This window comes from Prionailurus viverrinus, chromosome B1, assembly GCF_022837055.1.
Source record: "Prionailurus viverrinus isolate Anna chromosome B1, UM_Priviv_1.0, whole genome shotgun sequence".
Taxonomy (NCBI): domain Eukaryota; kingdom Metazoa; phylum Chordata; class Mammalia; order Carnivora; family Felidae; genus Prionailurus; species Prionailurus viverrinus.
Window position 1 is genome coordinate 59,316,350 of NC_062564.1, and position 283,498 is coordinate 59,599,847.

The 283,498-nt window shown below is 39.8% G+C and overlaps 1 protein-coding gene and 1 pseudogene across 7 annotated transcripts; one reads left to right on the plus strand and one right to left on the minus strand.

Annotated features, from left to right (window-relative positions):
• The first annotated feature begins 737 nt into the window (after window positions 1–737).
• On the plus strand, window positions 738–188,294 carry SH3RF1 (SH3 domain containing ring finger 1). 7 transcript variants are annotated; one of them, XR_007151604.1, is made up of 13 exons: window positions 738–1,002; window positions 2,531–3,017; window positions 120,672–120,947; window positions 122,011–122,106; window positions 148,348–148,650; window positions 153,446–153,556; window positions 161,624–161,799; window positions 162,977–163,147; window positions 165,579–165,838; window positions 166,772–167,133; window positions 176,872–177,230; window positions 178,158–178,268; window positions 184,685–184,699. XR_007151604.1 is itself a non-coding variant. In XM_047856355.1 (12 exons), exons 2-12 carry the CDS (start codon window positions 2,625–2,627, stop codon window positions 186,070–186,072), a joined length of 2,676 nt encoding a protein of 891 aa, XP_047712311.1. In that variant the 5' UTR covers window positions 738–1,002; window positions 2,531–2,624; the 3' UTR covers window positions 186,073–188,294. The 7 variants fall into 7 exon arrangements, 6 of the variants coding, with proteins under 6 accessions (XP_047712311.1, XP_047712314.1, XP_047712315.1 ...); XM_047856355.1 differs by lacking the exons at window positions 178,158–178,268; window positions 184,685–184,699 and adding an exon at window positions 185,904–188,294; XM_047856358.1 differs by lacking the exon at window positions 178,158–178,268 and having other exon boundaries at window positions 184,685–186,046.
• Window positions 188,295–255,578: 67,284 nt separating this feature from the next.
• Window positions 255,579–257,087, minus strand: LOC125164758 (Y-box-binding protein 1-like; annotated as a pseudogene).
• Between the last annotated feature and the right edge of the window lie 26,411 nt (window positions 257,088–283,498).

Here is a 283,498-nt window from a genome sequence, read left to right on the forward strand (position 1 = left end):
ATCCTCCCAGCCGGCTCGGGTTTGTGCCCCGGGGAGGCGGCGTGATGCCTGGGTGCGGGCAGACCGGGGAGCAAGGCCGGGCTGCTGCTGCTGCGGCGGCGGCGGCAGCGGCCCGAGAATGGGCGGGCGGACAGCTGCCCCGGGACTGTCCCCGCGCTGATCCGACTTGCCCCTCTCGGACCTCGGGGGTAACAGCACTTCGCTCTCACCCTCCCAAGTGTGTCCGGAGGGCCGGGAGAACAGACGCAGAGGAAAAGTGGGATCAGTTCCCGCCAGGGCCGCTCCCGCCCTTTCCGCGGCCCCGGCCCCGGCCCCTCCCGCGCCCCGGCGGGTCCCGCCCCGAGTCGTCCGTCCCGGGCCGCCGGGCACCGCTGGGCAGGAGGAGGACGCGGCCGGTCCCTGCCCCGTGGCGCCTTCCTTCTCCACTCCGTCGCCACTCCCAAAGCTCCCCCCCTCCGGTTGCTTCATCTTCTCGGGCGTGTTTTCCTCAGGGAAAGGCGCGTGCCCCTGCACCACCCCTCTCACTCGCGCTCGGGGACCCCGCTTCCTGGACTCGCGGCCCTCGCAGCGCCCCCTCAGGCCGCCGCCCCCATCGCGCCCCCGGGGGCGGGCGGGGACCGCGCGCAGGTACCTCAGCGCCGGGAGGGAGGCTGCGCCAGCCCCGCGCTTCCCGGAGGTGCCGCGCCCGCTCCGGGGGGAGGCGCTGTGGTGCGGGGCCGCCCCCTCGCGCCCCGGGCGCCCGCTGCGGCTCGGCCTCCTCCTCCTCCTCTTCCTCCGCCCTCCTTGGCTGGGAAAGTGGGAGGCGGCGGCGTGCGTGTGTGTGTGTGTGTGAGTGTGTGTGTGTGTGTGTGCGCGCGCGTGAGGGGGGCGGCAGAGAGGAGTCTCCGGGTGCCGCCGCGGCGTCAGAGACACTGCGCGCGGCGGGCGCGGCGGGGCCGCATCTGCATCGGTCTCCGCCGCCGCTGCGGGGCCGCAAACAAAGAGGAGGAGCCGAGGCGCGAGGTAGGGCGCGGGGCCGCGCGGGGGAGCCGGCGCGGGCAGACGCTCGCGGCCGAGGAGGCGGTGGCCGGGGCGCTGGGCTGTCCGTCTGCCCCTCCGCCCCGGAGCCGGGACGGCGGCGCGGCCTCGCCGCCTTCTCCCGGCAGGAAGCTGCCCGGGCTCGGTGCCGCGGTCTCCCGGGGGGGGCGCAGCCCAGCACTCCCTGCCCTCCCGGAGGCTCGGTCTCTCTGGGGACTCCCGCCTCGTCTGTGCGGCGTCACAGACGTTGCCCGGTGGCACTTTGTGGGGCTGACTTTCGCAACTTAAGGCTTCGAATGTATTTTTAAGTCCTTGAAAACTTCCAGCAGTCGTTCGGGGGGGGGGGGGGGGATTTGTGTGCCCGGCCTGACCCGAAGGGCGGCGGAGAGGAGGCTGCTGAAGGAGATCCCCGTTCCGGCACCCGCCGGGCCGCAGCCCCAGCGCGGGACCCTCCCCTGCCGCGGGTCGGCGACACCTGGCTCCGGGGTGTGTCCGCGGCGAGCGGCCGCCGCGCCTCCCTGCGGGTCGCGGGGTACCTGTGCTCGGCGGCGTGGGAGAGGGGCTCAGGGGCTCCCCGCTCCCCCGACTCCGTCAAGAACATCCACATCTTGTCGCCCTCTTTCTCCCAGGCGCTCCCATTTGCACTTACTTCGGAGGTGGGGGCGGGGGGGGGGAGCGGCGCAGGCACCGCTTTAAATGCTTTTTTTCCCCGAATGGCCCCATTTTCCTATGACGCCCACAGTTTTCAGCCCAGCATTCCATTGTCAGATTCTTTTGGTGATAATTTTGCCAGCTTTTCCTGAATGGGGTTAGGACGGGCTGGCCAGAGACCCGTTCCGGAGTTTGTCCACCGCTGCCCCCGAAGGGTGCTTTTTCTAGTTCAGCTGCTTGCAAGCGAATTGCAAGCGAGTTGTGCCCCTCAGAATTGTCAACCTTCGGCTCATTTTGGTTGGGCAAGATTAAGCAGTTCTATTTTTAAGGCCGACGAAGAAACATATGTATTTAATATTGGGATCATTTACCACAGGCGATCACATGAGGCATGGTTTCTTAAGCACTAAAGTGGCTTCAAGACTGGGAAGTTTGTTGGCTTTAAAGATACTTTCAGGTAGAGGGAACTTTGAGTTGCTTCTGTTCAGCTTCTCGTATGAGTTGAGGACGACTTTACTAAGGCAGCCGGTATCACTTTGAGAGCTGAAGAAGTTACGCTGTTTGTTGCATTTCCTAAATCCCGTTGCATTACAGGAATCCCATAGAGTGCTTGATACAGCCGTTTCTGCCCGGTGAACTCCTAGATATCCTTAGGGATTCGTTTCGAATTGTTTAAAAAGCCCACTTTGTGTTTAACTGTTGACTTTGGAGTTCAGGAACCACATTCCAAAGCAAAGCTGCACTGTTCAGAGGAAGCACGTTTGTGTACTTTTTTGGTTCTCGGGGCTCCGCTGTGAAACGTCTCCCCAAGTAACAATACTAATTTTCCGTCTTCTCTCCTCCCCCTCCCCCGTTACTCCAGAGCGAAGTCTGAAATGGATGTTACATGAATCACTTTCAGGGATGCGCACGACTGTGAACATTTCTGAAGCCTTTTCTCAGTAGACGAGATAAAGATGGATGAATCTGCCTTGTTGGATCTTCTGGAGTGTCCTGTGTGTCTAGAGCGGCTTGATGCTTCCGCAAAGGTCTTGCCTTGCCAGCACACGTTTTGCAAACGATGTTTGCTGGGGATTGTAGGTTCCCGAAATGAACTCAGATGTCCAGAGTGCAGGACTCTTGTTGGCTCGGGTGTTGAGGAGCTTCCAAGTAACATCCTGCTGGTCAGACTTCTGGATGGCATCAAGCAGAGGCCTTGGAAACCTGGCCCTGGTGGGGGCAGTGGGACCAACTGCACAAATGCATTAAGGGCTCAGAGCAGCACGGTGGCTAATTGTAGCTCAAAAGATTTGCAGAGCTCCCAGGGCGGACAGCAGCCACGGGTGCAAGCCTGGAGCCCCCCGGTGAGGGTGAGTAGCCTGCAGAAGCAGTTTGGGTGAATCAAGGTGGTGACAGCTACATTTTCTTTCTTTATGCTTCAGCTTGAGATTTGCTTAAATCAGTTCACTGCTAAGGAAGCCACACTTACTTGGAACAGATAGGAAATTGTGCCTCGGGATTTTTTTTTTCCTTTTGGAATGAGAATGGATACAGATAACAAATTTTTGTTTTTTAAATTCTCTCCAGATAGCCGCTATTACCTTTTAAGATAAATTTTGGGAAACACGTAGCAATTATTCACTGAAACCTAAAACAAAGCAGTTTTTTGGTGCTCACGTTAAAATGGAAATTTGGTATGATTTTTCCTTTTTCATGGAGTTGGGGAAACCATAATCATGTATGGATGTATACATATATGATATATGTTGTAAATATGTGTGTGGGTGGATCATAATAGGAAATTAAACCTTAATTTGTATGTTGCATTGGGCCATTCGAGCCATTCTTTTGGTTTTATGAATGCACAGCACAGAATTTACTGGTTGGAGGAATTCTTAACAAATCATGGCCACAGGTAGCAGAGTTTCGTTGCTGTAGCAACGAAATGTCATTTAGGACTACAGTGTAACAGAGAATCTAGCTTTATGTTGGGTTTCATAGGGAGTGAAAAGAAATGTTTCCATCAGAATGATTTTTCTTGGGGTTTTGGGTTTGGGCTGAAATAATTTTAAATGAAGGTAAATATTTGGACAGTTACCACATTTTAAATTCCTAGAACGTAAGGTATTCTGAATAAATCTATATTATGTTATGGGTAATGGCATTCCAAGTAAGACATGTTTTTCTCATTTTTGTAAAAATAAAAAGTCGTTACGGGCATCAGATAATTAAAACAATTTCATTTTTGTCGGAAGAAACAATTCTAATGATTGGCCAAACTGATAAAATGTATTTTTAAAGAATAGTTAATTTGGATGAGAATATATATTTCTTTCTCAAATATTCTTGGTAAACACTCAAAACTGACTTATTTAGTGTTGGAACAGCCTATTGGGATGGCGTTAGACGGTATTAATTCACAGATGTGAGTGTCAGACAGCTATAACCATTCCCTCACTTTCTTCTCAGGCTCATCTTTTAAAATGATACAACATGTTTCTATCACTAGATGTAAAATAGGAAAGTGTCTTAATTACTAGGAAACAGTTTCATTACTAGGCTATCCAGCTTCTTTTGATTTATATTTAATTTTTTTTTTTTTTGAAGATAGAACTTTGGGTTAGAAGACTGTGTGTTGTGAACTTGGTCTGCTTATAGTACTTTTCTTAGATTTCCTTTATTTTATGGAGTTTCCTGGTGCATTGGTTAATGTATATGGTCATTAATATTTTAGCCTCAGAACCAGTGATCAAGTTGATTATTTCTGAGACACCTGACCCAGGTCTGCTCAGCTTGATGAGAGAGTGGATTTGCTTCTTTTGGAGAGATTTTGTTTCCTTCTTAATTGGACTGGAGAGATTGTAGCTTCTGGCTATGGGTGGAAGCATCTTAGTTGTTGACACATTGCCTTACCTGTTGTGAGGAATGCACTGAATGTTTGATTACTGATAAAAAGGAATTTAAGAAAAGGGCTCAAGCATTTAACTTAACATGCTTTGCATTTTAAGTTTTCTTTCTAATAATGGAGATTGACTATGTAATGCCGTAATGTTCATTTAGTTCAACTGCTAAACTTCCCATATTGAGCTTCACTTTTCTTGGGTAAACTTTTTTTTCAGATTTTGATGATGTTGCTGTTATTTTTCTGGCTTCTATGATTTCCTGATTTGCTTCATGTTTATTCTTTAGCATGAGAAAAATTATTCACCAAGAAGCCCTGCTCAACTTGAGCCTTGCACCTTGGATAAAATAGTTGAAGTCCATAAAACAGAAGATGATGTCTGTTAGTTGTGGGGTGGGGAGGCATAGAAAGTAGAGGACAAAACAAGAAACAAAATTATTCAGTAACCTGGGTTCATGCAACTGTTGCAATTCTTATAAAAAGAACAGTTTTATTTTTCTAGTCTAAATTAATTTCTCATTAGCAGTTACTGGTAGCTTTTGCTTTCGAGTATTCAAAAGAATCAGGGCTACATAAATAGTCCAAATACCTGACAGATAAATACATCTCAGAAAACACTCCTTTTAAAAAAAGAAATCAGTAAGGTACAGACATGTGGAGGTTGTAATGCACTCTTTTGGACACTTTCCTGAGGTGAGTGACCATAATAAATCCCAAGCAAGCATTCTACTCTCTTAGATGTTCTGACACAACCGAGTGGTGCATGAGCCTGTTTCCACATGTTGCGCAAAGCTGAAAGTGATAACATGTGGAATGTTGCTTCAGTTTATTAGTTATGTTCTATGTTCCATTAGATTGTGACCATGTGGCTTCCTCATGCGCTTAGCCGAGGTAGATGGAGTGTTATCAGCAGATACGAACATTTCCAATGTGTGACACAAATCTTGTTCCCAGAATTTTAGTGTTTCCTGCCTAATATGAAGGAGAAAATGAAAAAGTGTTGGATTGGAGTCACCATGGGAATCTGTCAGTTCTTTAGCACAAGTAAAGAATTCTTCTTGGTTTTAGGCCAAAGTCAAGCAGTGGAATGAGCCATAGGGAGAGGGTGACTGCAGATATCTGTTCAAATGGACTAAAAAATACCTGCAGAAGAGAAATAATATATAAATGTCTATGGAAAATTACATATGGAAAACATGTTTAAGTAATTTCTGCAGAATTATCACATAATGGAACAGGTAGATTTCTACTTTCTATGTGTGGTTCCATTCATTCAAGATCTATTAATATCTGTGCACCTTTCTATCTGTCTAGGAATTACTACTTAATGATTTCACACTGCCTCTATTTCAAAGTGAATTTATTTAGTAAAAATAGAGCACATAACCAGTGATTTACACTAATTTACACTTCACTTACTCTTTACTTTAGCGAACAAATATTTATTGAGCACTTACTGTGTGCCAGGCACTGGTCTAGCTGCTCAGTAGAAAATGATGGATAAACCAGATAGAGTCCTGCTTGCGAATTTATGAGTATGTATCAATCTGAACGACACACATTAATGACATAATAACAATGCAAGTATGGAATTAAACTTGGTGAGTGTTATGACAAAGTGAGGGGAGAGGGTAGGAGAAGGATCTGTATTTAGTGTCAGGATAAATATTGTGTGTGTGTGTGTGTGTGTGTGTGTGTGTGTGTGTGTGGTCTTCAAAAGCTTCCTTGAGGAAGAGGCATTTGAGCTGAGATCTTAAGGATAAAATGATATTAATTAGTTGAGAGAGGGCTGGGCAGGTGAAGAGGGGTTGGGAGGAGTTATTCCAGTGTCCTTGATCTACAGCCCACTATATGGCTCCTGGGAGGAACCGATATAAGCTGAGTGTGAACTAAGCAAGGGACAGAGACAGTGAGTGAGATGAGGCCTCAAGTATAGTAATGTACAAGGCATCAAGAGGCACCACAGGCCATCTGGGGTCAAGGGCCAGATGAGTGGTATAGCTAGTAAGTGCTCTGCATGTGAGATTAGGAAAATGAATCATTAGGACTGAGATGATCATCAGGGCTGAGAACAGAAATAGGAGCTTAGTGTCAAAGGACTGAGAGAGAAGAAAGGGAATTCTAGATTTGGGGGAAACAGGTGAAATTTCTTCTGCAAGTGTGTAGAGTATGCTTTCATTTCTCCATAGCTATACTCACAACTCCTTTCTCTCCCTTATTGTTGACTATTATGGGCTGAATTGTGTCCCCTCCAAATTCATAAGATGAAGTCCTATCCCCTAATATCTCAGAATCTGACTGTGTTTGGGAAATAGCAACTTTAAGGAGGTAATTAAGGTCAAATGAGTGGGCCCTAATAAAGTAAAATATGGGTGGGCCCTAATCCACAATATGATTCTTCTTTTTTTTTTTTAATGTTTATTTATTTTTGAGAGAGAGAGAGAGAGAGAGGGAGAGAGAGACAGAGCTCAAGAGGGGGAGGGACAGAGAGAGAGACGGAGACACAGAATCCAAAGCAGGCTTCAGGCTCCGAGCTGTCAACACAGAGCCTGATGTGGGGCTCAAACTCACAGACTGTGAGATCATGACCTGAGCTGAAGTTGGTCGCTTAACTGAGCCACCCAGGTAATCCCTTTTTCAAAAAAAAAATTTTTTTTTTAATATTTACTGGTATTCTTATAAGAAGAGGGGATTAGGACCCAGAGTGAGACAGAGGGAAGACATGTGAAAACACAGAAAATGGGTATCTGCAAACTAAGGAGAGAGGCTTCCAGAAGAATCCAGCCTTGCTGACACCTGGATCTTAGTCTTTTAGCCTCCAGAACTGAGGGAATAAGTGTCTGTTACAGCCAGCCAATCTGTATTACTTTGTTATGGCGGCCCTAGCAAAAACTAATATACCAACTGTGGATGTACTCGTAAAGGTCAGCACCTTGAGTGGCCTCAGTCCACTGCCCTTCAGTCCTGGCTTCCCCAAAGATCTGCAGTGGTCTAATCCTTCTGTGCTCTTTACTCCAAGGTGCAAGAAGTTTGAGAGGTTGTTTAGTACCTACTGCCCTCCTCAGCTGCACAAGTGGCCCGGCATAGTTTTACAAAATAGACAGGTTTATGTGACAATAAACCAGATACACAGAAAGTTTGAGTTGAGAGAAGGAAGTGTCAGGAGGAGAGAACTATTACTACTTGCTTATCTACAGGTTCTTCTGGAAGTGGAGTCTGGAGAGGGTGCATGTTACTGCATGTTGAGGCATGACCCAAAGGCCAGAAAGGGAATTGAAGGAAGGGTAGGGGAGAAAGACAGGAAGGACTACAGTGTGGCTCCAGCTAGGGTTTGGGAAGCTAGTGCTATGAATTGCCTCATTGGCCATCTCTGACCTGCAGTCAGTGAACAGGTACCTGTGGAGAGTTTTTTTCAGCTCCATTCTAGGCTATGATCTGTCCTAGGACAGAGGTGGCATTAATGCATGTTCCTCTTGGAAAAGAGTTTACATTATGGGGAGTAAAACACAAGAAACAGCCAACAAGGCAGCATATTGTAAAGCATCAAACCTTGGGATAAGAAATAGAGTAAGTCTCTATAGTAAAGTTCCTGTTTCATGGCCCCTGGATTAACTGTCTGATCAAAGAGCAGAGTGAGTGTGGATTAGAGTAGGCAGCCTACCAGTGACACAAGAATTGATGCCTTCATGCAGTGGATTGGATGAGGGAGACGTTAGGATATTTCTGAATGGCTGAGTTAAAATAGAAAATGTGTTTGTTTTTGCCAAACAATGTGTATTCCAGATGTTTTTGGCTTATTTTATTTATCATTTCATTCTTGACCCCTGCTTCAGTTCTCATTTTCATCCTGTTCCTGACTTGACTTTATTCCCAAGTTAGGCTCAATGGCTGGGGCTCAAGGCTCAGATTTAGGACAGAGATAGAAGGCAGGGATGGAGAAGGAGTCTGCGGTGCATACTGATTGATAATTAAAAAAAGAAATGCTTAGTGACTTTTTTTTTTTATATCACACAAAGTATCATGTGACCATTATCATGTAAATCTCACAACAACCCTCTGAGGTTAAGTACTATTCTGATTTAAAAAGTCTCTGGGGCCTCTGGGTGGCTCAGTTGGTTAAGATTCAGGTCTTGATCTGATGGTTCATGAGTTCGAGCCCCGCATGGGTCTCTCTGCTGAGAGCTCAGAGTCCCGAGCCTGCTTCAGCTTCTGTGTTGCCCACTATCTGCCCCTCTCCCACTCGTGTTCTGTCGCTCACACGTGCTCTCTCTCTGTCTCTCAAAAATAAATAAAACATTATTAAAAATAAAGAAAGGGACACTTGGGTGGCTCAGTCAGTTGAGCGTCCAACTTCGGCTCAGGTCATGATCTCACGGTTCCTGGGTTTGAGCCCCACGTCAGGTCTGTGTTGACAGCTCGGAGCCTGGAGCCTGCTTCAGATTCTGTGTCTCCCTTTCTCTCTGCCCTTCCCTGCTCATGCACTGTCTCTCTCTGTCTCAAAAATAAATAAAACATTAAAAAAATTAAAAATAAAAATAGAAAAAAATAAAAAGTCTTTAAAAAGAATGTGAATTAAAATTTTTTTTAATGTTTATTTTTTGAGAGAGAGGGAGAGAGGCAGACTGCAAGTGGGGGAGGGGCAGAGGGAGAGAGAGAGAGAGAGAGAGAGAGAGAGAGAGAGAGAGACAGAGGCAGAATCGGAAGCAGGCTCCAGGCTCTGAGCTGTCAGCAGAGAGCCCCATGTGGGGCTTGAACTCATGAACGGTGAGATCAAGACCTGAGCTGAAGTTGGATGCTCAACCCACCAAGCCACCCAGGCGCCCCAAAAAGAATGTGAATTTTAAAGGGAGTTCTGGTGGTAAAACAACTCAACAATGTACATGTATAACGTTATGAAATGTGTATATTATTCCACCTCTTCACATGCAATTGTATGTGTATGCATATAGTTTTTTTTTTTTTTTTTGCTTTTTTACATAAATGGAATTTCATGTTTTGTGTATATGATGACTTGATAGTTCATTATTTTGTCTGGGAAACCTCTTCATATCTGAGCACATCTGTCTGCCTCATTAAAAACATCACACCTCTTTATTGAGGTTTAATATGTACACAGAGAAGTGCACCTATCTTAAGTGAGCAACTCATTGAAATACCATGCTTCGTTCTTTGTAAATGACTAGTATTTTTCTCCCTGTTTTAAAAATTAAGGTCATACATGTTCATAGTAAAAAAACTTAATGGTAGAAAAGGATGTAACGGAGACAAAGTTTCTAATCTCTCTATTCTTAATCTCCAAGAGTGACGACTGAGAAGAGGTTTGTGTGTGTGTGTGTGTGTGTGTGTGTGTGTGTGTTTTCCCAGAAAAAAAATTAATAGAAATAGGATCATATTATATGTGCTGTTCTGCAATTTGAGGTTTTCTGTTTGATGATGTATCTTTCATAGCTTTCCATATCTACTCTCACTGATGTATAAGAAGGCATTATGTACTATCATTCTCATTTTATGGATGTGGAAAGGATGGCTGACAGAGGCTGAATAACTTGTTCTGGATCTCCTAGCTTGAAAATGATAGAGACAAGATTCTACCTTAGGCCTGTCGGGTCCCAAGAGCTTCCTTCCACACTCTACTTAAGTGACAGACATTCTTCCTGGGTCCTGGTTTGTGGCTTATGACAGGGAAAGCTTTGAAGTGGGGGTTCTTGTCTCCTCACTGTCCTTGCTGTGTCCATTGTGGTTGTTGCTCTGAAGGGACAGATGAAGCTCCTTTACAGTGACAGTGGGCCAGGAAACCAGAACGTTAGCTTGGTGCATGGGAGGAGTGTGGTTTGGAGGTCAGAGGTTGTAGTCTCTACTTCCAACACTGCCATCAACCAGCTGCTTGGCTTCTCTGGGCTTTATTGTTTCAGCACAGGACCGCGCAACCTTAGGTCCCTAAGCTCCATGCAGGGAGTGGGGGGACAAGGATTGCCGAGTTTGGTTCATCTTACGCTTTTCAGAATGCTTTGTAGTGTCTGGCACATAGTATGCACTCAAAACGAGGTTTGTTGAGTGAATGTTTTTAGTTTTCTAGGGCTGCGATAGCAAATCACCCCAAACTGGGTGGCTTAGAACAACAGAAGTTTATTTTCTCACAGTTCTGGAGGCCAGAGTCTGAAATCAGGATATTGGCAGAGTCATGCTCTTTCTGAAACTTTCAGGGGAGAATCCTTCCTTGCCTCTTCCCAGCTTCCGGTGGTTCTGGCAGCCCTGGGTGTTTCTTGGCTTGTAGATGTATCACTCCAGTCTCTGCCTACATCTTCACATTTCTTCCCTGTGTGTCTGTGTCCAAATTTCCCTCTTTTTACGAAGACACCAGTCTTTGGATTAGGATTTGCCCTAAACTAGCATGACCTCATTTTAACTTGATTATATCGGCTAGACTCTAGTTCCAAGTAAGGTCACATTCACAGGTACTGGGGGTTAAAACTTAAACATACCTTTTTAGGGGATGCAATTCAACCCATAACTGAATGGATGCATGAATGAATGGTTGAGTGATGTGCATTCAAGTCACCTTCTAAGAATTCTTGGCTGTCCATTCTCTCAACAGTTTATTTATACTTAACCCCTTTCTTCGTGCTGTCTCCTCACCATCTGTAAAAACGGGTTAACACTTTCTCTACCTATAAATAGGTTGCCTTGTGGATAAATGCAAGAATTGATGTGCAAACATTTTGAAAATTATAGCATCTGCTGGTATGGAACTTCTGTGGTTCACTCTTCTGCCTTCTAGCCACCTTGCATTGTCCTTTCATACAACCATGGTCTGCATTTTCCAAGTGGCTAGGAAGGGGGAAATGGAAGAAATAGTGGAAGGTTAAACATAGGTCCAAAAAAGGTGGGGACAGTCTGTCATTTCTGACCTTGACTTCATCATTCCAAGAGTCCCTGGCTCTGCTTTGCATGCCTCCATTCCTTAACTCTCCTCCTCTGCCCCTGAGAATGCCTGCTTTTCCCCACCACAGTCAGACACTCACTGTTTATTAATCCATACTCTCTCCAGTCCATTGTATTAATATATTAAAAAAATTTTTTTAACGTTTATTTATTTTTGAGAGAGAGATAGAATGCTTAGTGGGGGGGCAGCAGAGAGAGAGGGAGACACAGAATCCGAAGCAGGCTCCAGACTCCAAGCTGTCAGCACAGAGCGCCATGCAGGCCTTGAACTCATGAATTGCAAGATCATGACCTTAGCTGAAAGCTGATGACCTGAGTCAGAGGCTTAACTGACTGAGCCATTGAAGCAAGCACCCCTCCATTGCATTAATATGACTTAAGTAACCCTGAGACAAAAAATGAAAAAGCATGTTTTATTTTAAGGTCAAGAGGCAAATGACTTTGTAATTCACTTTCTAGCAGGATTCTTTATGAGGGTCCACCCTAGCAGAGTGACGTAGTATGCATAGTACAGTATAGTGAGCATACTTGTGATAGAAATATTATGTATAGCAACATAGTATAGTGAGGAACTCAGATGTCAAATCAGATACCATGTCAGGCAAGCCTCTTTTACACAGCAACCTAGCGTAGTGAGGTGTACTTGTGATAGAAATAGTACCCTTGGCAACACCTTTGCTACTAAGGCCCTCTCACTGTGGAACCTTAGACCCCTCAGCCTCCCAAAGCTTTTATCACAAAGAGTGTGTACATCTCTCCACTTTTTTTTTTTAAATCTCAGAGTCTTTTGAAAGTAGTAACCTTAAAAAGAAAAATTCTGAGCCTCAGTCACCCTTCCTGTGGTCCTGCAGTCCTCTGCAGCGTATGTGCCTGCCAATGCTTAGTCAAGAGGATGGCAGCAATTGCTTCATGAATGGTGACATATGGGTAGCTGTAAACACAGCCATCTTAAAGATAAATGTGTGAGTGGGCTCTTCCGGGGTAACAGGGAAGGGAATGGAGGTGCCATTTCAAATGGTTGACAGTAGGCAGTTAAGTAGTACACTCCCTGAGCTGTGAAACATGGATAAAAGGGAGCAGAAGACTGTGCAAATGAATTTTCAAGTTACATTGAAAATAGTGCAGAAAGGCAAGGACTGTCACGTTTGAACATTTTTCTGTTAGCCGGAGGAAATAAAGAAGTCCTTATTTTTTGCAAGGAAAAAATCCTTTTGAAACAATGTATGTTTATTGTTTATAATGTTGGAATGAATGAACGGGAGTGGGTTTTCATTATTTTAAGATGTAGTGAGTGTTCCTAAACAATGAAAAATATTTATACAGAAGTAAAATTAAAGTTTACTGTGTGTTCCAGATCTAATTTTAATTTATGTGAGGGATGCCCCCCCACCCCCAAAATAGAGTAAGATTATCAGTGTGGGGTACCAGTACCCCTGGCATCTGTCTAAAATTTTTAGAAGTATTTGAAGACTAATATTTAAAAGTTGAACATTTGATTTGTTAAAAAGAGATACAATTCCTGTAGAGCTAAAAACATATGTACACTCCTAATTACATAACAGCTTACCATTTAAAGAATTTTAAAAGTTCTTTAATGGATAGATTAAGTATTATATGTAGTGAAATTATATTTCAAACACATTTTTATCTGCTCAGCTTATTCAAAGTGACATTTAGTTAGCAAATCTCTTAGTTTTTCTGTTGTTAAACTCATGTTTTAAGCACACTTTTGATTATTTCTAGTATTTCATATGGTTTTACTTTTTTCCTCCACAGTTGAACACAGCTAAAGAGCTTAAGTCTACAGGCTAGATATTTTTGCTGATTTTTGCCTAATTATTTTCATTCTGTATTTCATTGTAGATGATGCTATGTGCTGGTATTACTACTTTCATTTTTTCTCTCTTCATTTTTATAAACAAGTATAGAATATTAGATGATATTAACAACCTTAGGTCTATAAAGAGCCTAGGTCTTTATATAGGTCTGTAAAGGTCACTTGTATAACCTTAGGTCTATAAAGGTCACCTGTATAAAGACAGTGATGTTGCTGAAACTCAAGTGTTGATTGAAAGACATCATCATGTGACAGCTTGAAATGTTTACATATTCCAAGAAAGTCCAACTCTGATATCAGAAAGTATTGGGTCTCAGTATGTGAGCATGAATACGTATGCTGTGTAGAAGTTGGGGATCACTTACATGGTGGCAAGAATGATGGAGACCTGGTTTCTAGTCCTGGTTGTATGACTGACTTTATACACTGGTGATTTCTCTTCTATAGGCTATAGTTTCCTTTTGTAAAATGAGGGCTTGACTGCTTGAGTTCCTTTGCTTCCCTGACATTTTTTGAAATAATTACGCTAGCAAAGGCCACTTTGACATTGAACATGCAGAGCAAACTGAGGTTGGTGTCTGCATATCACCTTGGTGCAATGAGGTGAAATGTGCCTCTTACAGTCACCCATGGACACCAGACCCTAATATCCCTGAGGAGCCCACACTATTTCTGCCACAGGAGCCTTCAGAGGAACTGTTGGATAATCTGGCAGTTTAGATGTGAGGCAGAGAAGAAAAGCAAGGACAGTTTAGTGAGTGTGACTTGGCATCAAGCTCCAAGGAGGGCAGTATGCTTGATGGGCCTCTTCTCCCTGGACTGATCTACCTGTATTCTGCCTGAATATTATCTTCATGTAGTTGTTACACTGCCTAAAATCCTGACAGAGATGGTCGATGTTTTAAAATGTTCTCTGCTCTCTGGAAGGGTATGGAATCATCTAAACATGTTGCTTTTCCCATTCTTACTGACTTGGAGAACACCTGTTCTGATGGACAGTATTCTTCATGCTAAAAGGGAAAGATGGTGGTAAGTGAGCTTCTTTGGGGTCAGACAAGCCTGGGTAAAGAGTGCAGTAAGGGGCTTAAGTGGGGGGACCATGTAACTTATTGTCTACACTTTTGAGCTTGAAGGGATGCTTTTGATAATTTTGCAGAGTCAACAGGGGTAAACTGGGTCTGTCTGGGGCAAACAAGGCCATATGGTCACCCTAGCTGAGGGCAGTGTGAGTGAGCCCAGGAAATAGAAGAAAGTTTCATCCAGTATGGGGAAGATGCCAATGAACACAGAAGCTCTTTCAAACATTTTCAGGGGAAATGCAAGGGAATTGATTTCTTCCTCTGAATGCTTCTTTCTGTGGGCTCTGTGGTTTTTGCTGGAGAGAAAATGTGATGTAGTAGGAAAGGCAGGGGATTTAGCAATAGGCAGACCTTCCTCTATTCTTTGTTATCTGTGTGGCTCCTGGGCATGTAGTTCATTAGCCTAATTTCTTCATTTGTAAAATGGTGAGGATCTGCTTTCCCGGGTTGTGAGGATTGTATGAGATAAAGAATGTTAAATGCCTAGGACCTAGTTAGATATTCAATACATGTTAGTACTTCTGTTTTTCTCTCTTCCCAGAAATTAGAACTTTTAGTACCTTGTATCTGTTATATTGTAAAATAAACTGTGTGTGTTTGTGCACGTGCATGCGGGCGTGTGTAGTCTGGTAATTTAATCAGTCAAGTTTACGAGGTTAATGCCACAGGAGATTTTGTTCTCTTTTAAACAGACAGACTTTAGGCAGACAAGCTGATCGTCACTTAGTGACTGCACATGATGCTAACTATTCAGTTTAAGTCCTGGTTCTGTCACTAACTGTGGTGTGATGTGCTTCTCTGGGCCTCATCTGTGAGAGGAGACGGTGAGCAACATGATCTCTCATACCTCTCTCTGTTCTCTCATCCTATAAGAGACCCAGCCAGCGGGGTTCATTATATATTAGACCATCTGTGACTGTTTTCATTGCCTGCCTGCCTTCTTCCCTTCCTTCATTGTGGATATGGGAAACTAATAGTTCAAATGATTTAAAATACTGGTCTTTGATTTTGTTCTTTGGTGTAGTATTAAAAAGACTTAGATCTCTAAAACTTCTGTAAGGGAAACTAGATGTGCTTTGTAGTGCAGTTCTCATTTTTAAAAATTAATGTTAGGAGGGATTTTTATGCCATCACATGGGTCCTTTAATGCCATGTTGGATATAGAATGCATGTGTGTGTTTTATTCCTTTGTGGCTGATTTTTACCATTTCCTCCCTTTCCTGCCCCTCTGTCAATACAGCATCAAGATTATGTTCCTTAAGTAGATATTACTGGTCAATTTAACCATGTTTTGGTTATTTTTATATCTCCTATCTAGAGCAACTAATTATTATTTTTATGTGATTAGAGCCATCTCAGGCTAAATAAATGCATTTATGTAACTGATAACTTTCTGATGAATTTTGAAATGCCACAACAGTGAAGAGCCTCGCTGTGTTCCAACTTTCAGCAAGTTTGTATATATATATATATTTTTTTTTATGGAGCTTCTATTTATAGTTAAAATATTCATTTCCTGAGTTTGAAGGGTAAAAAAGGACACTGAGTGAAGATTTTATAAAGATGGTCATCTACTGTATTTAAAAAGTCCCTTGAAAAGGACATTTCAAAAGCTCGTTGGTAACTTATTCCTGTGCCTTGCAAGCTTCATAGCCAGGAAGTTCTTTCTTTTGTATCAAATACAAATCCCTGTCCTTGCAATTTAATCACATTCTTCTAGTCCTGTCCTTAATGGAAAAGAAGTGCTCCCTTGTAGGCTCTCCTTCATAACCTTGCAGGCCTTCATGTAGCCAGACCTCCTCCCTAGCCATCTTTTATCTGGCCCTAATAACTGCATTTCCTTTACATGTCCTCTTAGGACTCATTTCCTAACATTTTAATCATTTTGGACGCTCTCCAACTTCTCATCTTGCTCGGGTTCAAGTCCAGAATAGCTCTTAGCATGGTAATAAAGTTCTGAATAGATCATCATTCTGTGGAAGGCTATCACATGATCCTCCTGAGCGTGCTGCTTGTCTTTACTTCTTGATGCTGTGTGTCTAAAAATAACTCACTACATTGCTGATTCATACTTTGCCTATACCCTCAGTTTCTTTATTATTATTATTTTTTATGTTTATTTTTTGAGAGAGAGAAAGAGCACAAGTGGGGGAAGAGCAGAGAGAGAGGGAGAATCAGAAGCAGGCTCTAGGCTCTGAGCTGTCAACACAGAGCCTGACACAGGGCTTGAACCCCTAACTGCGAGATTATGACCTGAGCTGAAGTCGGACGCTTAACCGACTGAGCCATCCAGGCTCCCCCCCTCAGAGTTTCTTTTATATAAATTTGTTTTCCTTCTCTTATTTGAGTGGTTAGTTTTTACTACCTTTCTAGTTAAACTGCCTCCTGTTGTTTCTATAATCCTTTGGTGGTGTCAGCAATTTGCAGCTATCAATGGAAACTGAAAAATGTCCATCCCAAATGCTATCTCTTTAGTAGATACTTGTAATTATATCGGTTTGATCTTAAACACATATATAACCTGTTTATCATATTTATTTTGAGTATCCTCTGCCCCCCATTTGGTATTTGATTGTTCTCTAAGTAATTGTGTTTTAGTTTTGTCTCCTGCACCAAGTTATAAGTAACTCGAGAGCAGGGACTCTTGTGTTGTAGGTCTTTCTGTTCTTTACTGTTGAAAACTAGATGTTCAGTTCAATAAGCACATGTTGATGGGAATGATAGATTCTTCACATTCCAGAATCTCAAAGTTCATTTGAACACATTCACATCTTCCTAAGAGAGAGTGCTTAACCACATGTATATTTTTGGTCCACTTAATCATCCTCATTTCTCCATTATTTAAGTCCGCAATGAAAGTATTACCCAAACGCTGGGTAAACCCTCATGAAACTTGGCTGTAATTGGATCCTGAATAACAGTTCACTTGAGGGTGGCCCTTGAAACATTTGTGTTGCATCCACTATGGTGGTCTGGAAATCATGTTTTCCTAGTTTTATTAGAAAGAATGTTCTACCGAATTGAATCAAAAGCCTTACAAAAGTTAAAATATGTGATCTGTTATCTCCTTTCCCCTAGGCACATTATCGTTCTGACAAAGAGGAAAATGAAATGGATCTAATAGGAATTAGCTGTCCAACAGTCATGTTGATCTTTACCAAACATCTTGTGATTTCTCTGCTTGCATATTTACTTTAGGAATGCAACTATTACATGTAATAAAGGCCTCTGTTTTTTTTTTTAATTTTTTTTAACGTTTATTTATTTTTGAGACAGAGAGAGACAGAACATGAACGGGGGATGGGCAGAGAGAGAGGGAGACACAGAATCGGAAGCAGGCTCCAGGCTCTGAGCCATCAGCCCAGAGCCCGACGCGGGGCTCGAACTCACAGACCGTGAGATCGTGACCTGAGCCGAAGTCGGACGCTTAACCGACTGAGCCACCCAGGCGCCCCTAAAGGCCTCTGTTTTGATGCAGATTATCTATATACAAGTAATTCCTGTGGGATAGGTAATCCTGTGGATGATAGGAAGCACAGGTAATGATGTGGTTTGCAATAGCACCTCCACATTCTAATTCCCATAAGAGGCAACATGCACATTCAAAATGAAATTAAAATTTCGAGAATGAAGTGGAAAGGGAAAAAAGGAAAAAGGGCAGTTAGAAGAATAAATTAGCCCCAAGGGACTCTTTCCAATTCCTGAATTATAAGCCAGCCAGCTATGATACGAAACATGACAAGAACTGCAGGCTCTTTAGTTCAGGTACCTGCAAGGCTGATTTTCTGTGATTGTTAATGTATCAAATATTTAACTAAAATGCATGGAAATACCTCCAGTTATTATTACTTCTCTCAGGAGACTAAGCTACATGATACCTACAAATAAGGAACAGTAGGTCCACCTAACATTTCATTATAGATGAAAGAGAATGGCTTATCTTGGGGAACAGCACGTCAGGAAGGCTTGGTAACTTTAGAAATGTGTCACGCTGTGGTTTTTAGGTATGCAATGAATGAACAGCTTTGTGTGGAAGGGGTAAGAATGCTATGTGAATACTTATTATGTAAATTTGTGTGTGTTGCTGGGTTTATGTAAGTTTCTTCTTTGTGATCCCAGCTTTCTTTATTTCCTGGACTGAGTGGCAAGTTTATTTTTCACATTTACCTGATATGTAAATTTGTCAGCCCCCACTGGTGGCTTTTTTCTCCTTCTAGTTTGGTGGTGTCAGGTCAGTATCTGGGCATCATTAGCAATTAGCTAGTGTCTTGTTTGTCTAAATACAGCCATGGTGTAAGCCACCCAGCCCTTCTGAAACTGGGTTTTTTTGGACCAGTTTAGGATTTATTTAACATGTGACCAGTTTAGGATTTATTTAACATGCCTCATGTTTAGTGATATATGTTGAAATTAAGAATGTATGAAAATAGAGATTGTGTTCAGTGCATGCATGTATCAGTCATTCAGTACACATTTCTTCTCTGTGTCTGAAATGAAGGGTCACCGTTTCTTGGCACTCTTACCAGATATACTGGGATATTAAGCTAAAGAATAGAATAGGTGGGTTAAAGATAGAGGCCAAAATTGATTTATGGTTTGACACTTAATGTCAATTTTCCTAGTCAGTTGAGTGTCATCTGACAAGTTTGCAGCCATGTACTGGATGATACAGTCTGCACAGGTGGGGAGTAATTAGATCACAACTATGTATGTTTAGCTTTAGGATGAAAATAGTAGCAGTTTTAGTTTGACAGCATAATCACTTTTAAATGGTCATGAAATCATTGTAAGAGCTGATCATATGGAATAATATATGTCTGATTCAAGAAAATAAATTCTTCACTATCTGATCTTGAGGGAAAATATGTAGCAAGATGTTTTGTGATCTTGAGTAAACTAATGAATTTGAGTCAGCTACTATTTTAGTGAGTGTTCTGTTTGTTGCATCTAGGTTAGCAATGAATGAATTCATTCTTTTGTCAAATAACTTGCTTTGCATTGATATCATTGTTTGAAAAAGTAAGCTATAATGAATTTCATAAGCTGGAAAATGCAACACGCCTTAAAATGTGAAAATGCTGGGCTTCCTTTTATATACTGAAACATTGGTTAATTGCCTTTATTTTCCACATCTGATCAAGTTCTTGAGTCTCTGGACAGCATACCAGAGTCCTTAGTTCCATAGATATGCAATTTATCATTTAAAGTCTTCAATTGATAAATATACTTATTTGGCACAAACACATAGGATCAAAGGTAATCTGAACAGTATACAGGTTTGATTAATGAATACACTAGACTTTTCCTTAAGGTTTGAACAAAGAATGGTATCACAAACAGTTTTGTTAATAAAATAAATAGGGGTTAAGGATTGGAACTGTTTCTAGTAGACTGTGCAGCCCTAAATCATTCAAAAGTAATGAAGCAGTTTTCTGAAACAGATTGTGTTTCCTTACGAAGGAAGCCACCTTTGTTCCATGTCACTGATGCATTCTTTATAGGTGAGGTCACTCTGCATTGCTGATATCTTTTTCCTTTCATAAAAGGGAGATGTGGACCGCTCCCAGTGCATTCCATTTCTCACAGTCCATAAAATAAGGCTTAAATGTACCTGTCCATTAAAAGCTTTTGAAGGACGAAAGCCAACCTCACAGGCTTTGTGAACCATGAATTGACAATAAAAGACAGTATGCTTCTGTTTTTCAAATAGCCTGTTTAAGGACAAAAGAACTATTCACTCCTACATGACTTTCATGTAGTTATAATAAAAGATAGGAGGATGGTCATCTTGTTTTGTGCATAATTTTAAGGCTGTTCGACTGAGATTATCTGAAACAATAGTTTTCATTTATTCAAACTAATAAAGTCACTGAGAGGAATGTATAGTATAAAATATACAAACGTCTTTATGTCTGTTTCTTTAGATAGAATTAAATTTAAGAAGTAGCTCCTCAACCCCCACAAAATCTAACAGGTTAAAGCACTTACAGAGTATGAGATTAAGCTATTGAAGCTAACTATTGAAATGGTCTCCTAACTAATCTTCCTCTTCCACCTGTGTCTCCTAGAGATGTGTGGTGTGATGTGTGATGTGTGATGTGACACACTCTTGCTCAAACTTAGATAATGGTCCATTAGATTGAAACAGTATAACCGAGCCATATCTTTTCCTCCACTTTATCTTTTAAGCTTATGCATTTTACTTCAGCCATACAAGTTTTCTTGTTCTTCATCAAACCACTCAGACCTGGGGCCATTTGTACCTGCTTTTTGTAAAGCCTGGAAGGAAGGTCTGCTTTTACCCAGAGTTCAACATGGCTGGCTTCTTTATTTCAGTTTGATTTCTTCTCAAGTGTCCCTTCCTTGGGAGGGTCTTCTCTGACCACCATATCCAATCTTCTAGTCTGATAGGTTTATTTTTCCTTGTAGCACTTATGCCACTTATGTCCATTTAAAATTAAAAATTTGTTTGCTTTGTTTCCTCCCCCCACTGCCCAGTAGACAGGAAGCTCTATGAGGGACAGGACTTTCTCTAAATTTATCCCTGTCAGTATACCCAGCAGCTAGAACACTACCTGGTACAAAGTAGGCCCTCAGTAAGAATTTGTTTAATTAACAAATCAGTGAATCAGTTACTTGATGTATCTTGGTCTTAACTCTGCAAACCTCATGTTGAAAAAATATGGCAAATGAGAAAATGATTGTCAATTGTTCAGATGTTTAAGTTGGAACTAAAAATTTTTATAGATGAGTATATTAAAGTATCATATTTGCATATTTGTTTTGTTTTACGAATATAAATGTAGAATGATTTAAAAAATAATCTTGCTATAAGCAGTCTTTTTCCCCAGTGCAAGAGATGAGCAACATGATTTCAAATTATAGCGGTATCTCTGTTTTTTGCTTTTGGAAATGAATACACACCCTTTATAACTGATGGTGTCAGTGTGCTTGAGTACTCATATTTTTAAAGGTACCCAGAACACCAGATAATGAGAGCATGGAAAGGAGCCCTGTCTTTTTCATATATTTCTGCAAACTCCTATACTTAACATATTCTTTGGAAGAGAAGGGACATTGTTTTCTGTACCTAAAACTGTTTAAGGAGTGGGTGGAAACACCTATTAATCTTGGCTGTGTCGTGACTTGAGAATATTTCCTCATAGGATGTAGTGTAGATTCAAATTAGCCTTCAGATATCGTTTTTTTTCCATTGCAAAATAATACTACCGAATTGTGGGTTGATTCTGTTGAGTGTCCTGAGCCTGTTGGTTAATATCAGAAATGGATTTTTTCTAATCTAATCATTGCTACATACATTACATGTAAAATTCACTTAAGGGTCTCTGTGTAGGCACACAGAAACATGTCACAGTCACATGTTTCACCAATTACTATCCTTAAACCTGCATGTGTTTTAGCTTACTGACAAGGAGTCAGCTTGCTGTAAATTTGTTTTTCCCGTTGTTAGCCTGTGTTCATCCAGTAAGGGAATGGATCTTCGTATTTTTTTTGCCAACAGGTAATTCTGTGTTTTATCATGTGTTGGTACTCAGTCTGCTTTCCATGTAGAATTAGAGGACGTTTCCTCCATCCATTAATGATTCTCGGGCCATTCTACAAGGTCACTGTAAATAGGCCCATTCTCCAGGCTCTGGCTCCCAACTTCAGTCTTGCCTTATATTAACCAGGCTGTATGACCTGTTAATTGCTGTCCCCTGGATCAGGTACACACCCCTAATGTTGCTGTGGATTATCCACTGTTCATTCAGTCAGTAAATATTTACTTGGGAGAAGATCCTGAGCTAGTTTGACCACCTCTTCTGTACGCACTGCAGTCTGTCCAAACTATCAAAGTTGCTTTTTTTTTTTTTTTTTTGGCCCTTCACTTTTTTGTCTCTTTTTATCCCTCCCAGTTACCTGCTCCCAGCCCCATCTCCAGTTTCAGTGTCTGAGTCTTTGTGTTATAGTCCTTATCCTTTTCCCAGTGAGCACATCATATGTCTTAGTGTCCTTTTAAAAATTCCTTAACTGCATTTGACTTAGGGTAGAAAAAGGAGTGCAGAATAAAGCACATGGTAAAAAGTGGCATTAATAGTATACTTCTCAATTTTTCTGCAAAATGGAACTTTATCTTTTTGTACCTTCCCATTTTAGATGAAGACCTATGAGATTATTTCCGTTTTTCTACAGCAGTCTTGCAGGATTGATGTATTTACCATCTATTTTATAGATGAAAAAATTTGAATTGGCCTTTAGTTTCCGAGTAAAATAATTGCTAGTTAAGTGACTTACATTTGTCTATCAGACCTAGTTAACATAAGTTTGTGTCTGTCTTAAAATAAAAGTTGAAAAATTAAATTTGTTCCTTGATAATTTGATTTGTAGGAAGTGGGGAACAAAGGATTCCAAACAGCTTTTAAAATCAGTTCTAATTAATTGCATGTGCAGATGCATCAGCTAAGATTGGGAGGCAATTAGTCTAATTATGTTTAAAATACAGTTGCATGCTTAAATAGATAATCACACCCTCAGGCCTGCCTGTCTTTTTCTACTTTCTCCTTTAGGCACGTAGTGAATTTTTTGGCCATTAAGCATGACCTCAGCAGTGTCTATGGAGCAGAGCAGAGTGACAGAATGCAGATGAGCAGGATCACACATTCTCCTGGCTCACAATTTGATACTTCGGTGATAATACCTACACACACCTAGATAGAAAGATTAAAATATACTAGGGAAAATTTATGTTTTGCTCCCCCCCACCACTTCCAAATCTTATTTTTTGCAAAGCTGAGTTCTCTTTATGAAATCTTTTTTCATACCCTAATTTGGAGTAAACTATGGTTGAGTCCTATTCTGAATGTTATGAAATAATTTGAGTTTCAGAGTAAAACTTGAATAAGTAGCACCTTGCCTACCAGCATACCATTTGCATGACTCAGTTATAGGCAAGGTGGAGGGGCCAGGAAAAGTGTCATGTGGGGAAGTAGTTTCATCCCATCAAGGTCTTCAACTGCTGCAGTTTACGGTGGATGTGACACCTTTGACAAACTATTTTTCTTTTCAACTTAAGCAACTGATATTTGTACAGGTGAATGAACAGAGATGTTTTTCTTGCCTTTCATTAAAAACTGATGTGACCATTTTTCTCTTCAGTAGATTCACTTTTATTGGAAGAATCTATTGAAGGTGGTCTTGTATAAATACTCCCCTATTGCCCTTCCTTTGGTTTCTGGTAGCATTAAAAATGATTTATAAATTACCTTTTCATTTTATAGGATATCCTGCAGTTACAAGACTACAGTCTTTATTACCAACCTACCACAGTGATTTTGCTTTTTCTTTCAGCTGCTTTTGCTGTATTTCTGGCCATATTATTTGTAGCAGAAACTGAGGTTTACTATCATTGCTATATTTATAACTGGATTATGTGGTTTTCTCCATGTAGGCACAAACAGGATCTTGAGGGTAGATAGCTTAGTGATGTTAGGCCAGTTGAGAGTTTTGCTTTCTGGACTGTTTTCGCTAATCCTGGTGTGAGAACATAGCCTACTTAATCTCTGGCTATCAAAATATAATGGATTTAGGTGAATGAAGACAAATTTAGATGGAGATTTGAAACACAGGCATCTGAATATGTAGATTATTGGTTAATATGGCTTGTGCTCTAACTTGAGTACACACCATCATCAGGGCCTTCTGTTCACACTTCATACATAGACACAGGAAACCTAAGTAGATTTGGTCAGAGGTGACGGTGCCATTTTACTTTGTCTTTTGAGATTACCCTGTGAAAATTGGTAGTTAAAGCTGTGTTGAGAAGTTTATTCTTCCTTTAGTCTTTGATACAAACTACTCTTCTTACTATGGTAAACATAAGCAAATTGTTTTAAAATTTACACCAGTGTAGGAATTTGGTTTATAATACAGCAAAAGATAAATGTATTATTTTAGCAACTATTTGATGCTAGTTATGCTATCATTATGATGGAATATCTGCTTATGCAATATGGGTATGTTTACTATAGTATATTTACCTCTGTGTGTTGTGATTTATCTAAGTATGTAACCCGTGTTTTTTGCATAACCTTTACTAAAAACTGGATGACTCACGTTTTTTGGTTTGTTATAGTTTCAGTATCCCTCTTCATGCTGAGTGTTACATACCACCCTCTTTGTTCTTATTAATAAGATGTTAAATGATAGTGCAATTTAAGGATATTAGAGGGATTAGGAGAGTATAACAACAGAACCGAAAACCATTGATTAAGTTTGGAAAAGCGTAGTGCTACAGGGTTGTCATTGTGTCTTGGTTAAATTTGTGCAACTCAGAAAAAATCATTGTTCTGTCCTATATATTATTTTATTAGATATCCTTCGTGTACAAATCAGTTTATCTTAAATATTTCCACATGCATTTTGGGTAGTTAGGGCACTGTATTTTATGTGTCTTTCTCCTTCAAGTGATGCTGGTTATAGTGAGATGAATTTAAATTTATTAACTTATGGTCTAGGAAAATTTAGATTGATTGACATTCTGGCATTAGCAGTATAGTATATTCTTGAGTCCACAAAAAAGATGTATTGTGAAACTCTAGAATTGGGTAGAAAGAGATCATCTGTCTAGTGGCTTAAAAAAAAAACAAAACAAAACTGGGAAGAGCTTTTACAAAAGCAGCAGGAAGTACTTACTGAATCAGCACTGGTCCATTGTGTGGAGGGGTTTGCAGATTTCTAATTAAGCCACTGAATACTTACAGTCCTCAATTCACATGGAAAAATTTTAAAATGGTGGTGAGGCGCGTGTACGTTCCTGTGTTTGTGTAGGGGAGCTGCTTGTAATGACTTGATAGTGAAAATTAGAAAAAAAAAAAACAATGTATGTGGAAACAGCAAGAAAAATTGAAATAGAATGTCTTTAAAAAAAAAAAAGTAGAACAACAACCAAAAAGTCATTCCATGTAATTTTGAGATCAGACAAAGGGATGGCCAGAGCATAATGGGAGCATGTAGAAGCCTGTTGCTAAATCAGAAATGAACAGGAATGCAGTTCAAAACCTCATTTACTACTCTTTAGTCTGTTGCCCTAGAGACAGACTTAACATATTGACTTTGGCAACTCCAGGGTAGCCTGCCATGTCTGCAGTTATTTAAGTGAAAATCTGAATTTCTGACTTAAAAATATAAGTTTACTGTAGTCAGTGCAACCAATTACATTTGTGGTTGGGTGGGAATTTCCAGAAGGTTCTAAATCATCTTATGGAGAATAGTGAAATAAATGGATCAAATAAACAATTCTGATTCTAAAAAGTTCAGATAGGAAAACACAGTAAGTGAAAGCAAGACTTACTGAAAACACAGTGTAAGAGCTGTTGAGACTGATTTAAATTTCAGGCATCATCTCACTTAGTAGCATGAATGAGGTAACTGGAGAACATAGATAACAAAATTAATAGTCAGGAGAGTGCTTAAAATATTGTTTAAAGATTAAAATGAGAGAGTTAGCCTGGAATAATCAAGATCCCATCCAGTTCTAATTTTAAACGATTCCTTAGAGCAAGTGAGCTTTTCACCTTTCTCTCAACCATTTCTGCTATGTCTTACTTTCTGGCATTATTGTTATTCTGTAGTTGCAGTGAAAATGACATTTCAAAGATTTTCCTTGAAAAACACTAATCCAACTAAGGATTGTTTAAAAAGTGTCAAATGAAAAAAAAAATCATGGAGTTGGGAGAAGAGGCTTGAAGACTGGACAGCTATAATGGAAATGAATTACCTTCCCTGCAGTGCTATTTTTCTAGACCACCTGCATCAGAAACACCAGGGTGCTTATTTAAAATGCAGATTCCTAGTCCCAGCCTAGACCACTGATTTTCATTTCCTGGTGCTGAGATGCAGGAATCTGTATTTTGAAAAAGTTCTTGTGCACACTTAATGTTTGATGGACAATACTTCCAAAATGCAAATGCAAATCTTAGCTATTAAGCCACACAGATTTAATGTTTCAAATCTCTTTCCTCTGAGTATAATTTTAGAAATGGTATTTCATCCTACAGATACTGCTTAATAGAAAAAGATTACATAGATGCTAGAATTCGGGCCACTGTGTAAGTGAGGTGCCTGTGTGGGAAGAAAAGTTTACGTGGCAAGCAGTTTTATGTTTGTGGTTAAATCACACATCAGATTAATGATTGAAATGGTTTTAGGAGTATTTCCCCTTTGGGGAGTGGCAGAATCATTTAGCACTGTAATTTTTACTCTTCTGTTAAAAAAAAAGTATTCTGGGGTGCCTGGGTGGCTCAGTCGGTTGAGCCTTTGACTCTTGAGTTTCACTCAGGTCATGATCTCAGGGTTTGTGGGATCAGGGCCCATGTTGGGCTCTGTGTGGAGCCTGCTTGGGATTCTCTCTCTGCTCCTCCCCTGCTCTCTCTCTCAAAATCAATGAATAAACTTAAGGAAAAAAGTATTCTAATTGAAATAGAAAAATATTTGATTAAGAATCAAATCTCTTGGGGCACCTGGGTGGCTCAGTCGTTTGGGCGTCTGACTTTGGCTCGGGTCACGATCTCGTGATTTGTGAGTTCGAGCCCATGTCAGGCTCTGTGGTGACAGCTCGGAGCCTGGAGCCAGCTTCAGATTCTGTGTCTCCCTCTCTCTGTTCTTCCCCCACTCACGCTCTGTCTCTGTCTCTGTCTCTCTCAAAAATAAATAAAGCCTAAAAAAAAATTAAAAAAAAGAATCAAATCTCTCATTTCCTACCAAAGAATCCAATTTATAATTTTTTTTGGCATTTAAGCATTATTGTTCATAAACTTTATCTTTTATTTTTTAAAAACAGATTTTTTTAAAGTTTATTTATTTTGAGAGAGAGAGAGAGAGGGAATCCCATGCAGGCTCCAAACTGTCAGTGTGGAACCCGATATGGGGCTGGAACCCATGAACCGAGCCATGAGATCATGACTTGAGCCCAAGTTAGACTCTTAACCCACTGAACGATCCAGGCAGCCCTAAAAACATTTTTTGATACTATGCTTTCTGTTGTTTAACTACAGAGAGTAGACTTAGGGTCTTGAACCATAAGGGCCAGAGAAGCCACATTGACTTTAGTAGGGGTCAGAGGGCCTTGTAGGAGGGAACTAGCTCCTGTATCCCTGTAGAAGTGCAGTAATGTATTCAATAACTACACTACCTGGTCAGGTTGCCCGAATGACATTTCAGCAGGATCACAGTCTGGGTTTTTGACTTTTCCTTTTAGGAAGATAGCCACATTTTCCTTTTGGCATTTTTGGAGCAGCTGAACTTGGAAGACATGCTGGTTTTCTCAGGTCTACCCAGGGGGAGCTCAGGTGTGCCCATGTTGGCGGTGAGCCTGTGCCAAAGCACATCTCACATGGTCACATGCATTCCAACCCTTCTCTACCCCTAAGGCCATTACTTTGGTTGGATAATTTAAAATACAGACAGAACCCTCACAAAATCAGGTCAACAGTTCTATATAGAATTGGGGGTGAAGTTCAGCTCTTTATTTGCTGAAGGGTGAATTTGTTGAAGAAAATATATTCAAGTTCCTTCTAAATGGTATCTAACATGTATTTCCTTATGTTAATTTGAATGTTTAAAGTTGGTCCATTTCATAGACTTGAGCTATGGCATTGATTTAAATTTTTTAGCCTCTACTAAACCTTTAAAGAGAAGGCTTCACTCTTTTTAAGAAGACCTCCCTGCAATGAGAAGGATGCTTGGATAAAGTTCAATTAGGTCTTGTAAGCACATGATCATTGTACTGAATGAGGGCCTGTTGTATAAGCCCAGTAAGTTGAGTAATGAATAAAGCAGGGTAGTGTCCTGAGTTGAACACAATTTCTTATGCTTTCTTAAGTGGAATTGAGTTTATTATAAAACACCTTGAGAAGTTTTAATTGACTTTGAAAAAGTGCTTGTCTTACGATTCCACTCTTAGGTATTTCAGTGTCTACTTTGAGTTTGTGCTTTATAAATCTTACCATAGACCTTAATGATTTTTAAAGAAAAGTTTTTATTGATAGGTTTTGTGTTATAATTTGCAGTTAATTAATGGCAGTTATTCTGAGTACTTCCCTCAAATAATGTATTCATTTCATTCATATAGGAATGTTTGATAATGAGGTGGACATTGTTAAAGCTTGAATGGTTAAAAGTTTTAAAACTTAGATTTTTAATTTATTTGGAAGTCTTTGAACAGTTATTTAATAAAAACACATATATACACATTGATTAAGGTGCAATGATTAGTTCCAAGGTTGATCCTTACAGATGTCTGTTTTGTTTTCTGAATAACACTTGTGACTCAGAGCTCACTTCATTAACCTCTCATTATTTCCCTCTATGCTTGACTTCTTGAATGTCAGCTTTTTTCTGCATGCTGCTTGTGCACTCGGCCTGCATTATATCCTTCATGGTTTGACAGAGATATGTGATGGTAACAAAAATATCCCCTTTATACAAAGTAAGTAGTTTTAAAACCTTTCTTATTGGTGCAGTCTTGGCTAAAACAGCGACCCACATATGACTGTCAAAAGGCCAAAATTCCATGTAGAAAAGGGAGGTAAGAAAGAAAAAAGATCAGTGAAGCATTACTTAAGTAAGCCAAATGTATCTAATATATTCTAGTATAAGAAATGACCAAGGCCAGTGGCTGAGCAGTTAAACTGTCTTGTGAGAATGCATGAAAGACCCATATGGTATCTTGAAACCAGAAAAGTGGAAGGGAGGAATATAAAGACAGACCTAGCTTGGAAATTATTTGTCAATTTTTGTGCCTGAAATAGTTAAATAGTCTAGAAATCAAATAGGAAGATAAGAATGGAGAAACTTAAATGCTGCCTTGGAAGTGATGGGAGGCAGAACTAAACGTGAGGCAGGCAGGAGTAGAAGGAAGATGGTGTGATAAAAGAGTTCTTTACAGCACTCTATTAGCACAGCCAAAGCATTTTCAGAATGGAAGTGAATATTCCCTGTTAGAAATCAGCCCATCGACCCAATCAAAGGAGGGATGTGGAGACTTGGAGCACCATGAGGGGAGGCTTTAATCAATGTTCTTGCAAGAGCGGGTGTCTGATGGACAGGTACACTCAGGGCAGTTATAGCAGACAATTTATCTCCTAGCAATGCAAGTCCCTCCCCCGGTTCCTCATTGGGTGAGTACTACAGAGGTTGCAGCCTTAGCTGGATGTTGCCTATGCCCACGTAAGGGAAGAAGTAGTCTGATTAGAACAAATGTACATACCTTGAGATGATGCTGAGACTTTCATTCGCTTCTCCCTTTGTTCTTTGGCCATGCTCATTACAAAGCCCTTGAAAATAAGCCTGAGAAATGCCTAGGGGGAAGAAGAACCAGAAAGTGAAGTGCCTAAGGGTTTGGGACTCCATGGTGGGGGGAGTTTGTACATATTTCCAATAGGTTGTAAACCTATTGTTAATTAGACAGCACAGCTTTTATTTGGTATTTCTGAAAATGAATCATCTTCCTTGCTTCTCACATTTCCTAAACCAACAAGCCTAAAAGAATTTTTATTTAGCAGTTAGATGATGGGAGGAATGAACCCTGGCAGCGTAGTTGGCTGAGTTGTGCCAGAACAAAGGAGGCAGTGGCTTGTTTCTTGTGAAAGGAACACAGAACTGATTCTTGACCTTTCTGTGGATCTTGAGAAAGTCATTTCACCCTGATAGACAACAGTCCATAATTCTCAGCCTCTTCTCCCTCACAGGCGTCTATAGGAGAGATCTGTAAGAATGTACTGTATGTTTGCAACTGAGGAGTCCCATAGATTCATGGTATTGGTAAAATGGGAAGGCAGCAGAGAATCTATGGGAGCTTAATATTCTGTCTCTTTCCCAATGGCAAAGATGGCTTCTGGGCTGCACCATTTGGTCAGGGCCAGAGTTCCCCACAACCTTCCATACCAGAACACCTGCCAGGTTCCTTTCCCCCTGATGTGATGGGTTTTGCCTCCGCGGGTTGGAGTTGGGCTGCTGTCCCAATTCTGGACAAGTTTGGAGACAACACTCTAGTCTCAACTTTTTTTTTCTTTTCTTTTTTGAGTTCCAGTCTCAGTATTTTCATTCCTCACCATTCACATTGTAGAAACAATTGTAGTATTTGAGCGTTTTTCTAGAGGCATCCTGGAATGGCAGCCAAGTGCTTGTAAAGTTTGTGTCATCCTTTTGGCTTATCTTCCTGTTCTGATATTCAGTCTTTTGTCAGACTGTTGTTTTAGCTTCCCATCTTCTAGTTCCTGGAAGGGGAAGTTTCTGCTACTTCCTCATTTATTCCCCATGACCTTTGACATCTGTGTAGAGTATCCAGAAATCTCTGACCTTTTTCTATTTTCTTTCTTCTGAGTTTATGAACATTCTGTGTGTACATGAAAACAAATTTTTTTTTTTCTGGAAAGAGGATCCATATACTTCCTTCAGATTTTCCTAGGGCTCTGTAACTCTAAAATGTTAAGAACCACAGATGTCTAATAAGCTTATTTCTAATTTCCTGATTAAGACTATAGGGTATTCTCTCTCTGCAGTCTTACTACTAATTCACCTTCACTATTTTGTGTCCTCTTGCTGACCTTTTGGGTCTCAGGGCACTCTTTCTTAAGTTTTTAAATATCTATAACTTGCCACAACCAAGCTTGGATTTCATCACTCTACATGTGACTTAGCTGGATGTATCATTCCCTTCCATTAGCCACTTTCACAGCCTTATAATTCATATCTGCATTTAAAAATATGTAAAACTCTACATACACATTTTATTATAGCAGCCCCAGACTAGGTTATTTTTCAGTAGAGTAGGATGTTTTTTTCAATATGTAATTGTGGTTCTTCTCTAACTTTAGGAAAGTCTTCCTTTGCTTCCTTCACCAAAATGTCTACTAAAGACTTTAGAATCTCGTAGTTGTAGTATGCTAGTCGTTGATATGGACAGCCATCTTATGGACAGCTACAACCATTTCCCCTCTTGAAGTCAGTTTTAATTATCTCCTGAGTAAATACAAAAGCACCTGATGAAAATTGTCTTTGGTGATTGTGCTCTTTAAAAATGTTTCTTGAGTCTAAGCATGATCCTCTTCCTAATCAAGTCACCTTTACCGTGTGTCTAGGAAAATTCCAAGTTGATTTTCCACATCACATCACTCCTTTTCTATCCGCTTTTTCCATCCCTAGCTACGTGACGTCAGGTACTGGTTCATTAGTAGACATTACTGTGCATGTCACACGGCCAGTTGGCACTACATTTTTGGCTCCTTCTGATGAATATCTTTCTAGTTGGCTGGCAACTTAAATCTCTTCATTGAGAAGAGTGTGTGTGTGTGTGTGTGTGTGTGTGTGTGTGTGTTTATTTGTCTTTGTTTAAATGTGTATTACTGGCAGAGGATGGGGCAGAAGCAAAAGTTGGGCTGATTAAATATAATCATCTTTCCTCTATTTTCCTTACTTCATCATTTTGTAGCAAGGGGATCATGGGTTTTATTATTCAGTTTTTATGCCTGTCAGTCAATTATTTGGGTCTGACCAATTATTTGGTTAGCTTTTGGGTCTGTGTACTTAGCGTTTTATTATTAGAGTAATAAGAAACAATATATGCATTTACATATCCATTTCTCATAAAGACTTGTGACCATAGTGATGAGTTAGCTTGCCTGAGAGTACCTAGGGTAAATAGTGGGTACTTACAGTATGCTAAACAATGTTCTGGGCCCTTTTTTAATTCTTACATCAACACTATAAGGTAGTTGCCATTATTATCTCCATTTTACAGATGAGGTAATAGACACAGAAAGGTTAAGTAACTTGTTTAAGGTCACATATCTAAAAGTAAGTGTATTATTTAGAAGGTTAAGCCTTGGTGTAATAATAGACAACCCTTAAATTTGAGAGGTTCAACACAGTAAAGACTTATTTTTCACTCATGATAAATGGCCAGTGTGGGGTCACAGGGGGCTCTCCTCATTATAGTTACTCAGAGACCCAGCCTGACAACAGGCTCCATCTAAACTCCTGCTTCTAGGAAAGGAATGGTGAGGCAAGCTCTGGCTCTTAAAGTTACCTGAAGTGACACATTTTACTTCTGCTCACATTTCATTGTTCAAACAAAGTCACTAGGCCATGGCTCCATTTAAAGGAGGTAGGGAAGTGTGGTCCTGCCATGTGCCCAGAGGAAGAAGAGAACTGGAGTGTTTGTGAACAGCCCTAACAATGATCACAGTGGTGGAGCCGGGACTGGAAACCAGGCAGTGAGGCTACAGAGGCTGTTACATTATTATAGCACAGTGACCATAACTGAGACATACATTGTCCAGAACAGTTTTGTCACTTAGGCTGAAGAGGAAGTAGCATTGAAAGAAATTAAGTAAAATTTCCCTGTAATATGCTCATTATTATATGATTTACAATTATTAACAGGACATGCTAGTATATGAGATGCAATATAGCATAATAGGTGAGAACACGAATTCTGAGTTAGGCTGCTTGGATTGCAATGCCAGCTCTGTCACAGATACCTGTGTGACCTTGGGTAGGTTACTAGGTTAACCTCTCTGTTTAATTGCCTCATATTTAAATGGGAAAAATAGTAGCACCTATCATACAGAGTTATTGTATCATTGAAAGGGATTTTTAAAATTGTGCATGTGGTGCTGTTAGAATAAGAAATATAAAATACGTAATAAATGTTGAAAAGATGCTACCTACACTTTTTTGTTATGCTACAGAATAAATGACATCTCTAAAAACTTAACTGTAAACAAAATAGTTTGATGACTAGGTTCATCTGTAAGGATACCACTGTGTTAATGTAAGCCAGATTATCATAGTGTTTTGGTACTGTTTAATATTTATATGTTTTCATTTATATTTATTAAGAACTAGAGCAGTGTTGTACTGAGTCTTATTTCCACAGTAGGATTATAGGTGGAATCCTATTTTAAGAATATCAACATAAAAGAACTTGTTGATTTAATTATTATTATTTTTTAATTATTTTTTTTTCAACGTTTATTTATTTTTGGGACAGAGAGAGCCAGAGCATGAACGGGGGAGGGGCAGAGAGAGAGGGAGACACAGAATCGGAAACAGGCTCCAGGCTCTGAGCCATCAGCCCAGAGCCCGACGCGGGGCTCGAACTCACGCACCGCGAGATCGTGACCTGGCTGAAGTTGGACGCTTAACCGACTGCGCCACCCAGGCGTCCCGCTGTTGATTTAATTATTAAAAATATCTGTGCCCAGCAAACTTAATACATGAAAATGTAGGTATAGAAAACTTAAATTAGAGGTGGTTTTGTGTGTATGTGAATGTGTGTGTGGCAGTTTTATTTGAAACTCAGTGGTTGGTTCTCATCCACATTAACGGTCTGTAGACTTTGAATGTGGTGACAGGCATGTAGGTAATCAATGTATAGAGTTTATTTGGTGACTCTTCATCTTCATTATATTTCCTGGACAGCTGCACTTGGATATGGCATGAGATCTTACTTCCTCCTTTGGCCCAGACAGCTTTGCTGAGCCTGGTGTCAAAGTGTACATATGGAATTCCTTTTTCCTTCATGGCAGATTTCTGAATCTCTTTGAAGGCCCGAGTGGCATGCTTCCTGAAACACATTCCTTGGATGTGCTTGTGAGTGTTGACGGTGTGTTCTCTGGTCACTGCTTCCTTGACGGAAGGATGGCTTATCTTCTTACCACCCTTCCTTGCAAGAGCCATTCTGCCAGGCCCAGGTTGGAAAGCTGGCTTTTGTTTTTAAAGCTCTAGAACAGTGGTTGTCAATGGGGGCAAGGGAGTGATTTTGCTCCCTAGAGGACATTTGGCAATATCTGGAGACATTAGTCATATCGGACTGGCAAAGGCATTACTACTGGCATCTGCTGAGTCGAGGCCAGAGATACTGATAAACATCCTACAATGCACAGGACAGCCACCCTTTCCAACCAAGAATTATCAGGCCCAAATGTCAATAGTGGCAAGGTTGAGAAACGCTGACCTGGAAACAAATCAATTTACCATGGATTGCCTTAAATAGAAAGAATCCTTAGAGTGCAGGTAGATTCCTCTTGTGCTAAATACCATTGAAATGCTCAAGTGACCTATTGGAAGTGTAAGGCTATTTCCAAACACTGCCAAGCAGTTCATTCTAAAAAGGTGTGCTGTGAGGTATAGCAATGTCTATTAAATAAGAAGTCTAGTCTTCGAAATGTGTTAATCCCTATGAAAGCAGCTATTAAGACGTCTCTAATTTAGATGTAGTAAATGTTCTTCACCAAAACTGATATTCTTTAACCACCATGGCAGTATATTTGAAGAGTTTTATGTTAATATGCTTCTTGGGAGAACTGGAAGATTGTGGTACTTAGACTGAGATCATATTCTAGATCAGGGTTTCCCAGCCTTGAACCATGGACATTTGGGGCTAGATAATCCTTTTTTGTGGGGTTTGTTTTGTGCATTGTAGGATATTTAGTAGCATCCCTGAAATCCATCCACTAGATGCCAGTAGCATACTCCTCCCAATCCCCTCCATCTGACCAGTGGGGACAATAAACAGTTTGGAATTGCCAAATGTTCCCTGGTGGGGGAGTGGACCGGGATGCGCCTACTGAAGAATCTCTGTTCTACAGTAATTGGGACGAGGACACTGCTTTCTCAGGAGTGTTCAGGTTGATTAAATGGACAGGTTTAGCAGAGTAAGGTAGGAATGGAAAAAAACAAACAAACCAGTAAACCAGGAGTACGTTTCAGCTTTAGGGATATATAGAGAATCAGAATGATAATTGAAGAAGATTTCAGAGTACAGGATCAGGAAGCAGATGGTAACTAGCAGGGACAGAAAATGTTTTATAGCTGCTTTGGGGCAGGGATCAAAATAGAGAAATCGAAGGGGAAGGAAGACCCTCAGACTTACCTGAAAGCTAGATTTTCAATTATGTCCCTTAATGAAATGTCAGCTTGTAAGGGCAGAGCTGACAAGTATGAAAGAGTAATGGTTCTGTGAAATAATGGGGTAGAGGGAGGTGGTTTTCTGATTAAGTTGCTCATTATCTGGAGGCTATGAAGAAAATCAGTCAGTGAATTACTGTGGTGAAATAAAACTTTTATTTTTCCAGAAGCCAAACCACCCCCTTCCCCCCAAAAGAACCTAAGTAACTGGGTTTGTTTTTCATGACTTACAGTGACAATTCTTATTTATCAACAAGTTGATGAGATAAAATGTAATGCAGTGAGTTACTACATATAAGACACTTAGAAGAGTACCTGCTGTCCCATGGTAACCTTTCAGTAATGTTGGTTATCATCAGCTGTTCAAATGAAGACCGTGAATTATCATATTCAGTATAGTTTTAATTCTAAATTATTTTATTATAATAATTCTTTGAAAGTTGGTAATTTTTCTGTGATACATAGCCTATGTGTTACCTTCCAGATAATCAGAATAGTAAATTAACGAGAACATTACATTTACCGACTATTCTGAGGAAATCAGAGTTTTTTAATAATCTGATACATAGTAAGACTTAATATTTACAACCAGGCAGTTTCCACCATTGATCTGAGTTGTAGATTATATGATGTTCACAGTTTATGGATTCAACTAAATTTCTGCTTAGTTGTTTGATGGGCATGAATCTTATTTGGGGGTTTATGCACATCACGGAAGAAGGGTAAAAAATATCTAGTAGCAGCCAACTTTCAGGACTAAAGTTTATAAAAACGTACTGAATCAACTTCATTTTACATAGCTATGACATGTACTATGCCATTTCAATCAGAAAGTTAATCTGATTAGGGGTGCCTGGATGGCTCAGTCGGTTGAAGCGTCCGACTTCAGCTCAGGTCATGATCTCACGGTTTGTGAGTTCGAGCCCTGCATCAGGCTGTGTGCTTACAGCTCAGAGCCTAGAGTGTGCTTTGGATTCTGACTCCCTCTCTCTCTGCCCCTCCCCTGCTCACGGTCTGTCTCTCTCAGAAATAAGTAAACATTAAAAGTTAAATAAAAAAGAAAGTTATCTGATTAGTCAAATTCAATTCATTTGTCTCAGCTAACCCAGGTTGACTACAACTCTGGGATGTGCTGTGACCAAAAGTTTGCCTTTTATTTTAATTTCAGAGGGTTGAGGAGAGAGGTTCAGTGGAATGAGAAAACCTGGATTCAAGGGACCCTCTTGGCTGTTACTTCCTCATCATTATGTGACCCTAAGCAAGTCTTTTGATATTCTTGAAGCTCAGTGTCTGACATTGAATATGAGGGTAATAAAGCTCACTCCACACAACGTTTTTGTAAGAGTGTTCTAAATTTGAAGGTACTGGGAAAAATCATGAAGCCTACTGACTTGATCTACCTGTTTGTTGTAGTGTCTACTTCTATTATTTTATTCTACACATTGCTGCAGTCATCTTTTCAAAATATGGATCTGAACCACCAGCTCCCCTGTTTACCTGTTTAAATCTCTTTAGAGCCCTCTACTGAATAGAGAATAAAGTCCAAAAATGTTAGCATGGTCTACAAGAGCGTGCTGGGTCTGACATCCACTTACTCTCTCACCTCATAGGACCTTGTAAGTGCCCTCATTCGCTATCCAGTGTATAGACTACTCTGAGCCGTTCCTGCCTGTCTGCCTTTGGGCAAGCTGTCCCCTCCCCTGCAGTGCCTTTCTCCCCTTTCTCCCCTGACCAGCTCCCTGGCCTGGCACTCTCTCCCCTCAGCAAGGGTGTCAGGCCTTTCTGTTTGTCAATACTATGTCTTAGATATATTTCCATTCTGGAATTTTTTAAACTGTTGAAATATTTTCTTTTGCTTTTCTTCTGGACTAACAGGTTTTTAAAGACAGGACCTGATACTTACATATCTTTATATTTCTAACGTGCAGAACAGTGGTCAACATGCAGTAGATTTGAACATAATTGAATGAATCAATAATTGAAGAGAGATGGTTCAAGCAGAAGTAGACAAAGGCATTGATTGTTCAGGACTCTGATGGGAACAGAATGGGTAATTGGTGGTTATGGGTAGTTGGTGAAGGTGTAAGTATCCTGTCACAGCTTTGGGCAGAAACTAATGTAGGCAATTTAGGTAGAATTTGGAGAAATTTATTTTCCTTTTCATTTATGAATAACAATTTAGGGCAACAAACATGGGTAGAGGGTAGTAAAAATAACAATAGTATGGTAGTAACAGGACACATTTGTTGAATGCTATGTGCCAGTACTATTCTAACTGCTTGGCATATTTTAACTCCCTTAGTTCTCACAACAGCCCCACGGGGTAGAGGTTATTACCCTCTCCCTTATATAAATGAAGCAGTGTGGGCACTGAGAAGCTAAATAAGCCTAGGGCACACAGCTGCTGCGAGACAGTGTTTAGATCCCACCCCAGACCCCAGAGTGTGTGGTCTTCATGCTGTGTTTTATCATCTCACAGGAGCGGGACACTCAGTGATCAAAGACATTGCTTTTAAATGTATTGAGCCTAGTGCACTGTAGATCTCATTTTTGTAGAATTTTTAAAAAGGAGGAGTCAGTTTTATTTGAATAGTTAATACTTAACATTTTAAGATTAAAGTTAAATTTTTAAATTTAGATTGAAATATTTCTAGAATTTTATTGAAAAACAAGGTGAAAACCATTTGAAAGAAATTTCCTATCCCTTTAAAATTAACTTCAGTTTATTTTAATTAAATATTTTTATTCAGTGAATGAAGGAAAACAACCTTTGAAATGCTTTTTATGAATCTGTTGCTTATATGTAGTAGATGGGACATCCATAGCTCTATTTGAGGGCCAACATTTTGAATGAGATACATTTTGACTATTTATATAGATGGTATGGTTTGTTTAGACTTGGATCATTTAAAGTCCTCTTGAGTTAAACATTTATTTTAGAAGACCCATCCATATAAATACAATTAGAGGCCGCAGTACATTTTCATGTTTGTGTTGTTTCAAGTAAATTTTAATCATAGTTGCAATTTGGCATTGATTCTACATTTGACATTTGTAAATATGTTTCATAAACTCTCATGAGCTAAACTGGGATTGGTTTTATTCTCAGGTCTGTTGAGAATGCTCTGAGTGCTCAATAAGTAATACTCTATGGAGATATTCTCTACATCAGTATTCTCTTCTCACTTTCCTGCTTCAGCCCAGGATATTTATAGCCGTGTTTGGAAAACAGTGAGTGAGGTTGAACAAACTTAGAGGTTTCAGTGTTTTGGGACTTGTTAAGAGTTTTAAAAAGTTAATGTGCATTGTGATCCTCCAAAAGGGGGGCATAATGTACATCCTTTTCTAGATATATATGACCACAGAATCAGGGTTTTTGTTTTGTTTTGTTTTTTAGAGGTATACTAATTTACATTACCAAGTGTTCACACAACACACTTTGGGGAACAAAGTCATGTATTTGAGAATAGACCGTTACTATTTAAATTGCTGTTTTGAAGTTTCAGAAATTGTTTCTTTGATCATCATTTAAAGAAAGTGGCTACGTTATATTCCTGAAACTGATATAACATTGTATGTCAGCTGTACTTCAATAATAAAAATTAAAAAAAAGTAAAGTAGCCAGCAGAAGTATTAGAGAATTGATTTGAATATGACAAAATAACCATTCTAAATTAAATTCAAATACTTTATTTTATGTAAGTCTCTTCACTTAATAAGAAAAGAATTGTAAAGATGAGTCCAGTTTCCCACAACTAAAGTTGGAATTAAAGTGTCATGATTTATTTTTACTGGAAAGCACTGACAGTTGAGACAGAGTTCAGATATCCTTAGTTAACTGAATGGAGACCTTGAGAATTTCTGGAAAAACTCACTCTTTTGAGATAATGTAAAATTAACAAAAATGTAGCCGTAAGGTCAACCTGCCTATAGCAGAATGAATTGTAACTATGAACAAGAGACTTAGGACCTTTTTCTAGAATAAGCCTAAAATGAGATCCTAAAAGACTTATTCATTGGAGTTATTGTGTTTTTATTCTCATATATATTTTTAAGATTTTATTTTTAAGTAATCTCTATACCAAATGTGGGGCTTGAACCTACAACCCCGAGATCTACCGACTGAGCTAGCTAGGTGCCCCTATTAGCATATTTTTTAACCAAAGTAAAATATTTTCTGGTTTACACTCTTTGAACCATCTGGAATTTCTTTCAAGAACAGATTTTTTTTTAAATAAAAATTTAACACTATAAAGTTATAGGAGATGTTTATGGAACTATTCAGCAGAGTTAGTCTAGAATTCATAAAGTAAAACAGAGAAACCTAAAGAATTGTGTGTGTGTGGCTATGGCGTATGTCTGTGTATCTGTATGAAAAAATAAAATGGTCAGTGTACTAATAGGTGATTACAAATTGTGGCAGGCAGGATAATGCCCCTTTCTCCCAAAGATGTCCACTCCTAACCCTTGGAACCTGTGAATATGTTGTTATATGGGAAAGGGAAATTAAGATTGCAGATAGAATTAAATTTGTTAATCAGCCGACTCTGAGATGAGAAGATCTTAGATTATCCAGATGGGTCCAATGTAATTGTAAGGGCCTTTAGAAGTGGGAGAGGGAAGCAGAGTTAATGCTAGGTGAAGAAAACTCAAGGTGCTGCTGTTGGCTTTGAACATGGAAGAAGGAGCTATGAGCCAAAGAATGAAGGCAACCTCTATAAGCTGATAAAGGCAAGAAAACGGAGTCTTCCCTAGAGCCTCTAGAAAGGAATGCAGTCCGCTGACACCTTGATTTTAGCCCAGTGAGACCTATTTTCAAAAAAATGTTCATTTATTTTTGGGAGAGTGCAAGTGGGGGAGGGGCAAAGGCAGGGTGACAGAGGATCAGAAGTGGGCTCTGTGTTGATAATAGCGAGCCTGATGTGGGGCTTGAACTCATGAACTGTGAGAGCTTGACCTGAGCTAAAGTTGGACTCTCAGCTGATTGAGCCACCCAGGCACTCCGAGACTCATTTAAGACTTTGGACCTCCAGAACTATAACATAATAAATTTGTGTTATTTTAATAATTTAATTTGTTATGTCAATCATAGGAAACTAATGCACATGCATACTATAATATGTTTAGATGGCTCCCTGTATTTGAAGAACACTTAATTTTATAGCCTGTATTTTCTAGTGCAGATTTTTAGAACATACACATTTAGAATGTATATTTGATGATGATCTTACTGCTCATGGAAATAGTTTGAAAAAATAGAATAGTGAAATAACTTATTGAAGAAAGATTAAAATTGAAAATGTATTATGTTACTTTTATAGGAAATAAAATCCTTAATAAAGTTCAGACCAGGCATTTGGGATTCAGAATCACTTTATGGCTCCAGAATTTATGGAGTTCCCTTCATTCATTCTTGTGGCATTATTTTTTAAAAGTTTTCCTTATGAATTTTCTGAGATGAAGTGTTTGGGGATGCAATTAGATTCTGCTCAAGTATCCAGAGATGGTATGTTTCCTGTGAGAAATTGTATTGTAGTTATCCTGTTGCCCTTTGACATTCCTCTTAAAATTGGCTGGGTTTATCTCAGTGACACTGTTCTGCTTCCTGGGGAAATGGTCTCTCTACTCTTAAGTTGTTTCCAGTCCATTGGTGGAGAAAGGCACACAGAGTAATTATAGATTAATATGGTAGGATAGTAAAATAAATAATGCATGGATGTTATGGAACACCCAGGGATCTCAGCTACCCCTGCCAAATGTTGTTTCAGAATATAAAATACTAATTCAGATTTTAAAAGAAACATTTTGCTGCTCTGGGCTCCATTACAAGTTGCAAAGCCTAAATTCCAACTTGATACCTGACACCTGTTAAGAAAAACCACACATTTTTGTAGCCATGGATGGTTTCCATGAATCATTTTGCCATGTACCTATCAGTGAAAGATGAAATATTTGGTGACAGATACAGTTTTTTCAACAGGAATATTTTTTTAAAATATGTGAAATAGGTAATAGTTATTTGTTCATCATTTGCCATTCAAGTATTTTCAGTGTTTAATAAATTAAGAGTTCTTTGAAAATGGGTTACTGATAGATGACAGTGAACTTGTAAATTTTTTCCTATTATCTAGTGAATTTTTTTATTTTTTCCTATTATTTTATAATTGGAATTAAATGAACTCTCAATTCCTTTATAGTTTTAAAAAATATTTATTTATTTTTGAGAGAGAGAGAGAGCATGAGTGGGGGAGGGACAGAGAGAGAGGGAGACACAGAATCCTATGCAGGCTCCAGGCTCTGAGCTGCCAGCACAGAGCCCAATGCAGGGCTCCAACTCATGAACAGTGAGATCATGACCTGAGCTGAAGTCAGATGCTTAACCGACCGAGCCACCCTGGTGCCCCACTTTTATGTGTTTTAAAAACTAGTTTGGTAGTTGAGATGGTACAACTTAGGTTTAGAATTGGGGTAACTAATGCTGTTTTAACTTATTCAGGGTGTCACCCATTCATAGTTATTTTAAGACTTTAGCTTTGCTGGTAATTTTGGCAAACTGTAAAATATATTTACAAAGGTAATTTTCATCATCTCTAGAAGTTTCTTATAAAATTGATGGTGCATCATGGCCAATTACTTCAGAAGCTCCTGTTTTAAAGGCCTTTGCTCCTGGCTCATGTTTTTTCTGTAATTTCCTTTTTTGGGGGAGGGATAGTTAAATGAGGTTAGTATGAGCTATGATTGATTATCTCATTAATTACTTAGCTCATCTTTGTATTTTGTTCTTTCCTGCTCTTTTTTTTTTAATCGAGCTCTATCAATTTTTTTTCTCATTATAGCACTCTGTATATTTTGCTTTTCAGTGCTATGGCATGGTGATATTGTGGTGACCAGGAAAAAACTTGATATGTAGACACAACAGCTATGGTAAAAAGCGGAATCCTTTTGATTTATGAATTTGAAACTGAATTATAAATGTCAAGTGATTGACAAAGACAAACCAAATAGGAGTTTAAATGAATTTCAGAAACAAAATATACTGTTTTATATATAGCAAGCTGAGCCTTGTCTGGAAGGTTATTCTTTATTCACTTACCAAAGATACTTAACCACCCACCTCTTTCATTCACATCAAGTGCACTAAACAAAAGCGCCAAACTGTGAGTCACAACATTTGGTTGTTCTGATGTCACGACATTGACTAGAATAACGTTAGGCATTAGTCAGAATATTATTTCTTCTAAAGTGATTGTCGGAAGTGCGTTGCTGTCTGCAGCTTTATTCCTTGTCTTGTCAGTCACCTCAGCGTTTCACATGCTGTCGATGCCAGTCTGCTATGTGCAGAGGGCCTGTCAGCAACATGGCAGCCACCATGGGTCCCAGGCCTGACCATCTTCCTTTGTTTGACAGAGGAAGAAGCATCCCTTCTCCTCTCCTGTTATTTTGTTAGTATGTGGTGTCATCCTGCAATTTTAGTTTCCCCCTTTGCACTGGAATTCTTCTCATTAAGCTCCCTAAGTTAATTCTCATTCCTGAGACACATACACTCACGTGCACTCACACAACCTCCTCACAACTCTGCCCAAGCTTCCAACTCTTTTATGTCCTTCCTTTTATAACCACACCTTGACAAATAGTGTACTGTCACCTATGTTTCCAAGACTGATTCGCTTCCCTTAGCACTTTGCAGTCACCTTTCTCTCTCTCTTGATGAAATTGCCCTTTGGGCAGTTCTTAACTCTTTCTAGTCACAAGAAAAATTGGCCTTTTCTCAGTCTTTATCCCCCTTTACATCCATGCATTTGACCTTGTTGCACATAACTGTGTTCTTAAAACCGCCTCTTCCTTCTCTTCTGTCACCACATTCTGTATCCACAGCTTTCTCTTCTGACTTCTCTGGTGGTGGTGCTATTTCACATGTGTGACTTTTACAGTCATCATCTTGCTGATGACTCCCAAACAATGATCTGCAGCCCTAACTGGTGCTTGAGCTCTGGTCCCACATATTCAGCTGACTTTCCTACTTGTGAGGTTGGCTGGCACTCAAACCCAACATATCTGAAGCTGATGCTGGACATAGTATTTTTCTTCTGAAACTGCCCCTTTCTCCATAATGCCCAGCTTTGTTCATGGCCCTGTGATCCCTCTGTCACCCAGAGTGGAATATCAGGGTCAGCCAGTCATAACTGGCACTGCCTTTGTCTCTGTGATGTCTTTTGGATTCATCAGGGAGCCTGCTTCCTTTACCCCGAAGGATGCTGTAACTGGCCTCACCCTCTGTCTGACTGGTCTCTCTGTTTTAAGTCTCTCCTTTTGCCATGTAGTCTGTAGGCTGTTATTGGATTACTCTGCCAGAAGCACGGAGCATTCTTCGGCACCCTGTTGCCCACAGAATGAGACTACATATCTTAGGCTAGCTCTCTAGGTCCTCAGCAGTCTTGTGTCAGTTTCCCACCCCAACTTCGTCTTTGGCTTTCCCTTTTCAATACTCTGCTTCAACTGGATGAAGACACGTTAGGTAGATTCTGATGGCTCTGTCAACAAAATGCCCCTGATGTTGGTACTTTTCAGCATCTCCACTATAACTACCCCAGTCCAAGCTATCATAATCTCCTGGATGATGGCAGGAGCCTTGTACCTGGTTATCCTGGGGCTACTCTGATCTCCTAGACTCAATTTTTCGTAAAGTAGACAGAAACATCTTTTAAAGATGAAATTCAGATCATAGCTCTACAAAAAGAGACAACGTTTCATATGTCCTCAGGTCGCTAGTGGCTTCTCCCTTACACTCAACATCATTATATCAACTATAACAACAAAGCCACACAGCATCTGGCTCAGTGGTTCTCAGTGGGAAGTACTGCTCCCTTTTTGTCACCTATAGGAGTGTTTAGAAATAAGTGATGGTTTCTTCAATCATTATAAGGATAGTGTTATTGGCATTCGATGCCTCAAAGGACTATGATACTGAATGGAAACAAGACTACATTATCCTGTCCCAAATGACAATAGTGCTCTTATTGAGAAATACTTATTCTCACTTCACTTGCCTTTCCAGAGCATTTCTTATCTTTTTCTGCTTCACTTGCATTCTAACCACACTGGACTTCTTGCTAGTCTTAGAAAATGCCAAACTGTTCTGCCTCAGGGCCTTTGTACACTCTTTCCCCATCTTTCCTCTGTTTGAATAATTTATTTTCTCACTTGGTTCAGGTCTGCTCACATACCATCTCATTGTTCACTCTTACAGAAATTCCCCTAAATCACTGTGCCCTTACCCTGTTTTACTTTTCTTCTTTGTACTTATCACTGTCTGACATTAACTTTTATATTTTTTATGGATCTGTTTGTTCATCTCCTCCACTGCAAAATAAGCTCAACGAGAGCAGTGATTTTGCCTGTCTTATTCAGAGTGCATCCTCAACACCTAGAACAGTGCCTGTGACAGTGTAGTCTTGAGTAAACATTTGTTGGCAGTGATTTTTAGATATGAATCACTTTAGGATATGGAGTAGAATAAGTTTGGGATACAAATAGGAAGAGTGAGCAGATGTTATATACCTGCCAGCCTCATGCTGTGCTGTCTCCTTTTGCTCACCTATTCAGAGTGTACTTTATTTGTATCTCCGATTCCTACCCATTCTCTGCGGGCCCCTTGAGCTGTCACCTCTTCATAGTCGCTTCTCTGATCTTACCAGCTCTTTAGAACTCTCATAGAACTTTATAGCTCTTATTATGTGGACTGACTTCTGTTATTTGTTTATGTTTCTGTCTCCCTTGCTCAGCCATGCTCAGTGTCCATTACAACCTACCATCTCTGTGTGCTGAGCATGACACCTTGCATTGGGTATCTATTACCTGTCAGTTGAATAGGTGTCCTTTTGTGTCTTCCTGGGAGAAAGGGTCCCCCTTGACATTTTATGGCCCTGGAGGAATGCCATAAAGGAGTCTGCATGTTGGAGGACTGACACGATTGGGAAGAAAAGTGGAGGCAGTATTGTGTGTGCTTCATCTTTGTGAAGAGCTGCAGCTGAGCAAGCCACGTGAAGCATGACACTGCACCTCTTAAAAATTCACAGATGCCGTCTACACAGGCAGAGGCACCAGCCCGTTTGGCTTCATAGTCAGCTCAGAGCTTCCCATTTTATTTTTTAAAATTTATTTACTTTTAAAAATATTTATTTATTTTGAGAGAGGGAGAGTGCACATGTGTGTGAATGCGTATGTGGGGAGGGGCTCAGAGAGAGAGAGAGAGAGAGAGAGGGAGGGAGAGAGAGTATCCCAAGCAGCCTCCACACTGTCAGTGCAGAGCTCGAGCTCACAAACTGTGAGATCATGACCTGAGTCAAAACCAAGAGTCGGATGCTTAACCGACTAAGCCACCCAAGCGCTCCAGAGCTTCCCATTTTAGACACAATTTTCTCAGCTGATCTCCTGTATTAGAGGTGTTGTGGGGAGCAGGGCAGAATATGGGGAATAAATATGTTCTATAAAAGTTAAGTGTCACAAAGTAGAGAGTTGTTAATGTACGTTCGTTCTCACTTTTAGTTGTAAAATGCATTTTAGAAGGTGAAAGATTAACAAGGGAAGCAGTAAACTGACTGAAATGTGTCCTCAGATTACAATTCCACTTTTATGGAAGCAGAGTTTATTATTATTTTGTTATGGTGTTTATCTAACAATGTTGTTAATTTGGAGTTAGATTCTATTATCTTAAATCCCTGTTAAAAAGGTGTCAAAATGTACAGAACAGGCAATGATTGGTAATTTAATAATTGCAACATCACTGATTTTGCAGTGCAGTGTGTTTTGCTTTGGGAGGAAAACAAGTCAACCTTAAAAAAGCAAGTACATGGATCGAATGTATGTTACTATCACATAGTAGACATCTACACTTGATGCTCTTACAAGAAAAATTAGTTGTAGTTTTTCAGTGGATGAGGGGAGGCAGACTTTACTTTTAGAAGGATGAACTATATAGTTCCTCTTATTGAAGTCCGATCATCCACTAAACACTAACGTTATGCTTTAGCTTAGCAGTTCACTGTCAGAGACTTAGGATCCTTCTCAGAAAGGCTACCAGAAATGTAGAATGCAGATACCATGTGAAAGAAGAATTTTAAAATTCATGACAAATTTTAGGGAGTGATAGATGAAGTGTTGGGTCATCCTGAATCTAACAGCTAGATTCCTTTATTATAAGCCATAAAAGGTACTGCCTTTAATTGTAGATTACAAGGTATAAGGAGTAGAGGGTTGGTTTGTTAAAATGAAATACTACCATGACACAGCTCTTATCCTAATGTATATATCTGATTGAACCCTGTTTTCCCAGTGTTAATGTTTTCTAAATTTTCCCAGAACAGAGTTGTTAGTATAGCTAATTATGGTAAATCTTTTTTTTTAAGTTTATTTATTTATTTTGAGAGAGAGAGAGAGAGAGAGAGAGAATGAGAGACAGCATGAGTGGGGGAGGGACAGTGAGAGGGGGAGAGAGAATCCCAAGTAGGTCCTGCACTTTTAGTGTGGAGCCCGATGCAGGGCTCGAACTCATGAACTGTGAGATCACAACCTGAGCTGAAATGAAGAGTTGGACATTTAACTGACTGAGCCACCCAGGCGCCCCTATGGCAAATCTTAAGTTAAACATTATTTTTCTTTGATGGAGATTAAAAGTAGCAATTTGGGCAATTTTTGAATTTTATTTTTGTCGAAACTAGTTCTTAAAAGTGCTTCCAAATCCGTGTCTGCAGAATGAGAACTCAGCTGGTTGACTGTCTATCACACTTTGTAGGAAAGAGCTATTTTATTTTATTTTTTTTACATTCAAATGCTTCTCAGAGTTCTGTTTATAAACATTGTCAGCAGCAGAGAGTGTTAGGAATCTTCCACTTGAAAGAAAAATGACAAAAAGAATAAAATCATTACTTGACTTACCCATGGTTTCATGCTCAACCTCTCATCTTAATGCCATAGAGGATTACTCTTGCTCACTAGAGAGCACAGAATGATGTTGTGTCAGCAGACTGAAAGCAGTATAAAATGCAGTGTGTGCCTCTCATTTCTGATTAACCACTTGAGACCTTTTGGTTTTAAAGTTGTGTTCAAACTGTTTGGCACGTAATGCTCAAAATACTTTTAAGACTGAACCAGAATTATTTGTCAAACTTCTGCTTTTAAGGCAAATTTTACCTGTGACTGGACCTTCAATCTCATTAATTTTAATAATAATCAAAACCTCTGCAATGACTTTGTTCTTGAAAATTATAAATACTAACCTCATAAATGTATGGATTTGTGGATTCTTATTCCAGATTGCATCTTCATGTTAACTCAAGTTCCTTTGTGCATTACTTACCAATAAAGAATAAGTGGTTGTTAGTACATTCAAGTTTTATGTTGCATGATGGTGAACTCTAGGGCTTTGTGGGTCAGTTGCTTGAGTCCAGTGTAGTGAAAGCTGGAGCACTGAAGCTAGGTGCTCAGGTGCCCAGACTTTCCAGATTTCTGGAGGGTGCGCAAGACCGTGGATTGCTAAAATCACCAAAGGCCAGAAGATGGCTGCTCTTGGAACAAAGCAACTGTTCCCCATCCCCAGCACCTGCCCCACTCCTCTACCCACCCTTGCCAAAATATGTACTCTAAAAGTACTAGAAAAAGAGAAATTTATCCTGTGGAAGAGAGGATCAAACAGAAGTTCAGTCGGTTCATTTATTTTTTTGACTGAGGAAAGCTAGTGTAAATATTTAATCATAGAACTTGTGAAATGACATGTATTTAAAATGAAATATATTCTCCATCAGTCTTCTTGTGAAGAGCCAGCTATCTGTGGACACCACTTGACATTTCTCTTCCAGTTATAATTATAAGAAGTTCATAGGAAAGAAAGAAAATTATGTCAGTTTTAATTTCATTATTAAAACAGTAAAATTATACACAGTTTATAACACAAAACTATTTCCTGCATTAGTTACTTTTCTCTTAGTTATAAATAGGCCATGTGATATGAGGCATGCTGGTAGACAGATGATTCACTTTGGCTGATTTGAAGTAATTTTAGTATTTCTTTGAAGCATAAACCAAAAGTTTCTCCTTTCTCTTTTCTTCTTTCCTCCCTTCTGCCTTTCCCCTAATTTAGATTACCACAGGCTAATTTGAATTGATTGCATGGATGTTGATTTTTAATAACAAACTGCCTATTCGTGTACCGTTTTAGTCAGCTGAGACAAAATACAGATCTGGGCATAAAAAGCGTAACATATAAGTGAATAAAATGATTTTACACAGGATGACAAGTAAGTAATTGATTCTGATGATTGCTTGATAAAGAAAAATAGTAGAGGGGCACACGTGAAGAAATAGTCTCAAATTCAAAGTTTGTAAACCCCTGGTTTCAACAGCAGGAATGCACGAACAGGGTTCTTGAGTTTGGGCTCTTTGAGTAATTAGAGCAGCTGTCTACTGGCTCTTTGCCTGCAAATAGGCCTAAAGGAAACAGAAAACAGTAGACAAAGAAGAACAAACACAAGCTGCCCCTTAAACACATCCTTCAAATATTTGGTAAGGGATTTCAGAGGAGAGTACATTAATTTTTTAGCAGGCAATTTTGATAGCATTGAAATAGTTTCTTTTAGGAAGAAAAACTTAAAAATAAAGCAGTGGCTCCTTTATTTGACATTGGTTAGGAAATAAGGTGTTCTCATGGATGAATATTTAATCTAACTGGAATTTATTATGTGAATTCCCAGAACCTTTTTTCTTTTCTTATAATTTTTATGAAGTCTTTCCGTAGTGCTCCCTACGTTGATTGAACAAAGACTGCACAGCATAGATTAACCCTTTTCTGAAGGGTTAGGATTACCATTACATACATTCATTGTTGCACTGTGCCTCAACACAGTCCAGAGTCTGTTTCGTTTTCTGTCTTTTGTAGATGTCAGTTATCACCTCTTCCATATTGTTACGCTTGCCTCTGTCAGCTACTCCTTCTAAATTGAGAAATTAGATAGCTAGGTTTACTGTGAAGTCTCGGTTATGTAAGGAAGGGTTATTAAGGAGTTTGTGTATAGAAGCTTTGTGGTAAGTTGTATCTGCGTGGTGTAATCATGCTTCTGTGCTCAGTGGCTATGTTTTAGAGGGTGGATCTGTCAAAAGTTTGACTTTTAAATACTATAAATTACTAAGTTTTTTTTAATATATGAAATTTATTGTCATATTGGTTTCCATACAACACCCAGTGCTCATCCCAAAAGATGCCCTCTTCAATACCCATCACCCACCCTCCCCTCCCTCCCACCCCCCATCAACCCTCAGTTCTCAGTTTTTAAGAGTCTCTTATGCTTTGGCTCTCTCCCACTCTGACCTCTTTTTTTTTTTTTTTTCCTTCCTCTCCCCCATAGGTTTCTGTTAAATTTCTCAGGATCCACATAAAAGTGAAAACATGTAGTATCTGTCTTTCTCTGTATGGCTTATTTCACTTAGCATCACACTCTCCAGTTTCATCCACGTTGCTACAAAGAGCCATATTTCATTCTTTTTCATTGCCACGTAGTACTCCATTGTGTATATAAACCACAATTTCTTTATTCATTCATCAGTTGATGGACATTTAGGCTCTTTCCATAATTTGGCTATTGTTGAGAGTGCTTCTATAAACATTGGGGTACAAGTGTCCCTATGCATCAGTGCTCCTGTATCCCTTGGGTAAATTCCTAGCAGTAAATTACTAAGTTTTTAAAGCACCTTGAAAGAACTCCTAATTACCTGAAGCAAAATTTTACTTCTAGGTGACCTTTACTTAACATTTTTTATTCTTAGATGCTTCCTCCCATAAATTAATTAACTTCTATATTTATTAGGCACAACACTACCTACTTTGTGGACCCACAAATGCATTTCAATGTTAGCTTCAGCCAGCCATAACTAATGTGGTTCTGGTTCTTATAATAATGATAAAATGACTGACTTTTTCTGCATTTTGTATCAAGAGTGGTGGTATTGCCTTTTGGTCCCTGCTCTGCAGCCCTCCCTCTCTATGGTGAGAGGGGCTAATCCCCTATATTCAGACTCCTGGTCCCAGCTTCAAGGAAAGGGTAAAAGCAGTTTCAGTTCAGGCCAGAGACTTTTATGATGCAGGCGAGGGTAAAATATTTTACTTAAATATTTTAAATAATAAAATCTTTGCTCCCTAAATGTGTATATGTATACATTTATGTATATGTATATATGTATGTTTATGTATACACATAGTTAAACATGGCTGTATCAAACTTGATTCTGATGCAGACCCAGGTTACTGCTTGTTCTTGCTATGGATAAATGCATTCACATTTGAATTACAGTTGGCCCTTGAGCAATGTGGGTTTGAACTATGCAGGCCCACTTACATGTAAATTTTTGTCAATAAATACAGTAGAGCACTGTCAATGTATTTTATGAATTTTTTAAAGAACATTTTGTTTTGTCTAAGCTTACTTTATTAATAAAAATACAATATATAATATGTATAGCATACAAAATACATGTTAATTGACATTATTGGTGAGGCATCTGGTCAAAAGTAGGCCATTAACAGTTAAGTTTTGGGGGAGTTAAATCTTACATGCAGGTTTTCAACTGCACGGTGGTCAGTGCCTCGTCCCAGCCGTTGTTCTAGGGTCAGCTGTAATTTCTTGCTGCAGTTCAGTCTATAGACTATTTTTTGTACAGTGGTGATTTGGAGGATCATAGGAAGTGGGTTTTTTTTTTTTTATTTATTATTTATTTATTTACAGAGAACACAAGCAGGGAGGGGCAGAGATAGAGGGAGAGAGAGAGAATCTCAAATAAGCTTTGTGCTGTTAGTGCGTAGCTTGATGCAGCGCTTGAACTTATGAACTGTGAGATCATCACCTGAGCTGAAACCAAGGGTTGGATGTTTAACCAACTGAGACACCCAGGCGCCTCAGGGTCATATGAGGTTTTTCAGGGAAATTGAAGAGATCCGGTATTTTTTTTTTAAGTTTGTTTATTTATTTATTTTGAGAGAGAGAGTGGGGGAGGAGCAAAGAGAGAGAGAGAGAGAGAGAGAATTGCAAGCAGACTCTCCACACTGTTGGCACAGAGTCTGATGTGGGGCTCAAACTCATGAACCACGAGATCATGTCCTGAGTCAATATCAAGAGTCAGAAACTTAGCCAAATGAGCCACCCAGACACCCTGAGACCCAGTGATTTTGATCAATGGTGCTACTAAACATTTTCCCCATATTTTTGAAAATTTTCTTTTTATTGTGATAAAATACATATAACAAAATTTACTAAAATACACAGTTTTGTGGCATTAAGTACATTTATATTGTTGTATATCCATCTACGTAACTTTTCATTTTCTTCAGCTGAAACTCTGTACACATGAGACAGGCTAATGTTTTATTCCTCACTATCAAGTTAGATCTAATGTTCATCTAGTTGAGACATGTGGTTTTACCCTTTGTCTGGAACCCCTGGTTTAGTAAGCCCTTCAGGTTTGAGCTTTGCCTTTCTGTCTCTAGTACTTCCTCCCCTTTCAACTGTCACTGAGCTCTGGACTAGTATCCTGGGCCCTTTTGCTGACTGACTTTGTCTGACCTCATTAGCCATTACCTACCCTGATTTCCTGTTTCTCTGATTTATTGACTGGTAATAGACATTCTTGATGGCAACAGCTTTATTGGATCATTTTTTTTCTTGCTCACCTGTTGGCTTTGATGTTTTGCCTGCTGGCTTCTAGTCTTTCTCCCAGGTTGTTCTGTTCTTCCTACAACTGCCTTTACTTGCCTTGGTCCTGTCCAGCCTGCCCTACCCATGGTGGTTAACCAAGCCTTGTGGGACCTTGTAAGAAACAATAGAGGCTAAACTAGCTTCTTGCATTGAAGACCATTGGAAATCTATACAAGGTACTAAATGGTATTTTACTTTATCATGACATGTAACATGAAAAAAGAAACATCAAATGTATTTCATTTACCAAGAATGTAAATGTCAGGAAAATACTGAAGACTGTTAACTAGCTTTGTAGAAATTATTTATCAGTTATCTATTAATGGATAATATAAAAAAGAATGGAAGAATAATTCCCATTAATAAATCTAAGAAATATGTATTAACTCAAGTTATGAAGATATTTTCCTATGTTGTTGTGTTGCTATTTATTGTTGTGTAACAAACCATCACTGAATTTGATGTCTTAAAACAATTTATTAGATCTTCTAATTCTTAGGTTGGTTAGGCTTAATCATGCAGTTGTTCTATTCTGTTCCATGTGCTATCTACTGGGGATCTGTGACTGGGGCTGGAACATCCAAGATGGCTTCACCCTCAGCAGATACTGCTTTGGCCTTTCTCTACATAGTCTCTCGCTCTGGTCCAAATTCTTTACATGGTGACAGTATGCCAAGATGATTTTTATTTACTTTACATTCTAATATTTTTGGAACTTTTTTCCTAACTTGATTTAGTTTACTGTTAACTTATTTATTTTTTTTTAAGTTTATTTATTTTGAGACAGTGCAAGTGGGGGAAAGGCAGAGAGAGAAAGAGAATCCCAAACAGGCTCTGCACTGTGAGCACAAAGCCTAATGCGGGGCTTGAACCCACAAACCATGAGATCATGACCTGAGCGAGAAACCAAGAGTTGGACACTTAACCGACTGAACCACTAAGGGGAACCTACTGTTAACTCTTTTAAATAAATAGTTAAATACACCTAAGTAATTGTTTAATTGTTATATATAATTTATGTGTGTGTGTATATATTTATATTCTCTAGAAAACCTAGAGAATAGAATTTTTGCTTGAAGCAAGTAGGCAGTTACACTGCGTTGCACATGTAGATAAAATTTTTAAATGAATTGCCCTCATGAGCTATTCCTTGATATTAGAGTGTAGCATGAGTTTTTTATATAAAAACATGAAGAGAAAACATTTCTTGTTTCTGAACAGACATTTTTATGCTTCACAGTAGTCATTGCATAGTTCTTATTTATATATTAACAATAATGACAGTATGTAAAGACAGTTACAGGAAATTTTACCTAAAAAATAAAAGATTTCAAATACTGGTGGGAAACAATGAAAGATACCTGGGTATCTTAAATTCAGGAGTCATGAAGATAAATGCTAAATTAATTTTTTTAATGATCAAACTTCTTCATTTTAAACAGTATAATTTCTAATTGTCCTAAACCTTTTACAGAATATGGACTTTTAAAGATTCTTTATTATTAGCCTCGCTTAGAAATAGTGAGTCAGACATACAGCTAATATATACCACATATACTACATTTCTTGACTATTAGAAAACACGTGAATATACTGCATATTCAGAGATAATAAAATCTGTGAATTTCGTGTTTCTGAGAGAAATAAAATGCAACTTTCTTAAAGGATGTAATTAAGTAGGAAATCTGAATAAAGCTAAATCTATTAAAGAAATTGAATCAATAATTAATAACCGTCTAAAACAGAAAGCACCAGGCTCAAATGTATTCACTGATAAATTCTGTCAAGCATTTAGGAAGAAATTATATCAACTCTCTACATTCTCTTTAAGAAGATAGAAATTGAGGAGATACTTTCTAACTCATTCTATAGGTCAAGATTACCCTAATACCAAAATCAGATAAAGACATTACAAGAAAAGAAAACTGTAGACTAATAATCTCTCATGAACATAGATGCAAAAATCCTCAACACAATATTAGCAAATTGAACCCAATAATGTATAAAAAGAATTATACACCATGACCAAGGGGAATTTATCCTAGGTATGCAAGTCTGTCTGGTTCAACATTCAAAAATGAATTAATGTAATTCATCACATCAACAAGCTTAAAAAAGTCACATGACTATCAATATATGCAGAAAAAACATTTGATAAAATCCAATACCCATTTTTTACAAACCTCTCATTGAACTAGGAATAGAGGAACTTTCTCAACTTGTTAAATAACATCTACAAAACCTTATTGCTAACATTATACTTAATGGTGAGAAACTGGTACAAGGCAAGGATATCTCCTCTCACTACCCCTTTTCAACATTATCCTAGAAGTCCTAGCTAATGCAATAAGACAAGAAAACGAAATAAAATGTGTACATATTGGGAAGGAAGTAATGTAAGTGTCTTTGTTCACCAGATGACACAATTGTCTATTTAGAAAATCCTAAAGAATTGACAAAAAACTCCTAGAACTAATAAGCAATTATAGCAAGATTAATTGCTAAGATTATCAGATTAATATGCAAAAATCAATTGCTTTCCTTTATACCAGCAACAAACAAATGGAATTCAAAATTAAAAACATTCCTATTGGGGCTCCTGGGTGGTTCAGTCAGTTATATGTCTGACTCTTGGTTTCAGCTCAGGTCATGATCTCATGGTTCATGAGTTTGAGGTCCACATCAGCCTCTGCTCTGACAACATGGAGCCTGCTTGGGATTCTTTCTCTCCCCTTCTCTCTACCTCTCCCCTGCTCAGGCTAGTGCTTTCTCTCTTTTTGTCAAAATAGATAAGTAAACTTAAAAAATTAAAAAAAATACATTGTCTCTCTCTCTCTCTGTTTCTGTCCCTCTTCCCCACCCCCCCCTCAAATAAATAAATAAATAAATAAACAAACAATACTATTTACATTAGGGTCTCCAAAAATTAAAAAATTCTATGTAAACTTAACAAAATATGTACAAGATCTGTGTGAAGACAACTACAAAACTGTGATGAAATATATCAAAGAAGAACTGAATAAATAGAGAGATATTTTATGTTAATGGATGGAAAAACTCAATAGTGCCAGGATACCAGTTCTTCCCAACCTGATCTCTAAATACAGTGCAGTCCCATTCAAAAATACCAGCAAGTTATTTTGAGAATATAAACAAACTGATTGCAAAGTCTATATGAGAGGCAAAAGACCCAGAATAGTCCATACAATATAGTAGGAGAATAATAAAGTTGGAGGAATGATGCCCTCTAACTTGCTTAATATAATGCTAGAGTAGTCAAGACAGGGTGGACTGGCAAAGGAATAGACAAATAGATTCATGGAGCAGAACAAAAGGCTCAGAAATAGATCCATGTAAATATAGTCAACTGATCTTTGACATGGGAGCAAAGGCAGTATAGTAGAGAAAAGATAGTCTTTTTATCTGGACATCAACATACAGTAAAATGAGCCAAGAAAGAGACCTTATATCTATCAAAAAAATTAACTCAAAATGGATTATAGACCTAAATATAAAAATGCTAAAGTATAAAACTCCTAGAAGATAACTTAAGAGAAAATCTAGGTGACCTTGGCTATGATGATGACTTTTTAGGTACAACACCGAAGTCATGATCCATGAAGGAAAAACTGATAGGCTGGACTTCATTAAAATTAAAAGTTTGCCATACAAAAGACAGTCAAGAGACTATGACAAGTCATAGACTGGGAGAAACTATTTGCAAAAGACATATGTGATAAAGGACTGTTATCTAAAATCGATAAGAACTTTTAAAATTCAACAATAAGAAAGCAAGCAACCCTATTAAAATGGGGCAAAAGACCTGAACAGGTATCTCACCCAGGAATATACACAGATGGCAAATAAGCATATGGAAAAATGTTTCACATCATACGTTATCTGGAAAATGCAAAGTAAAACAATAATGAGATACTACACATCTTTTGGAATGGCCAAAATGCACAACGCTGACAACATCATATGCTGATGAGGATGTGGAGCAACAGGAACTCTCATTCATTGCTGGTAGAATGCAAAATATTACAGCTATTTTGGAAGACAGTTTAGCAGTTGCTTACAAAACTAAACATATTCTTAGCACATAATCTGACAATTGTGTTCCTTGATATTTACTTATGTTCACACAGATGCTTATAGCAGATATTTATTCATAATTGCCAAAACTTGGAAGCAACCAAGATGTCTTTCAGTAGGTGAATGGATAAATAAACTGGCATATCTGGACAATGGGATATTCTCTAGCACTAAAAAGAAGTGAACTATCAAGCTATGAAAAGACACAGAGGAATCTTAAATGCATATTACGAAGTGAAAGAAGCCAATGTGAAAAAGCTGAATGCTGTATGATTCCAACTATATGACAAGGAAAAGGCCAACTATGGAGACAGTAAACCACAGCAAATTGTGGAGACAGCAAACCGTAGTCAGTGGTTGTCAGGAGTTATGGGGCAAGGCTGGAGAAATTTTGTATCAGTGAAACTATATTCTGTATGATACTATAATGGTAGAATGCCATTTTACATTTGTCAGAACCCATAGAATGTACAACATCAAGAGTGAACCCTAATGTGAACTTTGGACTTTGGGTGATAAATATGTCGGTGTAAGTTTACTGTTTGTAACAAATGTACCATTCTGGTGGGGGATGTTGACAGTGGGGGAAGCTGTGCATGTGTGGGGGGTACAGGGGATATATGGGAATTTCCTTATGCTTTCTATTCAATATTTTCAGTGAATCTAAATGTGCTCTAAAAAGTAAATTCTATTTAAAAGGAAAAAATGGGGAGATCCAGGGCAAGATGGCGGCTTAGGAGGACGCTGGGCTCACCGCACGTCCTGCTGATCACTTAGATTCCATCTACATCTGCCTAAATAACCCAGAAAACCGCCAGAGGATTAGCAGAACGGAGTCGCCGGAGCCAAACGCAGACGAGAGGCCCACGGAAGAGGGTAGGAAGGGCGGCGAGGCGGTGCGCGCTCCACGGACTGGCGGGAGGGAGCCGGGGCGGAGGGGCGGCTCGCCGGCCAAGCACAGCCACCGAATCTGGCTTGCAAAAGCGGAGGGGCCTGACGGACTGTGTTCCCACAACAAGCGCGACTTAGCGTCTGGGAGGTCATAAGTTAACAGCTCTGCTCGGAAAGCGGGAAGGCTGGAGGACAAAGGGAGGGAGAGCTGCTGAGCCCCCTGACAACAGAGCTCAGTTTGGTGGGGAACAAAGGCGCTCGCCAGCGCCATCTCCCCCGCCCATCCCCCAGCCGAAATCCCAAAGGGAACTGGTTCCTGCCAGGGAACTTGCTCGCTCCGCGCAAACACCCAACTCTGCGCTTCTGCGGAGCCAAACCTCCGGCAGCGGATCTGACCCCCTCCCGCTGCCACAGGGCCCCTCCTGAAGTGGATCACCTAAGGAGAAGCGATCTAAGCCTGCCCCTCCTGCCCCCGAGCACCTTGCCTACCCACCCCAGCTAATACGCCAGATCCCCAGCATCACAAGCCTGGCACGGTGCAAGTAGCCCAGACAAGCCACACCACCCCACAGTGAATCCCGCCCCTAGGAGAGGGGAAGAGAAGGCACACACCAGTCTGACTGTGGCCCCAGCGGTGGGCTGGGGGCAGACATCAGGTCTGACTGCGGCCCCGCCCACCAACTCCAGTTATACACCACAGCACAGGGGAAGTGCCCTGCAGGTCCTCACCACGCCAGGGACTATCCAAAATGACCAAGCGGAAGAATTCCCCTCAGAAGAATCTCCAGGAAATAACAACAGCTAATGAGCTGATCAAAAAGGACTTAAATAACATAACAGAAAGTGAATTTAGAATAATAGTCATAAAATTAATCGCTGGGCTTGAAAACAGTATACAGGACAGCAGAGAATCTCTTGCTACAGAGATCAAGGGACTAAGGAACAGTCACGAGGAGCTGAAAAACGCTTTAAACGAAATGCATAACAAAATGGAAACCACCACAGCTCGGCTTGAAGAGGCAGAGGAGAGAATAGGTGAACTAGAAGATAAAGTTATGGAAAAAGAGGAAGCTGAGAAAAAGAGAGATAAAAAAATCCAGGAGTATGAGGGGAAAATTAGAGAATTAAGTGATACACTAAAAAGAAATAATATACGCATAATTGGTATCCCAGAGGAGGAAGAGAGAGGGAAAGGTGCTGAAGGGGTCCTTGAAGAAATAATAGCTGAGAACTTCCCTGAACTGGGGAAGGAAAAAGGCATTGAAATCCAAGAGGCACAGAGAACTCCCTTCAGACGTAACTTGAATCGATCTTCTGCACGACATATCATAGTGAAACTGGCAAAATACAAGGATAAAGAGAAAATTCTGAAAGCAGCAAGGGGTAAACGTGCCCTCACATATAAAGGGAGACCTATAAGACTCGTGACTGATCTCTCTTTTGAAACTTGGCAGGCCAGAAAGAATTGGCACGAGATTTTCAGGGTGCTAGACAGAAAAAATATGCAGCCGAGAATCCTTTATCCAGCAAGTCTGTCATTTAGAATAGAAGGAGAGATAAAGGTCTTCCCAAACAAACAAAAACTGAAGGAATTTGTCACCACTAAACCAGCCCTACAAGAGATCCTAAGGGGGACCCTGTGAGACAAAGTCCCAGAGACATCACTATAAGCATAAAACATACAGACATCACAATGACTCTAAACCCGTATCTTTCTATAATAACACTGAATGTAAATGGATTAAATGCGCCAACCAAAAGACATAGGGTATCAGAATGGATAAAAAAACAAGACCCATCTATTTGCTGTCTACAAGAGACTCATTTTAGACCTGAGGACACCTTTAGATTGAGAGTGAGGGGATGGAGAACTATTTATCATGCGACTGGAAGCCAAAAGAAAGCTGGAGTAGCCATACTTATATCAGACAAACTAGACTTTAAATTAAAGGCTGTAACAAGAGATGAAGAAGGACATTATATAATAGTTACAGGGTCTATCCATCAGGAAGAGCTAACAATTATAAATGTCTATGCACCGAATACCGGAGCCCCCAAATATATAAAACAATTACTCATAAACATAAGCAACCTTATTGATAAGAATGTGGTAATTGCAGGGGACTTTAATACACCACTTACAGAAATGGATAGATCATCTAGACACACGGTCAATAAAGAAACAAGGGCCCTGAATGAGACATTGGATCAGATGGACTTGACAGATATATTTAGAACTCTGCATCCCAAAGCAACAGAATATACTTTCTTCTCGAGTGCACATGGAACATTCTCCAAGATAGATCATATACTGGGTCACAAAACAGCCCTTCATAAGTTTACAAGAATTGAAATTATACCATGCTTACTTTCAGACCACAATGCTATGAAGCTTGAAATCAACCACAGAAAAAAGTCTGGAAAACCTCCAAAAGCATGGAGGTTAAAGAACACCCTACTAACGAATGAGTGGGTCAACCAGGCAATTAGAGAAGAAATTAAAAAATATATGGAAACAAACGAAAATGAAAATACAACAATCCAAACGCTTTGGGACACAGCAAAGGCAGTCCTGAGAGGAAAATACATTGCAATCCAGGCCTATCTCAAGAAACAAGAAAAATCCCAAATACAAAATCTAACAGCACACCTAAAGGAACTAGAAGCAGAACAGCAAAGGCAGCCTAAGCCCAGCAGAAGAAGAGAAATAATAAAGATCAGGGCAGAAATAAACAATATAGAAACTAAAAAAACTGTAGAGCAGATCAACGAAACCAAGAGTTGGTTTTTTGAAAAAATAAACAAAATTGACAAACCTCTAGCCAGGCTTCTCAAAAAGAAAAGGGAGATGACCCAAATAGATAAAATCATGAATGAAAATGGAATTATTACAACCAATCCCTCAGAGATACAAACAATTATCAGGGAATACTATGAAAAATTATATGCCAACAAACTGGACAACCTGGAAGAAATGGACAAATTCCTGAACAACCACACTCTTCCAAAACTCAATCAGGAGGAAATAGAAAGCTTGAACAGACCCATAACCAGCGAAGAAATTGAATCGGTTATCAAAAATCTCCCAACAAGTAAGAGTCCAGGACCAGATGGCTTCACAGGGGAGTTCTACCAGACGTTTAAAGCAGAGATAATACCTATCCTTCTCAAGCTATTCCAAGAAATAGAAAGGGAAGGAAAACTTCCAGACTCATTCTATGAAGCCAGTATTACTTTGATTCCTAAACCAGACAGAGACCCAGTAAAAAAAGAGAACTACAGGCCAATATCCCTGATGAATATGGATGCAAAAATTCTCAATAAGGTACTAGCAAATCGAATTCAACGGCATATAAAAAGAATTATTCACCATGATCAAGTGGGATTCATTCCTGGGATGCAGGGCTGGTTCAACATTCGCAAATCAATCAACGTGATACATCACATTAACAAAAAAAAAGAGAAGAACCATATGATCCTGTCAATCGATGCAGAAAAGGCCTTCGACAAAATCCAGCACCCTTTCTTAATAAAAACCCTTGAGAAAGTCGGGATAGAAGGAACATACTTAAAGATCATAAAAGCCATTTATGAAAAGCCCACAGCTAACATCATCCTCAACGGGGAAAAACTGAGAGCTTTTTCCCTGAGATCAGGAACACGACAAGGATGCCCACTCTCACCGCTGCTGTTTAACATAGTGCTGGAAGTTCTAGCATCAGCAATCAGACAACAAAAGGAAATCAAAGGCATCAAAATTGGCAAAGATGAAGCCAAGCTTTCGCTTTTTGCAGATGACATGATATTATACATGGAAAATCCGATAGACTCCACCAAAAGTCTGCTAGAACTGATACAGGAATTCAGCAAAGTTGCAGGATACAAAATCAATGTACAGAAATCAGTTGCATTCTTATACACTAACAATGAAGCAACAGAAAGACAAATAAAGAAACTGATCCCATTCACAATTGCACCAAGAAGCATAAAATACCTAGGAATAAATCTAACCAAAGATGTAAAGGATCTGTATGCTGAAAATTATAGAAAGCTTATGAAGGAAATTGAAGAAGATTTAAAGAAATGGAAAGACATTCCCTGCTCATGGATTGGAAAAATAAATATTGTCAAAATGTCAATACTACCCAAAGCTATCTACACATTCAATGCAATCCCAATCAAAATTGCACCAGCATTCTTCTCAAAACTAGAACAAGCAATCCTAAAATTCATATGGAACCACAAAAGGCCCCGAATAGCCAAAGGAATTTTGAAGAAGAAGACCAAAGCAGGAGGCATCACAATCCCAGACTTTAGCCTCTACTACAAAGCTGTCATCATCAAGACAGCATGGTATTGGCACCAAAACAGACACATAGACCAATGGAATAGAATAGAAACCCCAGAACTAGACCCACAAACATATGGCCAACTCATCTTTGACAAAGCAGGAAAGAACATCCAATGGAAAAAAGACAGCCTCTTTAACAAATGGTGCTGGGAGAACTGGACAGCAACATGCAGAAAGTTGAAACTAGACCACTTTCTCACACCATTCACAAAAATAAACTCAAAATGGATAAAGGACCTAAATGTGAGACAGGAAACCATCAAAACCTTAGAGGAGAAAGCAGGAAAAGACCTCTCTGACCTCAGCCGTAGCAATCTCTTACTGGACACATCCCCAAAGGCAAGGGAATTAAAAGCAAAAGTGAATTACTGGGACCTTATGAAGATAAAAAGCTTCTGCACAGCCAAGGAAACAACCAACAAAACTAAAAGGCAACCAACGGAATGGGAAAAGATATTCGCAAATGACATATCGGACAAAGGGCTAGTATCCAAAATCTATAAAGAGCTCACCAAACTCCACACCCGAAAAACAAATAACCCAGTGAAGAAATGGGCAGAAAACATGAATAGACACTTCTCTAAAGAAGACATCCGGATGGCCAACAGGCACATGAAAAGATGTTCAGCGTCGCTCCTTATCAGGGAAATACAAATCAAAACCACACTCAGGTATCACCTCACGCCAGTCAGAGTGGCCAAAATGAGCAAATCAGGAGACTATAGATGCTGGAGAGGATGTGGAGAAACGGGAACCCTCTTGCACTGTTGGTGGGAATGCAAATTGGTGCAGCCGCTCTGGAAAGCAGTGTGGAGGTTCCTCAGAAAATTAAAAATAGACCTACCCTATGACCCAGCAATAGCACTGCTAGGAATTTATCCAAGGGATACAGGAGCACTGATGCATAGGGCCACTTGTACCCCAATGTTCATAGCAGCACTCTCAACAATAGCCAAATTATGGAAAGAGCCTAAATGTCCATCAACTGATGAATGGATAAAGAAATTGTGGTTTATATACACAATGGAATATTACGTGGCAATGAGAAAAAATGAAATATGGCCTTTCGTAGCAACGTGGATGGAACTGGAGAGTGTGATGCTAAGTGAAATAAGCCATACAGAGAAAGACAGATACCATATGGTTTCACTCTTATGTGGATCCTGAGAAACTTCACAGGAACCCATGGGGGAGGGGAAGGAAAAAAAAAAAAAAAAGAGGTTAGAATGGGAGAGAGCCAAAGCATAAGAGACTTAAAAACTGAGAACAAACTGAGGGTTGATGGGGGGTGGGAGGGAGGAGAGGGTGGGTGATGGGTATTGAGGAGGGCACCTTTTGGGATGAGCACTGGGTGTTGTATGGAAACCAATTTGTCAATAAATTTCATAAAAAAAAAAAAAAAAAAAAAAAAAAAAAAAAAAAAAAAAAAAAAGGAAAAAATGGAAGGAAATTATGAAAAACAAAAAAATATATATATTTACTTAGTATTAAAAAGAGCCCTGAGGTTATTGTGTTAGTTTATTGCTTCAAGCTAGAAATTTTTACTTTGTCTTTACTAATGGTTAAATATTTCAGAGAATATTTTAGAAACTAGATGACTGAGAAATCACAACAGAAACATTTATTTCTCTTTAACACTACTCATGAAAGCCTAAGTAGTGATATGAAAAGTAGAAAAATTAGCCATGTTTGGGCAGAATTATCTAAAATTGAGTTCTGTAATTTTTCATATATTTTTGAATTAAAAAATTATTTTTAAGTAATCTCTGTACCCAATTTGGGGCTCAAATTCCCAACCCCGAGATCAAGAGCTGCGTGCTTTGCTGACTGAGCCAGCCAGGAGCCCCCCCAATTTTTCTTATACTTTTGGTATTAGGATATAAAGCAGATCATAAATTAACATCACTTTGAGAGGCCTCCTCTATGAGAGGAGAGTCAGGAGTGGTAGCCAACTAAATGGTGACTTCGGATGGCATCAGCACGGTTTTATGCCAGTTTTATTAACATCTGGTATACATGGAAATAAAACTTATGAAAGCTGTCATCCACCAACACACATATATTTGTTATCTAGGCTTTGTTCATGGAGCTTTCTTCCTTTAATTATGAAAAACACTGTACAAGCGTGCAAGGCCTTCATTCAAACTGAAGGAACTCACTAAGAACAGTTTGACGTAGTTCCTCATTCAGGGTAGACAGTGCTGATGGAATAACCTGCTTATTCTAAGTTCTGCAGTGAATGGTTACAGCATGGTGATGTTGGATTTAGTTCCTTAGAGAGTGGGTCAAAATACCAAAACCTGTTTACTAATGGACAATAGAATCGAGACTTTTAATGGAACTTTTGATTTAAGAGTTTAAGTGTTTTGTCCTTTGTTCTTATTTACATTGACCTGTGAAAATAAAGAACTGTTTCGAGGGTTTTTTTGAGCACGTTACATTGAAGCAGCATCACCAAAAAAATAATTATGCAAAGTTGTGTGTGCTATTATGAAAAGAAATAGTTTTTATGAACTAAGTAATTGTAATTTTGTTTCAGTAGGGTTTTAAAAATTATTATTTTAAACATCCCATTAGGCTTAGACCTCTTTTGGAAAAAAACTGAAATCTGCGTACTGTTTCAGTATACTTTGTGAAATTAACATTTGCTTCGCGGCTCCTGGGTGGCTCAGTTGGTTAAGCCTCTGACTTAGGCTCAGGTCATGATCTCACAGTTTGTGGGTTTGAGCCCCACGTTGGGCTCTGTGCTGACAGCTCAGAGCCTGGAGCCTGCTTCAGATTCTGTGTCTCCCTTTCTCTCTGCCCCTCCCCTGCTCATGCTCTGTCTCCGTCTCAAAAGTAAATAAAACATTAAAAAAAAACCCAAAAAACATTTGTTTCAGTTTTTGCATCATGCTATAAATAATCATAGGTTAAAACATATCTAGAACATGAGCCATACAGTCACAGAAAATGTTTTATCTTGATGTGAATTAGAAGGTAAAGTTTGCAGTTTTCTGTTTTTATATTTAAAAAAAATTTTTTTTCAACGTTTATTTATTTTTGGGACAGAGAGAGACAGAGCATGAACGGGGGAGGGGCAGAGAGAGAGGGAGACACAGAATCAGAAACAGGCTCCAGGCTCTGAGCCATCAGCCTGACGCGGGGCTCGAACTCACGGACCGCGATATCATGACCTGGCTGAAGTCGGACGCTTAACCGACTGCGACTGCGCCTGCGCCACCCAGGCGCCCCAAGTTTGCAGTTTTCAAATGCAAATGATCCTTTGTGGTTAACAGATGAAAATAAACAGCAAGGCAAATTAGAAAGAGGAGCAGGAAGGGAAAGCAAGAGGGAGGTAAAGGACACAATGGGAGAAAGACTCATAGAAGATGAAGGTGAGAGGGAAAGGTATTTAGTGAGGGGAGAAGGCAGGAAGGGACCCATCAGAATGTAGAGATTTGAGGACTGATGAAAAGGCATGAAGAAAGGTAAACATTTAACATATGTTGAATGCCGTGAATTGTGCTAGCATATACTGGTATATTACAGTATTATCTATCTTATTATCTCCATTTTGTAGGTTAGAAAAATTGAGCATCTTTTTTTTTCCTGAAGTTTATTTATTTTGAGAGAGCACTGTTGCACATGTGCAGGTGCTCATGGGATGGGCAGAGAGAGGGGGAGAGAGAGAATCCTGAGTAGGTTCTGCACTGTCAGTCTGAAGCCCATCGTGGGGCTCAGTGTCACGAACCACGAGATCGTGACCTGAGCTGAAATCAAAGGCTGGATGCTTAACCAACTGAGCCACTCAGATGCCCCAGAAAACTTGAGTATCTTATATTACAGTGTGAGTTAATGGTAGAACCAGGGTTTGAACTCATATTACTTAATTTTTCTAGTAATATTTATTGACCCTCATCGTAGGCCAAGCTCGATACTGAGAATACTATAATTATAAGTTAGATATGATCCCTGCCCTCATACAGCTTAAGTTGCAGTGGGACAAGTGGACGAGTAACTATACAAATACAATGCAGGTGATAAGTACTATAGATAGTGGAATGTAGTAGGAGAATTCAGGGTGAAAACACCTCATGCTGACTTGGTGTCAGGGAGAGCTTCCTGGATAAAGTGAATACTTGTTTGAGAACTGAAGCTCAAGTTGACAATGACCACTCTCCTCTCCTGTAACAAACTACCTATTTTTTTTTTTAATCTGTTTTTCATCTTTTTCCTCATTTCTATTTTTTTTTTTTGTTCAATCCCTTGCTTATTTTTGAGCCATAGAAATGCAACTTTTGAGAAAAAATTTCATATCTTTATTCATGCCTGGGGATTCATGCATGATTGAGGCTCACAGCCTGTTTCTTGGCTTTGTCCCTTGGGTTACAAATGACTTGGAATAATGCCGGGCAACTTTGTAGGAGCAGGACCTGAATGAAGGAGATAAGATAAGGCAAACCTAATGCAACTTCAGGGTAGATGTATGATGTTTGATTCAGAACTCTGTACCAGCTCCTTGGGGGTGCAAGGACAGGGTAAAATTTGTTTAACTAAGATGGCCAGGAGGCATTTATTGGCCTTCTAGGTTATGTGTATTTGATTTAATGGAATGAAAACAGTTATTTACTAAACCATTAGGAAAGAAACATTTGACTTGATAGCAATTGTTCAAGTTTTTAAAAAAAATCTAACGTAAAATAGATTTGTGTGTGTGTGTGTACGCACACATGTATGTTATTAAGAAACTTTTGTGTCTGTCTTACTAAAAAAGTATAGCTTCGTGGTATTAAAATTTATTTTTCATCTTTTTCTTTTGCCTACTCAGTGACTATTTCCTTTATTAAGAGTTTCTTTAGGAATATAAATAAAAGTGAGAGGGAAAATGAGAGCACAATGGGTTTCAGTGAGTAACAAAAGGATGAATGGAATTCCTGTAGAAGATAAAGTGGGTGGAAGGGCAAAGGTCATTTAAACTCTGGGCAGAAACTGCTAATACTTGGGGTCAGACAGCAGGGATGTGGATGAAGGAGGGTTAGTGAAGGAATGTAGTTTCCTTTTAGGAGAAAAACAAAACAAAACTGGAGGTCTTAAGTGAGTCTAAGCTAAATCTTTACATTTTTAAATAAAGTTCCATTATTTTAGTATGTTTCATTGTATGCCTTGCGTACCCACAGACAGGAATAACCTGGCAAAGCAGACTAGAGGCGGTACTTACCCAGTTTTGTTTGGGTTCCCCACCCCCAGACCCTGCTCCTCTCTTTAAGTAGAATCTGCTCACCCCCCTCACACACCAATGGTGTTGTCTTTAGGCCTGTGATCTGAGTCCAGCTCTGCAGGGAGAGCTGCTCCTGTGAGTGCCCTTTGGAAAGTGGCACCTGTATAAACAGCCGCATCTCCCCTTGTCCTGTGTTGTATCTTGGTGGTTTTTGACACAGTACACAAGCAGTTGAGGAAAAGGGGGCTTTCTAAACAAGTGTCCTCCACAGAGGTAGATCTGCTGGAACTGGACTAATCATCACAGTCTTCTGTTAGGTTTATCTTCCCAGCCGAGCTCACAGCAGCCAGAACCTGGAGGGCTGAGCTTCAAGAGTGCAGATCACTGTGGAGCTGACCACATATATAGACAGAACTCTGAGCTTTTTAAAAGTTCTTTCTGGGATAGAGGCCAGAGTCTAAATCCTAAAGGGCTTTAGTGTATTGTGGTGAGTTATTTTAAAATGTAAGAATTTTGGTTTAGCAGATGGTATAATATCCGGAAGTTAGCAGATCTCATTCCTTTTTAGATTACTGCCTATTCTACTTTGTCCCTAACCTGTTTATTCATTTCCCATTGGTAGAATGGCAACAGTTCTAAATGTAATTTTCTTACATTTTCCGCGGCTTTGCATATCTTCTGCAGCACACCCTGTAAAGACTGGACCCTCGATATTCCCAGGGTATCCTGAGAGCTTGAAGCTGAAATTTTCAGTACAGGTTTCCCCTGCTATCCAAAAGTAGAGTGTTCCTTTGCAACCTTTCGTAAGCCAAAATGGTGCAAAGGGAAGAAGCAAATAGTATCAATTTATGTGGGAAAGTTTTTGAGCATTTCCAGGCCCCAAAAATAACCTCTTGTAGGCTTTTCTGATACCTTAGGACACGTCTTCCTAATGGATGCACAAAATAAATAGAGATAAAGCACAGATGTTCACAGACACAGTTCAAAGCTATGGAGCTTGGCGCTGAGATGCTGAGTGTAGCTTCAAGAAAAAGGAGCTTGGTGATGCCCCTCTGGCTGCACGAGGTGCGTACCGCGTCTGTAACGACTGGTTGCAAAACAAATGATGAATGCTCTTTTTGCTCTTTGCCTTTTTCATAATAGCAAAATTCCTTCTGGGATTTCTTTCAGGTTACCTGGAACAGATACAGGTTTTCCCTTGTATCCAAAGGTAGAGGGTTCTATGAAACCTTTTATAAGTAAAAATGGCTTACAGTGAAGAAGCAGTTACCATTTTGTAAAAGTGAATCCTCCTCAGAATTCTTTTGGTTAGCAAAAACAGGTAGTGATGTAGGTCTTTTGTAAAAGCAAAGAGGTATAAGGTGAATGTTCAAAATGCAGGGGATGCCTGTGTAACTTATCTTTATAGCAACTTTGTGGAGCTTTGCATATGGTGAGTGCTTGACCCATTTACTTAATTTGAATCCTATGAGCAGTGTTTTTTGTATGTTAGACATCAGGGCAGTGTTGGCACATCCCTGGTGAGGACTGGTTGCAAGAGGTCACGAATCCAGTGGAACTTCAAGCATCCCCTGTAACCAGAATCATGTATGGCACACAAAGGTATCATTTTCAAATAGTTGGAAGTACTATGTCATTTATAGTAGTAAATATTTCATACATTTCATCATTCTTTCTCAACGTTCTCTTGAAGTGTTCTGATATATTTAAGAGTGCTCTTTAGAACCAGTGTTTTTAATTCCTTGAAATTACTGATCTCATAGACGGTAGGTGCTCTGTATGCTTCTCAGGTTGCTGCGTTTGCTGCATTCCAGAATTCCATTACTGTTTTTTTCCCATTTAAAGACATTAATTAAGGGGCACCTAGCTGGCTCAGTTGGAGGAGCAAGCGACTTTTGATCTTGGGGGTCATGAGTTCGAGCTCCACGTTGGGTGTGCAGATTACTTAAAGAAACAAACTTAAGAAAAAGATATTAACTTAAAAATGTATTTATTATTCTTGTGGTGGTGAAGAGGGGAATAACCAATTATAAAATGCTCCAGATTCTAAGCCTAGTTAAAATGTAAATGTCCCTAATGAGCTGGAATGAGGCGGCTTGCCAAAGGGGATCTGAGAACTCCTTTGGACATGGTTTGCTTGTTTTCTTAAGTCAGGATATGGGTTTTTCCCCTCTGTGTGTGTATGTGTGTGTTGTTAAGAAATATTTCAAATATCCTTGATGTTCTCTTTCCTTTTCTTGAGTTAGGAAAATTTCATTCAGTGTTGGTATGGTATGTTGGCAAATTTCAAGAAAGGGAAAGATAGAAATTTATTAGTCCAGTTAAGGATGTCGTTATGTCTGGTTAAAGGCTCCTCTCAGAGTTACTGCCTATATTACTAAGTGAAAAAATGTGCTGGGAGATTTTTCTGACAGGTGAGTATTTGTCAACACCTTAATGAGATCAAATGGCTTAAAAATAACTCAAGAAGGATATGCTCAGTGTTGCACTATGTCCCTCAGTTTAGGGTAGTATATTTGACATGCCTGAAGATTGGCCTGCATTTTTAGGTGATTTGATCTTACTTTTACAAAGACCGAGTTATTAAATATAAAAGAGATAGTGCATGGGAGACTTTGCCATGCTTATTATTGCCTTATCAGTGGTATTACAAAAATATAAATTAGTTTTCATCATAGAAGTCTGACAAGTCATTTCTGTTTCTCCAAACCCATACATGTGGTGTTAATTTTGACCTGATTCATAGGTCCTCTGATACCCTAACACGCAAAAAGTGTGTGTAAAATAGCTAGACTTATTGGCATTAACTTTCTTGCAGCTCTTGCCAACAAAGAAATACTACGTACTAAATTTGAATCTGGTTTCAAAACAAATGTCAAAATTTTAAAACACTGGATTTACTGGAACATAAATAGCGTATTTAATGAAGCTATTTCTCTTGAATCCCTTGTTGTTCTGTCAGCATATGAGGAAACTTCACGTTGCTGGTAAATTTCCATTTTAATATATGATTCCTATCTTTCATTCACTAATGACTGATTGAGACAGAGAAAAGAAATTCAGCCTTCTTATAAAATCTTTTAATTAACAAATCGACTTCTTAATGTTTTAAATTGGTTCAAATTCCAGAAACAGGATATGAGCCCAGACTCTTCAAAGGGAAGAAGTTGCTATCTGTGATAGCTAGACAGACAGGGTTTGGTCTTATTTGTGTCACTTAGGTGTATGTTAAATACCCAACGTCATACTCTAATTGTTTTTAGCATATGAAAAGCCTTAAACTTGGTATACTTCAGGAAATTTTATGTTTGAAGGTTATTGGATAGGCAATATATTATTTTATTGTAGAAATACACTGTTTTAATTTTGAGGATGATAAAGCCTCTGACAGGGAATAAGGTAATTTAATGAAATTATGTGCTGGAAGTTTTGTTGAATTAGTTTGATTAAAAGAAGATATATCCCTCAAAATTAAAAGAAACTACTGTATTCAGGACCTTTAGGGAAACAGATGGAAAATAGTATCACATTCTTTAGAATGTGATTCTTTAGAAACCAATTCTCTATTTTATCATATTCAGTGTGGGATTTGTTTTGCCTTATTTCATCTTATTTAATACGCTATCATGAAGTTTTACTTATCCCTTGAGTTCCTTTTTCGTCAGGGTTTAAATATGGAAGAGTAAATTAGAATGAGGGAGAGAAAGAGATTACTGTTAACTTTTGAATCCCTCTAAGTGCCAAGATTATGCTAGACACTTTCTTCACAGTAGTCTTTTGGGGATAAAAACAGATTAAATTCTTGTTTTGCAAAAAGTAACTGTTCAAGAGCACACACCTAGTTAAACACTGTTAGTTTAGCACCAAGCTCTGTATTCTTTCTTCTGTAATGTGCTTTTTTTTCCTGTTGTTTGAGAGAGAGAGAGAGAGAGAGAGAGAGAGAGAGCGAGCAAGGGTGTGGGAAGAAGGGCAAGAGGAGAGGGAGAGAAAATCTTAAACAGGCTCCATGCTCAGCGTGGAACCCGATGCAGGGCTCAATCCCATGACCCTGGGATCATGACCTGAGCTGAAACCAAAAGTCAGATGCTCATCCCTCTGAGCTACCCCTTTATGTATGTATGTATGTATGTATGTATGTACGTATGTATGTATGTGTGTATGTATATATGTATTTATGCAATGTGCTTCTAAATGTATGATTTCATAGAATCACAGATTGCTGGCTGGTACCTCTTAGGGAGTCTGGAAGAGCAGATCACAAGAGTTATCTATTGACTAGAATTGAAGGGAAAAATGCAGATTATTTAATTATTCATTTAGCAAATATTGTCACATGCCAGATACTGTTCTAGATGTACCTTCAACCAAATAGGCAAAATAGCTTGCATTTTTTTTTTACATCATGTAGCTATAATTTATACATTTATAGAAGAGAACTCTTATTTCTGGTAGGGATTGTTGAGCAGTTAGAACAACTCCAAGGTATCTTCATTTTGGAGGAACTACAATTTTTTTTAATGTTTATTTATCTTTGAGAGAAAGAGAGAGAGGGAGAGACAGAGTGTGAACAGGGGAGGGGCAGAGAGAGAGGAAGACACAGAATCCAAAGCAGGCTCCAGGCTCTGAGCTGTCAGCATAGAGCCTGATGCAGGGCTCGAACCCACAAACTGCAAGATCATGACCTGAGCTGAAGGCAGATGCTTAACCAGCTGAGCTACCCAGGTGCCCCTACATCAAAATGTTTTGAGTTGTGAGTTAATATTCTCTGATGCACTTCATATATCTAGCAACTGTGTTAATATGCGGCATAATTGAAAAGTACTAAATAACAGCATTTCTTTAGGTGTGTTCTCTAGAGTATTTTGTTAAGTCATTTTGGAAAATGTGTGCTTAAGTATAAAGAGATTTCTTTACTGCAGAACTTCTTACAGCTCTTCATATGCTAATATGGATTGTTAGTTTTGCACAGTATTTCCCAAACTTTTCTCCTTTTTAAAGTTTATTTATTTATTTATTTAGAGAGAGAGAGAGAGAGTGTGTGTGTGCGTGCGCGCGCACGCTCACGAGAGCTGGGGAGGGGCAGAGAGATAGAGACTCTCAAGCAGGCTCCACACTGTCAGCACAGAGCCCAACTCAGGACTTAAACTCACGAACCATGAGATCATGATGTGAGCCGAAATCAAGAGTCAGGCGCCTAGGCATCTAAGCCACCAGGTGCCCCAAACTTTTTTTCTATCATCTGTCTAGCCCAAATAGTGTTCAGGAGAACTTCACAGTACTACCTAGATATAGAATGCTATGTCCTCCTCTTTTACCTTTTTTTTTTTCTTTCATGCTCAGAAAGCTCATAATTGGGTCTTTTAAGGTTCTTTTATTGAAGACCTCAGCATTTCTAATGTACACATATTAAACTTTAGGTACAAAAATTAAATATCTAATGACAACAATATATGTAAAGAACTCCAAGGAACTCATTTGTCATAGACTGCTTCTCTGCTTGTCATGAAGTTGCTAGGTAAAATTATTGTGTTATTTCTTTAGAAATAGGCACTTACACAGGCCTGGAATTAACTGATACTTTGGTTTTTGAAGGTAGGTATTTACTACCATTGTGTTTTCAGAGGTTCAGACAATTGTCACCATGCTTTAAACCCAAATAATAATTATAAGCTGGCGGCAAGATGAAGACTTTTATTCATTTTAAATTACCCTTTAAAAAGAACCACATCCCTCCTTCAGATGAGTTGGTAAATTGAAATAGTTCTGCCCACCCCAGACTCCATTTTTCATCTACACAGAGACTCACTGTTTGAGTTTGTTAAATGTGTACTCTATTTGCCTACATGTGTGGGCACAAGAGAAAATAGAGAGGGCTGAGACTCAAGGTTGATCTCATACCAGGAACCAGCCTCCTACAGAGGGAAGTAAGCATTAAAATGAAGGAGCAGAGTAAAGAAACAGTTTTTGTTAGGGCCGTAGAACAAACACTGTCCTTTATCTTCCAGCACTCAAACACTGTGTAGCACAAAATATCAATAAATATTTGCCGAATAACTAAAACAGTAACTTCCTCTTTAATTCTGAATCCTGAGGTCAGAGATAACTGAGTTCTGGGGAACTCAAGATATTTTCTTTTTTAGGTTGACAGTTTGATAGGTTTTGTGCTTACATGTTTTATATACATTGTCTCATCTTATCCTTAAAACACCTGAATGAGGTACTTTTCCATTTTACAGATGTGTAAACTGAAGTTTGAGAATGCTAGATACTGTGCCCAAAGACCCTTATTTCGTGACTAGTGAAGCCTAGAGTGAATCCAAGTAGGCTGATGCTGGTGCTTGCAGTTTTAACCAGAGTCCTGTGCTACCAGGTTTCTCTGCTTGCCTCTGTAGTGATGAGAGATGGGATTTTGGTTGTTTTTTTTAAAAATTTTTAATGTTTGTTTATTTTTTGAGAGAGAGGGAGACAAAGCATGAGCAGGGGAGGGACAGAGTGAGGGAGACACAGAATCTAAAGGAAGATCCAGGCTCTGAGCCATCAGCACAGAGCCCAACGTGGGGCTCGAACTCACGAACCATGAGATCGTGACCTGAGCCGAAGTTGGGCACTCAACCGACTGAGCCACCCAGGCGCCCCAGGGGATTTTGGTTCTTATTCCCAGAATTTTAATAGTTAAATCTTTTATTTACATTGGAAAGAATAAAATCAATGTATGATTCTGACTGGGAAATAGGAGCTGCAGGGGAAGTCAGTAATGTTTTCCCTGTGACATCACAGGAAGTTACCATGGAAATGATTATGGTATTATGAATACAGAATTATAACCTTGAGTGGGAAATAAGCTGCCTACGGAGACAAAATGCTGAGAAATAGCAAAGTTGTTGTCATGACAGTGCCTTTCAGATTTTCGATGAACAAATTTAGCAACATGAAGTCTAAATGCCTAGTCCCTCTTAGCATTCCCGAAACATCAGTGTTAAATTATTCTTTTAACTCTCCCTGGTTTTGTTACTACTTTCAGAACTTGTTGAAAGTAAAATAATTCCCATGTGTGCATATGTGTTTTTAGTTTAGCAAATATTTTTGTTGTTGTTTTTTTTCTGATCCTCACTGCCTATACTCCTCTAATTCCTCCGTCAAGATATTCCCAGTAGAGATAAACCGTTTCCTGGTCTTTGCATCAACACATTCCCTGTAAAGTATGTTAGCACTGGTATTTGTTAATTGTTAAAGCCAACTCTGGCAGTCAGATGGAGGGGGTATAGTGAAAAACAGTGTTATTTTTTCCATAGCAAATTTAATTCCAAAATCATCGTTTCTATATCAGTTCAGTAAATGCAATTCTTTCCAAAAAAAATGCTTGTTTAAAAAACATTGGTCATATACTGTAAACCTTGTCAAAGAAAATTGGAAGTGGTGACAGTGCTATATTATTGCTCATCGTCTTAATTTCTTTATATTTGGAATCCTCTAGTGTTTTTATTTATTTAGCTAACATTGTGTCTGACTTGCTCCAGGGCACACTGAAGACTTCTGTTATTACTGTCCTTTTGCTTTGAAAGGGCTAACAATTCTAGACAGGAATTTCATAGTTGTTCTGGCCCCTTAAGCTCTAGAAATGTGTCAGTTTACTTATTTCAGTTAGTACCACTGATTACTCTGGGATCCAAAATATCTCTCTTCCTAGTCAGTTCTGGGATCTGAAGTATTTTCCTACCCTATGATTAGGAAGAGAATAGTGAATAAATGGAGGTTTCTTTTCAATGAAAGGGAATTTAAAAGTGGTAAAAGGAACACATAGCTGAATTGGTCACAGATTAAGTGCCAGCGTATCAGGTGACAGTAATACTTGACATATACGAAAGACTACGTGAGGTATAGATGTGTTGTGAAACTTACCTATAAACTAGTAAACCTAGCACCCAACTTAAGATTCAGAACATTACCAGTACCAGCAAAGCTATTTGTTTGTTTTTTTAATTTAATTTAATTTAATTAATTAATTAATTAATTTTTTTAATATATGAAATTTATTGTCAAATTGGTTTCCATACAACACCCAGTGGTCATCCCAAAAGGTGCCCTCCTCAATACCCATCACCCACCCTCCCCTCCCTCCCACCCCCCATCAACCCTCAGTTTGTTCTCAGTTTTTAACAGTCTCTTATGCTTTGGCAGCAAAGCTATTTGTATGTTCATTCACTGTCCTGTTCCTCTTCCAATTTGGGTTTAACATTCACTTGTTTTGTAAAAAGAGAGTTGTGTAGTTTACCACATAAGTACAAGTAGTTTTGAAGAAATAGCACATCAGCTTAGCAATTCGGTTTTTTTGGTTCAGTATTGTGCTTATTCACCCATGTTGTTGTGAGCTGTGGTTCATTCTTACTGATGTATACATTTCTTTTCCAGTCTTTACTTTGACTTGTGGCTTATTTAGAAATGTTTAAAAGTTTCCCCAATATATGGGGATTTTAAATTTATTTTTATATTATTGATTTCTAACTTAATTGCTTTGTGATTGCGGACATGGTCTATATAATATCTATTCTTGGAAATCCATTGATACTTGTATTGTGGCTTAGCAAAACAAAATTTTTGAAAATGGGTATGTGAAAACTATACTCTGATTATTTGGTATACTGCATGTGTCTACTACATTGAACATTTTTTTGGAAGTTCCTACTGTATTAAAGGTTTATTTATTTTGAGCGAAAGCAACCAGGGGAGGGGCAGAGAGACAGGGAGAGAATCCCAAGCAGGCTCTAGGCTCAGTGTGGAGCTCGATGTGGGGCTCAGTCTCACCACTGTGAGATCGTGACCTGAACCAAAATCAAGAGTTCGACACTTAACTGACTGAGCCACCCAGGCACCCCCCCCTCCTATGTTTTTATTAAATTTTGCTTTATACATATTTAAGGCTATTTTATTTTATTTTTTTTTAATTTTTTTTCAACGTTTATTTATTTTTGGGACAGAGAGAGACAGAGCATGAATGAGGGAGGGGCAGAGAGAGAGGGAGACACAGAATCGGAAACAGGCTCCAGGCTCTGAGCCATCAGCCCAGAGCCCGACGCGGGGCTCGAACCCACGGACCACGAGATCGTGACCTGGCTGAAGTCGGACGCTTAACCGACTGCGCCACCCAGGCGCCCCTATTTAAGGCTATTTTAATAGGTATATGTAGAGAGAGAATTGTTATACCTTCCTGTTAAGTTAAATTTTTATCATTATGTATATGCTCTCTTTATTTCTTTAATATTTTTGTTTTGAAGTTCATTTTTTAAATGATATTAGTGCATTTTAACATCATTTATTTAGGTTAATATTTGGTATATTTTTTCCATGTTTTCTTTGTGTTTTCTTTGCGTTTTTGCATGTCTTTATGTTTTAGGTATATCTCTTGTATTGCTGGATTTTATTACTGTTTTAAAATACATCATAACAATCTCTAATATTTAACTGGCAGATTAATTTACATTTATTATGATTGCTGATATGTTTCATGTTATACTTTCTATTTGTCTCACTTTTTAGTCTCTCTTTTTTCTCTTTTATTTCCCTTTTTTAATTGGTTGAATTTTGTTTGTTTTCTTTTTCTTTTCTTTTTTTTGAGAGAGAGCCAATGCACAATTGGCAAGTGGGGGAGGGGCAGAGGGAGAGTGAATCTTAAGTAGGCTCCACACCCAGTACAGAGCCGACTTGGGGGCTCCATCTCATGACCAGGAGATCTTGCATGACCTGAGCTGAACTCAAGTTGGATGCTTACCAGACTGAGCCACCACACACCCCTTGCTTGTTTTCTTATTCCACTACACTATACCTCTGGTTTGGAAATTATAACAAGTCTCTCAGCTGAGATCCTAAACTTATGTCCTTCTCCTCCTCTTCTTCCTCCTCCTCCTACTCCTCTTCTTCTTCTTCTTTTTTTTTTTTTTTTTAATTACTTACTTACCAAAGTAATCTCTACACCCAGTGTGGGGCTCTAACTCACAAGTATCACAATGATACTCTTAAGGATTGGTGGAGCCACACAATGGAAAGAACCTGAGACCTTGAATCTCTATGTGGAGGAGAACTGCTTGCCAACCAAACATTAGACTGTTTTGAGAAATACTGTGTTAAGCCACTGAAATCCAGGGGGTTTGTTATAGTAGATGGTATTTTCTTGAGTAATGTAGAAATTGTACACTGTTTTTCTTCTTTTTAGTGATCCTCTTGTCCATGTATAACTAGCAGAGTCTAAAGTGAAATCTCATTTTAAACCCATCTCCCATAATACAAGGATCTTAGAACACACCTCCAATTGTGTCCCTCTTATCTTACATGTTCTTTTTTTTTTAAACCCTAGGCATTATTATTGTTTTGCTTTGCCTCCATTTTACCGATTTATTTCCTGCCTTCTTTTCTTGTCACTCAGACTTGTTTCCTAGAGTCATTTTCCTTCTTGAAGTATGTACTTTAGAAGTTCTAGTGGGCAAAACTCTACTGGTAATAAATCCTCTCAGTTTTTACTTGTCTGAATGTGTCTTTATTTTTCTCTTGTTCTTTTAAGTCTAGGTTGATGGCTATTTTATGTAAACACTTCAAAGATACTGTCATGAACTTCGGCCTTTATTTCTGTTGAAATCTGTTTTCAGTCTAATTGTCATTCCTTTGTTAGATGCTCTCTTTTTTTTCTCTTTTTATAGTCTTATCTTTGTGCTTGATGTTCTGCAATTTGATTATAATGTATCTAGGTGTGATTTCTTTTTATTTATCCTCTTTAGTATTCATTTTGCTTAATGTATTTATGTATACTTTTCAAAGATTTGGACAAATTGGATGATCTAAAAAAGGTCAATCATTTGATTTATTTCCAGAGAGAGTGCATTATTTTTAACAAATTTATTTTCAAATATACAAATCAAAATACATGTGTTGGTATGTATATATTATATTGAACATGATATAAAAAGTAGGAGAAAAATATTTTTTTAAAATTTATTTATTTTCTATACTTAAAAAGGTGTATAATGTCAAGTACAGATTTATATTGACCAGTCCTGTGAAAAATTACAGCACATAAAAAGTTAAGAACCTGGTGACAACATTCTTCTCTATGTAAACCATACGCAATGCAGAAGGAGAACACTAATATTAATATAATCAAGAATGTTAAAAATATTCATTTGCTTGTATTCTAAGAGTTAGGACTTTATTGGTGGTTTAAAGTGTTGAAAGCTATGGTAACCTGACAATTTCTGATTACAGAAAGCAAATGAAAGGTAGAGACAGAAGACCTTGTTGTGGACCTTTCCATAATGTAATTTATCTTTTGCTCCAGCACAAAAATATTGACAGAAAGGGTGGAAAATCTTATTAGATGCAATAATTTTATACCAAGTGATTTCTCTAAAGCACTATTATAAGACTTTTTCATTTCTTCCTTCAAGGGAGAACATTCTGATTTTAAGGGTCACTTTGTATTTAGCATTCCACTCGTGTGTATCAATTGTTTTTTTCTTATACAACAGAGACAACAGTTGAAACTTTTAATATTTTCTGTTGATTAGTGTCCTGTAGTCAAGTGCCAACTTTTAGTCATATTTTATTTTATTTTATTTTATTTTATTTTATTTTATTTTATTTTTATTTTATAAAAGTTTATTTGAGAGAGTGGGGGAGGGGCAGAGAGAGAGAGAGAGAGAGAGAGAGAGAGAGAGAGAAAGGGAGAAAGAGAGAATCCCAAGCAGGCTCCATGCTGTGAGTGCAGAGCCTGATGTGGGGCTCAAACTGACGAACTGTGAATTCATGACCTGAGCCAAAATCAAGAGTCAGATGCTGAACTGACCAAGCCACCCAGGCACTCCAATCATATTTTAAAAGGATATAATATTATTTTAACCAAAAGGTGCTAGAGAAATGTTATCATGTATTAGTTATAAGAGTAGTAGGTCTGTTTAATTTCTGATTTTAATATAGAATGTTAATAATTTTATTATTATTGAAAAGATTATTCCCTTTCCCACTATTCCAGATGCAGTTTGTTTTATAAAACATAATACAGCAAGTGTATTTATTCTAGGGTAGGGGCCTTTTAACTTTGTATAGTTAAAAATAGAACTGGTAGAATTACAGATTTTTTTCTTTTACCTTTTTTTTCCCCCTGAACAATGAAAATTTAATTCCACATAGTTCTGGAAACAAGAAGTACAAGACCAAGGTGTTAGTAGAGTTGGTTTCTTCTGAGGGCCTCTCTCCTTGGCTTATAGTTGGCTGACTTAGGGTGCCTTCATTTGGTCTTCCCTCTGTGTCTTCTTTTACTTGAATGTTGTGTTGTTTTGTTTCATTTTGAGGGTTTCTAAGTATGTTTTAAGTAAAATAGTTAAAAGTATTTAAAGGGCTTAAAAACTAGAGAATAACATATTTTGTGGGATAAAACCAAAGCAATAGTAGACAAATTCATAGGTTAGTTATATAGGTAGGCTTTGAGGAGATACAGTAAAGGAATAGCTTGTTAAAGTAAAACACAGGGCCGGGGTAGTGGACTAGGTAATTTAGGGTAACCTTGCTGAAGAAGACTGGAGAAGCAAGTTAAAATATAAAAAAGTTTTCTTGGAGCAACCAAGATATCTTTCAATAGATAAGTGGATAAATATTAGACTCTGATACATCTAAGCATTAGAATATTATTCATTGCTAAAAAGAAACAGGTTCTCAAGCCATGCAAAGACTTGGGGGAGTCTTATATGTATATTGCAAAGTGAAAGAATCTAACCTTAAAAGGCTACTCAACTATATGACATTCTAGAAAAGGCAAAATTATAGAGAAGTAAAAAGATTATTGGTTGTCAGAGAGTGGAGAGTCGTAGGGGAGGATGAATGGGCAGAGCATTGAGGATATTTAAGGCTGTGAAAATACTCTGTATGACACTGTAATGGCTGATACATGTCCTTGTATATTTGTCCAAACCTATGGAATGAGCAACACCAAGGGTGCATTGTAATGTAAACTATGGACTCTGGGTGATTATGATATGTAAATGTAGGTTTTCAGTTGTTGTAAATGTACCCCTCTGGTGGAGGATGTTCATAATGGGGGAGGTTTTGCATGTGTGGAATTGGGGGGGGACATATGGAAAATTGTTGTACCTTCCTCTCAATTATGTTGTGAACTTAAAATTGCTCTAAAAAAAGAAGTCTTTAAATTAAGAAAAAATTCTGCTTGGAGGCATTGGGGAGGATATAAGGTAGCGATGAGTTATGACTCCAGATCAGGGAGAAAAGAGGCCCAGCTTCTAATCATCTCATTTCCTGAAATTAGATTAAGGTGATTCCAGAGTACTAGTCCCACAGATAACTGGCAGAAACAGGCTTAAATCCCCTGAATAAGAATATAACATCCTAGTCCTCAAATTATTTTTACTAAAATTTTGCAAAAAGAGTGACAATAAAAATAACCTCATCAGGAAGAAAGACAAACATTAGCAAAAGCTAGAAAAACAGGAGCAATAGAAAAATGCATAGAAGTTTTATATATTGGTGTTACTAGAATCAGATGTTAAAATTATTGTTTACTGTTTCCAAGGAAAGATAAGAATTCAAGAAAACTGCTAAGTATAAATAAGAACCAAATGGAAATTCTAGAACTGTAAGTTACGATGACCAAAATGAACAACTCAGAGGATAGATTTAACAACAGATTAGATATAACCAAGGACGGAATTAACAAAATAGGTGAAAGAAAATATGCAAAATAAAACAGAGCAAAAGGATGAAAAATACAGAAGAGAGGCTAAGAGACATAAAGGATGTGGTAAGAAGTTTTGACACACTTATAATTTGAATCTTGGAAGTTAGGTGAGAGCACATTAAAGAATGTTCATAACAGAACTATTCAGAATAACTAAAACCTGAAAAGAACTCCACTGTGCACCAAGATTAGATGGACAAATTGTATATTTGTACTGTAGACTATACATCAGTGAAAAGGAATGAACTGACAACTACATGTAGCTACCTGGATAAATTTCACAAACATAACATGGAGCGAAAGAAGCTGGACATAAAGCAAGACTGCATGATTCACTTAAACTACATCTTAAAAAGACAGAATGGAACCATAGTGTCTGAGGATGCGTGCTAAGGTAAAAAGGATGATGGTTGCCTTTTGGGAAAGGGAGGGGCTAGTTATTAGTAGAATCAGGAGGGAGGCCTCTAGGTTCTGGCAGGTTCTATTTCTTGACCCTCGTAATGGTTACGTGTTTTTCCTTTGTGATAAATCTTTGAACGGAGCATCTTGTTTTGTGCATGTTACTGTGAATATTTCATAACAAAAATGTTAAAATGCATACTCATATAATTTTCAAACCATACAGAAGAAGTTTTAGATGAAGAACTATTTTAACTTTTTATTATCTAGGTGTGTGTGTCTGTCTTTGTCTCTGTTTGAACACATATTTTGGAGGTTCTCTTGGTACAGTTTTTTAGCAGCTCTCATGCTAGCCACCAGGAGCATGCTAGTCCCTTTTTACAACTCTGGCCCAAATATGAACACAGACCCCACCCCTTAGGCCCAAATATGAACAAAATCCCCTCTCACTGTTAGCACAGCTGCATGAAAGATTGTAACCAAATATCCAAGGAAGAAAAGGCAGAAAAAATACCAATAACAACAAAGGAATATAAATCTTACAGTCTCTTTTGTTCAGATTTTGAATCTAACAACAGCTAATTTATTCCCAAGGCTCATAGACTCTGTCCTTTTCCATCGCTGAAAGAGTGTCTGTTAACTTCTAAATAGAGATCTCATACTCTGTTCCAGTTCCAAGGCCAAGGGACCTATTCTTCAGGTGACTGGCAGGGCTATGTGGTGAGACCTCCTTCCTTATTGTATTGATGGAGTGATACGTTGCGTGGCAGGGCTTACGCTGTAATAATTACTCAGCCATGTGGTGAGCCAAGCATCCTTAGTAACAGGGCAAAGTCTCCTTATTTGTCCCAGAGGGAACAATTTCGGAATGACAGTTTTAACTTGCAGACTTAATATCTGTATATACTGAAGTAGAACATAACGGCCCTGGAATAGCTACAGGCATTTATTTATGTTTAAAAGAAAAAATATGCCCCAAATAACTCTCCGGGGGTGGAGTCCTTGCACTCTGCAGCGTTCTGCTGAAACTTAAAACAAACCTAAACTTAGTTGGGGGAAGGGGAGAAGAGGGAGAGGGGCCTGCCATACACTGAGTGTAGCGGACCTCTGTAGTCTTAGGTGCTTTGCACGCTTCCCAACCACCCACCCCACCTCTTAGCCCCACAGGACTCGAACCAAGCAAGTGAACTTCAGGGAAGCAGCTTCCCTATGAGTAAGTAGCTACCAACCGTGGTGGAGCAGGTCCCAAAGCTTGTTCTTTTCCCGTACACCCTACTGTCTTTAACGGTGTAGGGAAACACTGATTTTATTTTTAACTTAGGGTGCTGCACTAATGGCCTGTTTCTTGAAACAGAAAATTTGTGAAAATCTGTAGAAGAGTCTCTGGAAGTTCTTTTCCCTGTTTTTTCCCTGCCCTAATGCTGACCTTGTTTGGATTTTCATGTCCAGAGCAGTGCTGAGGAGTTAAGAAAATTCATGCTAATTCACCATGACTTTTGCTCTGCTTGGCCCCACATGGCACCCGTCGAAATGGATTACCAGATCTTTATAACAGAGTGTTTTAATAGGACCAAAATAGCAGCAAAATATCAGCAGATGCTGATGACTTTACTGCTTGATGATTTATTTGACTAATTGCAGAGGGTCATTTCTGAATTGATGTAAAAGGTTTGGGAAAGGTACTTTGTTCTCTGTTGTGATACATGTTTGCTTTGTTCTGGGGGCACTTGAATGTACCATCAATGAAAATAGAAAGGTGAAAACCACAATGTGTTCATCTTAGACATTTAGAAAAGTGTCTACTTAAACTGGCAAAACTCTCTTCACAGTAACTGTGTAAGCCAAAGCTATCTTTACTAGAATGAGACCATTATTTGTATCCCCAGAAATTTTCATTTTTAGTGTGTGTATATACATACATGTGTGCCTGTGTGTATTCTTTTCCACTGTAGCTAACTTCTTGAAAATGTCAAGGTGATTACAGAATTTCATTGAAAAAGTCAGTTACAACTAGTACATTGATGAACTATTTCCTTAGTGATGCAGCCACCAGAATATTGGAGAAGAAAAGAGCATGTGTTTAACACTCCTTGCTGAAAGCTTGAAGCACATACAAAAAATGGAGATAGGGAGTATGGAAGAAATTATTTTGCCAATTTTGTCCACTTCTGCACAAAGCTTTTCATTTAAAATTTATTGAACTGTGGCAGGCAGGTTGAAATTATTAAATAAGCCAGAAAAGCTTTAAAGATTTTGAGTATGTTGATGCTTTTAGATGTGGGCTTTTTTTCTGTCAGATTTTCAGTGAGTTATAATGATTGCCAACTACATTTTCATTATCTTTTGTACTGTAAATATGGGAAAGGTTTTCAGAAATGATTAGAGAAGAGCAATGTATCGTTCCTCAGTGGTCATACTGTTAGAATAACAGACTTTTACACCGCCTTTCATGTTTGTGGTTGGGTTTTGCTCTTACCTTGCAGCAATCGAAGGGCAAAGAGCTGCTTGAATGTACGAACACCGGTGTCTACAGTGAGGGTGACGTAGGAAGTGTAAAGATTGTGTTGTAAATACTGAGTAGGAATTTGCCTCAATGTTATCTATCTTTGATGCATTAGTATTTCACTTTAAGAATGAATGGTAGTGAAGGGGCGCCTGGATGGCTCAGTCGGTTAAGCGTCTGACTTCAGCTCAGGTCATGATCTCACAGCTGGTGAGTTCCATCCCCACGTCAGGCTCTGTGCTGACAGCTCACAGCTTGGAGCCTTTTCGGATTCTGTGACTCCCTCTCTCTCTCTGCCCCTCCCCTGCTCATGCTCTGTCTCTCTGTCTCTCAAAAAATAAATAAATGTTAAAAAAAAAAGAGAGAGTGAATGGTTGTGGGAAAGCTACTTTTCTCTATCTAAGCATACTTTTCAGCCAAAGATGTTATATTAATTTCCTAGGGCTACTGCAACAAGTTCCCACAAACTGGGTAGCTTAAAACAACAGAACTTTAGGGGCGCCTGGGTGGCTCAGTCGGTTAAGTGTCCGACTTTGGCTCAGGTCATGATCTTGTGGTTCGTGAGTTCAAGACCCCAATCCAGCTACATGCTGACAGCTCAGAACCTGGAGCCTTCTTCAAATTCTGTGTCTCCCTCTCTCTGCCCCTCCCCTACTCACACTCTGTCTCTCTCTCAAAAATAAATAAAAAACATTAAAATATTAAAAGAAAAACAACAACTTTATTTTCTCACAGTTGTGGAGGTAAGAAGTCTGAAATCAGTGTGTTGGCAGGTCCGTGAGTATGGCTCTTGGGAAGGATCTCTTCTGTCTTCCTAGATTCTGGTGATTGCCAGCAATCTTTGGTATTCTTTGACTTGTATCTCCATCACTCCCAAGTCAGCTTCTGATGTCACATAGCCTCCCTATGTGTATGTCTTGCTATATCTTCACATGGCCTTCATAGAAATGCAACTGCCATTGAACTTAGAGCCCACAAGAATCCAGGATGACCTCGTTTTAACAATTTACATCAGTAGAAACCCTATTTCCAAATAAGGTCACATTCTGAGGTTGCAGGTGGACATGAATTTTGGACTGTTTAACCCAATACAGGCATACCTCATTTTGCACTTCATTTTGTTGCACTTCACAGATAGTGCGCTTTTTATAAATTGAAGGTTTGTGGGAGCCCTGTGTTGAGCAAGGCTGTTGGCAGCATTTTTCCAACAGCATTTGCTCACTTCACATCTGTATCACATTTTTGGTAATTCTCAACAATATTCCAAACTTTTTCATTATTATATTTGAATTGCTTCAAGCTCATGATAAAACTTAAAGGTTGGGGAGTTGCTTCTCATGGATGAGCAAAGAAAGTGGTTCCTTGGGATGGAAACTACTCCTGGTGAAGATGCTGTGAAGACTGTTGAAATGACAACAAAGGATTTAGATTGTGACATAAACTTAGTTGGTAAAGCAGTGGCAGGGTTTGAGAGGATCGACTCCAATTTGGAGAGTTCTGTGAGTAAAACGCTATCAAATAGCACTGCATGCTGCAAAGAAATCATTCATGGAAGGAGTCAATTGTTGTAGCAGACTTCATTGTTTTATTTTAACAAACTGCCACAGCCACCCCAGCTGTCAGCAACCGCCACCCTGATCAGTCAGCAGCCATCAACATCGAGGCAGGACCCTCTTCTCAGCAAAGGGATTAAGACTCACTGAAAACTTAGGTGATGGTTAGCAGTTTTTAGCAATAAAGTAGCTTTTAATTAAGGTATGTGCATTATGTTTTAGACATGCTATTGCATGATTAATAGGCTACAGTATAGTGTAAATAAAACTTTTATATGCACTAAAACCAAAAGGTTCGTTTGACTGGTTTTATTGCAATACTTGCTTTATGGGGTGGGCTGGAACCTAAGCTGCAATGTCTCCAAGGTATGTCTGTACAGATACCCCTCATTTGTTTCAAAACATATTTACCTCATTTGTTTATATCTGGTATTAACTTGCTTAAAGTTTTTTTTAATTTATAGATGATTAGTGTTTTTAATAAGACCTTTGACTACTTTGTTATACCTCAACACTGCTCTTGTGAGAAAGGGGAAAAACTTAAACAAGTTGCTTGCAGACTGGGAGAGAGATTTGTTGTAAAAAAAAAAAGTAGAACAATATGAAACAAACTCATTTAAAGCTTTTAACCATAAACTAGAGAAGTAGTTGCTAGTAGCCCTAATAAGAAATACCAAAGAGAATCATTTTCTGAAAAGAGAAAATAAGTCTTCTGTTAAGACTTATCCCTTGAAGGCGCCTGAGTGGCTCAGTTGGTTGTGTCCGACTGTTGATCTCGGCTCAGGTCATGATCTTATTGTTAGTGGGGCTGAGCCCTGCGTCGGGTGGGCTTTGTGCTGATAGTGTGGAGCCTGCTTGGGATTCTCTCTCTCCCTCTCTCTCTCTCTCTGCCCCTCCCCTGCTTGCACGTGCATGCTCTCTCTTTCTGTCTCTCTCAAAATGAATACATTTTTTTAGAAAAAGAGAGAGCCACTAACTTAAAAGAAAGACTTGTTCCTTTCGCCTAAAACTTCATCCTAGGAAGCAGATAACACAAACTTACTTGTAAGACATTTGCAATAAGAACGCTTTTTTCCTGGTGGTCTTGTAATATAATTATTTGAAATCTAAAATGAGGCATAAAGAATTTGAGTCAGGAAAGTAAGCTCTTTGTCTTGTAGATAAGCCTTCACATGTATAATCTTGTCCACTGTTGTCCGTTTTCCACTGCTGAGTCCCAGTTTAGTTTTAGGTGATGCTATTCAAGCATAATTTAGATTGTACACCCTAGGGCACAGACTTTGTCTTGGCATATTCTACACATAGCCAGTTTGCAAAAAAATAACAACACTCTCTTACCTCAGATGATTGGGAAGTTAGAAATCTTTTCTCCACCAGCCTTCATCATCCAGAGATAGGCATCTTCTTTTCAGTGGCTCATAGTTAATTAGTGGTTGCTGTGGATTGCATGTAAAGGTCACAAGGCTCTCTTTGGAATATTATTACATTGTTTGACTTGAATGGCTCAAAAGGGAAAGAATAGCTGTCTTCGTGAGGCTCAGGAAAGTGAAGTAAGTTGTGATGAAGTGAAGCAGCCTGGATTCAAGCCCAGGTCTGACGGACTTCACCACCCATGCTGGTTACACACTGCTCCATGGCCTCGCCATTTGTTTTATAGAATCATCAAGCGTGGAAGGTCAAATCTATTTTTTGATATGGGCATGTGTGATGTGCCCTGTTATTGCTGATAGAGCTAGAAACACCTTAAAATTTAGAGTTGAACAAAGTGTGTTGCTTGGAAAGCATTCAGGAGATAATTTGCCTTGAAAATAGAGACATCCTGCAGGAGATCCTGCTGTATCAAATGGATTTCAGAGGTAGAGGATATAGGTTCACAGCCTGCTGATGGGGTGCCCTTGAGGTCTAGTACCTTTTGTGAGTGAATTTCTGTTGCCACCAAGGATTGTTAATGCTCTCCAGCCTCTTTACTACTATATCCCAGGTAACAGATTTAGGCAGAAAGTGACATAAACTATTATTGCTTTTAAAAACAAGCAAACCATCTTGTTAGTCTTGCTAATGGAGACAGTCTGTCAGCACTACCTTTGTAGTTTCATAAACTTCATGATTTTATAGAAGTAACAAGTCTCTTTCCTACATTCCTATTATCTTAGCAAAGGCTTCCAACAGGCAGTCATGTCCTAACTCATTTGTTTCTTGTTGGCATTTTTAAAAAAACTTCAGCAATTATTAAAAAGTCTTGAAAAAAATCCATTAAAAGCCAGCTTTCTTTTATGATAGAAAAAGGCAGTTATTTACATACTGCTTTATAGTGTACTTTCTTTAAGGAAACGGAGTAAGCATCCTAATATCTGGACGGTGATTTGTTATTCTTTACACTTGACCACTTTGCCTCCTTGGAGTCCTATTAAAAAACAGAAATTCAGCTGAGTAAATTTAAAGTTCAAATTGGCTTTATTTAAGGATTCATGAGTTGAGCAGCATCCCCTGTAGTAAGTAGAAGTTCCACCAGGCTATAGAAAAGGAAAAGTTTGTAAAGGCAGAAAGAGGGTGGAAAAAGAAAATTATTAGCAAAGAGTGCAGTATTTTGGGCAGGGTCACGCATCCTCCTAAGGGGGATTGAAGAGGTCTTTGGGGCAGATTACTTCACTGGTACTGTGCACAAAATTCCAGATTGACTGGTTAAAGGTTACATTTCTGGGAGAGGTTGAAGCTGCAATTAGGTTAGGTATTAAATCTTGGTTTGCTGATGTGGTGCTTAGTACACATGACTCCATTTTGGGCCTCTTGTCTCTTTTTAAAAAAAATGCCCCCTTTTGATCAGACTCAGCTTTACTGAGATGTGATCAAAATTTAAGGCATTAGCACCACTCTCAGCTACCGCTCTGTAGTTTTCGTAACATTTGTTGATCCTTTGTGTGGTATTCACAGGCCATGACATTTTTTGCTTAATCTCTGTGATAGGCCATGATTTTGGGTTCACAATGTTTAAGTTGGTTATTCATTCTTTTTCTGAAATTCCAGTCTTAGGGAGATCATTTGCTTGACAGTTAGCAGCTGTGAACACGCATTGCAAGGTTTTGAGAGAATACAATGCACAGGGAGCTTACTATGATTATTAGAAGCAGGATAATTCCATGGTCCCCAAGACCCAAATCAGTCAAAATCAAATAAGTCACAGGAAGACCTCATTGAAGGAGTCACCCTTTTAAGCCAAGCGCTTGCTTGCTCAGTGATCTTATGTGACTGAGTTTCAGTTTCTCCAGAAGTGTTAATCCAGGTGGAGCACAACACAGACGCCTCTTTGCTCAGCTAAAAAATAGGCAAGAGCTATTCTATTATCAAGAACAACTTTGGTCTGAGAGTCTAGTGGTTTTTATCAGGCAGCTATTGTCTTAGCAGTGGATTCTGCAGTATTTTCAAGAGTTAAGGAGAGGTTTCCAATCATAGCCTCATTTACATTTACTCCTAACCAGGGCTATAGGGCTTTACCAAAGGAAGTGAATCCTGAATTATACACAGTTTGTATTAGCTGTGTATAATTAGTTGAATTATACACAGTTTGAATTAGCACAGTTTGATAACCTAAGAGGCATTGCTCAGTTGTATGCCAGCTGTCTGAGTCATTCATAGGCCCAAGGAGAATAATAATCACTGGAGACCAGGATAAATCCTGTGAAGGCACAGACCACTCCCATTAAGGTGGTACTTTTAATGGAATATTGGAGTTCTTGGTGATAAATCCAGCAGTCTGAAAGGCAAAGTCGTCCCCCTGCCCTGCCCCCGGCAGTGGCCTAGGAAATACTCATGGTGGTGTTATCTTTCTAGGCCAGTGTCAGAGTAAAGGAAAGACAGAAAAGAAGGGGTTTTATGTTTAAAGTATGAAGTTTTGATCTGACGTTTTGGGAGGAAGCAGTCTACCTCACCGTCAGCTGCTTCTCTTCGTAGTCAGTTTGTTTTGGAGGTCTCCAGCCCTTGTACCTGACCAGATGTCAGATGGAGCCTTCTTCCTCTGTGAAGTATGTACCCAAGGTTTAAGTGCCTGAAGTTTGGCTTCCATCTGGGTAATGAGGAGGATCTGGTATAGTCCAAAGGTGATTAAAGGGCAGCCTTAGTTCTTAGTGATTCCAAATCTGAGGGGGAGAGAGAATTGAAAGCATTAGTTTGGTAAGTTATAGCCAGGTATTTGAGGAAACTAGAAGGATTCAGGATCCAGTCCAGTTTACAGGTATATAACAAAACCTCAAAGACAACAGGATTAGAATCTAATATAGACAAAGACACAAACATAATTTTCCTTTACAGTTATCCCATTTTTCACCCAAGGATAATCACAGTAAAACTAATTTGTTTGCATTAGACTTGACGTGGTTATTTACACAAGTGCAGCAAGAATAGTAATTGACCATATAAGCTCCTTTTATGATTGCTTTGTAGGCAAGAACCTTGTAAACAAGTACCAGGCCAAGTTTTTCAAGGGGCTTTATTCTGTAGTCAGTCTTGGTTCTTTAAAACTGTCTAGTCATATCTGAGTCTACACATACTTCTCTCAAATAAGACATTCTAGTTAAAGCCTTGGTGATCTAAGCAATATTTCCAACTGAGTTATTATAAGAAGAACAATTCTTATTGAACTTATGCAAATAACAGTAGTGTTATTTCTGAATTTCTGAATTCTGGAGGGCTCAGGGAGAAAAAGTAAGTATTTCATCTTTGTTCACAAAGGCATCTTTTACCAAATTGTTGATAGCTTAAGAGAGAAGAAAAAAAAGTTTCCTAAAATCTGGAAAAACAAAATATTAAAGAGTCAGCAGTGTTTCAAACAATAAGTCTTAAAATGATGTTCCTCCTCCTCAGTTTATTTAGTCTCATGGAATTAATACTTGTTTGGCTTAAATCAAGTTTTTTCATTAGTTTTGGAAATGCTTATCCAATTCAGTTTTATGATCTTAAAGTTATCAGAAGCTATGTTCTAGGCTTTCCATGAATGTCCTTGAAGATGAAGCACTTCTGCAAAAGCATTAGAGTGAAACAGTAACTGTCAGTTAATGAGAAAAACCTTGAGAATGGGTATGACTAAAGATCTGATGAAAGTTCATTCCAGTGCAGTTGATAAAGAAGTTTGGTTGTTTCAGTGATAACACTGGTAACATTTCAAGATAAGAACTAGGATTACAAGTGATATCAGTTTCATACAATTTCTGAAACACATATTAATAACATATCCACACAAATATAACCTAAGAAGGTTTGGTATCGCTTATTTGACAATGCTTCCCATATAATTAACAGACCCAATAAGCCTAATACCTGTAACATCAGTTTTGTTACAAGGAAAGAGAACAAATCTTTTGAGACATTACACATCTTCTGCAAAATCCTAAAGTTAATTTGAGGTCAAAAAGATGAATTTGATTTGGGGGGAAGTTTGTCAAAAATATCAAAAAGTTTTAAAACACTTGATCAAATAGGATCATAGGTCACTGTAAAACAATACTTAGTTATCCATTTAACTGCAGTGACAATTAAAAACTTTGAAGGCAAATACAGAAAGTTAGTTTCAAAAAACCTTAGCTCTTTTAATAGAGAAGACTCAGTCTTCCTTTTTTTTTTTTTTTTTAATGCTTATTTATTTTTGGGAGACAGAGAGAGTGGGAGAGGGGCAAAGAGAGAGGGAGACACAGAGTCTGAAGCAGGCTCCAGGCTCTGTACTGTCAGCACAGAGACTGATGCGGGGCTTGAACCCACGAAGGGTGGGATCATGACCTGGGCCGAAGGTGACGCTCAACTGACTGAGCCACCCAGGCACCCCAGAAGACTCAGCCTTCCTAAGTAATCAAAGACCTGATAAAATTATTCTCACAAGACACAAATTTTTTTCTTTTCTCTTATTTTAAGTATATTTATTTTTGAGAGAGAGAGAGAGAGAGAGAGCGAGCGAGAGAGCATGAGCACATGCATTAGTGGGGGAAGGGCAGAGAGAGGGAGAGAGAATCCCAGGGAGGCTCAGTGCAATCAGCACAGAGCCCAATGTGTGTCTCAAACGATGAGATCGTGACCTGAGGCAAAATCAAGAGTTGGATGCTTAACCGAATGAGCCACCAAGGTTCTCCAAAGTCTTTATTTTCCAGGCAGATAACTTAAAAGGTAAAGAAAAACCTTTTATAATCTCTTGTCAAGAGTAGAAAAAAACAAATTCTAATTTTTCAGTGGCTTACTTTTGATATTAAAATTCATTTAACTTAATTAATTTTATTCTAATCTTAGCCAGCTTGACCACACATTAAAATTCTTTCCACAGATTTCTTTTCCATAAACCTACAACTTTCTTTTTTACATTTAACATTTTGCCTTATGTTTTTCCTCTTTACCATTTTGAAATAATTAGCTTCTCTTTAGAATAAAATTGCTTTATTTCCCTTCAATAAAAATGCATTTTTGTTCCTCATACCTTCTTTTAGTGAAAACACACATCTTACTTTTCTTGCATTTGGAGATATTTTCCTTATTTCTAGTGGCTTTAATTACATATATTAGAATTTTTAACCCTTAAGAACCTTGTTAGTGAAAATAAAGAAGTACACAATTATGGACTCTGTTCTAAATTAGCTTTCTGTGGCTTGACAAATTTATAAATACTTTTTATAATTTCTAAAAATGCATGTTTTCTAACAGTAAATTTTTCAGCATGGCACAAAACATGTTTACTAATAGACCCAAATATTTTTAGTTCCTCTGTAAAAGGAAACAAAAGGTAGATAAGCCTGTGTTCAGTAATTGATGTTCAGTATTTTCTCTTATTTGGAAATGATCTTGATATTTAATGAGTTTAACTTAACTCATCATTTAACTTAATTTAGCAAAACTTTAAGGTTTTTTGGTTACAAAAAAAAAATTAGGGGAAAGTATTTAAAAAGTTTGCTTAAGGGGCGCTTGGGTGGCTCAGTCGGTTAAGTGTCCGACTTCGGCTCAGGTCATGATCTCACAGTCCGTGAGTTTGAGCCCCACGTCGGGCTCTGTGCTGACAGCTCGGAGACTGGAGCCTGCTTCAGATTGTGTCTCCCTCTCTCTGACCCTCCCCCATTCATGCTCTGTCTCTCTCTGTCTCAAAAATAAATAAACATTAAAAAAAAAGTTTGCTTAAAACCATTTTTGTTCCACTTAACATCTATTTAATTTACTGTTTCTTAACAATTACATTTAGACTATCCACAAAAACTTGATGAGACAGACACAATCAGCCACATGCCAAGCTGTTTGTCTTGCTGACAAATTCTTAAGAGATAAAGTGAATTTACTTGATTAGTAACCCCAGGTAGAATAGAAGTTGTATGTCTGTATTATATTTAATGCTAGTAACTTGGAAGACATGCCTATTTTAATTAAACCAAACTCAAACTAGCTTTTATGTATCAGATATTAACCTGGATTAATGAAACTAAAAAGTAGTTAGGTTCGTTTCTATTGTAGTGTTGAGAATTTTTATGAATACTTAATTTATACAAGCATTTGTTTTTCTTTAAGACACTTACATAGAGGTCTTTTACAAATTAATTTTGGCAGTAGCATCCAGAGGTAGAAAATGTCACCCATCTGTAACACATATGTAAACACACATAAACATACAGACAGATACAATCAGAAACCTTATAGTTTTGGAACACTTCAGATTTCCCACTAGCCCGAGTTCCAAATGACTCCCCCCCCCCCCCCACCGCAGGTTTGTACTTTTTTTTTTTTTTTTTTAATTTTTTTTTTTAATTTTTTTTTTTCAACATTTATTTATTTTTGGGACAGAGAGAGACAGAGCATGAACGGGGGAGGGGCAGAGAGAGAGGGAGACACAGAATCGGAAACAGGCTCCAGGCTCTGAGCCATCAGCCCAGAGCCTGACGCGGGGCTCGAACTCACGGAGCGCGAGATCGTGACCTGGCTGAAGTCGGACGCTTAACCGACTGCGCCACCCAGGCGCCCCAACAGGTTTGTACTTTAATATTTACATCTCAAAGGCACAGGGAAGAATGCAGGTTACAAGAATTTTAAGATAAATAAGGAAGATTTAGGGATTAGTAAAAAGGAATCAGTGAAATTTGAATTGCCTCTGGAGTTGCATTTGTAGCTGTGCAAAGATTTGTGGGATAAAGACAGTTGTTCTTTATTCCTCAAGGAATGGGGTTGCAACCTAATTGACCTAATAGGTTGATCCACCCATAAATCATTTCACAAGGGCTTTGGGGAGATTTTCTTTTGCTCTGGGTACATAGTTTTATTTTAACTTAGGAGAGAAGGCTTTAAAGTATTTTTCTATCAGGTTCTGCAATTGTCCAATTCCTCACCACAGAACTACTTTGTAGTTTTTTAGCTGGGGCAAACAGTAAATATTTTTGGCAGTATTGAATAACCGCTTGGACTCAAGACACATTCCCAGAGAGGGTGCAAGAGATATTTTATTTTCCTCTTTCTCCTGAGTAGTACAGCAGAGATCCAGAAAATCTGAGGCTGGTAAGAATTCTTACCCTTAGCCAGCTTCTGCTAGTTTTCCTAGGATTCTGTTTGCAGGCTCTGAGTGGGGTTTAAAGGGGGTGTGGCTCCGGTGTCCAGAATTTGGCAAGGGTTTTCATTAATTTTTAGTTTCTCTTTGCTGGTTAAGGGAATAACATAGTTTCCCAGAAAATCCCTCAGAGTCTCATCAACTCTGAGCGAAGAGGAGGGGGATGCTATATGGGCTCCTTTGAGGGTAGATACGAAGACTTTGGCGTTGATGTTGAAAAATTTGCATAGGCCCTTCAGGACAATCTCCTTCCTAGCTGATTACAACTGAGACATTGATCCTTGGGCCATTGTACCTGTAAGACATCAATCCCTGGCCTTACATACCTATAAGACTGCTTGCTTGCTTGCTTGCTTGCTTGCTTCCTTCCTTCCTTCCTTCCTTCCTTCCTTCCTTCCTCCCTCCTCTCTCTCTCTTTCTCTCTCTCTCTCTGTCTCTCATCTGAACCAAGATATATATGTGTGTGTGTGTGTGTGTGTGTGTGTGTGTGTGTGTGTGTGTGTGTGAGAGAGAGAGAGAGAGAGAGAGAGAGAGAGAGAGAGAAAGAGAGAGAGAGAGAACCCCAAACAGGCCTGATGCAGGGCTCCATCTCGCGAACCGTGAGATCATGTTCTGAGCCAAAATCAAGAGGTGATGCTTCACTGACTGAGCTACTCAGGCACCCCCGAACTGTTGTAGCTATAAAGCTAATGGTTTGTCAAGCTTTTGTTTATGATCTTGTGTCTTTAGATTTTCATTAGCTTTCTGCGGTGAATATTTTAGTAAAGCTATTTTGGAATCTTAAAGCCTTTTGAAAGCTTCTACATACCAATGGAAATAGGTATGCCATTCTATTTATTTGAAAAGAGAACCCTTAATTTCAAGTACCCATCTTAAGTTGATCTTGTCTAATTGGAATGTCTCCCATAATGGCCATTGTAATTCTAGGTTGGCTTTAGTAGGATTTTGTCATTTTTGTAGCTATTTATAGCTTCTGGGACTGCAGTTGTTAGACATAAAATAAACAGGTGTGTCAGAAGGTGGCCCTTAAAAAAAATTTTTTTTTAATGTATATTTTTTAGAGAGATAGAGAGGGAAACCTCATGAGCAGGGGAGGGGCAGAGAGAGAGAGGGAGACACAGAATTTGAAGCAGGCTCCAGGCTCTGAGCTGTCAGCACAGAGCTCAATAGCCCAATGTGGGGCTTGAACTCATGAACCTTAAGATCATGACCTGAGTTTAAGTTGGTTGCCCAACTGACTGAGCCACCCAGGCACCCCTAGAAGGTGGTATTTTTTAAAAATTTTTTAACGTTTTATTTATATTTGAGAGAGACAGAGCATGAGCGGGGGAGGGGCAGAGAGAGAGGAAGACACAGAATCAGAAGCAGGCTCCAGGCTCCGAGCTGTCAGCACAGAGCCCAACCTGGGGCTCGAACTCACAAAACGTGAGATCATGACCTGAGCTGAAGTCGGATGCTTAACCAACTGAGCCACCCAGGTGCCCCAAGAAGGTGGTATTTTTAACTGGAATTTGAGGATCTCATCTTTATTACCATTACTATGATAACTATTACTACTACTATCATTATTTTAGCTAGGCCTTTAGGTCTCTCTGAGCCAAATTAATAGCTACAAGGGATATGCCCTGGGTTTTGGGATGTTGTGATGCTTTACGGTATATCTTGTTGAACGGAAATTTTCTTGACCTTAGCAGGTAACCTAGTATCAATTTAACTTGTCCCATGACCAACTTACCCTAACGTGGGAGTTTTTGAAATTGGTGGCAAGGGTTCTATCAGCCTTTAAAAAGTGCTTGCCTGTGCCGTCTAACTTTATGGCTTTTTGACTTCCAAGATTCCCATTAGCCATTAGCCTTTGTCTACACAAAACATGTGCATCTTAACACACCACCGATAACCAAGAGATATTATTGCATACTGGCCAAGACAAGGCCGTGCACACCACTAGCAATTCCCAGGGTGGATTAAATCGGCAAACTCCAGTAAGTGGGGACTGTGGAACTGGACAAAGTGATTCCAAACAACTGGACAATTGCTGACTGAAGTATTACAGGTGGTAGAGCATTGTGTGAATGAAGTCTTGGTCCTTGGATTCCCCACAAGAAGATGTATGGGGAGGGGGAGCGGGGTGGTGCCTAGGTGGCTCAGTTGGTTAAGCATCTGAATTTGGCTCAGATCTTTCTCTCACAGTTTGTGGGTTCCAGCCCTGCATCAGGCTCTGTGCTGAGAGCTCAGAGCCTGACCCTGCTTCAGATTCTGTGTCTACCTCTCTCTCTCTGCCCCTCCCCCGCTCACACTCTGTTTCTCAAAAATAAACATTAAAAAAAAAAAGATTTATGTGGAGATATGTGCTAGAATAAAGACAGCCAGAAGGAAAGTAGCAAGCACAAAGCAGTATATTAAAACAAAAGTACACTCTCCAGGTGGGAGAGTGGACAGGTTCTGGGAGGTGAAACCAGTCCCTAGGTTGTTTAGGGATAGGATATTTGTTCCTTCTCTCTGGGCTGAGAGGAGCTGTGACCTACAGTGGGGTGCTCTTTAATGGGGTGTGTTTCCAGTCATTTGGGGGACTCTTCCCACAGACTGGGAGGGGGAGTTTTGTACTGGAGCCATCATGGCAGCCTCTCTACATCCGGGGGTGTATAACTGCAATGCAAATGCATTATAATGTGTTTAGGAGTTACTCTGGGGCAGAAGGGGAAGAAGAGAGTGTATGCTCTGCACCCGTGGCTCTTGATCTGTCAGGCCCACAACCTTGGAAGCCACAAGGTCAGGATGTTGTGCTCCTGGGTTTGCTTATTTATCACTGTCCTTGCCTCCAGCTCATGTCTCTATTGTTCCCCTTCAAAGACTTGAGACTCTGCATGGGTGCGTTCCTTCCACTGCTCAGGTCTAGCTTCTATCCAACAGAACCAAGGACAAGGACTGGGGTTCTGGATGGAACTGTCTGCCAGCTCAGACTGACCGACTAAGCCCTGACTTGGGAAGCTAATTAGATTGGGAGCTCAAAGCAAAGAGAGTGGGGTGAGGAAAGACTGTGAACCCAAAAGGGTTTGCACAGTATCATGACTATGTTTTGCACATTTTTCCTTGTTCCTGAATGCTGTCAGAAGTTCACTTCAGATCTCACCATTGCCACCAAATCTGTTACAAAACAAAAATACAGCTGAGTACATTTAAAGATCAAGTTGGTTTTATTCAGTGATTCATGGATCAAGCCGCATCCCACCTAGCAAATAGAAAGGAGCCCTGCTGAGCTACGGAGAAGGAGAAGGAAAGATTTTTGAGTTTAAATTGGGGCAGAAAAGGAAATTATTAGCCAAGAATGCATTGTTTCAGGCAAAGTCACCCTCCTAAGGTGGGGACTAGGAGGAGTCTTGGATGGATTACCTCACTGGTGCTGATCAGGGAATTCCAGTTTGCTTGGTGAAAAGGTAAGTTCCTCGGAGAGGTTGAAGCTGCAGTTAGGTTAGGTGTTAGGTCTTGTTTCAGTGACATAATGACTCTATTCTGGGCCTATTGTCTTTTTTTTTTTTAAACAGTCCTTTTGCAGTAGAACTGAGAAGGGAATGATGGTCATTAACAGGGTGATGAACTGATCATTCATGTTCAGAATAAAACATTTTCCATAAGCCCTTTGTCACATTAGAGCAAGATTGGATTTAAAAATCCCCAAATTACTTTATGATAGAGGTTAGTAAATTGTCTCTTTTATTTTAAACTGTAGAGATTAGTTTTTATGTTCTATTAGTTTCCATATTCTCAAAGCCTTCATATAATATTTTTGAGGAGTTGAATTTTCTAGATAATGTTAGAAAATTAAGAATACTTTGAAGAGAGAAAATATTTTGGTATTCTTAATGCTACATGTGCTGAAACATGTATACATTCTATACTATGTTCTCATGTACAAGCAGTTGCTCAGTAAATGATCTTTTTTGGTCATCATCTTTTGGAAATGATTGTGTTTTATATAATCATTAATGATTTGGTTATGAAAGTCAACATTTCTAACAAGTTATAATATGTTTTTTTAATTTATTGAGTTAGAGTAAGATACAAATAACTTTATAATTATTAAGTTGACTCTATTGAATCAAGGTTGTAGAGTGTAAGTATGAGAACGCATATTTGAGTTTTCCAGATTAATCTCTATTTCAGATATTCTATTGCATTCTCCCACATAAGCAACAGAGCCTTATTTATTCATTTAACAAAAATTATATAAGTACTTACATTATGCCAGGCACATTCTTAGATCCTGAGGATACAGCAATAAATAAAACAAATATGGTCCCTCTCTTCACTTTAATAGAAGAGTATACAGCAAAAAAATAGATACCTAATAGAACATCATATATATGTGCATGGATAGATATGAATTGGACTATAAACACCATAAAGAAAAATGAAGCTGAGTAAGGGGATTTAGAGAGTGGTGGGAACAGAAATATCAGACCATTTTTGTCAGACCATGCATCTTAATTTTTACTTTGAAAATTTAGTCAGGAAGATGATGGTCAGGCAGTGGCTTTTTGCAGTAGGGTTGGTGAAACCCTGAAGGGAGAGGAGAATTCATTCAAGTGCCGGAGACCACCTGCAGGAATGACCAGCTTGGAGACAACTTCATTTTCAAATCCAAGAGCTGAAGAGGTTGGAAACCTCAAGTGTCATGGCCTCGTGCTGGTCTGCATTCCACTCCTTGTCACCATGATCTTAGAAGAATGCAAAGGACAAGAATAGCAGTTTCAAAAGGACAGAGTGGATGAGATGCTGGATTTTGGGTGTAGAAAGTTTCAATTATGCAAGATGAGTAAGAGATCTGCTGCATAAGATTGTGCCTACTGATAGCAATACTGTAATGTACCCTTTAAAATATAAGAGGTTAGGTTTCTTATTAAGAGTTCCTACCACAATAAGTACAATAAAAAATAAAACAAAAATTGGACAAGATAAGGAGTTAAATTTATATGAACATAGTAATAGTTTGCCCACATAATATAGATAGAAGAGTCCTGGTGGGACTTTTACACACTCAAATATCCTCAGAATGCCTCGGATTTCACCATTATTTTCATTTCTTTGATATCTAAATGATCTTATTAATCTTTAGGAGACTTCTTTTACAAGTGTTTCCCAAAGTGTTTCCTAAAAGTATTTTGGATGTGGGACATAGGTTGGGAGAGATGACATGAAGATTAGGCACCAACCAAATAAGGGAGGAAAGAACATGACAAATTACATGGGTCATTATTTTCAATATGGCTCCCTCAATGAAACATGAGCCTCAGTCCTCTCCTTTTGGCCTTACCCTCCAGCAGTGGCAGGAGGAACTGACCCACTGTGGAATGCCTAGCTAGCAAGGTTTTGTGGTTTCATTGCAACAGGGGAGAAAAGATACTGCAATTCTGTTTCTTCTGTAAAACAAGAGAAATGGAATAGATGATTTCTAAACTGAACCTTCCAGATTTAATAGTTCCTAGGCCTGTGGTCTTAAATAATTTTAAGGAAAAATACTTGGCATTCAATTCGAAGGATTGAGCATTTCTGTACAGTATATCTAAGAATATTTGGAATACTATATGTGATTTTCCTGAGTACCTGCATTTCCTGAGTACATCCTGAGTTGGGCTGCATTTCATATTTAATTTACTTTACTAAGAAGGAATACAGCACCCTTCATTTCCTAGAGTGAACGTGTGATTAAAGAGAAAAGAAAGGGTCACTGGCGGGTGAAACTTTTTCTGTGGCTAGTGAGGGGAATGCTAATAGGTGCCCAAGACATCTGAGAATATTTTTAAAGTATTTTTTTTGTTTGTTTAGGTTAGAGTTTAAAAAGTTGAAGAATGAAACTGAAAGTATTGGGTTTAAGCCATGGGTTTTTGGGGGGGGAGTTATGTTAAAGTTTATAAAGTTGAAGAATAAAAGTATCTTGAGTTTGTTTCATGTATACACTAATATGTAAATTAATATATATATATTTTTTACTATATCACAGTGTATATGTGGTGCTTTTACTGAATCTTACTTAACTAGGCAACAGCTAAAGGCTGAACCAGTTAAATGAAACCAAAAACAAACGGGGCTGGGGAGGGGACCAGGAACCCAAATCCTGGATGAACTAGACTCCTCTTGTTTATTACTCTGTGTTAGTCTGCATACTAAACGTTCATCCCTTTTCTTTTTCCGTTTTTGCTTTGAAGCTCAGCACAAATGTAGCTGGTGACGGGCAATTCACTAAACTAGTTAAAATTCCTCTGGTTGTGGCAGTGTGTTAAGCTGTAGTGTTATTATTGTAACTGGCTAATTATGTCATGTCAACAATTCAATGAGGTGGAGGATCAGTATTTATACAAGCGGGACTTGGAACACGAGCCTTTAGCCTCTCTGGTTTGGGCTCATTTTTCTCATCTCCAGGTTTTCAGTTTAACTCCTCTTTTTCTTTCCCACACTACTTAATTCTTCATGGATAATCCCTTCCCAAATCAAGACACATTAAGTTGGAAATTGGAAAGGAAAGAATCAGTTAAGGCTTGGGCCTCATTTTGCTGCATTTGCTTCTTTTGCCTTTGCTGTTATGCAGATGGCCTTGGCATCGGTTGTTCAGCACTAGAACTACAAGTTTTCCTTTTCATTCTGCTTTTCCCTCCATGCAGTGGATGTGGCCAAGATTTATTCAGGTTTCCTTTGCGTTAAATTTAAGGTATTTTATATATTCACACCTTCCTGTAAGAAGCTTATTGCGGAATGGAAATCTAAGGGATTTGCATTCACACTGTAATCTACTATGATTAACAAGGCTGCTGCTATGACTTAGTGGGTGGAATATGTCTTAGGAAAAAAATATGTAATTATAACAATATGCTTTTTGAAGAGTCCCAACCAGCTGTTTCAAGCAGAACACTATAAAATTTATTCAAAGTCAATTTTATTTCGCTTGGAAGCAAATGTAGTTCAAAGAATGGGCTAAAGTAAACAGTGAAATTTAACTTACTCAAAGTTCGTGCGGTGTTTTCTTTGTGTAGGGCTTTCAGCAGCTTTCTCTTCTGTTGTCAAGCTGTGCTCCATTCTACTCAACTTATCCTTGTATAACCTGAGGAGTGTGGGAAGTTCCTCAAAGAGAGGCGTGAGGTCTGCCCCATGTGGTCTTGGACATCCAGCTGGCCGAGGGATGAGAATGCTGGATATGGATTCACATAGTGAATTCGTTTATTTTGGCTATAACAAATTACCACAAATTTAGTGACTTAAAGCAACACGACTTTATTATCTTACAGTTTTGTAGGTCAAAAGTCTAACGCAGGTCTCACTGGGCTGAAATCAAGGTGCAGTCAAGGCTGTTTTGCTTTCTGGATGCTCTAGGAGCGAATCTGTTCCCTTGCCTTCTTACTGTCTAGAGGCTGCACACCGCTCCTTGGCTTGTGGGCTTCCTCCATCTTTATAGCCAGCAATGATGCATCTGTCTGCATCAACGTTCATAGCCAGTACTGTTCTTCGTAGTCACATCTGCCTCTGAACTCAGCTGGGAGTGTTCTCTGATTTTAAGGACCCGATGATTACTTTCAGCCCACCTAGATAATCAAGGATAACGTGCCCATCTCAAGGTTCTTCATCACATTTGCAAAGTTCCTTTTGACTTCAAAGTACATCTTCTCAAGTTTTAGGGTCTTGGTTTTGCCACTTACTAGCCGTGTGACTTTGGTCATTCAGTTCACCTTCCTATCCTGATGTGTGGAGGCTGGGCTAAATAATCTTTCAGGGCCCTTTCAGCCCCAATATCCTTTGGTTATTTCCTTCAAAATAGGGTTAGGTTCATAATTTCCAGTTTTTTGTTTTTTTCTTTCAACTCTCTAAGATGTCATCTGTGAGAATCAAGGCCTTAGCACCTTTATCTGTCAGCTTTGTAAGTGAATATCTATCTGTATGTGTGTTCACATTATACATACACATATGTGATGTTTTCTATTCAAATATACTGGAAACTATATGTATGAACTACATATTGGATCTTTTCTCTTTTAACCCCTTAAATCCATGGAAACCTGTTTACATATATATAAGCAACTTTATAATATGGAGATCTTTTAAAACATTTCAGTGTTTAGTTTGAAATTTAAAATGGTAGATAACACGATTAACACATAGTTAAAATGTGGCTCATTGTAAAATTATTGATATAGAAGATAGCTTTACTAGACTAATTCTTTTAGTGATATGGACATATAGAATGGATTATGAATGTTCTTTCTTGTTTATTAAACTTTCATTGCAAATACAGATAGTATGTTTATTAAAATCAGTGTGGGGATCTTTCAGTGCTTAATTTTGTAACTTGTCTGTGTTTCTGACCTTGTAAGTGTTGTCCTTTATTTAGTTGATGTCTTACTAATTAGAGGATGAAAAATGTCTCCTTTGGTACAAGTGGGTATTTATAAAGTAAAGATCTCTAAGGTACAAGCTGAGGAAATCTTTAGGAAAAGATCTCTGTTTTCTGAAAGAATTTAAAATTGGAGGACAAAGAAAGAGTAAGCAAAACCCTAATGGTGAATATGCTTGCATCTACTTTGTGTTCAGCTGTACTTACAAGATGGCTTATCATTCCTTCTAATGTAACTAGCTAACCCTGCTTTGAAGAGTTGTTAACATTTCCATTCCGTGTTCGTTGCTGTACTTAGATGGAAAAAGAAACATGTATTGTTGAAGAATAGTGCTGAGAGGAAGAAGGAACCTCTGAGCCCTCACCCAAATTGGCTGTCCTCTGGGCGGCATACTGACAGTGTTAGCCTTTCTCCATATGAATACTTGCTGTTGACCAGGAAGGAGCTCATCATTAGAAAAAACGCTTCTTTACATTGAGAATGTGCTTGGCCCATTGTAACTTTCCTCTGTTGTTCTAGTTTTACGCTCTAGAACTATAGAGAATAAGTATAATATCGTTCCATATGTCAACCCTTTGAGTGTTTAAAGACTACCTCCTGATGGTAAGTGTGTGCTCTGGAATCAAACCCCACCCCTTACCCAATGTGTAACATTGAGTAGGTTACACAACCTTGCTGGGCCTCGGTTTCTGCAGCCCATATATAATGATAGCCTACCCCACAGATGTATCATGTGTGTGAATGTATGATGGGACATTGAGAATGCTCAGCAAAAACCAAATGTTACTACCTTCATTTTTTTTTTCAAGTCTTCCAAGTCCTTCAGACAAATGTTCTCTAACATGATTTCTAGACCATTCATCTTTCTAAAGATCATTTTACTAATATTCCTCTTAAATTGGGATACACACAAATGAACAAGATTCTGTAGACGTTGTTGATCAGTCAGTACATGAAAGGTCTGTCCATTTCTCTGATTGCCACCGACATCTCATTTATGCAGGCTAATGTGCCTAAAATTTTGACAGTGGCTGTGTTACTTGTGGCTTATATTGAACTTGTAGATAGCAAAAGCCCTTGAGTCTTTTTCATTCAATCTTTTATTGGAGCAGGTCTTTTGTAGTTTCCTATATCTGTGCAAGTGGTTTTAAGCAATGAGATACACAGTGAATGTTCATTCCCCCAATGCTTGCTTTGTTGTTTGGTCCATATTTTATCATTGGTGAAAAATTTTCAAAATCACATTTCTGTCATTCATCATATTAGCTAGCTAGGTCCCTTCTAGGTTTGTGTCCCTGGCAAATTAATTGTGCCCTAAATACTTTCATTCAAATTCTTGCTAAAAAGCCTGGACATCCCAAAGGATAGATAGTTACAAACCTTTGGGGCACATCACAGAGCCCTATATCCAGGTTACTTTCTGTAACTCATTTACAGAATTCTGTGACTCATTTATTCATTTTACTGGTGTCAGGTTACTTTAACAAAATACTGTGAGGTTTAAACAACAGACATTTATTTCCCATAATGTTGGAAGCTGGGAAGTCCAAGGTCAAGGTTCTGGCATATTTGTTTCTTGGTAAGGGTCTACTTTCTCGGTTGTAAATGGCCACTTTTTTGCTGTGGGTTCACATGGCCTTTCCTTTGTGCACAGAGAGAGGAAGAGAAAGGAAACTCTGATGTCTCCTCTTTTGTTTATTTATTTTTATTTTTGAGAGAGTGCAAGTGGGGGAGGGGCAGAGAGAAAGGGACAGAAGATCTGAAGCTGGCTCTGCTCTCACAGCAGCAAGCCCGATGTTGAACTCACAAACCGTGAGATCATGACCTGAGCTGAAGTTGAACGCTCAGCCGATTGAACCATCCAAGTGCCCCTGGTGTCTCTTCTTCTTCTTCTTCTTCTTCTTCTTCTTCTTCTTCTTCTTCTTCTTTGAGAGAGAGAGAGAGAGAGAGAGAGACAGAGAGACAGAGAGACAGAGAGACAGAGTGTGAGTGGGGGAGGGGCAGAGAGAGAGGAAGACACAGAATTCAAAGCAGGCTTCAGGCTCTGAGCTGTCAGCACAGAGCCTGATGTGGGGCTCGAACTCACGAATCTTGAGATCATGACCTGAGCCAAAGTCAGACTCTCAGCCAACTGAGCCTCCCAGGCACCCTGGTGTCTCCTCTTTTAAGAGCACTAATCCCAAAAGGAGAGCTCTATCCTCATGACCTCATCTAAACCTAATTACCTCCCAAAGGTCCCTCCTCCAAATACCATCACGTTGGATATTAGGGCTTTCACACATGAATTTTGGGGAGGACATAAACTTTCTGTTCATAACAACCAACATGCATTAGAGTGCCTACAGCTTGCTAGGTATGGACATAGGCCTATGATCCTACCTTGACAAGACAAAGTGTGTTTTAGAGCTTATGTTCTAGTGTTTTAGGGTGGGTCAGGGGGAGACAATAAACACACCAACAAAGAAATGACTAATATAACTTCAGGTGGTGATGAATGCCATGAAAATAAGCATGGTAGAAAGACTAGGGTAAGCACATTATGATAAGTGCTGGTTGTGTGTGAGGCTATTTGGGGATGGTCAGGGAAGGCTTTTCTGAGGTGACATTGGAATAGAGACCTGACCACTGTGCAGACATAAGCCTGTAAAGATTATTGTAGGCATAAGAAAAAATAAGAGAAAGATCCTGAGGCAGAAAAGAGGTATAGTGGTCATGAGCAGCAACAAGGTTAGGAGTTGGAGGTTAGTAGGAGCTGGAGGTAAAGGAGTGAAAGAAGTTGGTTAAAGTAGGGGCTAGATGATGCAAAGCCTTGGGGCCATGGGAAGGAGTTTGTATTTTATTGTAAGTGGATAAGAAAGCCAATGGGAAATTTATAGGCAAGAGAGTGTGGACATTAAACTCTAGGGGTTCAGGAGTAGCAATATGGAGGTAGTATCATCTTGGCTTAGGCTGGTAGTAGTGGAAGTTGTAAGAAATGCAATGGTTTAGGATGTATTTTGAAGGTAGATCCAGGAGGATTGCTGATGAATTGGATATAAGATTAGAAAGAATGGCAACAGAGGCATCATGGTGAAGCTCAGTCTTTGGGCCAGAGCAGCTACATGAATGATGGGGCCATTTACCAAGATGGGAAAAGGTGGTAGAGGATCAGGTTTTGGTGAGGGCAGGTGGAAGTCAAGAGGTCTATTTTAGACAAGTCAACTATTATACATTCAACAGGAGATGTGCAGTAGACACTTGAGTTCGGGGGAAAAGTTGTAGCTGAGATCAGGTCTGGGAGACATCAGTGCGTAGAGAACAGGTCTTAGCCTTTTATAGAACCATTAAGGAGCTTTTTAAAAACCTATACTTCTGACCCAACCCTAGAAATTTTTATTTAATTGGTTTGGGGTGGGGCCTTACATAACTTTAAAAGAAGAAGAAAAACTCCCGAGTTGATCCTAATATGCAGCCAGGGTTGGTAATAGCTGGCATAAATGGCTTTAAAAGAAGGGAATAGATGAAATCAGCTTGGGAGTGAACCTAGAAAAGAGAAACTGTCACAAGATTGAACCCTGGGGCAACCGAGGAAGAAGAATGAGCAAAGAAATACGGAAGGTGACTGATCCCTGATTCCCATGCTGCTCAAAGTATGGTTCCTGGACCAGCAGCATCACCATTGCTGTCACCTGGGAACTGTTAGAAATGCAGACTCTCTAGCCCTACCCAGAACTACTGAATCAGAATTGCTTGCAGTGGGAACACCCAATGACTCATAAGCTTGAAATAAATAAAGTTTGAAAAGCACCTGTTTTTATTGTGTAACCAGGATAGGCCTTGCACTAAGTATGAATCCAGTCACCGGTTCACTTCCCTCCCTCAGGGAAAATTAAAATGGAAGTATAATGCTGTATCCTTAAAGGTGTTGGTGGTGGAAACTGCCCTTATATATCTTTAAACATTTTTTAAAAAATATTTATTTATTTTGAGACAGAGAGAGAGAGAGAGAGAGAGAGAGAGAGAGAGAGAGAGAGATGGAGCATGAACAGGGGAGAGGCAGAGAGAGAGGGAGACACAGAATCTGAAGCAGGCTCTAGATTCTGAGCTGTCAACACAGAGCCCAACGCGGGGCTCAAACTCACTGTGAGATCATGACTTGAGCCGAAGTTGGACACTTAACCAACTGAGCCACCCAGGCACTCCATATATTTCTAAAAGACTTCGTGACAAAGAGAGAAATGGCTTTATTTTAAACATTTCAAAATCTTGTCTGTGATTAAGTTTTTCAACTATGGTTCTAAGAATTCATATACTACCAACTTGCTACCCCTCTGCCTTTAAAAGCAGCTTGTAAATGATGAGATAACTGTTAGTTAGGATTATACGTTGACCTCTTAAGTTTGCATGAGAAATAGGTATTTTTGAAGATGACATGTCAAGTGACTTTCGTGTATTTCACAAGTTAAGTAAACTAACCCCTTTTGAACTGAGAGTTGGTGTTATGCTTTTATTTTCTCCAAAGCTAACATGCTTAACTCTCCAGGCCCCATGATCTACGGCATATCAGGATCACCAGCTCCTAGATACAAACTCTCAAGGTGAAATCACATTGATTAGTTGAATCACCAGGTCTTACAGAAGTAGGTAGCATGATTGTGAACACGATCTATGTCTTTTTTTTTTTTTTTATTTTTTTAATTCTTATTTTGGAGACAGAAAGAGGCAAGAATCTCAAGCAGGCTCCCTGCTCACTGCAGAACCTGAAGCAGGCCTCGATCCTATAACTTTGGGATCATAACCTGAGCTGAAGTCAAGAGTCGGATACTCAACCGACTGCGCCTCCCAGGTGCCCCTGGAGATTGATTCTATAAATCAAGACCCCTTAAAAACACCATTTGTGGTATTGTGATTATATAAACATTCACTGTAGTGTGGTTGGGTTGATTAAAAAGGAAACATAACCTGTGTCACCAGATCCTGCCTCACTGCAAGTGGGATGAATCCAGCTTTTAAGTCCAATGGATTCTCCTTAAATTTCTTTCCCATTTTCTTCATGTCTTCTAGATCATATTTAGTCATACATGTTTCTTGTATCACATATCCTCTCTCTAGGAGTTTTCTATGGGTTTGGGGATGTAGGATGGGAGATACCTCCTAGAACTTTTTTTAAAATTTGATTTGACTTATTTTTTATTTATTTTATGCATGGGGGATAAACTTTCTGAGATTTTATATATTCATTAATATCTTAATTTTGTCCACACACATATTTAACAGTTTAGTTGACTATATTTTTCTAAATCATGTTCCCTTAGAAATTCAAAGGCATTCTCTTTTAATCCACTGTTGCTGCCAGGAAGTCAGATTCTAGTTCCATTATGGTAAACTCTTCTGCCCTAAATCTTTCAGAATTTTTTCCTTATCTTTGGAATTTTGCAGTATAATGAAATATGTCTGAATATGGATATATTTTTTTCCCTTATTAACCCTGCTTGGTTCTTAATGAGATTGTTATAGCTCAGATCTTGGGTGTCTGTAGTTCATGAAACTTTTCTTTCATTATTGTAATTTCGTTCATGATTCTCCTCCCCCTTATTGTGTTTTTTCTTTATGAGTCTCACTTTAGATTGATATTAGACTTTTTTAGAGCTATCTTTAATATATCTTAATTTTTTTTTATTATTTTTCATCTCTTACCTTTTTTCCCTGTGTTTTGGGATAATTACTTGACTTCATGATGATGGTTATGACCTTGGTCTTTGGCCCTATATTTTTTAATCCCACCACTCATTGAGATTTTTTTGATTCCACCTCCTTTCATTCTAGAAATTCCTAGAATTTTCTGGTATGCTAATGGTTGTTTTCCCTATTTTCTAGAACTGCTGTGGTTTTATTTTTTTTTAAAAATACTTTTTGTTATTTCACTATGACCTTAGGAACGGAGGTCACTCAAGCAATTAAATGCATGTGTTTAGCCCACCACTGCTAAATTCTGCCTTGATGTAAGTCTCTTTCTTTTATTTCCTTGCTTAGGTCAGATAAAATAACAAAAATACAAGCAGACACCCATGTCAGTGCCCTGCCCTTCTGCTTGATTGGTACATACAGGCAGTTCCATGTGGGTCACTCTACTAATTTCCTAAGCAGAATTCCTTAGAGAAGTGAATAGAAGGTACAAGATAGGAGTTGAAGCTTCCTTCTCTTTCTTAGAATTGTGTAGTTGGTGGGAAGAAGAATTGCCTAGAGGGAGACACTGATCGAGTTCATTTCAGTAAAATATGTTTACTATATGTAAGATATGTTATTAGACTCTGCAAGTGATTTCAAGAAAGGATGAGAGACCATCCCTGCCGTCAAAGTGTTTTTAGTCTGGTAGCGTTATTAAAGTACTCAAATATATGTAATAAAAGGTATAATAAAGCCAACAGAGAACTGCAAACAAAACCTTCTGAGGTTCAATAGGAGAATATATATCTGTGTTGGAGAATAAGGGTCTTAGAAAATATGATGTTTAAATTGTGTCTTAAAGGCTGGATGGACTTCTGACAAGTGGACATGTAGTCTGGGGAAGAGGGCTCTTAGGGTGGAACAAATAACAGAGAAAAGACCCAGGGGGGGGGGGGGGGAGAAGGACCATATTAGGAGAACTAGAGGGAATCTAGTTTGGTTAGAATATTGGATACTTGTTGGAGAGGAGTGTGAAGTATTTGAGAAAACAGTTCGGGGTCAGACTGTGGGCATCTTAAGTGCCAGAGAGAAGGATTTGAGCTAAATTTGCTAGAAATGGAATTAGAAAAAGCCCAATCAGACAGATGATTTGGTAAAAGCTGTATTTTAAGAAGATGAATCTGGCAGGTTTCTTTAGGGTGAAATGAAGAGGCAGCCAGAAAGCAGTCCTCTAACAGATTGATTCTGTGCCTTGTATTGTGCTGTCAGGATACAAAGATGAATGAGATCCAGAGCCTGCCCTCAAGTCAGTCACAGCCTGGTGCCCATGAAAAACTAGTTGCTTTACCCAAAAAAAACATTTAAACAATTTTTAAAAACATACTAATGTAGTATTTTATATTAATAGATATTTTAAAACTGTAACTTAATTTGCCAGTGGCTATTTCAGATGATCAATTTCTAATTATCTCAAATTTTCTATTACTACAAATATAGCTAGAATGATCTTTTATCTTCTTTGTGCAATATGTATTAAATGCTTAATGAAAGTAGTCTCAGATGCACACATGTGGACTCTGCACTTAATTTTTATATTCTTTGCTATATATTTAATCACCTAGAAATGTAAAAAACGACACATCATTAAAAAAATTTTTTTTAATGTTTATTTTTTTTTGAGGTGGGGGGCGGAGAGAGGGGGAAGACACAGAATCCAAAGCAGGATCCAGGCTCTGAGCTGTCAGCACAGAGCCTGATGCGGGACTCGAACCCACGAACCATGAAATCATGACCTGAGCCAAAGTTGGATGCTTAACCGACTGAGCCACCTAGGAGCCCCACAACACATCATTTTTATATGATGGTTCATTTTGGTTGAAAATACCTGTAATTAATATCTTACTGTTGAATTATTTATGGGAAAATAGAGTCATTGTTGGATTAATTACTAAATATTTCCCCCTTAAGTTTCTCTCCTTTATTTCATATTTTTAGTGATCGATATACTTCAATTGGAATACCTTTTTTTTTTTAAAGGGGAACTTCAATAAACTACTTATTTTAAAATAATTATCTATTGGTAAAATTATTCATTGCAAATTTTTTTCTTTATAGTAGCATGTCTTGTGCAGTCATATAATAAAGAAAGTAGATAGTAAAAGCAATTCGTGTATTCTAATAACACTCATTTAAGTGTCATAGAATATTTACAGGTATTTTTATAGTATCATTTTACAACAGACCTAATCAAAGGTAAAAGAGCTTTGTTGAAAGAACTATAAGATTGTCTCTACATTCAATTCATACTTTAAAAATTTTTTGAAAGCCAGACTTCTAAAGCATATGCATATAGATAGATTTTTTTTTTCAGTGAAGACTTAATTATGTTTTAAAGATCTTGATTCTACCCTATGGGTTTCACAGGATTGGTTTTATATCCTGGTAATGGATTTGTTTCAAAGTAAGAGAATATTATCCTGTAGTAATTACTCAATCTTCACTATGTAAACTTCATATTAATTAACTGGCAGAACACTCCTTTGGAGAATCGTAACAGAAATACACACATATTACATATTACTTTTTGATATAAATAAAAATAATGAGGTAAAAGACAACTTGGTGTGCCTGACCACAGCTCAGCTTGCCTCTACTTTTGCTGATAATATTGTAACAGGTTGTGATAGACTTTGGAGTAGTAAGGCTGGCATAATTTGATTTCTACAAGCTGATTCATACTGTCACTTTGTTTTCTTTCTAAATGTCCCCTCACAGCTCACTCTCCCATACCTTAGCACTTCTTGGGATTCTACTCCTAAAAAAGAAACAAATCACAAAATCATCAAGAATAAAATTATTCTGGGGCGCCTGGGTGGCGCAGTCGGTTAAGCGTCCGACTTCAGCCAGGTCACGATCTCGCGGTCCGTGAGTTCGAGCCCCGCGTCGGGCTCTGGGCTGATGGCTCAGAGCCTGGAGCCTGTTTCCCATTCTGTGTCTCCCTCTCTCTCTGCCCCTCCCCTGTTCATGCTCTGTCTCTCTCTGTCCCAAAAATAAATAAACGTTGAAAAAAAAAATTAAAAAAAAAAAAAAGAATAAAATTATTCTTTCAAATGGTCTGATTGCCAAAGAAATCACAGCATTGCTAGAGATCACGTGTCATAATCTTTGTTCCTTTGCCTTTGGGCAGAACCAAACTTGTGAGGCTGTCCTATTTTTAAAAGTCTCCAGTGAAAGAGATACCATAATCCGTTGCAATATTTAACAACCCTCACTGTCAGGAAATTCTTTTATCCAACTTAAATAATGCATGTATCAGTTTAAGCCTTTATTTTTTCTTCAGTGAATATGAAGCCGACTTAACTTTCCCTGTGTAAGACCTTTTCACTATATTTGAATATTCACTTTAATACTGCCCCACTGATACATCTCAAGTTTCTGCAGCTTCTCCATCATAATATTTTCCAACACTTTTATCATCTGTTCCTCTCCCCACTGAATACACTGCAGTTCTCTGTTTTTTGCTTGTGGAATTCAGAATGTTAACCCGGACATCTAGTGAGAGGCTGACTAGTGCTAAGTGTCGGGTCTGATTATAGTAGAGACCCTATATACTATGTATACTCTGCACATTGGTGATGGATTTCCTTTTCAAAAAGTAGCCGTCTTTCTAGGCACTAATCTCCATACCTCTGGACTTCAGATTTCTTGTTTTGCCAGGTTTGCCATTCTCTTGATTGCCAGCGTAAGTGGTTATTCATTGTGATGCTTTTGTATCTTTTCTTCCATGTGCATATAGAGTCACATATTTGCCATATGTGGTTATTTCTCATTTTTTTCTAAGTGCTGCTACTGGTTTATTTTTTATATATTTTAATATTAAGATAAAATTTACATATGTGAATTACAGTTCTTAAGGGTACAATCTAGGTGTGCCTGGCTGGCTCAGTCAGACAGGTGCACAACTCTTAATCTTGGGATTGTGAGTTCAGCCACATCAGGTATAGAGATTATTTAAGTAAATAAAACTTTTTTTAAAAGGGTACGATCTAATACATTTTAACACATTTGTATACCTGGATAATCAACATCCTATTCAAAATATAGACTCTGTCTCTAATCTCAGAAATTTTCATCAGGCCAAACAACTCCACCTCTGATAGACAACTACTATTCTGATTTCTATTACAGTAGATTGTTTTCGCCTATTCTTGAAGTCAAAGAAGTGTGATTGTATAGTATCAATTTTGATTTTTTTCACTCACGTGTATTAGTGATTCTTTTTTTATATATAACTAAGGATTCCATTTTTTGTCTAGTCTCTTGTTCATGGACTTATGTTATGAATAGTGCTGCAGTAAGCATTTCTGTGACAAGTCTTCGTATGATCATATGTCTTCATTTCTCAGTTAATACCTGGGATTAGAATGTTAGGTCATAGAGTAAGTGTATGAATAATTTTACAAGAAATTCTCAAACGTTTTTCCAAAGCGGTTGAACCATTCTAGACCCCCACTAGCAACATATCTGAGTTCTGTTTGCTTTGTATCTTTCACAACATTTTCTGTTGTCAGTCTTTTTAATTTTAATCATTTTAATGGTTGTGAAAGCATATCTCATTATAGTTTTATTTTGCATTTCCCTGGTGACTAATGATGCCGAGTACCTTTACATGGCTATATAATAACTTCCTTCTTGAATTATATCTTCAAATCTTTCTGGGTTTTTTTTTATAATGTATTTATTTATTTTGAGAGAGTGGGGAAGGGGCAGAGAGAGAGAGAGAGAGAGAGAGAGAGAGAGAGAGAGAGAGAATTCCAAGTAGGCTCCATGTTGTCTTCACAGAGCTTGACGTGGGACTCAACCCCACAAACTATGAGATCATGACCTGAGCCAAAACCAAGAGTCAGACACTTAACCAACTAAGCCACCCAGGTGCCCGAAATCTTGTCTGTTTTTAAATTGCACTGTTTGTTGTTGATTTGTAGAAGTTCTTTGTATTTCTAGATTCAAATCCTTTGTCAAATATATGTATTGCAAATATTTTCCTCTTTGTGTGGCTTGCATTTTTATTTTCTTAATTGCATTTTGATGAACAGAATTTTTCAATTTTGATGAACTACAGTTTATACATTTTTATGGTTAGTTAGGGTTTTGGGTTTTGTTTTTGTTTTTGACCCACCTAATCCCTAAGATAATCTCCTGTGTTTTCTTCTAAAAAACAGTTTTAACTTTTACGTTTGTTTTGGGGATTCATCTCAAATTAATTTTTGTATATGATGTGAGGTAGGAGTTAAGACTCATTTTTCCCCATATGGGCTTCTAATTATCCCAGAACCATCTGTTGAAAAGACTTTGTTTTCCTAAATTGAATTGCCTTGGCACTATTGTCTAATTGCCCATATACATGTGGGTTCATTCCAGTGGTGTTTTAAGTCTGAAACTCTGAACTTTTCTTTCACATATAATGTCATGTCTAAATTACACGAGCATATCTCTCTGGGATATTAATGAAAACACTGGACCAAAAAAAGTCTAAAACGAGGCAGTTGAATTAGATTGAGGCCTTACCTGACCTTCCTATTTAATATGAAAACCTGCTCCCACACACCCCTCTTCCTTTGTATTTTTGACTTTCCTTACCCTTCTGGGTTTCTGTAAGGATTAGGCAAAGACCACGCAGAGTTCCTCATACACAGTCGTTCTTTTCCATCTAGTCCCACACCCCCATGGGCAGGTGGGAGGTTTAGGAAAGGGCAGGGGCAGATTCCTTGCCAGGAATCAAGCTGTTTTTCAAATAGACAGAAACTTGACCTTTTACCAGGAAACATCCCTCATCCTGCCATGAGTCCCCAAGATCATAGCTCAAGTTACTGCAGAAAATTTTCCCAATAACTTTTCCTCCCCTTTGCAAAATACTATTGTAATTATTAAACATGTGATGAAACAGAAAACTAATATTCAGGGCAATGAGTGACATAAATTTCCTGCATTTTATTTCCGTGACTGCATTCTCAATAGCTATCTTCCCTTAGAGAAATTCAATAAGATTTGTTTTCTTTAATGATTTGTCTGTCAGATGGATACTCCCTTTTTAAGGCCAGCCAAGAAAAAAAGCTATATATCATCTACGTGACTATTTCCTCATAACCACCAGAGGAGTTTAAAAGGAAAATATTTGTTTGTATGGTTTGCTATGTAATTTGCTTTACATTTTTCATATGCCAGCAGTTTGCTTAGTACAAACTGAACTGCCCATTTCCAGAACAGATCATGTTTTTAGTCTTGTTTCCAGAGCACATTGAAGTAGACACCAGTTAGCAGATTAGCTCACATTTCCCTGTTTTTCTCTGGCACTTTCATGTGCTACAGGTTTGGAATGAGGAATGAAATTCTTTCCTTCGTATTCCTGCTCCTCCTGTGTCTCAGTGTCAAGTGCCCACCATATACTGTGTTCCATAGAAGGCACTGAAGACAGTTTCAAAAAGATGGGTTCACGATCTGTCATTCATGAGGAGTATCAGAGGCACAGAAATATGTGCGTACATATACTGTGCAATACATTTAAAGCCAATGAGCCCGACTGTCCACAGAATTGTCTTTTGTTTTTCCTTTGGATATGGTATTTTTACACTTAGTCCTCCACGTCATAGACCTCAGCCACCTAGATAAATTCTTTTTTTTTGTTGTTTATTTTTCCAGCAGGAATTTATTCACAGACACTGAGGTAAGTGCTCATGATATAAAGATGGATAACACATAGTCCCAATCTGCAGGAGGTTACAGTCCGGTAGGGGAAACAGGCTGTAAACTGAGTAAGATGAAAGCCATAGTAACAGTATGCGTAAGACATGCTGGGTGAGCGAGCATAAGAGAAGCACTTTCTCCAGATTTGGGTGAGGCAGGCTTGGGAGAATCTTCCCCAAGGAGGCAATGGCCACTACATCTGGAAAACAGAGTCTGTCCTGCTGACCTGCACCGGAATCAGTCTCTGATCTTAGCCTTATTTACATCTGATTCCAAGCAACAGAAGTAGTCATGCTAGAGAAAATAAAAATAGAAGTGAAATAAAAGCATGTAATTATCAACTGCAGCTGTATCAAGATATGTGCTGGGGACTCTCAATGTAGGAAGATGGAGAGAAGGGCTGCTCTTGAATTTTGGTGAAGGAGTATCTTAGTCCATTTGGGCTGCTCTAATACCACAGACTGGTTAGCTTATAAACAATAGAAATTATTTTTCACAGTGTGTCAGCACGGCCTCATTCTGGTGAAGCCCCCCTTTCTGATTCATGGCTGGTGCCTGCTCAGTCAGTTAAGCATTCCAACTCTTGGTTTTGGTTCAGGTCATAAACTCATGGTTGTGAGATCAAGGCCCACATCAGGCTCTGATTCTACCCTACACAGATGTATTTATCTATTCTCTATACTGCAGTTCCTAGAAAAAAATGTAAGAGTCTCATATAATTTTTTTCTTAAGTTTGGAAAATTCTGCTCTTTGTTCTCTTTCTGGATGATTGAACATAATCTTTTTTTTTTTTTTAACTGTATTTATTTTGAGAGAGAGAGTGTGGTGCATGCGAGTGGGGTAGGGGCAGAGAGAGAGGGAGGGAATTCCCAGCAGGCTCTGAGCTCAAACTGACCAACTGTGAGATCATGATCTGAGCCACCCAGGTGCCCCTGAACATAATCTTATAACCTCAACTTACTTCATTCTGTATTTGCATTTGGTTAAGTATTTGATTAAGTATTGACCGAATAAATGACTATGTATTATCATTTGATTAAATAGCAGTGAGAATACTGTCCAGGGAAATTGGTGAGAAATCTGCTACTTTGTCTCCTGTCCTTTTAACCTTGGGTTTTTTTGTTTTTTGTTTTTTTCACTCTCTCCACCCCTTTCCCTAAGCCGTTAATATCACTAAAACAACGAGGTTGAAAGCAATAACTGGCTGATTGCTATTTAGTCATGGGTTGGGATAGAAACTCCCATAGGGCTTATGGGTTGGGTTGTAGAAGCTGAGGGTGAGGAGGAGTGGATAGAGTGTATGCAGTGTGAGCAGGAGCTGAGTGCACAGGGCACTAAAGCAGTGCAAAGCCAGTTTCAGCCCACTTTCTTGAGGCACCATGTCTGGAGTGGAGGAGAAAGATAGGCAACCTGGAAAGAGTCTGCTTAAGGAGAATGCTGAAGAAAATGAGCATGCAAGAAAAGATGGCAGTGAAATAGTAAAATAAGGACCAAAAAACGAATAAATGTGAATGAAGAAAACATGTTTTTCTTCATTTCTGTCTATTCACAACTGCCATCCTCAAAGTGCTGGTAGATATGATTAGTCTGATGAGAAAATTTTATGTGACAAACGTGGGGTGGATAGCAGATGGTAGCTTAAGAGTGATCATCAGAGAAAATGTCTCAGCACACTGCTGTCCAGAAATAAATATTAAAGGAAAGAACAAATAAGAAATGGACTATTATGGGAGTGCCTGGGTGGCTCAGTCAGTTAAGTGTATGATTTCAGCTGAGGTCATGATTTCGTGGTTTGTGAGTTCAAGCCCCACATCGGGCTCTCTGCTGTCAGCATGGAGCCTGCTTAGGATCTTCTCTCTCTCTCCTCTCTCTCTCTCTCTCTCTCTCTCTCTCTCTCTCTCTCTCTCTCTCTCTCTCAGAAAGTAAATAAACATTAAAAAGAAAAGAAACGTAGGGTGCCTGGGTGGCTCAGTCAGTTGAGCGTCCGACTTCGGCTCAGGTCATGATCTTGCGGTCTGTGGGTTCGAGCCCCACATCACGCTCTGCTGACACCTCAGAGCCTGGAGCCTGCTTCAGATTCTGTGTCTCCCTCTCTCTCTGCCCTTCCCCCACTCACACCTTGTCTCTCTCTCAAAAATAAACATTTAAAAAATTAAAAAAAAAAGAAATGGATTATTATGGAATTATGGGACTCTTAGTCCTTTCTAATACTGCTTTGGAAAAGTAACTTGTAATACTTATTTTGGATGTTTGTTATATTGAGGTTGAAACATTTCAAGGGATGGTCAAATAATATTTGAATAATAATCCAACCTGGACATCTTGATATCAGTACGTAAGACTTTTTTAACTATTGAAGAATATTTTTGCGAAATACTATTGGTATATTCCGATAGATTTTCACTTTGTAGGGAAAAGCCAACATGTATTTTGTTGTCCAAAGGACATTTATTTTTATTTTTTTATTTTTTTTAAATTTTTTTTTCAACGTTTATTTATTTTTGGGGGGACAGAGAGAGACAGAGCATGAACGGGGGAGGGGCAGAGAGAGAGGGAGACACAGAATCGGAAACAGGCTCCAGGCTCCGAGCCATCAGCCCAGAGCCTGACGCGGGGCTCGAACTCACGGACCGCTAGATCGTGACCTGGCTGAAGTCGGACGCTTAACCGACTGCGCCACCCAGGCGCCCCTCCAAAGGACATTTTAAAAAATCCTTTCCTGAACCGTTTTGCTACTTGTTACTCTGTACGTAGTACTTTCTATTACTGTAATTTCTTTATGCTTCAGTTCTTTCTGGAAAGTTTTTGAAAGTCAAGTTGAAATCAGCCATAGTTCATGCCCATTTAGATTTAACTAAATTCTTAAATTATATACACCATGGTGCTGTTCCTATGGCAAGAGTATCTTCCAGATATTCTTTTTAGTAGGTCATTGAATCTTTTTTACTTTATGGAGCAGTAAGAAATGCATGAAGGAATTTGAATTTAAAGAGGCTGTCTTGCATGTATATCTGGGCATTGGCATTTAGAGTCTATAAAATAAATTGGCAGTGAATGTTTTATTTACCCATTAGAATCTCAGCTACATCATCAAGTACTGCTTTGCTAGATATATTGGAATACACTTGATGATACAAAAATGGAGTGTAGAGTATTTCATCAAAAATATTTGTATGTGGGTCTCATAAGGATTTTAATGTCATGTAAAATATCTGTATACATAATGTAGAAGCAAAAATTACTTTAAGAGTAAAACTAGCCCACTGTCATATTTATTCTTTTCTATATGACCAAAATAGTCACTGTTTATTGAAATGTATTCCAGATTAAGAATTGTTATAATAGCTCACCTGTCTAAATTGCCAAGGTTTTTGATAAAGCTGGCAGCATGAATGACAGCTGCAAACTCAAGGTTAGACTGCAGAGTCCGTTTCTCTCTGGCTTTCTCTCCTTTTAAGCCTCCCTTTCATGTGTAGCCAAGTGAAATGTAAGCTCTACAGATCCTCGGGGGCCTTGGCCTGATGAGAGGATACAGAAGAAAGGCAGCAGTTTGGAAAGCCTGCCGAAGGCACGGGGGGCAAAGGGCCTGGGTGATGACATGACTCCCAGACCTTTCAAAGGAGATGAATGAGAAGGCAGTGCCTCCGTGGGCCCCGGACGTATTTTACCCACAAGAGTAGTCTGAGGCTATCAAACCAATTGTTTTGACTTTATCCTTCAGATGTTGTAAAAGGAAAATTCATTCTTTTATTGCCCTTCCAAGTCGTGTAACCATTTATCCTTAATCATCTGCAGTCTGTGTGGGAATAAGTCTTTTAAAGATCACTGAACTTTGCTTGATTTGAAATCAGAGTAGAATTCATTTTATTTAATGTGGGAAACCTTCTTTTGAGAAACTTGACACAAACTGGCTTTTTAGCCTCTTAGAATTTAATTGAAAAAGAACACCATAGAAAAACACAGCCAGATGCGCAAATATCTGCTTGTGGATTAGATTGCCGTAAGCTTTATGATTCTTTTTTCTGTGGTTATTGATCACTGAAATAGCCTTAGCAGTCAAGATTTAGCAAAACAGTGTGAATTAATGAATTTTAGGTTGCAGTCACAGGGATGTAACTAGGCTAACCATAATGGATATCACTGTTATCATGAGTTTTATCCTTACCATTCATTGTATTAAGTATGTGTGATGATTTTAGGGGTACTTAATAGATTTGCTTTGGTGGAAAAGTTAATAAGTCCATTGGGCCACTGGTGTGTGGAAGTGATCTGTGAAGAAATAAATTCCTTCAGTTTCCACGTGAGCATATCACAAAAGAACCATGCTGTGGTTTTTTTGGGAATTTTACAGATCTCTTCAAGAAGCAATTCAGAATGGTTTCTAAGAGTGCTAAATCTGTATCTTGGTGCATGGATTTGGCTGGCATGGATTTGGACAGAGTAGGCCAAACAGAGCTAATTGAGGTGGGGAAAAAATTGAGAGAACAGGCCATAATGGTGAATAGAGTTATTTGTCACCGAGTTTGTAATAGGATTTTCAATTAATTCATGCAGGCTTCCAATGCCTTACATTAGCCCTGTCAAGATGAACTACAGCCACATCTAAAATGCCATCCCCTATTAAACCGTGCATGTCAGTGAATTTGTAATTTCTTCTGTTCAACCAGAAGATGAATGGATTCCACTTAGAAAACAAATGTGTGCTTCAGAAACGCACATTTCAAGATTCCAGCACTTCCCTGGAGGAACATTCTTTGCATTGCTATACAGTGAATATGTATTAAAAATGTAATTGCTATGTGAATTCGTCCAAAAAGGAATAGCATCCAGCTGCATAGAGACAAATAAATTTTCAGGTGCTGTGTTTCACTGGTGAACAAGGCTTTTCATACTGGGCAGTGACAATGATGATAATAGTTCATGGGTGCGACAGCAGTTACTAACTGCTGGGTCTTTTGTAGCGGTTTACATACATTAACTCACCAAATCCTCACAGCAACCCAAATGAAGAAATTGAGGCACACAGCTAGTAAGTGGCTGACCTGGGATTCAAACGTAGACATTCTGGCTCTGGAGTTTATGTTACCAACCCTTACGTAAAACTGCCTTATCGTGGTCCCATACAGCTGTGTTCCAAGAGTTGGTTTATTACAGGACTTGTCAGTTCTCTGTCTTTGACTCCATCACTCTTGCACTGTTTCATAATAATATTCATTTCTATGTTTATTTACTATTATTTCCTCAAGCCTGCCTTGGGAAATATTGTTATATTTTGATAACCAGACTTCAATAAATATACAATAAAGTAGAGAATGCAGTGAGGCATCTCTGTGAGAGTAGACAAAAATTAGAGTCCTTCCTTAGCATTCGACACTGAAGGGGAATATGACTAAAGTTCACAGGATTGTGAAGCTCCAGAGTTCCTGATGGGCATTTTCCTTCTGCAGAAACCAAGGGGCACAGCAGAATTGTTTATGAGATTAGGTCACGGTCAGATAACAGAAGTCATGCCTTCATAGGCAGGATCTTAGGTCAGGGTCCAAAAGTCAGAGGGCACATGAGGGTTTCAGAACTTCTGGAAGGCTCAGCTCCTGTCTTCTCAGGATATTGGCCTCTAGAGCAGCTCTCATTAACCAAACACATCACATGGATCAAGCCAACACAAGATGACTGCCAGTAGCATTTTGAGAGCCAAGAATTGGCTATTCCTCTTAAGCCAAACAAAAATATTTAACAAAAGAAATTTGGCTTAGGAGCAAGCCAGACTCTAACTCTCTGACCAGAAACCAAAGTAATTTTTAAAAAGTGTATTATGAAGTTCTGTTGCCTCAAGAGTATTAAACTGTGATCCACTTTTTTGGGGAGCGGGGAGATGGAGGAGCACAGGGAGAGGGCAGTACTGTGAGTAATGCTTCTTCCTATTCATTACAAAGATTAAGCTGTAAAAAAAGAAAAAATTCAACTAGTTAAAGCTTGTGCTTAACACATAGCTATCTGTCCGCCTGCCCACTTCCTGTCCATTTTCCACTCTCATGCCAGCCTCATCTGCCTGACTGACACATGCTTCTTACCATGGCGATCTGTATTTCAAACCTGTGAGGGCTTGTCTTTGCCTGAAGGACACAGCGATTGAACCTCTTTAACATGTCATTCAAGATCTTCCATGAGTTAGCTTCTGTCTACTTCTCCTACACTTTATATTCCATAATTCCTGCATTCTTTATAAAACTCAGTCCCTCTGCACAGTGTGCTCCATGTCTTTGCTGGAGCTGTGCCCTCTGGTGAGAATGCCTTACTTTTATCTTTTACTCCAGCTTTGCCTGGCTAACTCCTATGTATCCTTGAAGACTTGGCTTATGTGTCACTTCCTCCAGGAAGTGTTTCATTTTCCCATCTGCTAAATTCCAGAGACCTGCACTCTGTGTTGAGTTGACCTTGACTAAAAATAATAATACAGTTAAATTTTTAGACGCTTTTGGATCATTCTTTAATTAAAACTCATCTCTTTCCCTAAGGGTATACCTCAGTTACCTTGTGCCAAAGCGTTATACAACTACGAAGGGAAAGAGCCTGGAGACCTTAAATTCAGCAAAGGTGACATCATCATTTTGCGGCGACAAGTGGATGAAAATTGGTACCATGGGGAAGTCAACGGGATCCATGGCTTTTTTCCCACCAATTTTGTGCAGATCATCAAGCCGTTACCTCAGCCCCCACCTCAGTGCAAAGCACTTTATGACTTTGAAGTGAAAGACAAGGAAGCAGACAAAGATTGTCTCCCGTTTGCAAAGGTAAATTTAGAATGTTTGCCAACTCTTTCTGTGGACCCAGATACACAGGAATATGGCTTATATTTCCTTTCACAAAAAGATAAAATAGTTTTTAAAAATACCTGTGCTTTTAAAAATACCTGGAAGCAGTTTTCTTAAAGTCACAAAAAACTAGACCATTCTTTTTTTTTTTAATTTTTTTTTAATGTTTATTTATTTCTGACAGAGAGAGAGAGAGAGAGAGAGAGAGGAAGCATGAGTGGGGGAGGGGCAGAGAGAGAGGGACACACAGAATGCCAAGCCAGCTCCAGGCTCCAGGCTCCGAGCTGTCGGCACAGAGCCTGACGCGGGGCTCGAACTCACACACTGTGAGATCATGACCTGAGCTGAAGTAGGATGCTCAACCGGCTGAGCCACCCAGGCGCCCCTAAAACTAGACCATTCTTATATGAAAGATAATTTTGTTTGATAGTCTGTGTGGTATCATTTTCATATTTATAGCCTAAATTTAATTCTAAGCCACTTTATACGGTATGTGTGCCACTCAGGGATTTTAGCTTACTGAATTATGAATAACAAAATGAAACATCATTACTTCCTTATTTTATACATAAATTTCTTTGCTGAAAGCACACAGGAGTATATCCACTGAATTGATAAAATCCTTTAACATTTTGAGTAGATAAACACAATAGTGTTTTTTATAAAGAAAAGCAGTAGGATATGCATTTAAAGGTGGGTATTTGGTGTATTATCAGAGAGAATGTGAGAAGAGCCTGAAAGCCAATCTAAAATGGAAGTTCAAGAGGCTGGGGTGAGTAGCATTTAAGGTTGTAATTTGTGGATCTTAACATAATGAGCAGCCAACCCCTGTATAGAAGGAGTTTATAGTTTTACAAAGGTCTGAAAGAACCAACAGGTTGTAGTGGCCACTTAGTTTGTGGCAACATTGGATTCATGTACTAAAGATAGGTCATGGCATTTTGATTCATTTACTCTTGAAACTTGAGCCCCTTTATTGAAAAGGGAAATTAAGTGATGAACTTAATGGGATCAAAGAGACTAATGTTTGCTGTTTCTTCAGGATGATGTTCTGACTGTGATCCGCAGAGTGGATGAAAACTGGGCTGAAGGAATGCTGGCAGACAAAATAGGAATATTTCCAATTTCATATGTTGAGGTAAGTTAATCTGTAGAAAATTCAAACATGTTAGTATTCAGCTTAGTAAACAAATCTTAATTATGCAATTTGGGTATTACGAAGTCCTTAACAGTCATTTTGCAATATGTACACACAGCAAATTCTTAGGTTGTGTGTATACCTTAAAGGAATACAGTATTATACGTCAATTATATCACAGTAAAACTGGGGTAAAAAAAGAAAGACAAAAACCTAGAAGGAGAAGGAGGAAATGGGGAAGGAGAAGAAATCATCGTCTTCACAACACAAAACATCAGGAATGCCCTGTTCCAGATCACTGGATGGATTAGGAAGAATTCCTCCATCCACCTACAGTTACTGAAGACTATGAAATGTTTGAAACTCTTTACCTTATCCCCCTGCCAAAAGCATTCCTGTGTCTTGTTAAATGTTACTGTATGCTTCCTGTCAGTACCTATATTGTTTGCAGGTGTTCTATTCTGTTTGCCAGCTTTGGTTGATAACGTTCTGAGTGAGGTGGGAAGTGAGTGTATCTGTGTACCTATTTCTTTCCTTATCTGCCACGTCATCAGAACCAGAATGGTGATTTGCAGAGTAGGCCTCTAATAAGCATGAAGTAAGTGAATGAATCTTCCCCCATGTCATCCCAGCAACACCTTAGTCCCTTCTCCCTTTTTAATCAGCTTTACCCAGAAAGGTTACGGCCAGCCTGACTCCATGAAATCTTTATAGACAGTATCTATAAAGTAACACGGTTCTATTATTTTAAAGAATAGCACAAATTAAAAATGAAATAGGATGTGACAGTTTACAAGAGGCCTACATCATGTATCATAAGCATTCATGTCCTTTAGTTATAAGAATTTCTTGCTGAAAATTGAAGGCATTTTTAAAGAATGAGACACAGCCCAAACAACCATAAAGGGTTAGCTGAGGTCACAGAAGGATTCTGGAAGATGGGAGTTCTTAGCGCATATCTGTGTGATGGATAAATAAGGGTTAACCAAGAGGAATGGAAGAAGAACATTTTTATGGCAGGAAGAACATCCATGCAGGAAGACTGGAATGTGCAATAGCCAAAAAGTAAGAGAGAACACCGATTGTTTGGGGGAACTGAAAGTAATTCTGTTGCTTAAGATATCAAAGCATGTATCTGAAGCATATGAGAAGGAAAAACCACCAGCACTTATTTTCTCATCTTTTTATCTGAGGCGTTTGTTTTGGCATGATTTTGAAAACTAAAATGACAAATTGTGTCATTGTAGTTAGCACTCACTTTTTCCCATAGACAGTAAGATTGCCAAAGATTTCATTAAAAATCAGTTTGACTACTGTATACCCATGGAAAAATAATTCAAACCATGTATGAGCCTTGAATTTTATCCATAGCCTTCAAGCGTTCCTATTTATTGAATTTTTTTTTCTCCTTTGAAAGTAAACAACAGGAAAAAAATTCTTACATCTCAGGCAATCCTTTCTGTACATTATTTATATATATTCTAGCTGTGGGTCATGGAAAATTATAAGCATTTCCAAGTATTTGAATAGTTACACTGAAAAGCATGGGTAAGCACAAGATTAGTAATGAAAGCCTGTCTTTACTTGTTAGGTATTATCAATATTACATGCCAATACTTGGTTTGTGATGCATGAAAAAGGATTGCTATACTTTTGTTACTGAGCAGGTGTAGAATTGTGCAGATAGGCGTAAAAGATCCACCCCCGGCAAATCCAGAGTCACTGTGAGTCACTCGGGTCATTAGAATTATTTATTCTAACTTAAGTTGGAAAGATAAACATCTACCCAGTGGAAGGTTTTTTCTTTCTTCTGCCTCCTTTCTTTCAAATGAGTATTTTTCTCATTTGAACCAGAATTTTGCCATTTGAGACATGGTAAACAAATCATCTATCTCTAAGAGACTATGAACATTTCTTTGATGTCAGGCCATCAGATTGAAGTCTCTGGTAGGAGCAGAGCATCTGGGGATTAGTAACACCTGGTTTAGCCTTTAGGGGAATTGAGGGGAGGCAGATTTCAATAGGAACTTACCAAAATTCAACTATTTAAATAAAGTATAGACTGTCTTACAAGACAATCTTAGATGGGGTAAAGCCAGTTATAAGGAATCAAAAACAGAGCCTTTTTCCTGAATAATGGCCTTTCTCTTGCTCTGTAAACCACTTCAGGGTCCAGACTGTCCCCAGTATAAAAACAGGCTGTGTTATAAAAATCCATTTGTAAATAATTTTCTTATCTTTTATAAATATACATTTAAGTCTCCATGGTTGTTAAGTGATTTTGCTTTTTCCACAGTGCTCCAAAAACTGTTACCCCCCAAGAAGTTCTGGGAGGATCACATGTATAACATATTTTGAAGGGTCTGGCATGCTGTGTTTTATGCATAGTGGTTTGGAGCTCAGATTAGTCTGTAATCCAGAATATGCCAGAGTATAGTATGATCAAATAAAAGAATCTCACCAGCACATGTAATGAGAGAAATGCGTTCACAATTGAATTCTGAGTCCCAGAGTGACATCTTTGATCTCAGCAAAAGCTGGAACTCCCCCTCAACTCCTAGCTGGTTGGCTTTGATAATGGAAATGTTCAAGGAACTTGGTTGCGGCAGAAACTCTAAACAGGATGGGCCTGAGGATAGGATTGTGGACCTGGAGTAGAACCATGGGGTCAGAGGTTCAGCTGTGGAATTAGAGGGTAGGGTAAATTGAAAGGAGCTGAGCATTAGAGGTCGGTAAAGAGAATTGAGTGGGAGGATTGAGATAGAAATAGAAATGCTGTTCGAATAGTTTGCCTTCCCTTTTTGTCTTCAGTTGTCCTTTCTCTTCTCCCTCCACATCCCATAACTGTGTACTACAGTCTGTATCTGTATTAGAATAAGGTGATAAAATGGTATAGCAACTTGCAAGCAAATGGCCCCTTATTAAAGTACAAAATTCTTCAAGTTTTTTTTTTTTATTTTTTTTTCAACGTTTTTTATTTATTTTTGGGACAGAGAGAGACAGAGCATGAACAGGGGAGGGGCAGAGAGAGAGGGAGACACAGAATCGGAAACAGGCTCCAGGCTCTGAGCCATCAGCCCAGAGCCTGACGCGGGGCTCGAACTCACGGACCGCGAGATCGTGACCTGGCTGAAGTCGGACGCTCAACCGACTGCGCCACCCAGGCGCCCCAATTCTTCAAGTTTTGAACAGAGAAGGAGCCTCTGGTTGAGGGGAATGAGTAGGGCAAAAAATGGCTCTATAAAGGGCCTTGAATTTATCACTTGGAGCCTTTGTTTAAGCTCCTAAGATTGGGGTTGAGTCATAGAGGTTGTGGATTCTATTCTGCTTAAATAGGATCTGCCTAGACTTGAGCAAGCTGGAAAGTCATGAGGGGTAGGGGTCTCTTAGAGAAATCTGGAGAATTCTTGAAGACACCATGCCAGAATATGTATAAAGGGTATATTTGTCAAGGACTGAATGCAGCTTAAAAAAAGAAACCAGTAGCTTTTTTCTTTATTTGTTAAAAAATACCAGTCTTCTGTAAGATAGGATGGAAGACTTTAACAATGTCTTTAATTCAGAGCTGACTCATTCAAGTTTAGCAGTCATTTGAACAAGTATGACATGATTCTTAGCAAGCAAAAAAGTTTGAATGAAATAACTGCTAAATGTGGGATTTGGGATGTTTTTCAACCATTGTGTATTGTAGACTCTGGTGAACTATAAATTTTATTAAGTTTATCATTTTATGTTGGTTCTTAGTCATTCATTTGAATATCACTTGTCCAGTTATTTTAACAGCAACCAAAATATTTATTTAGCAACCTGTGCCTCTGCCATGGATATAATATAAAAATAAGCATTCCTTTTGCGCAGATGGCATGAAGTAGGTATGCCCAATAGACAACTATTTTTACTCTTAAGTCACTATCAGAATTAAGGGCTATGTTTCTTGTTTTTTAGATCTGTGATCAAATGTCACTTCTTCTGACAAACTTTTCCTCACTACCTTATCTACAGTAGTTCCTTTTCATCTGCTTGCTTTACCTCACACATTTGGTGGTATGATTGTGGAGAAAAACTTGTGCCCTGAATCCAGATGACTGGAATCAAGTTTTCACTCTACCACTAACTAACTTTGGGCCTTTTCTTTAATTTGTAAAATAGAACCACTTCCTAGGGTGGTTTCATTCCAATGATACTTCCAAGCAGTGCCTTAGCACCTATTAAGAGCTGTATAAGTGATAGCTGTGATTATTATCACCATTGTTATTATTCCTTTAATAATTTATTTGTTCATGTGGTTACTGTCTCCTAACTCTGCCTGCTCCCAGTAGAAAGTGAGCTCCTGACAGCAGCACCTTGTCTTCATTCTGGTTTACCTTGGTCTCCTGAGGTCCTTGTACAGCATCTGCCCATAGTAGACTCTCAATAACTATTGGTTGTTAGTTGCTCATTTATACAACCTAGGCATACATTTCATATATTTCATCATTGATTTATCTTAGTGTTATTTTAGGAAGTTCTGTTTCTCAAAGCTGAAAGGTTTGTTGTGTTACCTTAGTGAGATCTTTTTTTTAATGAGGCTAGGTGAGGGTTTGGTTGTGTCTAGCATTTTTCCAGACCAAATAATAGTAGCCATATTCTGTGGGTTAGATTTTGAAGCCTCTACTAATTATTTATCTTTAACATACAGAAAATCCCCGAATACTTTCTGGATGAATTTTCACCTGCTTGGGATTATTCCTTTGGCTTACTTTGAGCAGAGTTAGGGTGGTCTTGTTGTCAAGGATCCTCATTTTTTTAAAATAACTTTTTTGAGTTATAAGTGACATACAGTAAACTGCACATATTTCAAGTATATAACTTGATGAGGTGTTATTTGTTGTGTTCAACTTTTAGAAGCAACCCATAGGCGAATCTTGGGACATGTTTCTGTGGCTAGGGAATAGAATGAAGTGTTATCAGCCTTAACAGTGGAAAATCATATGTGCAGGTCTCAGAGGGCACAAGTGGCTTTAAGGAATGCTAGCTTCCTCCTCTACAGAGTTGGGGAATTGGGAAATCTCATCTGTGCTCCAGGAAGAAGTAGAGGTTTAGATACATAGTTTGAAGTTGCCAAGGTGACTGACCCTTGGAGGAGCTCAGAATAGCAATAACTTTCTTTCTTAACCTAAAGCCTTTCCTCTAGGGAATAATGAGATCAAAAGACCAAAATAATAGTTCTTGATTTAATATCAGAGAGAGTTGCTTGAGCAGTATAAAAAGATATTCTATCATCTGTATTTTTGAGTGTATTCTTTTTCTTTAAAATTACAAAATAAATTGTTCAGTTAATTGAAATCATTTTGTAAAAAAGAAATGCAGGAAAGTTAGGGGGAAGTTGGAGAGAATAACTATACTGCTTGGCATTCAAACTTCCCCTTCTATTCCGAAGTAAATTAATTTTTATAAAAGAAATTTAGAGAAATTGTTGGAAAGTCAGAAGGGCAGAATTACTGTGTTGCTTACCACACTTCTTCCTTCAATTCTGAAATAAATTAATTTTTACAAATGAAATTTAGAGATATTGTTGAGAAATCAGTAAGGGAGAATTACTCTGATGCTTGGCATCATACTATTGTCGATTGAGAAATACAGCAAGACTGAAGGGCAAACCAAAAGTTTTTATTTGGGGTCTGAGAATTATAATTCAAGAGACACAGATTTGAGCAGGAATTGAAAATGTGTTCCAAAGTTGGGAGAAAAGAGGAGGGCTTTTAAACGCAAGAGGGGATTTCCAGTAAAGCCACATAAATTGTTTGTCAAGTATTATGATTGGTACTGACAGGTTGAAGCTATTCTTATCTGGCCATGATTGGTTGCTAAGGGCTATCATGAAGCAAAAAGTCCATTTCTAAGTAAAAGAAAAAAGTTCATTTCTCTTGAAATGGCAGAGTTGCAGCTGGTGCTCCAGGATGCTTGTGGTTTGGCAGTGACCTATATTTTGAAGTTCATCTTTTCTTTCAGGTGGGAACATGCATAAATGTCCTTAATGGCCTCCCAGCTCCATTTTAAATAGCTCTCCTGGCAAGACTGACTCCATTTTGATGCTTCTTTCACATTTCTCCCCCTTTGATCAAAATCTTTCCTCAACTAATAGGTCATCCAACATTGGTATAGGTGTCCTCTGCACTAGGAAGGCTAGTTTTTAGAAAGTCACATCCCACAGAGGAGGGAAACTAGAGGCAGGGTGTTTGGTCTGTTTGAGGAGAGCTTGTGACCACAATTATGCAACAGGGAGGTTTTCAAGAGACAAAGCTTAGGCACTGTCTTCACTTGAGCAGTTTATCAAATTTATGATGGGAGCATGAGGAAGTCCACATGAGTAGGCTTGGCGTATCATTTGAAGCCTTTGAGCAATGATTTTGGTTTCCTGAATTGTACAACACTGAGAAATGCAGAGTTAATAGTTGTATTAAGACAACGAGATTAATAAAACAGTGAGTAATATTATTTGAGGCCCCATTCTTAGGATGGCCCCCATCCCAATTGGAAGCCAGCTGAATAAATATGGAAATCTAAGGTTAAACAAGCTTGTTATTCCAGGGGAGGGAGTTCCTTTTAGGGGTTTGGTGGGTTTGAAAAACTTAGTTGTTTCCCATTCCACCTGGCTGGATGCATTAACCCAGGTGCAACAGGAAGTATTTGTGATAGCACACATCCCTCCTTGGGCATCCAACAGGTAGTCTAAAGCTATGTTGTTGTCAAGGACCACACAGGAGGGTAAATCTAAAGATTTCTTTTGAGCTCTAATGGCTCTGGAAGTTGATCTGGCCATTCTGTTTATAGTTTGGGATAGGTTTCATATCATGTATTTGTTCCATGCAGGTACTATCCCAGGCCAGGAACTAAAAATTTTCCCAAACTAGGCTGTTTCTAAAGAGTTGACCCCCAAACTAGGTTGACGGTTTTGGGAGTGGCTACACCTGTTGTCCTCATTCAGAGGGATTTTCATCAGGTTAACCTTTAATTATATTAAGGACTCTCTTTTGTCTTCCTGGTTTCTGGGAACCTTGAGTTATTAATTTAAGAATTGTGAATGGAGTTATTATATAACCCAGGAGACATTTTCCGAGGAGTCTGTCCAAACAATTGAATGTCTGTGGTTTATTTTTATATGCACAGACAAATGTGTCCTGAGGGTACACAAAGTACACCTGCTAGTGTATGGTTATTTATAGATTTGTTTACCAGTATGGAAGAGGGTTTATGATTAAATGAGAGATCTGTATGTAGTTTAGTGTAATTTTTTTTTCAGGAATTGAGTGGCTTGTTTGCCCAGCCTATAGATCTCATCTCTAGTTGTTAGAAGGTGTTACATAGAGGGTCAGGGCAAGAGATACAGAAGGATATCTATTTTTGATTCAAGCCATTGATAAAAGAGGGCTCATGGATATCGTTGGTACTCGGTTAGACAGGGGGACCCAAAATCATGGGGCATGTTTTGCCTGGCAGCAAAACTATCTTGACACAGTAAGTGGAGCTTGAAGGGGTTGTTTGATTTGTGGTACAATTCAGAAGGGATGAAAAATTATTGACAGGTATAACAAAGTTACCATAGAGTTGGTAAGGGGCTTATGATGATATGTCCAACAATTAGATAAGTCTCCTATTTTGGCCATAGACTGGGATAACCAAATAAGGGTATTTTTATGCCAAGTTTCCCTGTGGACTAAGGACAGAATGAATAGGATCAGGGGAATCATCCTTGGGTATAGTAAAATCAGAACCCTTTAAACAGAGTTAAACAATTGAAACCAGGAGGAAAAAGAAGAATCAAGTGGAGTACAGTTATTGCTGTAACAAGGAGTAGGATACCAAATATTTCATGAATGTTTATTGGCTAAAGGGTTTAATATACAGGCCTGGTCCAGATTCTTGGGAAGCAGTCTGTATCAGGTGTCATATGCTTCTAATCCTGGCTGAGTAGTCTTCAAGATGGTGCTGGGCTGTCTGGAGCCTTTAAATGTAAGGTCCCCAGTGGCTTCAGATGACCATTCAGGAGCTGATGCACTTTTAAAATGAATCTATGCATCAGTACCCTTGAGTTTAGCAGCACAGAGATTGGGTAATAATGCTTGGTATGGTCCTTTGGCTGTGAGGTATCTTCCTGGAGATGATGTTTCCAATAAACATCATCACCAGGTTACAGGTCATGGTAATGTATGTCTTTGTCTTCTGGGAGCATGCTGTGAAAAGGTTACTCTATGAGCTATAAGTTAGTTTTGAGGGCGTTTATGAGTTCCTTGCAGTAGATTAAAAGGTCTCCTTTTCGGAAAGCTGGTTCATATATTCCTTCCATCTAGCCTCATAGGTCTGCCAGTGATTAGTTCAAAGGGTGACAACCTGCTTTTTCCTGTTGAGCGACACCAAGGGCAGAGCTCTGGGCCTAAGCACTTTAAAGGATTCTGTGGGTTTTGCCAATTGATTTTTGATAATCCTGTTGGTGCATTCCACCAGTCCTGAGTACTGGGGATGGTAAACACAATGAAAATGTAGGATGTGCCAGATTTTACAGATTGAATTACCTGACCAGTGAAATGGAAACCTCTGTCATTAGGGAGTTCTGAGGGAATTCTACAAATGAGAATATTTTTTTCCCAATAGTATTTTGCTCGCTGATGAGGCTGTGGCTCTGTGGTATGGAAATGCTTCTACCCAGTGAGAAAGCATACGGATCATTACCAATACAAATTTGTATCCCTAAGAAGGCTGCAACTGGATGAGATCCATTTGCCACAAAACAAAGGGACCTAAGATAGGGAAAATATTCCATAGAGGTATGAATGGGTTTTTAGGGGTTTATTTTGAACAAATTTGTTATTTCTGGTATACTTGGGAACCGACTTTGAGAGACAGCTTCCAGTAGTACTGATTTCCCCATAAGATCATTTTGTCAGTGTTCCAATCGTTAAAAGTCATGATATACATTTATTGTTAATGCTTGTTTCTCTGCAGACAGTCAGGGAAGACTGGCCATCCACTTGGACCTACCCATAAATTTCTTTTTGGTTTAAATTTGCATTCTTGTTCAACACATTTTTTCTTACTTTGTTGTGCAGCCAAATATGCTGTTAGAAGTTGGTCCTTCATATTGATAAAGGACTCAGCCAAGGTTAAGGATGCCCTGATTATCTTAGGGGCTAAATTTAGGGCTGCTCTCCTGGCAGATGCATCAGCCAAATGCTTTTCTCTTGTTTGTCATAGAGTGTGTTGGAGTTTTTGGTTTTTGTAGGGTAGAGATTTAGGTAGTTGAATGGCTCCTAAAAGGTTTAAAACATAAGCGCTATTTTTTTTTTTAATCTTCTGTCCAGAGGAGGTCAGAAAACCTTTTGTTTTCAAAATAATACAACGTCATGGACAACACCAAAGGCATATTGGCTGTCAGTATAAATATTGGCAGTTTTATTTTTGGATAAGATGCAAGCTTGACTTAATGCATGAAGTTCTGCCTGTTGGGTAGAAGTTGCTTGGGGCATTGAGTCAGCTTCAGTTGTTCCATTTAAGGATACAATTTTGTAACCAGCCTGATATTGACTTGTTTATTCTTTTAGGTAAGATCCATCAGCAAACCAAATTAATTCAATATTTTCAAGAGGGGTTCCTGTAAATCAATTAAGAGTCAACAGTTACATTTCTCTCTCATGAACAAAAGGGAAAAAGGTAATCAATAGGGTGCCTCAGGGCAGGAAGGTTATATAGGCTCTGTGCTTTATCTTATTAAAGGCTTCCTGAGATCCTTCTGCCCATGTAAAGGTCTCTGGTCAGTGTAAGAAGGGAATAGAAGGGCTAAGCCATGGTAGAGAAATTTAGGATATAATTTCTACAACATCCTGCCAACCCTAAAAACCCTCTGAATTGTCTTTTGGTTTTAGGGGCAGGAAGGCACGAGATACCTTGAAATCTTTTGGGATCCAGAGAAGGCCATGGTCAGTGATCAAATGTCCCAGATATTTAACTTGGGATTTATAGGATTGAAGTTTTTCTTTAGATACTTTGTGTCTCCTTTTTGCTAGTTCTTGAAGGAGATGGAATTTGTTCTTGAGAAATGCCTCTCCAGAAGTTGATCACGGGGGTCATCTACATATTATAGAAGGGAGGACTGATATCGAAACTCTTTATTGATGATAAAGATTGTAGAAAAATAGGTTGGACTCTCAGTGTATCCCTGAGACATTACTGTCCAAGGGTACTTGTCCTTCCCAAGTGAAAGCAAATAGGAACTACCTTCTAGAATTGGTAGGAATACTGAAAAAGGCACTACACAGATACATGACTCCAAAGAATTTACTTTCTGGTCATATGACTTAAAGAAAGTTGTGAGGATTAGACACGACTGGGTGCTGAGGTATAACTGTGTTGTTTATTGCTTTCAGATCTTGGACAAACCTCCATTCCCTTCCAAGAGGTTTTTGGACAAGATAGGAGTATTTCAAGAACTTGTATGAGGAACTGTGAGACCTTGCTTAATGTATTCCTCAATAATGGGCTCAATTCCTTGAGTAGCATCTGCATTTAAAGGGTATTGGTGAATATTAAGCAGGGGCTTATTTTCCTCAATTTATATTTGTATTGGTAGTATATAATGAATGTACCCAATGTCAATTGCATTTTATCTATCTATCTATCTATGTATCTATCTATTTATTTATTTTTAAGTAGGCTTCACACCCAGCATGGAGCCCAATGCAGGGTCTGAACTCATAACCCTGAGACAACCTGAGCTAAGATCAAGAGTCATCCACTTAACTGACTGAGCCACCCAGGTGCCCCCTCTGTTTTGATTTTAGACCATATTTCAGGTGGAATGGAATCTAGGAAGGGATTTGGTTCAATTATAGTGCCTGAGAAGACTGTGATAGCTATGGACAAGTTTTCTTGAGGATTGTCAATTGGAGATGTAAAAACTGTCTTTTGAGAAAAAAAAAATGTGAGCTTTGTATGCCTCAAGGATATCTCGTCCTAGGAGGTGAATAGAGGCAGAGGGAACTAAAAGGAATTGATGAGTTCCATCATTGGGCTTGTGTTGAAAGAAAAGGAATTTTGAAATGGTCATGGGTTGACTAGAAACACCCACCATTTGTGTAGTTTTAGTACTCCAAGAAAGGGGAAAGGTGAGGCTGGTGGAGATGAGGACTGAGTATATGGCTTTAGTGTCTGTCAGAGCCTTAGTTACCTCATTCCCAATGGGTAAGTCCGTTTTCCCCAGGTAGTCAAAAGCATAGGGAAAAATCCTCTTTCAATACTCAGGGCATCTCTACTGTTGGGAGTATTTAGGTTGGAATTCCTGGGAGAAATCATAGTTTCTGAGGCTATTGGTCTTATAGGAGACTTTCACTTGTAAACAAAACTTTTCTTGGTGTCTGGGCTTTTTACAGTAGTGGCAAACCCCTTTAAGGATGGATGGCTTGACTGGTGGATTTTGGAAGATAGATTTGGTTGTTAAATGTTGCATTTGTAAGCTCATTATTTGGGTAGCTTGAATATGGATACTTAAAATTTGAATGACTTTTCAATTTTTTCTTTGGATCCTTTGGCTAGTTCAGGCAAGTTGACTAGGTTATAAATATCCATAATGGCCCAGTTAAGTTGCTTAGGTTAAACAAATGTGCTTAGTTCTTCATTTAACCTGTTCAGGAAGGTTGAGTTAAGCATGGTGAGCATTGGGGCACCTGGGTGGCTCAGTCGGTTAAGCCACTGACTTCAGCTCAGGTCATGATCTCGCGGCCTGTGGGTTTGAGCCCCGCATCAGGCTCTGTGCTGACAGCTCAGAGCCTGGAGCCTGCTTCGGATTCTGTGTCTCCCTCTCTCTCTGCCCCTCCCCTGCTCATGCTCTGTCTTTCTCTGTCTCTCAAAAATAAGTAAATGTTAAAAAATTAAATAGATAGATAGATAGATAAATAAATAAATAAATAGGTGAGCATTTCATAATTAACTGAATCTAGACAATATTTGTTTTAGATTCTTTCAAGGTGATTAATCATAACTTCCTCAGGTTTTGAGTGAAGTGTTGGGTATTTTCCCAATCAATAATTTTAGGAAAAAGTTTAGGAATCACTATAAAGTATTTTTTTTTGCTAGTTTGAGAATATTCAATTGGTCAATTGCTCTCCACTTATTGAAATTCTCGAAAGGATTTTTCTAATTTACTCTATGCATTCTTTAGCTCTTCCTTCAGAAGAGCTGAATCTTCAGCATAGACCACTAGATTAAATTCCTTTGCAAAACTTACAGGATTATATTTAGGATCTGGGAACTCTTTAGTAATATCCCAGAGTTCCATTTTTGTCCAAAGAGTAGAGATCATGGAGGGGGATCCCTGAACCACTTATATTAGGTTTAACCATAAAGGGAGTGGCAAAGGCTGGTGGCTCAGGATCTGAGTCATTAGAGTAAGGAAGTTCAGCTAGTGAAGGATAGAGAGGTGGTGAGCAAGCAGGAGGAGGAGCAAAGGGAATATGAGCAGAGATATCAGAGGAGCCTTTGAAAGACTCCTCCAATTTAGTAAGTCTCTGAAACAGCTCAGAATTAGCCCTGGTTAATTTCAAGTTAGCATTCTGGAGGGAAGCACTTTTGGAAGTATTTATGCATTTAGAGCCCTTGAAATGCCAATGAAAATAGGCTTCCCACTCAGGCTGTTTTGTCTTACAACCTCTTTCAATCGGCTGCACAGATAAACCAATTTAGGAATTTCAGAAGAGCCCCAAGTGAGCCAGTTCAATTGTAAGTTATCCTGAGTAATCATCATTCAGCATGACAAACATTTGTAGGACAAAGGTCCATAGTTTTTATACATAAAGCCAGCAGGAATTCCAGAGGGGACTGATTAGTAGCCTCCTCTTTAGACAGTGAACTACCTCTTTTAACAAAGAGTGTGTACTTACCAGAGACACAACAGAAAATCTTCTGTTAGTAAAGGCTGGCAACACAGGACACCAAAACAGAGCCTGAACCTTGACTGAGTTGGGAGGTTCAGGAACAAGAGGACTACTACTGTAACCCAAAACACAGGAGACAACAGAGTGCACTGAACTCTTGTAGGCACCTTACTTGAATCCACAACAGCAGCAGAGGTGGAGGTGAAGGTCAGCTGCTTTGGATCCCACTTCTGACACCACGTAATATCAAATGAGAAATGCAGCAAGACTGAAGGGCAAACCAAAGGCTTTTATCTGGGGTCTGAGAATTGCAATTCTAGTGACACAGATTTGAGCAGGAATTGAAAATGTGTTCTGAAGTGGGGAGAAAAGAAGAGGACTTTTAAAGGCAAAGGGGGAATTTACAATAAAGCTATAAAAATTGTCAAGTAATATGATTGATTCTGAAAAACTGAAGCTATTCTTACCTGTACATGATTGGTTGCTAAGGGCTATCACTAAGCAAAAAGTCCATTCCTAAGTAAAAGAAAAAAAGTTCATTTCTCTTGAAATGGCAGAGTTGCAGCTAGTGCTCCAGGATGCTTGTGGTTTGGCAGTGACCTATATTTTGAAGTTCATCTTTTCTTTCAGGTGAGGACATGCATAAGCCTTACTTCCTTAATGGCTTCCTGGCTTCTTTTTAAATAGCTCTCCTAGCAATACCTACTTCATTTTGATGTTTCTTTCATACTGCCATTTTTAATTCTAATAACTAAATACATTGAAGTAGCTTTTTTTTTTCCTTAGCACAGTGGGCTCCATCTCATAGTGCATGTTTTGTTATCTTCTGAATGTTATTAGCTTGATACAAGTAATTGTTGCCTTTTCGTTCTGCCACAATGACAGAAGGAAAAATGAGCACTGGTTTCTGAATTTCTTTTTTTTTTTATTTTTAAAAAAAATTTTTTTTTAACGTTTATTTATTTTTTGAGACAGAGAGAGACAGAGCATGAACAGGGGAGGGGCAGAGAGAGAGGGAGACACAGAATCTGAAACAGGCTCCAGGCTCTGAGCTGTCAGCACAGAGCCCGACGCGGGGCTTGAACTCATGGATCGTGAGATCATGGCCTGGGCTGAAGTCAGACGCATAACCGACCAAGCCACCCAGGCGCCCCTGGTTTCTGAATTTCTAAGGGCAGAGGCAGGTCTCCTCTGGACTGCAGGAACAACTGCTTAATACATATGGCTCGAGGCAACTTGACTAGATTCAATCTGACAAGGAGGCCTTTAAATTAGGTAAGGAACTTTATTTAAGGCAGTTTGCACTCCATCTATTATTCAGTAACCCTTTCTAATTTAAAAGTTTCCTATCAAGAAAACACTCTGGGAGCTGAGATTCTAAAGATCAGTTAATGTTTATTGAATTCTCACTGCATGAATGGGCAGTTTCCAGTACTCTGAGTAGCTTTGGAGAACATAAAAATGCAGGTCTCCTGTGGTGCCTTCATCAGAGACTGAGGATAATGACCAACTGGTGTCTAACATCCACAATGATTCCCCAAGGAACCCTCAAATTACTTAGCCTGGCTGTATCCCCCTGTACATAACCAGGGCCCTCACTAAGTTGATCTACTGATTGTTCCTGGAAAACATAGTTTGGAATTGCTGCCTTTACAGCTCATCTGGGATATTTCTTTGTCCAACTATCTGTAGAAAGTTTACTCTTTCTTCAAGGTCCAGGTGAATACTGTCATTTTTCATGAAGTCCTTCTTTCCTAATTCTCCTGTGCAGAAACAAAACAGAACAAACAGCTTCCTCCTTGCTTCGAACATCTATGATACTCAGTTTGTACCATTTTAGATCTGGCACATGCTAAGAATGTAATTATGTGTGTAGATGATTTAATGCTTTCCTGTGTTCCTTGGGAACCACATCTTACGTAAAGAATATTTTTAATGATTTTATTTCAGTAATATAATCACATTGTGGAAAAGTTGGAGAGGAAACAAATAACCCTTAGTCCTATCACACATGATTTTGATAAATATCTTTCCATTCTTTCCCCTTTAACACATGCTTTAACACATGATTTTGCCATTCTCTATGTTATTATAATACTACTAATCATCAGGGTTTTTACTACATAATAAACATTCTGGTAGCTAAATCATAATTTAGTTAATTTTTTTCCCCATCTTTTAAACAAGTTAAGTGTCTTATTTAGGGACACACAGCCAGTAATTGAAAAGCAAACTGTGGTCTCCATTCTGCAGTCCATTGATGCCCCACATTTCTGCCCTGTGCTAGCCTTACAGAACATGGAATACTAGAGTTCCAAATACTGGTATAGAGTCACTGTTATTAGCAAGCTTTGCTTAAAAAGTATGTAGGACATTTTGATTTTTCAGCAAGAATAATGATAGCTTTTTAAATTCTAACACTTAAAAGGTTAATTTTCAGAAATGACTCTTTATTCCACAATTTCAAATATCTGAGGTTGCCTTTTTTTAAGAGAAAAATCACAAATTAATTAAAACCGTTATAAGACCTTTTCAATTTTATTGATATTTAAAAATATTATTATATTTCGGTATACATCCTAAATTTGGTGGTAACTAGGCTTTAAGAAACAAATTAGATTCATTTTAATTAACACAGGTTAAGTTCTGTCTTGTATCCTGAAGAAGGTTGAATGGATATTCTACTTTATTCTGCACATTTGTGCACATACGTGGCATATAAATGGCATAAACAGAAGCATCTTGATTATTAAACCACTGAGGAACATGCTTCTCTAAAATGAAATTGAATGTATTTCTGCAAAATTTTTCCTAAGTGTTGTAAAACAGCATTGTCTTTTAAAATAGTGTTTAGTGGCAGTGTGCCTATTAGGTTTCACATGTGTGTGGAGCAAAACTTTGTCTACAGGCTGAGGATAAGGAAGATCTTAAACAAAAGTGCAAATTCATGATAGTCATTATTCTCAGTATTTTTCTGTATCAGATTCCTTCTTGGCGATTAGCTTTCCTCCCTGTGCCTTACAACCTTCCACCCCTTCTCTCTCTTTCTCTCTCTCTCTCTGTCTCTCACACACTCGCACACACACACACAAACATACATTAGGTACTAGGGCAGGAGAAATAGTCATTCGCTAGTTTATTAACTGATTATGTATCACTGTGGAATTTCTGTCAGTGTGTCATTTCACACTGACAAATTATTACTTAGAATTTAATGGCAATTGCATATTCTTAACCTCCTGAGATACCTATTCCAGATGTAGTATTGCTACATCTGGTAATGAGGTCCTTGAAAATAAAATGTATGAGTGGAATGTATCCTTTTGGTTTATAGACATTTCTTATTTGTGGTGTGCATTTGGTGAACGAATACCACACCAAAAGAGACCCACACAAAACCTAGAGTATTAGAGTCAGTGGGCACAGAGAACTGAACTGAGCCCAACTTCTAAATAACCATTGGTCTCAGTCCTTGACACCATAGTAAGATTGTAGATCTGTTGTTTCAGAAGTAACAGGTATGACTGACTCTTTAGCTTTAACTGTCAGGGTAGAGCTTTCCTCTCTCTCTCTCTCTCTGAATTCTTCTGCATATTTGCTGCTCACAGTCTCCCGGTCATCTTGATGGATGAAGTGTTTCTTTTCCTTTTAGTTTCTGTCTCCTCCTCCCAAACCTTTCATTCTCCAGGAACTTGGTCACATCATATGTATCTTTTCTGTTCTGCAGTTCAGTTATTTGCTTTCCTCCTGGCTTCCCCTTTATGTAGGGACATGAGCAGCTTTTTGCTCACCTCAAAACTATTTTCCTTGACTGCACTCCCTTCACGTTATGATTCTACCTCTTTCCTTCCTTTCCCTGCCAAAATTCTCATAAGAATCACTTATACCTGCTCAGTGCCTCTGATTACTTACTGTTAGGCTTTAGCTACTTCAGTCCCAGAAACTGCCCTCCTGGCTGCCAACTAACTGCCTTTTCGTAGCTCTCATTTTGTTGTTTTATTCTCCCCAGGACATCTACCACGATTTTTTCTTTTTCCCCCATAATATTAACCATCACAACCACTATTCTTAATCTCCCTGTAACTACTTGCCTTTTTCATTTCTGGCATATTGGTTGGTTGGTCTGGGAAACTTTGCAAGGCCTTTCTGTAGCCCGAAATTCTTTTTTTTTTTAACTTTTTAATAAAAAGTGTATTTATTTATTTTGGGAAAGAGCGAGAGTATGTGCTCATGAACCATGAGATCATGACCTGAGCCAAACCAAGAGTCGGACACTTACCCAACTGAGCCACCCAGGTGCCCCTGTAACCTGAAATTCTGAGTGCCTTTTTGCTTTTCCCTCCTGCTTCTGCTATCTTCCGTACTTTTTCTTCCCTAGTTAGACAATGACTCCATATGAATTTTATGCTTGGCTTACAGAGTGGGTTCGGTTTAATTCATTGTTAAGATGGAAAAATCAGGAGATTTTACATAAGCCTAAATTTCTAGCTTTCCTTAAAAAAAAAAAATCAGCTGACACCAGCAAGCAGTTGCCTCTTGAGAGAGGACAGACACTTGCCAATGTACCATACAGTCCACTGCTCCCTGTTGGTCTCATTGAATGAGCTCTGCTGACAGGTGAATTTGCACCTCCTACCCAATGTTAGAAATCCATCGTGCTATTTCCTAGGTTTCTTTTTTCACAAGTCGGGGGTGGGGTTGTTTCTCTGTGTCCCCTTTACCCCACACAGTACTGTGCCTGGCTTATAATAGTCACTCAAAAAACACTTGAATGAGTGAAAGTCTTTATGTTTGATTCTGGTCACCTTGGGCCTGAGGGCTTTATACTTGACAAAGAGGTCTCTGCCTCTGAGTATTTTGAATGGGATGTTTTTGATTTGGGTTGAGAAAAGGTATCACCACTACTTTACATAGGAATAAAACTTTACAGATCATTAAGTCCAACTTCATGTTACATATGACAAATAGGAGACACACATACAAAAAAGTGACTTGCCCAGGGCAATGGAGCATGTGAAGGACCAGCTGGGATCTCTCTGGGAACAGTGAGAATAACTCATATTCATATAGAGCTTTATGGGTTACAGAGCACTTTAACCTGTACTCATTTTTACCTGGGGTATACAGAATTGATACTACCTTCCCTGTTTTATACAGCGAAGGAAACTGAAGCCATGGAATTTAAATGGTCTCCCCAAGAGTACTTGGCCAATGAGGAGAGACTTAACTCCAACCCATACCTTTCAACTTTATGTTCAGAGCTTTTCCTGTGGTTTTCTTTTTTTTTTTTTAATTTTTTTTTTTTAACACTTATTTATTTTTGAGACAGAGAGAGACAGATCATGAACAGGGGAGGGTCAGAGAGAGGGAGACACAGAATCTGAAACAGGCTCCAGGCTCTGAGCTGTCAGCACAGAGCCCGACGCGGGGCTCGAACTCACGGACCGTGAGATCATGACCTGAGCCGAAGTCGGCCGCTTAACCGACTGAGCCACCCAGGCGCCTCAATTCCAGTGGTTTTCTTCAACAATCTTTTATACAGCTCCCGCAGCTAAAATTCTGTTTAGGCTTTCAACAAAGTGAACACTCCCTTTGTCCCTTATATTTCAGAATCAGCAACCTGAAAAAGAAAATTCTGGTTTGTTTATTTTTTAACAGCTGGGACCAACAGAGGTGAGGATAATTAAGCCAGGAGCACCTGGGTGGTTCAGTCAGTTAACCATCCAACTCTTGATTTTGGCTCAGGTCATGATCTCACGGTTCATGGGTTCAAGTCCTCCCCCACTCATGTTCTGTCTTTCTCTGCCAAAATAAACACTTAAAAAAGGTAAGCGAGGAGCTAAATAACTGATGTTTCTCACCTTCCTAACTTAGTGCATTGGGGCAGTTACTTTGAAAATCCTTTTCCCCATAGGATGTCATGAAGGCTGTACTGAGTCTGTGTTCCTCACTGCCCTGCTGGGTAAAGGAGTAACCCTCATTACCAGTGAACAACTTCAGGGCTCACGAGGCTTCACAAACGTGGGCCAGGGGAGGTGAGGGGAGTAGTTTCAGTTGTTCTTTCTCTGTTTGGCAAATCTGTTGTGCTTAATCAGCCTCAGGAGACAGCCATCTTGGGTGTAGTTCCTCTCCCCTTCATCAACTCCTGAGAGTCCAGAGCTGTACTCTTCAATATGTGTAGCTACTGAGAACTTGAAATATGCCTATTCCAGGTTGAGATGTGACATAAATATACAATACACACTGGATTTCAAAAAATAGAATGTAACTGTTTCAATAATTTTTTTATGTTGATTACGTGTTGAGTGATAATGGATAAATTGGACTGAATAAGATATATTAAATTAACTTTACCTGTTATCTTCTTAAATGTGGCTATTAAAAGTTTTAAATTACACATGTGACTCATATTATACTTCAGTTGGACAGTGCTGGTCTAGAGGGAGCCCCTCCTTCCCTTGATAGTTCTAAGAGACTGACATTTTTATTTACTCAACAAATATTTACCGAGCCCTAAATGGAGTTGCTACCTGAGGGAGGCTTTCAGATCAATTTTAAAAGACTTCTGAGTAATCCCTTCAGTCTTTATAAGTATTCCTTTTCTGTGGGGGAGTCTTGTATTATAAATGAAGACTGAGCTTGCTTTTGTATTTCAATCATACAAAAACAAAAATCTTGTTACCTAAATTGCAGGGAAGAATACAAGACTAATGGAAATACAAATTCCTCATTGCTACTATGTGAAAAGATTTTGCAAAGGACTGTAATGTGAGGCAAAATATTTTTGTTTCTGCTAAGAGGAGGTAAATGGCATGAATTTACATCCTGTAACATTCATTCACTGGTATTCAAAGTGTCTAACTCTCTGGGGAAGGAACACTGGACCTTGTGATGTAGCAGAACACTGAAGTTCTTTTAAAGCATAGCTTTGTGAAGGTGCATTTCAAGCCAATGAGGAAAAAGTGGACTGTTAGATAAACAGTGATGGGCCAGCTCCTGAGCCACGTGGAAAAAAACATAGCACAATCCTCACCTTATTCTTTAAAAAAAATTTTTTTTTAATGTTTATTTATTTTTGAGAGAGAGAGAGAGAGACAGAGTGCGAGCTGGGGAGGGGCAGAAAGAAAGGGAGACACAGAATCTGAAGCAGGCTCCAGGCTCTGAGCTGTCAGCACAGAGCCCGACACGGAGCTTGAACCCACAAACGGTGAGATCATGACCTGAGCTGCAGCTGGACGCTTAACCGACTGAGCCACCCAGGCGCCCCCCTCACCTTATTCTTTATGCAAATGTGCACATTGTTCAAAGATTGAGATGTAAAGAAAGAAAAAAAAGGATGGAAGGAGCCACGAAAATAGTAGGAAAAAAATGGTTTTCTTTTTAAAAATAATTATAGAATAAGACTTTTAAAGCATGATAAATTAAGATGCCATTAGTGGAAAAGATAAATTTGGCACATAAAATAAAAAGGTATATATAACAAACATAACAACTTAAAAAACAAATTGGAGTAATATTTGTAACTTGGTGAATATATACACACACATATATATACATGCATACATGTTATATTAAAGAATGACTTAGATAATATATGAAGAACAGTCATAGATCTATAAGAAAAATACAAACAACCCAATAGAAAAATGGATAAAGTGTGATAATATGCAAATCCAAAAAACACAGATGTTTGATCTCAACAAATAGAGAAATACAAATTAAAACAGTATAATATAGTTTGTTACCTCTCCAAATAATATTTTTTAAATGATTGACAATACCCAATACCGTTAACAATGTGGAGAAACAGATACATTTTTGTTTTTAAAGTTTATTTATTTATTTTGAGAGAGATTGTGTGTGAGCAGGAGAAGAGCAGAGAGAGAGAGGGAGAGAGAGAATCCCAAGCAGTCTCCACCTTGTCAAGGCAGAGTCTGTGGGGCTGTATCTCACCAACTATGAGATCATGACCTGAGCTGAAATCAAGAGTCAGCCGCTTAACTGACTAAGCCACCCAAGCACCTCAAAACAGAGACTTCTTAATAGTCTACTGGAGGTACAGCTAAAATTTACGCAATGTAGTATGTTAAATATATTGCAATAAAAAAATACACCATCGGAGGTGATGAAAATTGACCAATTTTTGGAGAGCAATTTGGTAATATCCTTCAAAAAAGTGTTTTAAGCTTATACTTCGATCTAACAATTTCATTTTTAGGAGTTTGCCCTGCAGATATGGCTGCACAAACATGCCAAGATATATTAAATGAGACATCTCTGTACAATGAAATACCATGCTGTCTCTATTGATGCAGAAAGATGAGATATTGTTATAGGAGAGAATAGTATATACCAGTTGGTTTCATTTGTGTTAAAAATTAATAAATACATATTTTACATATTTAACAATATCTACATAGAAAATATATGGAGGGATATGTTCTAAACTGTTAAACTTAGATACATCTGGGAAATGAGTTAGGGGGAGACATGTGGAAACTGGCCAAGGCCTTTCACTTATTACTTCATATTATTCTATAGTATTTCCTTTTTAAAAATCATGAACATATCTTACTTTTATAATATGTTTTTCTAAAGTTTTTATTTGTCGTAAAAGACCTATTATGTTCAAGGGATACTCTAGTGGGTTGTGAATTAGTATAGGCTCCTCCATCAGACCTACTGTTTGTATTCTCTGGTGCTCAAAAACTAACAGATACATCTGTAAAGCTTCATATCAAATAGTGACTACTCAATTTCATTTTCATTAAAATTTTTTTCCTTCTTTTTAAAAAATGTAAGTTCCATCTTTTAAAAAGGTCATAATCTCTAGGGGTGCCTGGGTGGCTCAGTCGGTTGAGCATCCGACTTCGGCTCAGGACATGATCTCACAGCTTGTGGGTTCAAGCCCTGCGTCGGGCTCTATGCTGACAGCTCAGAGCCTGGAGCTACTTTGGATTCTGTGTCTCCCTCTCTCTCTGCCCCTCCTCTGCTTGTGTTCCATCTCTCTCTCAAAAATAAATAAACATTAAAAATTTTTTCAAAAAATCATAGTCTCTTTAGCGAAGACAGCTTCAGCCACAGATTATTTGATACTTCTTCAGCTGTCTTGTTGCTGTTGTTAGTATTATCAATATTTTGTCTGTATTTCCTTTCTCATACTTCTTTATCTTTCTGATAATATTCCATCTAAATTTTAGATTTTCCAAAAAAAAAAGACATTGCAGTTTTAAGATTAACAAATCTCATTTGTCCCTACTTTAGCTCCAATGTACTGAATTTTACCTTGTAGGCAACCAGGTCTTATCAGATACTCCTTACCAAATGCTGGAAAGAAGGTATTTTAGGATACAAATTTATTTGTAGGTGATAAGTGTACTCCTAAACTAAAAGGTCATGGTTAGATAAATGTCACAGAAAGTTTACACTAGTGAGCTCAAACAAACATTCATAAATGAACATTATCAAAATTCCACTAAAAGCTGTCAGATCCTTGCTCTCCTGTTGTTGCTGAATGTTAAGGTACACTTATAATAAAAGCCTCTTTAAGTTTCTGCCTGATTTACTTAAAGCCTCTACCAAATAGTCTTAACTTTGTGCTTTTCCTTGGAACTTACAAAGGCAGCAAATAGCATTTTTAAGTACTAACCTCTGCTGCTTCAGAAGATGCCTAACGTCGTTTTAAAGTATGGCAGCATTCTAGTAACAAATATGACTGCCTGTGTGTAAAAATGAAGTGCAGGATGGGGCGCCTGGGTGGCGCAGTCGGTTAAGCGTCCGACTTCAGCCAGGTCACGATCTCGCGGTCCGTGAGTTCGAGCCCCGCGTCAGGCTCTGGGCTGATGGCTCAGAGCCTGGAGCCTGTTTCCGATTCTGTGTCTCCCTCTCTCTCTGCCCCTCGCCCGTTCATGCTCTGTCTCTCTCTGTCCCAAAAAAAATAAATAAACGTTGAAAGAAAAATTTAAAAAAAAAAAATGAAGTGCAGGAAAAATATAATAGGTGATTTAGAGAAATAAAAATGAAAGATGTGAAATAGAAAAATGAATTATATCTGTTTAAGTGACATAATGCATTACACATGTGAGAGCTAAGAGAGACAAAAGACCAGAACTGTGGTCTTCTCTCTGCAATTCGCTGGTTCCACCACACCGCGATGGGTCTGCCTGTATGCACATACTTCTGCATGTAGACTTTATTTTTCTAAACATGCCAGTTGTGTAGCCCAGCCATTCCTCTCCTAGGCATATACCAAACATCCAGATGAGTGCTTAGTCCACCAAGAAATATGCACAAGATTATTCATGGCCGCATTGTTCTTAATAGCCAAAATTTATAGGAAGGAGGAAGTCTTCAGAAAGAGAAGGAGAAGGGACAGGAGGAGAGGTAAAGGGAACCCAAATATCAATCAACAATAGAATGCATAAATTGTAGTGTATCTGCACAATGGAATATTATATAGCACTTTTAAAAAATGACCGATTCATAGGCCATATGGATAAGTCTCAAAAAGTGTATTGTTGACAGAAAGAAGTAAAACTCAGGAAAATATAAAGAGTGTGTTATTTATAAGTCTGTTTGTAAGCTCCTTGAGGGCAGGAACCAGTTGTCTGCATGTATAGATCTCCAGCTCCTAGCACATCATCCATCATGTAACAAATGATCGATGTGTATTTATTTTAGTGGAAAGATCAATATGTATTTATTTAATGGAAAATATAGGAAAAGGTACAGGGAAAGCACCCTGTATTTTTATAATGAGAAAAACAGCAGGAAATATAGGGAATATATGTAGGAAATATATTTCTTATGTTTATTCCAGAGCACGGCATACAGAAACCTGAAATTTTAATTCATTTTAACTAAAGCAACACTTGGCTGGGTATGAACAGGACCATGGTAATATTTCAGACTATTTCAAAGCAGACATTGCTAATGGAAGCTATGGTTTGATCCCAGAATAAATTTAACTTTGATATCAAGTAGATGCAATAGTTTTTTCAATTCGTATTTTTGGCCTTAATGGGAAGGAAATCTTCTCAGTTCTTTCCCTTATTTCTTACTCAATGCAACATGAGTGCTGAGTTAATTGGTCAGATTCCAGCATGTGGATTAAGTCATGCTTTTGAGGATTTGTGCCTTGGGATCTAAATGAGCTTATAGTAGAAGAAGGCATTTTGTGACTCCTTTTCTTCTTCTGGTATTGAGGTTTGGGCCACTCCCACCATAATAATTAAACATTACATTTCTTCCTTCTGGCATCTGATTTTCTTAGAGACCACCAGAAGGTGAGATTGCTAGGCCAAGGTAGGATTTGTAAGTACTGGATCTCCTGGCCAAATGCTAGTGTAATGTTATATTAAGGCCACCCTTTAATAGTACCTCATTTCTTCATTCCTAAACACATAACACAGAGTCCTTATGATCGTCTGTCTCCTCTCTCTCCTGCCAGTGATACTTCAGGCATTGATAGGTGTTAATGGTAGCATCACTGCCTATTATTCTTGAAAGTTTATCATGTGGAAAAAATCCCTGAAGTCTGAAGGAGAGGCATGCTGATGTTTGAAGAAGATGTATCCTACTAACTGTAGATCAGACAGGCCGGGTGAATTCAAGGCCCTGGGGAGCCACAGGAACAAATTGTTAATCAATTTGCAGTCATCTGTGGAAGCACTGGCTACTGAGCTGCAATTAGTACAGCTTTGTGAGCAGCCAGTTGTTCCAAAGCAAGTTCACTTTGTTACATATTGACTGACAGGATTTCCATTCTTCTAATAGGACATTCTCATCAACAGGGCAAGGAGACATGGTCCTAACCATTGAGGTAGATGGAAAATAACATTTGATGGTGATATTTTATCTAAGGTTGTTTGTAAAGTGCTGAGCATGCAAAGCTGAGATAAGAAAATCCCTATTATCCTTAATATTTACCTAAATTTACCTTTAAAAAGTCCATTATTTTTTATCTTAATGTTTTTTTATGCGAGGTTAAACTATGTGCTCAATGATTTCCTATTACTGTAATATCTTGGTAAGTTATATACAACTTATTATCATGGAAGTTTTGTGGAAACGTTTTATTCTACCTCAGGAAAAACAAATTTCATGCTCTTTCCTTTCTTGCTGGTGCTATCAGCCCAGTGCACAGCCTTTGACCCCTTGTACCCTTAATAGAGAACTTTTCAAAGAGACAAGTTAGCTTGCCAAAGGACTTGAATTTCATGTTTTACCCCCTTATGATTTAAACTGTAAGTACATATGAGAAGAATTGATGCAGTGACATGACAGATAATCAAGGATGTTGGGGCTCCTGGGTGGCCCAGTTGGTTAAGCGTTCAACTTCAGCTTAGGTCATGATCTCATGGTTTGTGAGATTGAGCCCCACTTCAGGCTCTCTGCTCTCAGGGCAGAGCCCACTTCAGATCTTCTGTCTCCCCGTCTGTCTGACCCTCCCCCGTTCACGCATGTGTTCTTGCTCTCTCTCGCTCTTCTTGCTCTCTCTCAAATATAAATCAACATTTAAAAAATAAAAAAGAATGTCTACCAACTTTTTTGTGAAGTTTTCCCAAAATATACAGAAGTGGGAGATTAATTTATGTGGAAGTATATTAGTTAGCATGTAATGGTTTCGTTCTTTGTCATCTCGCTTGTTTTTTACTGGACCCAAAAGTTGCCCCTTCAGTGTTCACTTGTGCTCTGAGGAAACACCTAGCCATTATTGGACAACAGAGTATTCAGGTAGACAAATGGACCCTTTTAATTGTTCTGATTTAAATTTCATCAGTGAACTGAAATTGAATCTTCATTTGTTACCGGCAAGTTTTAAAATTAGATATTCTGAATATTCTTGGAGAAAAGTTTTTTTACCTTGTTGGTGTTGAATTAGAATTGTTTATTCTTTTTTTTTAAATTTTGTTAATGTTTATTTATTTTTGAGAGAGGTAGAGAGAGACCGAGTGCAAGCGAGGGAGGGGCAGAGAGAGAGGGAGGCACAGAATCCGAAGCAGACTCCAGGCTCCGAGCTGTCAGCACAGAGCCCTACACGGGGCTCGAACTCGCGAACCATGAGATCATGACCTGAGCCAAAGTCAGATGCTCAACCAACTGAGCCACCCGGCTGCCCCTAGAATTGTTTATTCTTGATTTAACATCTATTAATGACAGATCCAATGAAATGCCACTATTGAGAGAAAAGATATCCACATGGAAAAAATATAAAGAGTCTTGCAAATGCAAACTCTAAAGTGATGACATTAAATTTTAGATAAAGCTGGTTGAAAAGAAATCTCAGTGAATCCTTGAGAACTGTGTAACTGTCTTGTGTCGATTTCTTGGTTTGCAGTTTAACTCGGCAGCTAAGCAGCTGATAGAATGGGATAAGCCTCCTGGGCCAGGAGCTGATGCTGGAGAATGTACTTTGGCAGCAGCCCAGAGCAGCAATGCCCCAAAGCACTCTGACACCAAGAAGAACACCAAAAAGCGGCACTCCTTTACTTCCCTCACCATGGCCAGCAAATCCTCCCAGGCATCCCAGAACCGCCACTCCATGGAGATCAGCCCTCCTGTCCTCATCAGCTCCAGTAACCCTACGGCTGCCGCGCGGATCAGTGAACTCTCTGGCCTTTCCTGCAGTGCCCCTTCTCAGGTAAATCATCCAAAAGGCGTGAACAGAGCTCAGGTACAAAATGATCTATTCACAAACATGTTTGTTCACTAGCTAAACAAGACTGCTTATTTTTGCCTTCAGAAGATAGTAGCTTTCCTGAAATGTAATAAAGCTTTTCTCCATTCTGTAGGTAGAAAAATGGAGAAGAGAAAACTAACTTGAGTGTATTAACCTGAACTTAGTCATTTTCAAAAGAAGGATCAGAAATTACAAAATGATTTACATACTTAGTTTCAAGCAACTGCTCAGTTTTACAGAACTTCCTCACAAGGCTGCTCTGGGAGATTTTGCCAACTAAAACTTTATCTTCATCCAAACTAAAGATGCTGTGGTTGAAACCCATAGTTGACAGTTGCCTGCATCCATCTAATTTACCCCGACATTCAGGCTTCCCAGTAAGAGCTATAGAGAAAAAAGAAAGGACGTGAAAAAGCATTTAATTTAAGTTAGAAATTGGCCTAGCTTTTTAAAAAAGCTTATTAGTTCATCAAGGCTTTGGACTATCTTAAGAAATTGCTGCACATTATTCTTGTGTTAATAAAAATACATAAGATGATTGGAAACATTTATTCATTCAGCAGGCATTTATTGAGTGCCTTATTTTTAGAACCTTCTAGGCACCATGTATGCTTCTTTGTTAGGCCTTAATTCTGGACTGCAAAATGAGCCTAACTGTTACCTGCCTAATTCACAGGGCTGCTGTAATTATCCAGTTAGATGACCACTATATTTTCCTCAACTCAAAGGTCAGAGAGCCCGGTCCAAAGTAGCCTGTCACAAGTAGGAGAAATTTCTTTCAAATCTCATATTTAGTTGTTAAAATTCATGCAGATGTTACGTTCTACTTTATAATATAGCTGTAGTATTTTTCAAAAAATACAAAACTAAATTATTTTCCTTTAAACAAAGAAACACGTACACACAGGGTCCTGGTCCTCAGAAAGTTTACAGTTTGATAAGTGCCTGTTGTGAGCCACAGAATAAAAATTTACAACATGGTTTCTGGTATTCCTTGCCAATTTTATTAAAAATTATGTTCTCTCGGCCTCATTTATTTGACCTCACTCCTTTAGATTCATCCTGCATGTTGCGAGTTAAATGCATTCACTTTCTGAATGGGATTGTGGTTCACTGGTAGTTTTTAGGTGGTGGGGCCATGAAACTTTTGATCTTTTGAGGGAACTAGTACACACACACACACAGACAAAGCCTACTAGAACATGAGTATGATGAGGACAGACATCTTTGTTGTGGTCACCGATGTATTCCAAATGTCAGACATACAGTAAACACTCAATAAATATCTATTGAATGAGGCGTCCCTTGAAAATGGGTAGAGAGGAGAGCTATGTTACTTTACATGTAACTAATTATATCCATGTGAAAAATAGACATGGATTATAGATTGGAGTAAGAAGTACCAAGTGAGATTACTCTGGAAAGGTTCAAAAGATTTTTGAATAAGGTTCTGACAGAGGGGTCTAGTAAAGCTGGCCATTCACTAACAGAAAATTGGATCATTTGCGTTTTTTATTTTGTGACCTAGCAACATTTGTACAATGATGTTTTGTTTAAAAAAAAAAAAAGTTAAGTTTCTGGTAAGAATAGTGGCAACTCAGAATAGGAATAGCTTTAAAAAAATAGACAGTAATCTTTTGGCACTAGACAAAATTAAAAGAGAAAGGGAGGATAAAGCTCGAGTTTATATCTTTTGTAGAGAACTCGGCAGTCAGGTGTGAGCATGTCTGACGGTGCCACACCAGAGCTGGGAATGAAGACTATAAAAGTAGAGCTATTTTTGTTTTGGTTGGAGTAGCTTAGGAAACAAGGCTCTTTCTGTGTTCCATTAAAACAGTTTCCCCTTCAACCATTCCACCCCTCCTCCCATATTCTAATTCGTTCTGTTTTCGGTGGTAATATGTTGCCTCAGGGAGAAGTGATTTCAAGAAGACGATGGGAGATGTTTCAAGTGCTGCCTGGCTTCTCCGGCTCAGGTTTACAGAAAACACTACTTGTCTAGCATAGTGTGTGCATTGGAGGGAACTACAGTCTATAATAAAGCAATGGGTGTGTGTAGCATAGCAGGAGTGTGTGACAGGCAGACACTCTCCTGACTGTGGAGATCAGCGGATATGGGAAGATGGCTCATGTGAGACTCTTTGAAATAAGACTGTCCTTTTCCTCTGCCTTGCAAAGGACCGATCAGGAGATGTGACTCCTCCTGCTATGGCCCATTTCTTTTTCTTTTTCTTTTTCTTTCTCTTTTTCTTTTTCTTTTAGTTTTTTTTTCTTTTCCTTTTTCTTTTCCTTTTTTACAGAGCTGAGGAAAAGGATGTTTTAACATCTTCGTCCACTTTTTGTCTTGCTTTTCCTTAATTAGGTTTGGTTGCACTTAGAAAATCTAAAGGAAGGAGCCTAAGAAGTGAGCGTTCATTTTTCTCTCACCTGAATAGAATACACATATAGGCAGTCAGTGCTGGTGTGATGTGCTTTTCAGCTTACCTTTCCACCATATGGGTAGAACCTTATCCTCCTGTTTCTATACGGAATTTAGAGATCTCACCAGGACATCCCAAGTTCCAGGCAACAGGATGGGGAAATAGAAGAAAGGAGTAAAGGGCTGGCTTGCTATTATATATGGTGACTATCGAGTGAAGGCTGAACTTTCAAATACATAAACTAAAAGATTATTTATAGACTGTGCTGTCTAGGTGGGTCACCAGAACAGATGTGCACAGATATCTGTGATTGACATCTGTAAAAGCACATGATGCTACAAGCAACTAAGACATTTTATCTTTCTCTGGCCACACTCAAGATATTTTTTGGCCTCTGCCAGCTGGAGGAATGATTCATGATATTAAGTGTTTTTGTGGCATATTTGTATTGTCAGTGGCTTCAGGGGAAGCCAGAGATGCACCCACTCATTTGCATTTGCTTACCCCACCTCTTTCCCCCCCTTCACAGAGCCCCTTCTTGTAGAGGAGCCCAACTAATTTGCAGTTCCATGAGGAAAAGAACAGCAGAAAGTCAGTCTGTCCCTATTCAGGACATTTATTCTGGGCATGCTCACCTTCAGGCAATTTACTTCTGTTGCTTCTGCTTTTAATCATTCTTTGGTGACTTTTACCTCTTCCTTTACTCAAATACTAGGAGTGGCCCTGTGTTCGCTGGTGCTTGCAGGAGTCTCAATGTTTAGTGCTTCACTTCTATGACTATGACGGTGAACACATTAGGGGGGCTCTGGTCCAGCTCATATAGGGGGGTGAAGTGTCTTGTCTAAGACCATGAGCTCATTAGCAGTTAATTATCTTGACTCCCAGTCTGCAGCTCTTAGAGAAACATTGGTCAGTCATGAGATCTTTCTTAGATATTTGTAGGGTCGGGCCCAGGAAGCTGTATTTTGATTCCATGATAATGGCATGCACTTTGAAGTGAGCTTCATTGTATCTTCTCAGAAAGACTCTTATGTAGTGCCAACTTACGAATGTCCTTGGGTTATGTATATAAACAGATTTATTGGTTAAAACAGCTAAAGACCATTGGATTTTATCCTAGAATGAAAATCAGTATGCTTCCCATTAGAAATTGATTGATAATAGACTTTGGTTCACAGGAGAGACAAAAGAAGGGTTTGGGGAGAAACTCTTGTTAGGGCATCCCTTAGATCTGCTAAGTTTAAGCCTCCAGTTCGATCAATGTGTGAGCTAACAGGCACAGATGTGATTTTAAAAGGATGTGGATTCCATATATAACACAGATTTATTGGTGAAAATAAATTGTATGCTGTGATGCTGTTTATCCCTGGCCGTGGCAGGGCCTAACCTAAGCAGGAAACTCAAAATTTCCTTCAGGCCCTCTGGGAACTAATCTCTGAGCTTTTCTTTGTCCTGATAATCTTTTTCTCAACATATGGGAATTGAGGGAAGTATGTTTGGGATTAAGTTTTTATTACAAAAGGCCTAGCGTTTTGGGTGTATCGTTTCCTTGGGGGAAACAAGGTACCAGCCAACCACATTCCTTTAACAGTGGAGGAAAACCATCCCATTTGTTCAGGCCCACACGCCTACTCCTGCCTGCATTCTGCAGTTGGACCTGATACGCAGCTTGAGTGAAATTGATCGAGTAACTGAACACAGGCAATGAAATGACCTGAATAACTCAATTTCTTTCTAGTAAATTAATCTTGGATAGTATCATGGATAAGACACCTTTGAAAACAGCTAATTTGGCTTGACATTGTTCCTTTAAAGGTTTTATAAATAATTACCTGCTCTAGGCATGTCTAGGCAGCTGCATTTTAATTATGCATCCCCACTGAAAAGTAGAAGTCATGAAAAATGATCCTGAGAATAACAAAATACCTTAAGCACTTCACATAGATTTACATATTGATAGACAGGTGAGTGTTCAGCCATGACCTACCTTAATAGGATCTTCAGGGAAATTGCTAGTGGGCTAAGCAAGCAGCCGACTAACCATCTGAAAGGTCAGTTTGGTTCACAGTAGCCTCCCAAGTTATGAAAGCCAGCAGCAGTTGAATTCTGTATGTAAATCAGCAGTGGCCAATATTATCACATTACCTCCCAGTTCCGAATACAAATTAGGTAATCAGTAAATGTAGATTGAATAAGCTGCAAGAGATTCTGCCTTCCCCCAAATACTAGAAACTACAGATTTTTTTAAAATTATGATTTGCCTCCCCAAGGTTCAGCCAGTAATCTGTTGTATTAAATGTAGTTGTCTTTTAATTAACTTTTCTTTTTCTTGGCAGGTTCATATAAGTACCACCGGGTTAATTGTGACCCCACCCCCCAGCAGCCCAGTGACAACTGGCCCCTCGTTCACTTTCCCATCAGATGTTCCCTACCCAGCTGCCCTTGGAGTGAGTACAGCTTCTCCATCTCTGTCTCTCTCTCAGGTATTTAGTGACGTTAATCTGGCACATCCCACCTCCTAACACCTGCAGTTTACATTGACACTTGCTAGGTGGAGGTGGATCTCTTTCATCTATTATCTCTGCTGATCTTACAGAAAAAATTAGAAAGCCTCTTGCCTACAGCCTGCAAAATGTTTAACAGTGATCAGTGGCCTGAAGGCATTAGAAGAGATCTATAAAATGCTTTCCATTTTCATTAAAGTCCAGCCTGATTTCCTGAAGGCTTAACCTAAAATTTCTTTTTCATTTCTTTTGAGTTTCTAGAAGACTTCACTTATTTCCTACAAAGACAGGTTTATAGAAATACTGAGGAAACCAGGATCCCGAAGGCTAAATGGTTTACCTTGAGTCACATGGTGTGTCGATTCCAAATCGCTCCATTTATGATTCACCTTTTAGTAGGTTGTCTTCCACTGCAGTAGCTGCCGCTCTGGCTGCCTGAACGTAACTGCTGTCTTGGAAGGCTCGCTCAGATTGTGTTGATTTTCCTTCTGAACACCTAGCATCCTACAGAGTCCAAACACTACTTGCTTTAAAACATCCTCACAAGAGAAATTAATAGGAGAAATGAGGGCAGCCAAGGGAGATAGACACAAAGAAGAACACTATGGAGAGAAAGTTAAAAGGGAAGAAACAAGCAAATTCAGCCTTAGAAAGCAGAAAGACAACAGTATAAATCCCTGTTTCCTGAACTTGCAGGCAATTGAACTACAAGGAACCAGCAATTGTGAGTCATCTCTCATCCAGTCCTGTGCCTTGGCTTATGCTTTCACACTCTTTCTTCCAGTGCTGAGTTGAATGAGAATAGAAAAGATCACTAAATCAGATCTCCCCAGTGGGCCCCACTCCCGTAAATTGCTTTACAGAATCTCACTGGTTGTGATGCTCTTGGAGAAACAGTGTGGCCCGATGGTGGGGACACAGACCTAGGTTGGAAGCCCAGCTCAGTCACTTCTTTGTTTACATGACCATGAAAAGTTACTCAGCGTCTTTAAGCTTCAGTGTCCCTACCTGTAAAATGAAACAACTATTTTCTGCTTTGGAGAGTTAGCACCATGCCAAGACTATAGTAGGGGATGACTGTTATTGATCTCATTATTGGTCTCTATTGAGGACCCTTGCAAGGCAGGCCTGTGGCATGTGCCACTGGTTTGTTCTCAGAATGCCTTGGAGGGCCTGGTTTGTTGGGTTATGGTTTCTCTGCTCTCTGTACCAGGAATAGTGAGACTTCTAGGCAGCTGGTTTGTTTTTAGGTTGTGGATTTTATATATGCTGTAAAGATTATGTTTCCTTCTGCTAGAATGCTTGGAGCCAAATCTGTACCCCCCTCCAACAAAGACCTCACAACATATTAGTACATTAGTCAAGATGTTTGCTCCGTCTAGTTTTATTGTCCTCATTTTCCTTTTGCCTCATTTTGCTTTGAAACAAGGTGGATATAAATAAATGTGGAGTTATTACCTAGCTTGACTTAGACGTTAGAAAACTTTTTATAGAGTTAACCATGTTCTTGTATTTAAATGGAAGTTAATAATGTTCTGGTTAGAGGTTAAAGTTGTATTTTTTTTTAAATGTTCCCAGAACGATTACAGCTTCTTTGATAGCACCACTGCTTGGTGCAGGAAAGGTTGTGTTGATTCTTCTGGGGAGAAGATGAAATTCATTTAACTTTTATTGATATGTGGTTTCCATGAGATTCTGTTAGCCCTGGGTGTTTTGACCAGAGCTAAGTTCCATAATTATCCTGCCCTCTTCATCTCCAGAGAAGACTCTCTCCTTTCCCTCCTTCTCTTCTCTCCCCAATACATACACAACCACTTGGTATTTCCCTTTCCAGATGACTACTTCACATGGAAAAATTCTAACATAATTTCTTAAGGGAAAAAGACTGCCTTTTCTGATCTTAGAAAAATTAATTAGTGGAAAAGACATAGAGCTGGCTGAATTTCATCCCTTATGGGCTGAAAATTTTACAGTGTAGTAAGTAAATGGCCAGTTGCTCTAAGCTGGAGGCAACTCTAGGGCAAATCAATGGGACGGGTCACAGGAGAACATGAATATACAAAAATTAATTTACATTCAACCATTTCATCCTAGGATTATATAAGAAAGCCTGCATGTTAAGCAAGCGAAAGGTTTATTAAACAGTATGTCTGCTGTGCCAATTCCATTTAATGAAAAACTAATTATAAACAGATCTGTCTGTCATCCCAGGAGATGTCTAGATCTCAAAGTCCCTGGTAGGTTGGCAGAAATGTTTTGGATTTAATATGTTAGGTTTAAATGAGAAAAAAATCTCAGTAGCATGTACCCTCTGTATCTTACATTAATCATGGCAAGTATCTTATTTAAAATTTGAAATATTTTCTAAGACATAGAGCACCATCACAGCAATATTGTATGCAGCTTGGTAGAGAGAAAACTATGCTTTTCATGGTGTGGATTTATTAGGTAATAAATGCCAACACTAGAATAGGAAATGAAAATTATTTCTAGTATTTTTATTATGAATTGAGACTTTCTAATCTTTCATGCAGAATGAACTTAGGATCATACTGTCCTATACATTTCACATGTAACAGTTAAAATGTTAGATATCTAATATTAGGAGCAAAACTGGCATTACATCTATCTAATTCAGACATCAGGATGTTAATAGTAGTGAGGGCTTTTTCCACAACTAATTTTGGGAAGGGAGGAGGGTGAGGATCTATGTTAGTCTTGTATTTTCTGCACAAGGGCAGAAAAACTTTCAAATAAGTGATTAATAATCCCTGATCCTCTGTACCAGCTGAGAGGTGTTTAGCTGCAAGATGTCATGAATTAGGCAGGTCAATAAAGGCCAGTACAGCCTGTGGCCAACTTATAAACAGATTGCATTCCAAAAATATGTAACCCTGACTAAAAAAATTGTACACCTAACACACATAGTGTGTGTCTGTGTGTATATTTAAAGAAGCAAATTAAATGATGTCTGGTTCTCAGGATAGCCAATATGTAATTAGTCCATTGGAGCCCATGATGGAAGGCTCAGCAGGACTTACTGATCCATGGGATCAGGGACGGGCTCTGCAAAGAGGGGAATGAAACTACCATGTCAATAGTTTGAGAGGGACAAGTTGAGGCTTTGGAATTGGTATGAGTTCTGAAAATCAGGATTAGGGATAGAATATGGTCAGAATGTTCATAGCAACAACAGAAAAGGACTCTAGTATCTCAGGAAACAAGACCTCTTGATTCATATCATATTGTCCTAAGGGAAGTTGAAGCACAGAATGTTTTCTTATTTGTGAAATACTCATTGAGGGTCTGTTAACTTCTCTCTGCAGAGCTGGGTGACAGTAATATAAAGATGAGTAAGACAGTTTCTGACTTCATGGTCTCATGAATCATAACAACAGCTTCTATTTATTGAGCTTCTGCAGTGCTCCAGGGCACTGGGAAAGGCAGCTTTACCTAAACTATTTCTAATTACAACTCCATCTCACAGATTGGTATATTGAGGCATAGAGAGCTTATGCAAAGTCAGCTAACTAACATAAGTATCTCTTCTTACAAATCAAATGTAGAACAATAAATCTATAATTTATGAGGGAAATTCCATTCCTGGAGAGATTTTTAAAAATTACCAAATTCTTAATTACATCTTTCCCTTTAGACATAATCATCTAAGCATCGATTTCTAGTATTTTTTTAAATATATTTTTAAATTTTATTCCTTTTTCTTCATAGCTGTACCCACAACTGACTGGCTTAATTCCAATGAGCATCCAGTTGAGACTTAAGACTTAGGGACCTTCCATCTCTATCTTAATTTTATTGAATTCTGATAACACTAAGTTTTTTTGTTTTGTTTTGTTTTTGTTTTTGTTTTTTGATCGCTGGTGTCAGTACTTCCACTTTTCTACTTCATGCTTATTGTCATAAAATAAAACCAGCTAATCACATAATTGCACAAACACTGCTGTAAGCAGGTGGTAATGCTGCTGAAATTGCTAACACTCCCGACTTGAGGAAGCATGATCATGCAGCAGCTTGAACTGTTCCTCCACCAGCCTGTCTACATGCGTCTGAGTTCAGTGCTCAGGCTGTTTAGAGATGTTGATGTGTAGGGTTGAAGGTGGGTTGTTTGGAAATCAGGTGTGAGGAAAAAAAGGATGCTGGGATTGGGGGGGTATTACAGTGGGATTTTCCCAGGGGACCCAGAGATGCCCAGAGTCTATCCTGCCCATCACTTTTCTACTCTGGGAGGTAGAAATGTATATGAGGGAAATGCACACTTAAAGAACAGTTGGAAAGAAAATGAATCCTTTATTGTCAGTTGTACTTGTTGCCCAAACTCCAATGCAAAGCACTTTACTGGTAAGGTGGCCTGCAGCCCTTGGCCCAAGCTTAAGACCTAATGGATCTTGTCACCTGTCTTTAGCCAGACCCAGACCTAACCACTCTTTGGTTGTATGAAAGGACACAAAGAGGAAAGAGCACCAGAGAGGAAGGGTATCACACCCATGCACTTGAACTTTTCACTCACAATGCTCACTAGAATTAGGCTCATCTGGCCTAGAATCCAGTCCACTTGGAGAGGACACTTCTTTTCTGGTGCTCACTCTAACGTAGAATGGAAATTGAGGACTGCCCTAAGACACTGGGCTGGGATTGGAATCTATGTTTATCTGCCCCCAAAGCCCATGCTTCTTCTGCTTTCAAGGTCAGTGGGTCAGGGAAACAGAGAACCTGGACATGGCAAAGTATGATCATTTCACATCAGCAGAACTGTTGTCCTGTCTTTACTGTTATTCAGAAATAGTAATTCTTGCCTCAGACCGTTACCGCATACTACAAACAGAAGATCTGAATCTAAAGAAACATAAGGAGGATGCTCATTTTTAATGGATATCAGAATAACATCTAGTTTTCTACACCAGTATTTCTGCAGCCCAGCCTATAGCTATAGACAGCTTTACTTTGATAACATAGACCTGCTTCATTTCCATAAAATAAAACTACAAGTGATGAGTACTTTTCAAAGTTCCTATTAATTTAGCACGCAATGTCTAGTGAAAATGACATTTAAGTGTGGTATTTGGTTCTGAACAGTATTAAGTTAACAAAATATTATTAGAAAAATGTGACCTATCCTTCTTGCAGGTCCATAGATGTTTTTTGCTGCTGGTGGAGAGTGCGCCTTGGCCTCTGGGGCCTGGGCTGGCCTGGACTGTGAAATAATAAGCAGGTCTCCAGGTCAGCTCTGGGTGAATGGAAGGCTGTGGTTTGCTCTGTAGAAATTTCAGGTCTTGCAGGATAGCAAACTGCCTGAAGCACAACACACAGTGGATTACCTTTTGAACTTCCACATCACCAGATTATTTCAGTTTAAGTTGTTTATAAAGCAACCCACAGAACTTCCTAGTCTGTCACAGCCTTGGACTCACCAGAGCCCTATCATTTTACCAACCCCACAGGGTGGAACAACATCTAAGAGTCTGATTTTAATCAGACTTTCTCTCTTTGGTCTTTGTGTGCATATATCCCAAGTACACATGCACACACAAATGCCTATTTCCCCAAAGATATGTAGCCCAACACTGCGGGAAAATCTTCCCAATTTTATTAAGACAGTCTGTGTTCCAACAACAGAAAAAGAGAGAGAACTACACTTTCTCTCAAGCACAGCCTTTGGGGTCTTTCAGAATATCCTCTTGTAAGCTGTACCTCAAATGACTTCTGACTTACTCTCTGTGAAAGGAATGTACATGAAACATTAGTTTACTGTATTTTTTAACTACAAGAGGTGACCTTATTTTACATTTTGTTAACAAAATGTGACATGTTTTTGTCAGGTCCGTAGATGTTGTTTTGCCTTTTTCTTCTTAGGGTTAATTTAGTTCAGCCTCTGTTTGTTTGTTTGTTTGTTTATTAACATTTATTCATTTTTGAGCCAGAGAGAGAGACAGAGCATGAATGGGGGAAGGTCAGAGAGAGAGGGAGACACAGAATCTGAAACAGGCTCCAGGCTCTGAGCTGTCAGCACAGAGCCCGACGCGGGGCTCGAGCTCACGGACCGCGAGATCATGACCTGAGCTGAAGTTGGACGCCCAACCGACTGAGCCACCCAGGCGCCCCAGTACAGCCTCTGTTTTAATAATGTTAAGCCATAACAGACAATTTTAATTTCCTTTCCTCTTGAAAATAGAATTCTACTTAGAGTGTGAAATGGAGCTTTTTGGTTCTGTGCCTTGGGTAGTATTTTAAGTAATTTCTAGGAGCAGTTTGTGTTGGGCCCCGTGTTGAGCACATGCACTGGTCTCCCCATTTCCATAGCCACGCTGTTTAGAAATCGGGCTTAGGAAGATTTAAGTGGAAATCGGTTGAATGGTAATTTTACAGTCTGCATATATTATCCTGAGTACAGTCTAGACTTGTTATCCTGCCCGACAAGCCACTGATGTGTTGTGATTACCAGTGAACTGCCCAGGTCACATGTACTGAGTGTTTTACCAGGATTATCTTTGTTTCTCTCTACTTTGTCACTGGGAGGAGACCTAGTGGACTGAATGCTTGACCTTCTACTGGTTAAAGGTTTTGAAGAATCTAAGGCCCAGTACAGGCAATTCCAGAGTTGTAACAAATCTTACGGCTGCCTGCCATGTTTTGCATGGACGATGTGAGCAACATTCATGCAGTTCTAACTTTTTGAACTGCCCTCTGCCTTGTCCAGGTTAGCACTCTGTAAGCAGCGCTGCGCCTCATTTATTTCTGCACTGAATGTTCTACAACACCTTCAGCTTCGGTATGGGAAAAATCCTTCCTGAAAGTCACTTCAGCAAAAAATTAAATTACAATGTGTGAAACAGTTGCAACATATGTCAGGAATTCTGAAATTTTTTCTGCGTAGTTTATTGTGTTTCCAGAACTGTGTACATTAATCGGCTAATCCGCAGATGAAGGAAGCAAATGTTGATGAGATGTGAATTTTTATTTAAAAAAATAGAAACAAAGTGACTGTTGTGAACGATGTTTAGAAATCATTGGATTTTTTGTGTTTATACACTGATATGTAGAAGCCATTTATGCTTTCCTAGGTGCATTCTTTAGTCTCCTTATTTCTCTTTTAATTCAGTTTTTACATCTAGTGGTTCAAAGATTTGGGGAGGGCGAGGTGGGGGTTCAGGCAAGTCTTTGTGTGCCTGTTTTCCCAGGAGTTTCAGTATACAGACCCTAAAGAATCATCTGGGGTTTATAGATCAGAAAGTAACAATTGCTCCATTGATTTTCAAAAGGCATGGAATCCTGTAGGCAGAACCCCATTAGTCTGTGCCCATAAAGGAACCAGCAGCTTTTCACTGGTTTACTTGTTAAAGATTACCAGGCTTGATAGTACTAAATTTCAAAAGCTGGCAAAGTTAAGAAAAGAATAAGCGAAAGTAGCAACAATTTCCCAGTGATTGTGGCTTGCTATTGTTTGGGCTGTTTGGAAACCAGGCATCAAAGGAAATTTTCTTCTGAGGGAATGGTTTGAGATATAGTGCAGCTAAATTGTTTTGTGTTGTGTTTAAGTTTCAAGTTACAGAAACAATCACAGATTACGTCTTAGCAAGCAGTGTGACATTATAGCTGCCCTCTTCAAAGGTGTTTGGATTCTTATCCAAGTCTATACTTAAAAATGCCATTAATCTTAAAATTACATGCAGTTGTTCTTTTTTTTTTTTTTCTTTCCCTCTTTCCAAGTGTCATTACGTACCTGTTTGCTGAAAAAGTTGCTGTGGCTCTAAGATCTTAAAGCAGAACAAGAGATGAGTTTTTTTGTTGTTTTTTTTTAAAGGAGGCTTTCATACAAAGTAGCCTGCTGGTTCTGCTCCCTGTGGATTCCATTAAAGTCTTTTCCTATGGATTCCTGATTCCTTTTTCCCTCCCACCTTCCATGAAAGATGTAAATAAATAATTCATTATTATTCTCTTTCTTTTTCTCCCTCTCTTCTCTTTCTTCTCTCTCTCTCTGTCTTCTCATACCAGACTATGAATCCTCCTCTTCCCCCACCCCCTCTACTGGCCTCCACACCTCCAGGCGCTGCTGCTGCTGCTGCTGCTGCTGCTGCTGCTGCTGCTGCTGCTGCTGCAGTGGGACCGAGACCCACAGTGGGACCCACTGACCAGATTGCACATTTACGGCCTCAGACTCGTCCCAGTGTGTAAGTGAGGGTGTCATTTATTACTGCTTTAAAGTTTATTTCAAACTAAGCCCAAACAGCAGAGGTAGAGAAACACCTTTCTGATATGAGCTGGTGACAGGCTTATGGCTCACCAAAGTGGTTTGTGTTCTGCAAACTTACACCCAGTCATGCATATAATTAGGAAACTGCTGAAACCAAATGGGCCCAATACATGAGCTCAGTAGGCAGCCATCCTGCTGAGTGGAGGCCTTTTACAGTCTAGGGAAACATAGTGTTTGCTTCTTCATAATATTATATGCACATAGTGCCGTCTTTTTGTACAATTCCTGTTTGAGCTTTTGGTCTCCATTTTCATTCCTTACATTAGGATACTAAGGAACAGGAAGGTATTTTCCACACAAATCAGATCTGGTGCAAATATGCATTGGAAAAGCTATAAGACCCAACCATAAGTATCCAGAAAAATCTAATTGTCTTGTTAACATTTACCAATGGCAGAATACAGCTAGATTTTTTTGGCTCCTACATCGCGTGATTTTATACATGGAACAGTTTAGAACCCTGGCAAAAACTATTGGTTAGCGTTACCTGCCTGGTTTCCATATGTTGGTGGCACAGTCACCTTGCACTGTGGGGTGGTTTTGCACTCTCTATGACCTGGACTTTTTTTTCCCTTTTGACTTTTTCAAATTCAGTATTTTTCCTGGCTGAGCATACAAAAGCAGGTGCAACCCAAGCCTCTAGGTTCAGCTTGTGTGTGGAAAGCAGCATGTTGTGCCTCCTAGCAGGATTTCGTGCCATATGTCCTCATGTGGGGCTACTTCCCACATCTTACCAGTGCTGTTTGAAGAGCTCAAGTTTCCCAGTGGGTCCCTAAACCCCAGCAGCAGGTTAGGCACTTTGGGAAGTGGCATTAATTCTTTCACACCCTGAGAATACCATTTGGTGGGATAGTCACCTTCACACTGGGGGGACCAGGTGGGCAGTTCTTAATCAGGAAGGCCTCTGTCTTTCCAATGTAGGCAGCAAAACCTCTTTCAATGGACAATTACCAATGCTACTTACAGGCTAAGTGTTATATTTTCTGTTTATATCTGTACAAAATATTCAAGACTTTGTACCAAGGAAGAGTTTTTGAGCATGCCAGGGTTTGTCTGTTACTCAGCCTGAAATCAAATATTCTTTTCTATTCTAGGTATGTTGCTATATATCCATACACTCCCCGGAAAGAGGATGAGCTGGAGCTGAGAAAAGGGGAGATGTTTTTAGTATTTGAACGTTGCCAAGATGGCTGGTTCAAAGGGACATCGATGCATACCAGCAAGATAGGGGTTTTCCCTGGCAATTATGTGGCACCAGTCACAAGGTATGGTTCTGAGTAAATGGCTTACTAAGTTCTAGACAGAGAAGCTTTGTTTTTTCCCATGGTTTTCAGCCTATCCAAGTTTCCTTCTCACACTATAATTATTGCCTGTTACCTAGCCAACATTTTAAAAACTCCTATCCATATTTGCTGAAGTCTCTTCTAACTCAAATTCTTAGATTACTTTTCACATGGGTATATGTGAAATTGTAGGTTTCTACCAATAAATGTACTGGGGTTTAAGTTATTTGTTTTAAGTTGTATGTGAGAAGATCCAACCAGTTTTGATATTTTTCTGTTCAAAAGTAAAAAATATCATGTTTAGTATAAACAAAAGCTATATTATTAACACTTACATGTTTACATAAGGCTTACTATATGCCAGGCAGGCAGATTTCTAAATGGATAACACATATTAATTCTGAGTCCTTAAATAACTCATCGATATAGTCACTATTATTATCCCCACTTAATAGATGAGAAAATGGAGGCATGGAGAGGTTAAATAACTTGTCTATGATCACACAGTGAAGAAGTGCTTAAGCCTATGCGTCTGGCTCTGTATTTATTCCAATAGCTTGGGGATTACCTCGGAAGCCCAACAATAATTTCTGTAATATAGTCAGAAATAAAATTCCTGAAATACGACATTGATCCTTCATCCTTCTCAATTAAGGGTGATTTTGCTCCTGAAGAGAATTTGGCAGTGTCTGAACACAGTTCTGATTGTTGCTGTGGAGGATGTGGGAGGAGGTTGCTATTGGCATGTAGTGCATAGAAGCCAAGGATGCTGCTAACTGTCCTGTATTACACAGCACAGCCTCCTGCTGAAAGGAATTATCTGACCCAGAATGTCCCTGAGGTTGAGAAGCCCTGTTATAGGATACTAGGAAGTAAGAGCTTTAATTATACAAAATTTTCTTTCTTTTTTCAAAATTTTCTTTATTTAAAGATAGTCTACCTTCTGGTCACTAAGGAAAGTAGCCTTAGAAACTGAATGGAAGGACCTATAATGGCATTGAGGGAGCCCCAGTTTTAGCCACTGGGCTTTTAATAAATGCTCTAGGTTTAACTGTGTTAAATCATTCCTCAAACACCCTGATTTTAAATAAATGGCTTAATGAACTGACATGTTTGTCAGCTGTTGGCCTTGATTTATAGGTTGGCCAGCAGCCTAATCAAATGAAAATCACTATTGTTGCAGATGGTGACAGAATGTTAGCTTTAATTTGACTTGCAGATTTTTAATCAATATAAACCTTCTTTTCTGTATATGTTAAAATCTACATTCAGGATCCAGAAAATGGCAGATAGACCTTCCCTGGCGAGGAAAAAAACAAACAATAAACCACCACCACCACAACAACTAAAGGAAATAAAACAAACCAAACCACAAAAAAAGACTAAATTAATGTAGGAAAGCAGTTTCATAACATTCAAAAACAAATTATTAACAGTCTCTGAAGAGATGCAATAAATTCTGTTATTTATCGTAGTAAATAAGGATGTTTGAGTTAATGAAGTTTTCTACTTAGTACAAAGTTACTATGTGTAGAATTGTTATTTAAACGAATTTAGAATATTAAAAAAATACATTATACAAAACTACATTGAACTAATTTAATTTAACTCAACCTGTAAATGTTTGTTTAGAGCTGGCTGTATCCTGATAACTGGAGGAATGTGGAAGAACCATTTCACACTGGGCCTACTTTCAAGGAACTTTTACTGAATCAGGAGTATTTAATACAGAATTTACATATTAAAAATGACATATTTTATAATCAAGGGCCGTAGAAGGAAGAAATTCACATGAAACAATAGAATCATACATAAGGTCTTAAGCCTAAGCCTTAGGCAAGGCTTCTTAAAAGGACAGGATTTGTGGACCTTGAAACATACATGAGATTAAGACAGGTCAAGAGTAGCCAGAGAGAACATTCTAAGAGTGTGTGCATGTGTGTATGTGCACACACATGCACGTACACAGACACTTCTGTGATGTAGAACTAGGAACAAGCAGGGAGAAGGGCAAAAACCATGAGAAAGCTATGCAAATGTAACAAAACTGCTAATGTTACTAGCAGCAATAACAAACAAATCAGCTTCTTTGAGAGCTGAAGCAGAAGAATCCAGGACCTTACAGGCAAGAGGTGTTGAGCCTTGATCTGGAAAGCCGAACCCAGTAACTGAATATTCTTGAGCAGCGTGCAGTGTATAATTTTCTATGACTAAGAATGTATTTCAAGACCTTTCTCTCCCTCAGGGCCATCTTTACTTTGAATTTGTGATTCTTACATTTTCTAAAAATTATTCCATTCATTCTTTAAAATGTTCTGTCTTAACGCCCTGAGTCATTTTTTTTGCATTTAATTGTTCTCTCTCCCATTTTGCTGATGGATTGGGCTTTCTGTCTGTGTTTCTGTCTTGGCAGGGCCGTGACAAATGCTTCCCAAGCTAAAGTCCCTATGTCTACTGCTGGTCAGACCAGTCGAGGGGTGACTATGGTCAGTCCTTCCACTGCAGGAGGGCCTGCCCAGAAGCTCCAGGGAAATGGTATGGCTGGGAGTCCCAGTGTTGTCCCCACAGCCGTTGTGTCAGCCGCTCATATCCAGACAAGTCCTCAGGCCAAGGTCTTGTTGCACATGACTGGGCAGATGACAGTCAACCAGGCCCGTAATGCTGTGAGGACAGGTAAGGAGGAGACCATACTGAAAAGTATCAGGAAGAGGGTTGCTTGCCTAGTACCAGATCCCTTATAACAGATGTTGAGAAGAGCAGATGTAATGTTAAAGTCATGAATAACATTAGGAATTAGAAGCAGGCACAGTCTAGTCAGTGGCACACTTCACATCTGCTTATTTTGGCTAAGCCTGTCCCCCACATGAATTCAAGCCTGATCTACAGATTGAAAATCTGAAAGAAATTAGGCTGATCCTGAGACTGTCAATAAGACTTGGAAATATGGCTTCTGCATTCAAGACCATACGAGCTCAAATCTCCCTGATGCCAGCCGCGTGACCACTGCATCATACTCCATGAACTAGTGTGCTGATGATTTCTGATGAACCTAATTCCAAGTTTGTTTTAAACCCAATGGGATCTTAAATACTTTTCTTCTTCTTATAGCACTGAAAACCTACCAAGAGTCTTGGGTAACGGTGATAGGGTAAACTTGTAAATTCTGTCAGAAAAACCAAAAGATGGAAGATGATTAATAAGAAAAGGAAGAATAATTTTATTTACTTGTTTGTTTGTTTGTTTGTTTGAAGAAAATGGAGAATAATTTTCAAAAGGCCTGGAGGCCAACCTAATCTGACACTGTAGAGTATCATCAAAGACCGGCTGTGTCCATAAATCTGTGGAAAGACTTTTTAACTGAACAGCCTGGGGTTATCGCTAAGTTTCCAGGCTCTCAGTGGACTCAAGGGCTGATCTGGAAGGAAAACAGTGTCTAAGGACCCAGCTAAGATTAAGTGCTTTTAAACCACTGTGCATCCATTACTTCTTATAAAAGTGCAATAGCAACCTTTCATTATGGTCTGATGCAGTGAAATGACTCATGGTTTGGTGAGTAGCATTTATTAGAAGGTCAAATTTTGCTGTTTTCTCTCCCATCACTACTAGTTGCAGCACATAACCAAGAACGCCCTACAGCAGCGGTGACGCCCATCCAGGTACAGAACACTGCCTGCCTGGGCCCTGCATCTGTGGGCCTGCCTCATCATCCCTTGGCCTCCCCACAACTTCCACCTCCAATGGCAGGCCCTGCCACCCACGTAGCTGCCATCAATATGGGTCGAGTCAATGCCCCCCTGGCTTGTGCTCCGACTGCTTCACTGACCTCTCTGAGCATCACCACCGCCTCTCTGGAGACTGAGCCCAGTGGTCGGACAGTGACCATTCTTCCTGGACTTCCCACCTCTCCTGACAGCGCATCATTGACTTGTGGGAACAGTTCAGCAACCAAGCCAGATAAAGATAGTAAAGTAAGACCAACGTCCTGTTCCCCTGCTTATGTTGTGTCCCATCCTAACTAATGAAAGGACTCGTTGTTGAACAATGAGTCCTTCAAGTGCTCACCATGTGTGAGACACTGCGCCCGTTGCTAGATTCATGTTTCTCTGCGTTGAAACACCCACTAAGTTGCAAGCCTAATATTGGATGTTTAGGGAGACCACAGTGAATAAGACTAAGTCACTTTTGTGCAGCTTACATCCTATGGAGGAGTTTCCTTTCTCCTTTAGTTACTCATTCTTTCATCATTGTGCTGTCCTTAATTCTTCCTGTTCAGTCAGTTCTGCAAAAAAGTATTTAATATACAAAGCAGTTGAAATCATTGATCAAAAAATGTTATTTGTGGATTTATTTTTCCTACAGCATATTAGATTATAATCAGCATGGATAGTTTTTCTCTTGACGTGAAATAAGGGTGAAAAGCTATTTTCTAAATCCATAGATGTTTAAAAAAGCTCTCATTTGGGGCTGAATTTCAAAGAAAATATAAATGGAAAGCTGTGTTTGAAAGAGTAACCTATGGTTGGGTTTGGAGACAGGTGGTTGGAGGCAAAGGAAATTGATGGTGATTGAATGTGAACAGAAATGTAAGAGGGATAACAAAGTCTGGATAATTGTACTATAATCAGATGAAGTGACAACCTGAGGAAAATATTGTATTTTCTTCAGTATTTCATGCATTTTCTCCTAAAGCTCTAGCCAGGTTCTGGGAAGCTCTAGGCTAATCATAAACTCTGAGCCACCTGGTTCAGTGGTATTGTATGTCACTCTATTTAAATGGTTAGGTAAGCCTGTAAATAGGAGTTTATAAGGAAATAAACTTTACAGCCTACTAAAAAGTTAATATTTAATTGTTAGGTTAACATGAACGTTTTTGAAAAAGATTGGTATCTGTTCAGTGTTTATAATTAACTACATTAAACTTGTACTCAAGCTGACATGTTCAACTTTGTCAAGATCTTTAAAGAATTGTTTTGTACTTTAGAATTTAAGGTTTTAGGATAGTGTGTCTCAGGGCCCTTGTCACTAACAGACTCTTCAGCTTCTTCCCTCCCAGGAAAGAATTCATTAAATCTGAGGCTTGAAAGGGACCTGTGCCAGAGAGAATAATGGCTCCCCAAAGACGTCCATAACTTAATCCCTGAATTTTGAGAATGTGTTTTCTTTTGTGGCAAATGGGATTTTATACATATGATTAAATTAAAGGTTTAATTGAGATGAGGGGATTATTCTACATTATCTGGGTGAACCCCATAAAATCACATGGATCTTACTGAAAGGGAGGCAGGGGGATCAGGTCCAGAAGAAATGTGGCATCAGAAGCAGAGATCAGTGATTCAGGGAGGGAGCCACAAGCCAAAAAATGCAAGAAGCTTCTAGAATCTGGAAAAGGCAAGGAAACAGATTCTTCAATAGGGCTTCTGTAAGGGATGCAGCCCTGCTGACACCTTAATTTTAAGACTTGATTTTTACCACAAAGTTTATGGTAATTCGTTATAGCAGCAACTAATACAGGACCTAATGGGCTATTCTGCTGAGTTCCTATCCTTGACAAATGGCCACTGGTCTCTGTTTGGACACCTTATTTGACCTTGAGTATCCTAGCTCCGAAGTGTGCCATGCCATTCTCTTTATTTTGAGGAGCTACATAGAAAGTATTGATCTCCTTTCTATATGATGCCTTGACTTATTTAAGAATTATCTTATTTTTTTAAGGCTACATTCCTGAAGTTTTTGTCACTGTTACTTATGTCACAGATTATAAATTTTCCTTCCTAAATCTACTACCTCATTTAGTGTTCTGGATCCACCAGAGAGAATTCTCCTGGTTGATATAAAATCAATAATTCCATAATTAACATGATTCAAGTGTCATTTAGTCTATACTCCTCCATCATGTCTATAAGGATATCATGGGAGAACTTATGAGATGCCTGTCAAAATCCAGAGGTCTTTTGCATTCTCCCATCCAAACTATTCCCTAGTCTCCCCATCATTTCAGCTATTACTCATGTTAGCAAGGGTCTCCTAGAGGAGTCTCTTCCTCAGTGTCAGAGACTTCCTCAGGAGTCTCTTCCTCAGTGTTCCTTTCATTTAATACACTGTTCTAGAATTTTCCAGACAGTCAGCAAAGAACATTGTTGTATTCTTTTTGAAAATTAGGATTACACATGCCCTTCTTGACCTTTTGAGTTGACCTGATCTCAGGCTCATCAGTATCTGTCAAAGATTATTTGCATTTTATGAAAAGAACAGTTGCATTTCAGCTGTGAATTTTCTCTGTATGCTGGGGTGATTCATCCTGGCACATAATTATTAAATCTCTAAACCCCAATATCTATACTCATTTCCCTCCTGTCAGCATTTGTTCTTTCTAGTCTGAAGATTATCCTTCTCTTTCTTCATACCTTCTGAGAACCACCATCCATCTCAAACAGCAGGTCTATATTTTTCCTGTTCTTGTTTCAAACATAACTTTAAGGTTATCCACCCCCCCCCCCTTTTTTTTTCAAGTTTAAGCTGTTATGGGCCATGATATGTTCTTTCTTATGGTCACTTCTCTTCATCTTTTTGTACTGAGTCCTTTAAAAATTTGAGCCCATTAGTCTGCTCTCTGGGAGATCACACTAGTGCCTATAGATGTCTCCACATTTTCATCTGCTCAGATAATTTACAGTTGTATGGTTAGAATATCATTCTGGAGAGCCCGCCCATTGCTCTTGAAGTATCTTTCCTTTTGAGTTTCAGGTCATGCATATATTTTCTCTGAACTTTTAAAATCAGTTCTTTTAAACTTTAGAGTTCAAATCTGACTGTAGCCAACTTCTCTTTGGGTGCTTACTTCGAAGTTTTCAATATTTCTGTCCACCATCTGAACCACTCCACTCCCTACCTGGTCTCTACTCTTCCCCCAGTTGATCAGAATTAGATCCAATGTGAGATTAAATTATGAACAATTCAAGAAAAATGTCTATCAGAGATTCTAAGTTTATAGAGATCCTAGTTTTTGTTGAGACTTCCAACAACTATCTAGATATTTGACAATTCCCTTGTTATCTCCATCTTCTTTCATCATTTTGTGATCAGCATCATCCATTTACTTAAACTCTTTAGATAGTGTGTGGTATATCTGCCAAACGATAGCTTGTCGATTTCCCTGTCCTTTTCTCTATGTGTAAATCGTCTGCAGTGAGCTACCTACCACTGATGTTCCACAGAGACATACAACTTTTTGATGTGCACACAGGACTATTGCAGCCCCTCTCCTAACTGAGTTATTCCTTTTGAACAGTATTTTATTTGGAATTCTTATCTCACAAAGTCTCAGAAGTGTGATTTTGTCCTTGACTTAAAAAAAAAAGTGTTTTTCCCCCCTCTGGCTCATTTTTGTCTGGTAACTGCATTCTGTGGTTTGATAAATAAGCATCTGAAACTATAATATATTTCCAAACATCATCTCAGTTACTTCTTGTTTGAAATCCTGGGCCTTTCTGTCATTGTTATTCTTCTTTCTATGAGATCCCCTATGTCTTCTACAGTTATCAGTTTAACAGCTTTATCTGAACATTTTTCTAACTTCATATTCAGTTTAAAGGCTTCATTATTTGAGTAGCTAGTCTCCAGGCAGATGTATTTCCCAATCCTTATGAGATGCTCATGTGTATGTATGTATACATGCACACACACACAATGTTTTATTGTGTTTTCTTACTATAAAATTGTTAAAAAATACATATTTATTTAAAAGTGAGAGAAAGTCTAAATATCCAAATAGAAGACCTAAGTATGATCTAAGATTTCAAAGGTATCCATTAATACTATGGTGTATATATGCTTTTTTTCCCCCTCATATACCAAAATACAGTAAATATTATTTTGGTACGTTAAGCTTCTATCCAGAAAATAAAATCTTTTTTTCCTGCACCAATTATTGGTTGTTCTTATATTCTCTAAGTTTTGTTAGAAAATATACTGACACATACTAAAAATTCTAAGAGTTTGAGTAAAAACATATTCAAATCAGGCAGCACCCACTCTATCAAGGAACCAGGGGCAAAAATTATGTAAAGGACACACAAAGCAGAGCAAGGAAGTTATTTGACTGGCTGTAATTTAAGTGGTTGCCTTATTTGGGGAAAGCCCAGTTGGCTGTTTGTGATTGGTTGTCCTTATAGGTTTTGATGTCCTTATTGGTTTTGAGGTGTTTACAGGCTTAGGGTTTGGTTTGCTAAGGGAGCTGCTAGGGCTTTAGAATCACCTCAGTCCTAATGGCCTCTAATTAAATCTCTAATGGTTTAATTAATTTTACAGTTTTAACCATCACATAGTAAAAGAGAAGAAACCATCTCTGAGGCACCACTTTATACCCCCACATGCTTCCATTTCCTTCCCCTACCTTCATAGTATAAGTTTTCCCTGACATATTCATTTATTTCCTTTACCAATTAGCAGAAGTAGGTATTGGTTCTCATGCCCTTTCCCATATTCTGGATTTGTTCCTAAGAGGTGACATTTCTACATGCGGGCCACAAAAAGGTCAACATTTAGTACCACAAACATCCCACCCCCAGAGTCCTACTGACTCCTTTCCTTAAGGAGCCAAGCACAGGTCTTCAAACAATTCGCTGTTTGAGGACCTTTGCTCTTATTCTTGGTTTTTTTAAGCAGAGGGTCCATCCAGTTTTTATTTTAATTTTTATTGTTTTTTTATTTTGCGAGCAAGAGAAGGGGAGAGGGAGAATCCTAAGCAGGATCTGCGCTGCCAGCGCAGAGCCTGAGGCAGTCTGCATCTCAGGAAGAGAGATCATGACCTGAGGTGAAATCAAGAGTTGGACACTTAACCAGTTGAGCCACCTAGGCATCCCCATCTAGTTTTTCAGTAGCCATTTTTGGGGCATCTGGCTGGTTCAGTCAGAGGAGCATGTGACTCTTGATCTCAGGATTATAAATTGGAGCCCCATGTTGGGTATAGAGATTACTTAAAAATAAAATCTTAAAAAAATAATAAATAAATAAATAAATACCTGTTTTCTTCTGTTCTGAACACTGTCCTAAAGTCCCTACTGATCACTTTCTTTGCTCGCATGATTTTCCTTCCTCCCAGTTCTTTTTCAACGTTTATTTTTGGGACAGAGAGAGACAGAGCATGAACAGGGGAGGGGCAGAGAGAGAGGGAGACACAGAATCGGAAACAGGCTCCAGACTCTGAGCCATCAGCCCAGAGCCCGATGCGGGGCTCGAACTCCCGGACCGCGAGATCGTGACCTGGCTGAAGTCGGACGCTTAACCGACTGCGCCACCCAGGCGCCCCCCTTCCTCCCAGTTCTTATTTCACTGTCCAAACCAAGTTGGTCTGTGAGCTTTGCCATTTCATTTTCTCACAGAGAAGTTATTGTCCATGTTAAGTGATCGGAGTCACATTCCTGCCCGTGCCAGCAGCTGGGATCCAGACCAGCTGTGGACAGTGCAGATGTGCACACAGTTTCAGAGTGACTCTTAGGTAGTGCAACCCGTAAGCAAACATATCTACTCTTATCACTCCATGGAGTAGATGTGCTTCTAGAGTTGTTGCCTATGCCGAACTCTCAGAAGAGAAGAGCAAAGGCCGGGTTATCCGACTTCCACCCCTTACTAGCAGTATGATTGTAGGCAAGCGTAGAGAATAATGGCAATGGGAATACTACTGATTCCTGTCGCATCAGGTGAGTGTGAGGAATAAATGGGGAAATCTTTATAAAAGCATTTAACAAGATTCTTGAACCCAGTGGTGTTTGATCATCAGATTTCACATGGCCTTTCCCCATCTCCATTCACTTCTTTCTTATTTTTTTTTTAATTTTTTTTTCAATGTTTATTTATTTTTAAGACAGAGAGAGACAGTATGAATGGGGAAGGGGCAGAGAGAGAGGGAGACACAGAATCGGAAAGAGGCTCCAGGCTCTGAGCCATCAGCCCAGAGCCTGACGTGGGGCTCGGACTCACGGACTGCGAGATCGTGACCTGGCTGAAGTCGGACGCTTAACCGACAGCGCCACCCAGGCGCCCCTCTTTCTTATTTTTTTAATGTTTATTTATTTTTGAGAGAGAGAGAGAGAGAGAGAGAGAGAGACAGAGTGTGAGTGGGGGAGGGGCAGAGAGAGAGGGAGACACAGAGTCTGAAGCAGGCTCCAGACTCCGAGCTTCCAGCACAGAGCCCGATGCGGGGCTTGAACTCACAAACTGCGAGATCATGACCTGAGCTGGAGTCGGACGCTTAACCGACTGAGCCACCTAGGCGCCCCACCATTCACTTCTTTAAAGAAGCCTTTCCTGGGTGCCTGGCTGGCTCAGTCGGTACTGCAAGTGACTTGATCTCAGGGTTTTGAGTTCAAGCCCCATGTTGGGTGTGGTACCTACTTAAAAAATAATAATAATTTGAAAATAAAAATTAAAAAAATTTAAAAGCCCTTCCTGAGCTCCCTGTCTCAGCACCCCTGGTCATTCACTCTCCTCTTACCCTGCTTTATTTTTCTGCAGAGCACCTGTTTTATAGCCATGTCTATGTCTCTGCTAGAGAATGTGAACCCCTTATTGTCTTATTCACTCTTGTATTCCCAGAACCTCACGCGTTGTTGGTTCATATTTGACATTCAGTTAATATTTGTTGAAAGAGTGAGTGATTATTATTAGACAATCATATGAATTAAGCTTTGGAGATGCCTTATCTAAGAATAGTGACTGATTGTTGGGAATATGACTGTAGATATTTGATGACAGTGTCCCGGAAGAGTATTTATCTTTTGCTTCTTTCTTTGTACATCTGAAGGCAAGGAGAGGAATAAAGAAGATTCAGTGGGTAGAATGTTTTCAGCTTCGTGAGTTGCTCAAATCAAATTTATTTTTGCTTGAGAAGGAGAACTCGAGGTTTCCCATTTTGTATTCATCCTCCATGATATGACTAATGGAAAGCTATTTAGTGATGTTCAGAAATTATTTTTACGTGTAGAAATTACTCTTTCTCATCATCTGGCAATTATTTTCTGAACCAAATAGTTGATCTTCTGAAGAGAAGATTATGGGTATAAAAACATTATTCCACCTAGGAATAATTTCTTGAAAAACCCACAGGAGAAGAATTATTAAGGTTCATGTTCAAAGATATGTCCCTTTTTCATGCATGTTAACACTACATTTGAAAAATTGCTGAAGTGTAGTCCTTATTAATTCATCTATAATTTTCATTTCTGCTGTTGGATTCTGAATAAAACAAAGGCACCCTTAGATGATAAGTGTCTGTGTTTGCAGAATTATCTCTCTCCAGCAGCACACTGTTCTGCTAACATAGAAAACATGAAAATATGGTATTAAAAGCACACTTGGGTGGAACTAGGGCAGCATCTTTTCCTTGTTAGTACCCCCACCCCGTACCCCCACACCCTGTCACAACACCTAATCCTTTGCCTTCTGCTCAGTGGGTAGTCGGCATCAGCTGATGATGATAACATATCTCTTAGAAGTCATTAAAGCAAGCTGTATTTAATGTGTTTAATCATTTTAGATGAACCAAGTCATCTTTCTTCTTAATCACTTCCCTGAGCGCCATTCAGTTAACTGAATTTTTCTGAGTGCCCAGAACTGAGCTTTTAAGAAACATCTGTAGCTGTGGCTTGCTGAGATTGTAATTTACCGCTGGACTTGATGTTCTCAGTGGATCTGTGGGGGTCCAGGGATTAGAGCGTGCTTTCCTCCATCATGGCAGGAATAGCTGGAAGTTGTGGCTGACTGCCCCCATAGAAGTGTAGACGTTATTTTTTCTCAGCTCATTTCTCGGCCCTCCAGACCTCAGGCTCCCTTAAAGAAGTATAGCTGTGGCTTTGGCAGGTGTTTGTTCGGCCCACTTCACCGCACATTGTATGATTTGAGAATTACAAAATGTCCTCTCTTATTCTTTGAGCCCTGGGACTCACTAAATCATCTCCCTTCCTCCCCCATCTCAGTCTCTTTCAGTCTTCGCCTCTTGGCTCAATAGATGCATCTTTGCATTAGGTACTGGGTGGATGGGGTCCAGGCATCAAGCAGGTAGTCCAAGTTTATAGGGTCGTTTATTGGAATGTATTAGTAGCCCCTTGGGAAATGAGAAGCTAAATAAATGAAGCAAAAACCTGCAAGGTGAGTTAAGGCCAGGCCTTGAAGAAAAATGCCAAAGAACCTTCCTCAGGCTGGGATGGGGAGAAGGGGGGTGTGGATCCAGTGTCTGGCTCTGCTCATCTGCAGCCTGCGTTGAGCTGTACAGAGATGACTTCAGCGCTCCCACCATCTTTCCCTGTCCCCCGTTTCCAACGCATGGGTTGGTTCATACTGTGAACAGTATTCTCTAAATGGGGCCTGCAGTTTCCTGGGATTCTTTTCCCCTGGAATGCTTTATCGTCATCTGGCTAAATCATTACTTTTGTCTCTTCCTTTTTCCTGCCGTTCTGTCTCTAATGGATCTGTGTTTTTATGGATTCAGACCCTTTTCCCCAAGGGATTTTTATGGAGTATGAACTAACTCATATTCTCAAGAAAAATTCCTCAGGGTTCTATCTCCATGTGGGCCCCTCAATTCTATTTCTCTATTAGTGGACCTTAGTGATTCCAGATTGCCTATAGTTTTCTGAAGAATTATTTCCCTCTGAAATGTTTCCATTCAGATGACTTGGTGATGTCATTGACATCTTAGTAAAACAACGTGAAATGATTGTTGTCTATGCTTGGTTGTCAGAAAGAACATTGACACAGGGTTTGGAAATGAAGAAAACCTAGCTCTAGGTCTGGTTTTCCTAGCAGTCCAAGGAACAAGAGTGTCAAAAGAGACAAGAGATTCTAGAGATGGTTTTTGTGGAGAAAGATGCTGGGGAAAAATTTTTTTCCTACTTTTGCTTGCAAAGAGACATAAAAATGTTTTTGATTATACTGCAGCTTTATTTAAAATTTTGTGGAGTTGTTTTGGCTTTCTAATCCAAGATATTCTTGCACAATAGAAATGGTTTGACTTCTGTCATTATTGGCTTATTAAATTTCCTCAAGGTGGTGACATCTGAGAACTGTTTAGTCCTTAACCCTGATCAAGACATTACTCTCCATAAATGATAAGAATCAAGTCTGTGGATGGAGAGTAAAATGCTCTATGGATGGAGAGTAATGTTTAGTTCAGCACATAAGAATTAGAGGTAGTATAGGCATAATCTCAAGAAATTAAATCCATAATCAGAAATTTCCATTTTGTCCTAAAATGTCTACTTCTGTCTTCCCCAAGCCAGAGATGTGACTTGATGAGTTTTTTTCCCTTTACTTTTTTATCTACTTCTTCTGCCTCAGTAGAAGATGAACAGTGGAGTGTCATACAAGCACAAACATGCAGGCAGAAAGGGAGAGGAAAGACAACCAAATGTCAGGTTAACATCATACAGGAAGGAATTGGGAGCTAGATCATAAATAACCAAATATCCATAGAAATGAATCTTAAAAGACCAAACCAGTGGCACCTGGCTGGCTCAGTCGGTAGAGCATGAGTCTCCCCATCTCAGGGTTGTGAGGTAGAGCCTCACCGTTGGGTGTAGAAATTACTTAAAAATACAAATCTTAAAAAAAAAAAAAAAAAATCAAACCAAAAATAGAGAACTAGCACCCTATCGATTACAATAACAACAGTACCATCCATCTCTAATTAATGTACTTTTTTTTTTTCCTAGAAAGAGAAAAAGGGTTTGTTGAAGTTGCTTTCTGGCGCGTCCACTAAACGTAAGCCCCGAGCATCTCCACCAGCCTCACCCACCCTGGAAGTGGAGCTGGGTGGCGGGGAGTTGCCTCTGCAGGGAGCAGTGGGACCTGAGCTGCCTCTAGGGGGCGCCCACGGCAGGGCCGGCTCCTGCCCTGCCGATGGGGACTGCCCGGCCCCCGCTGTGGCCGTGGCTGCTGCTGTGGCCCAGGACGCTCTTCATCGGAAGACTAGCTCCCTGGACTCCGCTGTACCCATCGCTCCACCTCCTCGTCAGCCATGTTCATCCCTGGGCCCTGTCATGAATGAGTCTAGGCCTGTGGTTTGTGAGAGGTGAGTTCACTGTCGTTCCCGGAGAAACGAAGAAATGCAAACAAGCTTTGTGCTGGAATATTTATTCCAACATGAGGATACTTTTCCACATCCTCCAAATTCGTTTTAACTGAATTTGTAGTAACAGGCAAGCACTGGCCTTCTTGTACCATTTGCTGTGCTCCTTACATGGGTTAGGCCTCCAGCCCTCTTTTTGTTTATTTTCTCCAGACATCCCCTCCAGAATTGTAACCAGATGAAATGTGTTAATCCCTGGAACTTGGTTCGCATCTACTTCCTTCTTGCTTCTCTTCTATCGCCAGCTTTTGTTCCCTCCTTTCATCCTTTGCCTTTTTTATTAAACATTTACATAAGTACCTACTGGTTGTAAAGCAGCTGGAGAATTCTGCCAACCAAGAGAATTCTCTTTTTATTCTTCCTGAGCTAGGAGAGTATGCCTAAATTCTGAGAGACCTGACTCCCCCTCCTGACACTGAGTTGGTTGGGTTCCACTCGGAATGAGGGGCCTTGTGTTACTGATTCTGGCCTTGAATCATGATTACACATGGGAGTAGTTCTGTTTGATACAACCAGTGGGGTTCTAGGAATATGTTAGGAGAAACTATATATTTAGCAAGACAACTATCTGCTAGGATTATATGAATTAGAAATGAAGCACCGGTGGTTGGCCAGGAAAACATCATGAAGCACACTAAAATAGTGGACTGTTTTCACATAATGCATAAATATATAAACATTTGTTTTTAAAAGTGCCATCTGTTTTATTGTTTCTATGAGCTTTATTCCTTCTGTACCTGCATTTTATAAATCAAATTTCTGATTTGTGGAGGTGTTGCAGTGTAGGTCTCATTTTCAGTTACTGATTTGAAGTCTTACTATAAACTGTTACACATTCCAATGACTTAAATTTACAAATCTGTATTTCAGATGGACATCTGTACCCACAAAATTTGAGGCCTTCATTCGTATAATTTGAATTATCAAAAAATAAGCTGGACAAGAAGAAACTTTAAACAGCCTACGTGCACTAAGTACAAAGTACACAATTTATTATATATTTTCATAGTGAGGTGAAATAGCTTTACATAGGTCTAATCCTTATAAAACCAGTTTTGAAATGAGACAGTACTCTGAAAAGTGTTCCTCCCCCACAAATAAAATCATTCTATCTTTCCCCCTCATCTGTTGTGCTCTTAGTAAAGCTTTGAAATTTTGTCCTGCATTCACTTAATCCTTTATTCTGAGAGTCAGCCTTTTTTCCTGCAGTAATACTCCGCTTTCCAGGGATAGGGCTTCTGTCCCTGGAGTTAGTCCAGGGACTTGTTTACTTTCTTTTGGTCACAAAGGCTCCTTCTTTCGTCCCCACCCCCAGGCATCGATCTGCAGTTTTTCCTTCATACCCTGAGTCTCTCTCCTCTTTTCCCTGTCATTTGTGGTGTTTGTGTGACTGTTCTGAGCGATCGTTCATTTTGCCCAGCCTCTCCCTAGGCACTGGCTCTGGCACTGCTGCCTCCCTCCCCCATTATGCATTCCTTTTCAGTTGCCAGATGTCCTCAATCTCTGTGGCTTCTGCATTCCTGCCCTTTCCTCTTAGAGGAGCTCATTTCTAACAGCAGGCTCCTGCTGTTCAGTGCATCTGAAAGGGAGAAATCGCTAATGCAGACAGGTGATGGTGGTCCAGGGAGCCGGGGATGCACATCACATAGGGAACATGGAGAATTTAATGATGGAACAGATGGGCATGGGCACTCTGGAATTCTCTGGCAGGTTTTTCATATAACCATTTCCATTTTTACAAGTAGAAAAGGGGTCTTTGGAGAAGATTTCTGCTCAAGTTTATATTTTTATAATCCATATGTTCAACAGAATATTAAATATAATAGCCAGCCTGACCAACTTTTCACCACCCTGTTGCCTTCATACACTGATGGTGATGGTATTTATTTAACTTGTGTTCTTAGGTCCGACTGGCTATAAAAACAGCAGGAAAAAGGTGTGGAAACAGTATAGGAAAACATCCTATTATCCACTGGGAATGAAAGTTTTTGGTTAGTAGGAAACTACCAAGTACGCCGTTTAGGGATTACCTGTTTTGATATTTCAAAATTTTTAACACAATTAAAAGTACTTAGTACTAAAAATGGAGGGAAGATTAACTTTAACATCTCTATGATTCAGAAAGTATTTCAGGATCTTAGATTCCTTGATTCACAACCTAAATAGCAACAACTCCTGCTCTGGCAAAGTGCAGAAGCCTGGGGTTCTTCTGGTAGAATTTTTCCTGATAGAATTTCATAGAAGTAGTTCTCATTGTATTGTATTGGTGCCGTATGAGAGCAGAGTATAACGAGAACAAGCATAAAATTTCCCCTCAAACCATGGCTCTGTCCCACAAATCTAAAGTAAAAGAATGTGACTAGGGCAGCCCTTCAATGGGAAGAAGCATTCACGTGATACAAGGACTTAAGCAATCTCACAGTAAGAAGGGATGAACCTTGAGGTGTGTTGACGGCTGTGGTGTCAGCTGAGACAATTCTCTGAGGAACAAAAGGATTCTTTTGTGTTTGTTAGAGAGGCTGAGGAAAACAAGCAAGAAATGCTACATCCTGGAGGCAGAACATGTATAATTGATGACAGCAGAAATAACAGAACAGATATTTTTGACTCTATTTTAGATAATGGAGAAAAAATAATTAGAAAATTGCAAAGAGGAAGTAGAAATATTTCAGAAGGAATGGCAGTAAAAGAAAGTATATGTGACAGGCTTTTCTTTTTTTTTTCTACTAAAACAGCATAGACAGATAAGGGCTTAAGGAGACACGGCACATCATCTCTGTGTATTTTGAAGTTTAGGAATTAAACTGATAACCACATACCTATAAGCCCATCTCTTAAATTGGAAAAGAACCTGTGATCTTTGATCAGGGATTAAGCTAGAACACTTGGAAACACACAAATTGGATAGAGATAGATTTACAGAAAGTCAGTCGGGTTTCACCAGCATGATTAATTTGAGTCAGTGACAATGAACCCACTGGGTGAAGCAATGGACATAATTTACTTGGACTTCAAGCAAAGCTACAAAGCGAGCTAGTATGGTTTTGCCAGTGAAATACTTAATTGGATATTAGATTGCTGTAGCAATTGGCAGAAAGCAGTGAAGGTTACTTACCCAGACTAGGGTGACGGATAGAGTGCCTCCCAGAGCCACAGGGGGTCCAATTTGGGCTGATACCAAGAGAGATTAGAAACAAACAAACAAAAAATGTATGAATTGCAGAGAATGCATGAGAGGCCAGAAAAATAAAGGAAATAGAAAATCTATACAAATGAAAGATTGCAAGTGCTCATTTAGGTGGAAGCTGGAACACCATAGCCTGAGGTGGGAAGATGGGCAGTGGGATGTGGATGGGGCTTCTTTGTATAGCAAGCCCGTTTCTTCAATTCTGGTGACTGTCACAGACAGGGTCACAAAGCTGCCAACAGGCAGAGACCCATTCGTGGCCAAGTCTGTGAGCCCTGCTATACACCTCACACTGTCCCCCGGGTCTCTGTTCAAAGGGATACTTTTACAACAGCCAAGTGACCACTCAGCTTTCCATGTTTTTTCATTTTTCTTTTTATTTTCCCCTACTCTTTCCATTATTTTTTATTCACTCATTTATTCATTTATTTTTTTTTAATGTTTATTTATTTTTGACAGAGAGAAAGAGAGAGCATGAGCGAGGGAGGGGCAGAGAGAGAGGGAGACACAGAATCTGAAGCAGGCTCCAGGCTCTGAGCTGTCAGCACAGAGCCTGACGTGGGGCTCGAACTCACACAGTGAGATCATGACCTGAGCCGAAGTCGGACGCTCAACTGACTGAGCCACCCAGGCGCCCCTATTCATTTATTTTTAAATTGTGGTAAAATATACATAAAGTTTACCATTTTTTAAGGTGAAATTCAGTGACATTAAGTACATTCACATTGTTGAATAACCATCACCACTGTGCATTTGCAAAAGTTTTGCATTATTCCAAACTGAAACTCAGCGCCTGTTAAACAGTAAGTCCCCATTCCCTCTACTGGCAGCACATGGCAACCACCACTCTACTTTTCTGTCTCGGTGGGTTTGACTCTTCTGGGTGCCTCGTACGTGGAATTGTATGGTATTTGTCCTATTGTGTGTGGCTTATTTCACTTAGCATGATGTTCTCAAGGCCCACCCGTGTTGTAGCATTTGTCAAATTACATTCCTTTTAAGGAGCTTTGCATCTTTTTAAAAATAGTTTTCTATACATTGTGCCTTTTCTTTTGTCATTCAGCACACTTACTCAGAATTACCATGGGAAAAAAAAGAATTATCACGAATTATGCTAAGTGGTATGAGGCACGTAAAGTGAATTTACCATCTTCTCCCCCTCAAGCAGCGTATGGTCTGGGAAGATGAATGAGACAGAGATGCAGATGGTAACAGTGCAATGTAAACCATGCTAAGTGCCGTAAGAAATGTACATGAGGCCTCTGGGACCTGAGCAAGCATGAAATTACTTCCAGCCACGAGCTAGACAAGATTTTGCAGGGGCAAACTAGAGCCAGGCTGTGGGAGGCTAATCAGGTGTGGATGGGCAGAGGCGTCATCACGGGGAGTTCCCAGTGGAAGAAACCACATGCACCAAGGAACGGAGAGGTAGAAGCCATATTTGGAGGGCACATTCAGGTGTAGAGGCATATTTGGCATACTCATGGAGATAATAGCAGCAATAGGTAGAGAGATGAGGGTCAAATCATTGAGGGCTTTATATGCCAGGCTGAGGATTAACCTTCCTCACAGGCGTTGGAAGCCAGTTACGATTTTTGAGGGATAGATAACTACAAGCAGAGTTGCCAGTTAAGAAAATGGGTCTGTTGGATCTACGTAGAATGGAATGGAGGCAGGAAGAAATACAGGCAGGGAGGGCAGGTAGATTATTTGACCGGGTGAACGTCATGAGTTTGTCCACCAGGATGGCGGCAGTGACGATGAAGAGGAGTAGATGGGGTGCAGATTTTGAAAGTGGGATTATTAGCAGGTCCCATGGATGTCATGAGAGAGGGGTCTTTGATTCCTGAGGTTCAGAATTTCCCAAAAGCCCTACTCAGATAAGCATAATCCAAGCGAGGCGGAGGGTGGAGGAACAGATGTGAAGGGCTTCTGCAGCTGTGCCTTATATGTGTCTGTTGGTCTGTAAACATTCTGCTTTCCATGCCTGACATAGTTGGCCATTTGCACCCAGAATCTGGCCTTAGGAGTCTATGTTAGAAATCTGTGTGCAAACTACAAGGCTCGAGGCCAGGATCCGAGCTGGAAGATTTCTAAGTAGAGTCTGTTACCGCGGCACCTGGTAGCCTTCATACATCAGGGCTGTGTCACACTTTCCATTATGCACAGGGTTTCTCATTCCACCCCCCAGAGGTTTATAACTTCGCAATGAAAATTTGCTCCCACTGGGAACTTGGCAGGAAGATTATGTTCTTAGCCCAGCAGCAGTTGTAGTTCAAAAAATTTTTTGACGAAAATTGGTTTAGTGCATTTTATAAAATGCAAATATTAATCTATTTCACTTCAAGTTTTTCAAGAACTATTTTTGTTCCATTTCACCTTTAAGGCATCTCCCAGAGAACCGATGGGGAATACATTTCATGAGAGATCTACTCTGAATATGATTTGAGTCACCTGTATGCCTTTTTCCAAAATTACAAAGCTTTGCTCAAATTTTAACTTCCCCCAAATGGCAACTTATTACATTGCTTTCCACGTGGATTTTTAACATGTTTGCATCAGACTTGAGAAATCTTTTCATCTGAAACCCTTCTTCAGATAAGTCTATAATGAAATTATTTGTACTGCTTTTAATGATATCAGATAAGAGATTCCAAAACCTAACTTTATCATTCTAAAGTGTCATGTCTCATTATCAGGCAGTTCTTTAGACTGTGGCCTGAGTCTGTTTCCTGGATAGAGGTGACCAGTGACTTCCTGGTCCATTCTTCACCTCCTTGAAGCACAGACCCCCACCTGCTATTGCCTGAGCCACGTGATCGCAATGGGAGCTTACATTTTGGGTGTAAACTATGTAACAGAAACCACTTAAGAGCATCACATTCATAATCTTACTCCATTACATGGTAATACCTGTTTAAGTTACTACAACCTTTTCCTACAGATGAGGAAACTGAGGCTGAGAGAGCAGAGATAATTAGCCCAAAGTTAAACTGCTCTAAATGACCTTTAAGTCTATGTCAGCCCCTAGACCCAAGCTTAGTGCACAGCACCTGTGTGGGCAGGGCTGTGCTTCCTCCCTCAGTTCATGCTTGATTGAACCCCGAACCTGGTGGGTTCAACATGTTAACTCATGTTTGAATTAAATGAACATTTCTTAGAAATAATAAGTCACCAAGGTGGCCCAGTCAGTTAAGCATCTGACTTTGGCTCAGGTCATGATCTCATGGTTCATGAGTTCAAGTCCCCCTTTGGGTGAGCCCTGCTTCTCTCTCTCTCCCTCTCTTTCTTTCCTTTCTCTCTCTGCCCCTCACTCATTCACTTGGGCCATCACTCTCTCTCTCAAAAACAAACAAGAAAGAAAGAAAGAAAGAAAGAAAGAAAGAAAGAAAGAAAGAAAGAAAGAAAGAAAAAGAAAGAAAAGAAAGAAAGAAAGAAAGAAAGAAAGAAAGAAAGAAAGAAAATAAATTAGCCTCTATGCTATACTTTGTTTCAGGCCTTGGAGGATAATTTGGTTCATGTGCCCAGAGTAGCTCAGGAATTGTTTGGGGAAGCCATTTGACTTTTGCAGAGATGCTTTTTTTTATAGAGTAATAGTCTGGGGCTCTTGCTGGGGTCCTTCTTAATGAGAGTGGATTCTAGTTTTTATGAGAGGAGATTGATGAAGCTAGCAATCTTCTGAAAGGGCTAGTCTCTGATGGGTTTCATAGTTTAGGGGTAGTTCTATAGAATTTGTTATGACTATCATTATTTAAGCCATACCATTCTTTACTTACAGTCAAGAGTGGGTCTTGTGAGGCTCTGAACTTATTTTCTGACTTTAAGAACCAAACAAAAGTAGAAACTTAAAATCACCTTTATGATTGAATACTGCATAACAGCAAATGGAGAAAAATATATGTTCACATTTTTTTAGTTATCTGTTGCTATGTAACAAATTACCTCCAAAATTGAGTGGCCTAAAACAACAATAAACATTTATTTCCCCACAGCTTCTGTGGGCTGGGAACTTGGGAGTGGGTTTTCTGGGTGGTTCTGGCTTGGGATATTTCCTAAGGTTGCAATCCAGATATCAGCCTCAGCTGTAGTCCTGTAAAGGCTTGACCAGGGCTAGAGGAGTCCCTTCCAAGGTGGCTTCCTGACATCACTGTTGGCTAGTTGGGTTTTTAGAAAGAAACTTTGGTTACTCACCATGTTCTCCTCTCTATAGGGATGCTGAGTTTTCTCACAATGCGGCAGCTCATTTTCTTCAGAGATCCAAGAGAAACTAATGTAGAAGCTACAAGGCCTTTTATGACCTAGACTCAGAAATCACACAGTTACTTTCACAGTATTTTATTGGTCACACAGATCATCCCCATGCATTGTGGGGGAAGACTACACAAGAGTATGAATACCAGGAGGCAAGGGTCACTGGGGTCATCTTGGAGGTTGACTACCACATACCACCCTCCCTGCTTCCTCTGCCTTGGTTGGAAAAAGCAAGAGAGGAGTAAAGGAGTGAAGTAACGCTGGAAAAAATAAAAGAATATGGGGCTCAAAACCTCCAACTGGCTTTCATGGCAGCTAATCATAATTTTGCACAAGGAGACTAAGGAGAAAGGAAGAAGGAAGATAATATTAAACCAACAAGGCTTCTTGGGGTTTTAACTGATAATTATCCCTTTTCCTACTAATATCTGAGTTGAGAACCAATAAAGAAACAGACACAGTTGTCAGACAAATGGGTATCAGCCTCGTTACTGGTGGTGTTGGATTGAATTTGTGGTCATTGTCCTTCCCTCCTTGTCTAGACTGTAGGACAGCCTGCCTGAAGGAGAATTTGGGTATGTAAGGCAGATGAACTGCCTTAGAATTGCTGCCTCATCCATGTCAAGCCCCAAAGTAAGGGACACAGAGAGATGGACTTCCAGACTCACTTCTAGAAGGCAGGCCTGACCCCCTTGGCCCTTGACCATTCCGTGCTTACAAGCAGAAGCAGAGCAGAAGCCACTCAGCCTAGAGGCAGGGAGTTCAGAGAGGACTGAATCCATCTAGTCAACTACTTCTCCTAATCTCACCAATCAAATGAATTCATTCCTTTCTTCTTGGAGAAGAGGGAAGGACAGGGCATTTCCTCCTAGGAAACAGAATAAAATTTTCTGTATGGACAAGATACAAACAATGGAAAGGGACAAGAATAGCTTTTGCTGTACAGGTCACTCAGATAAACCAGTCTCATCGATAATGGACTGTTACACACATGTCAACTCTATTAAAATCAAGTCTCTACGAAGCAGAGAGTCGTTGTATTTTGAGTTGTTTTACAGATGTTATAAACTTCTGTTATTTTCTATTCTGTTTATGTTTAATGCTCTGTAGACCAATAGTGTACCTTTTTTTTTCACTACTTTGAGTGGCTTTAACTAAAATATATCTCTCTTTTCTAGGCACAGGGTGGTAGTTTCCTATCCTCCTCAGAGTGAGGCAGAACTTGAACTTAAAGAAGGAGATATCGTGTTTGTCCATAAAAAGCGAGAAGATGGCTGGTTCAAAGGCACGTTACAACGTAATGGGAAAACTGGCCTTTTCCCAGGAAGCTTTGTGGAAAACATCTGAGGAGACTAACATTGAGAAGGCTGAAGTCACATCACACAACAAAATAGCACAAAGCAATTTAATGGAAAGAGCACATTTTGGACTTCCAGATGGTCCGGAGATGAGCAGAGGATGGGTGTGTGACCCCAGTGCCCTCAGCACAGTTAGGCCAGCCAACAGTGTGAAGAAGGCGTGTGTATGGGTCTTAAAATTCTGGGTTCTGATGTGTAAGGTGTGCCTTGTACTGTCTGATTTGCTATACAGAGAAACCTTTTTAAAAAGATATATAGCTAAAATGGACAATTGTTTACAAGGCTTAACTAATTTATTTCCTTTTTTACACTTGAATTTTTCTTGTAATAGATAAATTCTTTGGATTATGATTTTAAGAAATTATTAATTTATGAAATAATAGCTAAGGAGAAGCTGGATTATCTCCTGTTGAGAGCAAGAGATTTTTTTTTTTTCGACATAGAATGAATCCCCCTTTCTCCCCTCACCGGTGTTACTTTTTACTTCTTTAAGACAGAAATGCCAGTTCTCTAATTTGGTTTTCTTCTTTAGGAAACTAAAACCTATAACTGAATCAATATCAATAAAGGCCTGGGGTAGGCAGACAGAAACAAGAGAAGAGAAGTTAGTGATTCCCTGTCTTTCTGGTTTGGTCAGGAATCACCCTTAAGACCTAGTCTTCAGTATAATTTTATGGGTTTTTAATTTCCCTAGAATGTAGCCAGTGAAGTGATAAGAATAAAGCACAACCTCAAACAAAAATGTATTCGGAAATGTATTTAGTTTTATAACAGAAGCAGCTGATTCATTGGTTGGAAATTGGGAAAATTGAAGTTGTACTCCTGTCTGAGAATGGCTATGAAATGTAATCGCCCATTTTACCCCAAGTGATCTGCATGCCCAGGACACAATAAAACGTTTGTGAGATTGTGGTGGTAAGTGGTGCACTCGTGCTAAAGTCAAAGGCTATAAGAAACACTGTGAAAAGTTTACATTCATCCCTTGTGATTCTTTTCCCACCATCCTGCATGTGTTACTGGATTCCCACAGTAATAGGGACTGTGCATGGTGTGTATATTTCATTGCAATTTCCTGTTGAGGTTGGTTTGCGCTCAGAAGTGACCAATGCAGGAGGTGTAAAATAAACAGTATTCTTTTTGCTCCTGACCGAGGTCTCTGAGCGTACTCGCTCCCTCCCTGGCTAAGGAATCCATCAGCCATTAGACAAGTCATTAATGAAAATGTTCCTTTATGTCCTCCCAGCTGACGGATGTAAAGGATGAGCCGGGAGACTGCTCCTGTGACTGTTCTCTTGCAGCTCTGGGAGGCCTTTCACGAGTGAAAGTGCCCACACCTTACAACGGCGGCAGGATCCAGCTGAGCCCGTCTTTTTATATCCATTCTTTGATGTCATTGGCCTCTTCCCGTTACATTCCGGCACCAAGCGGTCATGGGTCTGGGTAGTCCTAAAATCAAAAGGAGGGAAGACATCCTGGTAGTGAATGAAATTGTTGCTACAGTTTTTTTGTGAAAAACAAATAAAAAACCCTTTTTCATTTTTTACTTTTAAGAATTACAACTGGGAAATAGAAACATGAACTGAAAAGTCTTGCGATAGCAAGAGGTTTCATGGTCTTAAAAAGATATATCATGTGGTTGAAAATGAAATCATTCCTAAATTAACCTTTTTATATATATATATATATATAAAACACTGTACATTATGTTCCTGTGTGTTGAATTTTTAAAAAAATACTTTACTTGGATATTCATGTAATATATAAAGGTTTGGTGAAATGAATTTTAGTTAGAAAAAAAGCTGACATCAGCTTTCATCTGTGTAAGTTGACACCAATGTGTCATAATATTCTTTATTTTGGGAAATTAGTGTATTTTATAAAAATTTTAAAAAGTAAAAAGACTACTACGCTTAAGATAATTTTTTACCTGTCTTTTCTCCATATTTTAAGCTATGTGATTGAAGTACCTCTGTTAATAGTTTCCTGGTATGAAGTTGGTTAAAATTTCATCTGTTAATAGATCACTTAGATAATATAATGTATGGGTTTTCTATTGGTTTTTTTTGGAGACAGTAGGTGGAGATTTTGTAAGAAGGGCTTGTTACACAGCGATATGGTAATGATAAAATTACAATTTATCATTCCGCTTCGTGTTAATAATTTGAAGACTGGAGAAAAGGTTCAAGATTAAAATTTGATGGTCAACCGTTACATGTCCCTTGTGTTAATTCTTAAATTTTTTCTTTTTTCCCCTTTTTTTAACCTGAGACACATTTGATATATAATTTCATTTCATAAAAATTATTTCCATGTACCTCCAACAGAAGATGTCTACAATAATCAATTCAGTGGTTATGAAGCATTTTACCTCTCCAACTAGCAAACATTGTTTGGTTAGTTCCCCAAGAAGTTTAAAATCTTCTTAAAACAGCTTGTTGAGGGACGCCTGGATGGTGGTCTGTTAAGCGTCTTGATTTCAGCTCAGGTCATGATCTCACAGTTGTCGGTTGTGAGATCCAGACCTACATCAGGCTCTGCGTTGACAGTGCAGAGCCTCCTTGAGAGTCTCTCTCATTCTCTCTCTCTCTGCCCCTTTCCTGCTCACACACACTCTCTCTCAAAATAAATAAATAAATAAAATAATAAATAAATAAATATTTATAAATAAATAAATTTTAAAAATAAATAAATAATTAATTAAAAAACAAAGTAGCTTGTGGAGATTTACCAGGGAGTATATAATCTGCTCCCCTCTCCCCCTTCATGGTACTAAAATCTCTGGTGACTGCTAGAAGATACATCTTAGCCATAGAAAGAGGTACTAGACCTATAACCAACTATATGATAACCAATAGGTCTCAGCAGAGCTTGGGAACATCATCTTTAGACTTCATGACTTTAATGGAATGCCAGCAAGTTGTAAGTTTAAAGAGACTGTGTTGGTCATGTTAAAAAAAATATTTTCCTAACCTAACTTAGTTATTATAAAATTACTTAACAGAATTAAAATCAGGAATTCCAGTTTGTATCATAGCTTTGCTAAATCTACCTTTGTAACCACCTGAGCAAGTCAATTATTACTTAGTGTCCTCCTGTGACTGCCCTCTCTGCCACATTGAGTGAAGGCGAGGAGCAAAGGAGACTATGCCACTGTTTTGAAAAGTGCTATTGTAATAAACGGCAGCATTTTCATCTCTGGTTTCAAATATTTCATCTCATTCTCTTGGAGTACATGCATATAATGCCTTTACTGTGTCTAATTAGATTTAGAAGGAGCAAATTAAGGTGATGTTTCCAGCTGTTATGCATTTAACTTTCTGTTCCTGATGAGAATAGGACAATTTTCATACCTGTAGAAGTTCAGAATATTTCAATCCAGAGCTCTAAGCAACATTAGAATTCAAGTTTGGAAAATGCTTTTAATAGATGTTAGGCTAAGTTGTTGTGTGTATCCATGTGAATTTTAGAAAATTAACTAGGATCGGGATGCCTGGATGGCACAGTCGGTTAAGCATCTGACTCCTGATCTCAGCCCAGGTCATGATCTGATAGTTCATGAGTTCAAGCCCCGCATCAAGCTCTGTGCTGATGGCATAGAGCTTGCTTGGGATTTTGTCTCTCCTTTTCTCTGCCCCTGCCCTGCTTGTCCTCTCTCTCTCTCTCTCTCTCTCTCTCAACATGAATAAATAAATTTAAAGTTACCTGAAACCAATTAAATTATGCCCTTATCGAGGTAGCATCCTATTGAAACTATTCCTTTCCAAGAAAAAGAATTTGCCAAGCTACTACAGTAATGGAGAGAATATTTACAAAAGAGATTGGCCAATGTCAAGGCTTAGAAGGCCTTGCCCTTCACTAACTCCTGTGAACTGCAGGCTATAATGGGATATGCTCCAGTGTATATGGATGTTTCTAATGGGACTTTGCTCTATTCCCGGGAGTAATTATCATCAGAGACAGTAAGCTGTTGGAGTGGTAACCAGCCAATGTGAACTGTGACAGTTTTAAAAGACTCTCCCTCTGATTTACAAATGAATGTTTATTTCTTTCGTGTTTCCTATTAATAACTTTCTGGCTTGGCTACTTCAATTTCCATTTTGAAAACACCACCTTGGTCTCATTCAGGGCAAATTCTTACTGCATTGCAGTCATCCAGACATTCAATAATCATGTTGAAGGGACCTGCGATTCACATTAATCTTTGAGCCATCATTCAATACTATTATTATATGGTAAGACTACTTTAGTGATACTGTTAAGTCTCCAAAGACAACAAAACTATCCCTACCAGTAATCAGTGAGCCAGATGTCACTGCTATTGCTTCCAACTTAAATAAGAAATTTGGTTCCAGAAGGCTTTGACCTTGAGTTGAATCTTTCAAGGTCTGAATCCTTGTAAAAGTACTAGAAAAAACCATCAGACATTTCAGAGTGAGAAGGCCTTCCTAAATATGACTCAAAAACCAGAAGCCATAAAAAAGGAAACATTGATACATTCAACTACAGAAAAGTATCTACACAAAAAGACACCGTAACCAAAGTCAAAAGGAAATAATAGACAAAAAAGGTACTTGTAACTCCTATAGCCAAAGTTTCCTTTATATATAAAAAGCTCCCACAAATCAATAAGAATAAGAACAAAAGCCCAAAAGTAAAATTGACCAAGGATTTGTGACAGAGACTGCCAATTACCTCCCAATGTTCATTTTTCTTTTTTTTTTTAAGTTGTTTTTTTTTTTTAATCTTTATTCATTTTTGAGAGAGAAAGAGCCAGAGCATGAGCGGGGGGAGGGGCAGAGAGAGAGAGGGAGACACAGAATCTGAAGCAGACTCCAGGTTCTGAGCTGTCAGCACAAAGCCCGATGCAAGGCTTGAACCCACAAACTGTGAGATCATGACCTGAGCTGAAGTCAGATGCTTAACCTACTGAGCCACCCAGGTGCCCCCCAATGTTCATTTTTCAGTTCTTCCTTATTAACTGATATCTGGGCAATGTACTCAATCAAAACCTACATTTCCAGTTTTTTGTGGATGCAGCCATGTGACTAAGTTGTTGAAATATAAGTTCAAGTGTTAAAGGAAACTTCTGGTAAGTTCCTAAAAGGGCACACACCCTTTGGCCATTTTGCTTTTCCTTCTTCCAGCCTGCAATGTAGAGTTGAAGGCTGGTACTCTAGCAACTGTTGAACCGTAAGTTTCAACTTTTAAGATAGAAGCCACATTTTATTTTATTTTATTTTTAATACAATTTATTGTCAAGGTGGCTAACCTACAGTGTATACAGTGTGCTCTTGGTTTTCAGGGTAGATTCCCGTGATTCATCACTTACAGACAATACCCAGTGTGGAAGCCACACTTTAATGTGATAGAGGAGGAAAAAAAAGCTTGAGACCCTGATACACTTGTGGCCTTCATGCCAGCCTGAACTACCCCATCTTCAGAGAATAACTTATGTGAGACTAAGTCCCTTGAATTTAAGCCACTCTAAGTGTGATCTCTTACCCTTAACCAACATGACTGATGCCAATATAAATTGCTACTTTGGGGGGGTCTGGCTGGCTTGGTCGATAGAGTATGTGACTTTTTTTAAAGTTTATTTTGAGTGCGGTGCAGAGAGAGGGAGAGAGAGAATCTCAAGAAGGCTCCACAGTCAGCACAAAGCCTGTTGTGGGCTTGAACCCACAAACTATGAGATCATGATCTGAGCCGAAATCAAGATTCGGACACTTAACTGACTAAGCCACCCAGACACCCCTATAGTATGTGACTCGATTTCGGGTCCCACACTGGGTATAGAGCTTGCTTTAAAAGTAAATAACATAAATTGACAGTCATCAAAAAGAAATTCTAATATATATGAAAGTTCCATTCATTCCTAATGTAGATGCACATTAACAACAGTGAAGTATTTTTCACCTATAAAATTGGAAACTTTAAAAAATTAGAAATCACTGTGTTGGCAAAATGAGGAACACTTAGTATTTTGCTATTGAGAATATAATTTGATAAAATGTGTAGGGAGAGCAATCTAGAAAATATCAAAATTGCAAATGCATTTACTCATTCTACGTCTAAGAATTTGTCTTCTGGTATATTTATTTATCAAGTGTAAAATGACAGTACCATATTCATTGCAGTATTATTTACAATAGGAAAATATTGGAAACAACCTAAATGTCCGTCAATAGGAAACTGTTGAATTATAGTAAATTTACTATATCAGACTACTACATAACCATGAAAAGAATGGGGAAGTCTTTTATACATGGATATGGGAACATCTCTGAGATATACCATTAAATGAAAAAGATAAGGTAGAGTATGCTACTGGTTAGGAAAAAGTCAGTAGGGGAAAGACTATATAGAGTACATCGATAGCATGTATATATAGCTCTCTAGAAGGATGTGTAAGAAATAGAATGTTAGGGGCGCCTGGGTGGCGCAGTCGGTTAAGCTTCCGACTTCAGCCAGGTCACGATCTCGTGGTCCGTGAGTTCGAGGCCCGCGTCAGGCTCTGGGCTGATGGCTCAGAGCTTGGAGCCTGTTTCCGATTCTGTGTCTCCCTCTCTCTCTGCCCCTCCCCCGTTCATGCTCTGTCTCTCTCTGTCCCAAAAATAAATAAATGTTGAAAAAAAAAATTAAAAAAAAAAATAGAATGTTGGTTGCCTTCACCATTGAAGATGGGACTTATGCTAACTTATAGTAAGTCTCTCAGAAAGATACAAGAAACTGAAACTCCAGTCTTCAATGGAAGCCATATACAGTTGACCCTGAACAACACAGGTGGGAACTGTGCACGTCCACTTACACGCAGATTTTTCTCAATAAATACAGTATAATACTATGAACGTATTTTTCTTCCTTATGATTTTTTTAATGTTTATTTTTTAGAGAGAGAGAGAGAGACAGAGTGCAAGTGGGGAAGGGGCAAAGAGAGAGGGAGACAGAATCCGAAGCAAGCTCCAGGCTCTGAGCTGTCAGCACAGAACTTTACGCAGGGTTCGAGCTCACGAACTACGAGATCCTGACCCGAGCTGTACTGAGCCACTTAACCAACTGAGCCACCCAGGTGCCCCATCTTCCTTGTGATTTTCTTAATGTTTTCTCTAGCTTACTTTATTGTAAGAATGCAATATATAACACATGACATACAAAATATGTGTTAATTACCTACATTATCAGTAAGGCTCTGGTCAACAAGCTATTTAGTACTTAAGTTTGGAGGGATTCAAAATTTTTGACTGCATGGGGCACCGGTGACCTAACCCCTATGTTGGTCAGGGTCAACTGTATTTGGAAAAGAGAATGAAGAAGGGCAGAGACAAACATTAAAAATTTTTTAGGAAAATGAGATCTTTGAAATTAAGTTGGAAAGCAAAAGGATACCCACTTTAGTGAGAATGATTCATCATGTTACTGCTGAGTTCAAGACCAGACAGAAAAATTATCTCATTGAGAGAGAGCCATTCCACATTCCACTCCTGTTCAGAGCACATTGTCTTTAAGAACCCAGTATAGCCCAGAGGTTGATTTTCCACAAAGAACTGACTTTTATTCCTCTGCTGTTATTTTGAGAAAGTGAGAACCAGTGGACTTGTTTTATGGTACAATGGATACCATGAAAAAGACCTAACAAAATAAGTTGGATATACAACTAAGTCATTGATTAGATTCCACTGGGGTTTCCGCATGTATTTCCAAGATACAGAACTAGCACACTTGCTGTGGTGCAAAACAAAGGGAAAGTCTCAACAAAAGACAAATGCTATGGTGCAGGCTTCCAGACTTTGATTTTCTCTAAGGATAAGTCTGAAACAAGGCAGGACTTATGCAGGTGGTGGTCTTGGTATGAAAACTGCCACAGGAGTCCTTAGCAGTTCTAGACAGGCATACTACCTACACATAATGGAAATAGATTCAGACATTCAACATGTCGCTCATCATCCAGGTGGTTCAAGATGAGAGAGCAAGAGTAATGATTATCTGCTTGGCAAACTTGAACTCACAGACCTCACCCACTCCTCTTGGATCATGCAGAATCAAGAGGCCTCTAGCCTTAATCCTCTCAGAGGAGCTGCTACCGGCAAGAGGATGAGTAGCAAAAAAAGCCCCACCAAGACCTGCCTCCCAGGGCAGAAGGTGTTTGATCAAGTAAGATGTAAGATTCACAGTCCTTGCTGACACTATAGCTATATAGGTTTTCTCCAGTTCTTTCTGCAGATTTTCAACTTTACCTTTCAAGGAATTCAATTCTTTTTGAAGGTGGAGCCTCTGAAAGACCCATTATTGAAGGAGATCAGTCTGCCACACCCAGCTGGCCATTAAGTCACAGGACCTCATAGCTGAAATGTTTCTAATGGCAGCTGTAAAGTTACATTTGAACTGTTATTTAAGTGTTTGGCTGTTCTGAATATATATATATATATATATTATATATATATATATATAATATACTACATATATTATATATATCTAATATATATATGATAAAATATATATTATATAATATATATGATAAACTTTATCAGTATATATTTTCTAGATCCACACTGTCTAATAGGACTTATGCTCCAGAAAGTGATGGAAAGTTTTACAGTTTTTTATCTGCACTGTCCAATATGGTAGCCACTAGCCACTTGTGGCTATTGATCCCTTCAAAAGTGGCTACTGTGAGGAATTGAATCTCTAATTTGATTTAATTTTAACTAGTTAAAATTTAAATTTAAGTAGCCACGTGTGGCTAGTGGCTACCATATTAGTGCAGTTTAAGACAGTAACTATTTTTATTTTTTTTTTTATTTTTTTTTTATTTATTTTTTTTTTTAAATTTATTTTTGGGACAGAGAGAGACAGAGCATGAACGGGGGAGGGGCAGAGAGAGAGGGAGACACAGAATCGGAAACAGGCTCCAGGCTCCGAGCCATCAGCCCAGAGCCCGACGAGGGGCTCGAACTCACAGACCGCGAGATCGTGACCTGGCTGAAGTCGGACGCTTAACCGACTGCGCCACCCAGGCGCCCCGACAGTAACTATTTTTAAATGTTCGGACCAAAAACAAAATGTAAAAGCAAACAATGTGGCATTGCTACCCTGTATCCGACTTCTCATTTGGAGGCACCAATTTATAAGTTAAGGATCACAGAACTGGATTCTAACAAAGAAACTTTCCCAAGATACGTGAAAACATCTTAACTTTGGGCAACAGAGACTATTCTTTTAATTTTCAGTAATTTCTGGTGGGGTTTTGGGCTGGTGGGGGTTCGGAGCTGATGGCCAAGATGATAGGGAAAAATCTGTTATAAGATGGCTGACAGGACTGATAGGGAAATTCCAGTGCCCCGACAGAAGACTTCCCTTCCAGGTTCTTCTTCCTACTCTGCTTGCCTCACGGGCCAAATTACTACTAATGCGGAATGCGGAAGTAACACACTATAAATTTTTCCCTCTGCTTACACTCACTCGCTCGATCTCTCTCGCTCGGGGCTCAGACCTCTGGAGACTGATCTCCTCTGAGCCCGCCGGTGTGAAACAAGCCGCCTGCCTTCCAAGATCTCCGAGTGCTGCTTGGTTCTTCTGCCTGGTGATCCAGACCAGGTTCCATAGCAAAGAAAGAATTCTTGAAGATGTCTCTGGTGCAAAAAGGTGATTTTATTAAAGCACAAGCACAGGACCGCTGGGCAGAAAGAGCTATACTGGAGTTGTGAAGAGTGATTAGTTATAAACTACGGAGTCGGGGGGGAAATAAAGTCCTGAGGAGGTTTCTTAAAGGGATTTCCATATGCTAAAGACTCACAGATTACTGGAGGTCTAGCTATGGTCAAGATGAGGTTGTTTTTCCCTCTAGCAAAGCATTAACATTAAGACAGTAGGGAGTTCCTGGACATTATTAGGCTATTGATAAGACTGTCCTTTTCTTGTAATTTTACCAAGATATTTGTAAACTGATGGAGACTTTTATCAGTTTAACCACTTATTTTCTGTCCTTTCCTTTGTTTTGGGGCAGCCAGGAGTGTCTGAGGAATATCACACACATCCCACCTGGGGAGGGGGGTTGCTAGGTAGGGCTTGACCCTCCGCTTGCCTTATGGTCCCCCATCAGTTATTTCCCCCTTTTGCCCCCCCAAAAGTAGACGAAGTAAGAAGTTAAAGAAGAGAATTAGGAGATCCTACTAAAACTCTTTTTTTAATGTTTATTTATTTATTGTGCACACATACACACACACAAACAGGGGAGGGGTAGAAGGAAAGGGAGAGAATCCAAGCAGGTTCTGTGCTGTCAGCGCAGAACCTGGCTTGGGCCTCGATCCCACGAACCATGAGATCATGACCTGAGCCGAAATCAAGAGTCAGTTGCTTGACTAACTTAGGCACCCAGGCACCCCCCCTACTGAAGCTTTTTGGTGTGGCAGAAAGGACCAGTGCCTTCGATACAAGCAGAGATCCTGTCATCCTTCAAAGGGCAGGCCTCGTCTCCTCTAAGCCTGTCTTGATTTTTTTTTTTTTAATTTTTTTTTTTTTATTTTTGGGACAGAGAGAGAGCATGAACGGGGGAGGGGCAGAGAGAGAGGGAGACACAGAATCGGAAACAGGCTCCAGGCTCTGAGCCATCAGCCCAGAGCCCGACGCGGGGCTCGAACTCACGGACCGCGAGATCGTGACCTGGCTGAAGTCGGACGCCCAACCGACTGCGCCACCCAGGCGCCCCAAAGCCTGTCTTGATTTTAACATTCACCTTGATCTTGAGCCCACTAAGGGTCCCCAGAATGAACACATGACTCTCAAAGCTGCTAAGATGATGATCAGATGATCTGCCTACTGGGAACTTAATGAACATTTTCTCAGCGGATTGAGGTTGGGGTTTATAGAGGGGAAAAAAATGGAATTGTAGCCCCTCTAATTAAACATGAAATGACACCTGTGGAACAAAGGCCATGCTTCTTATTCCCCAGGCCCTGGAGCAAGGTCAGTTCAAGTGAAGGCCAGTGCCTTATCTTTCCAATCACATCTAGTTCATTTCTTTTGCCAGAGAAAATTGAAAGCTTAATGGAATTACCTTTTCCCTTTTTTTAAGCACTCGAGGGTGCTACAAGGCATAAAGCAAAAACGTCCTTTTGAGTAAAACCAATTTCCTTATAAATTATATCACAAAAGCACATTCAATAAACTCCCTAAAGGCAGAAACAAAGTCATGAAGACTGAGGCCCCACTGCCAGCTCACTCCTTAATACAAGTTAATTCAGCCATGGCCTGCGGTCTTGATTGGTTTTTTTTCCTTTCACTAAGGTTTAGTAAGAGGTTCTGTTAAGAACTGATTCTGGATCGGGAACCTTAGTTCTGGGGGGAGGGGAGATTCTGTGGGTATCTGGACGATACCAGACGCCAGCATCACCATGTCTTGTGGGTCCTATGTGTGAAACAGCTGCTGGCTTTAAATTACTTCATATTGAATAAGGCCACGTTGGTTCTTGAAGCCCTCTGTGTGTCAGCAAGCCCTCTTCCTCAACCAGGAAGCCCAAGAGTTGAAACCTGAAGTACACAAGACTGCTTAACGCATGCTCTAAATAAAACATACTGTGTTTATTTCTTATTGCACTTTCCTGTGGCATTGATAAAGGTGTTTGTAGTGACTAGAACATTCCAACCACCAGGCCAGAAAAGCCCTCTGATAACAACAGAATGCCGTAAGACCACACCCCACACATCCCCTCCCCTGCCTATGATCACACACTGAACATATATGGACCCCCACCCACAATCAGACGTTCTCTGCCTGCTCTCCTGCATGTACCCCTCACCCGCAATCTCTCCCTGTAGAACTCTAGGTGTCTATCTTGTGGGCAGAGCCTGTCACCTCCCCGAACTGCTGGCACCTGAGGTAAATTTCTCGCTTTTCTTTTCCAACCCTCCTCTCTTGAGTTATTGGCTTCTCCTGGGACCCATTTATCTGAGTTTGTCCGGCAGGAGTGTTGGCAAACCCAACTGTGCTCTCGATTTGCCTAGCCCCTTGTCCCAAAGGGGATTCCCAGGAGGGAGCAGTCAGCCCCTGCACTGCACCAGGGCTTCCCTTCAATTCCTGAGTTAAGGGCTGTGATAGATCCGTAACATGTGGACAGTAAGTAAAGATGGACATAGAGGGTAATTTAAGAGACATAGTGCTCAAAGGAGGCTCATATATTATATTGGTCCCGTGGTACTCAAGCAGCCAAGTCTTTATACAATAGCCACCTGCAAGGACGCCAAGTCTGAGGTAAGGAGTAAGGAATCGTTCCTCTGTTCCTGTCTGCAGAGGAAGAGCTGGGCTCTTGAAGATGTGAGGAAACACGACAAACCGCCTGCTTGCTCTGGCTCCCGCCCCCATGGCAGTAGGGCGGTCCCCCATTTAGTGCCACTGCATGTTGTACTGGGTAGCAATTGTGGGATTGCTATGATGTGGTGATGGGTACAGAAATCAAAGCTGGGCTGGAATGTCACCCTTCACACTAAACTGTTCTTTTCCTGTGATTTCTTTACCCACTGACACAGATGTGTGGGATTGGCATGTTATCAGTCAGCCCCTGGAAGAAGACTGACGTGGGTGAAGCTTTCAAGAGGGTATCTCAAAAGAAATGCTTCCCATAAGCAAAGCTGTAATAATCTCTCCCACCATTTAAATTCACCCAGTGGCTCAGGCCTGAAGAAAGCAGACTCAAAACTTTTAAAATCAGAATCTTGCCCTCTGATCCTGAACAATTCTTTATGCCAGAGAATGCATTTATTTTCTTTTCTTAAAAAAAAAAAAATCCTATGGTTTGGATTATTTCTCTCTTACCTCACTGTCTCTGTTTCTCTTCTTGTGTCTCCATCTCTGCCTGTTTATCCCTGTCCCCCCAACCCCTCACTCTCTCTTTAGAGTAGGTGTTGGGTGATGAAGCTTGGTGTCTGATGTGATGTTCCGTATACTTAACTACTCCTCTTAAATTCCCATCTGAAAACCCACTGAGGGTTGTTGTTGTCGTTGCCTTTTCTCTCTCCTTAGTTTTAGTTGTATTAAGTCATTTTCAGGGTACTGGGATATAATAAAAGACAACACAGCTGAATCAAAAGGGGGAAGAAGACTTCAATGATTCCATCTGGATTCAGATTCTCAAGGAGCTGAAATGTATTTGTTATTTGCCTGAATTTCATACACTTATGCCCCACTATGTTTCAAAACCAATTATATTATTTTATTGAGTGGGTTCTCACAACCCACCGTGTGTTTAGCTAAAACAATCATTGTGACAGATACAGAAGAAATACTTTTTTTATACTGCAAATGTTTGGAGGTACCTTACAACAACATATACAATAAAAATGGCAAAAAAAAAATGCAAATAGGTAAAATGTGTGATTAGGGAAAACAAATAGGATAGCAAGAGGAGGGGATAATTAGAAGAAATAGGGGTGCCTGGCTGGCTCAATCAGTGGAGCATGCAACTCCTGATCTCAGGGTTGTGAGTTTGAGTCCCGCGGTGGGTGTAGAGATTATTTAAAATAGAAGAAGAGAAAGGAGAAGGAGGAGGAGAAGGGGGGGAGGTGGTGGAGGGGAGGGGGAGGAAGAGAGAGAGGGGAAGGAGGAGGGAGAAGGGGAGGGGGGGAGGAGAAGAAGAAGAAGAGGAGGAGGAGGAGAGGAAGAAGAAATAAAAGACACTGTCCTTGCCCTTGAGATTACAGTCTGGTGGGGGAGAAAACACAAACTGAAAATTGTAATGAGAAGAAGGCAGTGCATCATTATAATAACTAAGATTACAAATGCAGTATGAGCTCAGAGGAGAGGGAGGCCACGGAAGGCAGGAATAAGGTTTAGATAAAAAGGTGATAGGACCTGGACACTGAAGAGTGGAGAGATTTTGAATAGGTGTCAGGGAAAGCAAAGGACCTACAAGGGAGGAGACCTTCAGCAAAAGGGCTCAGCAGCAGACATCAGGCAGGCATATTTGTAGGGAGATGGAAAACCCATGACTAATACAGAAAATGTGCAGTTTATAGTTAGCTTATGGCCAAATGCTAGCAAGTCATGAAAGCCAAAAAGAAGTATTTACCTTGATGCTGCTAAAGGTTTCCTAATAGGGAAGTGGCGTGGAAAAAAGATGCGACCCCAACCGTCTGTAAGATCAGGGTTATGGAGATAAGCAGGGGGGGTCAAGGGAGAACATGAGGAGATAGGGAACTATACCTTGAGGGGCAGGGGGCAGAGGGAATGAGGAGAAAAATCAAGCCAGAAGAGACATTTTGGAAAAAAGAGCCAATAGGAATTAATGGCTGAATGAATATAGGAAATGGAGGAGATGAAACAAAAAACACTAAAGATTTATATCACAGTGACTGTGGCAGTGGCCTTTGGAAGGGACTCAGAGGTCGGATAGGAAGAGCATTTCCAGGCAAAAGGGAAAGTTTTATTTTAGGACTGTTGACTTGAAATAACGTCAGGAGTTTAAACTGTAAATGTCGGGGCGCCTGGGTGGCTCAGTCGGTTGGGCGTCCGACTTCAGCTCAGGTCACGATCTCGCTGTCCGTGGGTTCGTGCCCCGCGTCGGGCTCTGGGCTGATGGCTCAGAGCCTGGAGCCTGCTTCCGATTCTGTCTCCCTCTCTCTCTGCTCCTCCCCTGTTCATGCTCTGTCTCTCTCTGTCTCAAAAATAAATAAACGTTAAACTGTAAATGTCATGTAGATAGCTGAAGACATGAAATTTCAGTTCACCTGGGGTGACAGTGAGAAAAATATCAATGGGGTGATTTTGAACCCCTTCAAGAAAAAGCAGCATGGGTGATGGATAAGTCCAGGGCCAAAGGCAGCAGTTTGGAAAGGCACATTGCACAGCATTTCTTACTGGTAACACAGTCAGGAAGAGAGGGTCAGGATAAGTCCCACTTCAGAGAAGCCAAGAGAGCAGTTTCCAGAAGCAGAGGTCAACAGTATGTCCCACAGCAGAGAGGAGCAAGAAAGAACTTTGTATTTCCTGATCTCTTCTCATTGTCGCTGACAATCCAACTGAATCCCCAAGTGGGATGTTACATTAGACATTCTGAGAGATTCTGCTCAGAGAACCAACCCAAGGAACTCTTGGCAGAAATCCTGACCCCTTTCCCTCCTCAGCTAATATATATATATATATATATATAGAGAGAGAGAGAGAGAGAGAGAGAGAGAAAGCTATTGCTCTTCAGGAAGCAAATGCAAAGATCGTGTAGACCCAGTCAGAGTTGAAATAAAATTTTGGTGTTCTCACTATAATGTAATTGTGCAGTAATGTATAAATCCTGCTGGCAGATCATATGGGGATTGACATATAAAAAGGATGTCTTTAAAATCATATAAAAGTCTCATTGAACACAGCATGATATTTGATATATAAATATGGCAGTGTTTTCCTTATATTGGTTTTTCTTGTATAAAATAAGAACAGATCGTTTATGAGAAGTCACATATCCCCCTTGCTAACTGTGCCGTTCATGCAATTGTGTACAGAGAACCCACATGCCTGATATGAGTAACAACTTTGGCAAGTGCTTGCTGCTGCGAACACTTACAAGCATCTCCATTTGCTATTTGGATTCACATCTTGACTGGTCGTTCCCTTTATGTGATTTTTTTCCCCCCATCTCTAATCATTTTCTCTGCTTCTTATATTACACTGCTCACTCTGGGCATATGGCCACGGAGACGGAAGAAACACACATTGTTGTTGATTCTGCAGTGCTTGTAATGTCTGTTAACTCTGCTGGTGATTTCTCAAGAGCGAGAACATGGGGTGACTTTGAAAAATGTTTCCTTCCTGGTAGGACAAAATGGAGAAGTATCCAGAATTGTTTGTTTCCTCCTTGCAGAAAGGAAACATCATGAAAGCCAGACAACTCTTTGCTGATCCTTCAAGACAGCTAGTCCAGACAGTGGATTCTGGTTCCTCAAGTTGCAAAGCACGTTCCCTTTGATAATGCTGTGGGACCAAAACTGCCCTCACAGGGCTGGCTTCTGCGTGGCTGGGCAACCTGGAGGAGCTGTCATCTGATACGACTCAAGATTCTCCCCAGTGACCTGGGCTTGTACATACTCTCCTTGTTCCTTCTGTCCGGGTTGGTAGGTTATCACACGTAACCCTGAAGGGACCGTCAGGTGTCACAGGGTACCAATCTGCGCTGCGAGGCACTTGCAGAGTGGAGCTGGAAAGCACGGTCTTGTTGCAAACTCGAGCCCTTCCGGGCTCGCCTTGGTTCCTCTGCTTGTAGGTAAATAACTGCCACCTGTCTGTGCGGAAAGCTGCTGAAGAAAGCTATGGTATCGTGATTTATAATAAGAAGTATATATTTGGTTTTCATCCCCTTTTCTGGCACAGACCTCTTGGAATTTCCTACCTGTTGAGAGCAACAAAGGTGTCTCTTGTTATGCTAATGAGGTGACTTTCTAAAGCACCTGAGAATGCTGATCTTCAGAGGAGCCAATAGTGTGCTTAGAGGGCTGCAATTTCACCCCACTCTCCACACCCAGCCTCCTGAGCAACCAGAGGGGCTAGAGGTTGAATCAATCACTAACGAATGAGTTCATCAATCGTGTAATGAAGCTTCTGTAAAAACCCAAAAGAAACGGACAGGGTTAGGAGAGCCTCTGGATTGGTGAACACACAAATATCTGGGGGGGAGAGTGGTGTGCCTGGAGAGGGCATGGAAGGAAGTTCCACATGACCTGCCCCATACCTTGCCCTATGCATCTCTTCCATCTGGCTCCCTGAAAGATGTCCTCTTAATAATCCAGTGATCTGGTAAGTAAAATGTTTCTCTGTGTGCTTTGAGCCTCTCTAGCAAATTAATCAAACATGAGAGTGAGGTCATTAGAACCCTCAATAGGTAGCCAGTCAGAAGCATGGGTAACAGCCCAAGTCTGAAGTCATGGTGACGATGGGGGCTGCCTGGGGAGGGCGGTCTTGTGGGACAGAGCCTTAACCTGTGGGATCTGACACTATCTCTAGGTAGTTACTGTCAGAATTGAGTTGGATTCTTGGATGCCCTACTGGTGTCTGAGAATTGCTGGTGTCTGAGAAGCCCCTGCCCCACTTTGGAATTCGGTGCAGGAACCTAGTTTAGAGACCCACCTGGAGACTCTCTCTTTAGTGATTACTCATTATGAGAACAATTTAGGGTGCCTGGATGGCTCAGTCGGTTAAGGGTCCAACTTCAGCTCAGGTCACGATCTCGTGGCTTGTGAGTTCAAGACTTGCATTGGGCTCTCTGCTGTCAGTGGCTTCCGATCCTCTGTCCCTCTTTCTCTGCTCCTCCCCCACTCATGCATGTGCATGTGCACTCTCTCTCTCTCAAAAATAAATAAACATTAAAAAAAAAAAAAGAATGCAAGTTAAACAGGGCACCTGCCTGGCTCAGTCAGTAGGGCATGTGACTCTTGATCTCAGGGCTGGGTCATGAGTTGGAGGCCCATGTTGGGTGTATAGGTTACTTACAAAAATAAAACAAAGAATGCAAGTTAAATATTCTCTAGGGAATGCAAGCTGGTGCAGCCACTCTGGAAAACAGTATGGAGGTTCCTCAAAAAACTAAAAATAGAACTACCCTATGACCCAGGAATTGCACTACTAGGTTTTTATCCAAGGGATACAGGTGTGCTGTTTCGAAGGGACACATGCACCCCCATGTTTACAGCAGCACTATCAACAATAGCCAAAGTATGGAAAGAGCCCAAATATCCATTGATGGATGAATGGATACAGAAGATGTGGTATATATATACAAAGGAGTATTACTCGGCAATCAAAAAGAATGAAATCTTGCCATTTGCAACTACGTGGATGGAACTGGAGGGTATTATGCTAAATGAAACTAGTGAGAGAAAGACAAAAATCATATGGCCTCACTCATATGAGGACTTTAAGAGACAAAACAGATGAACATAAGGGAAGGGAAATAAAAATAATATAAAAACAGGGAGGGGGACAAAGCATAAAAGACTCAAAAATATGGAGAACAAACAGAAGGTTACTAGAGGGGGTGTGGGAGGGGGATGGGCTAAATGAGTAAAGGACATTAAGGAATCTACTCCTGAAATCATTGTTGCACTATATGCTAACTAATTTGGATGTAAATTAAGAGAATAAAATAAAATAAAAGATTCTTTAAGCATTTCTCCTGTTTCTTGCAGTACTCTTTGAAAGGGGCTAGTTGCTCTGGTATCAGGTTGTCTCCTCTACAATGTCCAGCCTTTTCATATGTTCGGTAATTTTTTTTTTCTGTTGTGATTTTGCTTATTCTTAAAGAGGGAAGTCTACATGTATCCAGTAATGGGAATTAAGATGTGTTCTTTTAGAATGGTGTGGATTCAACTGCAAACCTTTGGGAGAAGGGAAATGTTTAGATTTATTGTAGTTTTTCTTTGACATCTTACAGATAAGGATGAGAATAGGTGGAGGGTTGTTGGCACCAAAGGCAGTATCTTTTGGGCCTGAAGATTTCTTGGAGAAATAACATGACCCATTCTGTCCCCAGAGAGCAAGCGTTGAAAAGCTTCCCATAATGGCAAAGAATTCAGATGTCAGTCTTCCCGAAATGTTCCACCCCCTTCTTTCCTACCCATCCATGAGTTTCCTAGTAGCTTGGATGTGGAGGTGGGTCCAGATGGACTTGATTCCATGTCAGTAAGTGATTAGGGTGGAGAGGAGTTGATGGCTGAACAGAGCTTGGTGTTGGCAATTCATGTCCAGAGCCCAGGATGAATCCCTGAACTGACCTAGTGGCCAAGGGTGTTTAGTATCTGCTGTAGAAATTAATTCAAGTTTGTACCCCATCTCTTCAGTCTTACTGGCCAAAGGTCTTCAGGTTAAAGATGTTCCACATTACCTTCATCTCATTGTAGGGGGGATCTGAGCCAGGGTCTGGGATTTTCTGTCAAACCCCTTCAATTTCTTACCAGCTCGTGGATATTGGGTGGCAGAGGGTAGTGGTGGACACAGCTAAGCAGTTGGGAAAGGTTGGGTTTACTCAGTAGAGGGGGATGGAGTAGGGATCCAATCTTTTCCTTAATTTTGTGTCCTGTGCCCCTGGTGTTCCATCTGGGCTAGAGCAAAACCCTTTTGTAACTGACTCCTTAGAACTGGGCTTGTTTGTGAGGAACTCACTCCCTACTAGGCCCAAGCCTAGAGTGTTACAGCCCTTAATGACCAACTCTTTCCTCATTAGCACATTCAGCCCAGGAACATAAACCCATCCCAGGAGGTGGGCTCAGCTTTAGACAACTTCAGAGAACACCCTTGTTGTGCCCTGTATGAATGATGCCTTCTGGAGCTGGGCAAGGTCGCAGTACTGCTGGAAGCCCTCGTTGTGGTGATTTCTAGCTCACCGCTCTGTGGACCCAAGATGTTCTTCAGGCATCTGTTCTCTAAGGGATGGGACAGATTTCAACTGAAAACCTCAAAGCACAAAGTGTCTTGTGAGTTTGCCCCTTTCCTACAGCTGATGTGGCTCCTCAACACATTTCTACTGTCTTGAGGAAGGGTCTCCTCTTTCTCTCTCATCACATAGGGAAAATAACACCAAGTTAACTTCTGGCAGGGCACCATTTTAAAAGGGTACCAACCACACATGTATCTAATGGCCATCTGAAGTTATGCGGGGTGGTGACCTTCTTCAACTACACAGCTGCGCTCATAGGAGCCACAGTTGAGAGGGACCTGGCTTTCTCATCATCCCATCTGTGCTAAATGTAAGTGCCAAGCACTATAGGGAGATGTCTCTGCATGGGATCCAGCATCTGGTAGCTTCTAAAAGGCAACCATGGAACAGGTTAGCCCTGTTCCAATTGCCCACTGACCTCACCTCAGGCCTCACTCTGTCCTCACCCAAACCAGAGAGGTTGGTGCATTCCCAGTGGGCATGCCTTTGTTTCTCTGAGGCAGGACTTTTCCTTTGAATGCAATGGGTCATGGCTTGGTGAATCCTTTGTCTCTTATCTTGGCCATAATCCATGTTAAAGAAATTCCTCTAAGTTTTTGGCATGCGGTTGGCACTATCCTTACCTATTAGGAGCTATACAGCTCTTTTATTATCCCGTTTTCTTGAAGAACAGGGGGCATTCTGGGCATGATGTGTTGAGAATTCTTCTGGAGTGCTCTATGGAACCCAGCTTCTGCTGCAGAAGAAACATTTCAGTTCTATCCCGGAGCCTTGGTAACTGTGGTGTTTTTTGAATTCCTTAAAATAGTCTAATTGCCCATATTTGAGTCATTTACTGCTTCCAGGACACTAGACAACGCAGACGTTTTCTCAGAAAGCCTTTATGTGAGGGTGCGGCTCTGTGAGAGGGAGGCTGATTTAGAGAAAGCACACCCTCTGGGAAGTAGCAACCTCAGAGAAATGGGTTTGAATAAATAGAAAAATGAAACACTGACTTAAAGCAATTGAGTGAATACTGAATGCATATGTTTTAAAAACCAAAAAAGAAAACTATCTTCTACCATAGGGTTTCAGTAGGGTCAGGAGCTGGGTAGGGAATTGTGTGTTTCTGTCTTCTCTCTGCGTTCCTGCACCTTCTCTCCCTCCCTTCTCCTTCCCCCCTCTCTCCCTCCTCTCCCTCTCATCTCCTTTCCTCTCCTTGCTCTTCTCCTTCCCTCTTCTCTCCCTCTCCCTTCTCCTTATCTAATCTTCTCCCTTCCCCTCCTATTCTCCCCTGTCCCTCCCTCCTCTCTCCTTCTCCTCTCCCTCTCCCCCTCTCCCTTTCCTTGCTCCTCCCCCTCCTTCTCCCTTTCTCTCTCTCTGTCTCCCTCCCTCTGTCAGCCACCCCTGTGCTAATATTCTCTCAACTCCCTTTCCTCAATTCCTCTGGGCACTTTGTTCTTTAGGAATTGAACAGAAGCCTGGAGATTTTGTGTTCAAATTGCTAGTTTGCTGCTTAAACATGTTTTGCAGGAATTGTGGAGGATATAAAAAATTTTAGAGAAATATGTGGTATATTACTCTGGATATAATCATTCTCCTTGAAAACCACTTCTCTCCCAACTCTATTACCCACCTTCCTTATTCTCCTTCTCTGGAAATTTCCCTTTCTCATCTCCAGCCCCATTTCTAATGGTCTGAATATCTTGTTAACCCAAAAGTGAATATTTGTGCACAAATTCATTGAATTTAATATAATGATCTTAAGACTCACACTTCAAAGAAACAAGTTGAAATAATCTTGCACTGCTTTTGTTGGCCAAAGATAAGGAAGCTTTATTGAGACTAAAAGGTGATGTTTAATGAAGTTAAATAAGGCCTGGATAATATAAACTACCTTTTACGCGATCATTTATATTTTTCTATGGCAGACTCTAAGTATACAATAATAGCAGTGAAGTTCGAATGACAAGAAAGGATGTCTGGGGTAGTTTGTAGGCCATTTGCTCGCTTTGTTCCTCCACCAATCATAAGGTACTTGCTATGTATCAGGATGATGTGTATAGGCTTCAGGGCAGGGGATTTGGGTTCAGTCATTTGATACTGAAGACAGACAGATGGCTACTACACCTTGCCTTGGTCTTCAGGGATGTGGAAAGGCTTTCAGGAAATTCTGTACTGTAAACTGGATGGTGTGGTATGTGAAAATAACAGAATTTTCCTAGTAAGGAAAATCAGATCCCAAGATATCGAGAGACTTTGGAGATGTGACCGAGAAAGTTTTTGGATAATCTCTGAGAAATCATGAAAGATAACAGAGCCACAAGCAGTGGGGAAAATGGAATTGTAATTCTCAAAAAGACAAAGAAGGCAAATCCTATAAACTATAGGATTATTGGAGCTTGATACTGATTCTTGGTAAGAATCTTAAAGAGAATACTAGATGGTGGTTCCTGAGCTCTTAGAAAGGGAATCAGTGATTATGAAGAGCCAGCACAAGATCACTAAAAAGAAATTGTGTCAGAATGTTTTCATCTCCTTTTCTGATAGGATTATTTGACTGGCAAACTTATAAATGGGATTGATACAAGCTGTCTACATTCCAGGAAGGAATCGGATATGGTCATTCCAGTACTCTTGGGATAAGGGGAAGAAGCAGGATATCATTTGCTTTTTTAAGATCATGAACAACAGAAACAAGTTCTAACTAGCTTAAGAAAAAAAAGGGGGGGCGGTTTATTCAAGGATACAGAGCAGCTTGCAGACTCTTCTGAAGGGCTAGACCATCAGGTTCGGAAATCACAAATCAGAATCACATCCAAACATCACAGAGCTGGTCTTGTGAGCACATGACAGCTTATCAACACTGGTATGAACACCACCATTTGCATGGCCGACACTGCTGACCCTGGTGTCCCCAAAAGGGTATAAGGCTGTTCCCACCCTCTGCAGGATAGAATCCTTAAAGTTCCAACCTCTTTGCATCTCTAGCCCCTGGATCTGCAGTACAGTACAGCATGATGCCTCCGATTAGTGGAGCATAGATCACATGCCTGCACTCCAGCTGCAAAAAGAAGCTGAGACCGCCAGGAGCTAACATTTTTCACCTTTTATCCTGGAAAGATGATCTCTGCCTTCTAAAAGACTCAGAAGGTAGGTAATTGCCCCAAATGGAAAAGAGGTTCAGATGGTGGCTGCCATTAAAAAAATGGTTAATGTCCTACTCACAGAGGCTGAGGGATAGGGTAATTGGGTAGGTTTATGAATGGTTGAAGGACCACAGCTAAAGCTTGCTAATTAATCAATCCTTTTTAATCTAAAAGAAGGTTTTTATTGGCATACCACAGGACTCTGCATTTTTGTGCTATACAAGATTTTTTTTAATGAGTGGCTGGCTGAAGACAGAAAATAAGCTTATTTTATTCGTAGGTGACACAGCGCTAGAGTGGAATGCTAATACATGCAAGGGCAAAATCAGAATTGCAAAAGATCTGTAAAAGTCTGAACCAATCAGCCCATATTACAAGACAAAGTCTATCAGTAGTAAATGGTAGGCTCTGTTTTAGGGTTTTAAAAATCCAGCTACTACCATATGTAGTTGCTGCTAAGAAACAGGCCATAGTTTAATGTGGTTGCCAAGAAAGCTAATTAAGCCCTAGGCTGCTTGAATAGATGCACAGTATTTAGAACAAAGCCTGCCTCACTCCGCACTAAATAGACCACAGCTGAGCACTGTGCCAAGCTATGAGCACCATAGTTTACCAGGAGCCAACAAGTTGGAGGACGGTCAGGGGGGAGCACCAGGATGGTGAGCAATCTCAGACCCCTGGTATAGGAAGAAAGGTAAGAGAAACTGAAAGAGTTTGGCCTATGAAGAGAGGCCTTGAAGGGAGTAGCCACCAGTTACCCAAAGAGCTTGCACATGGAAGTAAGGTAAGATTTATCCCACAGGGTGTGACGAGTTAAAACTAAGGCCAAAGTGGAAATCGTAGGCAGTCTTTTATAAAAGAAAGACTTTCTACCTGAGTAATCCAAAGGCGGAAGAGCCTTGGATGCTGGGAGGTAGTAAGTTACCTGTCAATGGAGATATTCAGGTAAGAGACTAGTGGCCAGTCCTACAGTCTTCATAGGTGCTGTTGTGGAGCCTCATCTATGCTTAGGATAAATGAACTTTCAGCCTTTTTTTGTTTTAATATTTTTATTTAAGATTTTATATTAGGGGTGCCTGGGTGGCTCAGTCGGTTAAGCATCCGACTTCAGCTCAGGTCATGATCTCGTGGTCTGTGAGTTCGAGCCCCGCGTGGGGCTCTGTGCTGTTAGTTCAGAGCCTGGAGCTTACTTCAGATTCTGTCTCCCTCTCTCTCTGCCCCTCCCCCACTCACTCTCTGTCTCTATCAAAAAATGAATAAATGGTAAAAAAAAATTTCAATAAGATTTTATGTTAGAATAGACATAACATTTATTTCAGGTGTACAGCATAATTATTTGGTATTTGTGTATATTGTGAGATGATCACCATAACAAATACAGTTAACGTCCCTCGCCATATACGTGTTTACAAAAATTTTTCTTGTGATGAGAACTTTTAAGACCTATTCTTTTAGCAATTAATCTGTTCTCTGTATCTATGAGCTAATTTGTGTGTGTGTGTGTGTGTGTGTGTGTGTGTGTGTGTGTAAGATTTCACATGTAAGGGAGATCATACAGTATTTGTCTTTCTCTGTCTGGCTTATTTCACTTTGCATAGTGTCCTCAAGCTCCATCCATGTTGACATAATCACATGGTGTTGTTAATGTTATGTTCACAGGTGTAGCTATCATCTGTCAGCACACAACACTATTGCAATACCAATGACTATTCATTTTTATAGCTCAATAATATTCCTATATGTGTGTATGTATGTATGTATATATACATACCATAATTTCCTTATCGATTCATCCATCAATGGACACTTAGGTTGTTTCAATATCTTGGCTATTGTAAATAATGCTAATGAACATGGAGGTCAGTGGGGAGTTGTATGTTTTTTTTTTTTTAATATATACCCAGAAGTGGAATGCTGGATCGTATGGTAGTTGTATTGTTAATTACTTGAGGAAACTCCATACTGTTTTCCATAGTGGCTGCACTAATTTACAACCCCACCTGCAGTGCACAAGGGTTTCCTTTTCTCCACACTTATGCCATCACTCGTTTATGCCTTTTTGATAATAGCCATTCTAATGGGTATGACATGATAAATCATCATTTTGATTGATGTGCATTTCCCTGGTGATCAATGATGTTGAGTACATTTTCATGTACCTACTGGCCATCTGTATGTCTTCTTTGGAAAGATATCTATTCAGATCCTCCGTCCTTTTGGTTTTTAATTGAAGGATAGTTGACACACAATGTTAAATTAGTTTCAGGTGTACAAAACAGTGATCCCACAACTCTATACATTATGCTATGCTCCCTACAAGTGTAGCTACCATCTGTCACCATATTGCAATACCATTGACTATATTCCCTATGCTGTGCTTTCCATCCCCATGACTTATAACCGGAAGCCTGTACCCTCCACTCTCCTCACCCCTTTTTGTCCATCCCTCTACCTTTCCCCTCTGGAAACCATCCATTTATTCTCTTTATTTATGGGTTTATTTCTGCTTTTTTTGTTTTTTGTTTTCATTTATTTTGGTTTTTAGATTCCACGTATAAGTGAAATAATATGGTATTTGTCTTTCCCTGACTTATTTCACTTAGCATTACATCCTCTAGGTCCATCTGTATTGTCACCAATGACAAGATTCCATTGTTTTTTATGACTGAGGAATATTCTATTGTATAGAAAATACACATCTTCCTTATTCATTCGTCTATTGATGGACACTTGGGTTGCTTTTAACTCTCGGCTATTGAGAATAATACTGCAATAAATATAAGGGTGCATATTATCTTTTTGAATTAGTGTTTTCGTTTTCTTTGGGTAAATGCCCAGTGGTGGAATTACTGGATTATATGGTAATTCTATTTTTAATTTTTTGAGGGAACTCCAAGCTATTTCCCACACTGGCTGTACTAATTTGCATTCCCACCAACAGTGTATGAGGTTTTCTGCACATCCTCATCAACACTTTTTATTTCTTGTGTTTTTTATTTTAGCCATTCTGACAGATGTAAAGTGATACATCATTGTGCTTTTGATTTGTATATTTCCCTGATGATGAGTGATGTTGAGCATCTTTTCATGTGTCTGTTGGCCATCTGTATGTCTTCTTTGGGGAAGTGTCTATTCAGGCTCTCTGTCCAATTTTTAAAAGATTATTTATTTAGTTTTTTTTAGTAATCTCTACATCCAATGTGGGACTTGAACTCACAACCCTGAGATCAAGAGTCCCATGTTCTTCTGACTGAGCCAAGCCAGGCATCCCTCCTCTGCCCAATTAAAATAACTTTTTTTTAAACATTAATTTATTTTTGAGAGAGAGAAAGACAGAGCATGAGTGGGGGAAGGGGCAGAGAAAGAGGAAGACACAGAATCCGAAGAAGGCTCCAGGCTCTGAGCTGTCAGCACAGAGCTCAATGTGGGGCTCAAACCCACAAACCATGAGATTATGACCTGAACTGAAGTCGGATGCTTAACTGACTGAGCCACCCAGGCACGCCTCCTCTGCCTAGTTTTTAACTGGATTATTTACTGTTTTGGTGTTGAGTTGTAGAAGTTCTTTGTATCTTTTGGATATTAACCCTTCATTGAATTTATCATTTGCAAATATCTTCTCCTATTCAGTAGGTTGACTTTTACTTTTATTGATGGTTTCTTTCACTGTGCAAAAGCTTTTTATTTTGATGTAGTCCCAATAGTTTATTTTTGCTTTTGTTTTCCTTGCCTCAGGAGACTTATCTAGAAAAATTTTGCCAAGGCCAATATTGAGATTACAGCCTATGTTTTCTTCTATGGGTTTCATGGTTTCATGTCTCACATTTAGGTCTTTAATCCATTTTGAGTTTATTTTTGTGTATGGTTTAAGAAAGTGGTCCAGTTTTACTCATTTGCATGTACCTGTCCAGTTTTCCCAACACCATTTATTGAAAAGACTGTCTTGGGCACCTGGGTGGCGCAGTCGGTTAAGCGTCCGACTTCAGCCAGGTCACGATCTCGCGGTCCGTGAGTTCGAGTCCCGCGTCAGGCTCTGGGCTGATGGCTCGGAGCCTGGAGCCTGTTTCCGATTCTGTGTCTCCCTCTCTCTCTGCCCCTCCCCCGTTCATGCTCTGTCTCTCTCTGTCCCAAAAATAAAATAAACGTTAAAAAAAAATTAAAAAAAAAAAAAAGAAAAGACTGTCTTTTCCACATTGTATATTCTAGCCTCCTTTTCATAGATAAGCATGGGTTTATTTCTGGGTTCTCTACTCTCTTCTGTTGATCTATGTGTCTGTTTTTGTTCCAGTACCATACTGTTTTGATTATTATATCTTTGTGGTATATCTTTAGAAAAAGTTTTTTAGTTTATTTACTTATTTTGAGAGAGACAGAGACAACGTGAGTGGGGGAGGGGCAGACAGAGAATCCCAAGCAGGCTCCGTGCTGCCAGCGCAAAGCCTGATGCAGGGCTCAAACCCATGAAACTGTGAAATCATGACCTGAGCTAAAACCAAGAGACACTCAACTGACTGAGCCACCCAGGCATCCCTGTAGTATATGTTGAAATCTGGGATTGCGATACCTCCAGCTTTGTTCTTTCTGAAGATTGCTTTGGCTATTGGGGGTCTTTTGTGGTTCCATACAGATTTTAAGATTTTTTTCTTCTAGTTCTGTAAAAAAAATACTATACGTATTTTTATAAGGATTGCATTGAATCTACCTATTGTTTTGAGTGTTATGGACATTTAAAAATGTTTACTTATTTATTTTTGAGAGAGAGAGAGCATGAACTGGGGAAGAGGCAGAAGACAGAGAGAGAGAGAGAGTGAATCTCAAGCAGGCTCCACACTGTCAGTAGAGAGCCCAACACAGGGCATGAAGCCACAAACCTTGAGATCTTGACCTGAGCTGAAATCAAGAGTCAACTTCTTAACCGACTGAGCCACCCAGATGCTACTGGGTATTATGGACATTTTAAAAATACTAATTCTTTCAATCCATGATCATGGAATATCTTTCCATTTTGTTTGTGCCATCTTTGGTTTCCTTCCTCAGTGTCTTATAGGGTTCAGAGTATAGGTCTTTCATTTCATTGGTTAAATTTATTCCTAGGTTTTTTATTCTTTCTGGAGCAGTTGTAAATGGAATTCTTTTCTTAATTTCTCTTTCTTAATTTTTCTCCTCTGCCCATTTCTAAATTGGATTTTTGGTTTTTGTATTGAGTTACATGAATTTTCTATATATTTTGGATATTTAACTCTTATCTAAGATATGATTTGTAAATATCTTCCCCCCTTTCAGTAGGTTGTCTTTTCATTTTGTTGATAGTTTCCTTTGCTGTGCAGAGGCTTTTTAGTTTTATGTAGTCCCAATAGTTTTATTTTTCTTAGAATTTCAAGGTTCTATTTTTTATGAAAATATAAGGCATTACAAAGGTAATATCATTATTTTAACATATATGTGTATGTATGTATATAGGCTTTCTTTTTTTAAAAATTTTTTAATGTTTATTTATTTTTGAGAGAAAGAGAGAGACATAGGGTGATCAGGGGAAGGGCAGAGAGAGAGACACAGAATCTGAAGCAGGCTCCAGACTCTGAGCTGTCAGCACACAGCCCGATGCAGGGCTTGAACTCATGGATTGTAAGATCATGACCTGAGCCCAAGTTGGAAACTTAACCAACTGAGCCACCCAGGTGCCTCTGTATATAGGTTTTCAATATAAAAAATGCATAAAGATGTTTTGTGGATCACCTGAGGTTGACAGAGATTGCTTGGGAATTACATAGGAAGCTCCAATGGCAGAGAGGAGAAATGCTGTGTGGTAGGGCTCATTAATGACCAATGGCAAGGGGGCACCTGGGTGACTCAGTCCCTTAAGCGTCTGACTTTGGCTCGGGTCATGATCTCACAGTTCGTGGGTTCAAGTCCTGTCTGCTTCGGGTCCTCTGTCCCCCTCTGTCTCTGTCTCTTACCTGCTTGTGTGTTCTCTCTCAAAAATAAATAAACATTAAAACAAACAAACAAACAAACAAATAAATAAAATGCACTCAAAGTTTAAAAAAAAAAGGCTCATGGCAAAAGTCTTCCTGGGCTTGTTTGGTTTGAGATTTGTACGTGTGGGCCACAATACCAGAAACAGATGGCCAGGAATTCAGTTTCTCTCTTTTTTTAAAGAAATGGTTTTTTTTTTAATGTTTATTTTTGAGGAAGGCAGAGACAGAACACAAGCAGAGAGAGGGAGACACAGAATCCGAAGCAGGTTCCAGGCTCTGAGCTGCCAGCACAGAGCCCGACATGGGGCTTGAACTCGCAAACCGTTGAGATCATGACCTGAGCTGAAGTTGGATGCTTAACGGACTGAGCCATCCAGGCACCTCCAGTTTCTCTCTTAAGGAAGGTCTCAGAACAGTGCCTCAACTTAAGTCTGAGGGAACTCCCTGTTTACCCGCACAAGCCAATAAGCTCTTCCCCAAGAACAACCAAAGCAGTCAACCAGTAGTCTCTGATTTTGTCTCCATTGAATACTTGGGTACACCCAACGTATAATGGAACTTAAAGAACATCCTTATTTTACCTACAGGGTTTGAAATGTTTTTATTTCAGTTATTCATGAATCATTATAGGCACAAAGGTCCGTGAGCAGCTTCCTTGTACGGAGGGGAGAAGGGAAGGAGTGAGATTACTCCAGAGAAAGCAAACAAGGACCTTCAGCTTCAGGGCACTTGGAGAACTACGGTCTCAGGCTTGTGCCCCACATACTGGGAAATAAATAATTCAGAGGCCTCATAAAAGGAAATGTCATAGTCATATGGGTTGAACACCTGGTAGAGTGCACCCAGCTAGACAGGAGTGGTGTCTGTGAGGTATTCCTAATCATTGTGGATGCCGCTCAGTACAGAGTTTTAGTGAATGTTTACATTATAATTTTCTGCTTCCAAGATAATAGGTTAAAGGGGTGATAAAAAATAGACACTGGATTACTTATATTATCTTAGATTAGGACATCATGATAGTCATAATGAGCGTGAGGGTGACATTGGGGCTACCCATTTGTGTGTCTTTGTGACCCTATGTAAGAGACTAGTTGTTTCTGTCTCTCAGATACTTTCTGGAAGCTCATAGTCGTGCTTTGATAGTAGTAGATTTCTGGAAGTTCAAAGTGTTCCTATATGTCTGGTTCATGTCCTGTTAATCACACCCCAAAATGTAGGCAAATTCTCAGCATACAAGGCTGCCTTTGTGATTGGAACCTTTTAGGGGCATAGAGAGGGAGGGCAGGGATCTCAGATGTGTATAGTGGGTTTCAAATTTATAGTGACAACTCAGACGTGCAAAAATGAAACTTTATTTCTCTGAAACTGCACTCAATTTGCTTATGAGGTAGTGGAAAACTCAATCTTGGCACTTTAGGATAATTGACCCCATTCCGGCTTAAAAGCCTCTTTTGGATAATTCCTCTGACAATTCAGGATTTTAACTCCATCAAGGCTGCTTTCCCTCATCCTCCTTCCTGGATAAGCTCTGGGTCTGAGCTCCATGCCCCAGTTGCCCCCTTGGACACATCTTGCCACCTTGGTCATGGGCGTCCGCTTTGGTCCCAGTTGACTTTACCACCGGCCTGCCTTGTTGTGTCTGTCAGGCAGCATGTGGTGACTGCTCCCCGCTCTACAGTGACTGGTGCTGCTCTCATCAACTCTCCATTCTCAACTGCCTTCCTCACTCCTCCCAAGGAGCCATGGGCTCTTTTCTCACTTTTCCCCACACAGAAAGGAAGTGAGGGAGACTCAAGGTGGGGCAGTGGTTTGAGGCCCTCTCTCAGTCCACATCTGCCCTACTAACTTTCCCCTCTTCCCCAGCCCTCCCCCCATAGTATACACCTTTGTATAACTCTCTCTCCTCTCCCTGTCTGTCTATGCTCTACCCCACCCCTCTGTCCTGAGTCAGGAAATACTTTTATTGCTTTTGTGTGTGTATATGATGGAGAAATGACCTTGTACCGTGACCTGTATCCTTTAAAGGGTAACACCTGTAAACTCTATGCTCTAGTCCTCCAAGCTTTGACTATTATCTTCAGGCTAAGCCCTTTTAGAATTCCAAATAAAACCACCTCTCCCCCACACAGGACTAGTTCTTTCAAGTCTCTTCAACATCAGATGTTGTGAATTATAAATCCATTTAGCACCTCCACTGACTGCTTTGTTCTGGCTGTTTCCACTTTCTCCTTAAGTAATGAATGCCATTGAACCAATGGGTGGAGGGCCAATAACTTTGGGAAGGAAAAGAACCTCAATATAAATTTTTAAAGTATTATTTTAATCTTTGATAACCCACAGGCCTCCATTCCAAATCAATGAGGATCAAAATTTGTGAATAAAAGTCAAGATGACCTCTAGTTTTTCCTACTTCTGATGAAAGGCTGGTGTTCCCTAGTATAAGCTCAAAGTAACTCACCAAGTTTGTCAGTACTTTTCTGTTTTCAAACCATCCCACCAAAAAAAAAAAAAAAAAAAAAAAATCACATGTAGGTCACACTGCCTTCGCCGAAATCTAGTGGAGGCTTATACAGTCTGGATTCCTGTTTTCATCTATAAAGAACTGATTCATTTTTGTTTTTATTTTTTGTGATTATTTTTAAGTGTTTGTTTGTTTGTTTATTTATTTATTTATTTATTTATTTATTTATTTATTTATTTTGAGAGAGAGGGCCAGGCAGGGGAGAGGCACAAAGACAGGAAGAGAGAGACAGAATCCCAAACAGGCTCCATGCCATCAGTGCAGAGTCAGACGTGGGGCTTGAACCCACAAATTGTGAGATCATGACCTGAGCTGAAATCAAGAGTCAGACACTTAACCAACTGAGCCACCCAGGCGCCCCTGATGGATTTTTAAATGAACACAGTGGTCATGATTTGTTTTGTAGCTTATTGTCATAAAGACTTTGTTTTAGAAGAAAACTAGGTTTTTGTTCTTCAGGTCTGCCTTGGACTAGTTTTATGTTGCTTCTGATGTATTTTTTGTAAATTTTTCTTGCAGAAAAGATGGTGCCGCACCTGGCGGCAGCAGCGACCACAGGAGTAGCTGTTATGTCTCCCTGGGCCTCCCGTGGCCCAGTGCAGGCCAGTGCCAGTGCAGGCACTCCTTCGTGCCAGTGCAGGCATCACCCGCACCCCCCTTACTTCCCCTCCACGCCCAGTCCATCCCCAGCTTCCTGGATCTTGGAAGTGTCGGTGGGCATCTCAGCAGAGTTAATGAGCTTTCGGGGGGTCATCCTCATGGTAGGTGGAGAAAGTGGTCAAGAGGCAGCTCTTGGGGACCCAGAGGAATGTGTGAGCTTGATGCAGCTGATGCTGGGCTTTTTGGCCACGTGGGAAGAGAGTAAAAAAAGCAGAGGAAATGATTTCTTTTCTTTTTTAAAAAAATTGCTTAGGGGCGCCTGGGTGGCTCAGTCAGTTAAGCATCCGACTTCAGCTCAGGTCATGATCTCACGGTTTGTGGGTTCGAGCCCCGCGTCAGGCTCTGTGCTGACAGCTCAGAGCCTGGAGCCTGCTTCGGATTCTGTGTCTCGCTCTGTCTCTGCCCCTCCCCTGCTCACGCTCTGTCTCTCTCTGTCTCAAAAATAAATAAAACATTTAAAAAAATTTTTTTTAATTGTTTAATATTTATTTATTTATTTTGAGAGAGAGTGAGCAAGAGCGAGTGGGGGAGGGGCAGAGAGAGAGGGTGAGAGAGAGAGAATCCCTAGCAGGCTCCACACGGTCAGTGCAGAGCCCGAGGCAGGGCTCAAACTTACAGACTGTGAGATCATGACCTGAGCCGAAACCAAGAGTCAGATGCTTGACTGAGCCATCAGGTTTGGCAGAGGAAATGATTTCACATTAGCATTTAACACAGTGAACATTTAGAGTGTACCACTTCCAACATTTTACTCATCACTTTTCTGCATGCTGTGGGGGGCAGAGCTGGATCCTGGTTATATGGAAATTATGTACACAGAATTAGTTATGACATAATGAGTAAAGAAATCACAGCAAATTACGTATTTTAAAAAGCTAACAAATAAGACACAAATCACAAAATCCAGAAAAATAATACATTTTCATTAATTGATTGCCTGCTATACTTCTGTGACACTTTTCCTCTCTACATTCTTTGGTTACCTTTTTAAAGAAAACAATTTTATAATTTCATTTGCTCTAGAGAGAATAGAATCGTACTCTTTCCTCTGGCATGGTTAACTGATATTTGTTTATTGATAATCATTGGTAACATCATTTAAAATTCTAGGGTTATGTTGGGGCACCTGGGTGGCTCAGTTGATTAAGCATCTGACTTCAGCTCAGCTCATGATCTCACGGTTCTTGAGTTCAAGCCCCACATCGGGCTCACTGTTGTCAATGCAGAGCCCCCTTCAGATCCTCTGTCCCCCTCTCTCTCTGCCCCCCACCCCTCACGTGCTCTCTCTCTCAAAAATGAATATTAAAAAATAATAAATAAAATTCTAGGGTTATGTTAAATTTGGGATAGCCTCTATCAAGTTCCCTTTATATATAGGCTCTGAGGTCTGGAAGAATGTTCCCCCAGACTGGCTTCTGGCTCTGTGTGATTCAAACTGTGTTTTAGGTTCCCAATGCACACACTTGAGGGTGCCAGAAGCCACAGGACACATCTATGCTGTGACATGTGTTCTGGCCCTCCATGTTCTTGTCCCCATGCCGTCTGAGTTGGCACCATGGGTGGTAGTTTTCTAGAATCCATGCCTACATCAGGATGACTAGCTATGATTTGAACTTTACACAGATATGCCTGTGAACCAGATGAATGTGTCCCACCGAGTCCAACTAACTGTCCAACTAAATATAATTCACTAACTCAACTTCTCCTTAGCTGGATTCCCAAAATACACATGGCCACTTCTATGGCATCTAAAACAAGGGGGCGTAGGGTGGAATGTGAATGGTCTTAACCATCTGAAGTTAAAGTCTCTCACATCTATATATTTATTACAAAGCAGAAAAACACGGGACGCCTGTGTGGCTCAGTCAGTTAAGTGTCCAACTCTTGATCTTGGCTCAGGTCATGATCTTGGCAGTTCGTGAGATTGAGCCCCATGTCGGGCTCTGTGCTGACAGTGCAGAACCTGCTTGGGATTCTCTTTCTCCCTCTCTTTCTCTCTGCCCCTCCTCTACTTGTGCCTGCGCTCGCTCTCTCGCTCTCTCTCTCTCTCTCTGAAAATAAATAAATAAACTTTAAAAAAAAAAAGTAGAAAAACACATTGCTAGGAGCCCTCGTAGGACCTTGGAAGGAACCTGTGCAGATGAGGGATTTGGAGGCTTCAATCTTATCTGTTTCACAGCGTAGCCATATCTGATGGGATGGAGGATGCCAAACAAGGACCGACATCAGCTTCTTGATGAGAAGACCGGCACAAAAGACCACAAAACCCAATGCCCCCAGTTCAGTGACTTGCTTAACCATGTCATTTCGAAGGAGAGGTGAAGGGTGGGGGCATAAATAAAGCACCAAAGGGCATCTCAAAGAAAGGGTGGATTTCCGCTCTTGAGGGTTTGCTTGCTCCAGTGCCCACCAGCACAGCCAAACCACCCTTCCCCCACCTCCCACAGCCCTACCGTGATGAGTTTCAGGAGAGAGTGAAGCAATGCATCTGCCCCATTGACTTTCCGGACATGCAAGTGATGTCGCTTTTGTTACCTACCCCTCCGTTTGTCTTCTGTGCTATGTCAGTGCTGCAGTTGGCTGGTCAAAGTTGGTGTTCGGTGACACAGCTATGAACAAAGGGCGTGCTTTGATAGATCTAAAGTGCAGTGACTCCTCCGTCCTAGTGTGCTGGAGTTTGGGGTGGGGGGGGAGCACACTGACTTAGAGGCCACAAAGGCAGCATTTCGTCGCTGAGGAATTACAGTTGTTCCCCATTAGGGTGTATTTTACTCTGCTCGGGAAAGTTAATGTGTTTCACGGTTGCTACCAGGGAAGGACGTAAGCCCTGGGAGAACTCAGTTCAACAATGACCGTCTTATGTAACAGAGTCGTTCACTTTATGACCACCTTAGGAACCACTAAGGAACATAATAAGAAATACACAGAACCGGTTGTGCGGCTGCTCTTTCCCCCTTTGATTTAGAAGGGAAAAGATAAAGCCACATGGCCCTGGGGAACTCTTACTTAAAAAAAGTCTTTGTTTACATATCAAGGCCGGACCGATGACAACAAAGGAACAGTGAGCGTGTGTCCTTGTCACACGCTGCTTGTCCTACCACTGTCGGTCTGCCTGGGGTGATCCGGGGTGTTCTCTAAACCCCGCTCCTGTTCAATGCCGTCAGAATTTGGGGGGTGATGCCTAAGTAACTATTGTTTTCCTCCCCCTCTCTATTTTCTCTTTCCTCTGAAATGCTGCCAAAGCAGCTAGAGTCATATAATTTTAGAGCTGGGGGCCCGGGGAGAGAGGTTTGGATCCTGATGAGCCAAGCATGGGCGAGGCTTTAAAAGAAATCTGAACTACCCTCCGTTGTTGATCCTACACATTCACTTAATATTAGCTGGTGTTGGCAGAGGTTTATAGTGGCGAGACTGCGACTCTCTGTGCCCCGTGTAAGCAAGATAAAACTCGAGGAAAGGAGTGTTGGCTTAATTTAGAAAGGCTCTGGTTTTTATTTGATACTAAAAAAAAATCATACAGTTTGCAAGTCTTGTGACACCCAAAGATGTAAGCAGCAGTTTTAAATGTGCTGGAAGAGGGTCTGTGAAAGGTACCGAGAAGGTGCTTTGAAAGCACAAAACATCTGTAAATAACAACCTTCGGGTATTTCACCTGTGGTTGTTACTTTCTATTGTTTTATTCTAATATTAATTTTGATCAGGAGTCCCCTTTTTTTCGTCCTTCAAATGCTATTTGCCAAAACATATATTTTGGGGACAAGAGGAACTTGGATGGTCAAGCTGAATTATGTTGTTCGCCAACCTGTCACCTGTTGTTTTTCTACACTAGCATTGGTATATGTGGCCTAATAAACTTCATCCGGGATCAGTAATGATGAGATTAGTAGTTTTCCACCTCAAAGCCCAAGGTTTTAGATGCTTTGCTTAGTCTCTTGAATTTTTCTCTGTGCTCTGGAAGCTGGGTGCTGCAGGAGGGATATTCACTCTCCCTTTACCCAGGGAGACTCTGGAGTTTCTCAAAGGGCACTCATTTCCTCTTCTGCTAAGCATCTACCCACGCCTGACTTGGGCTCCCTTCCTATACCCTGCCCTCCAAACTAAAAGAAAACAACAACACTCAGATTATTTCTGTTATCTTGATGATCAGTATAACTGTGTAGAATTGATTTTGTGCTCCAACAGGCCCCAATCAGAGCCATGATGAGATTCCAGATCATTTTGCCTGCTCTGGTGGTCACAGACTTGGCCACAGGGAAAAAGAGAGCTCGTGTATTCTTATAAGTGGTCCAGGAAGAAAAATACAGGGAAAGAGTAGTAAAGAGGAGCCACTAGAATGGAAATGTATTGGTGATTATCTAGGATTTCTCAATTGGAAAGAGAACTCAGTGGTGTTGACCTTCAAAGCCCAAGACCCCAGGAGGCATTGTGTCTCCGATTATCCCAAGAAGCTAAATATGAGGAATGTGGTTAGCGTGACTTTCAAAATCCCCGATCAACTCATCTCCCACAGTAAAATCTGGGACTCAACTGCTTTGATGGAAACGAAGCAGACTTTAGGAAGTCTGGTTTCGGGGGTGCTCCGAGAGCTGAATGTTACATTTTTATTTGTTCCAGAAAGTCCTGGCAACTTGGTACAGCAAATTTGATCAGCACCATACGCCCGACCTGTCTCAGTAACAGTGCCGTGCGTGTGACGAGGACTGCAAAGCAGCATGTGTTAGTGGGGGAAATGACAGGCACAGGAAGGAAAAGCTGAGAACACTGAAACTGTTCCTAATTGTGCAGCAAGAAGGGAGGCTACTGCCTGGCAGAGCGGCGTGTTGGCTGGAAGAGGAGAGTGATCAGCAGGGCTGGCAGCAAGAGCGTAGACTTGTGTGAGTGAGCGAAGAGGCAGCAATCTGGAGGCGCCTCAGATCACAAAGCTCCGAGAGGAAAGGATCGCGTTCCTCCCTCCCCCAGGGAGCAGGGTGGGAGGCCCGGAGGAACCTCCACAGGAGCTGTGGGCAGGCTTCTCTGCCCCAGAGAGGATGCGCTGTGAACTAGATGCTGTTTCCAAAGGCCTGAAAGTCAGAGCTAAGTTTGCTGCAGTTTGTCGAAAGACACTTCACTGAGAGGATTTCCACTTAGGTTCTGACTTGAAAGAAGTATCTGGTCCTTCTCCTTTATTAGGATTCCCTCTCCTGAAGTCTGAAGCTCAAAGCTTTTCCCGAGGAACACTTCTTTCAAGTGGGGTTACCAGTGTGTTTGGTCTGAAAGCTGATTCCCTGGAACAGTGGGCCTACTATGTGCTCGGTGTGGTTGATGTTATCAGACGGTGGTATTTCCAACGTAGGCCTGAATGAAAGAAGCAGCTGAGGTCAGAAGAGGAGTTTGTCAGCTTTGAGAAATGTTGAATTTCCTAAGGCATAAGCCTTAGACTGTCATGAGCCTGCAGCTAGAGGCTCTGGTGACTTATCCAGAGGAAGGGAGCCAAAAGCTGGAGACTTTTGAGGACTTGAAGGAATTAAAGTGCTGTCAGAGCACTGAGAGCTCTTTCCCCATGTTCTCTAGGTCACATAGGCTCACACACAGCCCTGGGAGAAAAATAATGGCCCCTAGGACTCATAGCATGCTTTTGTATGTTTGTTCAGAAGGACACCATCACATTAAGTGACATAGTGACCCTGCCCAAGCCTGAGCTTAGGGACACAATGTGGGTGTAGATATAAAGGAAGTTTCTCTGTCACTGTGCTTGGGTTACAAGTAATTGTCAACATGGGAGCATGTTGACTTCTAACCATCAGTGGTGGATCTGTGACTCCCCAAGCTGGTCGCTGACCTCAAGAGGACTATTCTGGACATTGCAGGACCTACAGCCTGAGAAAGGAAATACTACCTCCCTCTCTATCCCATGACCTCTAACAGCCTGGTCACCACCATGGCCTTTTGTTCCTGGAGGGGATAAAAACTTTGGAAAGTGGGGTCACTCCATGCCTTCTGGAGGTCATCTTCCCAGACTTGCTGCAGTCTCAGAATCTCAGTCTTCTACTCTGCTTTATATATCTGTTTTTTGAAGGTTTTTTTTTTTTTTAATTATGAACCACAGTGTTTCAAGCATATAGAAGAGTGCAGAAAGTAATATACTAGACATGCAAGTACCCACCACCTAGGTTTAACAAATACTAACGCTTTGCCCTATTTGTAGCAGACATTTTGAAAAATTGCAGTAGAGTTAAATTGCCAAATATCTATTTTTAGTAGATAGAAAAACATAAACAGGTTTCACTCTGGTAAGTTTCTGGTTGTACACAACAGCTTCCTTTGAATCTTCAGATAATGGAAACTATGCATTTGTGCACAACACTGAAGTCCCAGTGATCTGCCCCAACCAGAAAGATGGCCAGTAAAGCATTTATCTCGACACTTGAGCAAATTTTCTCAGACCTACATTGTGCACCTTACCCCAGCAGTTTGCCAAATGTCCATAGGGTTAATATCCATCTTAGCCAAATGCCAAGAAGCCCCGGCTCCAAAGGTCATAGGTGTAAAAACATCCTAACCTACTCAGAGTTTTGCCCTATTTAATAACAAAGGATTAGTAAATATTTTCAGAAAACGAATGAACCCTTTTATCAAAGTTCAAAACTTTCCAATGTCTACATCAGCCAGCCTCCTAGAAAGCTAAGCATTAATTCACCTACTATTATAGAGGCTCGAGTATTTAAGGCTTTATAGAGAGACATCTCTCCTGAATTCTAGACCTGAAGCTTCAGTTCAATTCATTTCTACAAGAATGTCCTGAGAACATTTCACACTCGAAATGTCTGAAGCCAAACTCATTTTCTTTCCACGTAATTATGTCCTCTTTCCAATTTATCCATTTTTCCCATCGAAAGTCACCACTATTCTTCCAGCCACATTGATTCAAAACCTTGCAACCAGCCTCGGTTCCCATGTCTCCTTTGTCTTTAACATCCAGTATCTTTCCTCAGTATTTCTTTCGTCTGTTTATTCCAGTCTAACCCCACTGCTGCCATTCATATTGGGATATTGTTCACTTTTATTGTTTGACTACTGCAGCAGATTCTGCCTTTCCCCTATCTCCTTTCAATCTATTTCCAGTATCAGATTAATCTTCTGAAAGAAGCATTTTGTGTCATTCCGCTCAAAATAATTCAGTAGTTCCCATAGCTTAGCGAAGACAAGTTTTTTTATCCAGCACCCTCAGTGCTTTTATAACCTTTTCTGTCCTCACCTTTCTAAGTGTCCCACATCGTCTCTCACTGAAACCTCTGCCCCAGGCACACAGTACTACTTGCCATCTCTGATTATCTGAGTCTTATTTAATTATTTTCTATGCCTGAATCTCCCTCCCCCTTCTTCATTAAACAAATCAATCTTCCAATCTTCATTGGGCACCTACTATGAAGCAGATCATGTGGTAGGTCCAAAGTGCAACAATGAGCAAGATAGAAACAACCCCTGCCTATAAAGATCTTATAATCTAGTAGAGAAAACAAAAGGAGAGATAGCTGGTAAGCTAGGATATGGGGAAGTACTGGGACAGAGGAAGACAAGGACCCTAATCCCAAGCATGCTGAGGATTCATAGCAGGCTTTCCAGAGGAAGGGACACATAAATTATCATCCATTATTGATGATGGTTAGCTAGGTGAAGGAGAGGGAGAAAAAGAGGGAAGGAACTCTGCAGGAGAGGGAATCATTCTGCTAACCGCCTGCCCAGCTTGCATGCTTTCTTGAGCAGACCCAGCAATCCGTGAGAGGATAGATTCAAAACTACACATACCCAGGGACACCTGGGTGGCTCAGTCAGTTAAGTGTCAGACTCCTGATTTTGGCTCAGGTCATGATCTCATGGTTCGTGGGACTGAGCCCCACGTCTGGGTCCACACTCTTAGCACAGAGTCTGCTTGGGCTTCTCTCTCTCCCCCATCTCTCTCTGCTCCTCCCCTACTTGTGCTATTTATTTCAAAATAAATAAAGATTAAAAAAAAAGCTACATGCACCCAAATTCTAACCCTGACTCTGCTATACGCTAGTTGTATAAATGATTTTACTTAACTTACTCAAGAGTAATTTAATTTTACTAATTTAATCTGTAAAACAACTAACTCTTACATCAAGAGTTCAGTCATTCTATAAATATGTCTTAAACATAAGAGCCAGGTACTCTTCTTGGTGATGAGGATATAACGGAGAACATGATAGAAATCCTGGTTCTTATGGCACTTACATTCTAGTAAGGAAAAGTAGACGGTAAATAAAGTAAATATGTAAATTATACAGATAAATTCTATGGAGAAAATAGGAGAGATGGAAAGCATGGGAGAGGTTGTAATTTTATTTACTCATTCATTTATTTTTTAATGCATTCACTTATTCAAACAAATAGTCTTGAAAGCCCACCACGTGACAGGCACTGTTTTAGGCTCTGGGGATATAGCAGAGAGAATCAGACAAAAATCCCCACCTTTATGGAGCTTCTGTTATGGCAGGGGAGGGAGACAAGAAACAAGATAAAAATAGGAAAATGTGGAGATGTTAGTGTAAAGCAGGAAGAATGGATGGGAAAAATGAGTAGAGGTATTTAAATATTAGACAGGGAGGCCAGCTAAGCCTATTGAGAAAGCCTATTGAGTTGATTATAGATGCAGAGAAAGTGAGGAGGCAAGCTGTGTGAACACATGGAGCAAGAGAATCCTAAGAACAGCAAGTACAAAGGTGCCAAAGTAGGACCATCTTGATGTGGGTGAAAGGAGTGAGTGAGGAGGAGAAAAGAAAAATAGATAGATAGGTATAGATGCCAAGACCGGTCAAGACCCTATGGTTTATTACAAGGGCTTTGGCTTTCATTTAGAGTGACATGAAAAGCCAGTTTAAAGCAGAGAAGTGACTTGGTGAGACTTACATTTTAACAGGATCACTCTGGCTGCTGTGCTAAGAATAGTCTGGGGGGGGGGGTACTAAGACAGAAGCTGGGAGAGCAGTTGGGAGGCTACTGCTATAATTTAGGCAAGGAGTAGTGGTGGTCTGGATTCGAGTGGTAACAAAGGGAGCAGGAGGGTTCTGGATAGATTTTAAAGGAAAACCAGCAGTACCTATGATGGATCAGATATGCAGTACAGAAGTAGACTGATTCCATTTTTGGCTTGAGCAACTGGAAGGATGAAATTGGTCTTTCCCGAGATGGAGAAAAGTCTGGGAGGAGTAGGTTGGGGGAAATGTTAGGAATTAAGCTTTTGATGTGTTGAGTTTGATGTTGAATGATCTAAGAAAGAGGATTCACTGAAAAGGAGACAGTTCAGTATGCGCTTGAAGGAAATGAGGAAAGAAAACTTGGGAAGACTTAGCAAAAGGATGTTCGAGAGAGCACCTGGCACAGTACAGTATCAGGCAAGCTCAGGCCCAGTCAACTCCATTTTGTCATCCTTAAGGATATTCTCATGCTCCAGGGAGCAACGACTGATGCCTGTTCAAGGTTATATCCTCCCTCTGGGGGTAGACTGCACCTTGTCCATTGTAATTGTTAAGCAATATTTGCTGAATGCACGAGAGGAAGGAATAAGCCATAATCAGTGGAGGAGACTGTTCCAACCATTTTCCCTTTCTCCTCCCCTTCCAAGGAAGACACCCTGACCATACTGTTTTGCATGTAGGGAAGAGGCACTGGAGGTCAGTATTCTCTATGTTATGGTTAACACAGAGTGGTGGTTCTCCAAGCGTGGCACCACCTGCAGCAGAATCAGAAGGGACGGTGGTAAAATACAAATTTCTGGATCCTTTCCCAGACTTTCTCTACCCGAATTTCTAGGGGAGAAGCTGGGATCTCTGTTATAGACCCATTGATTCTTCAGAAACTAAAATTTAAGAACTACTGACACTAAAGAAGATGACCGCTCACTGACATCTTTCCTTGGAGGCAGATAATTTCTAGCCGTGATGCGGTGAATTACAACTGCTCTGCAATTTTATGATAATGTGTGCTCATCACCTAATCAAACTGCTTCAGTTGAGTTAGAACCTGGCTGGCTCAGATCCCCACTCACATTGTCAGGTGATTGCTTCAGCAAAAGAAGTCTTTTGCCAAATACATCACAGTCAAACTTTGCAGCCTCGGGAGAGAAGTATGAGGAAACACATAAATGTCAAATCTCTTATTATTCTAGGAGTTTTCAAACAATGAATATGATTCCATTCCACTTTCTCAAGAAATAGGGCAGCACACCTATGTCACTCTTAACTATAAAAACTATATGGTTTCTCCACATTGCTCAGAGTGTCTCTGCCACATATTGGTTTTTGGTACCATATTTAGCAAGTACTTTATGGCCCATCTTCCACTGCTACTAGAACGAGGGCAAAGTGAATATTGCTCATTGCTCTCTCTTCAGTGCCTCAAAGAATGCCTGGCACACAGTAGTCACTCAATAAATATCTGTGGCTGGATGAATAAATCCATTCCACTTCCTGAAGTGAAGAGGCAAATTTACACACATTTCCGTCTGTGGAGTATCATTGTTTCCTGTAGTTTACATCCACGTACCTCCTGCCACCAGATAACTACCCCCTATATAAATCTGTGCAGTTTTCACTTAAGATATAACTTTCTGGTGACCCCATAAAAAATTGGCAGAAATTCTCGGAAAGGATGATATTATAATTGGTCTTGTGGGGGATCCATGGAAGGATAAATTTCACATTATTCATGTTTCCAGATGGGCTTTAGTCCCCAGGGCAGTCATTCCAGAACCTTTTCTCAGCCTTAAGTTTACTCCAAGAAATATAAATAGTGATTTACAGCTTGATTGCTCCCACAAAAGTCTCCCCTGTTTTTGGTGCAGAGTGGGAAATAGGGCAGAGGAGAAGGCAGCTGGGAAGCAGGATGGGGGACTGGGGCCCATAGGGAGGGCATTGTGTGTGAGTCAGATGCTGGTCTACCGTGTCTCCTTGGAGGATGAGAACTTGGAGGCCATGAGGATGGGCTAAAGATGGATTTGTCTGAGTGGTCAGAAAGTTGAAGACGCTCTGAGCAGTAATAAGCCTTGGATGCTGGCATGCAAATGTTGGTGTAGATGTGAGTTCACACTACCCTCCCACAAAAACAGTCTTCAAATACCAGGGCTAGTATCCAAGTCTATGTAGTTCAGCTGATTGGGGAGCTATACTACTACCAAGGTTTAATAGTATTTCCTGGGCTTTTACTAGGCTACTCCACTAGCTCCTTCAACAAGTATTTGTGTGTCAACCTCTGTGCTGGGTGCTAGGAACACAGTCATGAAAAAGATATGAACTAAGGACCATTTGTATCAGCGAACTCCTCTCCGTTTCATGGCCTCAGATTCAAGCCCTAGTCAGATATTTTTCAAATGCTTGTTGTTTTCAAAGGGTACATTCAGAGTAGGTAGGTCAGAGTAGATTCTTCAGGAGTTCTCAACTATAGGTCAGAAGAACCCCATATTGTAAAGATATAATGATATAATGTATGATCGACAATCAGCCAAACAAACACTGAGCATTCAATTCATGTAAGACTCAGTCACAATTTTGGTATGAGCCTGATAGGACAGACTATTCATTTGTGAAGAATGATATTGTAGCTTGCTTAGACTGCTGCAAAGCCTCCTAACTGGAATTCTTGCTTCCCCTCTTGCTCTGCAGGGTCTATTTCCCACGCAGCAGCCAAATCATTTTATCATGATCTGGCTGAAAACCCTCCAATGGCTTCCTGTTGCAATTGGAATCAAATCCAGTCTCCTTGCAAGGGTCTTCTATCAAGGATCTGGCTCCTACTTAAAGTCCTGCTTTATTCTTGCCTGAGAGTTGACCTGAAACTCTTTCCCACCTTATCTTTGCTTGCCTAGCTCCTTGTTATTCAGGAGTCATTTCAAATATCTTCTAGGAGAGGTTCTTCCTGACTACCCTATCTTAAGTAGTTCCATCCCTCTTCCCCACAGTAATCTCTTTATTCTATTAGCATATTTCATATTCGTGGCGTGAACTTCCGTGGTTCAACTTATTTATTTTTTGGTGATATATTATTACCCACTTCCTCCTACTAGAATGTAAGTTCCTTGAGAGTAGGAGAGTAAGCAGCACTTAATAAATATTTGCTTAATGAATTAATTAATGTAATAACATTTCCTAAACACCCAAAGGGTTTCTGGGGATGTCTCTGACTGTGACCAGACTGCCAATGGTTTGAGAGCATTTTTGAAATCATAAGGAAAAACAAGGTACATGACATGGAGCCCTAGCACCTAGTATTTAACCTAATGCTTAATCTTTTTTGTTACATTGACTTGAACTAAATTAGCAACAGACCAGTGACTGGAAAAATGCACGTGACCAAAAAATCCCATTGATGGTGCCAGAGAGTGGCCCAAGAAGATAAATTCATAATGGTGCATGTTAAATGAGTGGATGTCAGAGGCACCTCTGGGTGGCTCAGTCAGGTTAAGTGTCTGACTTTGGCTTAGGTCATGATCTCATGGTTCATGAGTTGGAGCCCCACGTCAGGCTCTGTGCTGACAGCTCAGAGCCTGGAGCCTGCTTCAGATTCTGTGTCTCCCTCTCTCTCTGCCACTCCCCGCTTGCACTCTGTCTCTCTCTCTTTCTCTCTCTCTCAAAAATAAATAAATATTAAAAACAAATTGGGGCGCCTGGGTGGCGCAGTCGGTTAAACGTCCGACTTCAGCCAGGTCACGATCTCGCGGTCCGTGAGTTCGAGCCCCGCGTCGGGCTCTGGGCTGATGGCTCAGAGCCTGGAGCCTGTTTCCGGTTCTGTGTCTCCCTCTCTCTCTGCCCCTCCCCCGTTCATGCTCTGTCTCTCTCTGTCCCAAAAATAAATAAACGTTGAAAAAAAAATTAAAAAAAAATAAAAATAAAAAAAATAAAAACAAATTAAGAAAAAATAAAAGAGTGGATGTAATGCCACGTTTTCTTTACTGGGAACAGGGGGCTATGGCAGAGCCCAGGAAGCATGGTGATACCCAAGAAAGAAATAGCCCATAACAGGGACAGGGCTGGTTGAAATCTGATGGAAGGGTAATGACGCGGAGGTCTTGCGCTTGATGCCGTATTGAGACTGGATGCTGGTAGGACGGTGCCCTGCTGTAATATGTTTAGCAGCTTCACTTGCTGAATTGACAGCCTTTCTGTTTAAAACTGACAAGGAGAAAATTAAAGTTTCCCTTGTTTTTTGTGTCACACATGAGTAACCAATTGCTTGGCAGCTAGTTAAAATTCATATTTCCTTTGTCAGGTTTTTAGCGACTGTGAAGATTGGGTTAATGTAAGTCTCCCCTACCTTTGCCCTCTTGGCTGACTAGCTAGCTATATTTGCATTTCTTTTTATATAAATCTTTTTTTTCCTGTCCTTTTGACAGCACATGATCAGAAATGGCATATTATCTTCACAGATGTTCCATGTTGGGAAGCATTTGCTCCTTATATAAATACAGAAACATGAAGTGACATGTTGCATATATCAAATCCTTTCAATGACTTAAGGTCAAAGATTGCTTTTTTTCCTCAGTGGAATGACCATCGACAAAAAAGATTTGTGAACTACTGGGGATTTGGGAGTTTTCTAATTCTTCTGGAATGGGAAATTTTACACATTGTGAAATAGGCTTTTCCCTTCATGGAGATTCCCTTACAGACCCTACACCATACAATTCTGTCACTGACTTGTGGAAAAGACTCCTTTCAACTTTAGCATATTTTTCACACCTGTGAAACACCTGGCCATGCTGTCCTTCTATGCCTTTCTCTTCTCAGCTCAGTAGAACGATTCAATCTCCAAAGTGTGGAAAACAGACAACCTTTGCTCTTCACCCTCTCTCCGTTTCCCTTCTCGATCCACAACTTACCCACAACTGCAGCTGAGAATCGCCTGCTGGCAGCTGTAGCCACAGATCTTCTCTCCGCATCTCAGAGAAATAACTGACTAGGGAATTGAGTTGCCTCTTGGCTTTACAAACAATGTCTCAGGAACACAGCTGGTCATCACCCTGCACGAGGGATGAGAACAGATGAGAACCAGAGAGGAGGGTAGGAATTTTTCTCACCCCAGAGAAACCCAGGAGAGGTACTCTCCTAAGGTTCGTAGGAAATTTGCTTCTGACCCCAGGGTCACAAAATAGCTTACTATGAATTTTAATTGGCTGCCAAATCATTGCTAATTCATCGCTGATTTTGGCAGAAAAAAATTAAGTGTTAAAGAAATGAATCTGGCAGGAAGTTGTTTTTTTGTGGGTTTTTGTTTTGTTTTGCTTTGTTTTGTTTTTTTACATGAGTGTGATCCCACAGCTGCTGAAAGTCTGACAGAGCGGATGGTCAATAAACATATGGAGCTAGGGTGTGTTCATTTTCAGAACTTTCTCCTGGAAGAGGAGTTTGGAAAACTGCAAGATTCATTTTGGATTATAAATCTTTTTTGCTGACAGGGGAGTTATCCTGCTACTGCCAAAAACAGGCCAAATCAATTTTATAATGCTGTGAGATCAGGCTGAAGGGACAAGCGTAAAACGGCCCGTCATAAGGTACACGACAAATGAAGGGAACACCAACTTGCCCTTGGCTTGAGAAACTGAACTCCCAGGTTACTGATCTCACTTCCTGTCCTTGTGGGTTTCAGAGCGTCCATCTTTATTTTATCCCTGCTCGTTTCTCTCATTTTTCTCCTTTCCCAATTTTTCCCCAATTTTTCTTTCTCATACTTGGTATCAGATATATGCATGAAAATATGTTTACTATTTCACAGGTGAATCCTTAAACATCCAAATGTCTCTAATGAAATTGAACATCCTTCTGGCACTTTGTGCTGCTGGACAGATATCGATCTGTTTATTCAACATGCGTTCCTGTCCACCTTTGCCCTGTCTTCCTTTATTGTAGAGGCTAGAAAGAAACATTTTCAACTTTCCAGCTTCTCCTGCAGCTAGGTGGAACCTGAGATAGTCTGGATCCTAGTTAGAAACCTAAGTGTGATTTTTCAGGTCTGACCATAGGCAGCTACAACTGCTCTACCTGACAGAATTCCCAGGGGGAAACTGCACTCCCGACACTAGACTGGGTACCCAGCCAGTGCATCACAGCCTCTAAGGGAAATTGTAGTGAAGGACCCAGGGACCCCTGGCTGGCCATGTACTCATGTGTAGTTGCATTCCTAGCCTGGGTACTTCCATTTGGAGGTCTCTTCATTGGAGCACTTTGAAGACACTTTGCTCTGACTCTGTACTTTTACACTCCTAGGCCTTCTCTCTCACATTCCTTCCTCCCCCTGGGTCCATAAAATGACAGGAGCCATTTGCTCAGGACTCCTTCATAAGTAAGACAACCCTATGCTGTGCTGATCCATCCTATCCTCCAGTGGTGGGGGCACATCATTTCAGGCGGGAAATGAAACAGGAGAGAGTAGATGCTTTCTCAGTTTAACTTCTTGCTTATACTATTGCACTAAGTGATTAAAGACTTCACTGTTAACTTTAATTTTGGCTCCTTGTTGCTTTAATTGGCTCCTCCAATACCTGACGGCTCAGCTTTCTCTTCAAGCTCAGTGGAGCTCCTGACAGACCCATGTGACACAACTGTGGGCAATGAAATCTAAGAGGAAGTCAGCTGGATGGTTGATGAGAAAGCTGTTACTTTCCTGCATAGGAAGGAAGGGCGTGAAGAATGGGAGACAAGTAACATTCTGCCTTTGTCCTGCCTAGAATACAGATGTGATGCCTGGAGATGCAGCAGCCATTATATGAACAAAGTATAAGCCAAGTCCTTAAAGATGCTGAGAGAAGATGTTAAAGAAGTCTGGAGTCTTTTTTTTTTATTTTAGAGAGAGAGAGAGAGCATGAGCTGGGGAGAGGGACAGAGAGAGAGAGAGAGAGAGAGAGAGAGAGAGAATCCCAAGCAGACTCCAGGCTCATCATGGGGTTCTATCCACGACCCTAGGATCATGACCTGAGCCAAAATCAAGAGTTGGACGCTCAACCAACTGAGCCACCCAGGCACCATGAGCATGATAACACTGTTGACTCACTGTAATAGCCTTGGGATATCTATCTTTGTACTTCTTGTGCAAGGAAAAGAAACTTCTTAGAGTTATTTAAAAATATATCCAGGGGGCACTTGTATTTAAAAATATATCCAGGGGGCACTTATATAAAAATATATCCAGTTGGACTCCTGATTTCAGGTCAGATCATGATCCCAGGGTTGTGGGATCAAGCCCTGAATCCAGCTCCAGATGAGCTTGGAGCCTGCTTAAGATTCTCTCTCTCTCTTGTTTCTTCTGCTCCTCTCCCCTGCTAGCATGTGTGTGCTCTCTCTCTCTCTAAAAATAAACAAATAAATAAATAAATAAATATCCGTAAATTCTCTGACCTTCTTTCCATAAAAAGGAAAAGTCTAATTCCCCTTCCCTTAATTATGGTCCATCTTTAGTTTGCTGCTATTAACAAATTGAATACAGGAAACATGATGCTGAGGATAAGTCAAAAAAAGGTGATACAGCTCCTCTCTCTCTTTTTCTTTCTTTTTTTTTTTTTAATTTTTTTTTCAATGTTTATTTATTTTTGGGACAGAGAGAGACATAGCATGAACGGGCGAGGGGCAGAGAGAGAGGGAGACACAGAATCAGAAACTGGCTCCAGGCTCTGAGCCATCAGCCCAGAGCCCGACGCGGGGCTCGAACTCCCGGACCGCGAGATGGTGACCTGGCTGAAGTCGGACGCTCAACCGACTGGGCCACCCAGGCGCCCCTCTCTTTTTCTTTCTTAACATATGTCTTGGGAGCCTTTAGTTGACGCACAAGAAGTCCAGCTACACTAAAAATGCGATACTATAGAAAGCACTTTTTTTTTTTTTTAAACATGATCATGATCCTCCAGCTGCTAAAAGTCTAATAAAGGGGATGGTAAATAAACACACAAGCTGGGTATACATAGCTGGAATGTGAAGCACTAGGATTTGGATTACTAAGGAATTAGCACGAATCATTCTTGGGGGACTAGGGAGAGAATAACGAATGCTACTAATTAGCCTGCTAAGCATTCTCTGTAACTAGAGGATATTTGGTTGCAACTAGAAAGCTGAGGTAATTATCTCTTCATTATGTATGAATCTATTTACATGATCCACATGGGCATTTATGACTGGTTAGCTCAGATAAATGGATGTCCATGTTAATGACAACATCATGGATTCATGGTGTGTAGCTTCTTTCTATTCTAAGACTATAGATGCCATCCCTTGTAGTTCAAGGTGGCCACCACAGTGTAGAAACACAAATAATATTATTTTATATAATATTGTTAAATCACTTATCATGTATTAATCTATATTTCCAGAATTTAGTGGCCAGCCTGGAGACACTTTGGGGGATATTGGTTTTTTGTTTTTCTTTTAATTCATTTATTTATTTTGAGAGAGACAGAGACAGTGTGAGTGGGGGAGGGGCAGAGAGAGAGGGAGACAGAGAATCCCAAGCAGGCTCTGTGCTGCGAGCACAAAGCCCCACGCAGGGCTTGAACTCACAAAACGGCAATTTCATGACCTAAGACAAAATCAAGAGTGGGATGCTTAACCAACTAAGCCACCGAGGCACCCCTGGGGGATATCTTTAACAAAACTCAACCTATTCTAACTTCCTTGAGAGGTGCCCCTGATCCACCTAGGTAGGCGCCTAGAGACTCTTCCTGTTGTGTGGCTCACCTTGCTGGCCTCAGATGATTGAACAAGAGGTGAACACTTGATTCATGCAGGGCCAATCAGATTCTCTCTTCCAGCAGTAAGTATGGAGAGACAGTCAGTCAGTGTCTTCTAGTGACTGGAACAGTCACAGATAGAGTCATTAACTGTGGTTCGGCCATATTTGGCCTTATGGAAAGAAAATCAGGGAAAGCTGGACTCTAGTGTTGGAGAATGAAGCAGATGTGCAAGAAAAAACAGAGTAGAGATGGTCTGAGAGTGTATCTTGGGAATATGGATGCTTTTCATTTCTTAATTCTAGCCCTTCCTAAAGTGTGACTGTACTTCTATACTTAGCTCTTTAGCACAATTCTGTGCTAAAATTCCCCCTTTGTGCTTAAGATGAGTCCATTTGGTTTCTGTTACTTGCCACCAAAAAGTCTAACTAACATAACTGTCATAACTTTAAACTCTAGGAGAGGAAAAATAATTTTCCTTCCACCTTTCTGAGCTCTTAGCTGAGTCTCCTGTAATAAGACAGATTAACAAAAGAGAAATAAACAGAACTTTATTAACATATTTACTTCATGTACACTTGGGAGATGCCCAGAAAAAAATAATTCCCCAAAATGGCTTAGAATTCAGGATTAAATGCCATCTTGATAAGGAAAGGAGAGGGATGTTTCCTATGAAGCCTCTTAGGGAAGGGTATATGATTTTGTGAAAAATAAATGGGCCCTTAGAAGGTTAGATGGAAGGTATGATAGTTTGTGACAGAGTTTGTCCAGATGTGGTGTGGACTTCTAGTCGCCTCTCCTGTGACAAGAGTCAGTCCTCCTTGGGTGATGAAACTCTCAGGGAAGGGATTTATGACAAATGAGTTCCTTTTGGAGGATCTGTGCTGTGGCAGATAAGGGAAGGGCAGAGAAAGCCTCTCCCTGCATTTTCTGTTCTTTGAATGGCTGTGGCTCAAAATAATCAATATACCAAAGTGGCCTGTTTTTATGGTGGGGGGATATTCTGTTTCCCTTCAAAACCTTGTCCACCATGTCCTCAGAGAATACTGTTGGTAATGAGGGGCAGGAAGGACTATGTGGATAAGTACGAATCCATTGTCACTGAAGTGGAAACCATCTAAGAGCACCCTCTTCTAGAAGGAATGGCACCAACAGCATCATTTCTGAACACAAAAGGCTGCTGCGTCAATCCTCCAGAGCATGGAAAGCTCTTCTTTCTATTTCAACATTGACTTTTTTTCTAATAGAAAAGAGTTTCCCTGAGGTACTGCCAGAAGAATCTACTCTTTTTTTTTTTTAATTTTTTTTTAACGTTTATTTATTTTTGAGACAGAGAGAGACAGCATGAACGGGGGAGGGTCAGAGAGAGAAGGAGACACAGAATCCGAAACAGGCTCCAGGCTCCAAGCGGTCAGCACAGAGCCCGACGCGGGGCTCGAACTCACGGACCGTGAGATCATGACCTGAGCCGAAGTTGGCCGCCCAACCGACTGAGCCACCCAGGCGCCCCAAGAATCTGCTCTTTGAGAAACAAGTTCAAAACCTCACACTCTAGAAATCTTCATGAAAACGAAAAGTTGCCCTCAGAAATGCGTGGCTGAAACGTCCTCCTAAGTGATTTGCACTGTCCTTAGCTAAAAGTATCTCCACCAAGTAGTGTAACTGAACAGAACTGCCTTCTCAGACTTGGTTCTATGTACAGTGTCCCCGAACCAGATTTTATTTGATGTCATTTCTGGTGTTATCGATGATTATTCCTATTTCAACATGAAGTCTCTTCTTATTTATAGCTGGTAACGTTGTAAGGCTGGGCAAAAAGGAAAAATAGGGGGGGAAATGGCAAAAGACTTTAAATTTTTTTTTTTTAATGTTTATTTTTGACACAGAGAGAGACAGAGCATCAGCCGGGAAGGGGCAGAGAGAGAGGGAGACACAGAATCCAAAGCAGGCTCCAGGCTCTGAGCTGTCAGCACAGAGCCTGATGCAGGGCTCGAACCCACAGACCACATGATGCAGGGCTTGAACCCACAGACCGTAAGATCATGATCTGAGCTGAAGTCGGATGCTCAACCGACTGAGCCACCCAGGCGCCCCATAAAAGACTTTAAATATGAATGTGAAAAGGGTGAGTGAAGGAAAGAATAAAGGTAAGAACCAAAATAGCATAACAAGAAGCTAGGTTGGAGAGCAGTTCCACAAGTGAGCTCCTTAAGGTCTGGGACCTCTTTGTCCAGAGCCAAGAGCTTCACCTGGGTTAGAACAGGAACTGAACAATGAATGTGCGGTTACCTGACCAAATCAACAAATGACTGAAAGGCTTGACAAAATGAATTTGTTTCTGTACTAAATCTTCCTGAATTTTTCCATTTCAGTTAGACTCTGATGTAGCCTCAGGATACAAAAAGTGAAATTCTAAAAGCTTGTCAGGCTTCCACAGTTAATGCTGTTATACTATGTTGAATGTGGATAGACGTCACAACCTTGACCTCCTGCCATAGGTATGAGGAGATGGCATGAAGTCCTCTCTGCCTGACCACCACTGTATTTGTTCTACGGTCTGCTCAATTTTTGCCCGAAGGAAGACCATACTTTGTTCTTTGCTGGCACCGCTGTACGTTGAAACTTAAAGAGACTTCGGAAATACGATCCGACTCCACAGAGGACCAGAAGGGGAGGAAGCGTCTCTGACCTGGTGTCTCCAGTCTGGTGCCAGACCCATCACAGGGCACAGGGAACCCCTGCCACCCCTTTTAATTACAGTCTTTGAAAAAAGAGACTGAACCCCCTCTGATTTGGAGAAAGGCTGGTTTCTTCATCTTATTAACAATAACATATCCCAGTGCTCCAGTAATTACAGACCTATTGCTGAAGCAATCACATTGCTTATTTGAAAGAAAGACTGTTTCCTTTCCCTAATGAATGTGAACAGTTCCCCAGAGCCCGAAGGTGATGTGTGTGAATGCTCCAGTGTAACAATGAAAAGCGATTATAAATAAATGACACAGAGCTGCTCTGTTCTTAAAAATCACTGCGTGATCAATTTGGGAGACATGCATAGAGATGGGACTCATGAGATTTAGTTTTAATTATTCTGCCCGAAGGAAAACGACACTTTATTCTTTGCTGGCACCATTGTACATTGAAACTTAAAGAGACTTAGGAAACATGATCCTATTCATCCTTTTCTCAAACCACTGGCAGATACAGTGACACAGTTGCCTTCGTTGTATAGGAGGAGAAACTGAGGTCCGAATGTTTGTGTTCTTCGTAAAAGGTCTGATTCACATATTGTCATATCCAGCTGATTTCTTTGTCTCTCCCTTACTCAACTCCTCTGATAATTGTTTGTATTTGAAATTACAAATTTCAAATTTGTAAGGGGAGAAATTAAGGGAAGGCTACGACAAAGAAGGTGAGGCGTGTTTGTACATACATGCATTTGTGCACGTCTTGATTTTGGGGTAAGGAAATAGTATGGGGTCTGGAAAGATGCCAGGAGGCAGGGGCATTCCATCTCAGTCCTTGATGCTGGAGCAACTACCCCTCATTGAAAGCTGTGAGCTGAGGGGTTGGGGCTGGAAGGAGGCTGATGAAAAATAATCTCACGTTTTTGTCAGATCAGGGCACTCTTGGATTAAAATCTTTTTGAATTTAAAGAAAAAACCTGGTTACTAGTTGATACGGGATACCCATCTGAGTCCAACCACTGCCCAGAATGGTAGTTTATAACTAATCTTTCACTTAGGGGTCCTGCTGTGGACCACCAAAGAGGCCCTCTAAGGCCATATTGAGAAATCAACGTGTTATCCTTTGCCATTTCTAAAAACTGAAAATTGAATCCATTTGAAATTCAGAGATGAGTCTGCAGAATTTCCAACAAGATAAACTAAAAATTCCTCAGGATCCAGGGTGTTTATGTTTCTAGAGATTCTTTCGTGAGGGATTAAGTTATCAGTACTTCTTGGATGAGTTTCTTGATTCTGGATGATATATACCATTGCATTACATTTTTGCTCAATTCTTAGTCATATGACACTCATCAGGAGTTGGCAGAAATTCCCCCTCCCCCAAAAGAATTTAGAGGAGCCTTATTTCTGCTTGCTTTTAAAGGAAGAAAATATAGAAATTACTTAGAAGAGTTTCTGGAATTTGGCTATCTGTGTGGTTTGATAGTTTTAAAGGAATCAACTAATCACCGTCGACCAAATCACTAGCTAGTTCAGTAAGGCAGTCAGCCTAACTAATCGTCTGGTTGACAATCAAATCAATTAATTGCTTTTTTTGGTTGTTTTTTTTGTTTCTGTTTGTTTGTTTTGCCTTTGATATGGAATAGGTACAGCTCAAGTTAAGCAAACCAGACAATCTTGTCAATGCTTACAGAATACAAGTGGACAGTATATTTAAAAATGTGAGAATCCATATGGAAAACAGAGCCTCATTAAAGAATTAGATGGAATTAAATGGGTTAAGCTCATCAGAAAAAAAAAAAATAAGGGAAAAGGCTATTCTTGCCAGGGACTGAAGTCTCTGCAGAAATTGATTCGGTAGAGGGTCCCTCTGGGGCTTGGAACAATTAGCTCTCAGAAAATTAGAGGACAGCCTTTGTGCTTCTGGGGATTCAGATGTGACAGGTGTCTCCTGTCCCTTAGGAAACAGTTCACTCCTTCCAACCTTTCATTTTTTTGGACGCTTGCCCCTTCAGGGTAAACCCAAACCCCTGAGAGTTAAGGATTTCGAGGCACAGAGCCTGAATAATTGGATTCTTGGAAGACATTACTTTTATGAGTTTCTGCCACAGATGTACTTCCTGGGGTGTTTTCTGTTTGAAAAAAATTCTTCTTTTGAGAAAAGGTAGGAACTAAGATGCTGTGCTTCCTAAAGTAAGTGATGGAGGGGCGGCGCCTAAGTGGCTCAGTCAGTTAAACATCTGACTTCAGCTCAGGTCATGATCTCAAGGTTCGTGGGTCTGCGTCGGGCTCTGTGCTGACAGCTCAGGATCTGGAGCCTGCTTCAGATTCTGTGTCTCTCTTATTTTCTCTCTCTCTGCTCTTCCCCCGCGTGCTCTCTCTCTCTCTCTCTCTCTCGAATATAAATAAACATTAAAAAACAAAATAAAGTAGGTGATGGGAAACTTTTTTTTTCCTGTCCCTTTACTAACTTCATTCTTCACACAAAGTGAACACTGGGAGAAGGTGACTAGGCCACAATCTTCCCGATGCCTGAGGAGACTAAAATGTGGTCTTTGAGTGAGAGGAGGCAGTGTCGGTAGACCTTTAGAGAAGGCAGGGGGCGGGGCACAGAGGAAAGTGGCAAAGGAGGACAATTTGCTCATTTTACCTGCTGAGAACGATTAGCTGTATTTATGCCAGGGTGGGTGTTATTAACCTGATGAGGACAATCTGACAGAGAGTTAATGAGGGATCTTGAGTGTAGGAGCCTGAGAAATAGATATCTCCCCAACTGTGTGGGAGGAGGGAGGTGTGGGAAAGGGAAATCAGAGTAGGTGGATGGGTGAATACTTCTGCACAGAGGAGTCAGCACATTCTTTCCTCAGGGTAAAAGGCTTGACACGTTGTGGAATGAGGATTAGAATATTGCATATTTTTAGCAGCTGATATAAAAATTCCTCCTAGGGAGAAACCCATCTTTGGAGAAATTACCCCTATGATCCCCCCTGGGAATTGCTGAGGCTCCTGGGTTTGGCTAGGCCAAAGCCCAGCATTCAGAGGCCAGTCAGGCAACTTCTGTCTCATAGAGGACGGTGCCTGAGTGGGGGAGAGGAAGGAGTGGAAGAAGGCCCCAGAAGGGCATGAGGATAGGTTGCAACTGTTCAGAATGTTTGCTGGGAAAGGATTCTTTTTTTTTTTTTTTTTTTTTTTTTTTTGAAACCAGTACGGGGCGCCTGGGTGGCGCAGTCGGTTAAGCGTCCGACTTCAGCCAGGTCAAGATCTCTCGGTCCGTGAGTTCGAGCCCCGCGTCAGGCTCTGGGCTGATGGCTCAGAGCCTGGAGCCTGTTTCCGATTCTGTGTCTCTCTCTCTCTCTGCCCCTTCCCCGTTCATGCTCTGTCTCTGTCCCCCAAAAAATAAATAAACGTTGAAAAAAAAAATTAAAAAAAAAAAAAGAAGAAACCAGTGAAGGTGGTCGCTTAACTGTGGAACAGAGATCAGATGTGTGGACTTAGGATCTGGAAGTGGAGGGGTCTTTAAAACTGTAAGTTTACGGTAGGGGCCCTGATGTCTGAGTCACAGAGTAGAATAGTTGAACTTTCAGAGGATATCTATTGTATTTCAATACGTGGCTGCAGAGATCAACACACGGCACATACAACTTCCCCGGAAGAAGAGAACCCCAGAACCACACTGCAAATAGAAATCTACTTCCAGTGGTGATTTATATTTAAGTGTATACACGGACGCATCTTTTTGAGGGGAAATTGGACAGTATCTATCAAAACTTAAAAGAGGCACATCTTCCAACTCAGCAATTTCACTTCAAGGAATCTGCCCTTACATGTACAAATACATAAGTTCAAGAAGTTCTTTTGAAACATGCCTTATAATAGCAAAACATGATTATCCACAAATAGGAGTGTGGTTAGATTAATTATCATACAATTATATGGAAAGATCTCCAAGGTACTAAGAACTGATTTTTAAAAACTGATATAAAATTCACACAACATGAAATTAACCACTAATCATTTTATTTTATTTTTAAATGTTTATGTTTATTTTTGAGGAGGGGGGAGGGGCAGAGAGAGAGGGAGATGGAGAATCCCAAGCAGGTTCCTTGCTGTCAGCACAGAGCCCCATGCAGAGCTTGAATTCATGAACCGTGAGATCATGACCTGAGCCCAAATCAAGAGTTGGATGCTCAACTGACTGAGCCACTCAGGCGCCCCACCATTAATAATTTTAAATTTGTGTTCAGTGGCATTTCGTACATTCTCAGTATCATGCAACCATCAACTCTAATTCCAGGACACTTTCTTCTCTCCAAAATGAGACCCTATACCCATTAATCAGTCACTCTCTGTTACTGCAAGAAATGATTTTTAAATGTCAGAAGAGTGTATACAATTTTATCCCATTTGTGTTTTTAACAACCTCCAAACTATGACCTCTATGCCCACTGACCGACAGAAGCAGTGTAGAGTTGTGGTTGGTTACACGCGGGACCTCTGGAGTCAGTCTGCCTGTTTCAAATTCCAGCTCTTACACAGATCGGCTGCGCATCACTTGGCAAGTATTTAACCTCTCTGTGCCTCCCTTTCTACAGGGGTAGGTTGGGGATAGTAACAGTACATAGAGGGCAGTTGTGAAGAGTAAATCAGGACAAACCTGACACAGCCACCAGATAGTCCAGCTGTTTTTGTGTTGTTTGGATTGTTTGTTGTGTTAGTCAAAACCATGAGTAAGAAAACCTACTTCCAGCTGAGGGAGCAGGTGTGCTAAGCACACGTTCTCAGAATACCCTCTTTCAGGACATTGTGGAAAGCTGCTCCACTATAGGGGTTGTCTCTTGCTTAAAGACCAAAAATGTGGGCTTTAAGCACCAACAAAATTCCAACTAAAAGACCCATATGAAGTATGAAATATGGGTCTTCATTACACCTAAATGAAATACCAGTAGGCAACTTGGAGGGCAAGAGGAAGGGTCTCTGTGAGGCTGAGATACCTAAAGGGGGAAAGCAGGGAAGAAGGGAGAAAGGAATGAAAGAAAGAGGGAGGGGAGAAAGGAGGAATAAGAACAAAAGAAAAAAAGGGACAAGGATAGGTTAGGATGAAGGAAAAGAAGAAAAGAAAATGGTGAGGAAGTGATTGCAGGCCTCTAAATGGTTCAGGTTGAAACAGAGCACGTGTAAAGCATTTCAACCAAAAAGTAAAGAGAGCCAGGAGAAGCATCTGTGATTTCTTTCTTTTCTTGTTTAGTCCTAATGTACATTAAGCTCAGAAATACAACCATACGAAGCTGCTATGCATCAAGAAATAAGCATGACCGCTGCCATACTTTCACACTGTATGACTCTTTCTGTGCTTCCCTTCTTGGGTGAATCCGATTTCCCCACCCCCATGTGCCTGCAGAAAACGCTGCCCTGACAACCCCCTGAGAAGCCTTTACTTTTGTTTCGGAATCTGAACACAGCCCCACATGGACTCTGGGATGCTGGACCATCATGATCTTGAGAGAGTTAATGAGGCTTGGACGTGGTTAACAGAAAGCTCAGGTCTAGTCAGTTTCTTCGTCAGGACAAGGTGGAAATGCAAGCTTGAAATTGGCCAAGTCTTGCGGAATGAAAAATACAGAAAAGGTAGTCCTCCTTACCTGTAGTCAACCACAGTCAAAAGCAGATGATCCTCCTTCTGAAAGTCAGTAGTAGTAGCCTAAGGCTCCATAGTGCCTCTGTCATTCACCTCACTTTCTCCAAAAGGTAGACATTTTATCATCTCACAACATCACAAGAAGGGTGAGTGCAATACAATAAGATATTTTTAGAGTGAGAGGGACCACATTCAGGTAATTTTTATTACAGTATATTGTTATAGTTGTTCTATTTATACTAACCTCCGTTGTTAATCTCTTACTGTGCATACTTTATAAATTAAACTTTATTATAGGTATGTATGTATAGGAAAAAACATAGTATAAATAGGGTTCAGGTAATATCTGCAGGTTCAGGCATCCACTGAGAGTCTTGGAACATATCCCCCACAGATAAGGGGGGGGGGGACCACTGTGTTGAACTACTGTCTTTTTAAATAGGATACTTTAAATCCCACATGCTTCAGAGCCACCAGAAATGAGGTAGGTAGCATTTTGCTAGCATATCTTTTCAAATATTTAAAGAATGTTTTATATACTTCTGTGGATTTAATGAAGTAACTCAGAAGGGTTAAGCAGGGTTTGGCATCTTCAAGATGGCGATTTTGCTTCTGATAACTTTCCAGAAAAATTAAATGTGTTGTGAAGGATAAATTACAGTTTGATGCAAGTTGTCTTGTTAAAATGTCATTCCTCTTCCCCAGCAACCTACTTCCCGTCTCATTAAGCCAGTCGACTGGATATATCCAGACAATTATGACGGTGATTTACTACCTTAATGCTCAATTGTTACTGGGAGCTGAAGGGTGGGGGAAGGGAAATAACATTCCCATCCTCTGTGTCTCATGGAGAGACGATCAAGCCCTCAGCTGTAGCATTAAACACAGCAATAGAAAGCAGAGGCACGGTAAAGCATTTTCACTGCGGTTATGAGCTGAGATATAAAATGAGATTTATTTGCAACAATCTGATAGAGAAAATTGAGTCCTGGGAATTGATGTCCCAGAGAGCCTTTCAAGTCAGCCAGGAGTTACTACAGGACATGAGTAACACAGCAAAATATGAAAGAATGGGAAGAGGAAAAAAAAATTTGTGCTTTGACATTTTCTGCGGCCACTGCTAAAGATAAAGAAATTGACTAGTTTGTACAATATGAATTATGGTCACAATTATAGTCTTCCCTTGCTCCAGTCTCTCATAACAGTTGAATATCTTGAGTCCCAAATTGGGGCTGTAGCTCAGCCTTTTGCTTTTTTAAAATGTGGTTCTTCTACGGATGTGATGCCAAATAAATAAACCTTCAAATGGTTCTCTGTTTTCCCCAATAGGTTTCATCCTAATAGATAATTTCAAATAACTATGCTGGTTCTTCTAGCATTTCATTTCTTCTGGCATTTTATTTCTTAATTTTTCTGAAAATTACCACTGAAATTTAAGTTGATGATATAGCAATCCCCAGTTGGTATTTTTAAATGAGAGTGGAAATTAGAAGTTTGTGTTAAATTTCATTTACCCGGGTGTTCATTCTGCAGCCAATATTTGTCACAATTTTAATGTGTGTCTGTCTTTGCTGGACTGTGTCCAGGGAGAAGATATACGTGATTTTTCAATGTATGTAATTTGTCTCAAGGATATATTCCAAGTCTATACATGTTTGCACACTGCAAGAGGTCACAGGTAAAACTGAAAAAAAAATAAAGTGAAGTTTCACGAATATATATGGGGGCTTTGACAAAATCAGGGATAAACCCCTTCCCTGAAGGGCTAAGTTCAGTTCCTTTTAATAAGCAAGGTGTCTCAAGCTTCTGAACACCTGGCAACTGAAATCCAGTTTCTGTGCTGGTTCCTTCGTCTTCTACCCAAGATTATGCTACACAACATTCACTTAATCCCCACACCTGTCTCAACTGCTGGGGAGAATAATTTTTTGCAATCTTGACTCCCCCTTTTGCTTGATCTTGAGATTTTTTGTCCTGAACCTATAGCTACTTCTATGAATAACCAGATGGCTATTTCAAAAAGGAAAAACTTTCCGACACCTTTATCACTGCCTGTAGATAGAAATAAGGGTAATGCTAACATTCAAGGATAACTGGTACATTCAATCACAACTCACTACCTCCTCTGAGGCAACCGAGGGGGTGGGGGAGGGACACAATGGGTGCCTTCTGTTTTCCCCTCCAAGAGAGTTGGTGTAAGAACTTGCCAAGCATCTCTTGTTTTACTTGTTGTGAATGTGTGCAATGTATCTTTCTGAGAAAAGTGCATACAACTTTTGTGTAAATTGTTTAATTGTCACAATTGGTTAATTTCATCTTTTTTCCCCCCCCCAAGAGAGGTGGAAAATGATTAGCTTGTGTGGTGGGTAACGGTGATTCTTTCTTTGGCCCATAAAGGGAACTGGATCAAAAGATTCTGAAAAAAAAATGTCATTGGCTTAAACATTCACATCTGCACTGCATTTATATTTTTGACTTATAGCTCATGCTTGAACAGGACTCTTAAGTTCAATATTTTAACTAAAAAGTTGACAATATTTTCATTGTTTTATTCCCATTTATCTCTAAGTTTGCTTGTTTATTTATTTATTTATTTTAATGTTTATTTATTTTTGAGAGAGTAAGAGAGAGAGTGCATGGAGGAGGGACAGAGAGGAATAGGGAGAGAATCCTAAGCAGGCTCCACACTGTCAGCACGGAGCCCTACGTGGGGCTTGAACTTATGTACCGTGAGATCATGACCTGAACTGAAATCAAAAGTTGGACGCTTAACTGACTCAGCCATCCAGGCGCCCCTCGTCTCTAAGTTTATAGGCTATGTATTGTTCCCTGCTTTCTTCCTCTTTATCCCCAACTTTTTCTTTCTATAGTTATGTCCCATTCACTTTAATAAGGCAAAACATCTCTCACACTTAAAACTGTATGAGAAATTTTAAAGAAAATGATCGTAGATTCCATTCAGAAAAGATACTCTGGATAGCCAGTTTTCTCTTTCTTTCTTTCTTTCTTCCATTATTAAGATTGGCTAATTTTTTTAAAGGCTTTTTATTTTGAAATAATTATAGACTCACAAAAAATAGTGAAATCAATTCCTAGAGTTCCATGTATTCTTTACCCATCTTCCCCTGATGGTGACATCTTATGTGACTGTAGTACACAATCAAAACCAGCAAACTATTAAGTGGACTAGAGACCTATTCAGTTTTCACCAGTTTCTACATGCATTCTTGTGTGTGCACGTGTGTGTGTGTGTGTGTGTGTGCTTATAGTTCTATGTGGTCTGATCTCAGATATGAGTCTGTGTAACGGCCCCCACAATTAAGGTACAGAGAGCTATTTGTTCCTTCACCACAAAGGAACCTCTCTTGTTCTGCCCCTTTAGATTCACATCCTCCCTCCCTCTGTCTCCTATCCCCAACCCCTGGCAACCAGTAATCTGTTCTCCATCTCTGTACTTTTGTCATTCCCAGGCTGTTAGAGAATGGGAATCCCACAGTATATAACCTTTGGAGATGGACTTTCTTCACTAAGCATCATGTCCTCGAGGTCCATCCAAAGTTGTTGTGTGTATTAACAGTTCATTCCTTTTTATTGCTGAGTAGTATTCTATTCTGCAGATGTTCCAGAGCCTGCTCAACAATCCATTCTTTGAAAGACAGTGGTTGTGTCCAGGTTTTTGTAATTTCAAAGCTGCTATGAACATTCCTGTACAGTTGATCCTTGAACAGCATGGCGGGGTAGGGACACTGACCCCCCTCACACAGTAGAAAATCCACATATAACATTTGACTCCCCCAAACTTAACTACCGATAGCCTACTGTTGACTGGAAGCCTTGCTGATAACATAGTCAATTACTACATATTTTGTATATTATATGTATTATGCACTGCATTCTTATAATAAAGTAAGCTAGCAAAAAAAATGTTATTAAGAAAATCATAAGGAAGAAGAAATACATTTACAGTACTATACTGTAAAAAATTCCTATGTAAGTGGACCTGTGCAGTTCAAATCTCTGTTGTTCAACGATCAACTATACAGGTTTTTATGTATGCATGTTTGAACACAAGTTTTCATTTCCCTGGGATAAATGCCCAAGAGTATATAATTGCCGAGTTATATGGAAAGTGTACATTTAGTTTATAAGAAACTGTTGAACAGTTTTCTAAAGTGGCTATACCATTTTATATTTCTACCAGCAGTATAGGAGGAATCCACTTTTTTCTGCATCCTTACCAGCACCAGTCTTTTTAGATAGGTAAATGAATATCAAAATATTGCAAGAAGTCACACAAAGGCCATGTAGACACTGAGCCAAATGCATGGAGGTACTTAGCTTGTATATGAGCCTAAGACCACTTTTTCAGGAGGGTTGACAGCAACATTTGTTGTAATATAAATTCCCCAGACCTTATTAGCCCGTAGCCATGTGTCAGTTAGCAATGGCTGCAAGTGAGGAAAACCCAGTTATAGTCAGTTAAGCACATGGACCTATTTTCCTTCCTTAACAAGAAGTCCAGAACCCAGCCGTTGCAGAGGCTCAAAGATGATGGCAGCTACTGCTTCAGGAATCAATACCAAATTCATCTGGGAAGAAGCGAGAAGGAGATAGGATAGTGTTTGTACCAGGAAGGAAAATGTTTTCCCAAGAATGTCGGTACAATTTCCTGCTTTGGTCCTGAACACTGTCCTGAGTTTCTCATGGCTGGAATGTTATAGGAAGTGAGTTCTGAAAAGCTCAGTGGGCCAGGCATTTACCATTGTCTGACATAGGACAGTACACATTAATGGTCGACTTTGGCCAGCTTAAAGCTTCACCTGATGATGCATGGCCCACCCTCAAGTATTTCTGGGTTTTACCACAGGGGTATCTCATTTGTGCTTATAAGCAAAGTCCTCTCCCACTCAGGATTACTGTGCTCCAGCAGGTCCTGTGAGGCACAATGGTGTCTGTAGGGCTCTGCCCTCCCCTAGGCCTCTGCCATGGTTTTCTTGCTGTCACTGAGGAACTGAACCCTCATATCCTCCCTGCCTTGTGCTTTGTGTTTCATGAAGCCCTTCCTGAATGCATTTATTCACTTTGGCCTGCAGACCTTCACTTTCCATTGGTTTTGAGTTTGTCCATGGGCTAGGCACGTGACCAGGACACTGACGATCCTTTCCACTGATAGGTGTTTTTCATTCTTGACATGCACACAAAAGTATATCTTAGCATGCTCTTTCTGTGGCAAATCATATAATGCAAGTGAACAACTGAGGAGGGGACTCTGTCAGTCTCACCTGATCAGATGGAAATCTCTGTTTAAGCCTAAAAAGGGCCACCCATGTTTACTGTCTTCCTTTTGATCACATGTGTTAGTTCAGCTGGTCTACCTGGCTGGATCACTAACACTGTGCTCCCTCACGGCTCAGTGTTTGTTTCCCAGGTAACAACGTTGGAATGAAAAAGGACTATTTTTCAGGCAAGGATGGAGACCCAGTTAGAACCTTTCTTAAACTCCAGTGGGTCAAAGAGAACTCCTCCTATCTTAACTGCTACCTTCTTGACTTGATACATGTAAAAGTGTTTGGGATTTACATTAGTCAAGATGCAAATGCTGGCTGCTGTAACAAAGACTCCAGTATAGCTGTGGCTGACACAAGACAGAAGTTGATTTCTCTGTCTGGGCCCAGAGTTGATACGGCATCTCTATCATCTGGTTGCCTTTTATGTTGTTGCTCTGCCATACTCAACAGGCAGCTTCAGTCCCTGTGTCCAGTATGGCTAGCTGTCACCATCGCGTTCACACCTAACGCGGCTCACACCCGGTTCACACCCGGTGAGAAGGGGAAAGTAGAATGGGGGGAGGGGGGAACCCTTTCCTTTTATGGGCATGACAGGAAGTGACCCACATAATTTTGTCTTGAATCCTACTAACCTGACTTTAGCATCTTTGTCCCACTTAGCTACAAGATGCTGGGAAATGCGGTCTGCATCCTAGACTGCCACAAGATTAGCAGGAGCTTCTACTACCAGCACGGGATTATAGATACTGGGGAACAACTAGCAGGATCAGATAAATGCCCTCTACCTTTGGGGCCAAGAAGAAGTGCTAGAATTTAAGGGAGCGGTCCTCAACCAGGGGCAATTTCTGGAGATATCATTGTTTGTCTTAACAGGAGTGATGTGTGTTACTGGCAGCTAGTGGGTAGATGCTGCCAAACTTTGTACAATGCACAGGGCAGCCCTCCTCCCCCCTCACAAAACAAATTATCCAGCCTGAAATGTCAGTAGTGCTGAGGTTCAGAAATCCTGCCTTAGGGATATATCTTTACAAAGTCCTAGCCCACCACATTATAACAATGTTTTGGCTTTCATTTGTGCTTTTATGTATGTATGTATGTATGTATGTATATATGTATGTATTTGGTTTGTTTATTTATTTTGAGACAGAGAGAGAATGAGAGAGAATCCTAAGCAGGCTGTGTGCTGTCAGCACAGAGCCCGACATGGGACTCGATCTCATGAATTGTGAGATCATGACGTGAGCCAAAATCAAGAGCCAGATGCCAAACCAACTGAGCCACCCAGGTGCCCCTCATTTGTGCTTTTATATGCAAATTTCTAAGACTAGTGTCCTCTTAGGGGAGATTTGGGTGATAGCAAGGTGCTTCCAGTAAATTAGTATTGGAGCTTGCTGTGGTCTGAACGTTTGTGTTCCACCCCTTCCCCCCCCCCCCCCCCCCCCAGTTCATATCCTAAAATCCTAAAGCCCAATGTGATGATATTAGGAAGTGAGACCTCTGGCAACTGCTTAGATCATGAGGGTGGAGCCCTCGTGAATAGGATTAATGCTCTTACAAAAAGACCCTGCAGAGCTCCCTTGCCCCTTCCACCAGGTGAGGACACAGTGAAAAGCCCATGGCTGTGACCCCAGAAGAGGGCCCTCATCCAGGGGACCTCAGTGGCTCAGTCGGTTGAACAACCAACTTCAGCTCAGGTAATGATCTCGTGGTCTGTGGGTTCGAGCCCCACATCAGGCTCTGTGCTGACAGTTCAGAGCCTGGAGCCTGCTTCCAATTCTGTGTTTCCCTCTCTCTTTGCCCCTCCCCTGTCTCTCAAAAATAAATAAATGTTTAAAAAAAAAAAAGAGACCCTCATCCAACCTTACTGGCACTTTGGTCTTAAACTTCCAGCCTCCAGAATTGCAAGGAATACATTTCTTTTCCTAATAAGATACCCAGTGTGTGGTATTTTGTTATAGCAGCATGAATAGGCTAAGACTGAGGTGTAAAACACCATTTGCTCAGTTTGCCAGAGGTCACATTAATGAAGGAATGAAACTTGTCGACCGTTGTGTATAGTTCCACCGTAGTCATTAACAAGCTGGCTTTAGTCCTGAAGAGGAAGATTTCCTTCTTTGGGTTTTCCCAAGCTATTTAATAATATATCATATACCACTAAACCAGAGGAAAGGAGGAAATCTATTCAATTACAGACAAGTGTAATTTTGTATAATTAATCATAGTCTTCTTAAGGGAAATAAAAATAATTTGTTTTTAGTAAGAAGGAACCTATAATTATTTGGTGAGAGAGGAAAAACTACTTATTAATATATCATGTTTACTTTGAATGTGGTGAAATGTATTGCAGCTTTGCTGTTAGTCTTAGGCATGAAAAACTGTGTGTTAAATTTTGTCATTTCTGGTTCTGATAATCTGCTTTGATGACAGATTAGAAATGCAGTTTGGCTTTCCAGGACATAAATCTCAAATAATCAACATGAGAGAACGGCACCAAATCCTCCAGAGACGTTTCTAACATGAGATGATGACGCTTCTTAATAAACTCAGGATTAGTGATGTAACTTGTCACTGGTTCAGCCAGAAGACACAGGGAAATATCACAGTTGCTACAGTGACCACTCAGAAGTTGTGTTCTATAAATCTGGAAAATCAACTTCTGGAAATTCTCCCCTGGGATGAAGATATACTACGTGTCAGCCATGTATCACAGAAACCTTTTATTATTTTAGGCATCATACATTTTTTCTTGTGGAGAGAAGCAAGAATATTGTTCCTCATTTCCTATTTCCCTAGATTTGAGGGATGTCTAAGTTCTTCGTAGGACATTACAGTCACCTCTCTTAAAATATCCATCTCCCAGTGAATCACATACAACTTTCGCATCTTTGTTCCACTTCCGTCTACTATTTTACTTTTCATACCATTGTAATTTGTTTTTCCCAATTAGAAAGTACATATCTGGCGGAGAATTTTCACTTCTTTTTTTTGAATGTTTATTTATTTATTTTGAGAGAGAGAGCAAGAGAGAGAGAGCGAGTGCACAAGTGGGGGAAGGGCAGAGAGAGAGAGAGAGAGAGAGGAAGAGAGAGAGAGAATCCCAAGCAGGCTCTGCACTGTCAGTGTGAACCCAATGCAGGGCTCAGACCCATGAATCAGGAAATCACAACCTGAGCTGAAGTCAGATGCTTAACCGACTGAGCCACCCAGGCTCCCTGAGAATTAACTTCTTACACTTTGTTTCTCCTGTGACATCTAGATTTCCTTCCCTGAATAGGGCATCTTTATGGACTTTGTGTTTTAGCTTTGCTTAACACCACAGTTATTAAGCATGATCTTGGAGTCATAATTACACTTATCACCATTATGAAATTATGTGCAATTAACTTGTTCTTAATTATGGACTGCAAAAGAATTTGGAACATTAGAGAATAGAGAATAAAAGATCTGGATTTTATGCGATTAAGAGATATTTTAAATAGGGAAATAAGTGCATATATACAGTAAAACAATATATAGAACTTCCATTTGTTGTATCTGGTGATATTTAGCAGAGATCATTTAAAGCAGATTATGTCTGAAAGTAGAAATCAAGGAATACTTGTTAATATCTCTGTTTATTTGTGAAGTAGAAGCAGCATAGCCTCTGGCATCCAAGACAAAGACTTGAGCTCCTTGTTACCCTTCACCATTTACTGGCTGTGTTTCTGTAAGCAAGTTACTTTAACCTTGATGAGCTTCATTTTCCTTATGCATAGAATGGGATTATGATACCTTCCTTTTAAGAACATTGTGAGTATTAAATTAAACAAATTCACACAGAAAGCACCCAGCACCCTGCCTGGAAATGTCAGAGTTCTTGGGTTGCAAGCAACAGAAACCAACAATGCCAAACTTAAGGTAGAGAAGCAGATCTATTAGAATCATAGAATCAAGGAAGAAATGAACGACCCAGTTTCAGAACTAGGAGACTCTTGGTATCTCTGCAGCAGGAAGTGTTGACTGTTTTCTGGGTACAGCTATTTTCATGCATGAGTGGAATCATCTCCAACCAGTCTTAATTCTTGTCAAGATTTAAATTCCCAGGAAAGAGACTCTTATTGTTCTAGATTAGGTCACCTGATTTTACAAAGGCTGGGGGATTGGGTTAAGTCATTGGCAGCCTCACCAGAACCACGAAGAAAGTGGGAACAACATTCTCTATAGTGAACGGGAGAAAGTGTTACTGAAAGAAAAATGGGAAGGTATTCGGAGCAGAAAAAGCATAGATTTCCACTGCACCAACACATAGCAGGTGCTCGGTTAATGTTAATTTCCGTCATCCATTTAAACCCTTTCTGTTTATACCTTAGTGTAAAATTTCCAGCATGTGTGTATGTGTGTGTGTTTAACGTTACGTTTTTCTTTTTTTTAAATGTATGTTTATTTTTGAGAGAGAGAGAGAGTGCAAGCAGGGGAAGGACAGAGAGAGAGGGAGACACAGAATCCTTAGCAGGCTGTAGGCTCTGAGCTGTCAGCACAGAGCCTGATGTGGGGCTCAAACTCACGAACCTCAAGATCATGACCTGAGCTGAAGTTGGACGCTTAATCGACTGAGCCACACAGGTACCCCTTAACATTATGGTTTCTAACAGTTGGTATTTTTAACAGTTGGTAAGCTAAGACTCCTACACTCATTTTTCCCCATCCCATGATTGTCTTCTGTCTCATCCTTGACACTTTCCATTATTCAGTGGAGACTTTGGCATCTGGCTTATAGTCTCTCTTTCCATTCGGAACCCTGTCATCAGCTTAGTTGACTTCCACATTCATATGGTCACACTGCTCCGATACTAGCTTCTCATTTTGTTAACTCTTCATTGCCAGTGACCTTATCCTCCATTTCTATCTCAGCAATTCCCAAAATTGTCTAGAAAATCGCCAATATATACATCATTTTTCTGATCACCAGCAACCTCCTAGCCTTTGCACTTGCTTTCTCAACTACTCTCAGTATGCATTTTACCTCATATTATCTGTTCCTGCTTTATTATCTTCTTTATGCAGCCTGGATTCCATGGTCCAGCATTCCAGTCACTCTCTTGGCCATCACTGAATTTCCTGAGTTGTTTATGTTTCACACTTGGCCTGGAAAAATCAGCATTTCTGGGTAAGCTCAGTAACACTTGGCTGCAGGAGTACATCCCGGGAAAATGACAGTCATCAGGTTGAAATGGACCCTCAATATAGTCCAGTAATCCCAGTCTCTCTGATCAGTTTATATTTCCACCCTCTATATTAAATTGTTCTGTTAGACTACTTTTTAATAATCCATGTCATCGATTGTTGATTTTGTTCTAAAATATCTCTTAAACCCATAAACTTTTCTCCATCCTCACTATAGCCACCCCGGTATAATCCACCATAATCTCATGCCTGGATTACTATAGTGAGCTCCTATGTGGTTCCCAAATATCATCTCTTATTCCCTCCAAATACATCTTCTCTAGTGTATCCATGGTCATGTTTTAAGGCTCTTCTATGGCTTTCTCTTTTCTTTAACATACACTTCAAAATCTGCAAGGTGTCCTATGAGGCCTAGCAAAATATAACTTTTTCTTTCTTTCTCTTTTTTCTTTTTCTTTCTTTCTTTCTTTCTTTCTTTCTTTCTTTCTGTCTTTCAAGAACTTTATTAATAGGTGCTTGCTGTTGGTTGACTCTTGAAAAAAATCAAGTTAGAAACTTTTTTTTTAAAGATCTTATTTTGAAGTAATCTCTATGTCCAATGTGAGGCTCAAACTCATAACCCTGAGATCAAGAGTCACATGCTCTACCAACTGAGCCAGCCAGGAACCCCCAAGTTGTAAACTTTTATTACAAATTAAAAATGAAGGGTGTCTGGGTGGCTCAGTTGGTTGAGTGTCCAAGTCTTGATTTCAGCTCAGGTCATGATCCCAGGGTTGTGAGATCAAGCCCCACATCAGGCTCTGTGCTGAGCATGGATCCTGCTTAAGATTCTCTCTCTCTCTCCCTCTGCCCCCTCCCCTGCTTGTGTTCTCTCTATCTAAAATTAAAAAAAAATTAGGGGAATGTGGGTGGCTCAGTTGTTTAGGCGTCCGACTTTGGCTCAGGTCATAATCTCGTGGTTCATGAGTTTGAACCCCGCATCAGGCTCACTGCTGTCAGCCTGTCAGCACAGAGCCTGTTTCAGATCCTCTGTCCTCCTCTCTATGCCCCTCCCCTGCTTGTGCTCTCCCAAAACTAAATGTTAAGAAAAAAAAAATTTTAAATGAGGTTCCTAAGTTTCTTAAGGTGACCAGATATGGAACAATTTAAAAAACTTTAAAGATGTATTGAGAAAAACTAGGTTTTTTTTTTTTGAACTACACTTGTCATTACCAAAAAGAGACATCTTTGGGTAAAAATAATAAAACCCCCATGCTGCATAGATAGTGCAGATAGTTCTATTTATGTAGTCAAGGGCAAAAAACAAACACTTAAGATCTTCAGCTCCAACCTTGCATTTACTTCTTATTGCTGGAATTTCATATTCATTTCTTCTTGTTAGGTGAGTAAACCAGATGATAGTATAGATGATAAGCAGGTACTTACTCAGCCCTGATCTGCTCAACTTTGGGAGTCGATGAATTCTCAGCTTCCGGATTGACTGCTACTGTCTCTTTGCCATGGTGTGGTTTAGAGTTTTCTGGGTGTCTGCCTATGTTGAGGTGGCTGCTGGCATAGGGTCTTATCTTGATTTTCATTATCTTCTTCAAAGCCATCCTCTCTAGGCTATCTTTGGGGAAGATAACTCCTGCGGAATCATGGTATATAACCCTGATACATATTCTGTCTTGCTGGTCTACCTTACTTTCCTGAACCTGGCTTGTCAGCTCCCTCTACCACTTCTCCCTGCACAGAAGGGTTGGAAGACAGTGGTTGATGCCCATAGGGTCCTCCCCCCACCCCCACACAACTCTTGTTATTCTGGGACTTCTGCAGGTAATTGTGTGGAAGACTCCCTGGATGGATAGCATCGATAGTGGTACCAACCAAAGCATATTTGCAGCCTTGAACTGGAGCTCTACCAGGGCCTGTGACATTTGCTGCCTCTGTACCCTTTCCTTGTCCTTCAACAATATCAAATTCCACAGTCTCTCCATCTCCTATACTGTGAAGGTACTTCCTGGCATTATTCTTGTTCATAGCAGTCTGGTGTACAAACACATCTTCCTTGGTGTCATTCCTTTTGATGAAACTATATCCACTTCTTTGTTTCTTTGTTTGTTTGTTTCTTTCTTTCTTTCTTTCTTTTGTTTTTATTTTTAATTTCAGTTAGTTAACATACAGTGCAATATTAGTTTCAGGGGTAGAATTTAGTGGATTCAGTAATTCTGTACATCACCCAGTGCTCATCATGACAAGCACACTTCTTAATCCCCATCACCTATTTCACCCACTCCCACCCCCACCTCCCCTCTGGTAGCTATTAGTTTGTTCTCTACAGTTAAGAGTCTATATCTTAGTTTACCTCTCTCACTCTCCCCCCCTCTTCTTTGCTCATTTGTTTTTTTTTCCTTAAATTCCACATATGAGTGAAATCATATGGTATTTATCTTTTTCTGACTTTTTGCTTAGCATAATACTCTCTAGCTCCAACTATGTCATTGCAAATGGCAAAATGTCATTGTTTTTACAGCTAAATGGTATTCCATTGTATAAATGCATCACATCTTCTTTATCTGTTTCTTACATTGAACCATTTTACTGTTCCCCAAACCTTTGTTGCGATGACCTTGCCCCCACAGGCATGCACCACCCATGTGAGGTCACCTGGGCCCACTCCCTACACCCTGGCTGCTGCCAGTGGAGCCCAGCTTGGTGTCAGCAGTGCCAAGGGCAGGTGGCTGCTGGGTCCCAGCCTCACCACTCACAGTTGCAGTGATGGTGACTGGGGCAGCTGTGACCGCTGAGGTTCCCCCCAGCATGTGATGGTAACTAGGCCCACAGCAACTCATAGTTCTTCAGTTCTTTTTTTTTTTTTTTTTCATTTTATTTTACTATTCCCTACTCTCTCAAGCTTCAGGCACACTAGCCCAATGTTCATTTCTAGAATAGTTTCCATCTCAGATGATTGCATAGTCAGGTTCCATACCTCTTTTCTCCACACTTACCCCAGCCCTGTTGTCTTCTTTACTCGATTAACTCTTTCTCACTCTTTCTTACCAAGACAAATTGAAATGTTACTTCTTTAGGAAATTTCTCTTGCTTCTCCAGGCTACGTTACCCCCATTGTACATTTCTATTTCCCTCTGCCCCACTTGCGCTTTTCTTTCATAACGTTTGTCACAACCGTAAATACTTGTTCAACGTCTACCTTCCCCGCTGGACTATAAGCTTTATAAAAGGAATAACTTTTGTTCACCACTATTTCTTGAGGCCCTAACACAGTGAAGGGAACACAGTGATGGAATGTCTTCTGACTGTGTATCGGTGGACATGTGTCTCCAGTGGGCCATGATCAGGTATTCCATTGCCCTGGGAAACAGATCTTTCCCTAGTGCTTGGAAAATATTGTGTAAATAAATAGATTTTTCTCAACTTAACTTTTTCTGTGATTATTATTTTAAAACTTTGGCTTGAATCCTCAGAAATACCTGTGTAATCCCCCAAATTAACAAGGAACTACTAATGAAATGTTAATAGAAAATTTGAAAATAGTTAATCACACATAGTTTTAGAGTTAGCCTTCCCCTCATTTATGTGGGCCTGTGTTTATGCTATATTTTTAAAATATTAAATATGTATAATGTGTGAAATACATTTTCTGCTACTAAGAATATTCTTAGATTATGTAATACTCAGGAAACAACAGATGTTGGCAAGGATGTGGAGAAAGGGGAACACTTTTGCACTGCTGGTGGGAATGCAAACTGGTGCAGCTGCTCTGGAAAACAGTATGGAGGTTCCTCGAAAAATTAAAAATAGAGCTACCCTATAATCCAGTAGTTTCACTACTAGGTATTTATCCAAAGGATACAAAAATGATGATTCAAAGGGATACATGGACCCCAATGTTTATAGCAGCACTATCAACAAGAGCCGAATTATGGAAAAAGCCCAAATGTCCATTGACTGATGAATGGATAAAGAAGGTGTGGTGTGTATATAGAAAATGGAATATTACTTTGTGATCAAAAAGAATGAAATCTTACCATTTGAAATAATGTGGATAGGACTAGAGTGTATTATGCTAAGTGAAATGAGTCAGAGAAAGACAAATGTATGATTTCACTCATATGTGGAATTTAAGGAACACAACAGATGAACATAGAGGAAGAGAAACAAAAAGAAGATAAAAACAGAGAAGGAAGCAAACCCATAAGAAGCTCTTTTTTTAATTTATTAATTTTTAAAAATTTATATCCAAGTTAGTTAGCATATAGTGCAATCATGATTTCAGTAGAATCCAATGATTCATCACCTGTATATAACACCCAGTGTTTACTCAGCAAGTGTCTTCCTTAATGCCCCTTGCCCAATTAGCCCATCCCCCCACCCAACACCCTTCCAGCAACTCTCAGTTTGTTCTCCATATTTATGAGTCTCTTCTGTTTTGTTCCCCTCCCTGTTTTTATATTATTTTTGTTTCCCTTCCCTTATGTTCATCTGTTTTGTATCTTAAATCCCACATATGAATGAAATCATGTGATATTTATCTTTCTCTGACAGACTCATTTCACTTAGCATAGTACACTCTAGTTCCATCCACGTTCTTGCAAATGGCAAGTTATCATTCTTTTTGATTGCCGAGTAATATTCCATTGTGTGTGTGTGTGTGTGTGTGTGTGTGTGTGTATGGCATCTCTTGTTTCCCGAGTTATTCATTACATAATCTAGGAATATCTTAGTAGTAGAAAATGTGTTTCACACATTGTACATATTTAATATTTTAAAAATACACCATAAACAGAGGCCCACATAAATGAGGGGAAGGCTTACTCTAAAGCTATGTGTTATTAGCATACATATATACCCACCACACGTTCTTTATCCATTCATCAGTTGATGAACATAATGCTGACATAAACATGGGGATGCATGTGTCCCTTTGAAACAGCACTCCTGTATGCTTTGAATAAATATCCAGTAGTGCAATTGCTGAGTCGTAGGGTAGTTCTATCTTTAATTTTTTGAGGAACCTCCATACTGCTTTCCAGAGTGGCTGCACCAGTTTACATTCCCATCAGCAGTGCAAAAGTGTTCCCCTTTCTCCACATCCTCACCAACATCTGTTGTTGCCTGAGTTGTTAATGTAAGCCATTCTGACAGGTGTGAGGTGATCTCTTATTGTGGTTTTGATTTGTATTTCCCTGATGATGAGTGATGTTGAACATCTTTTCGTGTGTCTGTTAGCCATCTGGAAGTCTTCTTTGGAAAAGTGTCTATTCATGTCTTTTGCCCATTTCTTCACTGGATTATTTGTGTTTTGGGTGTTGAGTTTGATAGGTTCTTCATAGATTTTGGATACTAACCCTTTATCTGATATGTCATTTGCAAATATCTTCTCCCATTCTGTCGGTTGGTTGCCTTTTAGTTTTGTTGATTGTTCCCTTCGCTGTGCAGAAGCTTTTTATTTTGATGAGGTCCCAGTAGTTCATTTTTGCTTTTGTTTCCCTTGCCTCTGGAGATGGGTTGAGTAAGAAGTTGCTGTGGCCAAGATCAAAGAGGTTTTTGCCTGCTTTCTCCTCTAGGATTTTGATGGCTTCCTGTCTTACATTGAAGTCTTTCATTCATTTTGAGTTTATTTTTGTGTATGGTGTAAGAAAGTGGTCCAGGTTCATTCTTCTGCATGTCGCTGTCCAGTTTCCCCAGCACCACTTGCTGAAGAGACTGTCTTTGACCATGGGATATTCTTTCTTGCTTTGTCAAAGATTAGTTGGCCATATGTTTGTGGGTCCATTTCTGGGTTCTCTATTCTGTTCCACTGACCCAAGTGTCTGCTCTTGTGCCAGTTCCATACTGTCTTGATGATTACAGCTTTGTAGTATAGCTTGAAGTCTGAGATTGTGATGCCTCCTGCTTTGGTTTTCTTTTTCAAGATTACTTTGGTTATTCGGGGTCTTTTCTGGTTCCATACAAATTTTAGGATTATTTGTTCTAGCTCTGTGAAGAATACTGGCGTTACTTTGATAGGGATTTCATTGAATATGTAGATTGCTTTGGGTAGTATCAACATTTTAAAAATATTTGTTCTTCCTATCCAGGAACATGGAATCTTTTTCCATTTTTTTGGTGTCTTCTTCAATTTCTTTCATAAGCTTTCTATAGTTTTCAGTGTATAGATTTTTCACCTCTTTGGTTAGATTTATTCCTAGGTGTTTTATGGCTTTTGGTGTGACTGTAAATGGGATCGATTCCTTGATTTCTCTTTCTGTCGCTTTATTGTTGGTGTATAGGAATGCAACCGATTTCTGTGCATTGATTTTATATCCTGCAACATTGCTGAATTCATGAATCAATTATAGCAGTTTTTTGGTAGAATCTTTTGGGTTTTCCATATACAGTATCATGTCATCTGCGAAGAGTGAAAGTTTGACCTTCTCCTGGCCGATTTGGATGCCTGAGGAGAGGATATTTTTAAAGATTATTTATTTATATTTGAGAGAGACGTGAGGAGTGGGGACAAAGAGAGAGGAGAGAGAGAATCCCAAGCAGGTTCTGTGCTGTCAGTCCAGAGCCTGATGCAGGGCTTGATCTTATGAACTGTGAAATCATGACTTGAGCCAAAACCAAGAATTGGATGCTTAACCAGCTGAGCCACTCAGGTGCCCCAGCACCTATCTAGTTTTGTTTGATTCCCTACTTTATCATAGCTTCACAACAGCTCCCAAAATTGTATATTAGTGCAACTTATGCCACAAAGGAAAAGGAGGATGTGATAGATACTAACAGGGAAACACATTTTATAATGTATTTTAGTAGCATTCTGAGGACTGGAATTAGAAACATATTTGAGGATAATTCTTTTTAAGTAAAAAAAAACTTATGAGTTGAGTTCTCAGGTAACAAATATTTTTTAAACATTTTTTTTATCCAGTGATTTGAAAGAAATGAAAGGGGTGGAAGTTAGAAACCAGAAATGTGATAGATGTATTTTGTCTAAGGTACAAGAAGTACTAGATATCAGAAGAAAAACACAAGCTGAAGAAAAGAATGCTTTTTAGTCTTAGAAACCAGAAGAATGATGTAACACGAGACTCTTAATGGTGATGACTAAGCCATGACTCTCAATGCATATGCCCAGAGAGCCCACTGACGGAAAGAACTAGTAATTATTAGTAATTTTGAAGTGACAGCATTGTTCTATATGCTTTATTTAGGATTGACTCATCTCATGCTTGTGAATGACCTCATGTGTATGTTATTTTTCCCATTTTTCAAATATAATTTAACCTGGAGACTTTAATAACTTACTCAAGATCACTCAGTTGTTGGTACAGCCAGAATAGTCTAACTGTAGTTAAACATGATGTTATATTGCCAATCTCATATTTATTTTTAGAGTCTTGCCTAAAATAGCAGACTAAGACTTCACTTTGAAAAATATTCGTGTTTTAGCTTGTCACATTCTAAGCAAATTCTTTTCAACAGATTTACTCGATCTCTGTTTTGCAGAATGGAAAAAGGATACTTTATATAGTTTTGGTTAAGAATCATCTACGTTAGGGACACTTGGGTGGTTCAGTCGGTAGAGCGTCTGACTTCGGCTCAGGTCATGACCTCACAGTCCATGAGTTCGAGCCCCGTGTTGGGCTCTGTGTTGACAGCTCAGAGCCTGGAGCCTGCTTCAGATTCTGTGTCTCCCTCTCTTTCTGCCCATCCCCTGCTCATGCTCTGTCTCTCTCTGTCTCAAAAATAAGTAAAAACATTTAAAAAATTTTAAGAATCATCTATGTTATACTCATTTATTTTAAATTAATATAGTCTAGGAGTTAGCTTAATAAATTAGCTGAATAAATTAATATGTCAGTTTTCAAAATAAGAAAATGAATTCTATTTTTCCCCCATTCATAAGTTATGGAGGAACATGTAAATATTTGCTCCTTAATGCCCTAACTTAAAAAAATTATGAGTACTTCTTCCCAGAGGGGACTGATTATTACTCCTTATAGTATTGGTACCTGTTTCACCTTTTAAAATAATTCATATATCTCACCTCAGATATCATGACTTCCTTTTCCATTTCTCCACATATTATATGCTACATGCTGTTCTGAGACCCACTACTACTTAATTGGAACAAAACATTTCTAGATTTCATGGGGCATTGGTTTTAGTTACTTAAAGGAGAGAAAAACACAGTAGTCTGTTAAGGAGACTAAATGATGTACATTTTACATTTAAGACAAGTGATCATTTGTTTTTCCTGTCTAGGATCAGGAGCAAGATAAAGATGATTACTTTCAATCAACATAGTACTGAAAGTCCTACTCAGGGAAATTAGGGAAGAAAAATAAATAAAAGTCATCTAGATTGGAAAGGAAGAAGTAAAACTGTCACTATTTGCAGATTACATGATATATATGTATCTATATATCCCTAAAGATGCCTCACACACACACACACACACACACACACACAACCCTGTTAGAACTAATCAATGAATTCAGTAAAATTGTATGATACAAAACCAATATATAAAAATCTTGCATTTCTAAACACTAAGGACAAACTATCAGAAAGAGAGATTAATAAGAGCCCCATTTACAATAGCATTAGAAAGAATAAAATGCCTAAGTGCAAATTGAACCAAGACCTGTATACTGAAAACTATGATATTGATGAAAGAAATTGAGGAAGAAACAAATAATTGGAAAGATACTCCATGCTCACAGATTGCAGGAATTAATTCTGTTAAAATGTCCACACTACCCAAAGCAATCTACAAATTCAATGCAATCTGTATTAAAATTGCAATGACATTTTTCACAGAAATAGAACAAATAGTTCTAAAATTTGTATGGAACCACAAAAGACTTGAACAGTGGAAGTAATCTTGAAGCAAAGGAACAAATTTGGAAGCATCATGCTCCCTAACTTCAAAGTATATTACAGAGCTATAGTAATCAATACAGTATGGTATCAGCATAAAAACAGAGACATAGGTCAATGGAACAGAATAGAAACCCTAGAAATAAGCCCATGCATATATGATTAATTTATGATGAAGGAGCCAGAAATATATAATGGGGAAAGGACAGTCTATTTAATAAATGATGCTGGGAAAACTGGACAGCCACATGCAAATGAGTGAAACTTGGACCACTAGCTTAAACCATACAGAAAAACTAGCTCAAAATGGTTTAAAGACTTGAATATAAGACCTGATGAAACCATAAAACTCTTAGAAGAAAACGTAGGTGGTAAGCTCCTTGACATTTGTCTTGGCAATGATATTCCGGATTTGACACTGAAAGCAAAGGCAACAAAAGCAAAAATATATGAGTGGTACCACATCAAACTAAAAAGCTTTTGCACAGCAAAGGGAACCACCAACAAAATGAAAAGGGAGTCTACTGTGAGAGAAAATATTTACAAATCATGTATTTGATGGGGCGCCAGGGTAGCTCAGTTGGTTAAGTGTCCGACTTTGGCTCAGGTCATGATCTTGCAGTTTGTGAGTTCGAGCTCTGCATCAGGCTCTGTGCTGATGCTTCGGAGCCTGAAGCCTGCTTCGGATTATGTGTCTCCCTCTCTCTCTGCCCCTCCCCTGCTCATGCTCTTTCTCTCCCTGTCTCCAAAAAATAAATGTTAAAAAAAATTTAAAAATAAAAAATAAAAATAAATCATGTATTTGATAAGGGGCTAATATCCAAAGTATATGAAGAACTTATACAACTCAATAGTAAAAACAAAAAAAAAGGCACATACAATCTGAATAAAAACTGGGCAGATGATCTGAATAGACATTTTGCCAAAGAAGACATGCAGATGACCAAGAGGTACACAAAAATATGTTCTACATTAATAATCTTCAGGGGAATGTAAACCAAAACCACAATGAGATATCACCTTACACCTGTATATTATCTATTATCTATGTCTATTATCAAAAAGACTTCAAATAACAAGTGTTGGTGAGGATGTGGAGAAAAGGGAACCCTTGCACACTGTTGGCAGGAATGTAATTTGGTATAGCCACTATGGAAAGAAGTATTAAAACATAAAAAATAGAACTACCATATGATCCAGTAATTCTACTTCTGTATATTTATCTGAAGGAAGTAAAAACACTAACTTAAAAAGATATGCACCCACATGTTCACAGCAGCATTATTTACAATAGTGAAGACATGGAAGCAGCCTAGGTGTCCATGAATGGATGAGTGGATAAGGAATTTGTGGTATATATACACATACACAATGGAATAATATTCAGCTCTAAGAAGATGAAATCTTGCCTTTTTTATGACTGGAAGTTTACTTTTTTATTATTTTTTAAAAATTTTCTTTCTATTTATTTTTAAAAAATTTAAATCCAAGTTAGTTAATATATAGTATAATAATGATTTCAGGAATAGAATCCAGTGATTCATCACTTAGTTATGACACCCAGTGCTCATCTCAACAAGTGCCCTCCTTATTGCCTCCTGCCTATTTAGACCCTCCCCCCACCTAACACCCTTCCAGCAATCCTCAGTTTGTTCCCTGTATTTAAGAGTCTCTTATGATTTGTCTCCCTCTCTGTTTTTATCTTAATTTTCTTTCCCTTACCTTATGTTTATCCGTTTGTATCTTAAATTCCACATATGAGCTAAAACATGTGATATTTGTCTTTCTTTGACTGACTAATTTCACTTAGCATAATATACTCTAGTTCTATCCATGTTGTTGCAAAGTTATCATTCTTTTTGATCACCGAGTAATATTATATTGTGTATATATATATATATATATATATATACACTACACCTTCTTTATCCATTCATCAGTCAGTGGACATTTGGGCTCTTTCCATATTTTGGCTGTTGTTCATAAGGCTGCTATAAACATTGGGGTGCATGTGTCCCTTCAAAACAGCACTCCTGTATGTTTTGGAAAAATACCTAGTAGTGCAATTGCTGGGTCATAGGGTAGTTCTATTTTTAATTTTTTGAGGATATTCCATACTATTTTCTAGAGTGGCTGCACCAGTTTGCATTCCCACCAGAGTGCAAAAGAGAGCCTCTTTCTCCACATCCTTGCCAACATCTGTTGTTGCCTGAGTTGTTAATGTTAAGCCATTCTGACAGGTATGAGGTAGTATCTCATTGTGGTTTTGATTTGTATTTCCCTGAAGATGAGTGATGTTGAGCATTTTTTCATGTGTTGGTTGGCCATCTTGATGTCTTCTTTGGAGAAGTGTCTATTCATGTCTTTTGCCTATTTCTTCATTGGATTATTTGTTTTTTGGGTGTTGAGTCTGAGAAGTTGTTTATAAATTTTGGATACTAACCCTTTATCTGATATGTTGTTTGCAAATATCTTCTCCTATTCTGTAAGTTGTCTTTTCATTTTGCTGATTGTTTCCTTTGCTGTGCAGAGGCTTTTTATCTTGATGAGGTCTCAATAGTTCATTTTTGCTTCTGTTTCTCTTGCCTCCTGAGAAATGTCAAGTAAGAAGTTGCTGCAACCAGGGTCAGAGAGGTTTTTTGCCTACTTTCTCCTCTAGGATTTTGATGGCTTCCTGTCTTACATTTAGGTCTTTCATCCATTTTGAGTTTATTTTTGTGTATGGTGTAAGATAGTGGTCCAGGTTCATTCTTCTGCATGTCACTGTCCAGTTCTCCCAACAATATTGCTGAAGAGACTGTCTTTTTTGATTGAATATTATTCCCTGCTTTGCCAAAGATTAGTTGGCTATATGTTTGTGGGTCCATTTCTGGCTTCTCTATTCTGTTCCATTGATCTGAGTGTCTGTTTTTGTGTCAGTACCATACTGTCTTGATGATTATAGCTTTGTAATATATCTTGAAGTCCAGGATTGTGATGCCTCCAGCTTTGATTTTCTTTTTCAGGATTGCTTTGGCTATTTGGGGTCTTTTTTGGTTCCATACAAATTTTAGGATTGTTTGTTCTTGCTCTTTGAAGAATGATGATATTATTTTTGATAGGGATTGTATTGAATATGTACATTGCTTTGGGTAGTATCGGCTTTTTAACAGTATTTTTTCTTCCAATCCATGAGCATGGAATATTTTCCCATTTCTTTGTGTCTTGTTCAATTTCTTTCATAAGATTTCTATAGTATTTAGTGCATAGATTTTTCACCTCTTTGGTTAGGTTTATTCCTAGGTGTTTTATGGTGTTTAATGCAATTGCCTATTGGATTGATTCCTTGATTTCTCTTTCTGTTCCTTCATTATTGGTGTATAGGAATGCAACTGATTTTTGTGCATTTATTTTATATCCTTTGACTTTGCTGAATTCATGGATCAGTTCTATCGGTTTTTTGGTGGAATCTTTTGGGTTTTACATGTAGAGTATCATGTCATCTGTGAAAAATGGAAGTTTGACTTTCTCCTAGCTGATTTGGATGGTTTTTATTTCTTTGTCTTGTCTGGTTGTTGATGCTAGGACTTCCAACACTATGTTGAATGACAGTGGTGACAGTGGCTATCCCTGTCATGTTCCTGACCTTAAGGGAAAAGCTCTCAGTTTTCCCCATTGAAGGTGACATTAGCTGTGGGTCTTTAGTATATGGCTTTTATGATATTGAGGTATGATCCTTCTATCCCTACTTTCTTGGGGGGTTTTATCAAGAAAGGATGCTGTATATTATCAAATGCTTTCTCTGTATCTATTGAGAGGATCATATGGTTCTTATCCTTTCTTTTCTTAATATGCGATATCACATTGATTGATTTGCAGATGTTGAACCAGCCCTGCATCCCAGGAATAAATCCCACTTGATTGTGGTGAGTAATTCTTTTAATGCACTTTGGATCTGGTTTGCTAGTATCTTGTTGAGAATTTTTGCATTCATGTTCATCAGGGAAATTGTCCTGTAGTTCTCTTCTTTAGTGAGATCTTTGTTAGTTTAGGAATCAAGGTAATGCTGGCTTCATAGAATGAGTTTGGAAGTTTTCCTTACATTTCTTTTTTGTGGAGCATATTCAAAAGAATAGGTGTTAACTCTTCTTTAAATGTTTGATAGAATTTCCCTGGAAAGCCATCTGGCCCTTCACTCTTGTTTGTTGGGAGATTTTTGATTACTAATTCAACTTCTTTACTGGTTATGGGTCTGTTCATATTTTCTATTTCTTCCTGTTTGTGTTTTGGTAGTTTATATGTATCTAGGAATTTCTCCATTTCTTCAAGATTGCCCAATTTGCTGGTGTATAATTTATAATAATATTCTCTTATTATTGTTTGTATTTCTGTGGTGTTGGTTGTGATCTCTCCTCTCTCATTTGCGATTTTATTTATTTGGATCTTTTCCCTTTTCTTTCTGATCAGTCTGGCCAGAGGGTTATCAATTTTGTTAATTTTTTTAAATTTTTTAAACGTTTTTTTAAATTTATTTTTGAGACAGGGAGAGACAGAGCATGAATGGGGGAGGGTCAGAGAGAGAGGGAGACACAGAATCCGAAACAGGCTCCAGGCTCTGAGCTGTCAGCACAGAGCCCGACACAGGGCTCAAACTCATGGACAGTGAGATTGTGGCCTGAGCCGAAGTCGGACGCTTAACCGACTGAGCCACCCAGGTGCCCCTCAAATTTGTTAATTTTTTCAAAGGACTAGCTCCTGGTTTCATTGATCTGTTCTACTATTTTTTTTTTTAATTTTATTTTGATAGCATTGATTTCTGCTCTAATCTTTATTATTTTCCTCCTTCTGCTGTTTTGGGGTTTTATTTGCTGTTTTTTTCCAGCTCTTTTAGGTGTAAGGTGTAGGTTGTATATTCAAGACCTTTATTCCTTCCTTTAGGAAGGCCTAGATTGCTATATACTTCCCTCTTATGACTGCCTTTGCTGCATCCCAGAGATTTCGGGCTGTTATAATTTTCATTGGCTTCCATGTACTTTTTAATGTCCTCCTTAATTTCTTGGTTAAACCATTCATTCTTTAGTAGGATGTTCTTTAATCTCCAAATATTCATGGCTTTTCCAAATATTTTTTTGTGGTTGATTTCGAGTTTCATAGCATTGTTATTTGAAAATATGCAAGGTATGATCTTGATCTTTTTGTATTTGTTGAGGGCTGATTTGTATCCCATTATGGGTCTATTCTGGAGAATGTTCCATGTACACTTGAGAAAATGTGTATTCTGCTGTTTCAGGATGAAATGTTCTGATTATATCTGTTAAGTCCATCTGGTCCAGTATGTGATTCAAAGCCATTGTTTCCTTGTTGATTTTGTGTTTAGATAATCTGTCTATTGCTGTAAGTGAGGTGTTGAAGTCCCCTACTATTACCGTATTATTATCAATGAATATCTTTATGTTTGTGATTAATTGATTTATATATTTGGGCATTTCACATTGGAGGCATAAATATTTGCAGTTGTTAGATCTTCTTGGTGGATAGACCCCTTAATTATGGTATAATTCCTTTCTTCATTTCCCTTCATTTTATTTTATTTTATTTTTAATTTTTTTTTCAACATTTTATTTTATTTTTGGGACAGAGAGAGACAGAGCATGAACAGGTGAGGGGCAGAGAGAGAGGGAGACACAGAATCGGAAACAGGCTCCAGGCTCTGAGCCATCAGCCCAGAGCCCGACGCGGGGCTCGAACTCACGGACCGTGAGATCGTGACCTGGCTGAAGTCGGACGCTCAACCGACTGCGCCACCCAGGCGCCCCCCCTTCATTTTAAAATCTAGTTTTTCTGATATAAGTATGGCTACTCTAGCTTTCTTTTGATGACCATCAGCATGATAGACGGTTCTCCATCACCTTACTTTCAATCTGCAGGTGTCTTTAGGTATAAAATGGGTCTCTTGAAAGCAGCATATAGATGGGTCTTGTTTTCTTTTCTATTCTCATACCCTATGTCTTTTGATTGGAGTGTTTAGTCCATTGACTTTTAAAGTGAGTACTGAAAAATATGAATTTAGGACCAGTGTGTTGTCTGTAGAGTTGTTGTTTCTGGTGATGTTTTCTGGTCCTTTCTAGTCTTTGTTGCTTTTGGTCTTTTTTTGTTTTGTTTTGTCTTTTCTCCACTCAAAGAGTCCCACTTAACATTTCTTGCGGGGCTGGTTTAATGGACACGAACTTCTTTAGTTTTTGTTTGTCTGGGAAACTCTTTATCTCTCCTTCTATTTTGAATGGCAGTCTTGCTGGATAAAAAGAATTCTTGCCTTCATATTTTTCTGACTCAGCACATTGAATATATCCTACTACTCCTTTCTGGCCTGCTAAATTTCTGTGGAAAGGTCTGTTATATACCTGAAGTGTCTTCTCATAGGTTAAGGACTTTCTTTCCCTTTCTGCTTTCATAATTCTTTCCTTGTCTGTGTATTTTGTGAATTTGACTATGATATGCCTTGTTGATGGTCGGTTTTTGTTGAATCTAACGGGAGTTCTCTGTGCTTCTTGGATTTTGATGTTTGTGTTCTTCCCCAGATTAGGAAAGTTTTCCACTATAATTTGCTCACATAAACCTTCTGCCCCTTTTTCTCTCCCTTCATGTTCGGGAACTCCAATGATTCAGATGTTGTTCCTTTTTAATAAGTTATTGAGTTCTCTAAGTTTTATATCATGGTCTTTTGCCTTTGTTTCCCTCTTTTTGTCTGCTTCATTATTCTCCATAATTTTGTCTTCTAAATCACTGATTCGCTGCTCTGCTCTGTTCATCCTTGCCACTGTGGCATCCATTTGAGATTGTATCTCAGTTATAGCATTTTTAAATTTGTCCTGACTAGATTTTATTTCTTGTATCTCTGCAGAGTCTATGGTTTTTTCAACCCCAGCTAGTATTCTTATTATTGTGGTTCTAATTTCTAATTCATACATCTTGCTTATTTCTGTGTTAATTAAGCCCCTGGCTGTCATTTATTCCCATTCTTTCTTTTGGGGTGAGTTCCTTCATTTGTCATTTTGGAGGAAGAAATAAATTAATAAAATAAAAAATTAAAATTAAAAAATTAAAGACAAAACAAAAAACCAAATAAAGTAAGATAGATCATAGGTGTGCTTTGGTCTGTTTGTTGATAGAAGCTAAATAGAAGAGGGAAAAAGGGGAAGAAAATAAAAGAAAAAAGGATAAAAATTTAAAAACAAAAAATTATAGAATAAAATACAATAAAATGAAATAAAGAAAGTGAAATAGAATTAAAATTGTTATAATGGAAGGTCTTTTTTTTAACATTTATTTATTTTTGAGAGACAGAGAGAGGCAGAGCATGAGCAAGGGAGGGGAGAGAGAGAGAGAGAGATACAGGATATGAAGCAAGCTCCAGGCTCTGAGCTGTTTGTTAGCACAGAGCCTGACGCGGGGCTCAAACTCATGAACTGCGAGACCATGACCTGAGCTTGTCAGAAGCTCAACCAACTGAGCCACCCACGCGCCCCTAAAAAATGTTAAAAAATATAAAAATAAAGTAAAAATAATTGAATAAAAATTTAAAAATAAAGAAAATAAAAATAAAGTTTTTCTTTGTGTATCCAAGAAAAAGAAAAGAAAGGAGAAAAAGAAAAAGGAGACCCAACTTAAACAAAAACGGAAGCAAAAAAACTGAAGTAATAAATGAACCAACAAACAGAATGAAACCCGAATGAAATTACATCCAGTTTCCCCTAGAACGGAAACTATGAAGCCCTCTGTAATCTGTACACTATGCAGGTGGAGGGACTTGTGCTGGTCTTCTGGAGGACGTGCTTGGAGAGTGCAGTTGGGCGGGGCTTGGTGTAACAGCTCCACTGTCCCTTAGGTGGTACTGCTTAGCTTACTGGAGTGTATCAGTCTGCTGTGCATGCACATGCGTGGGAGAGGTGGATATGGCTTCACCCAGCTCTGTAGTCTCTGGCACAGGAATTTTGTGCTCTCACCAACTGGTAATCAAGCATCCCTCCTTTGTCTCAGGCCTCTGTCCACTCCCCGCCTCCACCCTGTTCATGTCCAAGCTGTCCGCATGCCTACTGGCACCTCCCTCCAGAGTTTTATCTCAGAAGGGGTTGTGTTTCAAAACCCCACACTTCAGAGACCCCTGCAGCTTGGACCCTTGCTGACTCTCTGGGGGAGAGTCTCACTGAGCAATGGCCAGGTGCCAGCTTATCCCAGAAAACATTTGTGTCATCATGCAGTGGCAGAGGTTCAGAGATTGTGGCAAGTCACACAACACACAGCTGGCACCAGGTTTCATTGCTCTCTGGTGTCTTTGTCCCAATATCAGCAAATATGACTGCTCTCTGGGGTCTGCTGGGACCTTTGCCTGTGGGGAGGCCATATGACCCCTACCGAATGCTCTCCCAGAAAGATTACTGCTTCTCCCCATGTGGCACATGGACCCTTCACATCCTGCTCCGTGCTCCTGGGGATTAGTCCTGCTTCCTCACCAGCGTACCGCCAGACACTGAGCTCCAAAACTTCAGCCTCTGCATTCTACTGTTTATAGAATCCTGGTGGTATTGAAACCCTCTCCTTTCTTTCCATCAATGGTTTTGGGGAACAGATTTCTTGTTCATTCCCCTGGGGGTGTTTTCACTCTTTCTTTCTCTTTCTCTCCAGCTATTTTCGGGGGAATGTTTTTCCTGCACCCTCCCGATGTGCCACATTCTCTCCCTTTCTCTGTTCTGTCTCTGCAAAAACAGTTCCCTACCCTCTGCGGCTTTTCTTTCCCCAGTTCACCTCTCTGCACTGCATACCTTCTGAGTTCTGTGGCTCAGGTTATACAGATTGTTGTGCTGATCCTCAAATCAATTTCCTAGGTGTGCAGAATGGTTTGTTGCTAATCTGTGTTTTCAGGGATGAGACAAGCTGAGGATATCCATGATGCTCTGTCATCTTGATGGCCTATTCTCAAATGAAATCTTGCCATTTGTGACATGGTTGGACCTTGAGGGCATTATTCTAAGTGAAGTAAGACAGAGAAAGGCAAGTACTATGTGATCTCACTTAATATGTGGAATCTAAAAGTACATGAAGAAAGAAAGAAAGCGGAAGAAAGGTAGAAAGAAACCAATCAAGCGTATGGATACAGAGAACAGATTGTTGGTTGCCAGAGGTGGGGGGTAGGAGAAATGGGCAGACTATTTTTGCTCTTATTTTCAATTTAAATTGAATATTTTTAAAAAGTGCTTAATTTTAGTAAAGATCACCTAGGAGGATGATGTTTGTCTAGGTCTATCTGACCTGTAGTGCAATACTGCCCAGCCTGTCTGTTTTAGTAACAGCCTCCCATTCTGAGCCCTTGTGGCAAGGTTATTTGGCTAAGATTGTACTTTAAGTCTCTAAGCACCCCACTTACACAGCACACTTTTAATCTCTTACCTGGCTAATGACCAATCAAATTTCCCGTCTTAACAAAGAGAGACAGACTTTAGCCACTTGAACTGAAAAGTGCTATTGGGCTAAAGTAGACTATTTCAATTCTGTGCATAGATAAAGTGGTTCTTCAGGAAGAAGTGGCAATTTAGAACAGGGAAGAGCAAAGAAGGGAGATCTTATGACTACACAGAGCAGGAAGGCGGCAGAAAGAAGAGCTGCTATGATTTCTGAGGATTCCCAATGACCATTTCCTATTCCCAGGGGACCCCGGGTTGCTCCCTTCTGATGGAATGCCCTATACAATAATCTCTGGGTATTTGAATTGCTTTAGTGAATTTCTCTTTCCTGCAACAGAAAATCTTGAATACAATTACAACTACCTAAAGACTTTCCAGATTTGGCATTACGTGGATATGGTAGATTTTCAGGGCTCCTGGGAAGATCAGATAGAGGTATTGTAACATAGTGGCTGGGAAGGCAGGCTCTATAGCATTTATGGCTCAGTTAGAAATCCCAGTTCTGCTGCTTATTGGTTGTGTGATCTTGGACAATTTAACCTCTCTGTGCTTTGGTTTCCTTGTTTGTTTGTAAACACAAAGGTAATGATATTTTTCGACATCGTAGTTTATTGTGAGGATCAAACCCATGTAAACGGTGTACTTGGCATGTAGTATTTCAAATATCCAATGAGCACCAGCTGTCATCTTAGTAAGGCCTTGGCTTTACACACACACACTCATACATATACACATGTATGTACATATATACAAACGTAATAATGTACATATGCCTATAATATAAAAAACCTATAATAAAATCTATTTATATGTATGTATATATGTATACACATGTAGAGATGTATACACACACACTCACACACACACACACACACCCTCGTTACTTGGCCTAAGTCTGAAGCTCTGTGTTCCTACAGCTCTTTGTTCACATTTATATTATAGCCTTCATCACACTGCATTATAGCCTACTTATGTATCATTTCCCTCAACACATGTGAGCTTCACAATTCAGGTAATTACCTTCTTTGTTCTCTTATCCCCAGAGCTTTGTGTCTGGTACTGAGGATATTCCTGAGCTCACAGCAGATTTATATTGTTGGATAGGTAGATGCTAGATGATACTTCACTATTAGATTATCATCTCTTTAGCTTAACACTTGTCTCTCTGTTAAATTCACATGTCCCTAAGCCACTTAACGCTTCATGCTGTTGTATTATTTACCACTTAGAGGAAATGAATTTCAAAGTCCTCACCAAAAGTGAGCTTTGGCAAAAGTGTAAGTGAGAGATTTTAGGAGTCTGGATGTCTGTGAGCGATGGGCAAGCGTTAAGTGTGTGAGATTCGTGTTCTTCATACTTTTGTTCTGGAATGGTTCTCATAGTAACATTTCTCTTCCCAACTCAGCTTATGTGATCAGCTTGGTTGTAGCAAAGAAGAAAGTGAACCGTCACATTTCATTAGTTTGCTGGGGCTCTAATAACAAAATTCCACAGTCTGAGTGGCTTAAACAACATAATATTATTTTCTCATAGTACTGGAGGCTAGAAGTCTAAGATCAAGGTGCCATCATGGTTGGTTTCTGGTGTGGCCTCTCTTTCTGGCTTGCACTGCTGTGGCCTTACATGGCCTTTGCTCCGTGTGCACATAGAGGGAGAGAGAAAAAGAAAAAGAGACCTCTGTATTGTCTCTTCCTCTTCTTAAAAGGTCCAGAAGTTCTATTGGAAGAGGGCCTAATCTTTGCTACAGACGGGATATTTGTGGCTTCCAAAATTCATATGTTGAAATCCTAACCCCCTGCTGTGATGGTATTAGTGGTGGGGACTTTGAGAGACAGTTAGGTTTTGAGGGCAGAGCTCTTATGGATGGGATTAGTGCTCTGATAAAAGGGATTGCAGAGAGCTCCCTTGCCTCTAGTGCCATGTGAGGTCATGGGGAGACCATAACAGGAAGAGGGTTCTGATCTCTGCCTGGATCTTGGACTTCCCAGTCTCCAGAACTGTGAGAAATAAATGTTGTTGTTTATAAACTACTCAATCTCTGAAATTTTGTCATAGCAGTTCTTCTGACCTCATTTAACTTTAATTACCTCTTTAAAAGCCTATTCCAAATACAGTGACATTGGAAGTTAGAGCTTCAACATATGAATCTTGGTGGGGGGAGACACAATTCAGTCCATAACATGCATTAATTCCAATTGCAAACCTCCTTTTTAAATGTTTATTTATTTTTGAGAGAGAAAGAGACAGAGAGAGGGAGAGCGCAAGCAGGGGAGTGGGAGAGAGAGAGAGGGAGGCAGAATCCCAAGCAGGCTCTGTGCTGTCAGCGCAGAGCCCAACATGGGGCTTGAACCTACCAACTGTGAGATCATGACCTGAGCCAAAACCAAGAGTCCAACACTCAACTGACTGCATCACCTGGGCACCCCTGGAAACCTATTTTAATTAAGAGTTTGTGTGTGTGTGTGTGTGTGTCTGTCTGTCTGTCTGAGAGGCCCAAGTTTCCTATTCTGCATAACTTTGTAGTCCAAATTGAAGCTGAGGGATGGGTTGTCTATACCCTATACATGAGTGACAGAAAGAAGTGATCATTCAGATGAGATCCCTGTAGTCACATAGGTGCAATCTGGAAATGCAGAAGCCATTACGTGTTAGATTGGTCTCAAATGTTAAAGCCACACAGTGTAGATTCACATTTTCCTGGGTGAACTTGGAAGAGTCAGAATGTGCAGAGTCCAACTCCAGTCACAGCTGCCAGACACAGTCCATGGAGGAGGTGGGATGTCCCAGAGTTTCCCCAGGGCCTCTGACACAGATCTATGAGCCTGAGGAGTGGCAGGGCCAGGATGGGAAAAGTTCACTTGAGCCTGAGAAACGCAGCAGGTGAGTTGAGAGCCAAGTGATAGTCTCCAGCCAGAAGGACAGAGCAGGGAAAGTGCCAAAGAAACAAAGAGATGGGAATGGAATGATAGGAGAATGGGGTTAGAGCGGGGGAGGCCAGCCTCAGACCTAGTTTTGGGAACACAGAGTTCTCTTATGTGTAGCTTGGCAGACGGGCTGCATTGGGGGTTTGATCTTAAGCATCTAGAGCTGGCCTTACACCATTAGAAACATTTTGGCAGATAAGAAAAGGAGTTTCATTAGATTTCAGGCATTATACCCTTCCATGGTGCTTCCCGGTGAAACATCCAAGCTAAGTGATCTCATCCAGGAGTAACACTAACCCTACTTTGGCTAATGATCTCTTTCATAATGAAAAGCGAATTTTAATTAGGATTTTTATTTATGTATAAATTTTGCTATCTCCTAGTTAACCTTGTACTATACTCATGGATAGTAACTCTAGTTATCATTCTTTGTAATAGGTCTTAGTTTTTCCTTTAACTTATGAACATTACATCTTCAGAGAAGCCTTCTCTGACCTTGGACCCCCAGATTGGATCAAAGCCCTCAGTTATGTCCTCTCTTAGCAGCCCGTACTTCTCCTTTATAAGCTTTCCCACTATTGCAATTAAACAGTAATTGCATGATTAATTGTTTAATGTCTGTCTTCCTTGCCAGATTATTTCCCCAATGAAAACAGGAACCAGGGCTATTTTAATCATGGCTATATCCAACACTGGTTCTTGCCCATAGCAATAAATTCTTTTTAAATGGGTTATTTCATTCACTCATTTATCCATCCATTAGCTAACGTACTGAGCATTCACAAGCCCTAGGAACTGTGCTACAACCAGGGAAACAGAAATTAATGTGATCATGTCTGCATTCAAAGAGTTTACAATTTGGTACAGAAAGTTCTTAACCATTGTAGGTGAAAGTTCCCCTTGAGAACCTGATGAAAGAAGTCATCTGTCTGCCCAGAAACTACACACTTAAAATGGACTTTGTATTTAACTAGCTGTGTTCACAGATTCATGGGAGTCTGTTCACTGTTTTCCTAAAATTCTCTGAATTCTGATGTCAGGATCTCTTCATGAAACAGACTTAAAGACACAAACAAGGTAAGGAGAGGAATAAAAGAGGGCATCAGCATATCCTGCTATGAATCAGAAAAGGCTTCCATTGGAAGAGATGTTTGAGTCAAGGCTTAAGTGATAATATGATTTTACTAGGAGAAGAAGTGAGAGCATTACAGGTTGGGAAGACAGTTTTCGGAAAAGTATGGAAGTGTGCAGGAACGTATCATTTCAGGGAATTGCAAATACCTTGTATAGATGAGAATGTGTGATTGGGAAGAAGGTTGGTGGGTGAGGGGTGAGGAGGGTGGTCAGGAGAGGATCCTGGAGAGGTTATTGGATAAGAGGACTTTGCTCTAACCTGTGCTTGATGGGGAGCGATTGCAGGGTTTATTCAGGGAGTGATAGGATCAGATTTGTATTTTAGAAGGAGCCCTCTGGTGGTGGTGTTGTTGAGGGCCAATCAAAGGCTGAATTCCTGGAGGCTGGTAGATCAGCTCTGTGAGTCACTCAGGCAATGAGGTTTGAGGAGAGGGTGTAGGCTGGAGTGGTAGTTGGGAAGAAGAATCAGGAGGACTTTGTGATGGACTGTGGGAGAGAAGGTAGGAATAAACTTTAAGTTTTTGTTTTAATCAAGTGCATGATGGGCAGTCTTGGCTCCCTGGTAGCCTTTTTGGCATGAATGCCAATTCAACAAAATAAAAGTGCTCCCAAGACACATTTGTTTTTTTCCAGTTCAAAATGAAATAGGCTTTTGTAAATGATAAAAAGTACATTCCTTACAACTTAGATTACCTAACAGATTGGATAGAAGAATGTCAGGAGAAAACCAACGCTGCAGCTGCACCGACTAATCACAAAAGTTCTATCTGTGCAGCCACTCTGAGGCAGTTTTCTAATCTTTCTTCTTGAGATAAGAGCATGAGCTGTGTTGAGAAGCTAGGTTGGCCACATGCAGTCTGGGTACTGCAAGTTACTCATCATGGCTTGACGACTTTTGGGAGGAAAGGCGACAGTTCAATTATAGACCCACTAGATTGGAAGCACTTAGTACAGAGTGTTGTGTAAACAGGACTCCCAACAAATATTTAACCATAACTATGAATTATAAATTTTTTTTATGGATTAGGAATAGTGAGAATTATAAGTCTTGACTTATAATAAAAATGCCCATGAAAGTTATAATCCACTTACAATTAGCTGCAGTTTCAAACCTCATTTGTGATTGACTTTTTAATTTTTTAATTATTTATTTGTTTTTTTTTTTTTGAGAGAGAGAGAGAGTGCAAATGGGGGAGGTGCAGAGAGAGAGGGGGACAGAGGATCTGAAGCAGTCTCCTCGCTGATAGCCGAGAACCCGATGCGGGGCTCAAACCCGTGAACCATGAGATCCTGAGCTGAAGTTGGATGCTCAACTGCCTGAGCACCCATGTGCCCCCATTTATGGTTGACCTTTGAACATGGGTTAGAACTGCACCTGTCCACTTATATGCAGATTTTTTTCACTGAATACGGTACAGTACTATGAATGTATTTTCTCTTTCTTAGGATTTTTATCTTCATTTCTTTATTTTAAATGTTTATTTTGAGAGAGAGAGAGAGTAAGTGAGAGTGTGTGGGAGAGTGGGGGAGGGGCAGAGAGAGGGAGAGAGAGAGAATCCCAAGCAGGCCCCAAGCTGTCAGCACAGATCCTGACACAGATCTTGATCCCACCAACCATGAGATCATGACCTGAGCCAAAATCAAGAGTCAGATGCTTAAGCAAATAAGCCAACCAGGCACCCCTCGTCTTTAGTATTTTTAAGTAACAATTTCTTTCTCTACTTTATTGTAAGAACACAGTATATAATACATACAACATACAAAATATGTGTTAATCGACTGTTTATATCATCAGAAGGCTTCCTGGCCAGGAGTAGGCTATTAGTAGTTAAACTTCCAGGGAATCAAAAGTTATATGTGAATTGTTGACTGCATGGGGGTTGGCGTCCCTAACCCCTGTGTTGTACAAGGATCCACTGTAGTAGGAAATGAGCTTTCAATTAACTTTTCATTTTTTTTTTTTTTAAATTTTTTTTCAACGTTTTTATTTATTTTTGGGACAGAGAGAGACAGAGCATGAATGGGGGAGGGGCAGAGAGAGAGGGAGACACAGAATCGGAAAGAGGCTCCAGGCTCTGAGCCATCAGCCCAGAGCCTGACGCGGGGCTCGAACTCATGGACCTCGAGATCGTGACCTGGCTGAAGTCGGACGCTTAACCGACTGCGCCACCCAGGCGCCCCTAACTTTTCATTTTTTAAAAAAAAAAAAAAATTTTTTTTTCAACATTTATTTATTTTTGGGACAGAGAGAGACAGAGCATGAACGGGGGAGGGGCAGAGAGAGAGGGAGACACAGAATTGGAAACAGGCTCCAGGCTCTGAGCCATCAGCCCAGAGCCTGACGCGGGGCTCGAACTCACGGACCGCGAGATGGTGACCTGGCTGAAGTCGGACGCTTAACCGACTGCGCCACCCAGGCGCCCCTCAATTAACTTTTTAAAGAACAGCTTTGTTGAGACATAATGCACATAGCATATAATTATTCCAATGAATATGAACAATACTTTCAATGAGTTTTAAAAATATTGTTGTTTATGGCACAAAAACAGACACATAGGCCAATGGAATAGAATAGAAACCCCAGAACTAGACCCACAAACGTATGGCCAACTCATCTTTGACAAAGCAGGAAAGAACATCCAATGGAAAAAAGACAGCCTCTTTAACAAATGGTGCTGGGAGAACTGGACAGCAACATGCAGAAGGTTGAAACTAGACCACTTTCTCACACCATTCACAAAAATAAACTCAAAATGGATAAAGGACCTAAATGTGAGACAGGAAACCATCACAACCTTAGAGGAGAAAGCAGGAAAAGACCTCTCTGACCTCAGCCGTAGCAATCTCTTCCTCGACACATCCCCAAAGGCAAGGGAATTAAAAGCAAAAGTGAATTACTGGGACCTTATGAAGATAAAAAGCTTCTGCACAGCAAAGGAAACAACCAACAAAACTAAAAGGCAACCAACGGAATGGGAAAAGATATTTGCAAATGACATATCGGACAAAGGGCTAGTATCCAAAATCTATAAAGAGCTCACCAAACTCCACACCCGAAAAACAAATAACCCAGTGAAGAAATGGGCAGAAAACATGAATAGACACTTCTCTAAAGAAGACATCCGGATGGCCAACAGGCACATGAAAAGATGTTCAGCGTCGCTCCTTATCAGGGAAATACAAATCAAAACCACACTCAGGTATCACCTCATGCCAGTCAGAGTGGCCAAAATGAACAAATCAGGAGACTATAGATGCTGGAGAGGATGTGGAGAAACGGGAACCCTCTTGCACTGTTGGTGGGAATGCAAATTGGTGCAGCCGCTCTGGAAAGCAGTGTGGAGGTTCCTCAGAAAATTAAAAATAGACCTACCCTATGACCCAGCAATAGCACTGCTAGGAATTTATCCAAGGGATACAGGAGCACTGATGCATAGGGCCACTTGTACCCCAATGTTCATAGCAGCACTCTCAACAATAGCCAAATTATGGAAAGAGCCTAAATATCCATCAACTGATGAATGGATAAAGAAATTGTGGTTTATATACACAATGGAATATTACGTGGCAATGAGAAAAAATGAAATATGGCCTTTTGTAGCAATGTGGATGGAATTGGAGAGTGTGATGCTAAGTGAAATAAGCCATACAGAGAAAGACAGATACCATATGGTTTCACTCTTATGTGGATCCTGAGAAACTTAACAGGAACCCATGGGGGAGGGGAAGGAAAAAAAAAAAAAAGAGGTTAGAATTGGAGACAGCCAAAGCATAAGAGACTGTTAAAAACTGAGAACAAACTGAGGGTTGATGGGGGGTGGGAGGGAGGAGAGGGTGGGTGATGGGTATTGAGGAGGGCACCTTTCGGGATGAGCACTGGGTGTTGTATGGAAACCAATTTGTCAATAAATTTCATAAAAAAAAAAGAATTTTGTAAAAAAAAAATATTGTTGTTTAGACATAATTTTTACAATTAAACAATATTCCTTTTGTAACAAGAAAAAAAGAATATAAAGCATACAATATTTAAAATCTAATAGTCTTTACACATAAGGAATTTTCCAAGGTGCTTCCGATAATGGGAGTCAAGAGAAAATACATTCTTATGGGGGTTTAAATGAAAGAAAAGTGTAAAATATGGTCAACGTATTATTGCAAAAGTGACTGGTGTCATGAGAAGAAAGGACTAAAGATGGCTTGACCCATTGGCTTTCTTCAGTGTTCTGCTGGGGAAAGGAGACCCAATTTAATTTACAGACTCTCAGTTCACTATCAAGGGGTTAGGGAGAGACTTCCTCTGCCAATAACCAACCTGGCTAATGGCTGATATGTTGTGATAAGTGTTTTCTCACTCAGGATAGTAGTGGTATTACATTAAGAGGGAAAAAATTAAATAATAGCTTTGGGGTTTAAAATGAAGTTAAGTGGCAAAAGAAAAGCTCTACCTACCATTACCATATATGCACAGTGGGAAAAATTGGAAGGCTTTGAGAATTCTGAATGTCACCTTGCATTGTGTGTTAATGATGTAAAAACATGCTTTTTGCTAACATAACAGTGTGCAGAAAAAATATAACACTTTTCCTATGAAATTGACAGAACTGTCCACAAAGTCCGAACCTCTGTGAATTGCTCTGTGAAGCTGGATGGCAAGAATACACCTGGCATTTAGGCTGACCCACATATTGGTAATTTGTCTAAAAGAGCTTTTCCTTTCCAAGATTACATATGATGAGTGTGTAGCGGGAGAGGGGCTTAGACAAATCGGACAACCCATCATGATATCATTACTAGATTTGTTTTTAGGTGCAGCTTTTATCTTGTGACTTCTGGTTAAAGTGATTCATTTAATGCAAGCCTCTGGCTTTAAATCCTGCTATTATCCAGCATCATCCTAATTTCCCCCTAATCAGGTTTATTCCCTCATTGTTTCATACATACAAAGACTCATTCTTTGTGTTTAAATATTTGCTTATGTTGTTTAGCTTCCTATGGTATTTACTTTCTTTAAAAGGGGTTTTGATGCTATGTTCTCTGCTTACAACAATAGATACTATAAAAATAGCCTTAACATATACATTTTATGACAAAGTCCACTATAATCCTTTGTGTGCCCTTTATGTGGATCTGTGAGGAGGAAGTTTCCCGTCAACCTCTATGCTGCATTTCTGTGATTTTACTTCTTATAAAAATTACTACTTGTAACTAATTGTGTTTCCTTGCTTGCTTTAACCACTAGGAAACTTGGAATCACGTATGCCATTCTTGTTTAGTACTGAATAGATTCTTAGAGCGTGGTTTTATTTGTATAGCTTTTCAACAAACCTCATGCTTTTGTTCTGGCCTTGGAGGGGGCAGGTGAGGGTGGTTCTCTATCTTTTAGAATCATGTACTCATGTTTTGTTTTTTAAAAAGGCAGCACATCAGGGCGCCTGGGTGGCGCAGTCGGTTAAGCGTCCGACTTCAGCCAGGTCACGATCTCGCGGTCCGTGAGTTCGAGCCCCGCGTCAGGCTCTGGAGCCTGTTTCCGATTCTGTGTCTCCCTCTCTCTCTGCCCCTCCCCCGTTCATGCTCTGTCTCTCTCTGTCCCAAAAATAAATAAACGTTGAAAAAAAAATTTAAAAAAGGCAGCACACATTTATTAATCTAACATTTTCCGTGGGTCAGGAGTCTGGGGTACCATGTAGCTAGATCCTCTGCTCATGTCTCAGACTTGATGTCTAGATGTGGCCTCGTGCTGCAATTCTCAGCTGAGGCTTGGGGTTCTCTCCCAAGCTCACAGACTGTTGGCAGAATTCACTTCCTTGCACCTGTGGCACTGAGGTTCTTAACTGAGGATTGAGCTCAGCCTCTAGAGGCTATGCCTCTCCATCCACAGTTCACAGTGTATCTGTTTGCTTTCTGTCTGGAGGCCAGCAGGAACACTTTTCCTGCTCCGAATCCCCTTCATGCTTCAAATGTCTTTGATTTGGTTCTGCCACCAGCAAGAGAAAAACGCTCTGTTTTTAATGGTTTCACCTGATTAGATTAGGCTTACCTGGATACTCTACATATTTTAAGGTTAATTGAGTTGGGATTTAATTACATCTTCAAATTCCTTTCACAGTGGTTCCTAGATTAGTGTTTGCTTGACTAGCTGGGGTGGGAGGGGGCGGGTCTTGGGGGAGGGCCATCTATAGAATTCTGCCAATCACAATCCCCATAATGGTGGACTATGCAGCTTTGAAAAGGAAGGAGGAGGATCTCAGTACACAGCTATGGAATGATCTCCAAGGTGTATTATTATGCTGGAAAAAAACCCAAAACAACCAAGGTGTGTATACTATAAATACAACCTGCTGTATAAGAAAGAGGGTGAAATAGGAAACACATGTGTTTTCTAATATTTTCAAAAAGAAAGAATGGAAGGATAAATAAAAAGTTAACAAAAATGTCATTTATAGGGGTAGGAAGAGAACAGAAAACAGGGGCAAGGATGAAAGCTATACTTCCCTGAAGTACCTGTTCTGTGGTTTACACTTAACACCATGTAAATGTTTTATATAATTAAAAGACAAAATTAAATAAACATGACAAAAATAAAGTAATTTCTAAAAATTACAGCAGCACCTGGGTGGCTCAGCTGGTTAAGCATCCAACTCTTGATTTTGGCTCAGGTCATGATCTCACAATTCAGGTGATTGAGCCCTGAGTCAGGTTCTGTGCTGGAACGTGCGTGGGATTCCCTCTCTGCCCCTTCTCTGCATGCTCCCCCACACACTCAAAATAAATAAATAAACATTAAAAAAATTATAAATAACCTGATATCAAGTTTGTGGTATAACTCTTCAGAAAAGAAATGTTTAAAGGGCTCTTAAATTACAGTATTTTGACAATATT

Bases quoted from the DNA above. Each gene is read 5' to 3' on its own strand.
- SH3RF1 (XM_047856355.1), top strand. From the start codon at position 2,625: ATGGATGAATCTGCCTTGTTGGATCTTCTGGAGTGTCCTGTGTGTCTA. The intron at 148,651-153,445 runs GTAAATCATCCA...TTTTCTTGGCAG, and splicing joins CCTGCAGTGCCCCTTCTCAG to GTTCATATAAGTACCACCGG. The intron at 153,557-161,623 runs GTGAGTACAGCT...TTCTCATACCAG, and splicing joins CCTACCCAGCTGCCCTTGGA to ACTATGAATCCTCCTCTTCC.